Source organism: Pelophylax lessonae (genome assembly GCF_965119305.1).
Source record: "Pelophylax lessonae genome assembly, chromosome: 5".
NCBI lineage: Eukaryota > Metazoa > Chordata > Amphibia > Anura > Ranidae > Pelophylax > Pelophylax lessonae.
In genome coordinates, this window is record NC_138772.1 from 79257756 (window position 1) to 79546113 (window position 288358).

At 44.5% G+C, this 288358-nt stretch overlaps 2 protein-coding genes across 13 annotated transcripts; one reads left to right on the forward strand and one right to left on the reverse strand.

Annotated features, from left to right (window-relative positions):
- The first annotated feature begins 1289 nt into the window (after window positions 1-1289).
- Window positions 1290-58762, forward strand: PDSS1 (decaprenyl diphosphate synthase subunit 1). 2 transcript variants are annotated; one of them, XM_082258809.1, is made up of 11 exons: window positions 1290-1467; window positions 19899-19957; window positions 22281-22416; window positions 23261-23391; window positions 26076-26217; window positions 29882-29993; window positions 36201-36310; window positions 39138-39218; window positions 41426-41539; window positions 47367-47447; window positions 58341-58762. In XM_082258809.1, the coding sequence occupies exons 1-11, from the start codon at window positions 1339-1341 to the stop codon at window positions 58479-58481; spliced, it is 1236 nt and encodes a 411-aa protein (XP_082114935.1). In that variant the 5' UTR covers window positions 1290-1338; the 3' UTR covers window positions 58482-58762. The 2 variants fall into 2 exon arrangements, with proteins under 2 accessions (XP_082114935.1, XP_082114936.1); XM_082258810.1 differs by having other exon boundaries at window positions 22284-22416.
- Window positions 58763-84238: 25476 nt separating this feature from the next.
- ABI1 (abl interactor 1) lies at window positions 84239-229191 on the reverse strand. Of its 11 annotated transcripts, XM_082258558.1 has the most exons (12): window positions 228974-229191; window positions 178150-178317; window positions 154612-154788; window positions 137519-137533; window positions 136222-136322; window positions 131162-131302; window positions 128138-128238; window positions 127332-127406; window positions 115622-115798; window positions 93277-93363; window positions 89164-89349; window positions 84239-84505 (listed from the first exon to the last, which is right to left on the reverse strand). In XM_082258558.1, the coding sequence occupies exons 1-12, from the start codon at window positions 229088-229090 to the stop codon at window positions 84330-84332; spliced, it is 1521 nt and encodes a 506-aa protein (XP_082114684.1). In that variant the 5' UTR covers window positions 229091-229191; the 3' UTR covers window positions 84239-84329. The 11 variants fall into 11 exon arrangements, with proteins under 11 accessions (XP_082114684.1, XP_082114687.1, XP_082114689.1 ...); XM_082258561.1 differs by lacking the exon at window positions 137519-137533; XM_082258563.1 differs by lacking the exon at window positions 127332-127406.
- Window positions 229192-288358: the final 59167 nt, after the last annotated feature.

The window sequence follows — 288358 nt, forward strand, 5'->3', positions numbered from 1 at the left end:
GTCAGCTTACAGAGTCTGCTGAATGCTGAGACCAGGGGAGGCATAGACAAAGTGGTGTTGTGGCTGCACAGAGAGGTGCAGGATCTGTAGGAGGAGTTCTGCCCTCCTCTCTGCTGTGGACTGCTGAGAAGGGGGGCAAAAACAAGCCTTTCTGCAGCATCACAGAGAAGCATAGTATAATCTGGCAAAGGAGCTCTGTCCTCTCTGCTGCCGACCACTGAAACAAGGTGGGGGCAGAGACAAGCTGCAGGAGAGGTGCGAGGGCCACATGGAATGGCCTGGGGGGCCGCATTCGGCCCGCGGGCCTTGTGTTTGACACCTGTGCTCTAAGGCATCCAGGATGGCCGCACTGGAGGAGTCAATCTCCAGGGGTCTGGAAACCGTGGGCTGTGAGGGCTCTCCCATGTCAGATGCCATATCCAGAAACAGCCTCCGCAGATTCGCTCTCCCTGGTCAGCATCAGGAGAGAGAGGCAATATGGCCGCCGCACGTGTCTATGCTGAGAAGCTCTGAGGCCTAGGAGGCAGCTGTTTCTTGGCGGATCTTCCTTTGGATGGCATAGGGAGATCAGGGGGAATCCCGTACCTGGTTATCATAGGGAGATCAGAGGGAATCCCATACCTGGTTATCAGCAGCCCACACGGTAGGATATCGCTCAGGAGTGAAGGATGGATCCAGGATTCTGTGACGTGGAAGCTGGAGCTCTCACTGAGACGTCTGCTCCCTTCTACATCTGGACACGCCCACTAAGGATATCATCATAATAATAATAATTGTCAGTTAAAATAATGCAGTGCCGCATCGCAAAAAATGGCCTAGTCATTTAGGGAGCAAAACCTTAACCTTAAGCTGTTACATTTCCAGAGTAAAATCATACCATATTGTAAATGTTATGTGTGATAACTCTGTGTAATCATTATTTTATATATTGTGCCATCTATGTTTTCTCTGTTGAGTGGTCTGATTGCATTACCAGTGTCTGGGAACTGTGTGGTGGCCTGACTCCAGTCCCTCATACTGTCCCTGCACAGAAGGAAAATAAACGTACACATTTTTAAATATAACCAATAAAATAAAATAAAGACCCTATTTCATGATAATGTAACCTTTACCAGAGTTCCCATGAGAGTCGGAACATAATAGATTATTGGAATAGTAATAGTGACGTGCCTGTAACTAACAACTACTATGTTTGCCCTCATCAAAGATGGTCGCTTCCCCGTCCTCTGTCGCGTTTCCGCCCGGCAGCATCCGGTTCCGGGTGAGGGTGACGGGAGGCGTGGCAGAGAGGTCGCGCAGTGCCCCGGCCGGGCTGGTGTTGGTGGCGGAGAGGACGGGATGAGTTTGGTGTTGGGATGGGGATGGAGGCTGCGCTGCTGCGGACATCATTGCGCTGCCCTAGCCGGAGTGCGGAGCCTGACCAATGGAGTCCTCCGAGGAGGAGGGGGCGGAGCCGCTGCTGGGAAGGTGAGAGGAGGACAAGGAGGGAAGGTCACACATGTCACTGTGTGGGGTGAGGGGACACCGGCTAATACAAGGTCTGCCCCCCCCCCCCCCCCATCGTTACAGAGGACACCACACTCCCCTCCCCCCCACAATTCTTCATTCATTGCAGGGATGGGCAGAAATAAGTGTGTAGAGTGTAAGCTCCTGGGACCAGGCCCCCTGTATTGGGGTGCACAGTCTCTGGTTATGGTTTCCTGTACACTGGATGCATAGTCTGGTGTGTTATTGTGGGTTCAGCCCTTCCAGTAAGAGTCACCTGGGTGATTTAGTGGCCTTCCACCCGCACCGTATTGCCGCACATCAGGGAAAGGCTCAGGAATGTTCTACAAGAGTCTGAATCCGCCTGAACTATCCCGCCAGGAAGCTGTGAAGGCCAGATAGCCAATCATAGGCGCTGGAGCCGTTCCTCGCCCCCTGCGTGTATACAAGGCCTGTGTATATGTGTGACTGCGGGGTCAGGAATGATTCCACCGCCTATGATTGGCTGTCCACTTTGACAGCTTCCTGGCAGGATAGTTCAGGCAGATTCAGACATCTGAATTCATCCCTACTGCATATGTCTGACCCTGTATTTACAGATGTAGGGTGCGTATCCCTAGATCTGTATACCCAGCTGTGGGGTGCGTATCCCTAGATCTGTATACCCAGCTGTGGGGTGCGTATCCCTAGATCTGTATACCCAGCTGTGGGGTGCGTATCCCTAGATCTGTATACCCAGCTGTGGGGTGCGTATCCCTAGATCTGTATACCCAGCTGTGGGGTGCGTATCCCTAGATCTGTATACCCAGCTGTGGGGTGTGTATCCCTAGATCTGTATACCCAGCTGTGGGGTGCGTATCCCTAGATCTGTATACCCAGCTGTGGGGTGTGTATCCCTAGATCTGTATACCCAGCTGTGGGGTGTGTATCCCTAGATCTGTATACCCAGCTGTAGGGTGCGTATCCCTAGATCTGTATACCCAGCTGTGGGGTGTGTATCCCTAGATCTGTATACCCAGCTGTGGGGAGCGTATCCCTAGATCTGTATACCCAGCTGTGGGGTGCGTATCCCTAGATCTGTATACCCAGCTGTAGGGTGCATATCCCTAGATCTGTATACCCAGCTGTGGGGTGCGTATCCCTAGATCTGTATACCCAGCTGTGGGGTGCGTATCCCTAGATCTGTATACCCAGCTGTGTGGTGCGTATCCCTAGATCTGTATACCCAGCTGTGGGGTGCGTATCCCTAGATCTGTATACCCAGCTGTGGGGTGCGTATCCCTAGATCTGTATACCCAGCTGTGGGGTGCGTATCCCTAGATCTGTATACCCAGCTGTGGGGTGCGTATCCCTAGATCTGTATACCCAGCTGTGGGGTGCGTATCCCTAGATCTGTATACCCAGCTGTGGGGTGCATACCCCTAGATCTGTATACCCAGCTGTGGGGTGCGTATTCCTAGATCTGTATACCCAGCTGTGGGGTGCGTATCCCTAGATCTGTATACCCAGCTGTGGGGTGCGTATCCCTAGATCTGCACCCAGTTATAGGGTGCGTATCCCTAGATCTGTATACCCAGCTGTGGGGTGCGTATCCCTAGATCTGTATACCCAGCTGTGGGGTGCCTATCCCTAGATCTGTATACCCAGCTGTGGGGTGCATATCCCTAGATCTGTATACCCAGCTGTGGGGTGCATATCCCTAGATCTGTATACCCAGCTGTAGGGAGCATATCCCTTGATCTGTATACCCAGCTGTGGGGTGCGTATCCCTAGATCTGTATACCCAGCTGTGGGGTGCGTATCCCTAGATCTGTATACCCAGCTGTGGGGTGTGTATCCCTAGATCTGTATACCCAGCTGTGGGGTGTGTATCCCTAGATCTGTATACCCAGCTGTGGGGTGCGTATCCCTAGATCTGTATACCCAGCTGTGGGGTGCGTATCCCTAGATCTGTATACCCAGCTGTGGGGTGCGTATCCCTAGATCTGTATACCCAGCTGTGGGGTGTGTATCCCTAGATCTGTATACCCAGCTGTGGGGTGCGTATCCCTAGATCTGTATACCCAGCTGTGGGGTGCGTATCCCTAGATCTGTATACCCAGCTGTGGGGTGCGTATCCCTAGATCTGTATACCCAGCTGTGGGGTGCGTATCCCTAGATCTGTATACCCAGCTGTGGGGTGTGTATCCCTAGATCTGTATACCCAGCTGTGGGGTGCGTATCCCTAGATCTGTATACCCAGCTGTGGGGTGTGTATCCCTAGATCTGTATACCCAGCTGTGGGGTGTGTATCCCTAGATCTGTATACCCAGCTGTGGGGAGCGTATCCCTAGATCTGTATACCCAGCTGTGGGGTGCGTATCCCTAGATCTGTATACCCAGCTGTAGGGTGCATATCCCTAGATCTGTATACCCAGCTGTGGGGTGCGTATCCCTAGATCTGTATACCCAGCTGTGGGGTGCGTATCCCTAGATCTGTATACCCAGCTGTGTGGTGCGTATCCCTAGATCTGTATACCCAGCTGTGGGGTGCGTATCCCTAGATCTGTATACCCAGCTGTGGGGTGCGTATCCCTAGATCTGTATACCCAGCTGTGGGGTGCGTATCCCTAGATCTGTATACCCAGCTGTGGGGTGCGTATCCCTAGATCTGTATACCCAGCTGTGGGGTGCGTATCCCTAGATCTGTATACCCAGCTGTGGGGTGCATACCCCTAGATCTGTATACCCAGCTGTGGGGTGCGTATTCCTAGATCTGTATACCCAGCTGTGGGGTGCGTATCCCTAGATCTGTATACCCAGCTGTGGGGTGCGTATCCCTAGATCTGCACCCAGTTATAGGGTGCGTATCCCTAGATCTGTATACCCAGCTGTGGGGTGCGTATCCCTAGATCTGTATACCCAGCTGTGGGGTGCCTATCCCTAGATCTGTATACCCAGCTGTGGGGTGCATATCCCTAGATCTGTATACCCAGCTGTGGGGTGCATATCCCTAGATCTGTATACCCAGCTGTAGGGAGCATATCCCTTGATCTGTATACCCAGCTGTGGGGTGCGTACCCCTAGATCTGTATACCCAGCTGTGGGGTGCGTATCCCTAGATCTGTTTACCCATCTGTGGGGTGCGTATCCCTAGATCTGTATACCCAGCTGTGGGGTGCGTACCCCTGGATCTGTATACCCAGCTGTGGGGTGCGTATCCCTGGATCTGTATACCCAGCTGTGGGGTGCGTATCCCTGGATCTGTATACCCAGCTGTGGGGTACGTATCCCTAGATCTGTATACCCAGCTGTGGGGTGCGTATCCCTAGATCTGTATACCCAGCTGTGGGATGCATGTCCCTAGATCTGTATACTCAGCTGTAGGGTGCGTATCCCTAGATCTGTATACCCAGCTGTGGGGTGTGTATCCCTAGATCTGTATACCCAGCTGTGTGGTGCGTACCCCTAGATCTGTATACCCAGCTGTGGGGTGCGTCTCCCTAGATCTGTATACCCAGCTGTGGGGTGCGTATCCCTAGATCTGTATACCCAGTTATAGGGTGCGTACCCCTAGATCTGTATACCCAGCTGTAGGGTGCATATCCCTAGATCTGTATACCCAGCTGTGGGGTGCGTATCCCTAGATCTGTATACCCAGCTGTGGGGTGCGTATCCCTAGATCTGTATACCCAGCTGTGTGGTGCGTATCCCTAGATCTGTATACCCAGCTGTGGGGTGCGTATCCCTAGATCTGTATACCCAGCTGTGGGGTGCGTATCCCTAGATCTGTATACCCAGCTGTGGGGTGCGTATCCCTAGATCTGTATACCCAGCTGTGGGGTGCGTATCCCTAGATCTGTATACCCAGCTGTGGGGTGCGTATCCCTAGATCTGTATACCCAGCTGTGGGGTGCGTATCCCTAGATCTGTATACCCAGCTGTGGGGTGCGTATCCCTAGATCTGTATACCCAGCTGTGGGGTGCGTATCCCTAGATCTGTATACCCAGCTGTGGGGTGTGTATCCCTAGATCTGTATACCCAGCTGTGGGGTGCGTATCCCTAGATCTGTATACCCAGCTGTGGGGTGTGTATCCCTAGATCTGTATACCCAGCTGTGGGGTGTGTATCCCTAGATCTGTATACCCAGCTGTAGGGTGCGTATCCCTAGATCTGTATACCCAGCTGTGGGGTGTGTATCCCTAGATCTGTATACCCAGCTGTGGGGAGCGTATCCCTAGATCTGTATACCCAGCTGTGGGGTGCGTATCCCTAGATCTGTATACCCAGCTGTAGGGTGCATATCCCTAGATCTGTATACCCAGCTGTGGGGTGCGTATCCCTAGATCTGTATACCCAGCTGTGGGGTGTGTATCCCTAGATCTGTATACCCAGCTGTAGGGTGCGTATCCCTAGATCTGTATACCCAGCTGTGGGGTGTGTATCCCTAGATCTGTATACCCAGCTGTGGGGAGCGTATCCCTAGATCTGTATACCCAGCTGTGGGGTGCGTATCCCTAGATCTGTATACCCAGCTGTGGGGTGCGTATCCCTAGATCTGTATACCCAGCTGTGGGGTGCGTATCCCTAGATCTGTATACCCAGCTGTGGGGTGCGTATCCCTAGATCTGTATACCCAGCTGTGGGGTGCATACCCCTAGATCTGTATACCCAGCTGTGGGGTGCGTATTCCTAGATCTGTATACCCAGCTGTGGGGTGCGTATCCCTAGATCTGTATACCCAGCTGTGGGGTGCGTATCCCTAGATCTGCACCCAGTTATAGGGTGCGTATCCCTAGATCTGTATACCCAGCTGTGGGGTGCGTATCCCTAGATCTGTATACCCAGCTGTGGGGTGCCTATCCCTAGATCTGTATACCCAGCTGTGGGGTGCATATCCCTAGATCTGTATACCCAGCTGTGGGGTGCATATCCCTAGATCTGTATACCCAGCTGTAGGGAGCATATCCCTTGATCTGTATACCCAGCTGTGGGGTGCGTACCCCTAGATCTGTATACCCAGCTGTGGGGTGCGTATCCCTAGATCTGTTTACCCAGCTGTGGGGTGCGTATCCCTAGATCTGTATACCCAGCTGTGGGGTGCGTACCCCTGGATCTGTATACCCAGCTGTGGGGTGCGTATCCCTGGATCTGTATACCCAGCTGTGGGGTGCGTATCCCTGGATCTGTATACCCAGCTGTGGGGTACGTATCCCTAGATCTGTATACCCAGCTGTGGGGTGCGTATCCCTAGATCTGTATACCCAGCTGTGGGATGCATGTCCCTAGATCTGTATACTCAGCTGTAGGGTGCGTATCCCTAGATCTGTATACCCAGCTGTGTGGTGCGTACCCCTAGATCTGTATACCCAGCTGTGGGGTGCGTCTCCCTAGATCTGTATACCCAGCTGTGGGGTGCGTATCCCTAGATCTGTATACCCAGTTATAGGGTGCGTACCCCTAGATCTGTATACCCAGCTGTGTGGTGCGTATCCCTAGATCTGTATACCCAGCTGTGGGGTGTGTATCCCTAGATCTGTATACCCAGCTGTGGGGTGCGTATCCCTAGATCTGTATACCCAGCTGTGGGGGGCGTATCCCTAGATCTGTATACCCAGCTGTGGGGTGCGTATCCCTAGATCTGTATACCCAGCTGTGTGGTGCGTATCCCTAGATCTGTATACCCAGCTGTGGGGTGCGTACCCCTAGATCTGTATACCCAGCTTTGGGGTGCGTATCCCTAGATCTGTATACCCAGCTGTGGGGTGCGTATCCCTAGATCTGTATACCCAGCTGTGGGGTGCGTATCCCTAGATCTGTATACCCAGCTGTGGGGTGCGTACCCCTAGATCTGTATACCCAGCTGTGGGGTGCGTATCCCTAGATCTGTATACCCAGCTGTGGGGTGCGTATCCCTAGATCTGTATACCCAGCTGTGGGGTGCGTATCCCTAGATCTGTATACCCAGCTGTGGGGTGCGTATCCCTAGATCTGTATACCCAGCTGTGGGGTGCGTATCCCTAGATCTGTATACCCAGCTGTGGGGTGCGTATCCCTAGATCTGTATACCCAGCTGTGTGGTGCGTATCCCTAGATCTGTATACCCAGCTGTGGGGTGCGTACCCCTAGATCTGTATACCCAGCTTTGGGGTGCGTATCCCTAGATCTGTATACCCAGCTGTGGGGTGCGTATCCCTAGATCTGTATACCCAGCTGTGGGGTGCGTATCCCTAGATCTGTATACCCAGCTGTGGGGTGCGTATCCCTAGATCTGTATACCCAGCTGTGGGGTGCGTACCCCTAGATCTGTATACCCAGCTGTGGGGTGCGTATCCCTAGATCTGTATACCCAGCTGTGGGGTGTGTATCCCTAGATCTGTATACCCAGCTGTGGGGTGCGTATCCCTAGATCTGTATACCCAGCTGTGGGGTGCGTACCCCTAGATCTGTATACCCAGCTGTGGGGTGCGTATCCCTAGATCTGTATACCCAGCTGTGGGGTGCCTATCCCTAGATCTGTATACCCAGCTGTGGGGTGTGTATCCCTAGATCTGTATACCCAGCTGTGGGGTGTGTATCCCTAGATCTGTATACCCAGCTGTGGGGTGCGTATCCCTAGATCTGTATACCCAGCTGTGGGGTGCGTACCCCTAGATCTGTATACCCAGCTGTGGGGTGCGTATCCCTAGATCTGTATACCCAGCTGTGGGGTGCCTATCCCTGGATCTGTATACCCAGCTGTGGGGTGCGTATCCCTAGATCTGTATACCCAGCTGTAGGGTGCGTATCCCTAGATCTGTATACCCAGCTGTAGGGTGCGTATCCCTAGATCTGTATACCCAGCTGTGGGGTGCGTATCCCTAGATCTGTATACCCAGCTGTGGGGTGCGTATCCCTAGATCTGTATACCCAGCTGTGGGGTGCGTACCCCTAGATCTGTATACCCAGCTGTGGGGTGCGTATCCCTAGATCTGTATACCCAGCTGTGGGGTGCGTATCCCTAGATCTGTATTTGTGTCCAGTTGGGGAGAATCAGCCTTGCTTTCTATCTGAAAGGTACATGAAGTTGATGGAGATCGTCTCCTCTTACATAGTTGTCAGGGTACAGGTGTCCCCATTGGAAAGTTCTCTTCATTTCCTGTTCTGTTGATTACTTAATATCTTAGATCACTTTTAGGGGAATGACACTATAATAAAACCGGACAGAGGGCTTCTAGTCAAAGTTTTGGCTTAAGACACATACAGTGTGAGAACCTAAATTAGATTTGGTATCGGCCTCTTGCAGTCGATGTACAACACAGCCTAGGCTGGGGGAGGGAGAAGCAGAAGAAGGGGCTGAATAGTTATGCTGCAATGGAAGGAGCATGCTGATAGGAGGAGAGGGCAGAATGATGAGCTTGTCAGTGTGTTGCTTCTCTTTTTACTGTTCCCTATGAAAAATGTCCCCTATTCTGTTTGGTGCAGACGCCCGGCCCTGAACGCAGACTGTGCATTCGGTTCAGGGCTGTGCACCCCCATTGATGTCAGTTTGGGATCAGCGGCTGTGTCTGTGCAGCTGCTGCTTCCCAATTGACATGAATGGGCCGGCCTGCAGAGGGATGCACACAACACCTGTGTGGGTAAACGTAGGCCTTGTACAGGTGTATGCTGAGGCCTTATCATTGTATATGGAGATAGAGAACATTGTCACTATGGAGATGGGACTTTTATGATTCATCACCATTAGACATATACAGCGGGTAAAATAAGTATTGAACACATCACCATTTTTCTAGATAAATATATTTCTCAAGGTGCTATTGACATGACATATTTTCACCACATGTCGGTAACAACCCATGCAATCCATACATACAAAGAACCCAAAACAAATAAGTTCAGAAATTAAGTTATACAGTATGTAATAAAATAGTGACAGGGAAAAAGTTTTGAACACGCTAACTGACATTTATTTATTACTTCATACAAAATCCTTTGTTGGTAATGACAGCTTCAAGATGCCTCCTGTATATAGAAAGTAGTCGCATGCATTGCTCAGGTGTGATTTTTGGCCCATTCTTCCACACAATCTTCAAATCTTGAAGGTTCTGTGGGCCTCTTCTATGAACTCTGATCTTTAGTTCTTTCCATAGATTTCCTTTTGGATTCAAGTCAGGTGATTGGCTGGGCCATTCTAGCAGCTTTATTTTCTTTCTTTGAAACCATTTGAGAATTTCCTTGACTTTGTGTTTGGGATCATTATCTTGCTGCAATTTCCACCTTCGTTTCTATTCATCCTTCCTTCAACGACATGAAGTTTGCCAGTACTGTATGCTGAAAAACAGCCCCACACCATGCTGTTCCCACCTCCAAACTTCACTGTTGGTATTGGGGTGATGTGCAGCGCCATTTGACCTCCAAACATGGTGTATATTATGGCATCCAGAGAGTTTTATTTTGGTCTCGTCTGACCAGACTATATTCTCCAAGCATTTCACAGGCTAATGTCTAAATGTCGTGCAGCAAAAATTAAACGAGCTGCAACGTGCATTTTCTTTGGCAATGGACTCTTGCGTGGTGAACGTGCATACAGGCCATGGCAGTTGAGTGCAATACTTATCGTTTTCTTTGAAACAATTGTACCTGCTAATTCCAGGTCTTTCTGAAGCTCTCCACAAGTGGTCCTTGGCTCTTGGACAACTCTTCTGATAATTCTTTTCACCCCTCTGTCAGAAATCTTGGTTGTGGCCGGTTTATGGTGAAATGATGTTCTTTCCACTTCCAGATTATGGCCCCAACAGTGCTCACTGGACATTTAGAAGTTTGGAAATCCTCCTGTAACCAATGCCATCGATATGTTTTGCAACCATAAGGTTGCAGAGGTCTTGAGAGAGCTCTTTGCTTTTACCCATCATGAGATTTTTCTTGTGTGACACCTTGGTAATGAGATGACTTCTTATAGGCCAGGGATCTCCAAACTACAGCCCTGTTGCAGAACTACAGATCCCATGAGGCATTGTAAAACTTTGACATTCACAGACATGACTAGGCATGATGGGAATTGTAGTTCCTGAACAACTGGAGGGCCATAGTTTGGAGACCCCTGTCTCAGTGGAGACTGAAGCAGCTGATATTAATTTGCACTGACAAGGGGCAGGATTGCTTTCTAATTACTGATACATTTCAGCTGGTGTCTTGGCTTTCCATGCCTTTTTTCACCTCCCTTTCTTCACGTGTCCAATCATTTTTTTTTTTTTTTTTGTGTCATTCCATTTTATTACACATAACTTCGTTTCTGAACTTATTTGTTTTGGTTCTTTGTATGTATGGATTGCTTGGGTTGTTACTGACTTGGTGAAAATTTCATGTCAATAACACTTTTAAAAGATATTTACCTAGAAAAATGGTGACGAGTTTAATACCTATATTTACCCGCTGTATTTTAAATGCTTGTTATATGAGAACTATGTACTACTTCCATTCCTTTATTGTATTTACTTTAGAGGTGTGTTTTATAATTGCCAGGCAGGTCACGACAAGGCAGAGGAAGGCCTAATGGACTTTTTATGTGCCTTTTGTAGTCTTAGATTTTAATATATACAGTACATATACAAAGTATGCTTTGTGGGGCTGTTGGATTTGTTGCCTATTTGTAAGTATTCTGAAAAAAGGAGAGTTTCTAACATAAGATCTGCCTGTATGTGTGAGACACAGCTGGTTTGCTATGTGTGTTGTCCTTGAGAGAAGGCGTATATCATGAATCCATAGTCCATGGGATGACCTGACTGATCTATAGTTAGGAAGCTGTAACTATGTAGCAGTCACCTTGATTATCATTCTAGTTATTGATTGATGTTTTTTCCATTTATTATTTCGTTTCGAAATGCCAAAAGAAAAACTGCACTACTCCAAACTCCTAACCCAGCCTCCAGGGATGTCCACTGCTCCGGGTGCTGGTCACAAGAGCTCGTCTAGCTCAATACATACAGTAAAATCGAAGAATGAAGCTGTACTTCACAGATGTCCCACTGGTAAAGCTGGCCATACATGGGTCTGGTTTTTCCGTTCAACCAGCGGATTGAATAAACAAAAAAACAAACCCGATTCCCCCATGCATACATTCAAGGTGGATGGAGGAATGCACCCCACAGGAGCCATACTGTCAGAATACACAGATCAGCACTGCAGCCTATTGCCTGCAATGCTGATTGAGTGGTCTTTACACGACAGGGCGGTTGAACTAAAGTGGATCGGGAGAGCGTCTTCTGTTCAACCACTGTGGGCACAGATGGGTTGAAATGTTTCTAGTCCCTGCTGAACCAGCTGAATTTTTATCCATGTGTGGCCAACTTGAGTTTATTGTGTATAGCTGGTTGTAGACACAGTCTGCACCCTTAGGCCACGCCCCACTGACGGGTTTCACCCATGCTAGGGCTAAATTATAGAGGGGCAAAACATGTAAGAGAGCTGTGACCTGAGGTCCAGGACTGTGTCACTGTCTACATCCACTTAATGACCTGTACGTTACTGAGCTATCAGTGGTTATACTGGGATGATGCCTGCAGCTCCAAGGCATCATCCCGGTACCGTTTGTTAGAGCCGGCTATCTGCTCTCTAGCAATCGGAGCGGCTAACTAACTAAGGGACCTGTGGCTTGCTTGGGCTCTCCCGTCCCAACAGCAGACCCAAGTGACCAGCCAGCGCGTCCCAACAACTGGCCAGACAGCCAGACAAAGCCAGGATCAGCCTTGAGCGGCTGTTACAATATAGTAACCCGGAAGCGATGGCAAAATTTAAAGCAACCATGTAATAAAACGAATAATTAAAAAAAAAAAAAATTAAAGTGCCCCTGTCCCCCATGCTCGCGGGCATCAGTCCTGCACGCATGCAAACAGTGATTGTCCCAAACGTGCGGTATCACTGTGAACGTCAGATCATGGGCAGTAATTCTAGCTCCAGACCTCCTCTGTAAATCTTAACCTGTAAAGGCTTTTAAAGGGTTGCCTATGGATAGTAAAATTTACGCAGTTTGTCGCTGATGTAGGGGCGTGCACAATTTTAAATTGTGACATATTTGCTATCTATTTACTCGACGTAACATCCTTTATATTTTACAAAAAATGGGGTTCTGTATTGTGTTTTTTACATTAAAATTAAAAAAAAAAAATATATATATATATATATATATACACAAATAGTGTGGTATAAAAATTGCAACACCCACTCTTCTGTAGGGCCTCTGCTTAAAAAAAATATATTACTAATTTTCTAGCAAAAAGTACAGAATTGCATGTACACAAAAGTGAATTTACATGTAAACAAAAGTGTCAGAAGAAGGCCTGGAACTGAAGTGAATGACCAGCTTTACACTTTAAACTTACCAGTGGGATTTCTGTGAAGTGCAGCTTTGTTCATCGATAATTTTAATTTCTTTTTTTAATTTTAGCTTTGTCATGTTCTATACCAGCCTTTCTCAACCAGGGTTCCTCCAGAGGTTGCAAGGGGTTCCTTGAGCAATGAGCAACTTCTGCTTTCCAGATGAGAAACCACTGACACTAATGATCTTTTAACCTGTCTCTAAAGGGGGAGGGTGGGTTTTCCAAATGACTGCAATGTATTTTTCTCAGTGACCATAACACTAAGGCTACGTTCACATGTGGGCGTAGCGGATCGCGGGCAGAATCACCGTGATTCTGCCCGCGATCCGGAAATCATTGCAAATCGCGGGACCCCTGTGCGATGCCCGTGATTTGCAATGGCACCCCAAACGCTGTGCAATGTTCCCGTGATTTCCGCCTGCCGAATCGCGGTAACATCGCGCAAACAGAATCGCATGATGCACAAAAGAAGCTCTTGTACCTTTTTTGGGCGTCATGCGTCCCGCGATTCTGTTTGCGCAATGTTACTGCGATTCGACAGGCAGAAATCGTGGGAACATTGCACAGCGTTTGGGGTGCCATTGCAAATCACGAGCATTGCACTGGCGTCCCGCGATTTGCAACGATCCGCTACGCCCACATGAGAACGTAGCCTAATGTACTGTGAGCTGTAGATAATAGTAACCATTACCAGCAGCTCCCTGAGCCCCCCCCCCCCCCCCCCCTTATAAGGTTAAGAAAGGCTGCTCTATACCAGAGCTAAGTTCTGTGTACATGATAGAAGGCTCTGACCTAAAGGTACAGAACTTGTTTTTTTTTTTTTTTTTTTAAGGACCCATTTACACCTCATGAGCTGCTATGCCATCTATTTATGCAATTTTATTTCATTTGAATGGCATCCCAAACATCTGCGCACTGCAGATGCAAAATATATGTTGCTGTGTATAGCAAGGAAAAATTACTTTAGGAGTGATTATTCTTGTGTTGAGACCGGTTGAATGGGCTGTGGAATTGAATTGCACCTCATTACACAATGAAGTATGTTGGGGCGCTTGAATTACCGCAGTGCATTACAGATGTTCACTACAGTGCGCTGCACTTCCAAAAAAAAAAAAAAAAGAATGCAGCAGTGTATAAATTTTATGCATTGAGGTGCATTACAGTCCATTGATTTTAATAGGTTTGGTAATGCAGTGTGCTTCAATACACCCCAATGCACAAATACACTCACAATGGTGCATGGTGTGTCCTGGTGTGAATGGGCTTTTATAGTGACGCTAAACTATATATCTTTATTCTCCAAAAAATAATCCATGCATTTCATTGGGCTGCCATACGGGAAAAAAATCCACAAAATAAATAAAACTTTCTCTAGCGCTCATCGACAGACGTAGTCCTCGGTGATACACCACCTTCGGGTTATGTTACCTCCGCAGGAGCAGGACTAGACAGGAAATTAAAAAGCTCTGGCCACACCCTAGGGGCAGTCCCAGAGGGTATATCCTCTCTCTCTCTGCCTCAGCAAATCAGTTATTTTCTGTCTAGTTAGGAGTAAGGACCTAGACACCTTGCTGGGATCTTAGGTCCTGGCAAGAATTTTTTCTTAAAGGATTTTTTTTTAGACAGCTTTTTTCTCCAGTGTTCCTGTGAGATCTTCAAGCAAGAAAGCTGAACTGGGCGACGGGCTGGATGTTGAGATCCGGTGGTCACCCCAGTTCAGCCTACGAGCGCGTGCAGGCCATAGCTCCGCGCTGGGTCGGCCGCGACAAAGTCCCATTAAAGGACTGTCCACGCGAGTTAAATGTCTCGCCGAAACGCCAAAGACCATGAGTCACGGCGTCCGTATCGGTCGACAGCCCTCCCGCCCCGGTGGAGAGGGGTACTGTCAGGAGTTGGTGCCCGCCTGGTTCCGGTATGGTGAGTAGTATGTTCCCCCTTTCTCCCTGACGGGTGTTGTGGTGAACGCGGGCCCCTCTCTGTATGGTAAGATAAGCTACCTACCAGTCAGAAGCCACGGACATGTAGACTGCCTTCCTAATCAGATCTCCAGCTATTAGCAGGCCTCCCGAACGGCCATGCGGTCCGCCAGGGCCGGTACCGCCAACCACGCCATATCCCCATGCAGTGAGAGTGTTGTGTGCCCTGCAGCACACCGCTATTCAGTACGGGCCGCCGCCATTTTTTTTGCTGGATCGCACGAGCCGCCATTTTGGCGGAGCCTCGTGTCTCCAGCATGGGGGCGGCCATGTTTGAGGTGATCCAAACACCTCGTGGAGCTTGGGGGAGGCGCCGGAAGGCGTACAGAGGGGCGGAGCCGCCTCCTTTCTTCCTGGGCAGCCAGCCAAAAGACTTCCTGTTTGTTAAGACAGCGCTGTAACCTGTTGCAGTTAAACTCTGAGCATCAAGTGGTGAGCCTGGGGGTCTATCTCTCTCTCTCTCTCGATCGATAGGGATCCCTAGCAGGTAACACTAAGGGGCTTTTGTGGCGCTGGGGGTCGAAAAAAAAAAAAAAAAAAAAAAAAAGTTTTATTTTTGAATTATATTATCCAGGAAGTAACTGGAGTTATCATGGACCCTGCCACACATATTCCCCCACCTGTTTCCCTCGAGGGGGCCACGGGACCCGCCGGTGCACAGAGTATAGAGTCATTTACAGCAATTTTGGAGTCTATGGTGGCTCGGGTGGACGGGGGTCAAGGAAGCGACCCCCGCCTACTCCTATACCATCTGACACCTCTGACTCAGATTCAGAGGTGGTCACGGCAGTTGCAGGTTCCTCTGCAAGGGCTGTTATCCCAGGTAAAGCCCCCTCAGACAGTGAGGAGGACGCTTCTTCTCCTGCTATTATTCAGGAAGAAGCATTGGTGGACGCACTAGTTGTGGCAGTGCAGGAAACCTTAAAACTTGAGGCTTTACCGGCAGAGGCAACTGAAACAGAGATTCCTTTTGGTACTAATAAGCCCATCAAGACGATGAAGGCTTTTCCTGTACCTAAATGTTTCGGTAATCAGATTAAAGGAGAATGGGAGCATTCTAAACGTACCTTTACTATTTCCAAGCGTATTGCTAGACGCTATCCGTTTGAGGAATCCATCATTAAGAAATGGACGGTACCACCAGTCGTGGATCCGCCTATTGCCAGGCTGAATAAAGCCACGGTTATTCCAGTGGAGGACACTTCGTCCTTTAAGGATCCGGTGGATCGAAAGATGGAAGCAGAGTCCCGCACCATCTTCTCTCTGATAGGGTCAGCATTTAGACCAGTAATTGTTATTGGTCTAGTTTCCCAGACACTTACGGAATGGGCGAAAATGGTACGCCAAGATCTTAGGGGAAAAGATATTCCCCAGGAGACATCTGATTTGATGGAACAGATTATACAAGGGCTACAGTTTATCTGTGACGCAGCCTTGGACACTACTCCCTTATTAGGGCATGCATCTAAGACAGCGGTGATCCTCAGACGTGTGCTGTGGTTAAAATGCTGGTCAGCTGACCTAGGTTCCAAGAAGACCTTGACAAATCTCCCCTTTCAGGGGAATCGTCTATTTGGGGCCAACCTAGATGAAATCATTAAGGATGCCACTGGGGGCAAGAGCACTTTTTTGCCACAGGCTGCTAAAGCTAAGGGACCTCGCAACAAGCGAGGACCTTTCTTTACCGCCCATAAAGGGCGCCTGGCTGGTACTAGCGGGAAAGGCAAGACTCCTCCAGGAGGGTTCAAGAAGGGCTGGTCGGACAAGCAAAGGACCAACCCAGCCAAACCCGAAGCAAAGGAGTACACAGCCTGAAGGTGCGCCCCCACCCGGTTTCAGGGTGGGGGGACGTTTTCACCGGTATTCAGGACATTAGATCGAGCATCAACCACTACTACCGGTGCGATTCTTCCCTTCCAACATTTAAGTACTACAGGAAGCGGTAATTACCGTTCCCTGAATAGATCTTTTCCTTTACCTTTTCCTAAGATTAGTCCCGATACCTCACAGGAATCGGATCTGGTTGACCAGATAGGCCAAGTAGCCTCTAGTCGGGTGACTTCGGTCCCTGAGGTTCAACCAGAAAAGATCACCTTTCCTGATAACTATCAGGTATCTGATAAATGTGTGGGAACAGAAAACGACCAGACTTTCTCGGATGGTCGGGGCCAGATACCTCTAGGGACGCCTGGTTCAGATCCAGTCAGCGCCAGTGGTCCTTAAAGCAAGGAAAGCGACTTCCAGCAAAGTCTATTATCACACATGGAAGACTTATATTGCGTGGTGCGAATCTTTAGGATTTCCTCCACGTACCTATTCGGTAACTCGAATATTGGCCTTTTTGCAACAAGGGGTTGAGCAGAAGCTAGCCTTGAGCACCATCAAGGGTCAAGTTTCAGCATTAGCAATCTTCTTTCAGAAGCCTTTAGCTACCAAATCCTTGGTGCGGAATTTCATCCAAGGGGTGCGGCACCTGGCTCCTCCAGTCCGCGCGCCCTTACCGCCCTGGGATCTTAATTTGGTTTTGTCGGTTCTACAGAAACCTCCCTTTGAAAACATCAGGGAGATTCCCTTACTTACTTTATGCCAGAAGGTGGCCTTCTTGGTGGCTATTACTTCTGCTCGCAGGGTGTCAGAACTGGCTGCATTATCATGCCAGTCACCATACCTAGTGATTCATAGGGATAAGGTAGTACTTCATCCTAAACCATCTTTTCTTCCCAAGGTGGTTTCAGATTTTCATCTGAATGAAGATATTGTACTACCTTCCTTGTGTCCTCAGCCCAAGCATCATCGGGAACATGCGTTGCATTCCTTAGATGTGGTTCGGGCAATCAGGGTATACCTGAAAGCTACGGAATCATTCCGTAAGACGGATTCACTTTTTGTGATCACGGATGGCCCCAGAAAGGGTTTGCCTGCATCTGCCGCGACCATTGCCAAATGGATTAGACAAACGGTGGTACAGGCTTATTCTATTAAGGGTCAGAGTCCTCCGTTCCCTGTTAGGGCGCACTCCACTCGAGCGCTCAGTACTTCCTGGGCCTTTCGCCATCAGGCGTCAGTGGTCCAGGTATGTAAGGCGGCCACCTGGTCGTCGGTACATACCTTCACAAAATTCTATAAAATTGATGTGACGGCATCGGCGGATGCCTCATTTGGCCGCAAGGTTTTGCAGGCCGCAATTTGAGGAGACCGGTGGTCTACCTCGAGGGTTTTTTTCTGTTTGAAAATTTTTTTGTTGAGTCTCATCATTAAGGATGAGCATTGTAAACTTCTAGTTGGCACCGGTTGGGCCTTCTAGATTGGGATTTGATTTCCATTTTCCCACCCCTCAGTTGTGATACTGCTCTGGGACGTCCCGAAGGTGGTGTATCACCGAGGACTACGTCTGTCGATGAGCGCTAGAGAAAAATGGATTTTTGTAAAATCTTACCGTAAAATCCTTTTCTCTTAGCTCATCGACAGACGTAGTCCCCGCCCCTCTGTTTTGGAGTTGGGTTGGGTTAAATTCTCTAAGCACTGCTTTTTCACATAACTGATTTGCTGAGGCAGAGAGAGAGAGGATATACCCTCTGGGACTGCCCCTAGGGTGTGGCCAGAGCTTTTTAATTTCCTGTCTAGTCCTGCTCCTGCGGAGGTAACATAACCCGAAGGTGGTGTATCACCGAGGACTACGTCTGTCGATGAGCTAAGAGAAAAGGATTTTACGGTAAGATTTTACAAAAATCCATTTTTTACAGTAACCAAGTACTATGCGCTTTGGTTTGTGCGAATGTGCGTGCGTTAGCAAGGTAGGGATTCCATTAAGGCTAAAGCCCTGTACACACGTATCGATTGTCGGCCGTAAATATTCAGCCGACGACCGATCGGCCGATTGTAGGCTTGTTAGTATGATGCTTCCGACAGCGCATTTTCGGCCGAACAGAATCTGCCGTGCAGGCATTAAAATTTTTGTTGGCCAACACCAGAACGGCCGATTGTTCGCCAGTCAGTACAGAATTCGGCCGACAATCAGCAGATTAGCAAGACTGGGCATGCTCAGAAAAGAAAAAACACACGGAAAGTTAACCATCACATGACATCACTTCTGCAGTCGGCTGTTGTTGGCCGACAAAATTCGTGTGCAGTCTTTTGCAGTTTTCAACAGACACGACAGCCCTGGACAAAAGACGGCCGATCGTTCGGCCGACGATCAGTACGTGTGTACGGGGCTTAAGTTTACATGTAGGCGTTTTTCTGCGTTAGGATCAGCTCAAAAAACGCCCAACAAGACAAATCCTATTCATTTCAATGGCCCCTGTTCACATCTGAGCGTTTTGACGTTTTAAGCAAAACACCCAATGCTCAAAAAAGTACATGAGCTTCTTTTTGGGCAGATTACAGGCGTTTTTATTTTTTTTTCATTGATCACTTGTCAACCTAAAAACGCCTAAAAAACATCTGTAAATAGCAACTCCCAGGTGTGAACGTAGCCTAAGAATTAATGTCACTGCTGTCCACTTGCAAAAGGGGCTGCATGTGTTTGTGCATTGCAATGCACACATGTGAAGCTTGCCTAGGTGTTGCCTAATTGCAGCAGAGAAAACACTGTATGGGCAGGGCTGTGCACATTTTAGAACTAGATAGAAAGAAATATAAATCCTTTGGCAGGTAAATCAGTTCCTCATAGATTTTTAATCTTTGTATTTAACTGCTTGCCCAGAGTTCTTATTCAAAACTTATGCAATGCATTGTATTTTGGAAATACTCTTCAATGACTTGTCTAGCAATGTGCAGCATACTGATTTTTTTTTTCCATGTAATGCATTGGTATGAGCATCGCTATTATAAACTAGAATTACTATAATCTGTTAAAAAATGTATTTTTTTTCTTGTCCTTGTGTTGGAAAATGCAGCAAAAGGCATGACATGTCTGGTGTAAAAATATTAAAAGGTTTGCCACATGTGGTGCCATCTGTAACTTTAGTTTACAACAGCTGGTCAGCTACAAATTTCCCGTAAGTGACATAGAGGTCCAAGACTGCATCATACTAATGTAACTATAAAGGATAATAGACAGATAAAAGTCTCACATATACACTTTTGTTTATTTTGCAGATTCATATCTCTCCTATAAGGTCTGGCCTGCTCACACGTTCAATGAGCGCTTTTTGGTGGTAAGTAATGGAGAGGGAAACCTTTGTACCTTTTTATAGCATTTTTCGAAAAATCTGCATGTAAAAATGAACAGCTTGAACTATATCTATCATAAGGCTTTGCACTTAAAATTTTGGAGTTTTCCACACTTTCAGTGCTAATTATGGAGGGTGAATCTACCCAGTGATCAGGACCACCAATAGGGGGGTGCCACCATGCCTCCTGTAGGGGCCCAGGGCACAAACAGGGGCCCAGACAGCAGGAATATTGGTGCGGCGGACAGAAGGACAATTGCAGAATAATGCACTTTGTCTGTGTCTCTCCCTCAAGCAGCTGAAAGCAGTTTTCTCTCTCCCTCCCGCTGGTTTTCATCTGCTGGAGGGAGGGACACAGGACATAATTCTGTAATTGTCCCGCCACACCGATCCCCCTCCTCTCTGTGCTGCCCCCATCTGATCCCCCCCCCCCCCCTCTGCGCAGCGCTGCTGGCATTCCTCTGCTGCCGGCTGCTGCGGGTACACAGACAGATGAATAGTGAGGGAAGGGGTCAGTAAATATATAATTTACCAGCCTCTTCCTTTTCTGAATTGGACACAGTGATTGGTAGGGATGGCTTCTGTGTCCATTGATTACTGAGCATAGATAAACTGTGTTTATGATGCTTAAATTTATGAACGGGGAGGAGCCCCTGTCGCCTGTGCATTAGTCATCTGTGCAGGAAGTGTATTAGTCATCTGTGAAGAATCTGTTTCCTCAATTCCTTTCTCTGTCTCAAAGGTGAGATGTCGGGGGTCTGTTTAGACCCTTGACATTTAATCAAATCCAGGCCAATACAAACCAGGCAGAAGTTCTAATCAATTACCTATACATTAAAGGGTAACTCCACTTTCGTGAGGAAAAAAACATAGCAAATAATGAAAAAACAACATAGTGTATACAATTGCAACACAAATCTTATTGTAATTGAATGTTATTAAAAATTACCTTTCCTTTTCAATCTGCAGCTGTTGTATTTTCTGAAATTGCAATGCAGTATGGCTACCTGGAGGTGTTCTGTACACAGAATGTATGCTGACCACACCCCAGAAACATCTTTTTCTGCTTGTGTGATTGGCTCACCAGGCATTTTTATTTTTTTCCATTGGTCACTTGTTAACCTAAAAACGCCTAAAAAACACCTGTAAAGAGCAACGCCAAGATGTGAACGTAGCCTTAAAGTGGAGTTCCGGCCGCAAAATCGTTACATTAGATCCATCCGCTTCCTTATTGTCACCTGAAAAAGAATTGGATATTCCCGAATTTTTTTTTTTTTTACTTGTTTCAGAAGAAAATATACTCCCCTTTCCTTCAACTTCCTCCCTCTGTGGCCGCGGCCCGCGCTGTCACTTCCTGTCCTGCAATGCATCCTGGGAGCTCTTACGCATCACTCCCAGGAGGCAATGGGCAGTGATGTAGGTGGCCGGCCACTCCTCTCATCGCGTTATTTGCAAACAGGAAATGACGCGATGATAGGCGGAGCCCAGCCGTCCCTATGGAAACCCTTACTATGCCGATCGCATAGTACTGGGCATGCGTGAGATTTCGCGCTGCATTCATCGGCCCCCTCCATCTTGAACCAGGAAGCAGGGCAGACATTTAGACATTTGCATACTGCGGCTTCGGGTGACCAGGACAAAGATGGCGGCGCTCAGTAAACTTTTTATAAAGTAAGATTTTATAATTGCCAATCCAGTATTAAACTGTCTAAAACCGGATTAGCGGATGTATGAAGGGCGGGGAATCACTCTTTGGGAAGTATTTATAAAAAAAAAAGATTCTGTGGCCGGAACTCCGCTTTAAGAAACACTGTCAATTTTTACTTCAGCCACATATGTTAAAGTGCAAACACATTTTTATAAAAATTTCAATATTTTAAAGTTAGTTTATGATTTTGTCTTGGGTCGCATTCATTGCAGTCTCGGGCCGCAGGTTGAACACCCCTGCTTTAGTTAAAACATGTTTCTTTTACTTTGAGTAGAATGGGAAACCCTCTGTCAGGTTTTTTTTTTTTTTTTTTTTTTTTTTTTTTTTTTATTGCTGAACCATTGGGAAGATTCCTTTTTACAAAAGGAAATTAAAAGAAAAATCCTGACCTAGTTATTGGAACATGTTTCCCCATTTGAAGATTTCTAACTTTTTTTTTTCTTCACTTTCTGTCCCAGCAACAATGATCTCCAGGTCAAATATCCAGACTATAACTATAAAAACCTGAAAAAGTCTAATCCTCCCCTGATGCATCCCAAACTAGGGGAAAAAAACATGAATCCTCAAATAATGGAAGTAATTTCCTGTGTTTCTATTCAGCAGGTCCCAGTCTAGGTTTCTCCACTCGTCACAAGTGACATGCTGCTGCAGTAAGACCAATAGCGAAGCCAAATATAAAGACCCATTCAAACTAGGGAGCAGTGATCTGAAGAATCTCTATGAAGATATCAAAAAGGTGATTTGCCGGTGTTCTGCTTCATCTCCTCAGTCCAGTTGTGGTAAACTGTTATGAAGGTGATATTTGATTATTTAACAACAATGTGGGTCAATGGTTCCTCTGTGACACTGGTGTCCTGTGCTTGACTCGACCAGGAACACGGATATTCTGTTTTCATTCATACTGGCTGTGGCTTTGAAATCATGCTACTTTAGCATGATTTCAAAGCCATAACAGATGTCTATGCAAGTTGCACATGAAATCGCTAAAAAATAGTGCAGGAACCTTTTTCAAATCGGTGCAGATCAGAGTCGCACCAATTTAAACGGTTCCATAGGCACAAATAAGGTGCCACTTGTCATTAAATTTTAAACTGTCAAATCGCAAGTCACACCAATGTGAATGGGGACTAACCCGTCAAAGGGATATTAGAGTGTAAGATTTTTTTTACAAGACAAGAGGCTGACATGAACAGTTCGGTATACTTTGCAGATGTTGTTGGAACAATGTAAATGCATACAATGTAAATAAAAAAAAAAAGATTCTTAGATTATTTTTTGTGTTAGTGATGATTGAGCTGGTTTGCAAATCGAGAAGCTGAGTCGAGTCTGAGGAGAATACATGGCTAATAATTATTGCAAGGATTCTGGAATTGAGTGATTATTCCTAGACCAGGCAGATCTGCTTGCAGGCATCTAGACTAAGAACAAACATATCAGCAAATCTTCTAATAAAACCATTACTACTCATTGTGTAGTTCTATCCTGCAGAAATGTATTACGTTTTAGAATGAAATCTAATTTGTCTACTTGCTTTTCATCTCTCCATCCTCGTACTTAAGATTCTCTTGTCTCAAGTATAGGAGCTGCTCATAACAACCCAGGAGCTGAAGGACATGTGCGAGTATTATTTTGATGGGAAAGGGAAAGCATTGAGACCGATGCTGGTTGTGTTAATGGCACGAGCGTGTAACACACATCACAATAATTGTCGGTAAGTTAACAATTCGTTATCTTGAATGGCTTTGTGTTTGTTTTGGGGTTCATTCGGGGTTCATTCACACAGGGCTTGACAAATCTGCTATGAATGCAGGAGCCAGCTGCACTTCTTTAACTGACAATTGTACGGTCATGCAACACTGTACAAATGAAATTTATGATTTTTTTTCCACACAAATAGAGCTTTCTTTTGGTGGTATTTGATCACCACTGGGTATTTTTATTTTTTGCACTATAAACAAAAAAAGGGTGACTATTTTGAAGAAAAACACATCCCAAAAAACACATTTCTTCACAAATTTAGGACAAAACGTATTCTGCTACGACTTTTGTAAAAAAAAAAAAATCCCAACAAGTGTATATTGGTTTGCATGAAAATTATAGCATCTACAAATAACAGTATATATACTGGAATTTTTTTTTTTATAGTAGTAATGGCAGCGACTTGTAGTACGGAAGGCATTCTGATGCTGGCTAACTGACATCACCAGTGACACTAATACGGTGATCAGTGCTAATAAAATCTGCTGCCACTGTACTGACACTGGGTAGGAAGGGGTTAACATCTGGGGCAATCAAAGGGTTAACTGTGTGCCTAGTATGTGTAATGTAACTGCACTGTGCACAATTTCTACTAAGGGATGTGCCAGTTTTTGTCTCCCTGCTTTGCAGGAAGACAAGAACCGGCACATCCCCCACAGATCTTTCGCCTGTCACTCACTCTGATGATTGGCGGGTCCCGTCCAGGAATCATTGGCCAGACTGGGTGTTTGGCATGTAATGGAGCCAGTGAGAACACAGCTGGGTAGGCGCATGCATGTGTGCCCCCCTACCTGGAAATTCAGAATCACAAATTGCTCACATCTGGTACCAACAGTGAATGGACACATTTCCTAGTCACCCTGGCGCCTGGAATTTGTCGAGCCCTGCGTTCACACCAGAATAGTTGAGGCTGCGTTGACAGATATTTGCAGTGCAGCCCCAATGTATAGACCAATGATGGCGAACCTTGGCACCCCAGATGTTTTTAAACTATATTTCTCATGATGTTCGTGCACTCTGCAGTGTAGTTGAGCATCGTGGCAAATGTAATTCCAAAACATCTGGGCTGCCAAGGTTTGCCATCACTGGTATAGACAATGCAAATTAGACAAAATGCTTTGTTTTCTATGGTGTGCACTGAAAAGAGTACTGCTTGCATGCAGTATTTGCTATGTCAAATGCTAATTTAAAACAATTTTATGTGTCTCTTTTAAGGTGTATCTAAAGCCATTTTTAAATAGGGCATGGATTTTTTTTTTTTTTTTGCTGTCTGTATTCATTGGAGAGAATCCCCTTCTCCTTCTGTCCTGTGGACACAAATATGAAGTACCAGCAATGTTTCTTCTAGCCTCCTTGTTTTAACACCAAGTTCCCACATTTGGAGATTTACCGCGTTAAAAAAAAAAGTTAACCTCACCCTAATTTACCTTTTCTAAAGTGTGGTAAGCATACCACTGGTGCTACCATAATCCTGTGGCAGCCCTTGGAATGTAAAGAAAATGGTGACTCAATATATCACAGTACAGGAAACCCCAGTCTTTCCTCACACTATTACTGTATATACATTAGTAGAGTAGCCTGGTATTTAGATCTGGGGGGGGGGGGGGGAATTCACAGCAAAGAGACTTCAGCACAGAGACCTGGAGGGCAAGGAAGAGAAACTCAGAAGGCAAAGTGAGCAGGTAAAGCTGAGAGATTTGGCACATGGGTAGAAGAGTGGTTTGCAACCCCAATAGATTTTGACAATGAGTATCAGGCTTACAGGTAACATTAGGTCACAGTAACTGTCATGATTATGGTATAGAAAAAGGATTCGGTATGATAAAAAATGACTTATGATAAATGTTTGAGGGTCCCGGCTCAGGCTATCACAGTCCAGTTAGTTGGATGCCACTGACCAGTGAGGGTGCAGTATGAGAAAAACTGACCTAATGCACAGTTGTTAGTACTTTTACAAAGTTTCTTACCTTGTATACAAGAAAAGATTCTTTATATTGCCTCTTGGGGTTCAGGAAGGAATCTTGTTGCCCTGCTGGAACAAACTGGATCACGTTTTGCTGGGGTTTTTTGCCTTCCTCTGGATCAACTGTGGGTAGAACATTTGTGTATATGGGATTGTTTTGATTTTTGTTTTCCTTTTTATTGGTTGAACTAGATGGACTTGTGTTTTCTTACAACCAGATAACTATTTAACTATATATATACAGAAATGAAATACTGAAAATTCAGGTCACTCATGAGTGAAATATATAGATTTATTCTAGTGGACTGAAACACCAAATAGCTATTTGCTACTTTGACAGCAAGGGGTTGATTTACTAAAACTGGAGAGTGCAAAATCTGGTGCAGTTCCGCATTGAAATCAATCCGCTTCCAGGTTTTTTTTTTTTGGCAAAGCTTAACTGATCAAGCTAAAGTTATAAGCCGATTGGCTACCATGTGCAGCTGCACCAGATTTTGCACTTCAGTTTTAGTAAATGAGCCCCAAGTGTCTCAGCGCTTTTTAGCCCACCTTTAAGTTTGGCTCCACTGCTGTCAATGCAGCCTTTTGAGAGGTAAACTAAAGCGGTGATTTCATCCCCGCAGTATCTTCCAAAGACTCATCCCATTCAGTGAATATTCTCTGTTTGTGTCCAGGGAGATGCACCCTGCCCAGCGCTCCATTGCTGTTATTGCTGAGATGATCCACACCGCTAGTTTAGTACATGATGATGTCATTGATGGTTCTGATTCCCGGAGAGGAAAGAAGACTGTCAATCAGATATGGGGAGAAAGAAAGGTGAGATGTATGTTCTGATGTATCATGAGTTTAAACACCAGACAGTTATTGTAAATCTATCTGCTGAACACACAGCACTGGACCTTTTATTATTGCTGGAAAATTCTTTTTGAAGAGAGGCTAAAATTCACAGATATGATTCTAATGGCCCGCACACACGATATGATTTTTTTTTTTTGCATGCTTGATATATATCGAAAATGGAGAGTTATGAAAATTATCGTACGGCAGAATGAAAAATCGGTGATGTAATATGTTGTAGTGTATTTGTATTGTACTTTTGGACATCTAGTATTGTACGAGAAAAATGTTCGTGCTTGTCCGTTAATATCGGATGAACTGTTGGGATCGGCTCTCGAAAGCTCTGTACTAGTGATCTGATTGTTGTACGATTGCGGTATTTTTTGTCCGATTTTCGGATCGCGTGTACGGGCTATAAGGCTGGCCATAAATTATGCAGTTTTCTTTCTATCAACCACATGGTTGAAGGAGAGAATATTGCTCTATTCCCCCATCAACACAGTCGGCATTGATGGGGCAATCCCTCCTACTGCACTATTGTATTCTGACAGTGGAAGGTTTCCACACCATCAGAGTACGATTACTGCTGCTGGCTATACCTCTAAAGGTATTGCACAGAACAGTCTCTTACCTCCTCTTCCGGAATCCCCTGCTGGGGCTCTGTGCTCATCCTCACCTGTGTGTTCCCCATAGCAAGCCATGTGCTATGGGACCACATGTACGGGCGTGCTCCTAAACCGTGCTGTGTAAGTCCATGGGCACACAGTGCAGCTCGGCCATGCCCCCCCACTTCCTCCTCACAGGATGTTACTGACAGCAGTGGCTCTTGCTGCTGCCTGTGAGAGAAGATGATAGGAGAGCAGGGCTGCAGCCAGGCACAACACTAAATGAATAGAGGACTTGGGTAAGTGTTTAGGTTTAAGTGTGGGAGGGGGGGACATACAGTATCTCACAAAAATGGGTACATCCCTCACATTTTTGTAAATATTTTATTATATCTTTTTATATGATATCACTGAAGATATGACACTTTGCTACAATGTAAAGTAGTAAGGGTACAGCTCGTATAACAGTGTAAATTTGCTGTCCCCTCAAAATAACTCAACACAGCCATTATTGTCTAAACTGCTGGCAACAAAAGTGAGTACACCCCTAAGTGAAAATGTCCAAATTGGGCCCATTAGCCATTTTACCTCCCCTGTGTCATGTGACTCGTTAGTTTTACAAGGTCTCAGGCATGAATGGGGAGCAGGTGTGTTAAATTTAGTGTTATCTCACTCTCTCATACTGGTCACTGGAAGTTCAACATGGCACCTCATGGCAAAGAACTCTCTGAGGATCTGAAAAAAAGAATTGTTGCTCTACATAAAAATGGCCTAGGCTATAAGAAGCTTGCCAATACCCTGAAACTGAGCTGCAGCACGTTGGCCAAGACCAGCAGTTTAACAGGACGGGTTCCACTCATAACAGGACTCGCCATAGTCGACCAAAGAATTTGAGTGCACATGCTTAGCGTCATATCCAGAGGTTGTCTTTGGGAAATAGATGTATGAGTGCTGCCAGCATTGCTGCAGAGGTTGAAGGGGTGGGGAGTCAGCCTGTCAGTGCTCAGACCATACACCGCACACTGCGTCAAATTGGTCTGCATGGCTGTCGTCCCAGAAGGAAGCCTCTTAAGATGATGCACAAGAAAGCCTGCAAACAGTTTGCTGAAGACAAGCAGACTAAGGACATGGATTACTAGAACCATGTCCTGTGGTCTGATAAGACCAAGACAAACTTATTTGGTTCAGGTGGTGTCAAGCGTGTATGGCAGCAACAAGGTGAGGAGTACAAAGAGAAGTGTGTCTTGCCTTCAGTCAAGCATGGTGCTGGGAGTGTCCTTGTCTGGGGCTGCATGAGTGCTGCTGGCACTGGGGAGCTACAGTTCATTGAGGGAACCATGAATGCCAACATGTACTGTGACATACTGAAGCAGAGCATGATCCCCTTCCTTCGGAGACTGGGCCACAGGGCAGTATTCCAACATAACCCCAAACACAACTCCAAGATGACCACTGCCTTGCTAAAGAAGCTGAGGATAAGGTGATGGACTGGCTAAGCATGTCTCCAGACCTGAACCCTATTGAGCATCTGTGGGGCATCCTGAAGCAGAAGAGGGAGGCGTGCAAGGTCTCTAACATCCACCAGCTCCATGATGTCGTCAAGGAGGAGTGGAAGAGGACTCCAAAATAATGGTGGCCACACAAAATATTGGCACTCTGGGCCCAATTTAGACATTTTCACTTAGGGGTGCACTCACTTTTGTTGCCAGCAGTTTAGACATTAATGGCTATGTTGTTATTTTGAGGGGACAGAAAATGTACACTGTTATACAAGCTGTACACTCACTACTTTACATTGTAGTCAGGGCCGGTTCACACTTTTGCGAGTGCGGCGATTGCATGTAATTCGGAGCGCACTGCTCCTTCATTACACGCGATCGGATGTGCGGATGCAAATTCAGCCATACACTTTGTATGGCTGAATTCGCACTGCACCCACACAAAAGACGCACAGGACCCTTTTTTCCAGCCGCATCAGGATCGGATCGCACAGTGGTTCACACTTGTGCGATCCGATCCTGTGCGAACTGTCAGATCACACTGCGATATGCGATCAAACTGGGGGTGTCGTTAACATTTAATTGACACCCCCTGCGTATCGCATATGGCAGTGTGAACTGCCAGATGTGCGTTTGCTATGCGGGAACACGATGCATATTCGCAGCCTTCCCGCATCGCACAAGTGTGAACCGGGACTAAAGTGTAATTTCTTCAGTGTTGTGACATGAAAAGATATAATAAAATATTTACAAAAATGTGAGGGGTGTACTCACTTTTGTGAGATACTGTATATAGTGGAAGGTTTTTTTTACCCTTTAAAGAATGCTTTAAATTAAAAGGATTTTTGCTTTAGAACCACTTTAAAAAGTAGGTACACTCTTTAAAAAAAAAAAAAATAAAGTCAGCAGCTACAAATACTGTAGCTACTGACTTTTAATATAAGGACACTTGCCTGTCCAGGGATCCCGTTAAGTCTGCACCCTGAGCCAATTCGTCAATCAACTTTGGGCGCCGGCTTGCGTGAGTCGTGCTGCGCTTTTGTGAATTGCTGCCGTCTTCTGGGACCTGTGTGTGTCCCAGAAAGAAGCAGAGGGGGAAGAGGAGGTGCCAGAAATGTCATAGTTCGCCAATCGGTACCTAGTATTACCCAGAAGTGGGTAATACTAGGTATGCTCCCCCCCAAAAAGTGCCAAATGTGGGGCGCGTGGGAACAATCGGAGCTTTCCCTTTTTAGATGCAGCTCCACTTTAAAGTATTCATTTAGTTCAAGGGGGTAAGTGTCAGAGGATGAACACTGCTAAATGGACTGAAGTCAAGGCTCAAGGAATGAATAACTATGGATAAAATCTAGACTAACAATGGAGCGTTCCTTCTCTGTATTAACCAGAAAGGTTTCCTTTCAAGTAAATAAAAAAAAAAATGGTTGCTAGTAGCAATATCTCTAATTCTGCTTGTGTGCTTTGGAAGTGATAGTGTTACACAGTAAATATGTTTCATTTTTCTGCCACTTCTAACCTGACATTTGTTTTGTGTTTAAGGCTGTCCTTGCTGGAGACTACATACTGTCGGCAGCTTCTGTGGCCTTGGCAAAAATTGGTAACACCACTGTAATCTCTGTGTTATCTCAGGTCATTGAGGATTTGGTACGAGGTAAGTCTGATCTACATTTGATTTTAGCTGCAAACTAAAAAGCTACATAAGTACAATGCTGACAAGTTGGGGGGGGGGGGGGGGGTCACGGAGAGGGCTGTGTTCTTTGGAATCTATCATAAACCAAAGGCATTTTTTAGAGTGGAGAGGGATTAGAACAGCTGTCAGGTTTTTATTACTGTTTGTGCTCCTGTTAGGGAGATTCACCTTCTCTATTTGTCATTTTTAACATTATCATGGAAAGTGAAAGAAAATAGAGTAGATATCTTCCAATAGGTACAAGATATACCTGTGCTCAGATCTCAATGGCTTGTACACGCATAAAATCTACCAGGTGCTAAAGGGGTCTGACCACATCTTAACACTAAAAATACCGGATGAACTACAGATATATCTTGTTTCAGTAGCCAGACCTAAACCATGTAGCTCTGCCCCAGCTTGGCGTTGTGTCCACAGTAACATTTGCAGAGGCAAAGCAGAGTAGGACTGGCTAAAGGGGGATTACTTTGATGCAGTTGGCCAGCTTACACATGTTTTTCAATATGTGTGAACTAAATATCCCTATATTCTATTGCAAAGTTTGCTTTAAATGGTAAAGCAGTGTGCAGCAGGTACATCCAGTATTTTATATCTTCCAATGGGGACACTAGTTCTGGTGACTACCAGGGTTTTCCTCTTACTTCCTTTTTTGGCTATGGGACGGGAAGTAAAGGGAAATATCTCAATGGCAAAAAACAAAATACTGACGGGTTAACACCCTCCCTTACCCTTATGCAAAATGGGGGAAAAAAAGTTTTGCCTTTTAGTTCTTCGTTAAGTAGGTAGGGCTGACACCCTGTACTTAGAAACCCATAGCTGAAAGCACTAGGGTGGATTTACTAAAGGCGAATAGACTGTACACAAATGTAATTGAGCTCTGCTGATTTCCATCATCCAATTATGTGCAAGCAAAAATGCTATTTCTCTTCTGTTCATTGACAGACACCGCTCCATATTCGCCACTATAGGGTTATGCTGCTCTCTACAGGAGTAGAACTAGGCAGACAACAAAAAAGCTTGGCTACGCCCCATGGGCCGTACTTGGCTGGCATAATCCCTCTCTCTGCTTAGAGATACTCACTTTTTGTTTGCCTAGTTTAGGAGTATGACCTAGTCTCCCTGCCAGGCCCTAGGTCCTGGCTTTTTTGTCTATTTATTTGCTTTTTCTTTTTTGGATTTCTTGCTGTTTTTTTTCTGTGGAGTTCTTTTAGAAACTACCGGGCTGAGCAACTTGCTGGACTATTGAAATTCCAGTGGTCACCTATGCCTGGCCAGAGCTCGCGCAGACCATAGCTCTGAGCTTGGTCAGCCGAAACATAGCCCCACTGGATGGTGGCTGGCCCATGAGTTAAACGTCTTGCAAGGTCCCTTACAACCTGAGTCGCAGCGTTCCATCTGGCCAACAGCTCCCCCACTTCGGTGGCCAGGAGGTTCCTGTCTTGGGAGTGTAACCCACACACTTCCCTGGTTTGGTAAGTAAGGGCCCCCTCCTCTCCTTCCCTGGATGTGGTGAGGGGTGCGGGTACTCCCTGGGGTGGTCGATCCCTCCAGGGTTTCTCTCCCCCCACCCCCCCCCCCCCCTTCTCCTCTTCCTTGGGTGGCATTGAGCTGGCTTACCTGCCCGTGCTCATGGTGGGGGTGGCTGATGCATAGGTTGTGGGTCCCCCTGGCCTTGATGCCTGCGGGCGCACTGTCGCCCTCAGTGGGCTTGCTATGGGGTGGGTGGTCGTCTTTTGATCCCCCCTGGGACAGCTGGTGGGCGGGTGGCCCGGGATCCGTGGGCCCAAGTACCAAGCAGTCAGGCAGGCTGAAAATTTAGGCCGCGGCCTACTAGCTGGACCTTGGATGGGGCGGCTTCAGTTGCCGCGGCTGAAGCTGCCTTTGTACCCCGGGACATCTGTCTCTCCTCCGCTCTCCAGGCTAATAGTGTGTTTCGCACAGATCGCGCTCCCGCGGTTGGGTGGCCGAAACCGTAGGTCACGGCTTTGCCGCCTACCGGGCTGCGCGGTTGAAAAATTTAGGCCGTCCCCTTCTGGTAGAGCGACTCTGGGGGAGGAGAACAGGGTCCCAGGCAGGTTTAGCTGCTATGGTACTGTGGGACATCCACCTTTCCTAGTGGACACTGTGGGGGTAGCCTGTCTGCGGTTCTTCCCGCATCGGCAGCGAGCGGCCCTCCTTAGGGGGTTCTGTTTGCGACCTCCTCTGTGGGCTTCCTGGAGAGGGCGCCTGCGGGGGACCCCCTTCCGGGGTCCTGTCAGGGGCCCCTCCCTCTTTTTTGCAGGCCTTAGTCGGCACCCCTGTTGGGGGGGGGGCTTGAGTTGCCGACCCCCTGTGAGGGGTAAGGAGGGCATTGGCTTAGGAAATTCGCCCCCTGCCCTCTCCTGTCTTATCAGATCCTGCATCTGTTTGGTCATTGCAGATGGGACCACCCTACGAGGTCTGAATCAGTGTTTCCCTGACCCATCTGACAGTGAGGATGATTCCTCCATGGCTGCTGCGCTGCACAAAAAATCGCTGGTAGGATGCACTGATTGAGTCCGTGCAGGAGCCATTTATGTTGCAGAATGCAACTGAGGCTGCTGCGGACATATCTGTTCCGCTTGTCACTCTCACAAGCTGTCCCGTGCGGTTATGGTGATCTCTTATCTAGCTTATTTTTACAATTGTGTCTATAGGTGCTGGGTGCATCCAATACGACCCTTGCTGGTCCCAAGACGCTTTGCTGTTCAGTATCCCTTTCAGGAGTCGATTCTGAGGAAGTGGACGGTCCCACCCACTGTGGGTTCCCCTATTTCCAGGTTGACTAAGGCAACCATGTTTCCAGTGGTAGTATCCCTGGCTTTTAGGACGCCGGGTGACGGGTGGGCAGAATCTCTAAGGCCCGTTACCTGTTAGTATGGTTGCTGCCTTATAGCGGCCTGTTTTGGCCTCTTTTCTGGTGTCTCAGACACTGAAGGTGTGGGCGACACTTTTGCGTCTGACCATGGAGGATGGCCAGTTCAAAAAAGGTTCCAAGCCCCTCAAAGCCTCTTCGGGAGGTTTCTAGCGGCCTTGGTCTGACAATCAGAGAGCAGGCTTTTCCAGACCTGCTTAGGAGGCCCCTTTGGCATGAAGGTTTGCCCCCATTCATATCTGGGGTGGGGAATGTCTTTGTTGGTTCCAGGGCCGTGAACCTCTTGGGTCAGCGACCAGTGGGTCCATGAGGTGATTGTGTTTGGTTCCAAGATAGAATTCTGTTCTTGTCCTCTGGAAGAGTTCATTCCTTCCACTGTGCACCTGTGGGGGGGGGGGGGGGGGGGTTATTCATACCCTGTCACAGTTCTCAGGAAGAAGGCAAGTTTGTCCAATTCTGGATTCAGGCCATGAACTGGTCTGTGCAGGTGGGGATTCCGATCACTGACTGGCCTCGCCTGTCTTGGTACTCCGACCTGGTGTGACTGGTCATCGATGTCCCCTGGAAGCTTCCTCTCCAGGACGATCTGTTGTCTCAAGGGCTGATCTTCCATCCTGTTTCACGGTCGCTGGCTTTGACGGCCTGGCTGTTGTCAGGTGCTGAAGGACAGGGGCTTAACTGGCTCTGTGATTGTTGAAGGTGAGGAAATCTACATCTCGAAAGCTTTATCATTTGACATAGAAGGCGTACCTATCCTGGTGTGAGGTTCGAGGAGTCCATCCTAGTTCCTTTTCGATGGCTCAGGTTGAAGCCTTTCTTCAACGGTGTGTTGATCAGAAACTGGCTTGAGCACCGTGAAAAGCCAAGTGTCTGCCTTGGCAGTCTTTTTTTTTTTTTTCAAAGACCTTTTTGACTTCTCATTCATTGGTGGGTACATACCTTCAAGGGGTTTGTCATTTTACTCTCTGTACGTTCTCCTTTGCTACTGTAGTATTTGAGCCTGGTTCTGTCGGTTCTTCAAAAACCTTCCTTTGAAAACATATGGGAGATCTCTTTTCTTAACCACTTAAGGACCAAGCCTATTTCTGACATATTTTGTTCACAAGTTAAAATCAGTATTTTCTGCTAGAAAATTACTTAGAACCCCCAAATATTATATATATTTTTTTTAGCAAAGACTCTGGAGAATAAAATGGCAGTCATTGCAAATAGTGCTTCTTGGGCTTTCCGTCAGGCGTCAGTGGTGCAGGTGTGCACAGCGGCCACTTGGTCGTCGGTGCGTACTTTTTCAAAGTTTTACAGAGTGGATGTTTTGGCATCTGCGGATGCCTCCTTTGGCTGCAAAGTATTACAGGCTGCATTTTAGAGGGTCTGTTTTTTCCCTCTTGAGGGTGTATTTCAGGTTGGGCTCCTGTTCTAGTTGAGCTACTATTACCTGGATTGGCTTGTATTTAGCCTTGGGTTTGTTTTTCCCACTCCATGTTTGGCACTGCATTGGGACGTCCCTGTGGTGAAGAATATGGAGCTGTGTCTGTCAATGAGCGGAAGGGAAAATATATATTTGTATTTATATTACATTTTTTTATTAATATCATGAATTTTAAATGAATATGAATTTATTTTCCACCATTATCAGCACCTTTTAGACGATTGGCTGTTTACACACTGAGCATTTTTTGAAGCGCTTTTGCGTTAAAAATAAAAGGGGGGGGGGCAAGAAAAGTTCAAGAAAAATGCATCCCTTTAAATTCTTTGTATGCCTTCACACCAAAAACGCACCTCCCTCCCTCGCTTTTGAAATGCATTGAAAACTCACAAAAAAACCTCAAAAACGCATCCGTGTTGCGTTTTTTGATTCATTTTTTTAATTGCATGACCTGTAAAAACCGCACTGTGAACACGGCAAAACTGCGCATGTTCTACGGCAGCCATTATTGACACCTTTTTTTTTCTATCTGCAAAATACTGATAAAACTATTTTCGGGTGATGATCTTTGGCATCCCTAACATTACCTAAGCTCTGGGGAAAATGAGTGCACTTGCAAAGTGCACAGTCTATTTACCTTTAGTAAATCCACTCCTGTTTTGTCATATCAAACTGGAAGGTATGAGCATGCTAGACTTCTGTCATTTTTCAGCATCGATTTTAAAGTGGTAAATTGTACAGGTATCACAGAGATATGCTTTGACATACACTTTAACTAGATTCAATCCAGTGCAAAAGAAAACCATGGTAAAAACAAAGTAACCATTTCTAATTCATAAGTCAGTATCTGACCATCATCAAGCATTTGGCTGGCCTAAAACTGAACCTGTCAATTAAAAACATGGGAGATGCACTGATGTCATAATGGAAGGCCAGGCATCACCTTACTTGCTTGATACCTATTTAACCAATTACAGGGCACTTTCACCCCCTTCCTGCCCAGGCCAATTTTCAGCTTTCAGCGCTGTCGCACTGTGAATGACAATTGCTCGGTCATGCAGCACTGTACCCATATGACATTTTTATCATTTTTACCCTCCATAAATAGAGCTTTCTTTTTTGTGGAATTTGATGACCACTGGGTTTTTTATTTTTGCTAAACAAATAAAAAATTACCGAAAAATTTTGAAAAAAAAAAAAAAAGTTTTTCTTTGTTATAAAATTTTGTAAATGAGTAAGTTTTCTCCTTCACTGACAGGCACTGATGGGTGACACTGATTGGCACTGATAAACAGCACTGATGAGGAAGCACTGACAGACATCCCTGATGGGCACTTGTGGGCATCCTTGATGGGTCTATACTGATAATCAATGAACTGATTATCAGTGCTGACCCCCCCCCCCTGTCAGGAGAGCCACTTATTGGCTCTCTAGTCACGCCTTATCAGTGCGAATAGAGGAAAAGTCCATAACCAACACTTCCTGGTTACAATGTGATCAGCTGTGATTGGACATCATAGGCTCTTTACCGAGATCAGAGATGCAGTGTGTCAGAATGACACACCGTACTACCGATCAATGCAGGCCTCATCCTGCTGGACGTCCTATGACGCACAGGATAATGAAACCACCGCCCAGCCATCATTTTGCTATAGGCCAGGCGGGATGTGGTTAACCACACAGTGTATTTAGTCTTTCAAAAGAGATCTAATTCCAAATGTTATGATAAAAAAATCTTTTAAGACATGTATTCTAGTGTATATCTAAACATTTGTTTCTTCCTGAAAAAGTTTCTATCTATTGACTTCTTATGTAGAAGATTTCACTTAATGTTTTATTTGTCCTTCAGGTGAATTCCTTCAGCTGGGCTCCAAAGAGAATGAAAACGAAAGATTTGCTCACTACCTCGAAAAGACTTTTAAGAAGACAGCAAGTCTTATTGCCAACAGCTGTAAAGCAGTATGTACGTTCCTCATTTTATATAGCTATATGGAATGTATGCTGATTGCCATAGATAGATCTCTCAGCCTTATAATTACAGGGAAGATTTGAGGATGTTCTCAGTTTAGACCCAACATTTAAAGCCATTTATAAATTTTATACTATTTGCGAGTATTCAAGAGCTTACAAAAAATTCAAAAACTATTAATGATTTCTCTAATGGGCCATACACTATACAATTGTCTTTAGATTTTTTCCTTTAGATTTACCAAAACCAATATAATATGAGGTCAATTCTAAACACTTTCAATTTGTATGCAGTCAGGCAAGCCCTTGCACTACATAGTTGAAGGTAAATCTAAAGGAAATCTAACAACAAAAGTTGTATAATGTGTATCCAGCTTTAGACAGCAGCTTTGTTCACTGACAATACTCAGGATCTTTGGTTTACATAATGTTATTTAGAAGAAATAGCAGGGTACCATTTCATAGATGTTGGTACAGCCCTTCATATAATTATACACATAATATTCTGCTTTAAGCCCCGTACACACGATCAGATTATCGAACGATCTGTTGTCCGTTTTTTGTTGCATGATAGTCTCGTTTCGAAAGTGAAGAGGTTACTTTCATACGAAATTTCCCGTACGACAGAATTCTACTTCAGAAGTGATGTCGTGTTGAATTGCTTTGTATGTGTTCTTTCGTTTCTGAGCATGCCTAGTCTTGCTCTTAAGATTTTTTTCAGACGAAAACTGTACTAATTAAGCGAAAATCGGACGTTGTGTTGACGAACAATAAAAATTTTATAGCCTGCACATCCAGTTTTTGTCGTCCGAAAATCCGTAATCGGCTGTCGAAAGCACTGTACTAACAATCCGAAAATCGGCAGATCGTTCGTCGGACGAAATTTCCCTTCCGATTTTCTTATAGTGTGTACGGGCCTTTATTCATTGAAGAATTCTTCAGTTCCAATCCATGTAGCAGGAACCCCTAGCAGCCAATGTTTGCTATGCTGAAATCATATTCGTACAAATTAAATTCAGATTGGTTGCAATGGGTTTCTGCAATTAAAGGAAACCTGTCATGGGCCCAACCTGCAGGTTACCATTGCTAACCTCTTTTGAAAATACTGGTCAACTGACTGTCCTAATGACTTCCAATAGTTTGAGATACTTGCTCAAAACTGGTGTACAGATTAGAAACATCAAAGAAAAGTTGCACGTCTATATTTGCATACTTGTTCTGGGCTGCTGACTTAAAAGGATAAGTTCGCCTTTAAAAAAAAAAAACTAATTCACAATTTTTTTGCCGTTAAAGCGGTTGTATACTTAAAAAAAAATAAAAAACCCTGCAAGACAAAGGCATAATAAGCTAGTATGCATCGCATACTAGCTCATTATGAGTTACTTACCTTAGAACGAAAACCCCGACACGGACCCCCGGACACCGCTGTGGGAGCTGACATGATCCCTCGGTGTCTCTTCCGGGTTCGGCGGCTCCGGTGCTGTGATTGGCCGGAGCCGCGATGACGTCACACATGCGCACGGGAGTCATTTTTCGGCACGTTCCCGGCAAGGAACGCTGAAGGTCCGCCGGACCTTCAGAGCGCATGCGCCGCTCATGTGAGCGGCTGCATGCAGTGAAAATATCTCCTAAACCGTGCAGGTTTAGGAGATATTAATTGTACCTACAGGTAAGCCTTATTCTAGGCTTACCTGTAGTTAAAAGTCGCAAAAAGCGGTATACTACCGCTTTAAAATAATTGTGAATTTATTATTTTTCTTTCTAAGAAGCTTGCAGACTCTCAGCATAGCTGTCTTCTCGTACCTCTTATGGGCAGGCAGTTACCGGAGAACAGAAAGATTATTGGATTACGAGAGCGTTCACCAGCGCCCTCGTAGCTCATTGTGAACTACAAGCTGTCAGCCGCAATGGCTGACAGTACTTGTAGGCATTCATTCACAGGAAACTGAATGAATGACAGTGATATGGGTGTAGCCCCGCATGGCTGAGCTGTGATCAAATTGGGACAGTGGGTGCGGGGAGAGGCAGCAGGCAGGGGGAAATGGAGGGGAGATGCTGGAACATGTTACAGTAAAAACAGGTGGAACATGTAACATGTTCCAAAGGTGAACTTATCCTTTAAAGTTTTTCCTGCCAGAATGACAGCCAGGCTAAGAAAAACGTTTCCCCTTTTTTTTTTTTTCTTGATAATTTTATTTTAAGAATAGGAGCTCTTTTCAAAGTGCACCTAAAGCCAATTGTAAAGAGTGGGCAATGGTTCGAACCCTTGTCAGGTTGATTTATTGTTGCTGTCATTGTCCCATTGGTAAGATTTTACTTTCCCAGAGATATAGGACGTGAAAGGAAATTTGACAGTTGTCACCTAGACAGGTATCATTATTGGAGGAATTTCCACAACTTCTTGTTATAGTGACGAAAGTAAAATGTTGGCTATCCCGTCATTTTTAGTCCTGGTGATAAGTAGAGGAGTGAATCTCCCTAGCAGGGACAGAGGGCAACAGAAACCTGATGGGCGCTAACCTTTCCCTACTCTATCAAAAAAAATAATAATAATGAAATACATTAACTTTAGCACAGAATAATGTAATAATAAGGCTATTAAATTGTATATTAAAGCCCCCCCCCCTTACATTCCAGACTGGGAAAGGGAAGTACATTTTAATTTACTTCTAAGTGCAATGCAAGCAGACTTTTTTTTTTTTATTACTGAAATCCTTTAAGTTTGTTAGGAGTGGAGAGTTAGTCCAGGGTATCTGTAGAGTTAGTCCTGGAAAACTGTAGATGGCAACTCTCACTGTGGTTTCCTGTGTTCTTCTAGGTGTCAATCTTAGGATGTCCTGATCCAAAGGTCCATGAGATAGCCTACCAGTATGGCAGAAATATAGGTATCGCCTTCCAGGTAGGTGTTCTGCTCCTCACTATGTGATTATTAAAGCCCATTTCAGGAAATTTCCAAACATAACGTATTAGGCAGCCATTCACGTCGCTCCCTGTTCTAGTGGAGCTCACATTATTCTGTCCCTACAGAAACCACAAATTAATTTTAAGCTGATGCCAGTTAATTTGTTTTGTGGTGTTGTACTTGAGAGGGGGCTGGGTTCATTTCTTGAGGCCCTAAAATGCCAGAATAGTACAAAAACTCTAGAAAAGTACAACTTTCTGGAAAGTGGATGCTACAAGGTATTTAGTAGGATGCATTTTATTTGCCACAATTTTTGGTAAATTAAGAAAGTAAAAAAAATTTTTTTTTCACAAGGTTGTCATTTTAGCAAAATATTTGTCACACACAGCATGGGTATTCTTATCACAAAATGAGACTTTTTCACTGCCTAGAGAGGCCCAAAATCCAATACTTTCAAGGGGCATAAATGCATTTGATTTCCTGACAAACGGTCACTTTTGTTGAGACCCTAAAGTGACATGGACCCATAAAATGACCACATTTTGGAAAGCAAACCCTCTAATATATTTAGAGGGGGGTGGTGAATCTTTTTTTGAAAATCAAATTTTTTGCTGAATGTTTTTGGGCAATGAAGAAAGAAAATGAAAATACATTTTTTTTTGCATTTTACAGATTTGTAAATTAAGATGTTTCTAACACACAGTATATGCATATTTACAATTGCACCCCAAATGCATTCTGCTGCTCCTCCAAGGTATGTGCATACCACCTATCTGAGACTTTTACAGCCTAGCCACATAGAGGGGCACCTAAGGAGCACCTTCAGGCTTTCAAGGAGCATAAATTACACATTTATTTCCTGAATACCTATCACATTTTGGAGGCCCTGAAGTTTCAAGACAGTAGAAACGCCCATAAAATAACTACATTTTGAAAAGAAAACACCCAAAAGTATATTTTAAGAGGCAAACTGATTCTTTTTTGGAAATTGAAGAGGGAAAATTATTTGTTTTTCACAAAAATGTCAAGTAATAGAATTTTTCTACCACATAACGTGGGCATATTTAGAATTAGGGACCTTTCACACTGTTGCGCCTAAAAACGTAGTATGCATTTTTAACATGCTTTCAATGCATTTTTTTGTGCGCTTTATAGTTTCTGGACTCCCAGCATGCATCTGTGATACATGGACGTGATTAAAAAAACGCACCAACAATGCAGACATGGTGCGTTTTTGATGCGTTCCCACTGATTTGCAATGGAAGGTTCGCTTTTCAAAAACTGCACCAAAGATGCACCATGTAGGACTTTTTAAAACGCAGTCCACCCCACCAGCAGCAGAGTGATATGAACAGTTACATAGGATTTAAGGGGAAATAGTTTTCATACACTTTTTGTCAAGCTGGAAAAGTGAGTTTTAGCATGGCAAAAGCCCACCAATGTGAAAGGAGCCCTACACCCAAAAACTCATTACACTTTACACACCTCTCCAAATTTGGGGATAACGCATGTGATATGTTACAGCTTAGTTTCATAGAAATACACAAATTTCAAGGAGCAGTTTAGAGGGTGCAAACTAGCACCACCTGCTCTCAGAAGACAGCTGGCCAAACAGCACATGGTTAAATGAGTTCTGTGGGCATAGTACACACTTTCATTTTATAGCATCATCATTAAAATAGCAATACAAACAATAGTTTTTTTTGACACTCCAATATACTGTAAGCTTACTTGAAAAATATCCTTTCTTATTATGAGTGCTTCCTGCCTGCTGACCACCATTTTCCAAAACTTCCCGGATTCCCTACATGCTTTGCAGCTTCTCCTTTGCTGCTTACTTTTGATCTCTAAGGACTACATATCCCATGGTACCTTGCTTGCAGCAAGCAGGGATTCCTGTACTGAATCTCTCAGCACAGCTGTCATTCAGAAGGCAGGCTCTGTGAAATTTGTGACCCAGCAGTGCCTACTCAGGGCAGCATGAATGTGTCAGAGAATTTAAGGAAGTAAACCTGTGGGGATCTTCCCAGAGCAAGTTTACAAATGTCAAGATCACTCAGATAAACAGGAGCATGCTACAAATTATTGAAATTGGTATATAATTTTACATTTACAATATTGATACGCTTTAATATTTTTTAAGCATTAGTTCATGTTATGCTGGAAAAATATTCCCTTAATCGCAGTGTTTCCTTATCTTTCAGCTTATCGATGACATATTAGATTTTACATCTTGTGCTAGCCAACTGGGGAAACCGACAGCTGCAGATCTGAAGTTGGGACTGGCGACCGGTCCAGTTTTATTTGCTTGTCAACAGGTAAAAAATTGGTTAAAACAGATACTGCCAGTGCTTTTTTTTTTTTTAGTATACAGTAGCCTGTTTTGCATCAAGCTTTTAGTTGTTGTTTTCTGTAATCTATATCGCTAAGTTATATTGATCTTGAGCTAATATTATAACACCTTCACAATTTTGATTAGCAACACGCTAAAGGCAGCTGCACTCTCTCAATGCAGAGGCATTCATTTGTAAGAGACAAGTATTATAAATTACGCTACTCTTTTTAACATCCACATGTGCTGGATATATCCAAAAACTTGCCTAAATAAGTAATGAAAGTATTAAATAAATAAAATATTTGACACAAATATTCAAGTAAAATGTGCTGAAAAGTGCCAGTGCCTGAAATAAAGTGCAATCCGTGACTCTGAATGTTTAATGAATATTATTTTTTATAAACAAGAAAGTCCATTGTGATAAGCAAGTGCAGTTTTCATCAAAAAAATTGATTGGTGTATAGATCAATCACATCCTGTCATAATCGAGGCCAGTGCTCTTAGTGCCCGTTCACATTTGTGCAATGCGGGAATGCTGCGAATATACAGCGTGTTCCCGCATCGCATCCGCACCCCTGGCAGTTCACACTTCCATATGCGATACGCAGGGGGTGTCAATTAAAAGTAAACGACACCCCCAGTTGAGATCGCATATCGCAGTGCGATCTGCAAGATTGCACTAGTGTGAACCACCATGCGATCCGATTCTGCTGCGTATTAAAAAATGGGTCCTGTGCGAGTTAGGTGCGATTGCGGCGCAAATTCAGCCATACAAACTGTATAGCTGAAATTTGCACTGCGCAGAGATCGCATGTAATTTTAGGAGCAGTGCGCTCGGAATTACATGCAATCTCTGTGATCGCACAAATGTGAACCGGCACTTAAAGTGACAATGCAGTGCTATTCCACTCCATGTGCACCGTGCCCCAACCCCGATGGGTCCAGACTCACCATATGTAGTTGACCTCTTATGGCTTATGACAAAAGGGATCAAAAGAAAGCTTTCCACAGCTCTTTTGTGCATGGCTAGGTGTCCTTAATGCTGTTTCTTTTTACACAGACCAGTTGGAGGTCAACATGTGTATAAAGCAGAGAGAGATATCATCACGCAAAAATGTCTTTAACCACTTCCATACCGCACGATTTCTGATACTCTGTGCCTACGTGTAAAAATCATCATTTTTTTTTGCTAGAAAATTACTCGGAACCCCCAAACTTTATATATATTTTTTTTAAGCAGAGACCCTAGGGAATAAAATGGCGGTCTTTGCAACTTTTTATGTCACACGGTATTTGCGCAGAAATTTTTCAAACATGTTTTTTTTTAAAAAAAAAAACTTTTATGAATTAAAACACTAAAGTTAGCCCAATTCTTTTGTATAATGTGAAAGATGATGTTATGCCGAGTAAATAGATACCTAACCTGTCATGTTTTAAAATTGCGCACACTCGTGGAATGAGGCCAAACTTCAGGACTTAAAAATCTCTATAGGCGACGTTTTAAAAATGTTTACAGGTTACCAGTTTAGAGTTACAGTGGAGGTCTTGGGCTAGAATTGTTCTCGCTCGAACGTTCGCGGTGATACCTTGCATGTATGGATTGTACGCTGTTTAAATATGTGGCCGCGACGAACGCATATGTTCACTTCCGCGTGCTAGCACGTGGGGACAGGGCACTTTACATTTTTTTTTTATTTTAATTCTTTCTTTTATTTTTATTTTTACACTTTCCCTTTAATTATTTTTTTTTTTATCACTTTCATTCCTATTACAAGGAATGTAAACATCCCTTGTAATAGGAATAGTGAATGACAGGTCCTCTTCATAGGGAGGTCAGGGGTCAATAAGACCTCAGATCTCTCCTACAGGCTAGAAAGCTTAAAAAAAAAAAAAAAAGAAAACAAAAAGGATCTCAGCTATTCAGCCGAGATCAGTGCAGTATTGAAAACTGCCAGGCTGGGCATGACGTCATCACGTCGCGCCTGGGCCTCCTAGAGTCAGAGACACTTGCGGGGACCATCTGGTCCTCGCAGTCTCTATGGTGACACTTCCGCCAGCGGCCGATTCCTTCTCCGGCTCAACTTTACACTTTCTGGATCAAAGTCACATCAAAAGTTGCATCAAAGTAGTTCAGGTACCTTTTCAAATTTGCATAGATGGAATTGGGTGGTGTTGAAATCAATGGGCTGTGACTTGTCATGCGACTTTGTGTGTCGAAAAGTCGCACTAGTGGAAACGTAGACTTATTGTGGTTGCCTGTACTATGATCATTGTGAGATGAGACCCCAGAGCACTTCCAGCTACCGACAGTTCCCCCGTGTCCAGCTTCCTTCCCCTATGGTAGTCTTCATTCAAACCCCAGCACAGCTATACTGTACACTGCACCTCTTCCCCTCCCCCCTCCTGTGTTCTGTGTGAATTATTTCTTCATTTTCTCATGAATAAGGATGTACAATGCATCCTTACTGATGAGAGAACACTGGGCGGGAACCTATGATCAGCTCTTCCCATTCTGTATAAGCCCACTGGCTAGACAGGAACAGTGCCCCTCCCTGGAAGGGATGTCACTAGCTTTCAGTAACCACACCCACTTGCTGCTCTTGGACTCAGCAGGAAGAGGAATTGAAGTCATGTGACGGCACTGAAAGCTGCAAAATAAAGGTAGAAAAACAGAATTTGTTAATTTTGATTCAAAAGGCTGAACTCCACTCACATTAATGATTGCAGGGGAGAATTTAAGGTATTTGGCTGTACTTCTGCTTTAGGAGCCTCCCTGACACCCAGGGATCACCTGCCTGTAATTATTATAACTGCCGCTGGCCACTCTGCAGGAAACTGCCAATGGTATCCATGTATAGGCTCAGCGAGCTGAGAGAACCGCTCGCCCCTACGCGTTTGGGTTTCGTCTCTCAATTTGACATCAGGAGGCGTGGCTTGCTACTAAACTCTTGGTCTAGAGCACAGTATATGAGACCGAGAGGCATCAGCTGTACATTTATGGATTCATCAGCTACCTGACACTTGAGATTGTTCCAGATTCCTACAGTAACTTCAGTGTTTGCATGGTTCCCCTAACCCCGCAATATTACTGTTTTTTGTAACGTAGCCTTACAACAGAAACATTTGCAAATTTGCATGCTTTCATAAAGATGACTTGTATTTGGAGATTATGGAGGCTGCCACTGCTGACCTTTCCTCCTGAACATGCTAGTTACCTGGCTGTCTTGGTGATCCATTGGGTTCATTCCCTCGAGGCACTGACATGGACAAGAATGCAAAATAGGAGTTTTGACCTTCCTGTGTTTTTTCTAATCTGTATGCTTATTCCCAGTAAGTAAATTACTGAAGCGGAAGGTCAGGCAGTACAGGTTTCCTTTAAAGCAGGGGTCTCCAAACTATGGCCTTCCAGTTGTTCAAGAACTACAATTCCCATGCCTAGTCATGTCTGTGAATATCAGAATTTTACAATGCCTCATTTGACATGTAGGTCTGCAACAGCTGGAGGGCCGTAGTTTGGAGATCCCTACTTTAAAGGGTCAGTCCACCCAAAAGTTGTATGTCAGTCTTTGATAAACGAGGGAGATTTACATCACCTGATATTATCTTGTAATTCTCAGACACTCAAGTGGTGATCTATGTGCTTGAGTTCCCAGGTCTGCACATCTGCTGTGGCTGTTATAGGGAAGTTAGATTTAAAAATAATATTATATAATGAAGGATGCAGTAGGAGGAGTGGGAAAGGCCAAAGTTGGATGGGAGCCCACACTTAGTACATTTGAAATGTGGCGGTTAGGCTCTAGCTCAGTGTTTCTCAACTCTGGTCCTCAGGGCACACTAACAGGCCAGGTTTTCAAGAAGACTGAAATACATCACAGGTGATATCATTTGTTGCTCAGTGATTGCAGTATTCTATTCTGCATCTCCCCAAGGTAATACTTAAAATCTGGCCTGTTAGTGTGCCCTGAGGACCAGAGTTGAGAAACACTGCTCTAGCTCTATGTAGAAACAAAATCTTACTCTTTGCAAAAATGCACTACAGTCCATTTTAACATGGTTTACTATGGTACACTTTCACATGTATGCGTTTTTAAGTCGGTGCGTTTTTAGAAAGGGTCGGGGACTTTTCCCGCAGCAGATTGTGTATAATAGACTTCAATGGACCTGCACCAAAAAAGTGTTGCGTTTTGCACATGCGTTTTTTTTGGTGCAGGTTTTTCGTGTGGTGACTTCAGCCCTTACCCTGTGAGGTGCTGTTGGCTGTAGGTGGTGTTGTGGTGGCTTTAGATCCTATCATGGATAATAAAGATAGTGTTGTGCCTCCATCCTCTACACTGTGATGGTGCGGTGACTCTAGCGCTACACTGTGACCTTGGCTGTTAGTGATTTTATTGTGGCTTCAGCTCCTAGACTAGGACCATGGTAGTGAGTTGAGGCATGGTAGCTCCAGCCCTTACACTGTGACCATGGCTGTATGTGGTGTTGTGGTGACCTTAACACCTACCATGGATGTTAGGGATGGCGTAGTGCCTCCATCCTCTACACTAGTGTTTAACCTTTTTTTTTTTTTTTTTTTTTTTTTTCAGTCAAGGCACCCTTTAAAATTATGGAGTCTTGAGGCACCCCATTCCAAAATTTAAAAAATGATTCTAATAGTTTTACATAATACGTCAACATCCACACATGTACGACACCCAACGTTAGAGGTGATTTATTCTTTCAAATCCAATACACTTTTGCACACTGGTACTGACTAGTATTCCAATGTTTCTCTTCTCCCTCAGTTTTTCTCCATCACTCAGCTAACGTGACCCCCAGCGTTTGAGGGGCAGGGGAGGTCACTGGTTGTTAGGACGTCGGGGGCTAGAAGGTCGTAATGGTGCACAATTAAAACCTGTGGCTTTGTGTAACTAAAAGGCAGGCTTGTATACAGTTTTGAGGCAATTTTTAGGCATTTTGCCAAGGCACCCCTGAAGAAAGCTAAAGGCACCATGGTTAAAAAAGACTGCTGTACACAGTTGCCATGGCTGTTGGTGTAGTTTGGGCAGCCCTTTGCTTGCTTTCATCTAGCCCTTGGGGCCCTATTTTATTTACAGATTCCAACAATAGGGCACAATTCCCCCCACTGACACCAATGATGAGGCACAATTCCACCAAATGACACCAATGAATGGACACAATTCCTCCCAATGACGCCACAATTCCTCCCAATGACACCAATAATGGGACACTATTCCTCCTGATGATACCAGTGATGGGGCCCAATGACACCAATGATAAGACCCAATTCCTCCCAATGACAGCAATGATTGGGCACAATTCCTCTCGCTGCTACCAAAGATGAGGCATTTTATCCCCACTGATGTCAGGATATTTTTTACTCCCAGTGGCCACAGTCTGCCCCCTCCTTATGGCTGAAGGACAGTATACTGGCTTTTTGTTTAGAAAGTCTGGAGACCCCTTCCCCAGACTCTGACCATAGATGTTGTGATGACACCAGTCCCTACACTGTGGCAATGGCAGTTAGTAAAGGCGGGTGATGTGCATGTGAATGGGCACGCTGTACGGTCAATTATTGACATACTAGAATGTGTAGAGAAATCAATAGTCTGAGTGTAACCCTATCTGCCCAGACATGCCTTGTCTTCTGAGTAGTAAAATCTGATGAGATACATTTTAGGCCAATAGCCTTGAAATACCTATAAACTGAGTTAATGATATTGGCAGGAGGATGATTACACAGAACAGATGTTTTTTTTTTCTCTGGAAACATGAAGATAATTACTGTATCTCATTGTTTGCTTTGGCTGTAGTTTCCAGAGCTGAACGCCCTGATAATGAGAAGATTCAGTTTGCCAGGAGATGTTGAACGAGCGTGGCAGTATGTCTGTCAGGTAAGAACTCCGCTCCAAGTCACCACTTTGTGTTTACCATTATATGGTATGAGATCTGCAAGGCTAATCCCTGAACAGACCTACCTGGCTAAGACCATAGATAGCTGTCATTAATATGTAACCTGTGGGTTTCCCCTTATCCGTCCATTTTTAAAGTAAACTTGCCTTAAGAGAAACATCGTTGCTGACCTTGCCTGGCTGTTGTCTTGCCCTTTAAGTTGCTGACCCAGAACAAGCATGAATATAGGGCCTATTTTTCAACTTTTAATTTGCAGTTTTGTCAATTTTCAGCTACTTAGAGCTTTCCACTTCTGTCAATCAATGCATCTTTTATCCTGCTAGGCTCACCGCTTGAAATACATTGAAACAGGTCCATTGTAAGAGAAAAGAAGGCTGTAGAAAAACTGGATTTTTAACTTTTTTCTCCGAAGTTCATTGACAGACGCAGCTTTACATCTTATTAGCCATTGGGTTATGCTACTCCCTTCAGGAATAGAACACTAGGCAGGAAAAAGCTTTCACCACGCCTATGGGGCTGTCGCTGCAGGCATAAACCCACACACTCTGTTAAAGCCCTCAGTTTCATTTCAAGCAGTGTTTAGAAGACAACAACCCCATTTCACTCATAATTAGAGGGGCAGGTGCTGCGTCTGTCAATAAACTTCAGAGAAAAGGATTTTACGGTAAGTCAAAAATCCAGTTTCTCTATCGTTCATTGACAGACGCAGCTTCATATCTTAGCCATTGGGACGTCCCAAAGCAGTATTTTCATGAGGGGTGGGAAAAACAACACAAAGAAGAATGTAATTCCCCCAAAGGCTAAACGTAGCCAACCAGATAACAAGGAGCTCAACCAGGAACAACTGGAGCTCACCTAGAAAAAACATACACCCTCAAAGAGAAAAAAAGATCTCTTTTAAACAGCAGCCTGCAAATCCTTGCGGCCAAAAGAGGCATCCGAAGATGCCAACACATCTACCTTGTAGAATTTTGTAAACGTGTGCACTGACGACCAAGGTGCCACCTTGCAAACTTACATCACTGAAGCCTGGTGGCGAAAAGCCCAAGAGACACTCAGTGCTCTAGTAAAATGCACCTAACCAGGAAAGGAGGAACCTGACCCTTCAGTGAATAAGCCTGAACCAACGTCTGCCTGATCCATCTGGATATAGTCGCAACAGACGCAGCCATTCCTTCGGTAAGGACAAAAAGAGAGTCTGATTTCCTGAAAGATCCAGTAGCCTCCAGAAAAATTCGAATTGCCCGAACCATATCCAAAGAATGCAAAGCAATTTCCTTGGGATGCTTGGGCTTAGGACAGAGTGAAGGCAGCACAATGTCTTCATTCAAATGGAAATCAGAAACCACCTTAGGAAGAAATGACTGATTAGGTCGAAGTACCACTTTATCTCTGTGGACCACCAGATAAGGTGAACGGCAAGACAATGCCGCCAGTTCAGACACCCTGCGGGCAGAAGTGATAGCCACCAAGAAGGCAACCTTCTGAGATAATGTAAGCAGGGGAATCTCCCTAATGTTCCCAAAAGGAGGTTTTTGAAGAACCGACAACACCAAATTCAGATCCCACGGAGGGTAACGGTGATCGTTTCGGAGGCGCCATATGACGCACCCCCTGAATAAAAAGGCGAATCAGGGCATGCGTAGCTAAAGGGCGTTGTGAAAACACAGCTAAAGCCAACACTTGGCCTTTGATAGTGCCCAAAGCCAAACGCTGTTAAACCCCTTTTTGAAGAAAAGTCAAAACCCTAGCTACCGAAAATAAGCGAGGGTGCACTTTCAACGATTCATGATAGATTTTCCTGGAAGTTGATTTCCTGGCCTTCTACAGTGTAAGAATCACAGAGTCAGAAAGACCTCTATCCTTCAATACCTGGCTTTCAACAGCCACGCCGTTAAAGCCAGTGACTATAAAGCAGGATGGAAGATCGGCTCTTGAGACAGCAGATCTTCCCTGAGAGGAAACCTCCAAGGAGCATCGGCAACCAACCTTGCCAGGTCTGCGTACCAAGACCGGCGAGGCCAGTCTGGGGCCACTAGAATGACCAGAATCCCTTCCTCTATTCTGCGCAGCAGTTTTGTCAGGAGTTACAATGGAGAGAACGCATATATCAGCCGATACTGACCCCAAGGAGCCACCAGGGCACCTGTGTCATTGGCCAGAGGATCCCTTGACCTGGGCATAAACCTCTGAACCTTCTTGAGTCGAGAAGCAAACAAGTCGACATCGGGTGTCCCCCACCGGACACACAGGAGGTGAAACTCCTCCGGATGCAGGGACCACTCCCCCTGTTCCAACACCTGACGAATCGGGTAATCCGCCTGCCAGTTCTCCACCCCTGGGATGTGCACAGCAGAAAGAGCTGGGACAAACTTCCGCCCAATCCAGAATCTCGGCCACTTCCCAGGCCTCCAAGACACTCTTGATACCCCTTTGATAATTGATGTATGCCACGGCCGTGGCATTGTCCGATTGAATTTCGGACTGGGCAACCTTGCAAACGAGCCATCCAATGACTCAGGCAAAGCTTTATCGCTCTAAGATATTTATCGCAGCTTGGACTCTTCCACCGCCTAGGATTCCTGGGCGCAGAGTTTCTCCAGCACTCCTCCCCAGCCTGACAGGCTGGCATCCGTGGAAACCACCATCCAGTACAACGGCAGGAAGGACTTGTCTTGGTGAAGTGCTGATGAGTGAAGCAACCACAGAAGAGCAGACTTTGTATTGCGACTCAACCGAATCAAAGTATCCAAGGATTTTGGATCCTTGTTCCATTTTACGAGAATCTCCTTTTGAAAGGGTCTCGTGTGGAACTGAGCAAGCGGAACCTCCTCGAAGGTTGATACCATCAGACCCAAGGCCCGCATTCAAGTCCGCAGAGAAGACATTGTTTGCTAACAACAACCGGATTGTTCCCTGCAATTTTTGCAGCTTGTCCGAGAGAAGAAAGTCCAGTGTCAGGCCCAGATAATCCAGTCTTATTGAAGGTATCGGGTCAGATTTTTTTAAATTGATGTTCCAACCGAACCCTTGCAGTGTTCGGACAGTGACAGTCAAATCGTACAACAGGGCTGAGTGAGAGTCTGCCCTCAATAGGGGATCATCCAGGTACCCCAGTACCGAATTCCCCCATTCTAGCACGTGGTGCCTTGCCCTTAGAGGATTGAGAGAGAAGAGTACTCTTTCCACCCGTAAGGCCTTTGATCAACTCATCCAGGGAGGATCCAAACAACCTCTCCCCCATAAAGGGAAGGTCACAAAGAGTCTATTTGGAAGCCTGGTCTGCAGACCAGCTTTTTAGCCACACCATGCATCTTAATACCAATCCCCACCCTCTGGCTACCAGTGGAGCCGCATCCAGCGACGCATCACATATATACAGAAGGGCTTAGGCCATTTGATCCAAGAGCTCAATCAGCCCTGGGGAGCTGTTGTGTTTCCAAGACACCTTTTAGTATTTTCACCCATTCAGTGACAGTCTGCGACACCAGGATGGTCACAAAAATTGGTTTCAATATGGAGCCTGCTGTCACATGTAAATGGCGAGACAGACTCAATCCTTTCTTATCAACGGGGTCCGTGAAGGCCGGGGGTTTTTCCACCGGGACCACAGTAGACTTATTCAGTCTGAAAACTGGATGATCCACCTTTGGTGGCATGGTCCACTGAGTTGAGACCTTATCCGCGAAGGGATAACGGTGTTTAAAACACTTGGGCATCACTAACATGTGCTTGATGCGTCCCCACTGTTTTTTGTTTTTTGTTTTTTTTATATCATCTTTATTTTAATTTACACAAAATTGATAGTACAAGAAAGAAAAGAAAGGGGTAAGGCCAAACAGAGCCAAACACATAAGAACATAACAGTGGAAAAAGCCCAATTCCGTAATCAACTTGCTTAGAAAATATAACAGCATAACTATTACATGACATAGAGCAAGCCGTCGGCAGGAAAAAAACCAAGGCAAACAGCGGGCGGCTACGGGTATAGTACTGGTAAACAATCCCAGCCCTGGGGGACCCCAGGTCAGGGCCCGCACTGGGGGGAGGGGGCAAAAAATTGCCTCCAGCAAACCTCCCCCAACGCAGCATTCCCTACCAGGAGCCCCTCCAAGTACGCCCCCGCCTCCCAAGACAAGCGACAGGGGGGCGCCCCCGTTGTTCATTGACAATATTGTCAAAAAGTTCCAGACAGGGGAACACTTTGCCCGATTTCTGGGATTTGCAGGTGCCAAAAGACACCTGCGTTCCCAACACTGTAGACTCATCCACCATTTTTAAAGTTTCTCGCACTGAAACTAGAAGTGCTTCCACCAATGCCGCAGCTGCAGATAATGACAGGTCCTCTTTGCCATCAGAATACAATGACACAGAGCCACCAGGGTGGGGTGCATCTGCGGCGGCCACATCTGCCTCTGAATCTGAAGATACAACAGAGGGAGGCGAAGGCAAAAGGCGTTTATGGCTAGTGTTACTTTTTTTAACACTAAATCCACTTTTCACACTAGGCTTTCCAAAACTGCTGTAAGAGCTGACGGGCTGTGATCCAGAAGGTTCCGCAGTCACACTGAGGGGGTCTGTAGGTGAACTTTTTTGTCCTGGCACTCCATTTACACTAAATTTAAAAAGATGTAGTGTCGTTTTAAAAAACGGGATCGTACCGCTGCACTGGCGGTACAGCAAGTCCCAGCCTAACAGTCTGTAAACAGTGTGTGTGAGGAAACACACAAGAGACCCCAAAAACTTTACCAAACCTATCAGGAGGCTTGAAGGAACGATCTGTACAGCAGAAAGAAATGATCTGATACAAAGTGAAAGCACCTGGGTCATGCCTAGAGTGTCTGATGCCTGCCTATGCTGTCCAGCACCGTGGAGAACAAGAAAATGGCCACCCCATGCATTCCTATGGGGAAGATTTAGAAAATGGCTGCCCATACATTACAAGAGATTCTGACGTTAATGCAAGGCAAGTCCTAAAACAAAATGGCGGCCCCCCTGCTTGCCATGCGGTCTACAGGACCCCCCGGGGGGGGCAGCAGATAAAAGCATTGCATGGTCCCCAGGAGTGGACCCCACCAGAAAAACGCAGCCGCAGAGGCCTGCAATATATCCGCCCCCAACAGTAGGAACCTGTTATAGGAGGGGGGAACGGCTGAAGGGGGGCCTGGTATACCCGAGAGGTCAGGGGAACCGAGGGTCCGACTATTCCATGGAGGGGGCCCACGTCCATGCTGAGACCGCCAGAGATTTAGGGGGACACTTACTCACCATACCACGGAATCGGGTGGGTGCCACTCTGAGCAAACTACCACCCACCCGGTCTGGGGGAGCTGCCAGCCAAGGGGTACGCTGCGACTCGGGGCGTTCCAGGTCATTCACATCCCAGAGAGATGGTCCACTCGCGGGCTCGTCCCCGTCCATCGGGGCTCTGCCGTGGCGAGGCCTAGTGCTGGAGTATAACCTGCTCACGCTCGCTGGCCAGGCTGGGAGACCTTAAGGATCTAGAATATCCAGTCCGAAACCCAGCCAGCTGTTGCTTGTAGTTCTCCAGGAACTCTACTTAAAGAATGAAGTACAAAACAATGGTTCCCAAAAAATAACAGCTAAGACCGAAGTCCCAGCAGGGAACTAAGTCCTACCCCTAAACTAGGCAGAAACAATCCTGAGGGCTGTAGCAGAGTGTGCGAGGTTATGCCTGCAGGGACAGCCCCATAGGTGTGGTGAGAGAGCTTTTTCCTGCCCAGTGTCCTATTCCTGAAGGGAGGAGCTTAAACCAATGGCTAAGAAGATATGGAGCTGCGTCTGTCAATGAACAATAGAGAAAACATTGCAGTCTGCTTTAGTACTGTCATTTCAAGTGCTGGTATAATGAAGCATAGTGTTGCATAGTTAGTCAGGTTGAAAAAAGACACAAGTCCATCTGGCTCAACCAATAAAAAACAGCAGTGTTGTTTTTCTCTTCCTGTTGTGTATACTTTTCAGATGAATACAAGGTATTTTGTGATTAGACAAGGGGAGAGGAGGGGCAGATGAATGAGAGGACTGTCCCTTGTCTAACCAAAGGTTGCCTTGTATTCTGTGAAAAATAGAATATATTTTATTAATATAGATGATGAGGTGGAAGGGAGAGTGCAAACAACACTTCCATTCATTGTACAAGTGTTCAAGCTTCGTTGTATTCATGCCAGATAATACTATCAACTGTCATTGCTCCTTCAAATCCCCAGCAGTCATCTGGCTGTAGTATATCCGGCATTAGCAGTAACTTGGATAGACAAGTGCATGTTTATTACAAAAAAAAGTTAAGGCATAGACTCCGGAAAAAAAGCTCCACCCATCTGCCTGCCCCTTTCTGGTCACCCATAATATACGGGAGGCCAGCAGGTAGGCATGGCATGGAGGCGCTCCTGGCTCCTCCCCTTCACCCGGTGCCTCCAAGGAAACCCACATTCCTGGATCCTGCTGCTGTGTCCATTGACAGCGGGACTTGCCCCCCCCCCCCCACATCACTGGATTTAATTGACAGCAGCCGGAGCCAATGGCTCCTGCTGCTATCAGTCTGTCCAATGAGATAGGAGACAGCGGGAGGGGCCGCTAGGCTCGTGCACGGCCTTGGGACAAACAGGCTCAGGTAAGAAAAAGGTTTGGTCTGGGGGGGCGGTGCAACAAAGGTTTTTCACCTTAATGCAAAGAATGCATCAAGGCGAAAAACTTTTGAGATCCTACAATCCCTTTCAGCCTAAAATTGAAGGATCATCTGCAAACTGAAAGGAGTCTCAAAGTGAGTGGGAGGTTTTTGCATTTATTTTTTGTATGCTGCGTGAATAAAAGGTTCAACATGCAGAGCCTAGATTTAAAGTAGGACTATATGCAAAACTTTTTTTTAGAGTAAGGGAAGTTTATAACCCCTGTCAGATTTTTTTTTTTTTTTTTCCCAAACCAATAAGGTGATACCACCCTTCTCTTAGAATCCAAGCTCCCCAACTACACGACACGGGACTTACAGCTGGCGTCTTGGATAGCTAGGTCTTGCAGCCCAAAAAGGACTGGGGTAGTCCAACGGTACTACAGGCAAAAAGAAACAAAGAAAGGGCGCATCGACCTAGCGCATTATCCTCAATAATAGGCTTTATTTATGCAACATATAAAATGGCTACTCACAAACACAGGTGTAAAAATGATCATAACAAGCTCAGTTGCTCCAGTGTCAGGAATAGTCCATAATCCAATGAGATGACGGCTGACGCGTTTCGAGGCTCAGCCTCTTCCTCAGAGCCACTGTGTCATGACCTACTCATAAGTTTAAATAGTAATGCATTGCTCAAATCCCTCCCTCAGATCTCAGGAGCCCCTCCCTCTAGGGGTGTGGCAGAAGTACTACACCCCTCCCTCTTGCAGCACTGCCACTCAACCCCCAATAGGGTTGGTTCATAAAACCCATGTAATGTGCACCACAGTTTCATTATCAAAACCAAGTAAAACAATAACACATACACTTGAATAAAATTAATCTACAGCATGCAGCTGCAATGGTTAGCATCCATATAACATAGCATAAAAGGCACAATATGAATAAAAGTATAAAAATGTAAATAAAAACTAGTGTGAAATGTGGTTCATGTAGGTACACAAGGCACTTCTACCGATAATAGAGGACTAATGATGTCCTACTTGACGTATATACATCCCACACTTTACCTTTGAGGATGCTTGTGGTAGGATGGAGAGAGATCCCATAGGGCCCATTGCTATCCATCCAGATATTATCCATGTTATGTCCATATTGATTTATGTGTGACAAAGGTTTGCCCCTTAGCTCAATCATTCACATGTAAGCTGTCCGATGCCTTCCTATAGAACAGGCAGGTTACTGGGGGATGGTGGCAAAGGGTTCAGGAGAGGAGGGAGAGGAGGAGCCGATCGGGCGCTGCAGAACTCCGCAGCATGTCCCATCGGTAACTCCGTGGAACGCACGCCGCTACTCAACTTCCGGGTTGCTGCGTCATGCGTTCCACACGATTGACGTCACTTCCGCTGACGTCACTTCCTTCCATAGGTCCGGGCTGACAGATGTAAGCACCGGAACGATCCTCTCCACACAAGCAGACCTAACCCATCGCTAATTGTAGTGATCGCCATCCATGCACTAAATACTAATCTACCTACACTCCCACATCCTCCCATCTATAAATCAATATCCGACCACCTAGTCTCGGCCATCAGAGGGGAGTAATCTGGCTCATTTATTCCAAAAGAAAGTGCTTAAACATGCATGGTTGGAAATACGGATAGATAGATAGATATAGAGATATATATATATATATATATGCCCTATAGTGTATCAAAACACATATGTGTATGTACGTGTGTACACCTGTTCATGTGCATGCATATACTATGTAGAAGACTGTAACTGAATGGCAATAAGATAGAAAATTAAAAAATTGAGAATTAAATGTATTACATTATATGGATTAAAAGTTCCCCCTCAATGAGCAACAAGGGCGCCCTTTAAACTGTGGTACAAAAATATATACTGTATATATGTAAAGAATTAAAATCTCATCAATACCATTCCATGGGTACCTACAACTCCCTACACAATAGATAAAAACATATATTAAATGTGTCTATATAAAAAGAAGAATTATTAAATATATGTTTAGATGTATATTAAAATAAACTAAAAATTACATGGTAAGTAATTCCAGGAGGGAGAGGACTCGTCCTCCAAATCGGATACGCTGGTTAGGTCCTATGATACCAGTCAAAAAAAACCTTTGAAAACTTCAGACCACAGGTCTGCTTGCAAACTGAATGAAACTATGACTGAAGGCCCGTACACACGTACCGATTGTCGGCCGAAAATGTTCGGCCGCCGAACGATCGGCCAATTTTCGGCTTGTTAGTATGATGCTGCCGACAGCGCACTTTCGGCCGAACAGAATGTGTCGTGCAAGCATTAAAATTTTTGGATGCCGACACCAGAACGGCCGATTGTTCGCCAGTCAGTACAGAATTCGGCCGACAGACAACAGATTTGCAAGACTGGGCATGCTCAGAAAAGAAAAAACACAGGGAAAGTTAACCATCACATGACATCACTTCTGCAGTCGGCGGACAAAATTCGTGTGCAGTCTTTTGCACTTTTCAGCGGACACAACAGCCCGGGGACAAAAGACGGCCGATCGGTACGTGTGTACGGGGCTTTAAAGTGTGTATGTATACACAAAAAAATGCACTTACTCACATAGAACTGCCGTGTTGTGCACCCGCTAGGATATACGTCGAGACAAATGGTAATACAAGGAGATAAATACAAAAAATTACCATGGTATTTGTCAAATTGATAAAATGATAAAATAATTATTAGTATAAAAAGCAGAGAACGAGAAAAGAACCAGATAGAAGGACTTAATGCTAGGAAAAGTCAAACTTCCATAACCCTGATCTCGAAAACAAGAATCAATTAGTTTATAGATGTGCCTGCCACCACCAAGGATGCTGGGGTATGATCATAGTCATTGTGGCTCTATACAACCCCATGAATCTCTATGTTCTCATTGATACCCCCAGATGCCAGAGACCCTCGGGTGAATATCCAATAGGATTCCCTCTTGCATAGTCTCTGGAACCTCGCCCCATCATCTTAGTCCCTATTGATAGCTTCAATACCAAAAACCCTCAACCCAGTTGGATCCCCATCATGGAGCTGACTGAAATGTCAAGGTACTGAATAGTTGTTGCGGTCTCTCAGTCCTTCCTTAATCTTTTTACTGAGTATACTACACTTATGTTCCCTGAATCTCACTCTCAGGGGTCGTGTGGTGCTTCCAATGTACAATAGGCCACACGGGCAAATCAGAGCATAGACCAAGTAGCTGGTGCCACAATTGATGAACTGTTTGATCATGTGGCTCCGGCCATCGGTGCCTGATACCTCTTTTTTCCGATGCCACATGAAGGAGCAGGCTCCGCAGTTTATGCTATGTTTATATGGATGCTAACCATTGCAGCTGCATGTTGTAGATTAATTTTATTCAAGTGTATGTGTTATTGTTTTACTTGGTTTTGATAATGAAACTGTGGTGCACATTACATGGGTTTCATGAACCAACCCTATTGGGGGTTGAGTGGCAGTGCTGCAAGAGGGACGGGTGTAGTACTTCTGCCACACCCCTAGAGGGAGGGGCTCCTGATATCTAAGGGAGGGATTTGAGCAATGCATTACTATTTAAACTTATGAGTAGGTCATGACACAGTGGCTCTGAGGAAGAGGCTGAGCCTCGAAACGCGTCAGCCGTCATCTCATTGGATTATGGACTTTCATATGGACTATTCCTGACACTGGAGCAACTGAGCTTGTTATGATCATTTCTACACCTGTGTTTGTGAGTAGCCATTTTATATGTTGCATAAATAAAGCCTATTATTGAGGATAATGCGCTAGGTCGATGCACCCTTTCTTTGTTTCTTTTTTTTTTTTTTTCCTCATTTGTGTCCCATTGCAGAGATTTCCCTTCACTTCCTGTCCCATAGCCAAACAGGAAGTGAGCAGAAATCCCTGCAAATATAAGGAATTCCTTGAGGTCACCCAGGTCACCAGAACTAGTGTCCCCATTGGAAGATTTTCCTTCTATTACTTTTCTAGGGACAACCCAAGATGTAGGATTTTCTTTTCATTTTTAGTGATAATAGTAAACAGGACAAATAGAAAGGATGAATCTCCCTAACTGGGGCACAGACAGCAAAAAAAACTGACAGTTGTTCCAATCCCTCTCCACTCAATCCAAAACTACAAAAAAAGTTATACTTTAAAGGCCAGAGCAGTATTCGGCAATGTTAAGTAAATCTATTTATTTTTGTGCTGACAGAGTGATGGCGTTCACCAAACCACCTACCTCGCCCAGCGCTACTGTAATGAAGCGATCCGAGAAATCAGCAAGCTGCAGCAGTCCCCGGAGAGAGACGCTCTCATCCACCTAACAGAAATCGTTCTCACTAGAGACAAGTGATCGGGGACAGGGACTCTTTACTGGCAGCTACCACCAAACAGTGCCTAACGCCAGCACATATGTACAAACTCAGCCGGTTCAGCTTCCAGTGCGGGCCACCAAAAAAGAACTTTTAAGAGAAATCTCCAAATGTTTATTATGCCTTTCACCATTACAGTACTGTATTTTTTTTATAAAGATTTTATCAGAGGAAGCCATATTATGTATTAACGTGAACAGTAAAGGGGAGAGTGAATTTCACCAGATGTGTTGTGCAAATGGATAAAATCAAATCAATTTTCCGTTCTCTGCTGGATTTTTTTTTTTTATACCTGTTAAATTTAAGAGAACCTATCATGAAATGTGCTTTTCTTAGCAGCTTTTTAAAAATTTAACTAGCCTGGCAAATGATCAGAATGAGAGACAATCAGTATTTCTCAATTGTACATCATAGGAGAGTTAATTGGGACTATTGGGTTTACCCCAGTTTTTTTGGGGTGGTTTTTGTGCTAGTGTCCATATACAATGGTTCCATCTCTCTGCTGAGAACACCTTTTCTGCCTTGACAAGCACATTTCTGCTTAAACTACCTTCTGCTGTTAGGCCTCAGTACTCTATAGCAGTGGCATTTTTCCAGATTGCTAACTTTGCTTTGCACTGGGGAACAACATTTTCTATTTGTGGCTCGGCCCTTTAGTCAAGCCATGACATTGCACGTATACACAAAGGTGCTGGTCCCAGTCTTGGCTCTTTTGCAAGCAAAAAAGGTTACCATTTTGGTGTATCTAGATGATCTACTCCTGTGGGAGCAATCAAGGTTAGGCCTAAGAAGCAGCAGAGGGTGCAAGTCCTGCAGGCTGGGTCCTCATTCTCAAGACGTTTGACCTTGGAGCCATCACACTGACTGGAAAATCTCGGTGACCTTGACGGCATGGCTGTTGAAGCCCAAGTTCTGAGGGCAAGAGGGTCTTGCGGACTCCCTAATTCCCACTTTGCTGGGGGCCAGATAGCCCTCTTCTGTTAGGGTTTACCACGGCATGCGGAAAACTCCATCCCAGGAAATACTTTGTGGAATATTAATGTATAAAGGGTGCGCTGATAAGTGAATGTATGCTGCAACCAAAGATCCAGATATTGTTCTGGAAAAATGAATTAAAAAAGAATAGTCTCGTGTGCGCTAAATAATGTTGTCTGTCTAAAATGTGAAAACACAAAGGTGACAAATCAAATAAACAAACTGTGACAATTAACCTTAAATATCAACAAAGTTATCACACATTTCCCACTTGGGTGTTACAAATGAATACAAATAAATGGTGAATGTCTTAGGTGTCTCAAGTCTACTGAAATAGAAGTGCAAAATCCCAAGGAGGGATGTGAAAAAAGTTCTGTGTACAATTCCTCAATATCAAAGTCCAAAATTCCAAATGTGAAAAAACACGTGAAAGATTACGGATGATGGAATAAAATGGGATGAAAACAGTGCTCCAAACGAAAACCATGTGTTAGATGTTTCTATCTTATATCCCACCACCTTTCAGGTTTGCTTCTTACCAGCAGGTAAAATTTAAGGGCGAAAAGACAGCCACCTCAAGAATATGGACTCCAGGTGTTAAAGGGGATGTGATACACTCTTCCAACACCATGTGGAAAAGGTAAAATGTGCCTCTTACCAGATGTTAGTGGTCTTAGGCATGTGTATGTCCCCTTACAGGGATTTTCTCCTCCCGTCACTGTGGGTCAATTCTTGGGTCAGTATGCTGGAGATCCCCTGTAGCTTTATATTCCTTCATGGTCCCCAAATATCCTGATGGAAACTCTCCAACCCAGCAAGGAAGACAAGTCAGGCTGCTATTACAAAGCACAGATCCTCCACAAAGCATGCAAGTCCAGGGGCATGGACGGGGCCACGGCGACACCAGACTATACTTTGTGGAATCTATTTTTATCCTTCTTTCAGACTGGACTGGACAAGTCCTTAGTTCTGTGGACTAATAATGCCTCGTACACACGTGCAGATTGTCGGCCGAAAAGATTCGGCTGACGACCGATCGGCCGATTTTCGGCTTGTTAGTATGATGCTTCCGACAGCCGACAGCGCACTTTTGGCCGAAAAGAATCTGTCGTGCAAGCATTAAAATTTTTGTATGCCGACACCAGAGCCGCCGATTGTTCGCCAGTCAATACAGAATTCGGCCGACAGACCGCAGATTTGCAAGACTGGGCATGCTCCGAAAAGAAAAAACACAGGGAAAGTTAACCATCACATGACATCACTTCTGTAGTCGGCGGACAAAATTCTTGTGCAGTCTTTTGCACTTTTCAACAGACACAACAGCCCGGGGACAAAAGACGGCCGATCGTTCGGCCGACTATCTGCACGTGTGTACGGAGCATTAGGGTCAGGTTTCTGTCTTGGCGGTGCTCTTTCAGAGACTGATTTCTTCCCACCCCTTGGTCAGAGCCTTTTTTGCAAATGGCGGTGCACATTTTTCTGCCAGTACACTCCCCGCTAACTCTGTGGGACATCAATCTGGTGCTGTCAGTCCTTTGGAGGCCACTGTTTAAACCTTTTCAGGATATTTCTCTCCCTCTCCTATCACACTTGTGGCTGGGTGGTGTCAAGCTTTGGTATTTGCCCGTGTCCAGACACTCAGTGCATAGCTCAATAGTCTAAGAATTAACACTTCTGTGATGTACTCCAAGAAAGGGATTTTACTGTACTGTCAGGCAGAAATATGCTAATGATATGGCCAGCCATATCTATGTGCCATTCCAAATCTGATTGTCCCAGATAGCTCATACTTTCTAAATATTTTAACTGGGAGTAAGGTTGCTTGCTAAAGCCAACTAGAGCGAATTACCAGGAAGCATTCCAGATCCCATTTTTTTTTATTTTTAACACCCACTGGCTCTCTGCGATCAGAGTGTATATCTCCTCAAATGCCTAACATTTTATGTATGAAACATCTTGAAGTGTTGCTAAACCCACAATATAAAAATAGTCTGTATATGCAGTAAAGCATGCTTGTTGCACTGTGGAACCTAAGGGGTTATTCCTGCACATTGTGTAAAAAGGCTGTTTGATCCTGTCTCCTTCCATGTCCCCTAATCATTTCCTGATAGTACAGAGCTTTGGGGGCACTCTGCACATGCTCAGTTTGGTGTGTACTGTTAGAGGTTTTTTTATTCTTGGGAGAGTCCATGTGATCAGCACTGTCCAGACAGAGGGTCAGGGGTCCTGTAGCCTCGTAGGACATTAATGGGAAAATGAAAACTCCTACAAGCTTTAACCAGACACTGATCGAAGTAACAAGACTGCTTTACCTGCTGATGAGAAAAGGTATTTAGCAGTTTAGATTTACTAGAATAATTGCATTTCCATGTTCTGTGTACTGTGGGGGACCAGATATAGTGAATAGGGATGATCGAACTTTTGAAAAGTTCAGTTCGACCAGAACACCCGAATTTCCCGAAAGTTCGGTTCGGATTCCAGAACCCCATTGAAATCAATGGGACCCGAACTTCGGGAATCAAAAAACACCATTTGGAAGCCCTAAAACCCAATAAATGCCCCTAAAAAGTGCCTAGGGTTCTGGGTCATGCCCCAGGGACTATGAATCAGGCAAAAAAAAAGTTCTTAAAAATTGTCGTTTTTGATAGCCAATTATTGAAAAAATTATTGGAAAAAAAAAGATTTCTTTGGATTTAGTGTCTGGGGGGTCTAAAAAGTGTACCTGTGAAGTTTCAGCTCTGTAGCATGTCCAGAACCAGAAAAAAACAGATTATTTTTCTTAGAATTTCAGTAGCGCAGGGATGGTGTTACCCTCCTTTCACACCTGGGCGTTTTTGTTTCAGACATTTTTTGAAGGCGTTTGGAGGCAGGCATGACATCTGAACTTCTGTATAGGGGTATATATATATATATATATATATATATATATATATATATATATTGTGTGTGTATACCCCTAACCCAAAATCTGCATAGTGGGGTCACCCTGACATGGCAGAGTTCGGTCACCCTGGTATGGCAGAGTCAGCTAAACTACACTACGTCACCCTGACATGGCAGAGTTCGGTCACCCTGGCATGGCTGAGTCAGCTAAACTACACTACGGTCACCCTGACATGGCAGAGTTCGGTCACCCTGGTATGGCAGAGTCAGCTAAACTACACTACGGTCACCCTGACATGGCAGAGTTCGGTCACCCAGGCATGGCAGAGTCAGGTCACCCTGACCCTTAAAAGTATCCCTACAAAAACTAGATTATTGAATCTAACTATAGTGGTATATAGTACCCTAACTACACTGCATATCCCTTTCCTCACACTAAAAGAACAGCTCCATACAGCAGAAGATAATTGCAAAATGATACTGGAGCTTTACAAGCAGCAGGAGAAACACAAATGCTTCCACTCTCTTCAAAAGCCTCTGTATTACAGTGCTAGAGGTTAGGCGGGGCTATATTATATACTGGGGGGCTTATTCACTCCTGATTGGCCTCTGGTCCCCGTAGTCACTCCAATCACATTCCTAGTAGACTCTTGCCCCCTTCATTGACTTTTACTGATGTTTCTGGGCTAATCACGGGCTTTTAAAGCCCACTTCCTGACCCATTACATTTTGGGCGGTTCTGGTGACCGAATTCCGAACACCCAATGTTCGGGTCGAACCGATGGTCGACCCGAACCCTTCGATCATCCCTAATAGTGAATGAAGGGTCCTGGGTTTAGTAAGACTTTAACCACTTTTTATTTATTTTTTCCATTAAAAAATTGTTGGTTGCTACCCAATACATGTTGAACTTGAAAAGCAGCTCTTGCTGCAGTACCTGCTTCCTCTTTAAAAAAAAATCACTGCAGATACCCTGCTTTCTGGCTGCTAGACCTGTACTGGGGCCCTTCTAATAGGTTGAATAAGTCCCAGTGCCATTTAGCCTCACGTCCTGTGATCCAAGATGGTTGATGAAATGGCCCTTGGAGTCACAGTACTCCTGGGCTGAACAGTGCCTAATCCAGGAGGACTTGTGACATCACTAGTCTGGCCTGACAACTGCAGGAAAATTTATGTGCAGCTTTTTTCCTTTAATACATGAGGAAGGCTTCGGGAATCAGGTGGTTTAGGATACCTTTACTGTCCACAGATTTGTTTCACAGAGAAAATATTGATTTGTGAGTTTGTGTTGGGTTATTGTAGTTTGCTGCAAATTATATTCAAACATGAATTTCACAATTGTAAATGCTTGCATTTTATATATAAATTGCCATCTTTATTGTTCGACAGGCGCAGCTCCATCTCTTCAGAGACTTGAAGGTTATGCTCCTCCAATCAGGAATAGGCACTAGGCAGGAAAAAAGCTTAACCACACCTATGGGGCTGTCCCTGCAGGCATAACCGCACACACTCTGCTATCAGCAAACAGTTTGTTTCTGCCTAGTATTAGGAATAGGTCCTAGCTCCCTGCCTGGAGTTCGGTCTTAGCTTTTAAAAGGGAAATTTAAATTTGTGTTGGTATGTATATTTTTTGCACAAGTTAGTTCCTGACAGACCAAGATCCAGAGGAACTACAAGCAACAGCCGGCTGTGGTTTCGCACTGGATAATTTAGATCCTTAAGGTCTCCCAGCCTGGCCAGCGAGGGTGAGCAGGTTATAGTCCAGAACTAGGCCTCGTCACGACTGTGCCCTGACGGATGGGGATAAGCCTGCGAGTGGACTGTCTCGCTGGGATGCGACGACCTGGAACGCCCTGAGTCGCAGCTTCCTTGCTGACAGCACCCCCATCCCAGGTGGGAGGTGTTCTGTTTTGATGTGGTGCCCACCTGGTATCAAGGTATGGTGAGTAGATTGTTTCCCCCCAAAACCTACGGTCTCGGGGAAGACGTGCCCCCCCCCCCCCCCCCCGGAATAGTTGGACCCAAGGGGCTCCCTCTGTTCCCTTGGCCTCTCGGAGGACTGGGCTTGTATACCCTTCAGCACTGATTCCCTTACCCCTAGAGGTTTACCTTGGGGCGGGGGGGCGGTAATATTGCGGCCATTGTGGCGCTGCTGTGGTTAGGGTGGCTTATCCTGATGGAGTCCTTGTTTGGGAATCTTCCGATGCCTACTGTTCTGGGACCCCTCTTCCTGTGCAGTCAGTGTCACTTTTGTTTTGCATAAGCACATGCTGGCAGTCTCCTGAACGGTCTGGTAACGTTTTTTCTGGGGTTCCCTGTAGTTTTTGCCTCATCCACTCTGCTATTAGTTCTATTAGTCAGAGATTGAGGGTCCGCTGTAACCGCGGTGGGATCGCGTTTTGGCGGTTCTTAAAGGGACAATTCTCTCATTTTAAAATCGGTGTAACATGGAGTCCCAGGATACATTTTTACCTGCAGACCCCCTGGGAGTGACTGTGGAACCTTCTGGGTCACAGTCCCAGCCTGAAATCACAGCTTTTTTTTTTTTTTTTGCAAAACCTGATGTCTAAGGTGGATTTTGTCATTCCAAGTGTTGCCAGCCGCAAACGCCCTTTGCCTTCGCCTCTGCCTCCATTGGCGGGGTCCTCGGACTCTGAGGCAGATGTAGCCACCGCAGACATAGCCCACCCCGATGGGTCGACATCTTTGCATTCTGATGGTGAAAAGGGACCTGTCCTCAGCCGCACGGGAAACGCACATTGGTGGAAGCCCTTATAGTTTTAGTGCTGGAAACGTTAAAGTTGGCTGATGACTCCACAGCGCCGGGTACGCAGGTGTCTTTTGGCTTCCTAAAATCGTGTAAGGTATTCCCCTTGTCCAGAATTGTTTCACAATTTTGTGGATAAACAATGGGGGCTCATTAAGCATATGCTGGTGGTGCCTAAGCATTTTGCACGCCGTTACCCCTTTGCAGGGGCAGTGTCCATTAGGTGGAGTGTACCGCCAAGGTGGATCACCCGGTTTCCAGGTTAAATAAAGTGACTATGGTACTGGTGGAAGAGTCACTGACTTTTGCGGACCCAGTGGATAGACGAGTGGAGTCCTTGTCCCGTCATTTCCACATGATACTGGGGTCCATTTTAAAGATTACCTTTATGAACATTCTGGTGGCGCAGATGGGTCAAAAGTAACTTGGTAGCTGATTGAATCTCCCCTGCGGTGCTGGAACTGCTGGACTAGTTGGCTCAAGCTTTGGTGTTCATGTGTGATACGTCCCTGGATTCAGCTCTGTTGGTGGTCAGGGCGTTGGCAGTGGGGATTGCTATTAGGTGTGGCTAAAAAGCTGGTCTGCTGACCAGGCCTCCAAAAAGGCCTTGACTGATCTTCCCTTCACAGGGGAGCGGCTGTTTGGATCCTCTCTGGATGAGTTCATCAAAGGTATCACAGGGGGTAAGAGTACTCTTCTTCCCCAATCCTCTAAGGGTAAGGGGCCGGGTCCTAGGCGGGGGCCTTCTTTTATGGCTCATAAGTGGCTTTTTCGTACCTCCGGGTCACAAGACAAAAGAAAGCCGTTCAGGTCTTCTGGGAGTTCCAAGAAGCCATCATCGGGTAAATCAAAGACTGGCCAGTCCGGATCTGCAGATAAATCCTCATCTGCATGAAGGGGCGTTCTCACCCGCTTCTGGGGTGGGGGGACGTCTTTGCTTCTTTCCGGAACCTTGGACTTCCTTGATTCAGGACAAATGGGTTCAAGAACTGGTCCGAAAGGGTACAAGATCGAATTCCAGTCCTGTCCGTCAGACAGGTTCTTCCTGTCCAATCTGTACCTATCTCTAGATCGGTTACGGGATCTACAGGAGGTGGTACAAGATCTACTGTTGCAAGGGATGATTGTGCCAGTTCCCTCTCAGGAACGTTTTCAAGGGTTTTATTCAAACCTGTTTACTGTGCCTCGGAAAGAGAGCAAAGTTCCAATTCTGGATCTCAAGGCTCTGAACCGCCTCTTGTGAGTTCAGAGGTTTCGTATGGAATCCATTTGCACGGTGTTGTCACTACACCTGGGAGACTTCTTGTCCTCCATAGATATCAAGGAAGCATATTTACACATCTCTATCTATGCTGGACACCAGCGGTTCCTTTGTTTTGCCATAGCAGAAGAGCATTATCAATTTGTGGCATTACCCTTTGGTAAATACCCTGGGAATAGAGGCTATACCAAAGTACTGGCCCTGGTGTTGGCATTGTTGCGCCAATGGGGGATAGCGGTACTGGGGTATCTGGACGATCTCTTGTTGAGAGCAGACTCTCGTTCAGCCCTGATGAGCGACCTGACGATCACTGTCCGCTCCCTACAAAAGTTTGGATGGAACATCAATTTAAAGAAATCCGCCCTGATACCTTCCTTGAGACTGGATTATCTGGGCCTGACTCTGGATTCAGCTTTGGGGAGTGTCTTTCTTCCCCTGGACAAGCTGCAGAAGTTGAAGGGGGCGATCCAGGTGTTGTTGAAGAACAATCTTTCCCTGCTGTAGACCATTGCAAAAAGAGATTCTTGTTAAATGGAACAAGGATCCAAAATCCTTGGACACTGATTCGGTTGAGTCGCAACACGAGATCTGTTCTGTTATGGTGGCTCCATTCTCCAGCACAGTGCCAGGGCAAGTCCTTCCTCCTGTTGTTTATCACGATGGTGACCATGGACACCAGCCTGTCGGGCTGGGATGGGGTACTGGGGATGTTCTGTGCCCATGGAACCTGGAGAGTAGAAGAGTCCAAACTGCTGATAAATGTTTGGGAGCTCAGAGCAATAAAGCTTTGTCTGAGCCACTGGACGACTCGTCTGCAAGATTGTCTGGTTCGGATTCAATCGGACAACGCCACTGCTGTGGATTGCATAAATCACCAGGGGGGCATTAAGAGTGTCTTGGCGGCCAGGGAGGTGGCCGAGATTTTAGCCTGGGCAGAAGTGTTTGTTCCGGCCCTCTCTGCTGTGCACATCCCAGGTGTAGACAACTGGCAAGTGGATTTTATGAGTCAGGTGTTGGATCAAGGGGAATGGTTCCTACATCCACAGGGGTTTCATCACCGTGTGTCCGGTGGGGGACTCCCGAGGTCGATTTGTTTGCTTCTCGTCTCACCAAGAAGGTGCAGAGGTTTGTAGCCAGGTCTCATGATCCTCTTGCCGATGCCACAGACAGGTGGCTCCTTGGGGTAAGTATTGGCAGATCTATGCATTCCCTCTGCTGAAACTCCTGCCGAGGCTTCTCCGCAGGATAGGGGTGGAAAGGATTCTGGTGGTCCCAGACTGGCCTCGTTGGTTTTGGTACGCAGATCTAGTAAGGCTGGTCACCGTTGCTCCTTGGAGATTTCCTCTCAGGGAAGATCTGCTGTCTCAAGAGCCGATCTTCCATCCTGCTTTAGTTGCTGACTTTAATGGCATGGCTGTTGAAAGCCAGGTGTGGAGAGATAGAGGTCTTTCTCTGATTCTGTAATTCCTATGCTTTTGAAGTCTAGGAATCTGACTTCCAGGAAGATCTATCATCATACGTGGAAATCATACATTTCATGGTGTGAGTTGCTGAAGGTGCACCCTCGCATGTTTTCAATCGCTAGGGTTTTGGCCTTCCTGCAGAAAGGGGTTGAACAGCGGTTGGCTTTGGGCACTATCAAAGGCCAAGTGTCGGCTTTGGCTATATATTTCCAACTCCTGTTAGCTACGCATGCCTTGATTCGTACCTTCATACAGGGAGTAAGCCATATGGCACCTCCGAAACGGTCCCCGCTAACGCTGTGGGATCTCAATTTGGTGTTGTCTGTTCTTCAAAAGCCTCCCTTTGAGAACATTCGGGAGATTTCTCTGCCTTCATTGTCCCAGAAGGTTGCCTTCTTGGTGGCTATCACTTCTGCTCGCAGAGTGTCTGAATTGGCAAGGTTGTCACGCCGCTCACCTTATCTGGTGGTACACAGAGCTAAAGTGGTACTTCAACCTAATCAGTTGTTTCTTCCTAAGGTGGTTTCTGATTTCCATTTGAATAAAGACATTGTGCTGCCTTCACTCTGACCTAAGCCCAAGCATCGTAAGGAAATTGCCTTGCATTTTTTGAATGTGGTTCGGGCCATTAGAGTTAACTTGGTAGCTACTGAATCTTTCAGGAAATCCGACTCTATTTTTGTGCTTACCGATGGACCTCAGAAAGGCTTGGCTGTGTCTGCCAGACGGTTGTTCAGGATTATTCACTGAAGGGTCATGCTCCTTTTTTTTTCTGTGAAGGTGCATTCTACTAGGGCGCTGAGTGCCTCTTGGGCCTTTTTGCCATCAGGCGTCAGTGCTGCAAGTGTGCGGGGTGGCAACTTGGTCGTCTGTGCATACTTTCACAAAATGCTACAAAGTTGATGTGTTGGCATCTTTGTTTTTCTTTGAGGGTGTAGGTTTTTCTCTGAAGTTCATAGGCAGACGCAGCTCCATCACTTCACAGACTAAAGGGTTATGCTCCTTCAATCAGGAATAGGCACTAGGCAGGAAAAAAAGCTAAACCACACCTATGGGGCTGTCCCTGCAGGCATAACCACACACGCTCCGCTACTTCGCAAACAGTTTAGTTGCAAGCAGTGTTTAAAATACAAAAAAAAAACCCCGTTCACTCAGAAGTAGAGAGGCGGGTGCTGCATTGGTCGATGAACTTCAGAGAAAAGGATTTTACGGTAAGTTCTTAAAAAAAATCCAGTTTTCTCTATCGTTCATCAACAGACGCAGCGCAATCTCTTCACAGACTATAGGGATATCCCAAAGCAGTATATTTGTGAGGAGTGGGAAGACAACGCAAAGAAGCCATAATTCCCCAAAGGCTAAACTTAGCCGACCAGGTAACACCAGAATTTTACAGTAAGTTCTTACAAAAATCCAGTTATTCTCTTTCTCAATGGTAGACGTTGTAATCAGCATCCTTTCTGTAAACTGCTGAGGTTAACAGGGGGAAACCCCTCCAGGTTTTTTTTTTTTTTTTAAATAATGACTAAGGCTGGCCATACACTATACAATTTTCTTGTTCAACTTTCCTTTAGATTTACCAAAACCATGTCATATAGGGTCAAACATAAACACTTTCAATTTGTATGCAGTCAGGCAGGCCCTTGCACTACATAGTTTAAGGTAAATCTAAAGGAAATTGAATAAGAAAATTGTATAGTGTATGGCCAGCCTTAGACCCCGTTCACAAAACTGTTCTGATCAGGTCCACCTTTAAGTTGGACATGATTGAACAGTCCATACACCCCTATGGACCGGTGGGTGCAAATGGCAGGGGATTCATTCTCCTCTTTGTATGTGGATTAGGGGAGCAGTTAGGTGTAAACAGACAGCAGAGTCCATGTATACCCGGTCGCCCATAGAGTAGGCTCTGTCCATGTCCACTCTTAAAGTGAGCGAACACAGACCAGTCATTCACCTACTCTGTGGACAGATCCCCTGCTGATCAAAACAGAAGGCGCCTGTGTGAAAGGGGCCTTAAAGTCTTGAATTGAGAGAGAAGTTGTAAAGCAAAAACACCGTGCTTGCACTACGAAGTAGGACAGTGCCTGTGTATATGTTATGGGCAATTATGGCTGCCTCTGGGTGTGTTTTGTGTGGGGGGTGGGGGATTTTGGACAAGGCCCAAAATTATCACAACTGATGAGATGTCGTCACTGCTCCCCCTATGCTATGACACTAGGTATACTTCTTGTTTGCACTAAGAAGCTAGGGTTAAGGATACCATGTAACACATCTTATAAGAAATAAAATGGATCTTGATTGCATATGAGTACCACAAACACTATTCAATTCATTTTTAATAGTCAAAGCAAACCCCCCTCATCCATATCTCCATGCTTTATTTTGATGCAAATTCACTTTGAAAACACCCCCCTAGCATTTCTGCCCATGGCCATCTTGAGTAAGGGCAGAAGATTCATGTAGCATCTACTTCCTGGAATCCATGTGCCCTTAGCTCATGCAGGCAGGGACGTGTTTAGCTGAGAAAACCCCTCCTGGAATGTATGACATCATTTGCCTAGGCAAGAAATCAGGAAGTAAATGATGAAATGTTAAGAGTGTAAAACAAGTAAATATGATATAATTTCCTATCTATTTCCTGCTTAAAAAAAAAATATCAATGTTGATTGGAAGAGTGAAGCTCCACTTTAAGAAAGTTTAATCTTGAATGTCATCACAGAGTGGCACTGTGCACATGAATATGTAAATAGGGCCTTGTCCTAAATTAGATTCTATGGAATAGGGAGAAATTCACTTTAGTGGCACAACACAACCTCACAAAAAGGCTCATTTGGACTAAAAAAATATATATACATTTTATCAGTTACAATTTGAAAAAACTTGTCTTGTTCTAAATGAAAAACTAAGTTAGATTTATCTCAATATCCCAGCATCAATATGGACCGTCAACCTCATGTACTAAAGCAAGAGTAAGACCTGTGGATAGCGTGCTTTTTCTGAAACTTATTTCAGTAAAAGGCAATATTTCTTTATAAAGATTGATATACAATCCATAATCCTATATAAAGCCTGCAACGATAGCAGTCTATGCCATTAAACATGGCTATACTTACTAAAAAATTGTTGGTATCAACAAACTGGCTGGAGGAAGCGCAACCACGCAAGAGGGCACGAGGGGTCCCACCTATCAATTGTGGAATTGGGGGCACACCTACAGTGCCTTGCGAAAGTATTCGGTCCCCTTGAACTTTGCGACCTTTTGCCACATTTCAGGCTTCAAAGATATAAAACTGTAATTTTTTGTGAAGAATCAACAAGTGGGACACAATCATGAAGTGGAATGAAATTTATTGGATATTTCAAATTTTGTTAACAAATAAAAAACTGAAAAATTGGGCGTGCAAAATTATTCAGCCCCTTTACTTTCAGTGCAGCAAACTCTCTCCAGAAGTTCAGTGAGGATCTCTGAATGATCCAATGTTGACCTAAATGACTATTGATGATAAATAGAATCCACCTGTGTGTAATCAAGTCTCCGTATAAATGCACCTGCACTGTGATAGTCTCAGAGGTCCGTTTAAAGCGCAGAGAGCATCATGAAGAACAAGGAACACACCAGGCAGGTCCGAGATACTGTTGTGGAGAAGTTTAAAGCTGGATTTGGATACAAAAAGATTTCCCAAGCTTTAAACATCCCAAGGAGCACTGTGCAAGCAATAATATTGAGATATTCTTGAAATTGGCCTTCAAGAATTATAAATCAAAGGGCACAGTATTGGCTTTCAAGCAATACAAGGAGGCAAATAAGAAATGTAAATACAAAATCAAAATGGCTAAAATCGGCTTTGAGAGAAATAGCGGAGGATAGTAAAAAGAACCCAAAGAAATTCTTTAAATATATCAACAGCAAAAAAACTAGGGCAGAGCATATTGCACACATAATTAATGATGATGGGAGGATGGTTACAGAAGACACTGAAAAGGCAACCGTGCTGAATGCTTTTTTCTCGTCAATTTTTACTCAGGAAAAGGAGGGGTACACTGACCATAACTGTATGGTTAGTAGTAATACACAGGACTTGCCGCTATGGCTAACAGAGGGTGAAATTAGGGAAAGGCTGGATAAAATTAACACAAATAAATCACCAGGCCCAGATGGCGTACATCTGAGAGTACTCAAAGAACTTAGTAAGACTATATCTAGACCACTGTTCCTGATCTTTGCTGACAGTATTATGACAGGAAATGTACCAGGGGATTGGAGGAAAGCTAACGTGATACTGATATTCAAAAAAGGACAGAGGCATGTCCCGGGAAATGATAGGCCTGTCAGTCTGACATCGATAGTATGTAAACTTCTGGAGGGGATGATAAGGGACTATATCGCAGAGTTTGCTAAAGACAACATCATCATCAGCAGTAACCAGCACGGGTTTACAAATGGGCGTTCTTGTCAAACTAATCTCTTAACATTTTACGAGGAGGTGAGCTGTGAGCTAGATAGGGGGAGACCAGTGGATGTGGTGTACCTGGATTTCGCTAAGGCGTTTGATACAGTTCCCCACAAGCGCTTAATTTATAAAATAAGGTCTGCAGGCATCGACCGCAAGGTCTGCTCTTGGATACGGAACTGGCTAAAAGGGCGTGTCCAAAGGGTGGTAATAAATAGCGCACAATCAGACTGGTCTGAGGTGGTAAGTGGGATCCCCCAAGGCTCAGTCCTGGCACCAACCCTGTTCAATTTATTCATAAATAGCATTGAAGACGGGATCAGTGGCTCTATATCAGTTTTTGCAGACGACACAAAATTGGGCAGGGCAATAACTACACAGCATGAAGCAGATATCCTACAGAATGACCTGGACAAAATAAAGGATTGGGCAACGACATGGCAAATGAGGTTTAATGTGGAGAAGTGTAAGGTTTTGCACTTGGGGACTAAAAGCACAATACACTTTAGGGGGGGGGGGGGGGGGAACCTTTGGGGGAATTAAAAATGGAGAAAGATCTGGGAGTCCTGGTAGAGGATAGACTAAGCAATGTCAAGCGGCAGCTGCCAAAGCAGGCAGAATATTAGCATGCATAAAGATAGGGATGTATTCCAGAGATACAACTATAATCCTACCACTTTATAAAACTCTGGTCCGACCACATCTGGAGTATTCTGTCCAGTTCTGGTCGCCGGTCTTCAGGAGGGATGTGTTGGAGCTGGAGAAGGTCCAGAGAAGGGCAACTAAACTAATTAGGGGATTGGAGGACCTTAATTATGAAGAGCCTCTGCAATCGCTTGATTTATTCTCCCTGGAGAAGAGACGCCTGAGAGGGGACATGATAGCAATTTATAAATATCTCAATGGTGATCTCAGCATAGAAAAAAAGCTATTCATTCAGAAGGATTGCATGAGGACTAGAGGGCATACAATGCATCTGGAGGAGAAGCGTTTTAACTTCAGGCAAGAAGGGGGGTTCTTTACTGTTAGGGCTACAAGATTGTGGAATTCTCTACCACAAGAGGTGGTTTCTGCCGGAAGTATGGTGGCTTTCAAAAGACTCTTAGACGTACATCTCAAGAATCAGAACATTCAGGGGTATGCAAGATGATTACGGCCACACACACCTACACAGGTTGAACTGGATGGACTATTGTCTTTATTCAACCTCACCTATTATGTAACTATGAAATGGAAGGAGAATCAGACCACTGCAAATCTACAAAGACCTGGCCGTCCCTTTAAACTTTCAGCTCATACAAGGAGAAGACTGATCAGAGAAGCAGCCAAGAGGCCCATGATCACTCTGGATGAACTGCAGAGATCTACAGCTGAGGTGGGAGACTGTGTCCATAGGACAACAATCAGTCGTATACTGCACAAATCTGGCCTTTATGGAAGAGTGGCAAGAAGAAAGCCATTTCTTAAAGATATCCATAAAAAGTGTTGTTTAAAGTTTGCCACAAGCCACCTGGGAGATACACCAAACATGTGGAAGAAGGTGCTCTGGTCAGATGAAACCAAAATGCAACAATGCAAATGTTTGGCGTAAAAGCAACACAGCTCATCACCCTGAACACACCATCCCCACTGTCAAACATGGTGGTGGCAGCATCATGGTTTGGGTCTGCTTTTCTTCAGCAGGGACAGGGAAGATGGATGGAGCCAAATACAGGACCATTCTGGAAGAAAACCTGATGGAGTCTGCAAAAGACCTGAGACGGGGACGGAGATTTGTCTTCCAATAAGACAATGATCCAAAACATAAAGCAAAATCTACAATGGAATGGTTCACAAATAAACATATCCAGGTGTTAGAATGGCCAAGTCAAAGTCCAGACCTGAATCCAATCAAGAGACCTGAATCCATTTGCAAGGAGGGATGGGCAAAAATTTTAGTCTCTCGATGTGCAAAACTGATAGAGACATACCCCAAGCAACTTACAGCTGTAATCGCAGCAAAAGGTGGCGCTACAAAGTATTAACGTAAGGGGGCTGAATAAATTTGCACGCCCAATTTTTCAGTTTTTTATTTGTTAAAGTTTGAAATATCCAATAAATTTCGTTCCACTTCATGATTGTGTCCCACTTGTTGATTCTTCACAAAAAATTAGTTTTATATCTTTATGTTTGAAGCCTGAAATATGGTAAAAGGTCACAAAGTTCAAAGGGGCCGAATAATTTCACAAGGTACTGTATGAGAAATGGTGATGATAATAACAAGTTAATAGGATTATGTATGTACACAAAGGCAAACACTATAAAATCTACGATACATACTGATCATTTCGTGTCTGGGAATCATTACAGGGCAACAATATTTGCCATTTACATTATAGGGACTAGATACTTACCGTATCATCATCAAAAGTGACTCCACCACATGCCATTTACTCCCAGCAGTGAGATACACTTGTTTGAGTTTGAGACTTGCCATTCATCTTGGGACAGTGACAGTGTAACTCTTATCATATTGTGATTAATTCAGACATATATTTTTTCAGGGACCCATATCCACCCACAGTACTACAGGTGGAATCATTCATACCAGCAAATCAATTTGAGCCATCCATGGACATTGCTCCATCATCCTCAATTACCTCTGGGCCCCTCCTATACTCCATCACCCAAGCCCCCTTTCTTTCCCTGCATACTTGCTCGAGCACCCAGGGGCTTGCCGTCAGGGGTATTCCTTAATTTAACTTTCCTTCAAATTAAAGATACGGTGGATAGCTGTTGAAATCCCACCTGATGGCAAGGCACATCTTGCGTCCGGACGCATTATTTTAGTATGTGTGTTTTCATTTTTGTTTTGATGTTGTCTATGTGCATATTGTCACCTTTATTTCACCACTTAGCCCTCATGGCTGTAACCAGACACCATTTTTATTATGGATTGCACCTTGTTGCACAATAAAATTTCATAATTTTGGTACCCCTCTCTGTATCATTACTTCATCTCCTACATAGCGTTCTTCTCCTGTGGTCTTTACAGGATATTTTTTGTGTCTTATCTTTTAGCCAAGATTATCACCATATTGTAAGCTCTAACGAGCAGGGCCCTCTGATTCCTCCTGTATTGAATTGTACTGTAACTGTATTGTCTTCCCCCACACTGTAAAGCGCTGCGCAAACTGTTGGCGCTATATAAATCCTGTATAATAATATTGGCGTAAACAATAGGGGCTACACTAGTACCTTGTCCATTAGGCTTTTACATACATTTTGTTCTCCCCTGCATAGAAACGGGGCCTGAACATTTCATCAAATTAAAATGTGTACCTTGTTTTGCCTCATGAAGTAAAATATCTAGTTTGTTTTTTTGCATTGGAGCATAACAGGCAAGTGAGGATAGGACTGGCCTTTGGAACGTGGTGGTGGTGGTGGTGGTGGTGGTGGTGGTGGTGGTAGCGCCATCACTCACCCCTTGAGGCCAAACCTATGATGGTTCTGGCCCATTTGTAGGGGGCGATCGCCCTCGTGTTGGTGACCTGAGACTGCACCCCTCTCTGTCGGGCTCAGCGATCTACTGCGCATGCACAAATTGGTCGCAGGAGATTTGGATCCGGCCGGTCTGAGTGACATCACTCCTGCACCACTTCAGGTGGGGACGCCTCAGTTGGGGCACATTTAAGGCAGAGCAGGCGGGAAGCCAGACAGGAGAGCCACAATGCTGGCGGCTACACGGGTCTGGCAGAGATATACATTTGGAAAGATCGAAGAAGGACCATACCTGATATTAACATGCACCTGTGGTAAGCTCAATTAACCTGGCTAAAAATATTGATTTGGTGCTGCAACAGGAAAACCTGAATAACCATTTTATTATTACACTACCATTTTCTAGGAAAAATCCTAGAGGGCTAGCAGTCTGTTTACTAGCTGCAGCCTCTCCTGACTTGTGCAGTCCAACAGCCGGTTTAAGATCTTATGGAAGGACACCATTTGCATTAAAAGCTAGGCTTATCCTGTCCCATTGTTAATATAGGTAAGAGTCTTTCAATAAGGATGTGTGACGTGATTCCCAGATACAAAATGAGTATGTATCATAGAGGTTATAGTGTTTGCCTTTGTGTACATACATAATCCTATTACCTTGTTATTATAATCACCATTGCTCATAGGTGTTCCCCCACTTCCGCAATTGATGGGTAGGACCCCTTGCGCCCTCTTGCTTGTTTATAGTTACTAAAAAATTATTTGTATCATCAAACCAGCTCGAGGGAGTGCAACCATGTTTCACAGCATAGACTGAAATAGTTGTAATTAAAAGGATTTCTATAGGACTATGGTTTGTATATTTTATGTAGAAATATTGCCTTTTATTGAAATAGGCTCCTGAAAAAGCACAATTGCCACTAAATGTCTAGCTGAACCCCAACAACTGGACACAACACCCCACTGTTGGTTGCCCACAAATAGTCTATAATGGGAGTTTGTATCCACAAGTCTTAAGCCCCGTACACACGTACCGATCGTCGGCATACAAACGTCGGTGGACGAAGGATCTGCCGATTGTACGCGTGTTAGTATGGTGCCTCCGACAGATGTCTGCGCACAATCCGCGGACAAAAGTCTTTCGTGCAAACATGAAAATATTTGTATGCCGACACCAGAACGGACGATTGTTCGCCTGTCAGTACACAATTCGGCCGACAGACCGCAGATTTGCAAGACTGGGCATGCTCAGAAAATAGAAAACACAGGGAAAGTTAACCATTACATGACATCACTTCTGCAGTCGGCGGACAAAATTCTTGTGCTGTCCTTGTGCTGTCTTTGCACTTTTCAGCAGACACCGACATCCCGGGGAGAAAAGAGGAACATTTGTAAGCCGACCATCGGTACGTGTGTACGGGGCTTCACTCTTGCTTTAGTACATGGGTGCGATTATCCAGCAATTGAGGTTGATGGTTCCTAATGATGCTGGGACATTGAAATAAATCTAACTTTGGTCTTGTTTCAAATGAAAAACTGTTTGTTCAAATTGTAACTAATAAAATGTATATTTTTTTTTTTAGTCCAAATTAGGCTTTTTTGTGAGGTTGTGTTGTGCCACTCAAGTCCATTTTCTCTCTATTCCACTGTAAGAAATGGTAATTGTGCCTAAGTAGTGTATCAAATGATTTACCTTTTGTCTTGAATTGCTCCTGAAATAGATTAATATGCTGGCTGTGCCCTGGCACTCCAGTTCTGTAGCCTCGTAACTGTATAACTAAAGTCTGAATTAATCTAAGGCACTGTTGGCCTTTGCTAGTCAGATAAGATATAGATATGTCAATATTGTGCTGCTCACTGTCCCCTGCTGGAGAGGAAGCTGTAACAGGACAGGCTGAGCAAGGAGCTCCCTGCTTCCATTTCATTTAGTAGATCTTTACAGAAAATCTGTAAGGTAAACTTACACTGGCCCCCATCCCACCGTGGAGTGCAGTGTCCCGCAATCCCCCATTGTTAGGCACCGGGACGCCACTTCACTGGTCCGGGGATTTGAAATCCTTGCGGCTTAATCTATCAGTACATCTCAACGTGTACAGACAAGAGGCATTCTAAATAGTCTGCACTGTCACACAGAACGCACTAACCAATCAGAATGCATCTAGCCCATCTTGTAAGGGCTGAGAGGAGAGAAAGCCAGGAGGATTCCAAATCCCCAGAGCAGTGTGACGATGGCTAACAGCGCAGGATAGGGCACCAGTGTAAGTTTACCTTACAGATTTTCAGTAAAGGTGAACTTGCACTTTAAATCAAGCCAAACGCTACCTCTCTAGAAAACTGCCCAACAACTCACACATCACAAATGTGAACAGAAGTCCTGAATAACTAAAGGCAATGACTGTACACATGTAATTCACATGGCAAAATGTATATCACTATTAAAAAGACAGACACGGGTTATTTTTTTTAATGAATTTTTTTTTTTTTTTTTAAACTCATGATGGACTAATACCATTCTGAAACAAATGCTGCATTTGATTACATAGGAGAATGGTTTATTATAAAAGACTGTACATACATTTTTAACAGGTTATATACAAATGGAAAAAAATGATTTCCAATTTGAAAATAAAGAAACAAAAATTACTATATAGGTTTTCATGTTGTATAACAAGAGCATTTCAATTAATGATGGTTTAAAATTTAGGATACAAAAAATATTTCACAGCAGAGCTCTTCATTGAGTACAAAATAAGTCATATGGTCCACTATTTCTACAATACAAGTTGCCATATATAAAAAGAACAGCATCATTCTTGACATTTTGTTTAGCTGAATTTTTATAAATTTTGCATTACAATAAATTATGGGATCGATTTAGAAAGGTTTTCACGCAACTTCCACTCACAAGCCACACATTTTCCAATAACACCTAATTTGTGAAAGTTGTGTACATTTTATAGACCCCCTATGTGCCATAACCTGTCAAAACCACTAGAGGGGCCATAGACAGGCAAAAGATGGGATAATTGCCAATTCCCCAAAATCCCATACCCGAGTCACAAACCGTTTTAAGACTTTTTGCTGCAGCTTGACAAGCGAGACTCCATGAAGAGGCAATTTTCAGGTGGGAACCAATGGCTGAGCATTTCCAGGAAAGGACCCATCAGCAACTAAGTATAATAGGTGTGCTGACCTTTCTGTTCTTTGCAGCCAACCTGCCGACTGCTTGAATGGAGGAATTGATTTAAAAATTTCACCCAATCAATATTGCCTTCCAGTGTCAGAGGTATAATGCATAAACATGAGTGCTCAGGCAAATAAAAGGGCCTGAACCTTCCAACATGATTCTCATGTCTACAAGCACATTCAGCTGTAAAATTGTAAATTCTTAACATGTACTCTGTTCAGAGAAGATGATATTTCTAATACATCACAAATGCTATTGGCAGATCTTCCACAGATATATAGCAACTTGACTTGTAGGCTCAGCCCTTTCATAAGGCAAAATATACCTCTCAAGCTATCCAATGTCTTCTTGCAGTCCACTTTTTTTTTTTTTTTTTTTAAAAGGCAGTGAGGGTTAGAATTTATTTTTTCTTTAGGAGACAAAAAGTAAGAAATAGAATAAGGCAATGTGCAAAGTTCATTAGTCCAAAGCACCCAATCAAAATGCATTTCATAGCTATGACATCAAGTGAAAATCAATTGGCTGCTATGGGTTATTGCACAGTCATTACTTTTTGCACTTCCCTATAATCTTCACGTTAAATAATTGATCCTGCCATCACAAACCCAAGAAGACTGCAATAGCCAAACTGATCTTTAAAGTAGAACTCTAAAAAGTTTTCTCTTTTCAGTTTTGAATAGAGAATGAGATGATTAGAACATGTCTTAGGATTTTACAGCCGTCCTTTTCCCTGTGGGGAGTCGGTTGTTACCGAGACAGGAAATCTCACCAACAGCTGCTGTAGGAAGTTCTAGAAACTCTGGTGTTTTGTAATCTGCTTCATAGTTTGGTAGATTGGCCATCCCAGTGATGGACAGAAATTGGAAACCTCCACCATGAAGGAGACCGCAAAAAAACAAAAAAAAAAAAAAAAAAACAGCTAACAAAGGTTTAGGGCTACACTTTAAACCACCATGTCGGATGTATCCTGCCAATAACCCATAATATCTAGTATATTACCTGCAGCTAGTGGGTTCACTTCCTTATCACAAGCACCATGCGAGAAGAGAGATAGGTGATGGGACTCAAAACCTACAGCTGCACACATACTTACTGCCACTAGTCTTTTCCTCAAACCTATTTGTCAACGTGAAGGGAAATACCCAATACTCGTGGGTGGGGTGCGTTTCACAACTCTCCATCCCACATGAAAGTGCTATTGCTTTGCTGCTCAGGGCCCAGCACTGTCACCAGGGGGCAGGTAAGAAGTTTGTAACCCTGTGTAAGCTCCATATTGCAACTTACACAAGGCTTTTCCTTCTGGTTCTTTGGGTGAAGAGGTGCATAATGAAGAAAAGCATCAAAAGTGTGGGTGGGGGGGCTTTAAAGTTCATTGCCTATTGCAAAGCTCTGATTCATTTTAGGGCCCTTTCAAAACGGGCTTTCCGATTAGGTCCGCCTGTCAAGTTTTTTAGGCAGACCTGATCAAACCCTCTATTCACCCCTATGGAGCGGCAGATGTCAGCAGTAACATGTCCGCTGACACCCAATCCTGTCCCCCAAATCCAGATGGATGGTGACCCTATTTTCTGTCCGCCTGGATGATCAGATGAAAACAGATAGGCGGATTGTTTTCATCTGATCTCCCCATAGAGGAGAGGGGGACTCTAAAAAGGTCCGTCTCAGCACAGTGAGCGGAGACAGAGCTGTCATCTGCCTGCTCAGCGGGGATCAGTAGCGCGATACCCCGCTGAGCAGAGTCCACCAGGCGGTCCTTTCATGTGAAAGGACCCTTCAGTAGAAAATAGAACTTTAATGTTGGTATATCACAACATCCTACAACCTCTTCTGTGTAATCTTAAAGTGATGGAAAAAAAAAAAAAAGGAGACAAAGCTTGTCAGCCACCTGCTCAGCAGGGAATTAGCAGATCGATCTTGAGCAAAACGGAATCTGCCGGATGCACCGCCCTTATGAAAAGGGGCCTTAGTCTGATTCTACAGGGTGTCAATGTATAGGTGCTCACAAAAGGGTCTGATTCTGCAAGGTGGGGGGTGTCAATGTATAGGTGCTCACACAGGGTCTGATTCTGCAGGGGGGGTGTCAATGTATAGGTGCTCACACAGGGGTCTGATTCTGCAGGGGGGGGGGGGGTGTCAACGTATAGGTGCTTACACAGGGGTTGATTTACTAAAACTGGTGAATGCAAAAACAGGTGCAGCTGTGCAGGGTAGCTAATCAATCAGCTTCTTACTTCAACTTTTTTAATTCGGCTTTAACAAAAAAAAAAAAACTCTGGAAGCTGATTGGTTTCTATGCAGAGCTGCACCAGATTTTGCACGCTACAGTTTTAGAGAAGCAACCCCACACATTTGGCAGAGGTCCTTAGTTGCAGGCTACCCAATACCCATCTAGGTGCAGTATGAAATCAACAGCATTAATTGTGGTGACAGGATCATTTTAACGAGCAGAAAATTTCACTTCCACTGTGGTCATAGACTGCATATAAAGACATCAGTGAAGCTTTGAGATTATATTTATTTTTTTTCTGTTTTACCCAACTTTGTTTAACTAATCCCACCATCTATAAATCAGAAGTATTTTCAGTTAAATAACTCAGTGAAAACCAAACATTGGCAGTAATGACATGATTTATAAATCGTGCTGAACATGATTCTGATACTATATAAAAAGCGTTTCCAAAAAGCCTATGAAGAGCGGCGTGTAATACTTTATGGGTACAGCAATATACGGTCAGAGAGAGCGTATTCATAAACTTGCAGTGCAACACTTCAGTGCAAACATTACTTGTCCAATCAGCGACGTCTTGTGGCGTGTGCAGCATGACTACACACGAAGCCTGTAATCGGTTTGAGGTCAGCATTAGGCCCCTTTCACACAGGTGACTCAGTGGGAGAGATTCCACTTGCTCAGCGGGGGGGGGGGGGGTAATCGCCCCGTTACGCCTCACTGAGCAGGCAGATGACCGGTCTTGTCGGCTCCGCTGTGCAGAGTGGACACGGACCCAGTCCCGCTCTTCTCTATGGGGAAATGGGATGGAAACGAGCCACCTTTCAGTTTTCATCCGATCCACCAGATGGATAACAAATAGTACAACCATCCGTCGGTTTTTGCAGATAGGATTGGATCAGATAGGGGCAGATGTCAGCAGACATGCGTCCGCTGATATCTGCTGCTCCATAAAGGAGACTGGAGGGTCCAATCATGTCCACCTGAAAAACAGACACCTGATTGCACAGCCCGTGTGAAAGGACCCTTAAAATGACCTTATGCAATCAGTTGGTCCCTTATCTTCTCTCTTTCAAAATAAGCAGTAGCATTAAACTACTGGATCACAGGTCTTATGCAAAGCATTGCTACTATACTAATGGCCCTGTAAAATCTTGGCACAATGTCTGCATCGATCAATGCAGCATTGGTCAGAAATCCTTTGGAATGTTAAAAATAAGCATAATGTTATGCTTAATAGACGCCCATAATCCATATGCAAAAAAGAAAAAAAAATTCACGCTAAAGGATTCACGTTCTGGCTGCAACACGAAACAATATTATCTGCTCAACTGTGATGTACGTAGTTCGAAATGCACTAAATAGTACTTGCAATGGTAATCCTGGTAAATTTGGCATTTTCCTTTGCTCTCTGCTACCTTTAAAGTTTTTAAAAAGCAGTGGATGTAAAGCTGGCCAAGTCCACAGCTGCCACGTTCAGGTTAAACCAGCTAAAGGTCAAGAAGGCTGTGCCAGCTCCACCAATGGGATTGGAGGTCAAACTGCATCCAACGAAAAAGGAGTCACAACAATGCAAGGAAAGGCGATAGGTTGCTCAGGTGGTGCTGGAAGCAATGTCAATGCAGTTAATAGAATCTTCCATTGTACATGGTATACCAAGACCATTTTTTTTTTTTTTTGAGCGCTGTAAAAGAATAAAATTGAAGACAGGGATTTTTTTTTTTTGTTCTACATTTTGTTACATGTACATTTCCACTCCTTGCATGTGATAGTACAACATAATTATAGTTCCCCACCACAGTAGGAAAACAACTGGCAGGGCAACAAATGACCCTTTCTGGAAACAAAAGATGGAGGCAATACAAAAAAAACAATTTCCTATTCCTTGGGCAATGATCCTCCTCTACAATCAGTAAGGTTTGTGCCATGTCACCTAGAAGTGGTTTTGACCATTAAGTATTAGCCATGCCGCTCTCATGACAGCATAGATGCTGATATTACAGAATTTAACTGATTAAGTACAAAATTGATTCATGTTAAAGGTTGTAAAAGGTGCAATCGCTTATACATTTAAAACATCCACTCAAATTTAAGTCATGCAGTGAAATCAGCTCAGTTGCTGATCATAGAGTACGAATACAGTTTATTGGAAACAGAATAAGATCACATATACTTTCCAAATACAAAAAAAAAAAAAATATATTATATATATATATGTTTTCTGGAAGTGTCTACAGTGTTTCCTCTTCCTGTACTACTTTCCAGAAGGATTGTGCCTTTAAACAACACTTTGTCTATCTTTTGGCTCTGTACCACGGGAAATCTTGCAAAGACTAATGGCTGCTTTAATTGAGAAATAACTTTGGTGTTTCTGTACTGAAAGACAGGGAAATTCACGATGGCCATCTTAAGGAGGTGAAGCAGTATGAAAAATATACAGATCACAACCATTTTCGTCTCACAAATGGGACACTTAAGACTCAACAACTCGTGAAAACTGGTGAAGACTTATGATAATTACAATAAATTGGAAGCATTGTGAGGTTGAAAGAAAAAATGAAATAAAACCGTACATATATTTTTTTTTCTTCCTAACGCATGCCTTAAAATCAATTTTATTATTAAGAATGAACAGTTACCTAATAAAAATATGACCAGCAGTTATCACTCAAGTCCAAATGTTAAATGGTATTCTAACGTAGTGTTAGTTTTTCACGCGGCACGGAAAAATATACTTTAGGTCTCAAGTAAAACATACGTATGTGGCACAACATGATTCAAGATTTTGATATTATACTACACCCTATGGTCCATTGGACTATTCACGCTGGTCAGAGGATTAAAAAAAAATATTCAAAGAAAATAAAAATGTTGCAGATGTGCAGAGAAGCATAAACTGGTGCCAGGTTTTGTGAGGTCTACAAACCAATTCATCTTGAGGCTTATGGGTAGACGTTTTCCCAGAACACAGCTTTATTAGGTCTAAAAACCCTTTAGGGTTAAAAAGGAAGAAAAAAAAAAAAAACCTGTAAAAGCCACAGTTCATATGTATGAAGACGTTACTCCTTACACTTAAAAGTTTAAAATCAGATTAGACTTGGTACTGAAGTTTAAGATTTTTTTTTTTTTTTTTTTACGTTAATCGGCATAGTGCATAATTGACTCCACGTAATTTCCCGGGAAGAGGCCTGTGACTCCGTTGGATACCCCTTCATACCAGCCATCATCATTTTTCTTAATGACATAAATAATTGCTCCCTCCATGAAAGACAGCTCGTCCTCTTTGTCCTTTGCGTAGTCATAGATGGCAACAACTGCAAATTTGGGGGGGGAAACAAAAAAGTCCATAATTAGAAGGATGTAGTAGACAGGAATTATGCAGAGCATCAAAAGTATCATCAATGTGCGTCAGCAAGGAGCCTATGGTAAGCACCTCAACAAAATATAAAGACTGATCTAAAGCCTCGTACACACACACAACGATTGTTGGCCGACCGATCAGCCGTCTTTTGTCCAGTGTTGTTGTGTTGGTTGAAATGTGCTCTAGACTGCACACGAATTTTATCGGCCAACAAAAACCAACTTCAGAAGTGATGTCATGTTCTGGTTTACTTTTCGTATGTTTTTTCTTCTCTGAGCATGCCCAGTCTTGCTCATCACATTTTTGTCTGCCGAAATCTGTACTGACTGAAGAACAATCGGCCGTTCTGTTGACGGCCAACAAAAATTTTATAGCATGCACACCAGATTTTGTTCGGCCGAAAAGTGGCAGTCGGTTGTCGAAGTATCATACCAACAAGCCGACAATCGGCCGATCGGACGTTGGCCGAAAATTCACGGCCAACAATCGTTGCGTGTGTACGAGGCTTAACGCACTACAGTTGTTGATGGCTGGAGAAAGAAAAGAAAAAAGCCATGTTCATATGGGGATTGCGAAGTATTTAAGAGCTTAAAAAGAAACTTCCCAATTATAGACATTAGTAGTAATCTAAATCTCCAGTCCTATTTTTTCGTTTATACAATTTTCTCTCAAGAACAAAAGCGTTCCGTTACTCATTTGTATTCTTCCCCATTTTTTTATTCCAAATTCAGGACTACCAGGCAAATTACCCTGATTAACAATATTATAGCTCATCGGATGCATTCTATGGTAAAAAAAATACTCCACTATTTGTCCTAGCTCCCACTGCACATAAACACTTAACCAGCTCCTCACTGATCCAGCGTTATCCCAGTTGTAGCGCCGCTTCTCCAATTCCTAGTCTCACCTGAGACACAGGAAGCCAGCAGGAGCCATAGGCTGTCAAACTGAGGAGGGAGCAGGTGTGGGGCTCACCAGTGCTGTAAATGTCTACCTATGGATGCACACAGCCCATATTGGGAGTGTGCCTGCACAGGTGCTCCCCACAACTTGCCCAGGGGCACCGACGGGAAGGAGGTGTGGACCGTGCAGGCAGGATACTCCAGAAGAGGTGGCAATTGACCACGCTGTGCATTATCATTCGACAGAGCAGATAAGTTTAACCACTTCCCAACCACCCGCTGCCTTTTTACTGCAGCAGGGTGGCTCTCCTGCGCAAACCGACATAGGTCTATGTCGGTCGCGCGCAGGAAGCTAGGGGGCGAACGCGTGCCGCCGGCGGCCTGCTCCCGCCCCCACTCGGCCTGACACTGTCGATCGCTCCCCGCTGAGAAAGAAGGACGGTCGGCTTTTGTAAACACAGCTGACCGTCCTGCCCCCTGAAATGATCACAGAGCTCATGTGAGCCATCTATATAGAATCACATGTCTCTATGGTAATTTCACCCCCCCCCCCTCCCCACACAGTTAGAATCACTCCCCTAGGCTCATTTAACCCATTGATCACCCATAGGGTTAACCTCTTCCCTGCCAGTGTCATCACAGTAACATTGCATATTTTTAGCACTGATTACTGTAGTAATGTCACTGGTCCCCCCAAAAGTGTCAAAAATGTTAGTTAGGGGTCCGATCTGTCCGCCGGAATGTCACAGTCCCGCAAAAAAAAAAAAATTACAAATCTTTCCCGTAGTTGTTAGACGTGATAACGCCAATCAAAATACGCTTATTGCGATTTTTTTTTTTTTAACAAAAAGATGTAGCAGAAAATTGGCTTTAAAATGTTTTTTTTTTTTTTAAAAACAAATTTTTTGAGAATATCATAGCAGAATGTAAAAAAGTGATTTTTTTCTTTCAAAATTGAGGCTTGATGCATAAAGCCCAAGAAGCACTCACAGAAATGGTGATAGCAAAACAAAGTCCTGGTTGAAGTGAAAAACAAATCATCTTAGACAAGAGTGATATCCCGGACCTCGCCACCACCTTGGCATTATCCTGGGGAGGAACACTTTCTGGGTTTGCATAGGGACACCAGTTTTAACAGCATCTGATACCATCTTGTAGGCAAGAGTAGAGACAGAGGCATGTCCCCAAAAGGCTCAAACAGTACAGAGAGCCAGATTCAGATCCCATAATTTTGCAAGGGAACAGATGGGGCTGACTACATGCAAGACTCTGCACAAAATGTCTTAATCAAAGACCAGTGGTCTCAAACAAAACAATGGGTAAAAACCTGCCTTTTCATAGTGCTGCAAGCCAGATAATGGTATGAACTCAGCTGTAAAAAGGAAAAAATTTGTCCCACCAAGTGCGAGAAACACACTTTCTAGCTTTTATTACCAGAAGAGTTTGACTCAAATGCCTCTGTCTTTCAGAACCTGGGCTTATTTAGCCATGCCATTAAAGCTAGCAACAATATAGCAGAATGGAAAATCTGTCCATAGTACAGAAGATCCTGACAATCCAGAGGAGCCAATGGAGTCTGCCAGGAGTCTTACCAGGCTGGTGTACCACATCTGCTTAGGCTAGTCAACAGGGAGGATCACCAGATTACCCTCAATCTAGATCTAGCAAAGCAGACAAGGAAGAAGCTTTGGGAGAGCAAATGCATAAATCATGGCAGTGGTCTTCAACTCCGGTCCTCTGGACCCACTAACAGGTCAGGTTTGCAAGATAACAAAATTACATCATAGGTGATCTCATTTGCTGCATTCTAGTCTGCATTTCTCCAAGGTAATACATAAAATCTGGCCTGTTAGTGGGCCCCAAGGACCGGAGATGAGGACCACTGGATCATGGTATAGTGGTCTGGATCCCTTTACTTGGAGACAAACCTATCCAGTTTTGGAAACCAGGAAATCCATACCTGGTATTCCCCCACCTACCACACAAGGTCAGAAATACCTCAAGTGTAGAAACCACTCCCCCAGGACAGACATTTCTGGTCAAGAAAATCTGCTCGTCAATTGTCTATGCCTGAAATATACATAGATTATAAGCCTGGAACATAGTAAAGTTCTGTCAGGAGTGGGTTCAAATGGAAATAGAAGAATGGTAGCACACTGCAACACGGTCAAATAATGAAGATGTCTTTATTAAGAAGTCTTTTGTCATGCCATCCAAGAAATCACAGAAGGTTGACGCGTTTCACACGAATGATTTGTGCTTAATCATATCATCAGTTTGGCCCCAATCCCAGAAATTTAGGCACACACCTACAGGAAGTGCACACGCAAATGCTGGGATGATTGGCCAGGCATGACAATTGAACACAGGTGAATAAAATCATTGGTACAAAAAGTGGTGAAAAAAAGAAGCAAAAAACCAACAGGAAAACATTACAATAAACATCATAGGAAACATGCTTCATATAGGCCATGAATAGTATAAAATTCCCTAACCCTTCTAGAATGTGGTATATTGCCATGCAGAAGTTTCCATAGACATGTCATCCCCACGGACAGGACGATAGGCTAGTAATATAAACAAATGGATATAAAACATAAAAAACATGCAGGAGCATGTATAAAATACCTCCATGACCTCACCGAAAAAACACATACCACCAAATACACTAAATGTTATGCAAAGTTCTGTGATTTCTTGTCTGGCATGAGGACTAATAAAGAAGTATTCATTATTTGACCGTGTTGCAATGTGCCACCATTCTTATTTTGCCATTTGCATCTCTGGTGGCGATCCTGGGTGTGCACCTGCGATGTTAAGTCCAAACTGAAAAAAAGACTGCTCCAGGCGAGGTAATGTCAGGTGCTGGTCGGATCCGTAATCCAGAAACTGTTAGATCAAAAAGAATATGACCGCACTCCGAAATGAAATCAAACAGGAGTATATTTATTCCACATCAAAAATAGGCATCAAACTGCAAACTGTGAGACATAGGACAAAAAAGGTAGACGCGTTTCACAACTGCGGTGGTCAATTAATCACTGATCGTCTGAGCGGTATTACTGATTGTGTTAGGACAGGGTTCAGCTAGACAGGGAGTCAAGCTTGGAGGGTCTCCACAAAGAGGCCAAGGGAGCAGAGAAACAAAAAGAAGGTTTCATAAAGAGAAAAAGAAGAATCCGGTCTGTTTGATTTCCTAACAGAAAGATGGGTACTCCTGCCACCGTTTGCATCCTTGATTCTGCTGTCAAGAGCTGTTCTAAAGAGATGTTGCCCCTTGAAGGCCATGCATTGCTTTTCACACAAGGGTTCTGCAATCCAGCACTTTAGCCAAAGTGCTATACATATGAATTGACATGAGACACATGCCAGAAAAGAATCCGCTTCTACGAAAAATGCTCATTAAATGTATAGAAGGCTAATAAGCATTTAAAGGGAGCACCAACATGTCAGAATTAGAATGGTTTCTAATCTATAGTGAAACTGTTGGAAATGTTAGTGCAAAGGGAAGAACCAACTGGCTGATCCTTTATTTTCGAAGTGGGGCACACTGCATAAACAGGAGCTTAAACTTACTGAAATAATTTGAGTAATGGCAGTAGACTGACTCCTCATGGGACAAACCCATCAGCCAAGGACTGGTTATCATCAGTACTCTACCAGTAATAAGACTGCAAAAAGTTACCGACAAGTTGATATAATCGCTTACCTTTCTCAATATAGGACTTGGGGGCCCATACAGGGTCTCCGTCAGCATATGGATCGTTGTACTGAACCACAGCGGCTTCTTCATCCTCATAGTCCACCGGAGGTGGTGGTGGAGGGGGAGGAGAATCATCAAACATCGGGATCTCGTCCGGTGGAGGTGGGGGTGGAGGAGTAGGGCTATCTGCAACTTAAGGTAGGGAAGGGGAGGAAAAAAAAAAAAAAAAAAAGATAAAAACACCATTTGTCAAAACCTGTAATTTAACCCTTTCACATCTGTTGGGACCCGTAATTCATTTACAGGCAAAAATCACTGCCGACATTTGCACAGTCATTTTTGAGCTGATTCCAGGGACCGTCTGTTGTATAAAACTATTCACTACCTTTGCAGTCTGAAAACTCAACACAGTGATGTTCCTCCTTTGATTTTCCCTCAAAATTTTTTAAAGTCAGTTGGTTTGTTACCTTAAGCTGTAATGAGGAATCCTGTAAGAGACAAGCAGCAGAAATGTGTACAATAGGATTGTCAGGGGAACTTCACCGTGCTGGCTGTAAAACAGCAAGGCTGCAAAGGTATGATACACACAAAATGTCCTCACTTTCCACCCAAAGCATGGCAGTATTAGGTGGAGGTTTCCTATAGGATATTCTAGGAGATCTACACAGGTCTGGAATAATGCTAATCTAAAATCACACATTAAAGGGTTAAATAATTTACTGCAGCAGAATAAAAAACATGCATTTAAGGACATGCAGCCACAGCAGACAGCATCATCATTCCCATTTTGTTTTTATTTTAGCGTACGCTTAGACTATCCATTTCTGAAGACCCCAAGCTAAGCAAATATACTATATATTGCAGGATGAAATACAATTAAAGCCCAGCTGATTCTTCCCCACCACAACCTTCCCATAGAACGTTTCCTACCTGATGGACTCAGACAACTGACGCTTGTTAAACCCTGCTCATACGTGAATGTCCAAATCACATTTACTAGGTTCCCCCTGCAGGTGGCACTGCAGACAGTCTGAAAAACCAATTCTGTGTGAAACCAGGTGGGGGGGATTCACCAACTGCTTTCATTTTTCGAAAGTAGGATTAGCTACACTCCGTGGCTGCCTCCTCCAAGAGGAATGGAAAAGGCTCTGTCTGGCTGGGGTTTCTCTACACAGACTTAGAAGGGTCCCTGTACTTCAAGTACAGCAGGCCATAGATGGAGCAATTTTCTTTCCTGCAAAGAAAATCGCAAAATTGCTCGATTCCTCCAACACAGTCAATGTTAAATGGGGGAATCCCTCCCGCATAACTGTTGTATGTATACTCCTGGTGGGGGGGCACAGGGAGCTGTCCCTGCTGGGAGAACACAGTGATTATCACTGTCAATAATTGCATGCCAAAAACCCGACAGTGGTTGTACCGAAGTCGATGGATGGATTGACTTGGGTAGTCAGCCTGCCCATACATAGATCGAATCTCGGCTGGTCCCTGCTGAACCGGCCAAGATTTAAACCATCTATGGCCAACTTATTCCATTGCTTAGACTACAATCCAGTGAGTCGCATGCAAAAGAACTCTTACTACAGGTAAAAATGAATTATAGATCTGTCTGATTAAATACAAGTGACTTGAAGATTGGGGGCAAGGGGGAGGGAAAGGTGTCATGGACAGATAGGATTGCTAGTTTTCCTGAAAATCTCAACCAACACAAATGATTTTCTCCTCAAATACCTGACTATACAGATAAAAAAAAAAAAAAAAAAAGAGCATTCTGTGTAAAACCCCAACATTTCAGCACTACTGAGAAAAAGTGGATTATCTTAAAAACAAACCAAACTTTTTAAAATGATCACCTAAAAAGAGCAATACAACAAATGTACCTGAAATAGAGAATAGAGGTTCACGTATATAGAAGAGCTGTTACACCCACAGACATCTATGTAAACTTTTTTTTTTTTTGCCACTTTTAAACCCATTTTAAAATAGGATAACGTTTTGTAGGACCGATCTGGTATATTGCAGTCAGCCTCTCTGCAGCCTGAAATGAATATGCTACAAAAAATTGTACCTGGCTAAAGAAAAGCTGGCCCTGTGGTCCATGTAAAAAAAAAAGTGCTAGATGTGCAGTAAAAATGATAAAGCAACTACAAGAAGCGTTGGCAAGAGCACCAACAAAACTTGCACAATGCACTGGGAGCTCTGAAAAACAAACATGTTTGGTTATCTGATGGTGCCTTCATGGGTCCAGAGACATTTGGCATAGGCAGAAAACATAATGCCAATAATTATTTTAGACCCTGGATGTCTCAGAGAACCTTTCACTGAAAAAAATTCATCAGACTTTGTCCCGTGTGATAAAAAAAAAAAAAAAAAATGTAATTGTAAAAATGTAAAAAGTTCCATCCAAGCACCAAATCCCCCATCCCAACATATACGCACAAATGTAAATGCATGTGGTGGGGTGCCTACGCCTGAAAACGTTTATTGCGATACATGTTAAATATTGTCGCAGATGCCACAATTCTAGCACCAGACCTCCTTTATAATGCTAAACTGATGACTTATAGGGGGCTTTTAAAGCGTCACCTATGGAAAATCTAGGGTACTGATATGTTTAAGGTTTGACATGTTGGGCATCCAATTACTTGGTGCAACTTTGGCTTTTATATTTTACCAAAACAAAATGGGTAATTTATTGCATTTTAGTGCCCCCTAAAATTAACTTTTAGTGAGTTTTATTACTGAAATTTTTTGCAGTAATATAGTGTGACATAAAAAATTGGAACTACCTACTTTTATTCTCTAGGGTGTTTGCTTTCAGAAAAGAGGTGTTTGGGGGGGTTCTACGTAATCTTCAGGCCTAAAATGATTTTTTTTAAACATTTGCAAAAACAGCTCTGGCTGTGAAAGGGTTGAAGGTGTACCTTGTTTCATGTTACACCCATAAGAGTTCTTGTTTTGAAGAAGTTTGCTCCTAGATTCAAAGCAAATTTGTCAAGCCCTGGCATACAGTTTGTGTCTGGGGCAGTGCACCTGCACCTATGTCAGATTGGGAACAGCATGGATCATAGACATTTATGCAAAAGTAGCAACATGTGCATTAAGCCAACATGTTTTGGAGAATGGTCTCTCCCCCCCCCCCCCCCTCGCACCCTTCTTCAGGGCTATTTGATGGGAACAATTCCCATGAATGGTTACATTGGACCAAGGTTTCAGAGACCAGGATGCCGGCTTCAGGTGCACAAGCAGCACAAGTCAAAGTGTTCCCCCAAAACGCTTTGGCTTGACATATAGGTTACTACTTTTAAACAAACATATGAACCATAATTTAGACGTTGCATTTCTCTGGACACGGGGCGCTCCTTTCTTTTGATCCACGTTTACATGCTGAAACAATAATAATGTTACACAGAAAAGGCAGCAGCTTAATTTCCAAGAAGGCCCACCCCCATTACTGGGCACTTTCCACTGGAAGGCATTGCTTTCTTTTTGCCCACATGAATACCCACCCAGGACCAGTGACCAGGGGATGCACAGAACTGTACATGCCCATGCGGGTAAACATGGCCCTTCATGGGTGTACACTTCAGTAGGTCCTGTGTGAACGAGGCCTTTTGGTCTGCATCTACAATGGGCAACATTACCGACCAAGCCAATCTCTAAGCACAAGAGCTGGTCGATAGCCTTCATAAAAGCAAGTTCTTGGTCTTTAGGTCTCCCAGGGCACCAAGTTTCATCAGCAGATGTGCAGTTGCAATTGTCCATAGCTTTCCGGTTTTTCAAAGCTATGATGCATTAAGCACTTTTAAAATGACCACAGAGTCACTTTTAAACGTTATCAATATATGGCAATAAAAAGGTATACCTAGATGTCTGTGAATGTTTGTTAATGGCTTTACCGGTTATTTATAATATTAAGTCAACTTGCATGTTAAAATTTAGTAACCCTTAATACATACAACGGCCACATATCATGCAGTTGTATGACCCTTGTATGAAGAACAGCCCTGTAAAACTTGAATCAGCGAAGGGCAGAAGCACTTCTGCAGCCATCTTGGCTAGGCCATGCAAGTGAAAGCAAAGGCTTGGTGCTCCTTAGCAGTGAGAGGAAGGACTTACTGTTTTCCTGCACCCTGGCCACGAAGCCTGTGAGAGGTATCTGTGGAGTCATTTGAGGCATTGGGGGAGGGGGAGAAGCGATAGAAACTGGAAGCAGCGACACCGACAGTGGACACGTACAACAAGTGAGGAAAGAAGAGACAACAGGCAGAAGTCAGTAACGAGGACCAAAAGCAGCAACAAAATAAAAAAAAAAAAAAAAAAACACAAATTACAGGAATTAAGGAACAACGTGAAATCACAAAGTTTTACAAATCTGTGATATAAATTTAATTCTGTGAAATCATGCATGGTTTTCCAGGAAAACTGTAGTGAAATACAAATTAATGCAGTGTAATGATTACCTAGAAAAAAAAAGAACCAAGCACTCCTCAAATTGAAGGTTCACATGTGGAACGTGCAGGATAGTGTGGCCTCTCCTTTTGTGCGGCTAGACACCATGCGGTTTTAGTAAAGGGTAAAACAATGTCTGGGTGTTAAAACATGCTCAGTCCTTAAAGGGAAAAGAAACCTTGTATTTCACTTCCATTTTCACTGAAAACAAAGTTCAGTTGCTTTAGTAGTATAAGAAAAGAAAAATGTCCTTTGCTAGTAGGAACAAAGTTAAACATGGCCTAGGATATAGATACAATGCCCACTTGGCTCCTGTAGATGTCACTATTGTACCTGTACATTGTGCATAAATTATTGCAATCAAAAAAAAAATCAGACCGCTGTACACCGGATGGCTTCTCTATGAAATGGTTAAATGGTTTATTAATGACATATTTAAAACAGTGTGTGTGTGTGTGTGTGTGTGACAAAAAGCGATGTGTGTGTGTGTGTCTCACAAAAAGCAACCTATCGAATAAGCCCTTAATTTTTGACTGTCGGGTGAAAATGACATATAGCTGGAAGAGCAAGCAACTAAGATCCAGAGACATGGTATTAGGCTTCACGCACATGGACGCCTTTGCCCAATGAATATGCTGCATACATTTCTGGTGCCCAGGATGTGGCTTTTAGCTGCCCATAGTCATGAATGGGTGAAGATGGCTGAGCGCAGCTATGACCCACTATTTGCAAATTTGCGTAGACATGTTTCAAGCGCACCATACCTGCATTTAGGACAGTGCATCTGTACGCTTGGGGTACTTTGTGCTAATTTTGGCACAGAGTACAGCCGCTTTTATCCATGCATGTCTATAGGTGGCTATATGCAATGCCAGGATATCGGAGGCAGAAAAAAAATTGGATTTTTGACTTACTGTAAAATCCTTTTCTCTTAAGCTCATTGACAGATGCAGTCCTCTTTGATTAATATCAGTAGGGTTATACTGCCCCCTACAGGAGTAGGACACTAGGCAGGAAAAACGTTCTGGCCACACCTTAGGGGCAGTCTCAGAGGGTATATCCTCTCTCTCCCTGCTACAGGATGTCAGTTATGCAACAAAGCAGTGTCAGAGAATTTAACCCAACCCAACTCAAAATAGAGGGGCGGGTACTGCGTCTTCAATGAGCTTAAGAGAAAAGGATTTTACGGTAAGTCAAAAATCCAATTTTCTCTGTCGCTCATTGACAGACGCAGTCCTCTTTGATTAATATCAGTAGGGACGTCCCAAAGCAGTGCCACAAATGAGGGGTGGGATAACAGAAATCAAAATCCAATCCAGAAGGCCCCACCGGTGCCAACCAGAAGTCTTAAAAGGCTCATCGGACAAAAGGATGAGACTCAACTGAAAACCCAACAGAAAAAAATCCTCGAGGTAGACCACCGGTCTCCTCAAACAGCGGCCTGCAGAACCTTGCGGCCAAAAGAGGCATCCGATGCCAGCACGTCAACTTTATAAAATTTTGTAAAAGGTATGAACCGACGACCAGGTAGCCGCCTTGCAAACCTGAACCACTGACGCCTGATGGCGGAAGGCCCAGGAAGCACTAAGCGCCCGAGTGGAGTGCGCCTTAACAGGGAACGGAGAAACCCGACCCTTAATAGAATAAGCCTGCATCACCGTCTGTCTGATCCATCTGGAGATAGTCGCGGCAGATGCAGGCAACCCCTTTCTAGGGCCATCCGTGATCACAAACAGTGAATCCGTCTTACGGAAAGATTCCGTAGTAGTCAAGTACACCCTGATCGCCCGAACCACATCCAAGGAGTGTAACGCAAACTCCCGAGGAGGACTGGGCTTAGGACACAGGGAAGGTAGCAAATTATCCTCATTTAGATGGAAATCTGAAACCACCTTAGGAAGGAAGGATGGATTCGGACGAAGAACCACCTTATCCCTATGAACCACCAGATATGGGGAACGACAGGATAATGCGGCCAGTTCTGACACCCTGCCTGCATAAGTGATAGCCACCAAAAAGGCCACCTTCTGGGATAAAGTAAGCAAGGGAATCTCCCTAATATTTTCAAAGGGAGGTTTCTGAAGAACTGACAACACCAAATTAAGACCCCAGGGCGGCAAGGGCGCGCACACCGGCGGAGCCAGGTGTCTCACCCCCTGGATGAAATTTGGCACCAAGGAATGAGTAGCCAGAGGCTTCTGAAAGAAGATTGCGAGCGCTGAAACCTGACCCTTGATAGTGCTCAAGGACAGTTTCTGCTCAACCCCCTGTTGCAGAAAAGCCAATATTCGGGCCACCGAGTAAGAACGTGGAGGAAACCCAAGGGATTCACACCATGCGATATAAGACTTCCATGTGCAATGATAGACTTTTCTGGAAGTCGCTTTCCTCGCTTTAATTAGAGTAGGAATAACTGAAGCTGACAACCCCTTGTCCTTCAGCACCTGGGTCTCAACAGCCAGGTCGTTAAAGCCAGCGATCGTAAAGCAGGATGGAAGATCGATCCCTGAGACAGCAGGTCCTCCCTGAGAGGAAGTCGCCAAGGAGCGTCCGCGACCAGCCTGACCAAGTCGGCGTACCAGGCCCGACGAGGCCAGTCCGGAGCTACCAGGATAACTGGAATTCCCTCCACCTCTATCCTGCAAAGAAGTTTCGGCAGCAATTTGAGAGAGGAGGAAAGGCATACAGTAGCTGATACTGCCCCCACGGGGCGACCAGCGCGTCTGCGGCGTCTGCTAGAGGATCGCAGGAGTGGGCTACAAACCTCCGCACCTTCCTGTTGAGCAGAGATGCCAACAGATCCACATCCGGGGTGCTCCAACGAAGGCACAATTGGTGAAATATCTCTGGATGAAGAGACCATTCCCCTTGATCCAGAATCTGACGGCTGAGAAAATCTGCCTGCCAATTTTCCACCCCCGGAATGAATACCGCGGAGAGAGCTGGAACAAATCGTTCCGCCCAACGAAGGATGCCGGCCACTTCTACGGCCGCCAGGACACTCTTGGTGCCCCCCTGGTGATTGACGTAAGCCACTGCCGTGGCATTGTCCGACTGGGTCCGCACAGGGCTGCCCCGGAGCTGCTCGATCCAGTGAATCAGACAAAGTCTGATCGCTCTCAGTTCTAATACATTTATCGGTAACCTGGATTCTTCCAGGGACCAGAGCCCCTGAGCAGATCGTCTGCCGAGAACCCCACCCCACCCGGATAGACTGGCATCCGTGGTGACAATCGTCCAATAGATTGGAAGAAATGACTTCCCCTGACTGAGCATTGACGACCGAAGCCACCAAACCAGAGATTCCCTGGTCCGTTCGCTCAGCCGGATCCAATTGTCCAGGGAATCGGGATTCCGGTTCCATTTGAGAAGAATCTCCTTTTGAAGAATCCGGGTATGAGACTGGGCAAACGGTACTGCCTCGAAGGAAGCCACCATCAGTCCCAGAACCCTCATGCAAGTCCGCAGGGAAGGCCAGTTGACGGTCAATAATAACTGAGTCGCCGACTGAATCTTCCGGAGTTTCTCCGCCGGGAAAAACACTTTTGCCAAGGATGTATCCAAAGTTAGGCCCAGATAGTTCAGTCTCCTGGTGGGGACCAGGGATGATTTCTGACGGTTCACCAGCCACCCGAACTCTTCCTAAGAGATCATAGTGATCTCCAAGTTTAGCAACAGAGCCTGCGGAGACTCCGCACGGAGTAGAAGGTCGTCTAGGTAGCCTAGAACCGAAATGCCCCGCTGTCGCAACAGTGCCAGAACTGGGGTCAAGACCTTTGTGAAGACCCGGGGAGCAGAGGCGAGACCAAAGGGTAACGCTGCAAACTGATAATGGTTCTCTCCCACGGAAAAGCGAAGAAAACGCTGATGTCCTGCGTAAATGGGAATGTGAAGATAGGCATCCTTGATGTCTATGGACTCCAGAAAATCCCCCTGATGCAGGGAGGCCACTACTGTGCAAATCCATCTTGAATTTTTGCACCTGGACAAAATGATTGAGTGCTCTCAAGTCCAGAATTGGACGCACCTTGCCCTCTTTTCTGGGTATTGTAAATAGGTTCGAATAGAGCCCCTGAAAACATTCTGTCCAAGGAACGTGGACCACCACTCCTTGTTGCATCAAATCCGTCACTGCCCCCCGCAAAGCTTCTAAGCGGTCCGGGGATAGTCGGATATTGGAAGGGAAGAACCGCACCGGTGGAAGTGATCGAAACTCGATCTTGTATCCTGACCGTATGACCTCTTGAACCCATTTGTCTGGAATCCAGGAGAGCCATGGGTCCGGAAACCGGTGAAGATGTCCCCCCACCCCAGATCTGGGTGGGGGCGCACCTTCAGGCTGTATTGGTCTTATCTTCAGGTCTGGCAGAGCCGGACCTTTGTTTACTCGACCAGCGCCCTTTGAAACCCCCTGGGGTTTCAGGAGGACTTCGCCTTATCGCCCGCCCCCGAAGAGCGAAAAAACTTCTTATGAGCGGAAAAGGAAGGTCCTCGTCTGCGACGAGGTCCTTTCCCCTTAGTTGTCTGTGGTAAAAAGGTTCTCTTGCCACCAGTGATACCCTTGATGATCTCATCCAAGGTGGCACCAAACAGGCGATCCCCTTGAAAAGGGGAAATTAGCCAAGGCTTTTTTGGAAGCTTGATCCGCCGACCAGCATTTTAACCACAACATACGCCGGAGGACCACCGCAGAGATCGATACGCGCCCCATTAATGGAGCGGCGTCCAGGGCGGCGTCACAGACAAACTGTAGCGCTTGTACCATCTGCTTCAGCATACCGATACTGCCGGGGGGAGACTCCTCCCCTCCAGATCTCGGCGTAACAACTTGGTCCACTCTGTCAATGTTTGTGCAACCAGAGCAATGGTGAACACTGGCCTAAAGGCTGACCCTATCAGGGAAAATATAGGAGCGGGATATAGATTCCGCTTTACGGTCCACCGGATCCCGAAAAGACGGAGCGTCCTCCACTGGGATAACAGTAGCTTTATTTAGTCGGTGGTACCGTCCATTTATTAAGGAGGGATTCTTCAAACGGATAGCGTCTAGCAATCCGTTTGGAAATACCAGGGGTTCGTTTTGGGCGGACCCATTCTTCCTTAATTATATCTTGAAAACATTTGGGAAAAGGAAACACCTTTGCCCTCTTGGTAGGCTTGCGGGTACCAAAAGCAATTTCAGTATCAACTGCTTCCGTAGGTATAAGCTCAAGTCTTAAAGTTTCCCGCACAGACACAATCAGTGCATCTATCAGCGCTTCATCTTGCGCTATAGCGGAGGCAGAAATGTCTTCCTCGCTATCCGAGTAGATGGGATACGAGGCACTAGCCCCAGAAGAGGGACCTGCAGCCGACCGCAACAGGCTCAGAATCTGTATCTGAAGTGTCAGACGAAATAGGGGTAGGCGGGGGTCGCTTTTTCGCCCCCCGTCCCTGACAGGCCACCTCCACCCGGGATACAAAAGACTCCAAAACCGCTGACAATGCATCAATAGTAAGTGGAGAACTGGAGGGTCCTGTGGCCACCTCGAGGGGATCAGGTGGGGATACATGTGTGGCAGGGTCCATGATAAATCCAGGAACACCTGTCAGTAAACAAGGATTGCAAAAGAAAAAAAAATTTTTTTTGTATGAAATCCCCCAGCGCAACAGCGCCCCTCAGTGCCACCTGCTTCGGACCCCCACAGAGAGAGAGAGAGACCCCAAGGGCTAACCACCTGATGCACAGAAGCTTCTACCGAACTGCTCTCTGCGCTGTCCTTACAGAACAGGAAGTCTTCTGGATCGATTTACCTGGGTAAAGGAGGCGGCTCCGCCCCTTTACTCGTCTTCCGGCACTCCCACCGCTGCCCTCGAGGCAGCTGGGTGTATCCAAGATGGCCGCCGCCATACAGGAGACATGGCGGCTCCGTGCGGCTGCATCTCTAATAGAGGACTCCCTGTGCGATAGGTAGGTGCCTGATAGTATCACCCCTCTGCACGACTGTTTCAACAGTGACGCCAGCGGCGCCCTGTCTCCATCCTTGACCGACAGTCATGGATTCCTTAGTCCTTTTACAATGCAGCCTTGCAGCGACAGACTCGTATAGATTGTCAGCTCCCAAACCAAGCCACCTGGAGTGGTACCTTACTCACCAACTAGCAAGGGGGAGATATGTGAAGTGTGTCACTGGATAGAGGGGAACCCAGGATCATTAGGGTCCGACCATCCACAGAGGGGCCCGCATCCATCCCAAAACCCGACAGGGGGAGAGGGGGAACATTCTACTCACCATACCGGAACAGGCGGGCATCCACTCTTAACAGAACCCCTCTCCACCGAGGTGGGGGGGCTGTCGACCAATACGGACGCCGAGACTCAGTTTTTGATAGGCAGGGCCAGTCCCCGTCCAGTGGGACTATGTCACGGCCGACCCAGCGCGGAGCTAGGGCCTGCGCGCGCTCGTAGGCCGGCTGGGGTGACCACTGGATCTCAACATCCAGCCCGTCGCCCAGCTCCAGCATAATTGCTTGAAGATCTTGCAGGAACAAAAACTGGAGAGAAAAAGCTAACTAAAAAAGATTTATCTAAAAAAGCTTGCCAGGACCAGAGATCCCAGCAAGGAACTTAGGTCCTTACTCCTGACTAGGCAGAAAAAAACTGACATCCTGTAGCAGGGAGAGAGAGGATATACCCTCTGGGACTGCCAATAAGGTGTGGCCAGAACGTTTTTCCTGTCTAGTGTCCTACTCCTGTAGGGGGCAGTATAACCTTACTGATATTAATCAAAGAGGACTGCGTCTGTCAATGAGCGACAGAGAAATTAAAATTAGCAGCCTAAGCTGCACAAAACAAATGCACCCATCTGCATGAAGCCTTAGGCCTCATGTACACTGGACATTTTTCTATCTCTCCTAGGACATCTTGCCTCATGGCATGGGCATCTTGGTAGGAAAAAAAAAAAAATGATTTGACGCTTGTAAAAGTGTGCAATGCGTTTAGGAGCGTCAAGTGTTTGGGCGCTCATTTCAATTGCCAGAATAATCATTTATTCTGGCCAATGAAATGAACACTCAAGCACTACATGCACTTACATGAACACATGTTTAGAAGCATCAAAAGTTTTTTTTTTTGCCAAAACTCTGCTGCTCCTGGACACACTGTTACAACCAAAAACTTAGTTTATTGGGATTTTATGTGATAGACCAACACAAAGTGGCACATAATTGTGAAGTGGAAGGTATAATGATTAACCTTTTTTTACAAATAAATGTGTGAAAAGTGTGGCGCGCATTTGTATTCAGCCCCCCTGAGTCTATACTTTGTAGAACCACCTTTCCCTGCAATTACAGCTGCAAGTCTTTTTGGGGATGTTTCCACCAGCTTTGTACATCTAGAGAGTGACGTTTTGCCCATTTTTCTTTGCAAAATAGCTCAAGCGCTGTCAAATTGGATTGAAAGCATCTGAACAGCAACTTTCAAGTCTTGCCACAGATTCTCAATTGCATTTGGGTCAAGACTTTGACTGGGCCATTCAAACATATGAACATGCTTTGATGTAAATCATTCCATTGTAGCTTTGGCTGCATGTTTAGGGTTGTTAAGACTGGGGCAGAGGTTCACCTTCCAGCAGTACAAGTCTTTTGAAGACTAACAGGTTTTCTTCTAAGATTGCCCTGTGTTTGGCTCCAGCCATCTTTCCAACAACTCTGACCAACTTCCCTGTCCCTGCTGAAGAAAAGCATCCCTACAACATGATGCTGCCATCACCACGTTTCACGGTGGGGATGGTGTGTTCAGAGCTATGTGCAGTATTATAGTTTTACCCCACAAAAAGCAATTTGCTTTTAAGCCAAAAAGTTACATTTTGGTCTCACCTGCACCTTCTTCTTGCCACTCTTCCATAAAGGCCAGATTTGTGGAGTTCACGACTAATCGTTGTTCTGTGGACAGATTCTCCCACCAGAGCTCTGGCTTTCTGCAGTTACCATGAGCCTCTCTGACTGCTTTTCTGATTAATGCTCTTCTTGCCCAGCCTGTCCATTTAGGTAAACGGCCATGTCTTGGAAAGAGTATGGCACAACTGCAAACCTACCATTATCAGATGAGATGCTCAAAGCTTGGGGATTTTTTTTTTTTTTTTTTTTATACCCTAAACCCGCTTTAAACTTCTCCACAACTTTATCCCTGAACTGTCTGGTGTGTTCCTAGGCCTTCATGATGCTGTTTGTTCATGAAGGTTCTCTAACAAACCTCTGAGGGTTCACAGAACAGCTGCATTTATACTGAGATTAAATTACACACAGGTGGACTCCATTTACTAATTGGGTGACTTCTGAAGGCAATTGGTTCCACTAGATTTTAGTTAGGGGTATCAGAGTAAAGTGGGCCAAATACAAATGCACGCCACACTTTTCGGATATTTGTAAGAAATTTTTAAAATAATTTATCATTTTTTTCTTCCACCTAATTATGTGGCATTTTGTTGGTCTATCACATAAAATCCCAATAAAATACATTTATGTTTTTGGTTGTAACATGACAATATGGAAAATTTCAAGGGGTATGAATACTTTTTAAGGCACTGTACATGTGGAAGGAAATACAGCTTGCCAGCATTTCCACAGCCAATGAGATTTAAATTGTTGAAGATTTTATAGACCTCAGCATTATAGTTGCATCTCTATCTCCCTCTCCTGTCCATTTACATCACAATGCCTTCAGTTTTGTGAATAGACGAGAGGGACGCAGTTGTAGTACCACAGCACCGACTTGCAGCACTTTCATCCGAGTAGGCACAGAATACTCCCTTGTACAAAGCTTGCAGCTGTAGAATAAAAAGACAGCATGACCAGGATTTCTTTTCTGCCAATGGAATGTAGAACTGCTGCAATACGTTTTTTTGGGGGGGTTTGGAGTTGGGCTTTAAATTTTATATCAGCTGCTGGCAGCCTGTAAAACGGTTAGAGGTGGAAAGCTGCTGCAGTTGGACGGACACTGAGTGGTGCCAACGTTTAGGGCAGTGTATGCCCAGGGACACATGCAGGAATGCAAGAAGTCTACATTCCAGGCATTGGTCCCTGGGCGCATACTGTCCTAAAGGTTAGTACCGCTCAGGCACCGTCCAGTCACAGCAGCTGTCAGCCTCTGTTTTATAGGCTGCTGGGCTGAAGGGTGCACCCTGTGCCTTCCGCCCAAATGAAAAGTGCTGGGGATATCATGCACAGGGGATAAACCTCCAGTATGCATGGGACCTAAAATCCCAAACTGGAAAGTGTCCAAGCACAGGGTACCTACAGTGTTTGTATGAGCCTGAGTGCTGGAGGTAATTGGCTGTGATAAGGTGGATGTGCGGAGAGAACATTGGAATTAACCCGAGTACTTGGAATGGTATCTGTACATATTGCAGTACAGAGGAAGATCTGGTAATGACCTTCTATACCGCACTGAGAATTATGTTTTACGGAATGTGAAGGTCGGATTCTTGTGAATGATTCCGCCCACAGAACACCTGCCTGGCCTTGATGCAAGCAGCTCATCAACAGTAATTTCACAGACACATGTCAGCACCACAAATGAACACATGACAACTGTTCTAACATAGAATCAGACACACACTGCAGACTCCATCACAACACGGGGGAAAAGAAGTTATCTGATGAACCATTTAATGCCCAATATCAATGAGGACCCATTCACACCTATGGGTTGTGATGAAACGTGCATTACCAAAATGCATGCACTGAAGTGCCATTTATTTTAAAGCGGAGCTCCACCCAAAAGCCAGGTACTCGCTCCCACTTCTGGCTAAGATCACCGACACAAACTGAGTTTAGCCCCCCCCCCCCTCACCTGCTGTATTCTGGGACACATCACAGGTCCCACAAGACTATGGGACCATTCACAAAGCGCAGAACAATTCGCGCATACGCAGTAGAAAACACATTGTGAAGCCACAAGGCTTCACTTTCGGTTTCCCCAATAGAGATGCCAGCGCTTGCACCCAGAGACAATTGCAAAATCGGCTCGGTGAGGATATCGTGGGATCCCTGGACAGGCAAGTGTCACTTTAAATGTAAATCAAAATCAAATGTTTGGGACTATTATTCTCATTTTTGTGTTGGCACTAGGATGTATATTTTGATTTCTTCATTTTATATGCATGTCATTAGGTATTAGAATTTTTGATTTATATTTGTTACATAATTTACCCAATTGTTATATCACCTGCTGTTTGGGTCTTTTAGCGCAATTTCTTCTTTTGGTTCACTTTAAATGACACCTCAGTGAACTGACACTGCCTTAATGCGAGGCACACTTATCAATGCACCACAAAGCATAAATCTGAATAGGCCCTTGGTGTACACGCATTACAATTTATGAGCCTAGCGTACAAAGGATTTTGTATTTTGTGTATGGCCCTTGTTTGTGAAGGGTTTGAAACTCTTGAACTCAGAATTTGTATAACCAGAAGCACAGAATTATGTTCCCTGTTGCTTAGCTTTCATTCCTCTATGGAAGTCAATGTGAATGCATGATAAACAAATCTCAGTGATTTCAGATTTATTTCAAAAGCAAGCAATGATTCTCTATAAAGCACCTAAAAACCCGCTGTGCCCAATCGGATTCTGCATCCTAGTTTAAGCAGAACTCCAGCCAGAATTTCTTTAGCTGTGTGTATATATATATATATATATATATATATATATATATATATATATATATATATATATATATATATATATATATATATATATATATATATATATATAAGGTTTAGACCCTCTGTCAGGTTTTTCATTGTACTCTGGTCTCTTCAGGAACGTTTACCTACACTGCCTATGCAGGTTCACCTGCCAACCTTGTCATCAGCCTGGAGGGTGAGAAATGGGGAGGGGGCTGCAACTAAAATAGTAATGAAATGAATCTCTCCAGCTTTTTTAATGTGTTCTGTAATGTTAAAAAACAAATATGTCTCCAATAGGCCCTTAATGCAAAAACACACCAACAGTATATACATAAAGAAAAGGCATTTATTGTACAAATATATAAACACATTTATAAAAATCAAATTCTTAGCGTATGCCACATGGGTCTGTGCCCTATGAGAATTGCAGCATAAAGATACTCTAAGAATGCTTCATATGCATTGTTGCATGCCCAGAATTTAGGGGTACACGGTTTATGAAAGTATATTTGAACAACCAGAATGTAAATGACACTTTAATTTTATTGAATGGTTTTATATCTTTGTACAATAAAAACTTTTTTTTTTTTTTACGTATATACTGTTGGCGTTTGGCTGCATTAAGGTCCCATGGGAGACATTTATTTTTGTATTCGGTTAAGGGGTGTGGCAGCCTTTGACTCATGAAAGTTTCATCAATGTTCTGTGTTCTGCAGTGTTTGGATCCCTCCTAACACATTAAGTGCTCATCCCTCATTTTCACAGATGGATCACCCTTTCGTCTTTTGGCATGATATCCAACATGCAAAACTTTTCAAAACCAATTTCTGACTGCAAGTGTGTGTAGCCATAATCCAGTATTCTGTAAAATTAATAAAACCAAGCAGGTGGAATTAGGGCTTTTTATGTGCTGTGCTTTTTACTTCCAAAATTGCATACTATTTTTCTACATTGTGCTATTCATTGTGCACAGCTATCATCCCTATTCTGTGGCGGTAAATATTGTGTTTGGCAAAGAGCAGGAACGGACCATTTTCCAGCTAGCTTTTTTTTTTTTTTTTTAATATATAAATACCCCAAGCTGTTCGAGAATGCTGAAGAGAGTTGACCATTCAGGCTCTCAAAGAAAACTTCTACCAAGGATGAAGGGTGCTGCCACTGCCAACTTTAATAAGCAGATAATTTCATGGTTAGTAATACAGATGCAGATTAGATATTAACCACTTGCTTACTGGGCACATATACCCCCTTCCTGACCAGGCCAATGTTCAGCATTTAGCGCTCTCACACTTTGAATGACAATTGCACAGTCATGCAACACTGTACCCAAATTAAATTTTCACACAAAAAGCTTTCTTTTGGTGGTATTTAATCACCACTGGGTTTTATATGTTTTGCTAAACAAAAAAAAAAAAAAAAAAAAGACTGAAAATTAACAAACGTTTTTCAGATTTTGTTATAAAATTTTGCAAACGGGTAATTTTTCTCTTTTTACTGATGGGCACTGATAGATGGCACGGAGAGGAGGCACTGGTGGGCACTTAGTCAACGGCTGTCTTTTCTTCATGCTGACCAGAAAAAAAAAAAAAAACGCCAGTAACCGGCTTCTGTTTACTTTCGTGATCAGCTATAAGCCAACCTGCTGTGATTGGCCCTTTACCTTGCTCCCAAGGATTCGGCGATCACAGAGGGCACCACCCGCCAGAATGGGAGAACATCCATGTGCGTGCGCTCCTGGCATTTGAGGCCCGTGCTGTAGCCGCCTTTCGGCTATAGCACGGGTGTCAAGTGGTAAACACAAAAGATGCGACGGGTGCATTGGTTTTCTTTTTTAGGCTTTCAGTAAGTCTGGTATCTTTCAAAAAGAACAAGCTGCCCTACAAATACAGTATATCAGTTAAGGGTGTTGAGACCATTTACCACTAGGCAGGGGTGCTTGCAACAATCATGTAAAACCTTTATCCCCAATGAAAAAAAAAAAACAGTTTGCCGCAACTGCTTATGAAGTATTAGCTGGAGTTTGGCTTCAATTTGCCAGTGTATCTAAATCTGCTAGTACATCTTACAACTCCCCTTCTCCTAGATTAACAATGCTGTCTAAATGTGCCCCCTGTGATCCTTCATCCAGGGAAGGGGCCCCTCTAATACAGGTGGTGGTGAGTTACTGGCCAGATCACCAGGTCAAAAACAGATGGGGAAAATAAAAGGGTCTAAAAAATGAAAACCAATGCAGCCACCACATCTATTGATTTGTAAGCTGCAATTTACTACATTTTGGGTTTAATACCGCTTTTAGAGTCATAGACGTTACGTAACCTCTTCACGCCAACTCAACACATCTGGGGGCTCTTGGCTCGTGGGCTCTTGGCTCGTGGGCTCTTAACGCCGAGCAGCCGCAAATATGCGGAGCTGAATTTAAATAGAGCTATGCCCTGCACGCTCCCGGCACAGTTACCGGTGGCTAACAGAAAGCTCCTGATCGCAACTACTTGTGATCAGGAGCTTTCAGATCATGTGACCACTGCGACAGCCAATCATGGCAGTCATTTACTGAGAAACCCTGCCCCCCGGCATCAGAAAACTCTTAAAGGGTCGGATGGTGCCAGTGTTAAGGGGTTAAGCTGGGTTGCCCAACATGCTGTGTTGGCAAGGGGTTTTGGTTTGCCACTCCGAATTAATGGCACAGCAGTGCACCAATGAGCATTTCGTGCATCACCTCAACACAGCAGTGTGAATTCAGCAAGTTAGAAGTCCCAGCTGAAATACCTGGTCCAGATCATTGACATGCTTAATAGTAAATCTGGAGGATAAACAGAGCCTTGAAAGTAGCCCATACTCCTCTTAGGACAGGTGTCACTTTAAGCAGGAAATTAGATGGTATTTAAACATGGTTTGGGAGCATCTGCTGATGCCTGTAGTCATTTCCACTGAAAAGAGGCAGGATTGGGCAAAAATGTGTATTAGTATTAAGAAATAATGGATAACTTTTAGAGCCCATTCACATCAGGCTGACAAGTCGCGGTCCATTGAGTAGTACAGGACCAAATAGAAGTTCAAATAGAAGCGACACAAGTCGCTCCGGCTTCGAAAAAGGGTCCTGTACTACTTTGGGGCGACCTCGGAGCGACTTGCATAGACTTCCATTATGTGAAGTCTCTGCAAGTCGCGCCAAAGTCGCGGTGCACACGACTTCACAGGTCGCCTCAATGTGAATGGGCTCTTATGCTTAAACATTCACTGGGTAAGTATCACAAAACGGAAGGAAGACAATGTATCCTTTAGGCCCCTTGCACACAGACTTCATAATTTACTGAAGTTTACTCATTAACTTGTGATGCCTGTGTTCAAGGGGTCAAAAACTGTGTAAAGAGAAATGTTGAATAGAGGGGAGAAAAGGTGCATAAGTGTATAGACGAGTAAAATTCTTCATTGCCCGTATTGTAATCTACTCATTTATACTCGCGTGTAAACATGTACACGAGTAAATTTCTGCACTCAAATTAAACATTTTCTATTGTTTTACTGCTCTGTACTCAACGCTGCATTACTGATCTATAGTTAGCTGTGTGCATTGTACCATAGACAACAATGCAATTTAATTTCAGAGGAGTAAAAAAACTCACTGCATGCTGGGCAATGTGACACGCTCTGATAATTTCATCACTTTGCCTATCTTTTTTTTCCTATAAAGAAAAGCTCATCTTTTGTAACATGTTACACCCATATTCAGGGTGTAACATGTCACAAACGGACTGGCCCCCACACCTCCCTGATCCCTGCTGTGACAGCTAGTGGGGTTCTTCTCCCTCCCCACTGTCAATTTTTAAAAAATCATTGACAGGGCTCTGTAAAATTGAAAAAATGGATTTTTGTAAGAACTTACCGTAAAATCCTTTTCTCTTAAGCTCATTGACAGACGTAGTCTTCTTGATTCTCAAGAGCTGGGTTATGTTGTCTCCGCAGGAGTAGGACTAGGCAGAATGACAAAACGTTCTGGCTCCACCCTAGGGGCAGTCCCTGAGGGTATATCCTCCCTCTCTCTGCTACAGGGAATCAGTTCTGTTTAAAGCAGTACAGAGAATTTAACCCAACCCAACTCAATGATAGAGGGGCGGGTACTACGTCTGTCAATGAGCTTAAGAGAAAAGGATTTTACGGTAAGTTCTTACAAAAATCCATTTTTCTCTATCGCTCATTGACAGACGTAGTCTTCTTGATTCTCAAGAGCTGGGACATCCAGAAGCAGTGCCACAAATGAGGGGTGGGATTGACAAAATCAAATCCAATCTAGAAGGCCCAACCGGTGCCAAACTAGAAATTTTAAAGGCTCATTATAAACAAAGAATGAGACTAAAGAAAAATTTTCCAACGGAAAAAACCCTCGAGGTAGACCACTGGTCTACTCAAATTGCGGCCTGCAAAACCTTGCGGCCAAATGAGGCATCAGACGATGCCATTACATCAACTTTATAATGTTTAGAAAAGGTATGCACCGACGACCAGGTAGCCGCCTTGCACACCTGGACCACTGACGCCTGATGGCGAAAGGCCCATGACGCACTAAGTGCCCGAGTGGAGTGCGCCTTAACAGGGAACGGGGGCTCCCGACCCTTAATAGAATAAGCCTGTACTACCGTCTGTCTGATCCATCTGGAAATGGTCGCGGCAGATGCAGGCAACCCCTTTTTGGGTCCATCTGGGATCACAAAAAGTGAATCCGTCTTGCGAAACGAGTCTGTCGTTTTCAAGTATACCCTGATCGCCCGGACCACATCCAAGGAGTGTAACGCAAACTCCCGAGGATGACTGGGCTTAGGACACAGGGAAGGTAATACAATTTCTTCATTCAGATGAAATTCTGAAACCACTTTTGGTAGGAAGGATGGATTCGGACGAAGAACCACCTTATCTCTATGAACCACCAGATATGGTGAACGACAAGATAATGCGGCCAGTTCTGACACCCTGCGTGCAGAAGTAATAGCCACCAAGAAGGCCACCTTCTGGGACAACGTGGGTAGAGGAATCTCCCTAATATCTTCAAAGGGAGGTTTCTGAAGAACCGACAACACTAAATTAAGATCCCAGGGGGGTAACGGCGCGTGCACTGGCGGAGCCAGATGTCGCACCCCCTGGATGAAATTCCGCACCAAGGAATGAGTAGCCAAAGGCTTCTGAAAGAAGATGGCTAATGCTGAGACCTGACCCTTGATAGTACTCAAGGCCAGTTTCTGCTCAACCCCTTGTTGCAGAAAAGCCAATATTCGACTAATCGAATAAGACCGAGGACGGAACCCCAAAGGTTCACACCATGCAATGTAGGACTTCCATGTGCGATGATAAATCTTTCTGGAAGTCGCTTTCCTTGCTTCAACTAGAGTAGGAATAACTGAAGCTGACAAACCTTTGTCCTTCAGCACCTGGGTCTCAATAGCCAGGCCGTTAAAGCCAGCGATCGTAAAACAGGATGGAAGATCGGTCCCTGAGACAGTAGATCCTCCCTGAGAGGAAGTCTCCACGGGACGTCCGCCACCAGTCTGACCATGTCGGCGTACCAAGCTCGACGAGGCCAGTCCGGAGCTACCAGGATTACTGGGATTCCTTCCTCCTCTATTCTGCGAAGAAGTCTTGGCAGTAACGCGAGAGGAGGGAAGGCATATATTAGCTGGTATTGCCCCCACGGGGCGATCAGTGCGTCTGCGGTTTCTGCTAGAGGATCGCGGGAGCGAGCCACGAATCTCTGAACTTTCCTGTTGAATCGTGATGCCAACAGATCCACATCCGGGGTGCCCCACCGTAGGCACAACTGGTGGAAAACGTCTGGATGGAGGGACCATTCCCCATGATCCAGGGTCTGACGGCTGAGATAATCTGCCTGCCAATTCTCCACCCCCGGAATGAACACCGCAGAGATTGCTGGAACAAATCGTTCCGCCCAGCGAAGAATGCAAGCCACTTCTTTGGCCGCTCGGGCACTATTGGTGCCCCCCTGGTGATTGACATAAGCCACGGCCGTGGCATTGTCCGACTGGATCCGAACCGAGCTGCCCTGGAGCTGCTCGGTCCAGTGAATCAGACAAAGTCTGATCGCTCTCAGTTCCAATACATTTATCGGTAACCTGGATTCTTCCGGGGACCAAAGTCCCTGGACAGATAACTGACCGAGAATTCCTCCCCATCCGGATAGACTGGCATCCGTGGTCACTGTCGTCCAATATATTGGCAGAAATGACTTTCCCTGGCTGAGCATCGGAGACCGAAGCCACCAGACCAGAGACTCTCTGGTCTGTTTGCTCAATCGGATCTGATTGTCCAGGGATTCCGGATTCCGATTCCATCTGAGAAGAATCTCTTGCTGAAGAATTCGGGTATGGGACTGGGCAAATGGAACTGCTTCGAATGAAGCCACCATCAACCCCAGAACCCTCATGCAAGTCCGAAGGGAAGACCAGCTGTTGGACAGTAACAACTGGACTGCTGATTGAATCTTTCGGAGTTTCCCTACCGGAAGGAAAACTCTTGTCCTGACTGTGTCTAGAATTAGACCCAGATATTCGAGCCTCTGGGTGGGAACCAGAAAAGACTTTTGCTGGTTCACCAGCCACCCGAATTCCTGTAAAGAAATCATAGTAATTTCTATGTTTTGTAGCGAGGTCTGAGGAGACTCTGCATGAAGCAGAAGATCGTCTAGGTAACCTAGAATCGATATACCTCTTTGGCGCAGAAGTGCCAACATTGGGGCCAACACCTTTGTGAAGACCCGCGGAGCCGTGGCGAGACCGAAAGGTAACGCCACAAACTGATAGTGGTTCTCCTCTACGGAAAAGCGTAGAAAACGCTGATGTCCTGCGAAAATGGGAATGTGAAGATAGGCGTCCTTGATGTCTATGGACGCTAGGACATCCCCTGGATGCAGGAAGGCTGCTACCGTGCGAATGGACTCCATTCTGAATCTTCTTATGTTGACGAAAGAATTGAGTGCTCTTAAGTCCAGAATTGGACGCACTTTGCCCTCTTTCCTGGGTATTGTAAACAGGTTTGAATAAAACCCTTGAAACCGTTCTGTCCAAGGAACGTGGACTACCACTCCTTGTTGTAGTAAATCTGTGACTGCTCTCCGCAGATCTTCTAAACGATCTGCGGATAGACGGATATTGGAAGGGAAGAATCGCGCCGGTGGGAGAGATCGAAACTCGATCTTGTACCCTGACCTTATGACTTCGCAAACCCATTTGTCCGGGATTCTGGAAAGCCATGGATCCGGGAACCGGCGAAGACGTCCCCCCACCCCAGTTATGGGTGGGGGCGCACCTTCAGGCTTTGGATGGTTTATCTTCAGGTCTGGAGGGGGCGGGCTTTTGCTTGCCCGACCAACGACCCCTGACGCCTCCTGTAGGAGCTTTGGAGGACTTAGTTTTTTCACCCGCTGGACGAAAAAACCTCTTGTGAGCAGAAAAAGAAGGCCCTCGTCTTTGACGAGTTCCTCTACCTTTAAAATTTTGCGGTAAAAAGGTGCTTTTTCCACCGGTGAGATCCTTCATGATCTCATCCAAGTTGGCTCCAAATAGACGCTCTCCTGAAAAGGGGATATTAGCCAATGCTTTTTTGGAACCTTGGTCGGCTAACCAACCTTTTAGCCACAGTGTACGCCTGAGAACCACTGCTGAGACTGATGCTCGCGCCATTAATGGAGTGGCGTCTAACGCCGCATCACATACAAACTGTAACCCCTGTATCATTTGTTCCAACAAATCTGATACCGCCTGAGGGACTTCTTCTAAGTCCCGGCGTAACCACTTGGTCCATTCAGTTACAGCCTGCGAAACCAGACCAATAGCAATTATTGGTCTGAAAGCTGATCCAATCAAGGAAAACATGGTGCGAGACATAGCTTCTATTTTGCGATCCACTGGATCTTTAAAAGACGGAGCGTCTTCTAAAGGAATAACCGTGGCTTTATTCAATCTAGCAATAGGTGAATCCACCACAGGTGGTTCTGTCCATTTCTTAATCAGGGTTTCCTCAAACGGATAACGCCTGTCAATGCGTTTAGAAATATTAAAAGTGCGTTTTGGCAGACGCCATTCTTCTTCGATTGGATTGCCAAAACATTTGGGCAATGGAAAAACCTTCGCCACTTTGATGCGTTTTTTAGTCCCAAAGGGGATCTCAGTTTCAGCTATTTCTGATGGAATACCCTGTAACCTTAAGGTCTCTTGAACAGATACAATGAGTGCGTTTACCAACGCTTCCTCTCGGGCTATGGCGGATGCCGAAACATCCTCCTCACTGTCTGAAGAGACAGGACCCGAGACACCAATACCAGATGAAGTACCTGCAACTGCAGAAATAGGCTCAGAGTCTGAATCCGAGGTTTCAGATAATAAGGGGTTAGGCGGGGGTCGCTTTCTTGCGCCCTGTCCCTGACAAGCCACTTCCACCCGGGACACAAAAGTTTCCATAATAGCTGACAAAGATTCAATTGTCAATGGGGTGCTGGAGGATCCCGCAGACCCCTCGAGGGGATCCGGAGGAGATACATGAGTGGCAGGGTCCATGTTAATACAGGACACCTTTGCCAGCAAAACAAAAAAACCTTTTTTTTTTTGTTTTTTGTGTGTCTCCCCCTAGCGCAATAGCGCCCCTCAGAGTACCTGCTTCTCGATCCCAGAGAGAGAGAGAGAGGGACCCCCAAGGCTCACCAACCGATGCAGTGAAGTTTCCAACCAACTGCAGTCAGCGTCTGTCTTTACAGACTGGAAGGAGCTGTTTGCTTTTTCCCGGGCAGAAGGCGTGGCTCCGCCCCCTGTGTACGCCTTCCGGCGTTCCCAGCCCTCCACGAGGTAGCTGGGCTCACAAAACATGGCCGCCCCCATAGAAGAGACATAAGACTCCAAAAACATGGCGGCCGGCGTGACCTGAGGACATACATGCATTCGGTCTACGGCAAAATGGCGGCGGACCGCCGATATCGTCTTCCCAGCACATCCACCTGCACTCTGCTAAGAGGTGACATATGGATCTACAGAGATACACTGCACATAAGGTAGGATTATACCTCCTATGTCTGCTGTAATGTTACAGTCTGCTGGGTAGAGTGTTCGCTCTTGAACCAAGTCCACTTCCCACAAACACATGCTGTATTACAAGGGGGACTTGTAAGTATCAGATATATACTGACCATATATGGAGGGGCCCATAATATATACTGCCTCATAATGAGGAAAAAAGGGAACGTTTACTCACCATACCGAACCGACAGGCACCCTCTCTTCACAATACCCTCTCCACCGGGGTGGGGGTTTGTGGACGCCTCGACTCTCTGGTACCTGGCGTCCAAGCGAGACTTTTAACTCGCAAAGTCAGTCCCTTCACTGGGACTCCGTCGCGGCCGACTCAGCGCACTGGTCTGCACGCGCTCTTAGGCAGAAACCGGGGTGACCACTGGATCTCAACATCCAGCCCGTCGCCCGGCCCCGCATACTTACTTGAATATGTCGCGGCCGACCAAGCGCAATGCCATGGTCTGCGCGCGCTCGTAGGCCGGCTGGGGTGACCACAAGTGTCGCCCAGTCCGGCATTTTTGCTTGAAGATCTCACAGGAAAAAACACTGGAGAAAACTACCTAAAAAATGTCTTTTTCTTAAAGAAAAAAAGTCTTGCCAGGACCAAAAGATCCCAGCAAGGAACTTAGGTCCTTACTCCTGACTAGACAGAAAAAAACTGATTCCCTGTAGCAGAGAGAGGGAGGATATACCCTCAGGGACTGCCCCTAGGGTGGAGCCAGAACGTTTTGTCATTCTGCCTAGTCCTACTCCTGCGGAGACAACATAACCCAGCTCTTGAGAATCAAGAAGACTACGTCTGTCAATGAGCGATAGAGAAACAAGGTCTGGCATCCTTTGCGGCTTTCGGGTTCTAGTTTTCAGTAAATGACCATACTGCTGTGGAGAGCCATGGTAGTTCATTCATGCTTCCTGCCTGATTGTATCTGCTTACCCATACAGGATATACAGGAATGCAGATAAACTGACAGATCTGCTGGAGACCTGCATGGCACATGATCGCTGGAGCAATGCTTTAAAAGCTCCAGAAAAAAAAAACGTGCATTATTTTTTTTTTCCAGAACGTGAGCTTATCCTTTAAAAGAGATCTACAGTCACAGTATACACTTTCATTTTACAATATCAGCATTGAAATAGTAATACAAACAATAGTTATTTTTGACAATTCAATATAACCCTACTTGAAAATCTAATTTCCTGTTGCGAGTACGGTCTCTTTCCACAACTTCCTGGATTCGATGCATGCTTTGCAGCTTCTCTGCTGTTTACTTTCCATTTCTAAGGACTACATATCCCACGATACCTTGCTTACTGCAAGCAGTGATTCCTACACTGACTCCACCTCCTGAAACTCCTCCTCTCAGGACCTCTGTAGTTCAGAAGGCAGGCTCCATGAAATGTGCAACACAGCCGTGCCTACTCACAGGGCATAGTGCCTATATGTCACAGAATTCCAGGACGTAAATGTGTGGGGATTAATAGGAGTAGGCTAGAAATAATTGAAATACAATGTGGAAATAAACGTGTGTTCAAGTTTTTAACCATAGATATGCTTTAAAACCTTTACTGAAATTTCAGAATGACATTTTTTATTCATTTCTATTCACCGCAGCATGTTGTGATACAATGTACTGTATCGCCTTGTTGTACGGAAGTACTGAATGCAGTAACAATACTATTTTCAGTGCACCACAATGTGTTGGCGTGAATTTATGCAAAATAAAACACAGCAATCTCCTTTGCCTATGCATTTGGCTGCTTTGGAAAAGGCTGCCCACTGTGCCAATGCATCCAGTGTAGACCAGGCCTAGAAAAAAAAACTGGTAAAGCAAACACAATGCTTGCCTCCACCCTGACTAGGGGACACGTATACCCCAAAGCTGAACTTGAGACAAAAAGGTAAACAATTAAAATCCATACTGGTATATGGTATGGGGTTAAAATTCTGTGCAGACAGTTTTATGCTCTAGGTACCCCTGTACGACAGCACAGCAAGTTCATGAACACGCCTGTACCCTGCTAATTTGAAAGTAAAGGAGGTACATTAAACGTCTACGCCATTGTTTTCTCCTTTGGGAAGGTTCCCTTCCAGAACTTTTTCCTAACATTGCCAAGAGTACGGCTTTACACACAAACAATAGCACTCAATGGATATGCTGTAGGTGTCAGATGTGCTGTAATTTTACATTATATATATTATATATATATATATTAAAACACAAGGTGACCAAAACATGAATGCAATAGACTTAAACACCGATGTAAAAGGCACTGGCTTACTTGAGTTTTGTGAATACAAAGGCCCGCCATTGATATGAGGTTGTCCAGAAAACTGGGAAGTCACAGAGGGGGTCCGCCTGTATCCTCCGGAAGAAGTAGAGGATGTGTTGGAGTTGTGCCGAGAGATCTGCCTTGCCATGGAGCCAAACTGGGAGCCTGGAGCCGAGCCACCACCAACTGCTTGCCGAAAAGAGCCGCACAAAGCAATGGGTTACTTTATTATGCATTTCAGTGACACCAAGCAAAGCCTTTACAGTCAATGGGGCCCCCTCTATATTGCAGACAAGAAACTCAGATGATGATTTGGCAGTTCCGCTCCGTATGATGTCACCTTCCGGGCATCATATGCAAAAAAAACTGCTGTCCAAACTTGCAGATCACGCTGAGCAACGATGGCACAATGGTCACAAGTATACTGACTTTGCAATAGGTAGCATGCACCACTTATAATACAGTGTAAAGTAGGCTTGAGCTTTGTACCTGGGTCACCATCTTGTGAGGTTGCTCTAGCATGCAAAATCAGTTGCTCAAAATGCCAGGTACATATAACACACATCCAAAAATGATAAAATGATCACTGAAGATATATAACCAGGCTCTAGATTTAAAACAGTCAGTCTCAAAACTGCTCAAACAGAACAGCAGCCAGACGTAGTTTAAAATAAACTTTTTGTTATTAGGAGCAGAGTATCCATATTCTGTGCCCAACTAAGAAACCCTGGAAAAAAGAAAAATGGACTCTGAATTGGCTCCTTTAAAAGGGAATTCAATTTTTGGTGCAACTTTCACATATTTCCTCCAAGATTCAATTGTTATATTTGTGAAATGTCTGTGTAACACCACAAGCAATCTGCATCCCTACTCAAGATCTGCTGAGATAGGCTCAAACTTATCAATGGTGTTTTGATTCCAATGAGACCAAAGCTGCCCCACAGATATGTGCTGAACCAGCCAAGTAGTAAAGCACAAGCACTGTGCAGGACAGATCTACAAAGTACAGCCTGCATACTGTATGTAACTGGCAAACACTGCTTCCCCGTAGTACATATAGGGTCAAAAGCTATATATAGGAGCAAGTTTTTTAAGGGCCCTTTCAAACTGATGTGCATTTGCCGCAAAGGAACGCACATCTTCAGAGGCACAAAAGCACATGCAAAATGATTTGCCTTAAAATCCTATGAGACGTTTCATATCGCTGAATGGCTTTTGCTCTGCAGTTTAAAAACCCCCCGCATGCTGCAGCTTTGGTGCCCTTTTAAAAACGCGCACCAAAGATGCACCTTCCATTGAAGTCAATAGGAAATTCATCAAACATGCACCCAGGGTTTCTTTTAGGTGCGTTTTTGGGGTCATTATGCTGATTAGGGAGCGGGCATCTGCCGGCGTCCTTAACCAGTGAATAGCTGAATGTTAAGAGGCGGGCTTCCTTAATCAACAGGGATGTAAACAGTGCCCCCCTCCCTCACACAGCCTCCTGCCCCCTTGGTGCTCACCAGTAGCACCAGCTGTGGATCCCATCCAGCCTTCCCTCACCTCCTCTACTTTAGGCTCCGTTCACATACTGGCGTCCCAGATAGCAGCGATTCTGCCCGCGATCCCGAATCACGGCCAATCACAGGAAGCCCACGCATCACTTCTAATGGCACCTGATGAATCGTGGTAAAATCAAGAAAAATAGATTTGCGGGACGCCTGTCGCCCAAAAGAAGTTCAATATGTGAACAGAGCCTTAGATTCTGGTAGCTGATGCTCCCTGATGTCCCACCATTTCTCCCCACCACCCCCCATCCCGGTGGTAGCATTGCACAAGCACACTGACCACTGGGGGAGGCATTATCATAGCTTGTTACAGATGCTGGTGGATTCCGGTTCCTTAACCACCCACTGGCGTCTAACAACCAATGAAAGCAGGTTAAGGAGCTGGAACCCAAAGGCGACCTTAACCAGCTATTCACGCATATGGGCTGTAATGCAATACACTTAAAAAACGCTCTATGATTTTTTTGAAAATGCATGGACTGTTTTAGAAGTGCTGCAATGTAAAAGCTAAAGCGCTGCAGTGTGAAAGCAGCCCAAGACAGAAGCAGAACTCCAGGCAAACCGCTAAATACAAAACTGAGATAAGTAAATTGCTTAAACCAGTCCAACGATCTGTAATTCTACTTTTGCGGAGTACAGATAAGTTACCTACAAGGCTGGTTATCATAGCTTTCCATGGCTCCTGGGGATGCTAAATATCCTAATGGACTTTATGCCCAATACTACGGTCGGCGCCCTTATTCTGAAACCATGAGTTAAAAGCTAGCTCAAGCTAGAATACCAGTGAGGGGGAACCAAAGTCTTTCGTTCTCCCCTTGTTCATTCACAAAAAAGCCTTGTGTACTTTTCACAGAATGCAATGCAAGTGAAGAGCCTGACCTGCTCTTCTCTCGTCATCCATTCACAGAACACTTTTTGAAAAGAAGCTTTGTGAATGCAGGAGTGTAAGAAAAGAGCAAATGACTTGATCCCAGCACTGTACTATAGGTGGAATGGTAACAGCTGCCCGTAGCATCCAGCATAAATAAAAAATAGGATTTGTAGCATCCCCAGCTACCAGTCAGACCTGGTAGATCTAGCTTTAGAGGCAATTTATCTGGACCCAGAAAAATCGGATTTTTGTAAGATCTTACCGTAAAATCCTTTTCTCTTAAGCTCATTGACAGACGTAGTCTTCTTGATTCACAAGAACTGGGTTATGCTGCCCTCTACAGGAGTAGGACTAGGCAGAAAGAAAAAAAACGTTCTGGCTCCACCCTAGGGGCAGTCCCAGAGGGTATATCCTCTTCCTGTCTGCTACAGAGAATCAGTTCTGTCCCAAAGCAGCAACAGAGAATTTAACCCAACCCAACTCAATGATAGAGGGGCGGGTACTACGTCTGTCAATGAGCTTAAGAGAAAAGGATTTTACGGTAAGATCTTACAAAAATCCGATTTTCTCTGTCGCTCATTGACAGACGTAGTCTTCTTGATTCACAAGAACTGGGACGTCCAGAAGCAGTGCCACAAATGAGGGGTGGGATTGACCGAAATCAAAATCCAAACTAGAAGGCCCAACCGGAGCCAACCAGAAGTATCAAAGGACTCATCGAGTAAACAGATGAGACCTTTTGAACTTAGGTCCTTACTCCTGACTAGACAGAAAAAAAACTGATTCTCTGTAGCAGACAGGAAGAGGATATACCCTCTGGGACTGCCCCTAGGGTGGAGCCAGAACGTTTTTTCTTTCTGCCTAGTCCTACTCCTGTAGAGGGCAGCATAACCCAGTTCTTTTGAATCAAGAAGACTACGTCTGTCAATGAGCGACAGAGAAAAAGTCAGTTTTTCCTGGTATTATACCCCAATTCATACAGCCTGGCCCTCGACTTTCGTCTCTTGAAGGCAAGTTCTCTGATCGGCTCATTCAGCTGCCTCTACCCCTCCCAGTCTGCTATGCAGGGTTTGCAGGAGCCTGGAGAAAAGTTATACATTATTTTTAGAAATACATACCTGGATAGTATCCATCTTCCTGGAGCTTGGCTTTTACATTCACCAAGATAATTATGTTCAATAATCACATTCACATACAAGATATCGATTTTGGAGAGAAAAAAAAAAAAATATTGGTTCTATAGATAGTTCCCAATTATATGTGACAGTGGGGGTTTGCCATGTTCGCTCATACAACGCAACTACTTGCCAATATGGAAGTTGTTTGGCGAGTTAGTCAAGGAAGATGCATTGAAAACTGCACCCATCCAGGCCCGGATTGGCTAATCGGGAGAACCGGGAGAATTCCCGGTGGGCTGGTCAGTTTTTTTGGTCGCAAGGGCAGTTGTCAGGTCACTCCTAGTCATAGGCGACATTTCCGGCTGTAAAGAAATGCTGCGGGATCGCTCTCTTACTAGCAGGTCACTTCCTTGTGTCCAGTGGAGAGGGGAGGGGCCTCTGACCCAAGCAGCTAATCACCTTCTCTCTTCAGTGTACAAGCAAAGCAATTCACTTGTACACTGAAGCCGATTAGCTGCCGGGGTCAGAGGCCCCTCCCCTCTCCACTGTACACAAGGATGTGATCTGGTAGCTGGAAGGAGATCCCACGTGGGCATCGGAGCTGCATGCAAGTCAGATCTAGCAGCGATTTCCCCTCCCTCCTCCTTCTGGACCATCGGGGATCTGTAGTAGAAGGATAGGCAGCAGCGCCGCTGTCCCCGTTCATGGCTCAGGTAGTGGCAGAACCTGCAGCACACTCAGTGCTGCACCCAGTCTAGTCACCTGAAGTAAAAAAAAAAAAAAATGTTGAATCTGCTGTCAAGTTTATAGTGCATGATTGTGGGCAGTGGGGTTTGGGGGTACAGCGGGTAACATGTGCAGGAGGGGAGTGTTGGGGGTACAGAGGGCAACAGAAGTGCAGGGGGGGTTGAAGGTACAGAGGAGAACAGATATGTGGGAGGGTACAGAGGAGAACAGATGTGTGGGAGGGTACAGAGGGGAACAGATGTGTGGGAGGGTACAGAGGGGAACAGATGTGTGGGAGGGTACAGAGGGGAACAGATGTGCAGAAGGTGGTTTGGGGGTACAGAGGGGAACAGATGTGAGGGGTGGTCTTGGGGGTACAGAGGGGAACAGATGTGAGGGGTGGTCTTGGGGGTACAGAGGGGAACAGATGTGCAGAAGGGGGTTTGGGAGTACAGAGGGGAACAGATGTGCAGAAGGGGGTTTGGGAGTACAGAGGGGAACAGATGTGCAGAAGGGGGTTTGGTAGTACAGAGGGGGACAGTTGTGGGGGGGGGGCTTGGGGATACAGAGGGGAACAGATGTGGGGGGTGGTCTTGGGGGTACCGAGTGGAACAGATGTGGGGGGGGTTGGTGGTACAGAGGGGGAACAGATTTGTTAGAGGGTACAGAAGTGAACAGATGTGCAGAAGGGGGCTTGGGGGTACAGAGGGGAACAGATGTGCATGGGGGGTTGGTGTTACAGAGGAGAACAGATTTGTGGGGGGGGTACAGAGGGGAACAGATGTGCGGGGGGAAGTTGAGGGTACAGAGGAGAACAGATTTGTGGGAGGGGTACAGAGGGGAACAGATGTGGGGGGTTGGGCTTGGGGGTACAGAGGGGAACAGATGTGCAGAAGGGGGCTTGGGGGTACAGAGGGGAACAGATGTGCATGGGGGTTGGTGTTACAGAGGAGAACAGATTTGTGGGGGGGGGGGTACAGAGGGGAACAGATGTGCAGGGGGAATGAAGGGTACAGAGGAGGACAGATTTGTGGGAGGGTACAGAGGGGAACAGCTACTGTACTTGCATTGAATTGGAAATGATCATATTTTTTGAAAAATACAATGAATTACAAGGCTGTTACAAGGCTGTAGAGAACAGTGCACCATTGCAAAGTTATTATAATAATGTAAATAATTACATTATTTTAATATAGTCAATCGTTAACTAAAGTGGGCCGGTCCAAGGCATGAAACTCCAGGGCTGAAAATGAGTCCCACTCCGGCCCTGCACCCATCTCACTGAACATGATAAATCTACTTTTCAGGCTGCTTGTATGAACACCACTTCAAAAAAAGATATTTAGCGAGGATGCAGATTACACCATATCACAGACACATCAAATGTAAAATCTACATAGAACAAAAAAAATAAAATAAAAATACTGTATCGCAACTCAGTTCTGGTTTTTTATTCTTCAGTAATCATTTTATTGTCACATCATCATCATTGCAGATAAGAAAACAGAATGGGTCACAACTTCTAATCCATCACCAATAAATTAATAAGTCTGAAATTAGCAGGTTTAGCTTCATGCAAAATACATCATTTTTCCATTTGATGAGTAAAAACATCCTGAACACTTTCTTGCCAAGTGAGCAATGTAGCAGTTTATGTAACAGATGACCTACATAAAATTCCCTACAACAGGATATTTCCTCATTTTAAAAAGACTGTCCAGGAAAAACTGAACTCTTTCCACTTAATGGGGATTGTTTAGCTTTGTAACCGTCTAAAATCTTGCCAGGAATTGGAGCTGTGGAAGCAGGAAATGTTTCGTCCGCACTTTCACAGGTTCACATTCAGGGTCATGTAGAACACACGACCACAATTAGTATAGGAGTTTAGGAAGGAAGTCAGCAAGTTGCACAGGATGATCACCATGTGGAATAGACGTGCCACTGAACAGATATGCTGCATCTCCTAAATCAGTCTGACTGCAGAAGTTTGCTTCATACTTTAATCTGATTTAAGACTTGTACACCGGTAACACCTTCCCATCTTGACTTTCTCTCACCAGTATAATCATATCTGGTGTCCAGCCAATGGTCTTTGATCTCAGCCTAAAATGTCTTCGGGTACAAACGTTAAGGACCCTTTCAGATCCCGCTCCAAATTAGCAGGGGATCTGTGAGCTGATTGGAGCAGAGCGGGAGGAGGCCACATCCATGTCGGCTCAATTTATACTGATTGGACACTCAAGACCCCGCTGATCTCTATGGGCCGACAAGTGTAAATAGACTAATTTGTTTACAGCCAGCTGCCTCTAAACCAGTCCACAAAAAAAAAAAAAAAACTAGAGGATGCAGTCCAGAGGTAGGTGGGTGTAAAACGGACACAAATCAGTTTACAGCCACCTGGCCAAAGGGATGCATGGACGTTACAATAAGATGTGCGTGGAAAAACTAACAAGTGGACCTAATTAGAAACGCCTATTTGAAAGGGGCTATAGAGTTGGCAAGTTTGCAGCTTTTCCTGAACACTTCACTTTTGGCAGATATTAAGGGAGTAAAACGTTTTCGTCTAAACTGCTGCCACAACAACGTAAAGGCTTGTGCCATTATTCACCAAGGACCTCTCCATCATACATTCCTACAAAAAAATGAATAATGTTGAAAAATCCTTTTCTCAGAGTTCCAGATGGACGGGGACCTGAATTTTGTCTTGTTGGTCTTACAAAGGCTGCTTACAGGAATGCACCACAAGCCTGGATACCTGACATGCAAGAGTGACGGCCACATGGAAAGCCACCTTCTGTCAATCAAGTCTTCATTTTTCAGATTCAGTAGCATCCCTCTCTAACTGTAGTAGTGTGCTTCCAACCCTTCTAGAGAATCACAGCAAAAGGCCCCTTTCACACAGGGAGTCCGTCAGGCGGACTGTTTTTCTCAGCGGGGGGATCGATCCGCCAATCTCCCACTGAGCAGGCGGATGAACACTGTGTCTCTGTGCTGTGTGCTGAGACACAGCTATCAGGTCCCGCAGTTCTCTATGGGGGAATCGAATGGGAACGGACCGTCTGTCTGTTCTCATCTGATCCGATCCGCTGGACGGATGGAAAATAGGGTTTCCATCCGTCCAGATTTGACAGATCGGATGTCAGCGGACATATCTCCGCTGACATCTGATGCCCCATAGAGATACACGGGGGCGTCCGTTCAGATTCGCCAAAAAAACGGACAGGCGGATCTGAACGGTACGCCTGTGTGAAAGGGGCCTAAAGCTGACCTTAAACAATTCAACATTGGCACCACCTAGCTCAACCAACTTCTCTGAAAATACAAAGGAGCCAGGTGGAAACCTGTTAGCCAAACTGATGGTATCCAATCAGATACAGTTTCTGTTCAGGTTTTCAAGCAGCCACGGTGTCGCAGCTGTTTGAATAAAACAGCTGGCAGCAGAGAAACCTCCATCCATGCTGTGGGGAGGTTCTATGCCTATATTGTTGACCCAACATGGTTTCAGGATAGGAAAAGTATACTATCTTTTTATCAATGATACAAACAGAACTGGACAAGCATCTGTAGTATTCACCTGTGGTGATAAAAGACACCCCTCGAGAGTTCCATGTTCTTTCCTAGAAAATCCCTTTAAAATGTGGACTGCTTCAGTTAAAAAAAAACACACACATGGCAGAGGCAACAGTTTCTGCAATTATATGGCTCAACACAATCTAATTTGTCTGTGAGATGTACTGCAGGATAATACATCTCGGAAGCGGTAATATTGTAATGTGTCATTATTTATTAACCATGTTCGATTGAAACTTAATAGCTGATGGCAAGGAAAGTCTGCAGGATGTTTAGCAAAGCCTCTAAAGTGAAATGTAACTTAAGGAAGCCCTTAGAAGATTATAATAATGAAACAAAGCTTGGCTAGAAAATAAAAAATATAAAACGATGGTTTATATTTCATAAAGCAGCAATGCACTCATCTGATGAATAACCCTTCCCTAATTACTGTGTGTGCGGATGCTCCGGAAGGTAGTTGAGAAATTCATATTTTGTTTGTAATTTAGGAGGAAAAAACAAACAGTTGGTAGCTCTACAGGCTTAAAGGTGCAGTGTTCTTAATCAAGATAGTTGGGAAATAGTGGAAGAGACATTCTATATCTGCTCCCACCACCACTTTAAGAGGACTGACAGAAAGCACTGGAAGGGGCGCTTACATTCCATCATGGATGCAGAGCTTTGTGGTCCTGGGGGAAGTAGTCACAGACATGGAGACTCCTCTATCCATTAGGCGTTATGCAGTCAGCAAGATTTTAAAAAATGGCTAGTGGATTTCTACAATTAAGGGTTTATGGAAATTAATTTGGAAGACCGTGTGTAAGTTACACTTAGAACATACAGTAGTTCTCTACACCTTTACGGATCTTGGTATGCTAGATTTTGGAGGGTACACCTTACTGGGAATGCATCTAGAAGAAGTATACCACTGGTAGGATTATACAAGGAGCCCCAGCACTGGGAGAGTTATACACTTCCACCAACTGCTAATAACAGGACAAATGCTGCCACACTTGCAATATTGCTCATACTAAAATCAAAGCTGGGCAAGTTGCCTCAAAGATCAATAGAGAGCACAACTGCCATGCACAGAAGCAGGACGGCATTTAGAAATCATTGGGCCCCTTACATCTTTCCTAGCTAGCCCCCCCCCCCCAAACCCCCCTCCACTACTGAGGTGCAGAGGAACAGCGGCACCGACTTAATCCGCCTACGCCCGGGAAAATGAAAGAAAAAAAAAAAAAAAAGTCCCTCCTCTGCTCCCACCTCCTGGGCCCCTCTGTTGAAGTGATGGGGTGTAGGAAAATGCAATTTAAGCTCTGGTAAGCAAATAGGAGTGGGGGAGTGGTCTAGTAAAATCTATTTATTTAGGAAGAAATGAACAAGAAAGCTGCCCGGACCCCCCTTTTTAGCTGATGAGGCCTGGGCCCAGTACAATAGGACCAGTTGTACTGCCTGATCAGCAGCCCTGCATAGAAGAATGAATGTGAATACTGAGTGAGCAGGGGAATTTTTTCTTGTAGTTTTATGGTTTGGTTCAGACTGATCAGATCTCTTTACAAATGGGCAGCTTTAGATTGGCTAGTGTGAAACCCTAATTTACTGGCAAACGTTCACTCACTTCAGAAGATAAAGAACCTCGCGGATGATAAAGACTGGTCCAAAACTCAGATATGAAGTGGTTCCTTCATTCGTGTAATTTTGTCTATAGGAGATACACTACAACACAAATCACAACCTATGTAACCATCCAGAGGCTATGCCACAGGGGGTGCATTTCAGTTTAGATTCTACAAGCACTTTTCTAATTACGGTATGATGGGAAGTGTACTTTCTGTAGTAATCTGTAAATAACGAATGGCTGCATAGCAAAATATTGTTTAAGTGATTAAGCTGCTAATGTATATAACAGGACTTTTCCATTTACATGGCCAATCCAAAGGTCGGATAAAACGTATATTCTAAACCCATCAGGTCAGTATAATGAATAAGTAATAGGCTGCATTTGTTCTATGAGCTACACTTAATTACATATAACTGTAGGTCTACACTCCTTGGTGACTAACATACCAACAGAAAAGCACACTTTAAAACCACTTGGTTGGCAATTTCTTGCAGCATACACCATTCATAGTGGTGCTTCTAACACTTTCTAGTCTGCTCTAGTCCATAGGATCTGAAAAATCACTTTCAGCCTGGCTATCTCTCAATTGTGTAAGGACAGATGGAGGCAAAAAAGGTGAAAGAGGAATTAAAAGTGGATGTAAAGGCTGAAGGATTTTTACCTTACAGGTATTGGGGTTGGAAAAGTGCTTAGATGAGTTTTAAAGAAATGTGACTGGCAACAATCAATATGAGGTGGGATAGTTACATAGTTACATAGTTAGTGAGGTTGAAAAAAAAGACATCAGTCCATCCAGTTCAACCTATGATGTGTGTGTGTGTGTTTGCTTTTAACCGTACATTGTATACCCCTGTATGTTGTGGTCTCTAAGGTGCCCATCTAATAGTTTTTTGAAACTATCAATGCTTCCTGCTGATACGACTGCTTGTGGAAGAGAATTCCACATCCTTACCGCTCTTACAGTGAAGAACCTCTTACGCATTTTAAGGTTAAACCGCCTTTCCTCTAGTTTTAGTGAGTGGCCACGTGTCTTATTGTATTCCCTTTCTCTGAATAGTTTGTTCCTTATGCTAGGGTCGCCAGTACAGTATTTGTACATTGATATCATATCCCCCCTCAATCGTCTCTTCTCCAGAGAGAATAAGTTCAGTGCTTGTAGTCTTTCCTCATAGCTGATGTCCTCCATTCCCCTAATTATTTTTGTTGCCCTTCTCTGGACTCTCTCCAATTCCAGCACATCCTTCCTGAGGACTGGTGCCCAGAACTGGACAGCATACTCCAGATGTGGCCCGGACCAGAGTCTTGTAGAGCGGGAGAATAATCTCTATTTCTGGAGTGAATCCCCTTTTTTTATACATCCCAGTATTCTGTTGGCTTTGCTTGCAGCGTCTTGGCATTGCATGCCACTGCCAAGCATGTTGTCTACCAGTACCCCCAAGTCTTTTTCCATCCTAGACTCACCCAGAGGTTCCACCCCTAGATAGATCAATACTTTATCCCAGAAAATTTAAGGGGGTATAAACATAGGAAATTCATACATTGAAGTAGGTTCAAATCCATCCATCTATAGCAAAGCAGGGATAGACCTAGCATTGTAGGGTCCCAGGGATACGCAGTATAAAAAGACAGCCAGCTGTCAGAGTAAAAAGGTAGCTAGCTTTGTGGGCAAATACAAGAAAGAGGGGTGGATCGGGATCAAACCCACACATGTGCCACCATAGGAAGTGGCTTCCTATGGTGGCACAAAGAGAACAGGAGGAGCCAACTTCACTAGTGGGGGACCCCAGAAGGAGGAGGATCAGGGTTGCTCTCTGCAAAACAACTGCAAAGCGCAGGGAAGTATAACACATTTTTTATAAAAAAAATAAGCAACTGAAAAAAAAAAAAAAAAAAAAAAAAAAACACACACACACAACAACTTTACAATCACTTTAAGTTATAATAAGGCTGCCAGGCGGTCCAAAAGACATATGAGAGGAGTTGTCTACATATTACATTATGTATGTGCAATAAACTAAAAGTACATAAGCTGGGGGAAAATATATTAATATACCTGCAATTGAAAAACATATTAGGAAAATTATTCTATTTCACTTCAGAGGCTTTTTTGATTTTTACACCAGATGACATTACATGGATTAGAGATACATGATAAGTAGTGTGAGAATCACCTATGGATCATTAAACACCAGGAAATGAATCTACAATTATTGGTACACCTTGAAACCACCATGAATTGATTAATGTAAGAAGTCACCCATACTCCATGTTGTGGAAGTCTCACCTGGAGGAGGGGGAGGTGGCGGAGGAGGAGGTGGTGGTGGTGGTGGTGGTGAAGGTGTAGGACCACCAGAGATACCTGGGGGAGTTTGGGTAGTGAAATAATGTGCATTGTCAGAACACAAAAAAAAAAATTTCAAGTGACTCTTTGAAGACTCAGAACATGATATTTATTCATTACGAGACCCCAAAACCCACCATCAAACTCTCCAATGGAGGAGATTAAGAATATTTCTGAAAAAGTGAGGACTGGTTTGAGAAGCTCTGCAATAACTGGGATTCATAAGCTTTAACTGAACATTTAAAAAAAGAACAGTTTAGAAATTCAATGTACACAATTTGTTCCAATGGGCAACAGCTCTACTTAACTGCTCTATTTTCAAGACACATGAATTTTTAAAAGCCTGCTAAAGCATATCGTATATCAAAGTTTGACACTGCAGTGCCTGGAAGAAACTAAATAGTAAAATTAATTAGGACAAGGCAAACAATTGTGTGTGCTTACACACACAATACATTTACTAAAAACGATCGATGTTTAGTGTCCTTTTACAGGTTTACTACTATGCAAGTGTCACCACCCTGCACAGTGCAACACAAGGTGCTTTGCAAGCCCCAAACAGGTCAGGGTTACTTCGTTCCTAATTAATAATCATCACTGGGTCACATTTCTATAAAAGCTACACCGCCTACTAACATCAGACTACTCTGTCACAGAAGAACGCTATACTGTATGTACCAAGCCTGTGCTATCTTTCTTACGAATGGCTCAGAAAAAAAAAATTAAAATAAATATATGACGAGTCTTACTTGGTCCAACAGTTGGTGGAGAAGGTGTAGGAACAGCGATTGGAATGCCAATACTGCTACTGCCACTGTTTTCTCGACTGCCACTTCCTCCACTGCTGCCACTGTTGACACAACATAAAATATTAAAAAAGAAAGAAAATAAATTAACGCATCTCAAGACTGTTCAGTTAAAAATAACGCTGTGAATGGTGTACCACATTCCTAAATTGTAACATATCTACAGAAAATAAAATTTGGACTTTACTGGTAGAGAGGGGACAAACACATAGGTAATATAAAAAAATAATACCAACATTTTTTTTTTGCATACTTTCAACTTTAGAATAAAATATTCCACATGCCGGTCATTAAAACCGACCTGCTTGACCTGCCGGTTCCAATGACCAGAATGTGGAATGTTTTATTTTAAATGTTTTTAAAGAGGTTGTAAACCCGTTTAAAAAATTTTTTTTTTTTTTTTTTACTTCCTGCAAGAGAAACACATAATGAGCTAGCATGCATCGCATACTAGCTCATTATGAAATACTTACCTTAGAACGAGCCCCCGCCGTGCCGCTCACTCACATGTTCCGTCGCCCGTCTTCCGGGATCACGGCGTCCGGCCATCTGATTGGCCGGAGCCGCGGTGACGTCACTCCCGCGCACGCGCGGGAGCCGACGGTCATGGCACAGGGCTCTGAAGGAACGGCACGATCAGCCGTTCCTTCAGAGCGCTTGCGCCAGTGACGTCACTGGCTGCATTAAAGGTAAATATCTTCTAAAACGGTACATGTTTAGGAGATATTTACAGTATCTATAGGTAAGCCTATGATAAGGCTTACCTATAGGTACAACTTCCCGAGGAGGGTTTACTTCCTCTTTAAGTGTGCATTGCTGTGCAATTACGGTAACTTTCTGGTATTTTTAATTACCTATGTGTTTGCCCTCTCTGTACCAGTAAAGTTCAAATTTTATTTTCTGTAGATACAGTGCAAGACTGCTGCATGTTACAATGTAGAGCTGTGTGTATCATACACTGAAGTAAAAAAAATCAGATTTAGAGCCGGTTCACATTAGCGCGACACGACTCCTTACTACTTCGGGGGCGACTTGTGCATTACATTGCCCCACGACTTCAGAGCGACTTGCAGGGACTTCACATAATGGAAGTCTATGCAAGTCGCCCCAAAGTAGTACAGGACCCTTTTTCTAAGTCGGAGCGACTTGTGTCGCTCCCTTTTAGAACAGGTCCTGTAGCGGTCAAGGGACCGCGACTTGTCAGGCTGACAAGTCGCCTGACAAGTCACGCTAATGTGAACCGGCTCTTAAGGCATGTGTAGATGAGAAAACGTATCAAGTTTTCCAGGGCATTAAAAGAATCTACATCCAAAAAAAAAAACACATCAAGAAGGGTGCTTTTCATCCATTTAGTCTACTAGCTGTGTTTTCACACAGGCAAGCATTTTCATTTTGTACCTGGGGACCTTGCTTTTTCATTAGGCTTCCACTCCTAGAGTGACAACACTCAATCACCTTGTGAGTCTCTGCAGAAGCAATGCCATCACCCTAGGACTTGCCCTTCTGGAACAGTATGTGCATCAACAGCTTGATTGCAACCAGTGTTACCAACCTCGCTAATGCCGCAGGAAACATCCACAGAGCAGCCGACATAAGATAAACATGTCATACTTACCTACTCCACGCAGAAGTTTTTGCACAGAGCAGCCCAGATCCTCTTCTCAGGTCCCTCCCTCCAGCCGAGTGCCCCCACATCAAGCAGCTTACTATGGGGGCACACGATCCAAACCGCTGCTCTGTGTCCATTTAGACATGGAGCCGTGGCCGGGCTCCACCCCTCTGTCTCTCCCCTTGCTGGCTCCCTGACTGACAGCAGCTGAAGCCAATGGCTCCAACTGCTGTGTGAGCCAATGAGGAAAGAGATCCAGGAGAGCTGCTGCTCTCGTGCACGTTGCAGGAACGAGATAGGGCTCAGGTAAGCATCAGGGGGGCTGCTGCACACAAAAGGTTCTTTTTTATCTGAATGTATAAAGATAAAAAAAAGCCTTATGCCTTTACAACCACTTTAATATGTTGAGTCCTACTCTAAAGTTGCATCAGTTTGAGTGTCTTTGGAGATTCCTTTGAGTTCCTCAGACTTACATTAAGTTGATTTTGCCTTGCATTGACGTGTATGGGGAAAAAAGCAGTGCTTAGTTAACACCCATACACAAGCCCTAAGGGATACCTGTACCGAGAATAATTTAGGCGATCATTGCCAGCTTCTGTTTCGTAAAAATGCAAGCTGCTGCATGGTCATTTTGAGTGATGAACCTGAAAAAAATAGGAATATAAATGTGTCCTCTGACTCCACTGCCTGCATACTTGTTTCAGGTCAGGGAAACGACATTCTGAAGACAGCCAGCCAAACAACTAGCTTTTTCAGAAGACCTTAGTAATGGCTGCATATATTTTTTTTTCCCCTTTGACTTAAAATGATTTAACAGGAGCCAAAAAAAGCAATTTTTTTTTAAGGCTCATGAAACATGAAATTATGTATTAGTTTTTTTTTTAAACAATAAAAAAAAAATGTAATTGCACCTACATTGTTGAAATAAAAAAAAAATAAAAAATGTGCATTTATTCCATGTTTGCATTCAGGCCTGTAGAGCATTCTAATCGCAATCAGTGCATTACAGATACAACTCTCCTGTTCCTGCAAATGCTTTCCCCAGGCTCAAGACCATAAAAAATATGCATCTGAAGAAGTGTTTCTGAACCACAGCAGTGAAGTAGATAGGATCATGCTCTACAGTTCCCATCTCTGTATTTAAAGTCTGTAAGCATTTCTCAGCATGGATAACGCAACTCTGCGCACAGCCACTCTAAATTCAAAAGAAAACAAAGTGCTAGCAATGAAGTATGCCATCAGGTTTAATGTTGCACCCAAAATACGGTCTAAAAATGGGAAGACGATTTAGTAAAACCTGACGCTGTAGACACAAAACCTCCATCAGTGCCTCTGTACATTGGGCTACAAGCCATTACCTGTGCGTTCTTGGCCTCTGGGTCAAAGAAGCAGTTCTACCGGGACTATGCTGACTTCCGAGCCTGGCTGGACTGGTCATGTAATCGTTAGGAACCGTTGGAGGTTTGACAGGCTCCAGAGTTTTGTATGGAGTATTTCTCCTGGGGAAAAAAATAAATAGAAAAATAGCACACCTCTTTAGTTTACAAATCCCATTGCAATAAAATGTACCCAAAGACATTAAAAAATCATCACTGAACTATATCAACAGGACTAGGGGATGATGGGGAGGTCAGATCACTTTGGCATACATCCTACTTTTTTCTGAAATAACTTGTAAGTAAGAAGGAAATAGTTTTCTTAAGCTCAGGGAAGTTGCCATTCAAGCATTACAACTGTTATAAGCCTATGATTATTTGTGCAATACAAGAAAGCTCTTTTAGGGCAGTTCACATCACAATTTCTGCGTTCCGAATGCATTGCTGCACGCGTGTTTTTGATGTGTTCTGGTGCATTTTCCTGTCATTTAAATTGAGGACATAAATATTCTGGCACCTTTTTGATGAGTTTTCCACATTCCAGATGCGTTCTACATAGAAAAAAATGCAGCATGTTCTACTTTTGACGACTGCAGTGGAACGCACTGCACTGATGTGAACTAGGGCCACCATTGGAACGCATGGAAAACACTGTGCATGCGGTCTTGATGCAGTTTAAAAACAAAAATTCTCAGCTCATTTAACAACTAGCCTGCAACAAAACCAAACTGACCCCAACAGTTCAGGTTAAAGAAGAACTGTAGCCTGCTCACATAATTTGTAATAGAAACATATTTACCATTCTGAAGCTTCCGTCCAACCACTTTGCATATTTTAAATATACTGGGATTCTGTACTTACCAAATATACTGCAGAAATTTCCCTCAACTAAGTCTGGCTGCAGCCATTTTTACTGTGGGCAGCTGAAGCTGATGCCTGTTCACTTCCTGGATTTACACACACACACACACACACACACACACACACACACACACACACACACACACACTCATGACTCTTGCACACTGCAGCTTGAAAAAGCACAGTACAGCTTTTTTTCTTTTTTACCTAGCTAAAATACAGCCAATTGTAATGTGCCTATGCACACATGCGCGTAAACGAGTGTTGTACATTCTTCAGTAAAAACCGAAAAATCTGCATTTTTGGTCAGTAATTTACACGTGCAAATACACAAATGTGTGCAAATGCCCCTTAACATAGTACAGAACAAGAACACGACAAAAGGATTTTTGCGAGTGTACGTGCGAAAATACACAAAAGAAAAAAACATGAAAAAGTAGAGGCTCAAAACCGGAGTATCATGTGCAAGAGATATATATATTCACACACACACTATATATATATATATATATATATATATATATATATATATATATATATATATATATATATATATATATATATATATATATATATATATATATATATATATATATATATATATACATATATATATATATATACATATATATATACACACACACACACACACACACACACACACATACAAACTTGCAACACTGCTTGTCTGCACATTTCTCCTCTCTTGATAAATACTCATGGATCTCTGCCCTCATCTATCTATACATTGTAACGCCAGTGTAAAAAAATCCATATAATGCAAAAAAGGTCATTGCAATAAATAAAGCTTCTTATAGCTTGTGCAATCAAAAAAAATCTCTATTTGAGAAGGCGCTTTATAGGGATGATACCACAGTGTAATGACAATTTTCTACTTGTGCTCATTTCACCAGATGAAGTGCAAGCTCACCTCCATTCCATTATAGACCCCTAAGGGTCAACAAAGCATAAACACAGATCAATCTGATGGGCAAAATTCTGTGGTAAAGCGGAGTTCCAGCCATTTACTCACCTGTCCAACGGTCCAGCGATGCGGCCGCCGGAAGCCTCGATCCTCTCCCTCGGCGCCGGCATCACTGCTGTGGGCACCCGGCTGTTACAGTTTGCGGCTTCACAGCCGGGTACCCACTGCGCATGCGCGAGTCGCGCTGCGCGCCGTGATTGGCCGGCAATCTTCTGGGACCTCTGACGTGTCCCAGAAGATTGCAGGGAGGGAGGGGGAGAGGAGAACTTCCGCTCAGGGCGCCGCGGCGCTCCGAGCAGAAGTGGGAGCGGGTACCTGTCAAAACTAGGTACCCGCTCCCCCCCCCCCAAAAAATGACATGCCAAATGTGGCATGTCGGGGGGTCAGGACTCCCTAAAGCGGAAGTTCCACTTTTGGGTGGAACTCCGCTTTAAGGTTTCCTTTAAGAACGATGGAACTCTCTCCAAGATGGCTCACACAATTCATAGGCAACAAAATAAAAAAAACAGCCTCCAACAGTGCAGTACCTGGGTTATTAACCTCAACACACAACACAGAACCAACTTCATAAAATGCACTCACATTAGGTAAAAAATAAGCATGTATTAAAATCCAGCTTCTCATGTGATCCAGTGAAAATACCCGCCACCAGGGTCGACCTCTACGTGTTACGCCACCAACGCACGTGGCTTCATCTGGATCCAGATGACGCCATGTGCATTGGCGGCGTAACCACCAAGTAAGTTGAACTCCGAGAAAAACAGTCACATACATGCTAGGGGTCGTCCAAAGAAATTCTATAAGCTATGGGGTCCTTAGCTAGACACTCAAGACACTGTTGACTCTTTACTCGCATTAGTGATGGAACCCACACCTTAGTGTCCCTCTACAATTTTTTTTAACTCTTCACAATCTTCACTTTGCTGTAAATCTCTCTCTTATGTTGTGGAGTCAAGACAGCAGTCAGATATAAAATTATGGACCTTGCCTTTTATTTTACCTGGCATACGGGAGAAGACATTATAATTATCCGTGTATTGTGAAGCTGTACAGTACTTTGTTTAATGCAGGTTACGGAACATTTGTTTAGAAGTATATTCGGAATCCTATGCTGCATTCACCTCAAGTACAAATATTTTTTGCTTTGTTCTCCCTATAGACTTTAATAGATTATATTTTTCTTATGTATAACGATTTTGTAGATATTTATATGCTTTATTGATTATATTTGAATGTACTAAACACTTTTAAAAAAAAAAAAAAGTCATATACATAACATACAAACATGGGAGCGGTTTTACCTGCTAAAGTATTTTGCATTTGTCCATCAAGTTCTGAGATTTACACAAACCTGCCACACAGCAAAGCCAGGTTGAATATAGTGGTGTTCTCTCTCCACCCCAACCTTCTGACTGGATACTAAAATAGCAGCATGACTGATAAGGCCCATCCCCGTACGTTCTCCTCTTAGCATGTTCCTTGTCACTACATTTACATGAGACATCTAATGAGCTTCTCAGTACTTTCCCTCCCTTTCCCAGTCTGAGCTCTGCCTACACCAGCTGTCTCCCTTCCCCAGTCTGAGCTCTGCCAACCCACATCATAAAATGATCAATAAATGCTGTACTACATGCTGTTCATACTCCGTCACAATGAGATTTGATTTCTGTATTTTGCAAAAAACCTGGTTGATCCTGCAGTTCTCTATCTCCCCCTCCTCCCTAGGTTCCTAACGCAGTTGGGGATTTAGCAGATCAGTGTTGACAACTCTGCACATGCTCAGTTTTCAGTGAGTTTCTATGCTGAGCATTTCCTCCCCATCACATCTGAGCAACCCATGTGACTATAGAGTCACCCATGTGAGATATTATACGGAGATTGATGTAGGCTTCACCTCCCTGTTATTCTAAGGCGCAGGTTGGAGGGGCGCGACACAGCCTGCGGCTGGCCAAAATCCACCCACACCACGTTATTGCCAAAAAATAATAAAGATTCGATTTCAAATATAACATTTGTATGACAACTTAAAACAGTTTATTAATAGTAATTATTTTACTCTGTATCCCAAAGGCTGTTTTTTATTTTGAACATGTGACCAGCAGCAAAGGACTAGAAGCTCCGCCTGCTTCCGTTTCCCTGCAGACATGCTGGAAGAGAGCTGGGGTCATGTGACCGCTGTATATAGTTTATGAAAAAGGTAATTCAATTTGTTTTTATTATTAAAATAATTACAGTGCCATCATCCATATACAGAAACAGAAGGGACAATGTAAATGAATCAGTGTGTGTTTTGTATTGCTTTAAGATTTGATTCCCTCCCTCCTAGATTGTAAGCTCTAATGAGCAGGGCCCTCCAATTCCTCCCATATTGAATTGTATTGTAACTATATTGTCTGCCCTCCTGTTGTAAAGCACTGTGCAAACTGTTAGCGCTGTATAAATCCTAAATAATCATTAAGGAATTAAAAACAAAATTTGTGTTTATACTTTCTGGAAGTTCAGGCTTATTGTATTCCAAGGATGACAACAGCCCAACCTCATGCTGAGGTCTTATGCCATCTGCTGAGCATGCATAAACTGTTCCCTGCAGTTAGGAGGCATTTAGGTAATCCCGGGGCTCTGCATTAGATTTTTTTTTTACACATTCATTTGACAGGAATGTGTAGGATAGGAAACAATATAAAGCACAAGCAGTCTGCAGGGCAGAAATTGTAAATCAGATTGTCCATTTAGTTTTTAGTTCAAGATCATTGTCAGCACTGTGCTGTTGGCTCACGTGTGGCTAAGGGTGGAATTACAGCAGGTACTCAGCCATCATATTAACTGTGATGGATGGTCAGAGCCAATAGAGGGACTGGGACGTGTGCGGGGAAAGGGGGGGGGGGGGCTGAGGAACAGAAAAAGTGTCATGGTGGCCATACCTTGCAGACAAACACCATAGGGATGGCTCTGGTATTTCTACTGCACATTCAAAATCAGTAGATGTTGCCAGAATGCCAAATTTACAGACCAGGTCATTTTGGGCAACACCGAAGCATGGTGTATTACAGCAACACACTGCTAAAAATCTAACGCCTTAAAGAGGTTGGGCAGATATCTATTGTATAAAAGTGATTGTTTAATTTTTAGTTTCCCCTGGAGTGTAACCGGATTTATCTCATACCCACACTCTAAAATGTTAAGCAGAATTACTTACCCCAAGGTACCTCGTCCTGGCATCGGTGGACTGGGTGGCTTCTGGGTAGGTGGATTTGTTCGAGTCAAAGTGCCAGTCCTTGCTGCCTGGTTTCCTCCATGCTGGATAAAAAAAAAAAAAGTTTAAGTAATTATGCCACCAAATAATCTGTCAATTTAAAATCTAATATCTATAACTAAATCTCAAAAAAATAAAAAATGTTAGGATTCCCAGACAAAGCTCAACGAGTGGATCACATAGGCATCTACTCATCTTAAGGTTTTATCATGGTTAAGATTTTGCCTTTAACTGAGTTCCATATAAAAATTATATATTTATTTACTTTTTTATATTAAATTAAGGGTATTTATACTTTATGTGAATTATGGTAAGATGAAAGCTTTTACTTCCTGTTCTGTGAAGAAAACTTATGTTTAAATAAATGTCGGAGCAAAACAAAAAAGCAAAAAGTAGTACGCATCTTCAGCATTGCAAGTAAAAGGAAAACGCATGTTTTGTCAGAAATCCAGAGAGTTCCTAGCATCTTATTTTAGCTCTGACAACACAGCGAGTGCTATATTGAAATCCCAACCATTGTGGTCAGCCCTGTAACAAAAAACAACAAACAAAACAAAAAAAAGAAGGATTCTGTAGTCCAGGCAACATTGACTTAAACAGGGCAATAGGAGCACACTGGATTTCTATTGCAGCTTCAATAGGTATTTTTCTGTACTTGCAGGGAAAAATTGTACATAAAATTGCAGACATTTTTGTTTTGCTCAGACACCATCTTTCCTGAGATTGCAACACCTTTATTGAATCTAGTATCACCTCTAAACCTATAAGTAGTGGTACTACAAGAAAAATATTTTAAAAAGAGCCATATAATGTTGGAACATTGCAAGACTGCTTGCAAAAAAAAAAAAAAAACTCAGTTTTTTTAGACCACCATAATTTCGTTTTTTTTTTTATTATTTTTTTTTAAATAAGCACACACCCTGAAGCATCTGTCTAAAGAGCCTTATGTCATATACAGAGATGAAACCAGTTGTCTGGGAAGCCTTCCATAAAATGCAAGTCAAGGAAGCAGAGATCTAAAAAAAAATTAGGAAAGCACTAGGATTAGATTAGATGGCGTTACTACTATGGTGTCAAAACATCGATGATAAATTACCACAATACTCTGCACAGACAAATGAACTATATATCCTGAGCAACAGCCAAAAGGAGAGGAAGGAGGAAAGGATGTAATGGACTGATAGCGATGCAGCCTCGGTTACTGAGTGTTTGGGTTTAAATGAGAAAGAGCACCTCTTACCTTGGCTTTTAGCCACTTAATGATGGCAAAGGGAGAAATAGAAAAGTAAAGATTAATGGATTGTTGCAATGAGAAGTCACATAACAGACATACACAGAAAGAATATCTATCTGCTGCTTTATTCTTCCATTATATTATGCTGCCTGTCAATGCAGAAGTCATTTGGATAAATGCATCAATTGCTTCCTTATAGACACCGCAACCAATTTAAAAGGTTGGCCTCACACTTCGTAACATATGATAACCCAAGCCTCACAGTTTAAACCTCAGCCATATGTCCTATGGCCTCTTTTACACATGGTGCACAAGTTTTCCCATGGATGTACGGAATACCCATGCATTCCACATGTGGATGCATGGGTATTCCATAAATCCCCATGCAGGCAGTCCCACTGCTGTCACATGGGATGCAGCAGCTGTACAGACACAGGGTGCATTCAGGGCTATACACCCACACGGATATCACACTGGGAGAAGAAGCTGTGTCTCTGCATCCCAAATGACAGCAACGGGACTGCCAGCATGGGGATACACCGAGCACCTGTGCATCCCCATATGGGTAAATGATAACCGCCCTCCACAGGGGAATTCTTTGCCTGTGTGAATCAGCCCGAGAAGTGATCCTTCCACCAAAAAGGAGGAAAAAGGTCTCCGTGATTATTCCGTTTCCATATTACAGCTGAGGAAATAACACTTAGTCACACAAAACTGCTACTATTGCCTTGTTGCCTGTTATCTGTCTATATAGTTTTTTTTTTCAAAACTACTAGTTTAGGTAGAAAACTATTTAAGTCCAATTCAACATATGACTCATTACTGGTACAATTCAGGGCTCCGAAGGATTGCTTCATGACTAAGCAACTAAAGGAATGAGCAAGTGCAACAACCAGAATACCCTAAGATGAGCAACAATTCCCATTTTAACCTGACCGATCGGTTAAGTGGCTACCTAGGGACCTCATTCAGAACTGTTCCCTGAGGGTCAAATTGCCTTTTTAAGTGCAGCTTGGATGAATTAGGGCAGTGGTCCTCAACCCTGGCCTACAGGACCCACTAGCAGGCCAGGTTTGCAAGATAACTGAAATACATCCCAGGTGATATCATTTGCTGCTCAGTAATTGCAGTACTCTAGTCTGCATCTCCCCAAAGTAATACTTAAAATCTGGCTTGTTAGTGGGCCCTGAGGACCAGAGTTGAGGACCACTGAATTAGGGTGTCCTTTGAGAACCCCTAATCCTGCACCCTAAGCAAAGAGTAACCTGGCTGCTATATGTAGGATAGAATTTCTCAACATTTTTATCCTGGAGAAAACGCCTGCTAAAAGTTAGATATTCTATGCACCTTTTAATAATAAAATAGCATTAACAGCAAGTCGTTAAATACATACAAGGATAAAATTTGGCATACCTAGAAATTGTATATCACCCAAAGCCTACTGTACAACATTCCCACGCTCTATACACTAATAATAAGCATTAAAATAAATAATGGCCAGAAAGGAAACTAAATTGCCCTCATTCTATTTGTCAGTGAAGAAATGCCCCTTTACTTTGGCAATCTTTTAAAAATGTCCCCCTTGCACTGGTGCTCAATGTACAGTGGACATTACCCCTTAAAAGGTCAGTAGAAAATCATCCCTTCACATTGGTAGTCATAGTGGTTAGAAATTGTTGAGGGAACACACAGAAATCCCTGTAGGAACCCTGGTTGAGGAAGCCTGCCTCCCAAAGCACTTCAGTACAAAGCCAATGTGTAACGGCTTCATTTCTAAACACGGGTAGGAGTTCCAACCAAATATTCTAAGCTGAAAATGTGCTGGTTTCAACAAGTCTTAAGCATGAATGAATGGAATTTGATTGCTATGGGCAATGAGAACTCTTCATTCTCTGGGCTGCTGTACACACAAACCAATGGCATTTTTATCATAGATCAGGGGTGTCCAACCTTTTGACTTTCAGGGGCCACATTGGAAGAGGAATGGTCTTGGACCCAAACTAAATTTACAGGTGCCCCATGGGCATTCCCCATGACTTATCTCCAAAGGCAGAGTGATATGTGTTAGGGGTGTGGCAAGCCGAGGCGGTCATCATACACCTTCTTACGGGGTGTTGCAGAGATGTGCGACTTTTCAAAATAACGGAGCAGATGATCGGATTTTAACTATGTGCTGTGTGTTCAGTACGGTGATGGGAGCTGGCTAGGAACAGTGTTTGGGATAGAGAGGGAGATTGAAGGCAAGGGGGCCTTGGGCACAACTGAAATCTGGGGGGGTTACCGGTCATTGATATTAAACAGGTAACTCCCAGGTCCACAAACACCGATCTCTGCAGCCATGTGAATGTGCTTAAAATATTTGGGTTTCTTCAAAAAGCAAAATTCTATCAGAATCCTGAAACTCGACTCCTTTCACACTAGCTGACTCCAAAGCAGCACGATTTTAGTGCAACTTTGGAGTCTGACTTTTATACAAATTTGATCCGACTAATACGACTTCAATGCCAGAGAGTGTAAAAGTCTTAAAGTAGTCCAGGAAACTTTTCTGAAGTTGCAGCAACTTCAGTAGCGTCAATTGGAACGGCTCTCAGATACATTACATTTCACATGACCTGAGACTTTGGGTCTCACAAGTCGGATCCTAAGTCGTACAAGTGTGAATGGAGCCTTAGGTAACAGGCATAGGTCAAAAAGATGGAGAAAAAAAAAAAAGGGATCAGAAACACGTTTTATTTTTATATAGTTATTTATATTGGACTGGCCAAATTATAAACACAATAAAATGACAGGCACACATTGTACGTACCCAGATCTTTAAATTTGTTTTCGAATATTATTCAACCCGTTGGAGCTTAAGGCTCCATGTACACGGGACGCTGGAAATGGCCGTTTAGGAGCAGTTGGGCGTTTTCTTCAGAAGCCCCTGAACCCATCTACATTTTATCTTATCTGTTCATGTACACCAGGTCGTTTACAGTCATTTGCAGGCAGTTGCGTTCAGGGACTGTTTTTAGAACGCAATTATTTGCATTCGAACGTGTGTTTCCCGGCATTTCAAACGCACAAACGCGTCCGAACGCGATGACCCGCATTTAGCGTTCGCGTTTTTCCATTTTAAAAAGGGGAATAATTTTTTTGACCTCTAGGAACGGTTCTAAACGCAAACGCCCGCAAAACGCGGGTACAAACGCGACCGGACGTTTCAAACGTCCTAAAAATTCCAGCATTTTAACAACGTCCCGTGTATATGAAGCCTAAGCCTTTTTCTGATAAATGTTGCTTTACAAGTTACATACATACACACACACACATACATACACACGGGATTTGCACAGCGGTTTTTCAAATGCAATTTTGGGGAAGAAATTAATTTTCATGAACTAAAAAAAAAAAAAAAAAGTCAAGTTAGCCTAATTTTTTTGTACAATGTGAAAGATGATACTACACCAAGTAAATAGATACCCATCATGTCAGTTTAAAGCATGACATGTTGGGTATCTACGAGATTTGTCACCCTTCTATCTCGTAGAAGGGTGACAAACTATGGTACACCAAAATCTCCACGGGTGACGCTTTAAAAAATGTTAACCATTACCTGTTTAAAGTAACAGGAGGTATAGGGCTAGAATTATTGCTTTCGCTCCATCGATCGTGGTGATATCTCACATGTGTGGACTGAACACTGTTTACATCTGAGGGCGCGACTTACGTATGCGTTCGCTTCTGCACGCAAGCACAGAGGGATGGGGGCGCTTTACATTATTTTCTTCTCATTTTATTTTTACATTATTCATTTAAAAACTTTTTTTTTTTTAATTTTATTGCTGTTAAAAGGAATGTAAACAACCCTTGTGACCATAATAGGCAGTGACAGGTGCTCTTTATGGAGGACTCTAGGGTCCAAACCCCTCCTTTGCACTTAAAAACAAAAAAAACATTAAAAAACTCCAAGTTTGGCTGTTTTGAATACTGTTTTTTTTTTTTTTAAATCTGGCACCTTTAAGGCTCCAGTACCCAGAAGAAATGTCATGACATCGCTTCCGGGTTTTTACATCGGTGACCCGATCAGAGCCGAAATCCGCTTTGTTCAGGTCTTCGTAAAGCTGGCAGTTGTTCCTGGCTGGACGCTCGGGTCTCCCAGAGCGGTGGAAGGTGGTGGAAGATGCCCAGCCGCATCGGTTGTCATTACAAGAAAGCCGACCGTCTGCTCTAAACAATGATACCAGGATGATGCCTCTAGCTGCAGGCATCACCCAGGTACAACCCCCATATTTGCGTCGGCGCTAAGGGGTTAATGAACTAAAAAAAAAAGTTAAACCATCTAAAGATCTGCCGCATTCTATTCACATCTCTAAGACTCCAGACAGCATACAAGCGGAATTCTTTTCTAGAAACAACAAAACATGAGGCCTGGAAAGCAGCAGAAGGCCCGGCTCTGGCCTCCTCCTGCCATCTGTGAGGCATGCACAGCTGTGTGGGTGGACTTAAGCACATAACCCATTGCAATCCGCAGCAGTAACCCCTGACATGATACAGGCCGCAGCTTCCTCATCAAACAGACCAGGAAATGTCAGCTCATGCAAAGCCAAGAGGAAGCGACATGTGAGGACTGCAGAGGCACAGTGGGGAAAGACACAAAGCATTTTGACTAATACCTGTAAGTGCCAGGCTGTAGGATCCATTCACCAAGCTGCTCATGTTATTTTAACTGCATCTGTTGCTTTACCTCAGGAGACGTTGTGTCATCAAAATGTTCAATTTACAAATTCTGCACAGGTGAGCAACTGGAATGTGCGCACATTAAAGCGGAGTTCCGGGCACAAAAACGATATTTTTTTTTTTGTGCCCCTCCGCTAGGTATGCCTCACCTGAAAAGGAATTGGATAGTTTTTTTTTGTTTACTTACCTTGCAATTGAAGATCGAAGATACTCACCTCCCTCGGAGCCGCGGCTCACCCCGTCACTTCCTGCCTCGCTATGATTCCTGGGAGCTGAACGTCACAGCTCCCAGGAATCAATGCGACGGCACCGGCCCCGCTCGTCATTTACGCCGCACCGGAAGTGACGAGAGGGGCCGGTGCAGGCGCATTCTGGGACAAGAAGACGCGGAAGAAGACACAGAAGAGGACCGCGCCGGCTTCAGCTGCCCACAAGAGAGATGGAAACGCTGTGGAAGAAATTTTATAAGTAAGTATTTCTTCTAAAAGGTAAGTGCGAACCGGGACAGATCAGAGGCTAGCCATTGTGGAATGTGCTAGCCCTGACTGTCCCGGGGGTATGTTTAGTAAAAAATGACTCCTGTGCCCGGAACTCCGCTTTAAATTACATGTTATGTTTGATGGAGGCTTTAGGGTGCCCCCTCTCCAATGCTGGAGCCAGATGGGCTTGTTTGTAGCTATATGACCTTCTTTGATAACTTAGGTTAGCACTTGGGCCTACCGTTCAGGACTTCTATAGGGCTCAGACAGTGTGTTCACCTCTAGCTCAATAGATTTATTTTTTTTGTACGCTTTTACATTGCATAGGTTTTCATGACCGCAAATCTTTAAGACTATGGCAATGTCCATTATGGCATGTTCTTTTGTCTTGAATAAAGATTACATCCCAAAAAAAAAAAAAAACTACTATAGAAAATAATGGGATTTTTGACTTACCGTAAAATCCATTTCTCTGATGTTCATTGATGGACACAGCTCCTGATCAAAGCCATTGGGTTATACTGCCACCTACAGGAGTAGGACACTAGGCAGAAAAAAAAAAAGGTCTGGCTACGCATATGGGCAGTCCCAAGGGGTATACTTCTCTCTGCTATAGGTATTCAGGTATTCAGTTTTATGTTGTCAGAAGAATTACAACTCCACAGAGGGGTGGGTGCTGAATTAGTCAATGAACATCAGAGAAATTGATTTTATGGTAAGTGGAAAATCCTATTTTCTCTTTTGTTCGTTGACGGACACAGCTCCTGATCTTCTTACCAATGGGACGTCCCAAAGCAGTGTAAACATGAGGGGTGGGAAAAGCAAAATAATTCCCCAAGACTTAACAGTAGCCAATCAGGCAACAGGAGCTCAACCAAAACTGGAGCCCACCTGAAAAAAAATACAAACATACACCCTTAAAGAGGACCAGGTTCTCTAAACAGCAGCCTGAAAACCCTTGAGGCCAAAAGAAGCATCAGAAGATGTCAACACATTCACTTTATAGAACTTTGTGACGCCTGATGACGGAAGGTCCAGGAGGCACTGAGCGCCCGAGTAGAGTGCGCCTTGACAAGGAAAGGAGGAACCTGACCCCTGATGGAATCGACCTGAATCACCGTCTGTCTGAGCCTTCTGGAAATGGTCGCAAAGGAAGCGGACAACCCTTTTGGAGGCCCATCCATAAAACACAAATAGTGAGTGACTTCCTAAGACTCGGTAGCTGTCAGGTACACTCTAGTTGCTCGAACCACATCCAAGGCAATTTCCTTAGGATGTTTTGGCCTGGGAAAGGGAAGGCAACACAATGTCTTCAAATGGAAACCAAAGACAACCTTTGGAAGGAACAACAGATAGGGCCGAAGAGCCACCTTATCTCTGTGAATCCCCAATTAAGGTGGACAAGATAATGCCCCCAGTTCCGCGACCAAAAAAGCCACCTTCTGAGACAGTGTAAGCAAAGAAATCTCCAGAATATTCTCAAAGGGAGGCTTCTGGAGGACCGAAAGCACCAAATTGAGGTCCCAAGGCAGCAACGGAGACCGCACTGGAGGAAACAAATGTCGAACACCCTAAAGAAAGGTATGCACCAGGGGCGTGTGGCCAAGGATCATTGGAAGACTACCACCAAAACCGCCACCTGGCCGTTGATGGTACTCAAGGCCAATTTCTGTTCAACCCCCCATTGAAGTAAGGTCAAGATCCGAGCCACAGAGAAGGAACGAGGATGAAGCCCAAGGAACTCACCACGCAATGCAAGTCTTCCACGTACGATGGTAGATCTTCCCAGAAGTAGATTTCCTAGCTTTTAACAGTGTAGGAATCACTGATTCAGACAAACCCCTATCCTTTAGCACCTGGCTTTGAACAGTCAAGCTGTCAAAACCAGTGACTAAAGCAGGATGGACGATTGGCCCTTGGGACAGCAGATTCTTCCTGAGAGGAAGCTTCCAAGGAACGTCGGCGACTAGCCACACCAGATTAGCGTACCAGGCCTGCCGAGGCCAGTCGTTCGGGCAACTAAGATGACCGGGAACCCTTCTGCCTCAATCCAGCATACAGTTTGACGAGAAGAGTAAGGGGGTTGGACTTTTAACAGACATGTGGAGTGCTGAGGAAAGTAGAAGTTCAGGTGGGTAAACATTCCTCCCTCACATTTTTGTTCCGTTTTCATTTCTTGATAAAATATGGAATGGGATTTTCCTCATAGTTTTTGTCAATTGACTTAATTCAAATTGTATTTTCGTTTGATTTCCTCACTGAAAACATGCAGCTTGATGAAAACTATGATGAATATATTTTTATCGAAAAGGACACTGATGGTCACCAGGACAAGTAGGGGGGCTGAACCTCCCCCCAGACAGCAATAAACCTAACTATTTAAAACTATCTAGCCACACTATTCAAAATTGCATTTCGATACTAAAATCAATCAAGCAATGCTAATGCAGCTCAAGAAACAAATGCAACTCTGGTGCATTTTACATGCGATGCCCTACACCCCTATGGACATGCATTTGCTGCAAATTCCATCCCAAAAATACAGCACGTGGAATCATGGTAAAATGCAGCATACTAGAACGCCGAGATAGAATCTGCGTGTTATAAAAATATGCTCAGGCCAAAATACGAGTTATTTGTTACAGTGAGCAGGTAAGAAGTACACTTTATACTCCAGTACAACCTCCATGCTTTCATTATTTCTAATTTCTATTGAAGGTTTAAGGCTGCACGTCAGGTGGGAACACTACGTCTCCTGTGTGGGAGTCAGGAGAGAATACGAGTGACTAAACAGGTGAAAGGGTTTGTGGGCAGCAGAATTCTGAAAGGAGAGGAATGAAAGCCACTGTGACATGACTGGTTCGCTCACTACATTACTAATGGTGAAGAAATTCTGCAAAAAAAAACAAAAAAAAAAACAAAAAAAAAAAAACACACCTTTATCATCTACTAAACTAAAACTGCTATGAATCAGATTCCCAAATTATTTCCACTGTACATGCTCCGCACCCCTCCCAGTATGCTTTTAGCTGCCATCAATGAGAGGGCATATCTGACCTGCACAGAGCTACACCCCAAAATTCCCATTTACTAAGAGAGAACCATCACTCCAGAACTTTAAAAACATAACATACTGCAGCTTACTAATCATTAGATTTGATGGCTGCATTTGTTTTTTGTTAGGCTTTCTTCCCCTCGGTTTTCACCTGGTGATCTGGCCAATAACACACCTCCTGTATTGAAGTGCCCCCACTCTGGATGAAGGAGCACAGGGAGGCACCTTTAAACAGCAGCAAATTAGCTCTAAACTCCAGCTCACACTTTATAGATGCAGCAGTCTCTTTTTTGGGATAAAAATTTAGCATAAAAAAAAAAAGTTCATTGTTAGAATTGGTAAGCTGATAAAAAAAAAAAAAAAGGTTTGTTTTGGGGTTTAATACTGCTGTAATCTAGAAATTTGATCTAGATATCAATCACCTTTAGTATGGAAAAGCAAGCAACTTAAATCTACAGCTGGATTTAAATTTTTTTTTTTTGATTATTAAACAAAGTGATGGATGTTTGAATTTGCACTTTTCCTTTTCCCATTTCTTACAAAATTGTACAGTAGTAAATCCTAAAAAGATGATCTCCACACAAACTAAAAATTGAATCTGACTTGGCTGTCTGAATCCCAGGAGGAAACGAATTGTGAAAGTCCCCACAGTAATTCACAGTTCTCCAGCCCATCTTGCAATCCTACTCCTCCTGAATATAGAGTTAATGGAAAAACACCTTCTAGAGAAAGGAAAGACCCATCGCCATTGTAATGGCTGCGGGAGGGAGACCCCATTGGGTACTCAGGCTGCGAGGAGGGAGACCCCATTGGGTACTCAGGCTGCGGGGAGGGAGACCCCATTGGGTACTCAGGCTGCGGGGAGGGAGACCCCATTGGGTACTCAGGCCGCGGGGAGGGAGACCCCATTGGGTACTCAGGCCGCGGGGAGGGAGACCCCATTGGGTACTCAGGCCGCGGGGAGGGAGACCCCATTGGGTACTCAGGCCGCGGGGAGGGAGACCCCATTGGGTACTCAGGCCGCGGGGAGGGAGACCCCATTGGGTACTCAGGCCGCGGGGAGGGAGACCCCATTGGGTACTCAGGCTGTCAATTTACAACCTTTGTTGTTTTTAAAGATTAGCTACTTTTGGTAGAATTTATAACCAATTTCCTGTTTTTACTGCAGACTGAATTTTACTGGGGATATTTACCACCACTTCCTATGTCAATGGTTGTCACTAGGAAAGAAGTGATGGGATCTCTCCAAGGTGGGGCCAGACACAAATATTTATTTAGTAGGTGTGGCGAGATTGTTTTTTTCTGTAGGTTTTCCTGGTGACACCCACACCCTTTCGGTTCTGGTCTTGGTGTCAACTAAGAGACAAAGTAACTGATCAACAACCTACATACATTAATGTAGTCAATACAAGCAATGGTGATAGGCAAATTTCAACTTTTTTTACCCGAAATCAGGCCTGTGAGATACATCTAGTTGTTTGTTCTGTGTTAGGACACACTAACACATGAGCAACCACAGCCCCTGGCTCTCATATACAATTCCCCATTTAAAAATGTTTAAAGCCGGCCATAGATTGTACAAATTTTCTTTCCTGCACCCATGGCAGCCGCCCCTACCAGGAGAAGACAGTGATTATTCGACATTACACAGTGCTAATCTACTTGCCTATTTCTTTTACCAAGCGTAGATAAAAATCGGTGGATATTGTGCATAAAATAAATATAAAAAGACACCACTAAATAAAGTGTCCATGCAATATGACAGTCTTGTATACTGAGAACAGTTGATGCCATAAAGTGCTGTGCTAAAAGTTTTCGGGGGGAAAAAAAAAAAAGGAAGGAAGAAGTGTAAAACCTTAGGCTCTAGATTAAGCAGAAACCCGAAGTTGTGTTTTTACAAGATCTGGAGTCCATTCTCCCCAGCCAGCATTCTTGAATCGGATTCCCACTGATCCTTCAGGCCTCGGTTTGAACAAGAGGCATGGAAACAATTAAACTGCCTGGCAGAGCACAGAACCGCTGGAGTGAGAACATTCTGCACCATTGTATTACAAGGCTACATTTTTCTCTTATTAGACAATGAGCCATTTTCTCCCTAAATGCTTTTAGGATTCCAGATTCTTGTTTGCAGGATTTAACAAAATAAATCAGCCTCTAATCTAGGGAACATATCTCTGTAAATGGGTGCGAGAACAGGGAATACCCCTCGCTTTGTTTAATCTGTGATTTATTTTCTGCAATCTGTTTCTGTGCCGTCTGGACAGCTGTTGTACTACAACCACATGGCAGAAGTAGCAATACTATGTTACAGACAGGATAAACTCGGCGTGACACGTGACCAGGATAACATATAGAAGACGGGAGGAAAATGGGCTCCATGCTGCCCTTTGTAAATAAGGCATTCTCTTTCATTAATCAGAACAACATGGGTTTGTCTTCATTCAGTCCATTTAAACATGGAGTAACACGGGTTGCAGCATGAAGAGTGAGCAGAGTGTTATAAGGAGATGGTCTGGGGGGAGGAAAGGGGATATGGAATGTAACAGTGTGTGAAGAGGAAGCAGAGACAGTGGCGTGAGATAGAGGGGACCAGGGGGCGCTGGGTCACCCACTGGTTACAGAAAAGACAACAAAAGCAGATAGGGCCTCAAAATCAATTCCATCAGAAGACTAAACAGATCTCATCACCTATAGCAACCTAATCTTCCCTTTCCTGTTTAAAGAGTGGAGTTGCAGAAAAATCAGATACAACAAATATGGCCTGCAAGACTCGGGGGGGGGGGGGTGGATTTACTAAAACTGGAGTGCAAAATCTGGTGCAGCTATTCATACAAACCAAACCAGCTTTAAGGTTTTAGCCCTCGTTCACTATGGAGCAATGATTGAAATCATGCAAGTTCAGCTGAACTCGCACGATTTCAAACCCGCATTTCATTGCAAGCTTGTGGGCGGTTTGAAAGACATCTGTGCGGGTGCAGGAACTACTTTTGGAATCAGTGCGGTGCAACAAAGTTGGCGTCACACCATTTCAGACGGTGCCGTTGCCACCAATGGGCTGCGATTTGACATGTCATATCTCCCCAATGTGACCAGGGCTTATTGTCCAAGCTTACTTGAACAAGCTGAGGTTAGAAGCTGATTGGCTACCATGCACAACTGCACCAGATTTTGCACTCTCCAGGTTTAGTAACTTAACCCCACGGTCATTACTCAGGAGCTAAAAACCAGATTATTTCTGAACTTTGGCATTTTTGTCCATTTCGTCGTTTTGGCAGACCGCTCTTCTATGTGTGGACGATTCCACTGTAGATGCTATGTTATTGACAAGCACTATTATCGTGGATTTATGGGAGTGCACATTTGGCTGCCTTATTAAAGTTATTTTAATACTGCACTTAGTGGCGCCCCCTACTGTTATTTTAGAGATCTATTCCTGTCTCTTGGTGGAGCTGCCCTCTTTGTGCTGTGATTAGTTCCATTATGGACTGTATTCGTCGCCATTGACTATTCTAGAACGATTTAGCCCTCATAACGCATGGACATTGAGGAGCAATTTTCCAATATATACCTGGGATTGTGTCAAATATTTTGCAGTTTTCCAACATAAAATTCACAAAGTTGGTCTCCTGTTCCTGACAAGACCGTTCACTGACTGGGTCTGGGCACAATCAACTTTCCCTAAAACGGTTCTAGAACTGCAAGTTTGCGCGTGTTATGTCAGCCACCGAAGAGAAAGAACTTGAACCTGCTGCTCTTCAGCTACAGGGTGTTAAAGTTCCCTGTGCCCACTGTAGAGATTCAGCAGAAAAAAAAAAAAAAGCGTGGGAGAGAAGCAAATCATCAACCTTCCATCACTTGTTCCAAACTGCGCACAGTCTATTTGCAGCACGTACACTTTGCAAACAATCACGCGCTGTAGCTCTGACACCTAGGAAATAACAGAGCACTCAGCGTTGCTAGGAGATATCCCTGCGGTTAAAACCTTTATTTTACTTACAGTGTAGGTGGATGTAAAAAAGCAAAGATTTTTTTCATTACAGAAAGGACAAAGTGCTTGTACAATTAAACAAATTATTTTTATTCGATGTGAATTATCAATCTTATTCAATAAACAGCTACAATGTGTGTGAGACCCATAGCAACCAATCAAATGCACTGTGCAATATTCTACCTTCAATAATGTAAGTTCTGGTTGTCAGGGGTTACTATGGTTTGCAAACAATCATTACAAGCCCCTTTAAAACTAATGTGTGGCTTTTCACATGTTGCGTTGCTCATGTATTTTCAATGGGCTTTTAATGCAAGCACATTGGCCGAAAAAAAAAAAAAAAAACACTAACTTGTCTAATTTTTCCAATGCACCACAAGGTAACACGTGTATCACATGACTTACGGATCGATGGGGAGCAGGTGCCTCATGTATGTGCATCAGGGTGCCAACGAAAAGGAATAGCTACAAACAGCAACACCCATACACAGCACATCAGGTGTGCTCTCCTTCACTTCCCTGAGTGGCTTGAAGGAGAAGTTCACTTTTAGGAACAGATTACACCCAGGTTTAGGGTGTAACAAGTAGGGCTGGGCGATATGGCTGAAAACTGTATCACGATATCAGTGTTTCATATCGGTCGATATCGATAATTATTGATATTTTTTATTACCCATTTAAAATAAAGGACCCTAGGGTGAGAATGCAGGGCGGCGGGCATGGTACAGGAGAATGCAGGGCGACTGGCATGGTGCAGGAGAATGCAGGGCGACTGGCATGGTGCAGGAGAATGCAGGGCGACTGGCATGGTGCAGGAGAATGCAGGGCGACTGGCATGGTGCAGGAGAATGCAGGGCGACTGGCATGGTGCAGGAGAATGCAGGGCACTGGCATGGTACAGGAGAATGCAGGGTACTGGCATGGTACAGGAGAATGCAGGGTACTGGCATGGTACAGGAGGATCCGGGGTTGTGGGCATACTACAGGAGATGCAGTGCTGTGGGCATGGTACAGGTAGACCATGCCCGCAGCACTGCATCCCTTGTAGTGTGCCCGCAGCCCTGCATAATGGCAGGTAGTGAAGCTGTTTCACTTACCTGTTCCAGAGGCGCCTTCATTTTAAAAATGGCACCGCCACGTCATTGCGCATGCGCCGCCACCGCTCGTGTAATTTCGGCTATTCCCGGCCTCTCCCGAGCGGCGGCGGCGCGTGCGCGGTGACGTGGCGGCGCCATTTTTAAAGCTTAAACCCGTCAGGGCGGACTTTTCGTTTTATCGTTCAAAGGCTTTTATTGCTATCGATCACGGGACTATCGCGATAAATATCGGTATCGTTTTATCGCCCAGCCCTAGTAACAAGCTCTTTAGCACCTGTCCCCAACCCAGGAGCCCCCCCCCCCCCCCCCCATGCAAGACCAGACAGAGGTTCCTCTCCCCTGCAGTTGCTGTCACATTTAAAACTGGTGCACAGCTGTATCAATTTATTCACAGAGATCTGTGAATGAATAAAATCCGAATCCCATCTGCCACCGTGCCAGGTGGCTTGGAGCACTCAATGGACCGCCTCATTTGTTCACTTAGTCCAGTAATGGCGAACCTTAGCACACCAGGTGTTTTGGAACTACATTTCCCATGATGCTCACCTACACTGCAGAGTACATGAGCATCATGGGAAATGTAGTTCCAAAACATCTGGGCTGCCAAGGTTCGCCATCACTGTAATAGTCTATTGAAGCTTTGTTCAGCTTTCTAACTGAAAGTTTATACAGAGGATTTCCCTGCAAGAGCCTAACAATGTTTTGCAGGCTCCTGTGGGGACATACTAAGAAAAATTCTTCCAGCCTCTGCTAGACTGTATAAATTTCAATCAGTCAGTGTATGGCCAGCTTTAAAGTGGATGTAAACCCTTACATATACCCAGTGAAGTAAACAGCCTCAGATGATACACGGAGATGAAACAAATCTCCCTACATAGGTTTTACATGTATATCTGCTCGCTATATTCTTTAGAAAGTGCACAACGTGTTTGAATTTGTTCTTCCTATTTCAGCTGTAGGAGTGGAGTCCTGGCATACACTGTGTGACAGCAGATTGGAGAAAAGGCTAATTTCCCGACCTCCCTCCCTCCACATAAGCAGAAGAACGAAGATACTTGCAGAGCTGTGCTGTGAATAGATCAGCTCTCTCTGCTAATCTATTTCTAGCACCCACTTCGACACAAATTTTCAGCTACTTATATCTCCAGTGTAACTGGAGATACTGGTCAGAAGTTATCATGCTGATAACAGAAGAACAGAGTAGCAGAAAATCACGGGACTTAGTGCTTAGGAGAGAGATAAGTAAATACTACTGATATATGTGCCCAGGTCAAATTTCATGAAATTGGGTTTACATCCACCTTAAAAAGGCCCCTACGATCCTCCCACCCTCACCCTGCAATGTAAAAGGCTGATTATTTTATTTTATGTTTTTTACTCTTTTGCTGTCCCCACCCTCCCACTGCCATTCTCACTTAGGCAGGCCATACACAGCGCAAAATTTGCACGACTACCCCATCAACACAGAGTGCTGACAGGGGAGTCCCTCCTGCCAAGCAATTACCTGCTCCAGCCAGGAGAAGATAACAATCACTAGGGGCTACAGCAGCCGCTAGTGATAATCGCAAGAGAATCTGGCAGGCTGGTTATATCCAAGTCGATCAACTTGACACATTCAGCCTGCCCACTAATGGCTCGAATCTCGGACGCCCGCCCCCCCCCCCAAGGCAAGAAGTGCATGGGAACAAAAAATACTTCATGCTTTTGGTGAAGCAAAAATTCAAATTTCTATAAGATTACAAATAAAGTAGGTGGCATAGAGGTTTGATCATTAAGACATTTCCTAAAGCAAATGAAATCCACAAGATATTTCATATACAGTAAAGACAACTCACCAATATAGCACATTAAGAGATGTTCGGTCAATATAGAGATTAATGGAAGTCTGGTAAGAGTTTATCAGCCATGGACCTAATTAAGTCTAAGAAGCCAAATCTCATTAGTACGGGGATGTCTGGATTGTGCGCCTGAATCCCAGATCCTCCCTTTGCAACTAAACCCAAGCTGCAGGCACTTTGCTATTCTCGTCTCACAGAATAGGGCTCAGTCACAAAATCTAGTAAAAAGCCAATCGATAACTTATTTTCTACCCTGCACTTAAAAAATAAACATGACATTGGATTTTGAGGACAAAACCTTTATATTCTTCAAAAGTCAAGTTCACTTTAAAGGTGAGGATACAATTTCAGCCAAAAAATCTCATCTTGATTCACTTGTTACAGCCCAGATTTGTGATAAAGGCTAAAATTAGGTAGGTTAAAAAAAAAAAAAATAAAAAAATAAAAAAAAACACACTTCATTTTTTTGTAAAAAAAAAAAAATTTACACTGCCACTACAGTGATCCTCGCTGTCTTCCAGATCCTGTGCAGATTGGCTGCCCTGCTACATAATAACTACGGGGGGGGGGGGGGGGGATGGTTGCCCACTCAGCAGAATGGCTTGCATTTTTTTCATGAATAGAAAGCATTCTCTGATTGAAAGGAAGTGGAGATTGTGCCGTCACCACCCCACCTTTTAACATTGTCCAATCAGAGAACACTATTGAAAAACTGCACCTGCAGGCAAAATCCGGTACAGCAACATGACCAAAATTAAAATTATTCTTTACAGAACAGTTTAATTTCTGGGGTCAGTTTTAGTTTGCCAATTAGGATTGACAAGGGAGGGAGGCTACATAATAGGGCTCAAGCCAATACATTTATTCGGCTATGAATGAGTCCCACTGCGTTTTACTTAAAGTGGATGTAAACCCTCACATATTCCCAAATAAGTTAACAGCCTCAGATGATACACAGGTTAAACAAATCCTCCTATATAAGTTTTACACGTATATATCTGCAGCCTTCTCTTCCCTACACCCCTTTAAAAAGGGCAGAAAAGTGTTAAAACCTGTCATCTGTCAGGAGCGGGTTGGGGGGTGTGTGGATAACCTGTAGTAACAGTGTATGAGAGCTGATATGAGGAAAGGCAACCCCCCCCCCACAGCAGAACAACTGTCCTGAATAGACAAACTGTCTGCTGAGCTCACCCCCCTCCCCCTTACACATTCATCTCATGTGTGAGGAAAACTTCTCAGAAGCGACTCATGCTGATAACAGAGGAAGGAAGCACCCAAGAGAAATGACACTTAGAGCTTCAGCAAAAGAGTGAAGTAAACATTGCACTTTAAAGTATAACTAAAAGGCAAAACTTTTTTTTTTTTATAGTTTTGGGATAGAGCGTAGAGGGATTAGAACCCTTTTAAGATTTGTTTGTTGTCTGTGCCCCCGTTAGGGAGATTCAGCCTCTCTGCCTTGCTTACCATGATCATTGAAAATGAAAGTAAAAAAAAAAAAAAAAAAAAAATCCCAAATTTAGGGATTTTCCTAGAAAAGTAATAGAGGGGAAATCTTTCAATGGGGACACTAGTTCCGGTGACCTGGGGGTCCCCAAGGAATTCCCTTAATTTGCAGGGATTTCCTCTCCCTTCCTGTTTGGCTATGGGACAGAAAGAAGACGAATCCCCGCAATGGGACACACAAAAAAAAAAAAAAAAAATTGACAGGGGTTTATTATAACCCTTCCTTACTCAATCCAAAATGAAAAGAAAAGTTTTGCCTATAATTCTACTTTAATAGCTTCTGAATAAACTCACAATTATGCAAAAGAAAGTTGATATTTCTTTAACAGAACTGTATGTGTTCCAGTTCACTACCTCTGCACGTGTACAGGAAGGAAGCAAATCATGCTAAAATAAGGTCAGCAAAATTGGTCCTCTTACCTTCACTCCATGGCCTACATCATCCAGCACCGTGTAGTCTATGGGTTTTCGTATGTACCTGACGGGACGCTCTATGTTGGCTGGAGCTATAATTTTATGACTCCTTGAAGTGTTCTTGTTGGTTGTTAGGATACCAATCTCTCTGCGAGCCACCTTCTCTTTGTGGATGTCCACTGTCTGCAAAAGGACAAATTTTGTCTCAGAATTGTAGGCAAGGGTGGTACGACCCCATTATAAGAACAAGGTTTAATACCAGAAGAAGACTAAACACCTTTTTGGAAGGAGCAAAAATATATTTACAATAATAAAAATATTGATCTATTTTTGTAAATAATCCATAGACACAGGTCAAATATCTTCAGAATAATCAAACACTAACACTATGACCAAGCCAATCAGAATCTGTCATTTAGACTAGTGGTCTCCAAACTGCAGCTCGGGGGCAAATGTGGCCAAATTGTATGCTTTTATCCAGCCCTTGGGGTGCCATTTTATTCATTGACACCAATGAAGGGCACAGATCCTCCCAGTGACACTAACGATGGGGCACAATTCCCTCCACTACCACCAATGAGGAGGGTATGGTTTACTTCTACTGAAGCTGGGACATTTTGTACTCCTGATGGCAACAGTACGGCCCGCCTTAAGTCTAAAGGACAGTAAATTAGCCTTTTGTTTAGAAAGTTTGGAGACCCCTGATTTAGATCTATAATGTATGCAAGATCAGCTTTAATTGGAATTTCCAGAAAAATCTTAAAACTACCCCCCACCCATAAAAAAAAAAAAAAAAAAAAACCTGGGGTTTTGACTTACCGTAAAATCCATTTCTGATGTTCATTGACAGACACCGCTTCTAGTATTCTTAAGCATTGGGTTATACTGCCCCCTAAAGGAGTAGGACACTAGGCAGGAAAAAAAAAAAAATCTGGCTACACCCATGGGCAGTCCCAGGGGGTATACTCCCCATCTCTGCTACACACACTCAGTTTTCTTACAAGCAGTGTTAAACCCGAGCGACAAAGTGCTGAACACACTTGAGGAGTTACACACCAGAGATGCAGCCAAGGGCCGTTGGAAAAAAAAACGCTAAGGCTGACACCTGGCCCTTGATAGTACTCAAGGCCAACTTTTGGTCACAAAGTAGCTCAGCGCCTTGAGGTCCAGGATTGGACGCACCTTGCTCTCTTTCCTGGGAACAGGTTGAGTAAAAACCCCTGAAAAACGTTCCGCAATAGGATTTAGGACAATCACCCCTTGAAGCAAAGATCTTGCACCGACCCAAAGCGGGCCTGAAAGCGGACTGGGGACAGTCGCAGGTTGGAAGGAAAGAACCTTTCCAGAGGGCGAGCATGAAACTGGATCATGTATCCGGATCATATGACTTCGTGGACCCGATTCAGGATCTGAGACAGGGGAAATTGGGGGGCGCTTTTTGCTAGACCGTCACCCGAAAGCCACCTCCACCTGGGACACAAGGGACTCCAGGACCGCCGTCAGTGCAAGCATAGATGGATAGATATAGATGGTCGGGACCCAGGGGGCCCCGCCACCTCAGAGGGGATCAGGTGGGGAGATGTGCTCCAAACACTCCATTGGCCACCAGGTGGACCCACAGAATAAGTGTAAAAACACTGCTAAAGGACACCCTCACTGCGCTGGCAGCACCACCTGGTCACCAGCTACAAGCACCAATCCAACCCTTTAGCAGAGAGGGAGAATCTGCACTGCACGTATGCGATCAGGAAGTGAAAAATATCCAGGAGCCAGCACTAGGAGATGAGGAGGGGCTCCCACTGCTGAAAACAACACCTTCAGGCTCCACTGTCATTACCGCTGCTGTTTTCAATGGCAAACTACCGCAAAATGGGCGTCGTGCATTGTAGCCTATGAGCTACAAGAAAATAGCAGCCCTACGAGGCACCGCGAGGCTCTCGGGGGACACAAGTATTCCTAGCCACAGGACAGGACTGGAGGCCCTGGTAGGAGCCCCCACCAGTTACAACCAACCCCCCCCCCCCCACAGCTGATTGTCCAGTCGCGGATGGCGCAGCCCCTCCCCCAATCGCAAACATGGTGCCTGGCCCCCACCCCAGGGGTTGTCCAGACCACCCCATACAGACCCCGCAATAGTGGAGGGGGGGGGGAGACCGGTGAGGGGGGGGGGGGAAGGAAGGAGGAGAACCCAGGGGTCCAACCTTCCCATGGAGGGGCCCACGTCCACCCCAAAACCCTCCAGGGGGAAGGGGGGGGGGGACAGCTACTCACCATACCAGAAACTGGGTGGGCACCGCTCCAGACAGATTCTCCTCTCCATCGCAATAGGGGGTTGTCAGCCAGGAGGAACGCTGCGACTCAAGTCGAGGCCTGGTCATATGCGACCTTACGTTTAACTTGCAAGGCCAGCCCCCATCCAGTGGGGCTAGGTCGCGGCCGACCTGCGCGGAGCTGAGGCCTGCGGGCACTGGCTGGCCAGACTGGGGTGACCAATGGGTATAGATTATCCAGCTCGTTGCCCAGTCCGACAGGTGATTGTAGATCTCACAGTAAAAATCCAGGAGGAAAAAGAACATTTTGCCAGGACCAAAGATCACAGCAAGGAACTAGGTCCTTACTCCAGACTAGGCAGGAAAAAAAAAACCGAGTGTGTGTAGCAGAGAGAGGGAGTATATACCCTGGGACTGCCCATGGGTGTAGCCAGAATTGTTTTCTGCCTAGTGTCCTATTCCTGTAGGGGGCATTATAACCCAATGGTTAAGAATATCAGAAGTTTTGTCTGTCAATGAACAAAAGAGAAACCTATATTAACCCACGTAGGAAACTTGTAAAATACTTACAAATATTCACGATGCCCCGGTCATGTGATCAGGCTTCCCAGTGACAGACAAAGCTGCTGCAGGGGACAGCAAGAATATCGAACAATGGATTACTAGCAATTGTTGGAGCATTCTCTGTTATCACCTGCAACTGCCGCTGGCTGACACAGGAGATCACATGACCGGACCAGAACAACCTGAAAAATGCTGAATCTAATCTATCTATATCTTTTTTACGGAGATTAGTAAATATAAGCACAGAAAAAAAAAAACAACAATCTTGTGCGCTCAAGGGGGGTTTGGAATGGTGGTGGGTGCATCACAGGTCCTAAAAGTTCCAAAGGAAGCACCAACTTTGCTGCCCTCTACAGGTCAGAGAGGGGGATCCAATGGAAACACTGTAAAGACAAAGAGGGCACGGCAGCCTTGCATATTACCCCAGTGGTGTTTTTTTTAAATAAAAAGTATGCTTCCAAACAAATCAATGATAAAAAAGTATATCAGGGTCCACAGAAAACACAAAGCAACCGGGTCACTGAAACGGGTCCCAGCCAATTGGCTCTCAGGAGGAGGGGGGGGAGGGGGATCTCCCCTCGAAAGGTCTCGGTGACCTGGTTGATTTTCGTTTTCTATGGACCCTGATATACTTCACAAACAAATCAATAATAATAAAAGGATATCTCCTTTTTACTATTAAAAACACCACTTGGGTAATGTGCAAGGCTGGTGCGCCCCCTTTGTTTTATTGTAAATACAAGTGTTAGGAGGAAGGAGAAGATAGTTTTAATAGTAGATATAGTAGTAAAAAACAAATCAATAAAATCTCCTAGAGACTTTAACAAATGTACATTTCAAAAAGTAATTTCCAGTATTTTTCAGCAGTTTTCATTAAAATATTAATTGGTGATCCTGCCCTGAAGGCACGGTTCAGTATCAGGAAACGTGCTAACCTTGTTTGCTGCGCATGGTTTTCATCAAGCGCACTCTGAGTGAAGGGGAATTTCCTTAGACAAACCACTATAAAATTATTACTAACTCTTCCTATTCTATACAAAACTAGAAAGAAAATTCTAATTGGAGTCACATTTTAGAGGATAGCAATACACTATAGAGTGAAACCAGATACCCTGTAGGAACCGTTGGTTATATTTGCCAAGAGGGTCTGAGGGCCGATGTCGGACCTTATTTCCTTTCAGAAAAAAACTCATCTTCCCTAACTCAATCAGCGCAGTGAGAGGAAAGTTTATGCTGAAGTCAGACTTAAAGTGTATTTCCACTTTTGCAGACAAATCGGTATAAAACATACCACTTTGTTATGTTTTCCTATTCACATCGGTTATAAAAAAAATTTTCAAAGATTGCTACTTACCCTTTTACCTGATTATAAACCCGACCTAGTTTTCCCTGCTACTTACCCTGCAAGCCCATTTGGGATGGGTGTTGAGCGAGAGACTTTACAGTTAGTTTCGGTGTCTATATATTGTAGATAAAATTAAAAAAAGAAGAGAAGAAGAGGAGAAAAAAAGCACACAATTGTTTCTAGGCCCTACTACAGGTACAAAACAACAAAATATACACATATATGGAATGCCAGTGTATTGTCATGAGTAGGAGAATTTAATTTAGAGATTTTTCAGTGGTGGGTTACGGTAATGTCAAGAAATATACAATGTAAAAAAATAAATAAAAAAAACACAACACCACCACACACAAAAACACACACACACAGTATATTTCTTGGCATTTCCAATACATTTGAGGTTTGTAGTAGAGCCCAGAAAACAATAGTGCACTTTTTTTTTTAAATCACTTTTGGCCATTTTTACTTGATTAGAAAAAAAAAAAAAAACAGGGGAGACGTCCATTAACACCTACCACCACCAAAATCAAAGCCCAACTTGTCCCCAAAAAAAAAAAAAAAGTGTAAGGAAGGAAGAGGGAGGTTTAAGCTGGAATTCTACTTGACAGAAACTTTCTAGCGTTCCATGTGTAAATCTACTCCCAAAAAAAAAAAAAAAAATAGAACGGAAGTTTATTATCTATCTATATATCTATCTTTTTTTAAGCATAGTGTGTGAAAGGTTTAATTCCTATTTTATTAAGTATTTCAGATAAGTACAAAAGACAAAATGTCCATGATGGACCAGAAAAGGTACAAACACATCCATAACAAGAAAACAGACATAGCCTTACATAGAGGTGCCTTACAGTGAGTGAGATCAGTATAAATCAACAAATTGGTCAAATCATACAGGAATATCCTCATAGCAAAAGCTAACCAAATACATGTTAGGTATGGTAATAAAAGTCAAAACAAACAGAAAACAATAGGTTCCCATTTAGAATATAGAGGAGATATTGTTTACATATATGGATGTCCATTTGGAAAACCACCTCAGATTCTCAAATTAAAAAGAAAAAAAAAAAAGTATTGCCAAAACTCTTTTGGACCTTCTTCCTCTGTGGGGGTCACAGGAGTACATTTCTACACTAATGTAAACCAGATTCTGCTGACCGCAGGCTAAGGCTCCATGTACACAGGACGCTGGAAATTGCCGTTTAGGAGCAGTTGGGCGTTTTTTTCAGAAGCCCCTGAACGCAGCTCCATGTTATCTTATCTGTCCATGTACACCAGGTCATTTACAGTCATTTGCAGGCAGTTGCGTTCAGAGACTTTTTTTAGAACGCAATTATTTGCGTTCGAACGTGAGTTTCCCGGCGTTTCAAAACGCACAAACGCGTCCGAACGCGATGACCCGCGTTTATCGTTCGCGTTTTTCCATTTTAAAGGGGAATAATTTTTTTTGACCTCTAGGAACGGTTCTAAAAGCAAATGCCCGCAAAACGCAGGTGCAAACGCCCTAAAAATTCCAGCATTCAAAAGGGACTTTTAACAACGTCCCGTGTACATGGAGCCTAAAGTGGACTGTTGGCGGATATCACAGACCTGCTCCAGGCTCTGCAGGGAATCAGACAATGCCTGACAAGTAGCTGGCTTGCTCAGCCTCTGGACATACAGCTGAGAGCCAGAGCCATTGGCTACCACTTCTTCCCAGCCCGACCCTCCACTGAGTTCTGAAGGGGCAGAGCAGAGAGTGGTGACTAAAGCCTCGCACATACGAGTCGAAATTCGGCCGGGAATTTTCGTCCGACGACCGATCTGCCGATTTTCGGCCTGTTAGTATGATGCTTCCGACAACAGACTCAGACTTTTCGGCCGAAAAAATCCTGGTGTGCAGGCTATAAAATTTTTGTCATCCGTCAAAACACGGCCGATTTTCGTGCAGTCAGTACAGATTTCGGCAGGGAAAAAAAATCTTATGAGCAAGTCTGGGCATGCTCAGAGATGAAAGAACACAAAGAAAGCAAACCAACACATATCACTTCTGAAGTAGAATTCTGTCGTGCGGGAAAATTAGTGTGCAGTCTAGAGCACATTCCAACCAACAAAACACCACTCTGGACAAAAGATGGACGACCGGTCGGCGGAAATTCGTTGCGTGTGTTCGAGGCTTTAGTCTCCACTCTATGCTCCGAGGAGACTTGAGAACTGAGAGATCGGTGGTTTTTGATTGCTCAGTTCTCAGAGTAGTGCCAGACAGCTGCTGCTCAGACTGATGATGCAGCCATCTAGGTAAGTATGTTTGATATTTGTTTTTTCAGATCCCACCTTTCTCCTAATGGCAAAAGGGAGAAAACACTTTAAAAGCATACCTAAACCCAAGAAAAAAAATGTAATATATATTACAGCTTATTAATAGTTCGATGTGGTGGCTGAGTTTCCTTTTTTTAAGGCTTTTTATCTATGTATATTGACTTTGTGATCCTGCCAGAAACAAACCACTCATTGTACTGTATCCATAGAGAAGCCACGTTGTCGCCCTAGGACAGGGAGAGTGAAGGCCTACAGGAGCACCTCCTCCTTTCCTCATCTCCAAAACATAGAAAGGGGTGTTCTGTAGTTTATAGTATAGAACTGGGCAGGATCAATAACAATGCTAGAGATAAAAACATACACAGGTATTTAGGAGCATTCTTGATTTCTGGCAGGATTAGCAGGTGAGTGTACAACACTATGTGCAGGCTGCTGTGGTGAGGTTTCCTCAGGTGCTGGTCTAGGATGACCTGCACTTAAGACTTCCTCAAACTGGGTGTCCAACACAGAAGACCGAGGACATAAAGCCGGCAAAAAATTACTGGTGACATTTGCTTAGAGAGCTGCTTGTAGTTTTTTTATTAGTGACAGAGCCTCCTAGTTCTCAGCAACAACATGTTCCTACCCACTGCATTAAGAACGGCTCAGAATCCAATTATGAAGGAGAGAGCTGGTAATCTGCACAATGCCTGATACTAAATGCTGAAGACAAGCATGGACAGGCATGAAAGAAACTTGTTAGACTTTGCCTTGAAATAATTGACAAAGGCAATTAAACAATTCAGTCATAAATATTCATTGTAGCTTTCAAAACAGCATATGAAGAACAAGTTTTTGTGTCTTCATAGGCCCAAAGCCGGTCAGATCTGCATATTACTGCAAACACTAGCAGCCGCAGCTGCTAGATGTCAAGTTTGCAAGAAACTCCCTTAGTACTTAATGACGCCTACCCAATACAACGGCTAGCCACGACGCCACCCAATACAACGGCTAGCCACGACGCCTCCCCAATACAACGGCTAGCCATGACGCCTACCCAATACAACGGCTAGCCACGACGCCTCCCCAATACAAAGGCTAGCCATGACGCCTCCCCAATACAACGGCTAGCCACGACGCCACCCAATACAATGGCTAGCCACCCAATACAACACTAGCCATGACGCTACCCAATACAACACTAGCCACGACGCCACCCCATACCATTGAGTCTAGAGTCTCCACCTGCATATTCACAATATTTAGGAACGAAGAGGAAGAAGATATCCTTTCTTGGTGCTGCAATGTCTGCCAAGCAGAAACGGAGCAATGAACTTTAGAGAAAATCTCACTTTCTGAGCCCCTTTGAGACACAAGACTAATGTGTGACTCCAAATATTGTCAAGATCAGTTTTCAGAAGATACGTCCTTTCGTTTTCAATGGACTTTTTCTAAGAAGTCTTCACAGGAAACAGAAGCAAGAACAGAACAAGTAAGCGAACAAAAAGCAACTTTTGCGAAAGAGCAAACAAGTTGAAAAGGAGAAGAACAACAGCCAAAGTTCGTTTGGCTCTACTTCTGTGAATCACAGGAGTGCAGTTCGTTCTGCATTCCTGTGACCCGTTCTCAGTGGACAGTGGGCCGTAGCATGCTGTTGGCGGACATTAGAGTCAGTCCATTCTCGGGCAAGAGTGCAACAATGAAGTCAGGATTCGTCCACATGCATGGACAGGCACTCGGATCAGCGAGCGGGGGGGGGGGGGGGTGTCCAGGAAGCCGTGAGAACAGAGCAATAAGCAGTGTTTGATTGCTCGGTTCTCAGTGTTAGAGAAGCTGGGGGACAGGTGCAGAATCGGACCGTGGTGAGAATAATTCTTAAAACCGAAACAAAACACAACCCTACACATCATTTAAAACCCAACTCCAAACAAAATTCAATTTGATTTGAGGAGTGGGGCAATAGTAAAAACTGTAGATTTTGTTTGCCATTAGTGTTCTCACTGGGTACACTCCCAATATAGAGGCCGGCAGGAAGACCAGGAGTCTGACAGTCCCAAAGTGTTGGGATTCTGCAGGATCTCCAGCTGGTGTTCTCTCTCTCTCTTTACTACTCTCCTTAGCGGCATCATTGGCAGACGGTGAAATGACTAGTTGAAGTTCACCATTAGAGAGAGGGAAAAAAAAAAAAAACAGACACCTAATGAATGCACATATTTTTGCAGGGATAAAAAAAAAAAACACAAAGTGCATTCATTGTCACGCCCCTATAGCCTGCGTCTTAGGATAAGAGGGAGGTGAAGCTTCCATTATTCTACATGTAACATCCCACCCCCATTGTGTTTAGCTGGTCAGTGGGAATGGAGGGAGGGGGTGGCTGTCATTTACCACTGTGTATGCACCCACATGTAGTCACATGGGCTGCGCAGATGTGATAGGGACGAAATGCTCTGCACAGAAACTCACTGAAAACTGAGCATATGCAGAGCTGTCACAACAGCTGCAAAATCCCTAGTTGAATTGGAGATATGAACAGAAAGCAAAGATAGTGAGCAGCAGGATCAAGCAGGTTTTTAGCAGAATACAGAAAACCAATCTCATAGTGACCGAGTATGAACAGCATGTAATAGACCACTTATTGATAGTTTATTTTAGGATGTGGGTTTAGCGACCCTAAGTCCATGGGAAAGCGCAGCTAACCCACACCAAACCAGCAGGTACACTGCGCCGCACTCGTAATGCAGACAAACTGCACCGCATCATTAGTGTGAAAGGGGGCCAAAAAAGTAATTTTACATTTTTCTGAATCCATGAATGCATCATCAAATGGTTGGACGAGCTTTTTTTTTCCTACCAAGTTGTCTGAACGTTCTAACCAAATTCTACAGGTGTAAGGCATAGGGGTCTCACACAACCGATCTATAATCTGACAAGTTCAGAAAAATTATTTTGTTGAGGAAGAAATAATCAGCTACAAGAGGGTGTACAGCAGGGATATGCAAACTGTGGCTCTCCAGCTGTTGCAAAACCACAAGTCCCATCATGCCTCTGCCTCTGGGTGTCATGCTTGTGGCTGTCAGAATCTTGCTATGCCTCATGGGACTTGTAGTTCTGAAACATCGGGAGGGCCACAGTTTGCATATCCCTGGTGTACAGGAGTACTTGCTGTCTGGTGAGGGTGGCAGCAGACCAGGTCACAATACCGAGTAACACCTTCTTACCAGAGGCAATGCACATCAAGAATTTACATTAGCACAACAGTAACTTAGAATGTCAATTAAGATGGTCTTCCCAAATACCAAACTGAAGGAATAAAAGTGAGGTGGTCTGGTGTTTAATCCCTCAATGAAAAGCAGAAGCCCGGAGTGGATATGCAGTGATCCCTGTATGCATGTCAGGGCCTAACTTTACATTATGAATTGAGTGTACATCCATAATATACTTCATTTCTCCTCAAACTGGATGCAGGCAGCTCATTTGCAGAGCCTGACATCAGCAGCATGGTTTCGTTCCCACGCCTCTGTCAGTTCCACTTCAATGGACGTTGACATAATAATCACATTTCAAGCCATGTAATTGATCTCCTCCACAGCAAGCTCTTAGCCAGGCTTCCTGCTCAGCTTTTATTTTTGGAACACGGAGGTTTCCCACTACATGGTCAGCCTGATGATTTCAGTTAATCTGACAGTGAGGAAATAAAGGAATGCTAGGCCACAAACCAAAATATGGTCTTACAGGTCAGCCATTGTAAAAGGTCTTCAATTCAGCATTCCAATGGAAGTGAACTTCTATTATAAAAACTTATCATAAAACTAGATTACCAGTCCTGCTGGAGTAAATAAAGAGCATTGCTCCATTACGCCATGGTTTATTACCAAGAGCCAAGGCATTTTGTCATGTGACCACCCTTGAATAGGAGGATCAAAGTTAAGATTTATAGATCTCCCCTTTGCAGCTCACATGATCACAGGCCTAGGCTTTTAAAGATGCACAAGAGCTGCATTTCCTTCCAGAAAGGCAAGTACGTTACCCCTTCTATTACTATTGCCTCTTTAAGCCACTTTGCCTAACTCCCAACAGTTTGAGGACACAATGGAGACTAGGGGTAGAGCCACATCAGGCTTGGAAAGGATCCTGACAATATTGTCGGGATCCACCCAGCTGCTCAAACGGTAGCTGGCTTTGTCTTCCAGCATGCGTCTCAGAGCCAGAGCCAGCTGGCCCTTCCTAGTCCTGAGCACCAGCAGGCGTGGTAGGGCAGCGTAGAGAGTGACGTCACGGATCTTTGCTTCAAGCAGAATGAGAGCTGAGAGATCAGCTGTCATGTGAACGCTCAGTTCTCAGCCTTAGGCAGGCCACGGGTTGCAGAAAAGAAATGTGCACAATTCCCCCATCAACAGACAGTGCTGACAGTGAAATCCCTCCTGCCAAGACACTGGAGCAGAAGCCATCCCGGCTGGGAGAAGACAAAAGATAATTGCTAGTGGCTATAGCCACAAGTAAATCCGGCAGGCTGATTGTACCCAAGTTAAAATCGATCAACTTGGTACATGCAAGCCTGTCCACACGTGGTTGGAATCTCAAAACCATTCCTACTGAACTGCCCAAGATTCGAACAGTCGTTGGCAAGCCTTACAGCTGGCATGGGACAAATGCCCCAGCATGGAAGTACGTAAATATAAAGTGGAGCTCCACCCAAAAGGGGAAGCTAGACTTATCTGCCTCCTTACCCCCTTCGGTGTGCACACGATTACTTTGTTGCCGCAGCTAGCCCATTGAGAAATTTCAGAGCGATTCACAATAGAAAACCCGTTATGAAGCCTTATCCAAGATGGTGGTGCCAGCCCCCGAGAGCAGATTTAAGAATCGGCTTGGGTGAGGGCAATGCCTAGACAGCGGCTACAATATTTGCTCTGTAAAGTAAAGCTCTGCTTTAAGTTTAGACTAAAGCGGATTACATTTGAGAAGGCCTAAAAGCACGATTTTGGCTCTTGGGTCACCCAAATCTGAACACCTGATGCAACCATTACAAGCAGACCCTATTCTTCCCGTTATATTTGTATTCCATTTGATTATTGAGAGTGTAGAAAGAGATAGTGTGTATGAACATTCAGTGCTCCAAGGTGGGTGGGAAAAGAGCTGGCTTGACTGGTTTATAAAGAAGTCTTTGAACGTTTAAGAATGTATTTTTAGTAGGTACACTAAAAAAAAGACTCTGAAAAGCCCAGATACTCGGCAACTCCAGTTTCCTTTTGAAAAAGCAGAATTGCCGTATAGGGAGTAGTGCCATTAAAAAAAAATAAATAAATAATAAAAAGCAGCCTTTGTTGCAATACTAGAGCAGTCCCCGACAGTACATCTTGGCTACCAGCAGATGTCCTCAGTCTTCCAAGTTAAAAGGACAGCCAGCAGCATTCAACCCACTTTCCCTGTGCCAGGCCGTCCTGTACCTGCCCCCTGCCCATGCCTGAATAGTAAAGTAGCATATTAATGATCTTAACTCTTACACTCCGCTTTCTCCTCCTAACAGCATTTTCCTTGTCCGCACATTAACTCCTAGGCAACATTGTGCAGCTTCTCCCTCTTACACTTGAGTCCTGCTATACAGGGACAGTAAAAAGCAGATATCAAGTCAAATTCAGATACTTACAAAGCTTGCATTAAAGTTGATCTATTAAGTGTAGGAAGAAGAAGAGGAATAGACTAAAACCTTATTCCTTGCCCACCCGGCAGCCGTTTTTCTTAAAGTGTTATATGCAGTATAAAGCATGCTTGTTATACTCCCTGTGGAACCTAAGGGGTTAATCCTGCACAGTGTGTAAAAAAGCTGTTTGATCCTGTCTTCTCAGATCCTCCTTCCACAGTCCCCAATCCATCTGCTGATAGTACAGAGTCTTGGGGGAACTCTGCACATGCTCAGTTTGTTATGTATTGCTGGAGTTTCTTTTTTTGGGAGGATGCATGTGATCAGCACAGGGCCAATCAGCTCTGACCAGAAAGAGGGTCAGGGGACTTGCAGTTTTAGAGCTGCACGATTCTACAACCCAATTCCAAAAAAGTTGGGACACTGTACAAATTGTGAGTAAAAAGGAAATGGACCAATTTACAAATCTCAAACTTATATTTTATTCACAATATAATATAGATAACTTATCAAATGTTGAAAGTGAGACATTTTGAAATGTTATGCCAAATATTGGCTCATTTTGGATTTCATGAGAGCTACACATTCCAAAAAAAGTTAGGACGGGTAGCAATAAGAGGCTGGAAAAGTTTAATGTACATATAGGGAACAGCTGTAGGACCAATTTGCAACTTATTAGGTCAATTGGCAACATGATTGGGTATAAAAAGAGCCTCTCAGAGTGGCATCGTCTCTCAGAAGTCAAGATGGGCAGAGGATCACCAATTCCCCCAATGCTGCGGCAAAAAATAGTGGAGCAATATCAGAAAGGAGTTTCTCAGAGAAAAGTTGCAAAGAGTTTGAAGTTATCATCATCCACAGTGCATATCATCCAAAGGTTCAGAGAATCTGGAACAATCTCTGTGCGTAAGGGTCAAGGCCAGAAAACCATACTGGATGGCCATGATCTTTGGGCCCTTAGAAAGCACTGCATCACATACAGGAATGCTACTGTAATGGAAAACAAAAACATGGGCTCAGGAATACTTCCAGAAAACATTGTCGGTGAACACAATCCACCGTGCCATTCGCCGTTGCCAGCTAAAACTCTATAGGCCAAAAAAGAAGCCATATCTAAACATGATCCAGATGCGCAGGTGTTTTCTCTGGGCCAAGGCTCATTTAAAATGGACTGTGGAAAGTGGAAAACTGTTCTGTGGTCAGACAAATCAAAATTTGAAGTTCTCTTTGCAAAACTGGGACACCATGTCATCGGGACTAAAGAGGACAAGGACGGAAAAGGGGGGTGGTTGATCCTCTAAATAGTCCTGCAATAAGGGTTTTGCCACTGTCCCTGGGGTGATGTGTGTGTAGATTTGGTGCCTCAAACCAGGTTATATGGGACTTTAAGGGCAAATATATACAAGGAAATATGGCATACAAGTAAAATTTCAATAATTTATTTTCAAAGTTTTACAAGATAGACAGATTGTCATGTGTGGGTTAAAGACCCATTTGTAGAGAAGTGAAGTAGTAAGAAGTTGGGTGACAATGTGAATTTAGGTGACTTTTTGAACATTTTCCTCTTATTGTTCCATGCATGTGTATCAAGCCTGGAACTTGGTCAGAGTAAATATCCAGAAATAAATCCTACGCGTTTCGGCTAATGCCTTTTTCAAGGATAAATCACCATGTCTAAAATTAACAAAATATTATTATTAATAAAGAGCACATATGCCAAATCAGACAAAATTTGTGCAATGTGCTTACATTTTACGTACATCATTCTTTTTGTCTAGTCCATGTAGGGAAAGTTGTTCCCCCGGGTTCTTAAACTGCATCAGAAACTATGCTGCTTCCATGGGTAATGTAGAATGGAAAAATTTTGATCATTCCTTATATCGTGTGGCTGGAAATTTTTAAATAGAGAAAAGAAGATAACTTACAATCTAGTCAAAAGGGATAGCTGTCTGGTGGAATCCGGTTTGACACTCGTCAAATAATAAATGGCTATAAGCATAGATGTAAGAGTCAAGTTAAGGCAATGTGGTGATCATAGTTAAAAAATAATATAAATAAATTTAAATAAAAATAAAAAGCTGTTTTGATGAAGGAAAAAGTTTATTATATACTCTTAATGAAGAGGAAAGCATAGAAAGCTAAACAGCTTTTATGCTTGTGAAGGTTGTCCAGGACCCTTACGACTCACTTTTAGCAGCGTACGGTTCCAAAAGGCAGCGTCTCTCAAGGTGTTTCCTCTTCCTCTTGCTGCGAGGAATGGATCCCCGAGTCAGTTCCCCAGCCTCTTAAAGCGGTTTGCGCATGCGCGTTGCTGCGCGATACCGCGTGACCCAGCTATGATACGCTAGGAGTATATAATTAGTTGAGAAATTCTAGGAAAATGTTTAAATAATGCATTACAAATTTACCTTAACCTATTTGATTTGTAGTCGACTAAAACTAAAAATAGCATTTTAGTCGACTTAAGCCCCGTACACACGCACCGATTGTTGGCCGATCGGCCGTCTTTTGTCCAGTGTTGTTGTGTTGGTTGAAATGTGCTCTAGACTTGCACTGGACTTTTGTTGGCCGACAGAAACCAACTTCAGAAGTGATGTCATGTGCTGGTTAACTTTCCGTGTGTTTTTCTTCTCTGAGCATGCCCAGTCTTGCTCATCTGTACCGTGGTTTTTCGCCAATCCTTGAGCGCAATTATAAAAAGAGTGGCATGTTGGTATCCATTTACTCAATTGGGGTATATAGTGATTTTTTTTTTTTTTGCTTCTTTAAAAAAAAAAAAAAAAAAAAACCACGGGATTTTCGACTTACCGTAAAATCCATGTTTCTGATGTTCATTGGCGGACACTGCTTCAGATCTTCATAGCCATTGTATCATCCTGCCCCCTACAGGAGTAGGACACTCGGCAGAAAAAAAGTCTGGCTACGCTCATGGGCAGTCCCAGGGGGTATACTCCCTCTCTCTGCTATAGGTACTCAGTTTAGTTACAAGCAGTGTCAGAATTACAACTGCACAGAAGGGTGGGTGCCGTGTCTGTCAATGATCAGAGAAATGATTTTACGGTAAGTCAAAAATACGATTACCTCTTCCATTCACTGACGGACACCGATTCAGATCTTCATAACCGTTGGGACATTCCAAAGCAGTGTTAAACATGAGGGGAGGGAACAGCAAAAAAAATTCCCAAGGCTAAACAGTAGCCAACCAGGCAAGAGGAGCTCAACCAACAACTGGAGCCCACCTGAAAAAAAAAAGTAAACCCTCGAAGAGGATCAGGTCCTCTCAGCAGCCTGCAAAACCTTGCGCCAAAAGAATCTGCAGATGCCAACACATCCACTTTACAAAACCTTGTAAAAGTGTGCACCGACGTCCAAGTGGCCACCTTGCAAACATGCGTCACTGATGAAGGACGACAAAAAGTCCTGGAGGCGTTAAGTACCCGAGTAGCGTGCGCTGTAAAAGGGAAAGGAGGAACCTGACCCTTGATGGAATAGGCCTGAATCACGGTCTGATCCATCAGGAAATGGTCGCAGAGAAAGCGGACAACCCCGTTACGAGGCCCATCTGTGAGCAAAGAGAGTGACTTCCTGAAAGACTCCATAGCTACCAGGTACACCCTAAATTATCCAGACCACATCCAAAGCATGCAAGGGAAATGCCTTTAGAAGATTAGGCCTGGGACACAGGGAAGGCAACACAATGTCTTCATTCAAAAGGAAAATCAGAGACAACCTTTGGAAGGAACGATGGACGAGGCAAAGAACCACCTTACCCCTGTGAATTAACTGGTAAGGTGAACGACAGGCTAACGTCGCCAGTTCAGATACCTTGCACGCAGAGGTGATAGCCATCAAAAAGGCCACAATCTGGGACAGCTTAAGCAAGGAAATCTCCCGAAGATTCTCAAAGGGAGGCTATTGGAAGACCGAAAGCACCAAATTGAGGTCCCAAGGCGGCAACGGAGCTCGCACTGGAGGAACCAAAAATACCATTGTATGTGGAAGACGTACGTTGCATGGTGCGAGTCTTGGGGTTCATCCTCGCTCCTTCCAGGTGGCTCAGATCTTGAACTTCCTTCAATGGGGGGGGGGGGGGGGTTGAACTAAAATTGGTCTTTTTCTCAAGGCCAAATATCTGTTCAACCACCCGTTGAAGGAAGGTCAAGATCTGAGCCACCGGGAAGGAGCGAGGATGAACCCCAAAAAACTCGCAACATGCATCCTCCACATACAACGGTAGATCTTCCTAGAGCTAGTTTTCCTAGCTTTTAACAGTGTAGGAATCAGACTCAGATAAACCCCTATCCTTCAGCACCTGGCGTTCAACAGCCAAGCCATCAAAGCCAGCGACTGTAAAGCAGGATGGAAGATCGGTCCTTGAGACAGCAGATGCTCCCCAAGAGGAAGCTGCCAAGGAACGTTGGCAACAAGCCGCACTAGATCAACGTACCAAGCCCGATGAGGCCAGTCCAGAGCCACTAAGATGACCGGAATCCCTTCTGCTTCGACCCTGCGTAGAAGAGTCTTGGCAGAAGCTTGAGAAGAGGGAAGGTGTAAATCAGACGATACTGATCCCCACGGGGCCACCAGCACGTCAGGGGCATCTGCCAGACGATCCCTTGACCGAGCCACAAACCTCTGCAACTTTCTCAAGGGTTGCCCACCGGAGACAACTGATGAAACCCCTCCGGATGAAGGGACCACTCCCCTGGGTCCAACGCCTGCTGACTGAGGTAATCCGCCTGCCAGTTTTCCTACCCCCCTGGAATGTCTACGGCGAAGAGGGCTGAGACGAACTGTTCTGCCCACCTTAGAATGCCCGCTACCTCAAGAGCTGCCAGGACACTTCTTGTGCCTCCTTGGTGATTGACATAGGCCACGGCCGTGGCATTGTCCAAATGAATGCGCACTGGACAACCCTGAAGACGATCCGTCCAATGGTCCAGACAGTCTGATCGCTCAAGTCTTGACTCTTCCAGCGTCCAGATCACCTGAGAAGAATACTTGCCGAGGATGGCTCCTCAGCCGGACAGGCTGGCATCTGTGGTGACAACTGTTCAATACAAGGGGAGGAATGATTTGCCCAGTCGAAGTGCCAGAGAATGAAGCCACCATATCACTGACTCCTTCATTCCATGACTCAGCCAGATCTGATTGTCCAGAGACTGCAGAGTCTTGTCCCATTTGGTCAGAATCTCCCTTTGCAGGGACCTCGAAGCCACCATATTATGGATCCCCTCGTACCCCGACTCAACAGGATCAGATTGTCCAAAGACCGTGTCCCATTTGGCTAGAATCTTTTTGCAGAGCTATGGTATGGAACTGAGAAAACTGAGAGAACAGAACCCCCTCAAAAAAGGTAGAACCATCAGGCCCAGCACCCGCATGCAAGTCCGGAGGAATGACCATCTGTTGGACAGCAGGAGAAGAGTTCAAGCCTGCAATTTCTGGAATTTGTCCAGAGGAAGGAGCTCTCTAGCTAAGGCAGAGTCAGGCCCAGGTAGTCCAACTTTGTGGACGGAACCAGGTCAGACGTCTAAAAATCTGGAATCCAGCCGAACTCCCGCAGAGATCATATTGTGATCTCCAGGTTTTCCACCAGAGCAGAAGGAGACCCAGGCTCACCGGAAGGAAATCGTCCAAGTAGCCCAGTACCGAAATCCCCCATTGGCATAGCAAAGCTAGCACCAGGGCTAACACTTTTGCGAAGACCCGAGGACCAGAGGTGAGACCAAAAGTGTAATGCCACAAACTGATAATGCTCCACTCCAAGGCAAAGCAGGGGGAAGCGCTGTGACTGGCACATATATTGGAATGTGAAGGTAAGCATCCTTGATGTCGATAGAGGCAAGGAAATCCCCTTGACGCAGGGATGCCACCGCCGTGGGAATGGACTCCATTCTGAACTTCTGTATCCGCACATTGCCTTCTTTCCTGGGAACTGATAACAGGTTTAAGTAAAAACCCTGAAAACGTTCCGAAGTCAGAACCGGGACAAATCACCCCTTGATGTAACAGATCTTGTACCACCTCAAACAGACCTTGTAAGCGGTCCGGGGACAGGTGCAAGTTAGAAGGAAAGAACTTTGCAGGTGAACAAGAGCGAAACTCGATCTTGTAGCCGGACCAAATGACTTAGTGGACCCACTTGTCTTGCAACAGGGAAGTCCACGGGTCCGGAAACCAGCAAAGATCGCCCCACAACCCTAATACGGGTGAGGGTGCACCTTCATGCTGAAGGAGCCTTGTCCGCGGGTCTGGAGAAGCTCACTCTCGGCTTGCCAGACCAGGCTCGTTTGGACCCTGGAGGGATAAAAAAAAAAAAAAACGTATGAGCCGAAAAGGAAGGCCCACGCCTACAACGAGGTTCCTTGCCCTTAGTAGCCTGTGGAAGAAAAGTACTCTTCCCCCCCCTGTGAGACCCTTTAAGAGGTCATCCAGGGTAGCTTCAAACAGGCAATCTCCTTGAAAGGGAAGATCAGTCAATGCCTTTTTTTTTTTTTTTTTGAAGCCTGCTCCACAGGCCAGCATTTGAGCCAAAAGACACACTGAAGGACCACTCTCAAAAGAGAGCTGAGCCACTAGGGGAGCCGCATCCAAAGAGGCATCACAGATAAACTGCAGCACCTGTACCAGCTGACCTGCCAACTCAGCAAAGGCGGGGGGAGCTGTTCTCCCTCCAGGTCACGGTGTAAAAGTTTAGCCAACTCGGTCACAGTTTGCGACACCAGAGCAACGGCGAATACCAGCCTCAGTGCCGAACCAGAGTGTACATATTGCAGACCACAGGGAAAGGGGGGGGGGGGGGGTAGGATAGGGGACAGATGACAAAGGGGGTGCCTAATGGGATGGAAGGAAACCTGGGGGTCCGACCGCCTCAAAGGAGGGAGGGGGTAAAGCTACTCACCATACCAGGAACCAGGTGGGCACAACTTCAGAGACAGTACCCCCCTCTCTCCATCGAAATTGGGGGTGGGGGGCTGTCGACCAGGAGTTAGGCTGCGCCTCGGGCCGAGACCCGGTCGTGTGCAACGATGTGAGACGTTTAACTCGCAGGTCAGCCCCCGTCCAGTGGGGCTATGTCACGGCTGACCTAGCGTGGAGTTGAGGTCTGCGCGCTCTCGCTGGCCAGACTGGGGTGACCACTGGATCCAGATTATCCAGCCCACTGCCCAGTCCGGCAGTTGATTGTAGATCTCACAGGAAAAATCCAGGAGAAAAAAAAAAAAAGATTCTATCTAAAAAGAAAAAATTGCCAAAGACTCCAGCAAGGAACTATGTCCTTACTCCTGACTAGGCAAAAAAAAAAACTGTGTGCCCTATAAGCAGAGAGGGAGTATACCCCTTGGGGATTGCCCATGGGTGTAGCCAGACTTTTTTTCTGCCTAGTGTCCTACTCCTGCAGGGGGCAGTATAACCAACGGTTATGAAGATTTGAAGCTGTGTCCGCAAATGAACAGAAGAGAAACACAGATTTAAACTTGTAAACAAAAAGCGCCAGAAAAAGCCTGGTCGTAAAGTGGTTAATTTGCTTGCCAGGAACAGCTACTACACCCACCTTTAGAAAAACGCAAGTCACCCACCATAACAAAAAATACAAGTTTCCTTCACCTCAACTAATGAATCTTAATTCTTTCATATAAATAAGAAAACATCCTTCAGAAAATGTCAGTGACATTTATTTATGCAGAAACTGCAAAAAATGGACTAATGAGGTGGAAAAAATAGAAATATCAACAAAATATACAGAAAATGCTATACCGTCACAAGACGAGAGAAGTTACAAGAAGTGAGGGGAAGAAAGAAGCTGCAAGAGAAATGGGAAGACATAAAAAAAAGAGGAACACTGAACATTTATAGACTGTGCACTCAGAATTTCTCTTCAGATGACAGAGCTACACCACAAGCCTCGTCCATAACAACGCTAAAAGGTTTGTGCCATCTGCACCGCCTGACTTTTAGGGCAAATGAATGCACTGAGCCGACTGGATCAGTACAGACAGGCACACCGCCTGAAGTCACACTGCTGCAGAATTAGTGTTAGCATTCAAAGTCTGTATGAACAGGACCTTAATCCTGAAGGGTAACCTGCTTCTCTTACCTTCTCTGGTTCTTCCTTTACCCACTCGTCAAAATGCTAAAGGAATTTTTAAATAAAACCTGTGTGTTTAAGACCCACTGAAATCTGGGTCTCAGTGCTTCTCTACGCAATGCAGGAAGATCCTGGTGGTGTAAGGGGCAGGCAGGGTACAGAAGATAGATTCCCAGAACATCATAGCACCCTGACTCAATACTCTTTAGAAGCCCTCTTTAGAAAACCCTGAAACAGTGGGCCGTTTACTGGCACCTAGGGTGCACTGCACTGCTCCTGCGGGTTAGCTGCGCTTTGCCATAGACTTCTATTATGCTGTATCTTGCAGGCATGCTGCACTTTCAAAAAGCTTGTCAAACCCAAAGGATAAAATAGAAGTGCGCTTCCATGGGTCAAGGGCGAGGGCCACATGAAAGGGCTCTGAGGTCCACAGGTTGAGCACCCCTGTTTTAGAGGCACATGTTGCAGGGATAGAGAAACATAGGGGGACAAGAGATGACCTTTGAAATAACAGATTTAAAAGATAAAACAAGCTTTCCTCTTTTGCATACACCAATAAAAAATGTTATACATTATACAACCCTGTGAAAAGGCTGAAGAATCTTAGAAGTTAAATGAGCACTCGAACACTAGTGGATTAAAAATACAGCCAGATGATCATAGGAAATGCAACAGATTCTAGCATGTAAAGCTACTGAAGGAACAGTTTCACCTGCGACAGAAAAAAAAAAACACAATCTTCACACCAACTAAGAAAGTTAACTCTGATACACGCTGTATTATTTCTTGAGGAATTTAAGCATCAATCTAAATGTCAAAAGCAGCTGCAGTCACTCGAGTCGCAGCGAGAATGGAAAATGTTTTATTGCAGTTGGAGATTATGCAAATTCTGTTCATGCTCCAAAACCGAAAATAAACTAAATGTCAGCAGGTGTGCTACAGTCCTTCATGAATATATCCATCACATACAAAAGAATATGGTATCTCACACACCTATAAAAATGTATGGTTTGCTTTTTTTTTTACCCCGTACACACGGGCTGAATGCTGGTCGACATTAGCCAGTACAGTAGATACCGGTCGACATTTGGCCTGTGTGTGCGGGTCCTTGTTTGACAGAAGTCGACCTCTGTTGAATGAGCTTGCTGGAAAACCAGCAGCTGATGGGCATCCAGTGTGTTCTGGTGGGGGGCGGTCCCCCTGTCAGAACAAAAAAAAAAAAAATAGCTCAGCAGGGGGGATCGCTATACTAAAATCTCAACATTAGTACAGCGACCTCTCCCAATGTGCAGAACGAAACAAAAAAATTTTATAAAAAATTACTGGGTGTACCAGGCTTTAGAAAAATAAAACTGCATGCCAAAAGTAGCCAATAGATTCAGAGATAAAAAGGCAGCTAAAAGATCTAAACTCTTCCTTTAAAAACGTTTTGCGCGCACACACAATAAGAATAGACAAACGATTGTCCGTTTTGTCGTTTTGCATGTTAGTCTCATATTGAAAACCAATAGGTTACTAAAGTTACAAAAAGTCTTGTACAACAGAATACAACTTCAGAAGTGACGCGTTTTATTTAGGAGGTGCCGAACGGAAATTTTGGTGCCGAAACCAAAAATGACAGTAAAAAAAAAAAAAAAAATTATTATCTATATATGTATTATGTTCGGCTTTTTAATATAATTTAAAGGAATATTACTTTATTGCCGACCATTACCGCCACCTTTAGTGCAAGAAAAGCTCAAGAAAAATGCAGCCGTTTAAATTCTACTGGTCCGTTGTGCTCCCGTTGTGGTGTTAAAATTCTTGCTTGCTGCATTTTTGGTCAGTTAAAAACTGTACCTCCCCATTGAAAAAAACAGCAAGAACGCATCAATAATGCACCCGTGTTACGTTTGTGATGCAATTTTTGAGTCACATGGCCTATGAATAAAACCACCATAGGCACAGTAAAATCGCGTATGTTTTTGGCACCTTTATCTCCATGGGCAAAAGGCCGAAAAACAATTTTCGGCCGCCGAAATTTCGGTGCCTCCGAGTTTTATTGTAGTGTAATGTATTCTTTAATTTCCGAACATGCGTGGTCTTGGCCACATGATTTTGTTCGTACAAATACTACACTAATTTCTGGAAACTTGTTCAATTATCATACTAGAAAACATTTTCGTGCTTGTCCCTTCAGATAATTTTGCATGAACGGCTCTCCAAAGCGGTGTACAAAATGATCAGATGATGGCTCCAAAAAGCGGTATTTTGTTTGTCTCATCATGTGTACTAGGCATAAGGGTGGTTTCACACTGCTGTGCTGTAGTTTGGTCACAGTGCGGGTGCGGCACAGTGTGCCTGCAGTTTCATGCAGGTTACCCGCAGTTTCCTATAGGCTAGTATGCGTTTTTGGTGTGTTTTCTGAAAGCATCAGTCCTGCATGCAACATCTTTAGTGCTCTTTCAGAAAAAAAATGCCAAAATCTTAGGGAAACCAGGGGTAACCTGCAGGGAAACCACAGGTACACTGCGCTGTGGCCAAACCGTAATACGTCAATGTGAGAACCCGTCCTAACCCTGTCACATGCTCCCAGCATTCTTACTGGCACGTTATTTGATGGTACTGACTAGTACAGAGCTCATCTTACATAGAGGGAATGGGAATATACTGAGATTTGCATAGTTTGCTTCCTTTATCCCTGGAAATACTGATTCAGTCTTCAAAGAAGGTAACCTCTGCGTTGTCTTCATTATATGCAGATTTTGGAATGCCAAAGTTTAGGAGAGATCTACCTTAGAGGGAAATACACAGGCTGCCATTGATAAACTCTTTTTAATACTAACCTGGAACTAGTAATCAGATCAGTTTGAACTCTCCTCTTAATAACTGCATTCTTGCTTTAAGTCCATGATTCCGTAATTGAGACCAGAGACGGTCAGGCAACTACCATTTAAAAAAAAAAAAAAACAAACAAAAACCTACATATTTCTTTTGCAAATAGTTTCACTGAGATAAGCTCACAAGTCTATAGATCAGGTCCAGCCTACATTTAACCTAGTAGCGATGAAAGCAAATCATTAAATGCGGATAACATTAACAATTCGCAGAGGTCAGTGGGAACCGTCGGCGATTCAGGTGCAATGTGGGAAACCGCACTGGATTTGCACCAGTGTGAACAGAGCCTAATAAGAAAGATGGAATAATCCCTTGTAATATACAGTAGATTTTTTTTAAAGCATGCATAAGCATATGCAAACAGCACCCATCCTTGTTCAGGATTCAAATCTTAGGGAACTCTACCATACTGCAGAGTACTGATGGTAGAGTGGATTCATCTCTTTGGCTTACATGCTCGCTTTGTTCCTCAGTCCTTCCTTACCTGGGAGATGTGATTAATGGAGGATTCCATCCTCCGCAATTGGGAGGCCTGGATGTCGAGCAGCTGCAGCACATTGTTGGCCAATGCATTGATCTGGTAGGCGACACTGGCCAAGGACTGGGTGGTGTAGGCCTTGGTCTCTTCTAGTGCTTTCCGCTTGTCTGGAGCCTGCAAGAGGAATGAAAAAAAAGGTTATTAAACGAGGTGCATGGGATGGATTTATAAGCTGAAGGGTTTCCATGCAGGTTTGTCGGTGCAGTAGTATCATTAACAAGTAGATCCTTGGTATAGGCCCCTTTCACACGGGCTGTCCGATCAGGTTCGTTTGTCGGACCCTCCTCTATGGAGCGGCGGATGTCATTGGACACATGTCTGCAGACACCCGCCACCATCTGATCCACCAAAAACCGGCGGATGGTTCTCCTATTCCCCATTGGATCAAATGGAAACGGACAGGTGGTCTGTTTACTTCTGATTGCTCCATAGAGGAGAGAAGGACTGTGTCCGTGTCCACTCAGCATAGCTAAGCATATCGGTCATCCACCTGCTCAGCGGAGAGATTCCCCGTTGAGCAAGCGGATTCCACTTAGAAGGGGGCCCGTGTGAAAGGGGCCTTAGACTACATTTTACATCCAAGAAGATATAAAAGGAAGGCAATTTCCATATATTTTCTTTCCTTCACCTGTACGTGTGTGTGTGTGTGTGTGTATACACACACACATAGTATTACATACCCAAACGCATGCACGTGCCCATTTCACACACTAATACATGTACACACACAAAAACCACAGAATCATGAAGACTATTCTTCCATTCCCCATGTATGCACACTGTATGAAAGTCCCATGTGTAAACATGCCTCGGTTCGATCTACCTTATGAATGTGCAAATAGACATTCATCTAGCCATAACCTTGCATGACTCGCATACTTCAAATGCTTTTAAAATCACAGTTGTGACATCCAACCTCACACTGCCAAAGGGACATTTCATGTTAACTCTTAACGTCCACAAAATGAAAGCTGTGAAATGAATGTGGCAAGCACTACACCATGCCAAACTACAAGGCTTCCATTTAACAAGGTGCACAAAAAACCCAATGCAAACCGTAAGGAAAAAAAAAAAAAGTCTTAGATTTAATATTCTGAAATATGTATTCTGACTGCTAGTCCATTGCTTACTACACCCCATTAATTTTTCTATTTGACGGCCCCTAAGGGCTACCTGAACATCTGAAAGAGAAAAACGTTGTACATTAAACACACAGATCCAGCTGACCTCAGATCTTAGAGGTAGAAAACCCAAAAGCAAACATCGATTATATTGCAGCTCACTAATTCTTAGATGCGGTGGCTGCTTTATTCTTGTGCTTACTTTCCTTTATTTTCACATGATGATCCAGCCAGTAGGTCTATTTCAGTAGAACAAGCTGTAGCAATAAGGCCCCTTACAGACAGGGCAGGCCCAGTTGGAGTCCATCTGTTAAGTGGGAAATCAGTCTGCTGATCCCCACTGAGCAGGTAGATGGTTGGTCCGTGTCCCCTTCGCTTATGAAGAGCAGACACAGCCGATCTTCTCTATGGGCAGCAGGATGTAACCAAACTGCCATCTGATCCACTGGACTTCAGTTTTTAGCAGACCGGGTCGAATTGGATGTTAGTAGGCGTCAACGGCACATCCATTGACACCCGTCTGCTTCACAGAGGAGACTGGAGGATCCGATCGGGTCAACCTGAAAAACTGGCAGGCAGACCCAAAATCGGTCTGCTTGTGTTAAGGGCCCTTAGTGGGTGGAGAGTGGAGACCAACCATTTTCCACTGACAGGGGGTGCTTACAATGGTCCGTTTTTATGTACAACCTTTATGCCAAAAGAAACAAAGCCGTTATTGCAACAGTGGAGTTCAGCTTCAATTTGTTAGTGTATCTAAATCTGCTAACACCCCCCTCCTTCCCTCAGATTAACAATGCTGCCATTTAAAAAGTTGCCCCTTTTCACTCTAATACAGGGGGTGTGTCACTGGACAGATTACCGAGTGAAAAACACAGGTGGGGGGGGGGGGGAGCCTAAATAAAGAAAACCAATGCAGCCACCACAGATAATGATAATTTATATACCTGCAGCACTGGTGGTCTGATTGACCAATTGGCATGCCCAAGTCAGGGCAGGATTTTACACTGTGTACATTTCCCAGAACCAACCCACAACCGAAAGGTGAACTGTAATCATTAATAACTTATGAGAAGGAACTGAAAAAAAAAAGAAAAAAAAAAAAAAAGTACATTTTACTAAGGGAGGGGAAAAAAAAAAAAAAAAAAACAAACACACTAACCCTGATGTGTTCTGATCCCTCGCCATTTTTTTTTTTTTTTAATTTTGGACAAATTTTTGCCTTCAGTGCTACATGAAGACTTTTCAGATTCTTAAAAATAGCTCCATGAATGGAAACTTTTCATATTTGACTGGAGTGTAGCTTTAAAACCCTATTAAAAAACATTCAGTGGACAGCATGAGATCTATACCCTGGGGTCAAACCTGCGAGTTCACCCTGTGGTGCAATTTGACAGCAAAAATGAAAAAAAAAAAAAATGCACCAGAACATGCAAACAGTAGCGCCTGCACTACATCAAATTGCGAGGTACCATGCGGTTTGGTGTGTGCCAATGCACAATACATTACGACCCACAAGCAGATTGCAAGGGGAGCGTGCTGGAACGTGGTGCGGGGAGCGTGCTGGAACGTGGTGCGGGGAGCGTGCTGGAACGTGGTGCGGGGAGCGCGCTGGAACGTGGTGCGGGGAGCGCGCTGGAACGTGGTGCGGGGAGCGCGCTGGAACGTGGTGCGGGGAGCGCGCTGGAACGTGGTGCGGGGAGCGCGCTGGAACGTGGTGCGGGGAGCGCGCTGGAACGTGGTGCGGGGAGCGCGCTGGAACGTGGTGCGGGGAGCGCGCTGGAACGTGGTGCGGGGAGCGCGCTGGAACGTGGTGCGGGGAGCGCGCACGAACAAGTCTTTACCATGCTGTGTTCTGGTGTGAACTGTCCGAGATCCCCCTTGTAGTATTTTTATTACATGTAATTACACAAATCATTAGGCAAGAGTGGACCATCAGGAATGTTGAGTTGGAGAAAGGATAAGGAATAGAAGATAACCCTTGATCTTTATCTGCAGCTCTACCATACATGTCAAAGCATGTCGACAATTCCCCAATGCTTACAGAACAAAACCAGCACAGTGCAGGCTGCAGAGCTGACTCACTGACATGAAATTCCGAGGAGACAAATACAATCTCCTTCTAGACACGCTTGTGGGGTAATTACTGCCTCAGTCCACATAGAGAAAATGTAAAAAGGGATTCTAAAAAGGTCAAAACATTGGTTATCGGAATGCACTCCCTGCGTTAGGGCGAAAAACAGCCCAATACCTCTTCTACCCATCCCCAAAACCCTTACCTGACTCCTCACCGATCCAGCACTGGCCCGGCTGCACAGATGACCCCTGAAAAAGTATCCAGCCGAGGAGGCACCCAAAGCAGGGAGGGGTAGAGAGTGCCAAAGAGGAAGGGAGCGCTCTCTGCAATACCACTGCACACAGCAGATAAGCAGAATTTTTTTTTTTTTATATAAAAAAAAAAAAAAAAAAAAAAAAAAAAGGATCCTTTTAGTATCACTTTACCACTTTAATACCAGGCACTTTCACCCCCTTTCTGACCAAGACCATTTTTTTTCCCAGCTTCCAGTGCTGCTGCACTTTAAAGGACAATTGCACGATGCCCATATGAAATTTTCTTTTTTTTTTTTTTTTTTTTTTTTTTTAAAAGACCGATAAAGCTTTCTTCTGGTGGTATTTAAATCACCAATGTGTGGTGATTTGATTTTTTTTTTTCTAAACAAAAAAAGAAGAAGCAGCACTCACACAAGTGAATCATACACTAAAAAGAGTTTGGGACAACTTTGCTGCAATTGGTATTCTCTTTTATGAATGAGTGGAAAGGTCACCTGAGCAATCGCAGTGTAGTAATAATAAAAAGGATCTGCAACCCTTAGCTTTACAGTCTTCATAATTCAGTAAAATTGAACTCTTATCGCAGGGAATGCCTCTAATCTGACTTCCATCTGTGCTGACTTCTGAGATAGGCGGACAGCCAATCACGCCAGCATGAAATAGGACACACGGGGGCGTTCTGTACAAAGTCTATGTACAAATCTCCCCAACTGTCCTACTACAGGAAAGCAGCATTTGATTTTTTGGGTTTAGTTTTAGAAAAATCTTCCACCTACAGATAGATTTTTTTTATATTTTTGTTTTCTTTTTTTCAATGGAAAAAAAAAAAATTATTATACATATACATAAAAAATATAATGATGTGCTGCAGCACTATTTTTATTAAGGCTATCTGCACAGTTTTATTTCCCCCTGTGAAGTCCAACAAAATCTCTGTGAAGTCTTCCAGTGAGATCCAAGTAATGCAGTTTTCTGTAATGGTGTGGCAAAGATGCTGCACTGCTCCTGAATTCATGAACACTGAAGTTGCCACTCTCATATAGGCTGCATCTGCTTCCTGTACAGTAGGATATTCAAAAAAAAAAAAAAAAAGACACTGTAGCAGGGGGTGTGGCTATTAGCATGGTCACAGGGCTGTAGCCCGCGATCACCATCTGGCCACACCTAGTCCTGCCCACTGCTTTCTGGATTAACAGCACTGCATTGCGTCTTTTACTGCTATGAAAAAAAGTATCCTGTTCTTTGTATTTACTTCCTTTGTCTGACATCCCTGATTTTCCTATCAGTCCCTCTGCTTTCCTTTTAAAAAAAACGAACCACACTAGACATGAAAGCACGGTGTGGTCAGGTTTCTGGTTGTGCTGGGAACTCAGCCTGCTTTCCTTCAATGTTTAGACCTGTGCTGAAACATCTCCCACCCCCATAGCTATTCACTGGGGAGTTCAGTGTCCTGCCGTTTCTCCTCCCCCAGCTCTGAGCTCCTTCTGCAGCCAAGAACAGCGTATGTGATCACTTATAAAAAATTATAATGTTTATATTTTGTTTTGTCTTTATTTGTATTTTACAGTGAACAGGTTGTTTTACAAAGGTGAGGGTTCACATATACTTTAAGTGCCGGCTCACGCTGATCCGACTTGTCAGGCGACTTGGTCACCCAACAAGTAGCTTCCAATGCTGTGCAATGGAACCGTTCTAATCAGAGAGACTCAAGTCGCTTTGACTTAGAAAAAGGTTCCTGCACTATTTTTTTTTGCAAAGTCGGAGGGACTTGCATTGACTTCCATTATGAGAAGTCGTTGCAAGCCGCTGCACGGGCGACTTCATTAGTCGACTTAGAGTCGGATCAGTGTGAACCGACTAATATAGCATATACAATTGCTACACAAGTCATATTGTAATTGGGTGTCATTTAAAAAACGACATTTCCTTTTTAACATGCAGTGCTGTAATTTTCTGTAAAATACAATGCAATATGGCAACCTGGAAGTTTTTAATACACAGATGGTGTACAGAACACCCCTCAGATTGGTCATTCCCTGCTTGTGTGATTGGCTCACTGATTTTCCCAGAAGTCTGAGATTTCTGTCATCCCCTGCAACATAAATGTCCCTTTTGGGGAGATACTCCCAATAGGAAAATCTCATCTAAAAGGGATGCAGACCCAGCAGATTTCCTCAGAGCCCTGCATGTGCAGCAGCTGATTAAGAATTATAAAATCATCCCTATTCAGATTAATATTGCACATGAACAGACAAACAAAAAGCTATTTCTTGAGAATTACATAAGGTAGGAATCTGTAACAAAGTTTGTTAAAATCCTTACAAAAAACGCACATAGATCCCCCAGAGGGGAAGGTTTCTTTCCCCTTCAATAGAACGGCTTCAACAGGTCCTCTAAAAATGTGTTGAGATTGGACAGCTCCCTTATTAGAACTCTTCAACTGGACAGTGGAGGGGCCCTATTCCGTACAAGTCTACGCAGCTTCCAAAACCAGGCCACTTCCATACCATGGCCTAAACTTTAGATGCGGCAAGGAAGAGTTAACACAACTGTTGCTTTCATTATTCAGCTGTCTTTTTACAAAAGGCACCGGGCAATTTGTATGCAGCCTGCGCAATATTTTACTTGCTGCTCCATCCTGGAGACGCTGCTTGGAATACTAGCCTAATCTTCCCCTTATTTATCACTGCTAAGTAGTGGCTGTTTTCACAGAGCGTCTGCAGAGCCCTGCTGCATCGGATCCCCATTACACGGCTCCAACGGCTGCACAGCCACCCAAAACTTCACACTCTTTATTAAAGCACAAAAAGAAAATCGAAGCCATTTGTAGTCCAATATTCATAGAAAGAGGCAGAACTTCCAATTATGGATTGTGTTTTAAATAGAATGGAAAATTCTTGTGCATTTCAATTAAGTGTAAAACAACACGAATATATTTGTGGTCAAACTGAATAATACAAATCAAATGTAATAACTGAAAACACACTGGTGGAGCCATTAACTGAAGACAAAGCCGCTCCAAATTACTTTTCTTGTCGTGCCGCATTTTGCAAGAAAAATCCAGACAGCCAGGGGACAAATTAAACCAGCTGTGTTCCCCAGCACAGTCCCAATACAAGGACAATGCAAGTCACATCTTTAAAACTGCCCAGTTCACACCAACATGCTGGTTTGCTGTGCCCTGGTTGAAAATGGAACATGTTGCATTTAGGCTGGGTTCATAATTATGCGATTGCAGACATCGCACGTGATTCGCACCCCCATTCCTGTACATATCACATGCGATGTTTGTGCAATGCAAATTCAGACAGTTTGTATGCCTGAAATCGCATCAAAATGGTGCAGGACCCTTTTTTGGTCTGCACTGGAATCAAAAAGCAACATGGGTGTTCAGACCCATGCCATCCAATCCCACAGTTCATACTGCGTTCTGCCAATTGTGGGGGGGGGTGTCATTAACTTTATGTTGACATCCACAGCGGTTTGAAGAGCGCAGTTTGTACTGCCTGAGATTCTGAGGTCACCGGTACCACACAGGAATTGCTGTAGTTCCTGCATCGAACTAGTGCAAACCTAGCCTAAAAAGTAGTTGTAAACCCTTACACGTACCCAATAAAGTGACTGGCCTCATTATAAACTGAAACAAATCCTCCTATAAAAAGGTTTTACCTGTTTATCTGCAGTGTTCTTTTCCCCACATCTGTAGACAGTGCTGCATTCTAAAGCTTGTTTGAGCCGCCAGAAGCAAAAAAAAAAAAAAAGGGGGGGGGGGCTGAAGTTACACTCTGCGAAGCTCAGCAAGGAAAGTTCCGAGAGCCATTTGGAGAGAAGAGACACCCCCTCCCTCACAGCACAGAGCTGAGGCTGTCACCATTTTTCTCTTGGTGTCAGGAAAACTTGTCAGAAGTGACTCATGTGGATATTAGAGGAATGGGGCAGTAGACAGAAATAGTGCTATGGACTGAGACAAGTACACAATATAGAGGAATATGTTCATATTTCATGTCTGAAGAGAACAACCATTTTAAAGGGCTAGTTTACCTTCTCAGAAAAACCCTACAGACCCCCCAATCCCACCCCTCTTTGGTAACCCGCTGCAGCTTCATGGGTGATGCTCTGTTAGTGCCCAGGCAGTGGTCCAGAGGTCAGTCATCTTCCTCTTCTTTATGCAGAGCTTCTGGGACAGATCAGAGCAATGCTCTGTGCTTGTGATGACCAATCAGAATTGCTGTGATCGGTCCTGGAAGCCTCCAAAAAGAAGGAGAAGAGGCTGGATCTCCAGGTCCAATAGAATATCCCCTTGATGAGGACACGTGATCCTGCGTCAATTAAGGCACGTGACCCTGTGTCCATACACATAGGTGAGGGGCAAGGACAATGACGGCAACCGGCAGCTAGACAGAACCAGCTCCCAGGAGTGTAGACTGACGGCTTGCAGGCATTAAACTGCTGTTGGGAGGAAATTTTGTATGCTTTGACTGGTGTGCTGGAACCACCGGCAAAATGGGAGTACTCATACTATGGTTTTTAATAAAGATATGCTTTTAAGGGTATAAGCGCTATGGAATTCTTTCTTCGTAGGTGGCATTGCAACGGTGCTGTGGAGGAGTGGAGTGAGGAGACAAGCAGTATGTATTGGTGCTAACTGGATGCTTATCCCCAGGCCGGGAAGAGGCAAAAGGGCGTTATTAGACCGAGCTTAGGTGTGAGGTCACATAATTTGAGGTGAGAACCCAACTATAAGGGGGGACTCATGGTGGCACATGGATGGCGTTCATTTAACTGCACGGAAGGAGAAGGAAGAGTGAGCACCGTATACAACATGGATGTCGGTGGCGGGAAGGATCATCACAATAGATTTACATAGTTGTGGGCTTTATGTTTTTAAAGAAACATCTGATCACTAGTAATAATTCCCGTTATCTATAGTATAGCACACACTTGTCACAGCTGAGGTTTTAGCAGTTTATTACTACTCATACATTTTTGATTGTTTTATATATTATTTAGCGCAGCACTAAAGTTTGTTTTATTATGGATTTCTAATCCTTGGACTGCTGCACTGGCTTTGTGGGCACTAACCGCTCATCACCCACATGGGCACTACCAGCTCATTACCCACATAAGTACAGCAGGGACTTGAGGGGGGGGGGGGGTTGAGAATTTGTAGGGCATTGGTTCACCTTTCCATTTTTTTCCTGAGAAGATTAACGTACGAGTTTAAAATGCAGCACCTTTGTGAGGATTGTAATGCTGATAGACTATGGTGCATGCCCTCAAATCAGCTAATCAGAAATGTGTCCTGCCAATTTGAGCACCCAAGCTGCCAATAAGACCTGCAATCACCTACATTCTTCACCAATTTATGTAGAGCTGTGCAAGAAAATTAGGAGACATACATGGATGCTCGTCTCCCTCCCCCCATTTCACACCTCAATAAACCTAGCACTGCCTCCCTTCGGTCAGCTGGCACTAAAAGATTTGGTGAACATATGGGGCTCTGACATCACCGCCAGGCACAGGGTCTCTGCTCAATATCAGCCCTTCAGGATATGTTCTCAAAAGGCTACATACGACTGTGTACTGGAAGGACGAGGTTGGATTTCTGCTCTCCAACATTACCTTCCGCGCACAGGCTGCACTGCAGTAAAGCCTGGTACACACTACTAAAACTGACAGCTCAGGTCAGAGCCCCTGTACTAACAATCCGATGTTAGTACAGCGATCTCCACCACTGTGCTATTGTGTTCTGACAGGGGGAAGCCCCCCCCCCCCACCTGAACACTCCGTTCAGTGCTCTCAGCCATTGGCTGAGAGTGCTGATCAGGAGCCGGTCAGCTGCTGGTTTTCCAACATGCTTGAACCGAACAGCTCCCGTACAATGCCGCCCGACATTCGGTCCGTGTGTACTTCGCTTATGGCTACATTCACACAGACATTTTCAGGTACAGATGTCCTGTAGCATAAGAATCCACAGGAGCGGTGTGCATCCTGTTAAAGTGATGGACTACAAACATTTTACCCTTGAAACTTCTGCTGTTGGGAAATACATCAAATAGCGTATGCACGGGTAAGACCCCGTTCACACTGGGGCGACGCTACTTGCCGGGGTGTCCTCACAGGTCACGGTGCACAGCTCGCACCGCAACCTCGGAGCGGCTGGCACGGACTTCATATCATTGAAGTCAATGCAGGTCGCCCCAAAGAAGCTCCGGACCCTTTTTCTAAGTCGGAGCGACTTGTGTCGCTCCTATTAGAACGGGTCCACAGCTACTCTATGGAAGGCGACCTGTCAGGCGACCAGGTCGCCTGACAGGTCACCCCAGTGTGAACGGAGTCTAAGACAACTGGGGGAAAAAAAAAAGCCACCACACAAAACACACACACTATAATCTTTAAAGAGCTTGCGTTTTACAAATGTATAGGTGCATAAATGTCCATACGTTTAGATATGTAAAATGTGTAATTAAAGCAAACGTAAAAAAGAACGACATCCTCCTCAAGGAGGAATTGATTGCCACCCTAAACAAAACTGAGGAAACTTTTGGGGAGAGGTGGAGGCACTGGCGAGATTTCACTTGCACTGATGGCTCCTTACAGGCTCTATCCCAATCCTAGTTGACCACCGGACATGCCATACCTCAGTTTGCGGGCCTTGAGGGGCGAGTGGCCCATTGGGAGTAACCCTCAGATTTTCTTTACTCCCTATCCCTTACTTCTCTACTCCCCCCCCCCCCACCCTCCTATCCCTTACTTCTCCTCTTCCCCCCCACCCTCCTATCCCCCCCCACCCTCCTATCCCTTACTTCTCTTCTCCCCCCCCACCCTCCTATCCCTTACTTCTCTTCTCCCCCCCCACCCTCCTATCCCTTACTTCTCCCCCCCCCCACCCTCCTATCCCTTATTCTCTTCTTCCCCCCCCCACCCTCCTATCCCTTATTCTCTTCTCCCCCCCCTCCTATCCCTTACTTCTCTTCTCCCCCCCTCCTATCCCTTACTTTTCTCCCCCCCCCCCTCCTATCCCTTACTTCTCTTCTTCCCCCCCCCCCTCCTATCCCTTACTTCTCTTCTTCCCCCCCCCCTCCTATCCCTTACTTCTCTTCTTCCCCCCCCCCCACCTACTCTTCTCCCCCCCCCCACCCTCCTACTCTTCTTCCCCCCACCCTCCTATCCCTTACTTCTCTTCTTCCCCCCCACCCTCCTATCCCTTACTTCTCTTCTTCCCCCCCACCCTCCTATCCCTTACTTCTCTTCTTCCCCCCCACCCTCCTATCCCTTACTTCTCTTCTTCCCCCCCCACCCTCCTATCCCTTACTTCTCTTCTTCCCCCCCCACCCTCCTACTCTTCTTCCCCCCACCCTCCTATCCCTTACTTCTCTTCTTCCCCTCCTACTTATCAGTTAGCCTTCCTCATCTGCAATTTCAAACTGACCATACTTTTAGAACATAGAACCTATGTGCAGTTGGTACAATTCAATCAAAGAGGTTTTATTCTTGGTTTGATTTAATTTATCTTTTACATATACTTGTTGCTGTGCAGTGCATAACTAACATGAGACCATCACAGGTTCTAGTCTTAGCCAAGTTATGATCTGCTTTTGACCTAGGTTGAGCCAGGCTTGCCTGAGTTGAGTGTTCGGATATTCACTTTCATTTTTCGACTTGTTTTGCTCTGCTTTGCTTTTTGTGTTTTGTTTCACGTTTTAATTTTCTTAAAATTTTGCACTTAAATGGATTGAATTTGGCATAATGTTTCTAATATGCAAATCCATAAAAGAATAAAAAAAAAAAAAAAAAGTAAAAAAAAATGATACTGTAAAAAAGGACTGAAATCCTGCATTCATACTAAACAGTGCGGATAGACAACTTTGCAATGGCGTCTATTGGAATTTAACAGCCAGCGCTGCAGCAGTCTGACTGCCCGAACAGTGGCTGTTATCCGATGTGATGCAGATGCTGTTCAACCGAGAATTTTGACAACGAAAAACTGACTTGTTGAGCCAACTGGGCCACCTACAAAATACATTTCAGCCGATTAGGTCGAAAAGCAACTAAAACGAAAGATGAAAACTAAAAAAATAAATCATATTTTGACCCCTACAGGGATCAGTCACTTCACAACAGACATGAAAATGCATGCGAATGTGCATAAAAACATACTGTAATGGAAGACGCAAGAAAACGCATGTTGAATACAGAACATACAGCTTTTTAAATGCACTGTGGCAAGTTTTATTTGCAGTATGGTGTGAAAGGACCCTTAAAGTCCATTTTATCATGCATGTATAACGGGTAATGACTTCCACTAGCACCGGGTCTGGTGTAACCTCACTAAAGACAACTGAATTCCCAGATCATCAGCAGGTTAAGTGAGAGATACATAAACATTATCACCCCCACCACACAAACATTATCACCCCCACCACACAAACATTATCACCCCCACCACACAACACACATTTGGTGCAGCTCTTCCAAGAAACTGGGGACCACATTGGAGTCCATCAAATGCTAAAAAAAAAAAAAAAAAAAAAAAAAACTTTACAGTAGGTGGTTTTAGAATATGATGGAGCTATATAAAATTACAGACAGTTATAGAATATGATGGTGCTATACAAATTACAGTAGGTGGTTATAGAATATGATGGCGCTATATAAAGGACAGTAGGTGGTTATAGAATATGATGGTGCTATATAAAGGACAGTAGGTGGTTATAGAATATGACGGCGCTATATAAATGACAGTAGGTGGTTATAGAATATGATGGTGCTATATAAATGACAGTAGGTGGTTATAGAATATGATGGTGCTATACAAATTACAGTAGGTGGTTATAGAATATGATGGTGCTATATAAAGGACAGTAGGTGGTTATAGAATATGATGGTGCTATATAAATGACAGTAGGTGGTTATAGAATATGATGGTGCTATATAAAGGACAGTAGGTGGTTATAGAATATGATGGCGCTATATAAATGACAGTAGGTGGTTATAGAATATGATGGTGCTATATAAATGACAGTAGGTGGTTATAGAATATGATGGTGCTATACAAATTACAGTAGGTGGTTATAGAATATGATGGCGCTATATAAAGGACAGTAGGTGGTTATAGAATATGATGGCGCTATATAAATGACAGTAGGTGGTTATAGAATATGATGGTGCTATATAAAGGACAGTAGGTGGTTATAGAATATGATGGTGCTATATAAATGACAGTAGGTGGTTATAGAATATGATGGCGCTATATAAATGACAGTAGGTGGTTATAGAATATGATGGCGCTATATAAATGACAGTAGGTGGTTATAGAATATGATGGTGCTATATAAAGGACAGTAGGTGGTTATAGAATATGATGGTGCTATATAAATGACAGTAGGTGGTTATAGAATATGATGGTGCTATATAAACAATAAAAGTGGTTGTAGGCAGAAAATCAGAAACGGAGTTCCTGGCAGGAAGGAAGTCCCAACCTTCCCTTTACACGGGGAGTTTTTCTTTTTTCTAAAGACTTCAACAATATTGATACACCCTTTCCTCTACCCCCTCCCGATAGAACAGCTGAGCTAACACAAACTAAAAAAGCAGTATATAAACTCTCAATTGACACTTTCAGACTCTGCTGGAAGCCTCTGATAAAGTCCTACACACCACAATTGTCCTGGGCTAAAAATAGAGCTATACAGCGGTTTACTGAAGACTTCCAATGTTGACTGGAAAGAAATGGTTCTTTATTTCTAGCCAGATGACAGCTGACTTCATGGAGACCATGAGCTTGCTTTACATGTACTGTATTCATAAACAAGCACCGGGGACTCCGGCAACAACTAACCACCAACACATGGGCGCTGCTCATCACAAACCGGATAAACACACAAAATGACAACGATAAACCTTGTGTTTCCACATTTACAAACACTAGAACACCCTATATACACACACATACATACATACACACATACATACACACATATATAGCGAATTACATATTAAAAAAAGTCATAAAATTTCAAAGATGAACTAGTTTGGACAAAAAAAAAAAAACCCCTGTCTAAGTTTAGTTGTACAATATTTAATGTTATGGTGCCGATCCCTTTCCATAGTCACTGCAAACGAGAACTTGCCTCACTTCCTACCATTGAGGAGCTGTAAGAAAGGTTTTGGGATTTTCCAGTGTTCCGGGATAGGCAAAAGTCCCAAACACGGCTCATTTAAAAATACAACTAAAGGCTCCCACAGGTAAGTGAAAAAAAAAGGTAACAAATCAATCCTAACAAAAAGTAATCTAAAAAAACTTCCTTAGGGCCGGTTCACATTGCCGCAACTTCATAAAAGTAGCGCCACTTTGAAGTAGACATCCCAGTGCGACTTCGGCACGACTTGTATAGGACTTCTCTACCAGAAGTCAATGCAAGTCGTGCCTAAGTCAGACGAACAGTGCAGGAACCTTTTATTTTTAAAAAACAAAACCGGTTCTTTATTGAACTTTAGGCAAACAGATACAATCCCGTGGCATTATTTACATTGCACCACAACGGGACACATCAACAGCCTTAAATACAAGAAAGAAAGAAAGAAAAAGAATTACAGAGAAGAAAACACAATAACAGCATAAGTATAAAAATGTCACAACCGTTGATAAATAAAACTTGGCAAACATATTTATATCAGCTATATCCATCAGTGGTTAGGATGTTCTAGCAGGGCATTGCAGCAACCTCATCAGAACAAGTTCACATGGGCCGAGCCCAGAGGTATCCATCCATAGTGCCCACAGCCTATCAAACTTTCCCAAGAATCCTCTAGGTCGGTATACATCATTTCTCAAATAGAAGGGTATCTCCCATGTGGGTCACTAACATTCGGGGGGGGGGGGGGGGGGGGGAGTCAGGTGAATTCCAGAGCAGGAGAAGGAGCTTGCAGGCCCAGAGAGCTCGATTAGGAGCCTTTTTCTAAGTCGGAGAGACTCTAGGCATTCTTATTAGAATGGTTCCATTGCACTTAATAAGGTGCAAATTGTGATGCGACACGTACTCTCAAAGTCGGAGCACATGTCGCACCAGTGTGAATCGGGGCTTAAAGCCCAACTCCGGGCAAAAAAAAAAAAAAAAAAAAAAAAAAAGGTTTTCCCATGCAATGGTTTAACTGCTTGATTTTCTTTTTTTGTCTAGAAGAAAAGAGATATTGTTGCTTAATCCTCCCTGTTCCCCCTGTGGTCTAGCTAGCTTGTGTGGTGGATTTTTCCTGATATCATCATGCCTATAGACTTGCTGTGGACGAGAGGACATTAGGAACAATCCACGGGGGGATGATCAGGTGAATATAAGCTTTCTCCAACCCCCTAGAGAAAAACAAGCAGTTGACCTGTGCAGTGAGGGCACAGCTCCATTGTATGGGAAAGGTTATGCCTAGAGTTGGGCTTTAACCTTTAATGACTGAGCCAAATCCTCCTTCACTTGTGTTGCACACATTCCCCTCCCAGACACTGCAGCTCACAGTGGGAGGTTTCAATAAATGTGGCGGTGCTGTCAATCCAGAAGCAGTGGATGGGACCAGGTTTGGCCATGGGCTGATAGGATACAAGCTTGAAAACCAGCAGTGACAAAGCCGATAGCCATGTCCAAAAACATTTTCCAAATTCCATAAGTGAAACTAATCTCTGGTTTAAAAATAAATAAAAATTATATTCAACTATTTGTATTCCTTTTGTTTCCAGCCATCTCCATTTTTTTTTTTTTTTGCTGCTGCGACCTGATATCCTGTTAAAGGGTGGCTATGTTTGTTCCCTTATGATCCACTACAAGGAGTCAAAAAAAATAAATAAAAAATTCATGAGGAAGAGATTACAGCGCCAATAAATAGTGAAAGTGTATGGCCGATTTTCTGATGTTACCACTTAAGTATGACTAAAGGCAAAAAATGGGGATGAATTTGATCACGTGTAAATTTTTATTGCTGTCCATGCCCCCCGTTATGGAGATTCGTTCGCTCTATTTGTCCTTTTTACCATCATTGAAAGGAACAAAAAAAAAAAAAAAAAAAAACAACCCCACACGTTTTAAGTTGTCCCCAAGAAAAAAAAAAAGGGGGGGCAATCTTTCAATTGGGACACTAATACGGGTGACCCCCAAGGGAATTCCACTAATTTGCAGGGGTTTCCTCACACTTTCTGTTTGGCTATGGGACAGGAAGTGAAGGGAAATCTCCCCAATGGTATACAGATGGCAAAAAATAAATAGACAGGGGTTATCACCCTCCCTTGCTCTATTAAAAGTGAAATAAAGTTTTGCCTTTAGTTCTTCTTTATCAGGTATTGTCATTTGCCAGGTACTGCCACTGGCTCAGTTTCCTTGCAGCGTATTGCTTTCTCCAACAGGCAGACAGCCCCATCAGATCAACCCATCTGGCAAAACTGAGGCTCCCAATATCTGAATCCTGATGAAGCTGTAACTCTATGGCTGCAGATGTTTACAGCCCCCCTCACATTACATTGGCCAGTGACGGCCTTCAGAGCTGGTTGAGGGAACCCGCGGCAGTGGCAGGCAACAGGTGTCCTGCCAGGAAACCTTGGCTATGACAGGTAATTCATTTCTATAGCCCTTCCTTTTACAGGTTATATATAGAGATCCAAATAACTAATACATTCCACTCACAAAACTACAAAGTAGTATTAGATTAGAATGCACTTCTTTCAGTTGCGGCTCGTTGACACAAAAATTGCTTGTTTGAGAGAGGATTCAAAAGACATCCCTGTGCTATACAAAACATACTACAGGTCGAATCTAAAAGCAATAAAGAGCAGATTAAGTCATTTATAAAATTAAAAAGTTATTCTTCTCAAGTCCCTAAAGAGGACTGATTATGCACATGGCACCGACAGTAAAGGGTTTAACAAATCAGGAACACACCAGGCCAGTGAAGAATGACTCAATCCATTTTTGTCCCTCTGATCAATGCAAAAACGTACTTTGTAATTTTTATATTCACCTCGCTGAGCATGAAACATATCATTACCAGCCAGGGAACGCAATCAATTCAATAGAACAAGCTGGGAAGCCTTCAGGGGCCTTACACCGAGGAAGAGAAATGCTGACGCACTACGCTTCCATTGTATTTCTTTGATGGCAATGTAACTGGATCACAGAAAAGGCTGAGGGAAATGGCTTTATATTGGGAATGTGTGCACCTGTCTGCATTATAGGAAGCCTCCTGCAATATCTCAGTGACTGGCAACTCTGTCCAATAAGATAGGAAGGTTCTCGGGTTCTTTACAGAGGACTGTAGTAGCCACCAAGTGTTGCAAAGTCCTTTAATTATACAGGTGTCTCCCACAACGGTATGTTCTTGTCAAGCTGAAATATGACATCAGAAGCATTGCACCTGGCGTTACTCTTCTATGTTGCTTTTAACTTGCGTGCATGATCACTGTAATGCATTACTACAACACATTGCAGAGTTTACTTTATTTAAAGTTTGGGGGGGGGGGGGGGGGAGCAAACCTTGGCTTGATGTGCATCCAAGAAGGTTGCAACACACTGCCATGTTAACACATTCTTGGTCATTGCCTAAAAATGCAGATATTCTGTATATTTACGCAATGCACACCACCACAATTGTATGATGTGTACACAGAACATAGAAAAACTTTTCTCACTGTCCTTGTGGTGATCAGTACATATCAACACAGCACAAAGCACCTGGCGTAAATAAGTCCTAAAGTGACTGTAAAGTTCTTTTTTCTATTAAAAAAAAACCTGTTATACTTACGCTCCTTGTTGGTTTTACATAGAGCAGCCCCGATCAGCCTCTTCTCGGGTCCCTGGCTGGAGCTCCTGGACCCTCCCTCCCAACGAGTGCCCCCACAGCAAGCAGCTATCTATGGGGGCACCTGCGCTGCAGCCCTGTGTATCCATTCACACGGAGCTGCCGTTTGGCCCAGCCCCCTCTCCTGATTTGATGGCTGAAGCACTCGTGGATATCGCTGGATAGAGAGGGGCTCAGGTAAGTAGTAGGGGAGCTGAAGGGGCTGCTGCACACAGAAGGCTTTTCATCTGAATGCATTAGGATAAAAAAAAAAAAACCCTTCCGACTTTACAACCCCTTTAAGAAATTGTTAACCACTTGCCTACTGGGCATTTTCACCCCCTTGCTACCCAGGCCGATTTTCAGCTTTCGGCGCGGTCACACTTTGAATAATTGTACGGTTATGCAACACTGTACCCAAAAAAAAAAAAAAGTATCATTTTTTCTTTGAGACCGATAAGCAAATAATTAAAAAACTGTGGTAAGCTCTAACGAAAAAGGACCGAAAATTTAAAAAAAAAAAAAAAAAGTCAGTGTCTTATAAAATTTTCTAAATAAGTAATTTTTCTCCTTCACTGATGTGTGCTGATGAGCACTGTTGGTGCTGCATGGATAAGTCGGGACACAGATGATCAGTGCCCTGATTATCAGTGTAGATGTCCCCTGTGTGGATTTGCCGGGTATCTGCTTTCCTCACGCGGTGTTAGCGTGAGAGGACTGCCAATAACCGGCAAATCCTGTTTACACAGTGATCAGCTGTGATTGGACTGAGCTGGTCACATAGTAAAGAGCTCTGTGATTGGCTCCCAACCCCGATCTGTAAACAGCTGTGTCCGAAGGGCGCGGTGATCACAGATCTGTGCCGATGCGCGCAGCAGGGGGGTGCGCGGAAAGCGCGATCACAGGAGGACACCCTCCCGGCAATGTGAGCCCATGCTGTAGCCCTCTTCTGGCTATAGCACAGACAGGAAGTGGCTAAGAGCAAAAAGTGGTGCACAAAAACAAAGAGGCTGCCATTGTTGTTCACATTTTGAAAATGCTAGCCGCTTGATTGGGTCACACTTTCACACTTTTAGGCCCCTTTCACATTTTGATAAGAACCAGCTCTCCATTCTCCTCTCTGGGCAGTTGGATGTAAACAGACTTGTGTCCCTTTACACCTCCAGGTCTAATCCGATCTGAAAAAAAAAAAAAACAAACACCCACAACAGTTCCGTTTACACCCAACCGCCTACAGAGCAGAGCGGGCTGTGTTCATACCTGCTCTGCATAGGTGGAGTGGACATGGAGCGGTCATCCAGCTGCTCTGCTCAACAGGAGATTGGTGAACAGATCCACTGCTGAGTGAAATCCGACTCAGTCCATGTGAAACGGGCTTTAGGCTGGGTTACAGGAAAGAAAATCAGCACAATTCCCCCCATCAACAGACAGTGCTGACAGGGAAATCCCTCCTGCTGAGAAATTGTCTGCTCCCAGTGGAAGTCATACCCACCGGGAGAAAACCATGATTAGTATAGCAGCCGCTAGCGATAATCGCAAGAAAATCCAGCTGGCTGATTGTGCCCAAGTTGATCGATCAATTTGGTACATTCAGCCTGGCCATGAACAGTTCGTGGCTCAGCCAGTTCAGCAGGAGATTCAAACCATGTATGGCCGGCCTTAGACTGCCTTTGTACTTTGTCTCAAACTCCTAATCCGCATACTTGTTGTCTCATCCAATCTGACACACCAAGTATGCAGGATTTGTATTTTTTTTTTGGCAAGGGTGCAGGATGTTGATAACCTGCCACACCCGTCTCAGTGACATTCAGTAATCCAGGGGGTGGCCAGGATTGGATACATACAGTATCGTACTGCTGACTGCTCATTTTAAAAGTAAAAATGTGTAGATGGAGACTTTCACTTTTTGTTTTTTTCCTTTTAAAAATGTCAATTGCCTGGCTAGTTTCAGAGATCACTCCGTAACCATTCCAGGATACATATGGAGATTGGTTGGTGTGGCTTCATGCTGACGTTCCTTCAGAAATAAAGAAAATATAATTGCAAAAAATTGCTTTTAGGGTATGCTCACAAGACAGTTGCCTTACCTCGTGCCCGTGTACAATTGTACCTCCTCCCCACTGCCTTTCCAGTCTGCGATCTCATTGTGCTGGGCCTGAGCATGCCCACATAAATCAACTCAGCCAGTCAGATCACAGTGATCCCTACTTTCATGCTCTGATCTATGAGAGTTGTGTTCTCAGCCATGGCATTGATCACACATTCGTACCATGCAGGAGTTCAACTGAACCGTACCTAAAACCATCTTTCACGCAGGCCAAGGCAGGGTACACACCAGTTAAATGAGCTGGACTTTAGAGGTCAAATGTTCTCGGGGCATGGTACATAAACTCTAGAGTTACTACATTCCTAATCAGAACAATCAAAACTCATCTCATCTTTGCTTAGATCTTTTCAAGTGCACCTGAACTCAAAAAGCGAAGGCTTAAAGCGTTTGTTACCCCAACATCTCATATTCCTGATATGCGCCTGCTGCACCATGTACTTGTATGAGAAAGTATTCTGTTCTCTTTGTATTGCTTCCTTTATGTGAAATCCCTGGTGTTCCTGCTGGTCCCTTTGCTTTCCAATAAAAACTGACCACACTAAGCAGGAGAACACACGGTGGTCAGTTCTCTAGCTATGCTGGGAACTTAAGTGTGCTCTCCTCCAATGATCAGACATGTCCTAACAACACACACACTATCACTGGGAAAGCTCAGTTTACTTTTGCTTCTCCTCCCCCCCAGATCTTATGCAGCTGAGAACAGAAGGAATGTGATCACACATAAGGGGGGGGGGGGGGGAGTATTATATACACATTCTATTTGCCTTTCACTCCCATACAAGAAGTGAGCTACTGTTTTTTTTTTTTCAGAAGGAATTTTAGGCAAAATGTTTTTTTAGGGTACAGCTTAGGCACACTTAACATTTCTGTTTCTATAACTTAACCACTTTACTACCAGTCACGTAACCTCTACGTCGGCTGACTTTGAGTGGTTATACCGGGATGATGCCTCTAGCTAGAGGCATCATCCCGGTACCGTTGTTTGAAGCCGACGGTCGGCTTTCCGTCGGTAACGATCGATGCGGCTCGGGAGCCGCTCGATCGTTACCCGGGGGGGCGGGAGGGGACGTCCCCCCCCTCCCGCCGCCTTCCGCGGCTTTGCTCGGGGCTACCGTCCCACCGGGAGCCCCGAGCACCCAGCCGGCACGTCCGCCGGCTGGATGGAGTCCCGATGAATGCCGGAAACGGCATCGATCGGGTCTCCGATGACGTAACCCGGAGGCGGCGTCCATGACGTCACGTCCGGGTTACTGTGCTGCAAAAGGCGGCAGATTTGAAAAACGGCTGTATGCAAAAATGCCGTTTTCGGCGTTTTGCATACAGGGAAGTGTAGTGGAGGGGTCTAGGGTCTTTTAGACCCTCGATCCCTCCATAAAGTGTACCTGTCACGACATATTGCTGTCACCAGGGATGTTTACATTGCTTGTGACAGCAATAAAAGTGATCAGATTTTTTTTTTTTTTTAAAAAACCTGTAATAAAGTTTAAAAAAAAAGAAAAAATAAATAGGAAAAAAAAAAAAAAAAAAATTTAGCCGTCCCCGTCACCGTTAGCTCGCGCACAAAAAAAAACGTATACGCAAGTCGAGCCGCAAATGAAATCGCTGTTCAAACCACACATGTGAGGTATCGCCGCGATCGCCAGAGCGTGGGCAATAATTAAAAAAAAAGAGCTACACTCTAACTCTAAACTGGTAACCGTTAAATAAATTTAAAGCGTCGCAGATTGAGATCTCTATTGACCGTAGTTTGTCGCCATCCCACGGGGGGGCGCAATTTTAAACCGTAACATGTTTGGTATCTATTTACTCGGCGTGACATCATCTTTCACAATATACAAAAAAAATGGGCTAACTTTACTGTTTAGTATTTTTTAAATGCAGTGAAATGTGATTTTTCAAATTTTTTCCAAAAAAATGGCGTTTTAAAGACCGCTGCGCAAATACCGCGTGACAAAAAATTTTGCAATGACCGACATTTTATTCTCCAGAGTCTTTGCTAAAAAAATATATATAATGTTTGGGGGTTCTAAGTAGTTTTCTAGGAAAAAATACTGGTTTTAACTTGTGAACAAAAAGTGTCCGAAATAGGGCTGGGGCTAAAGTGGTTAAAGTGATTGTAAACGGTCACCTTATAAAGCAACCCAATCACTTTACCTTATAGAGACAGAAATGTTAACTATGCCTGAGCTGTACACTGAAAAACCAACATTGCCTAAAACTTAACACACACACACACAGTAGTTCACTTGTGGTATGGGAGTATGCCTAGGGGCTAATGTGCCTACAGCCTTAGAACTATATCTGCAGCGTGAGATCCAAGGCACTGCTGGTCTCAGACTTCATGATGTCACCACTGTGCTGCTCACTGTTCTCCTGGCTGGAGGCTCCAATGTGAGGAAGCAAAGACCTGCTTCTACCAAGATGGCCTCCTCCACATAGACACAGTGCAGAACAAGACTAGAGTGGAGGTTTGTGTTCAGGAAAATTGTAAATTCTTCCTGGACATTGCAGATTTGGGTCTGAAAAAGCAAAAAAAAAAAAAAAAAAAAAAAAAAAAAAGAAGAGCAGAACATCTGCAATGTTCAAACGCATTAAATTCGAGTGTCAAGCAACATCAAACAAGACAAGATAGGTCAGTAATGGGGAAAGATCACAGGTGAAAAAGGCGGCTCATCCTTTGTCCTCGGCCTGCCTCCCTATAGGCTCATCTTCTACAGTTCTTTTCCTCTTTAAAAATGACGTAGCATACGGCACCACAAATATTTAACACCGATTTTAGCAGCTCCTCACTATGATCACTTTCCTTTTAATTGCCATCTAGTAGAAAATATTTTCCAACAGAAAGCATCTTCTGAATTTCCCGGATGAGCATTATACCTTGCAGGGAAATTGCCTGTAGTAAAAATGGATGGTTTGTAGTAAGCCCCATGTACAGACTGGCTAATCTCTGTGCTGTCAGTGATGGGTAGTTATGTGGCATGCTGTAATGCGGTGGATTCAGGGTCAGTATAACATGGGAGAGGAGATTAATCTGTCTGGCTCAGTGTCTGTTTATCTACAGCAGACAGGAGAGGGCTGAAGCCACATTAGCCTGCCAGACAGAACAATACAACACAGATGTGCTCAGCCAGAGTCACATGACCTCCCTAGCAACACACAAACTTTATTCGGGCCCGTTCACACTTGTCTGTCACCATGCAGTACGCAATTTACAGCATGAAACGGCTATTCAGGTATAAATCTCATTCATTCCTAGGTGGGCAGCAAACAGCAATGCTCCCTGCTTTGTGTATTTTTAAAAGTACAGGCAATGCTATATCTGTGTGGTAAGCATGCAATTATAGAGAAACTTCAGGAATATCCAAAAATGTACCCAAGCAGTGCAGCGGGTCCCAAATGCTCACTATGTCTAGGGGCATACAGTGCGGGCTCTATTACTTACCTGGCACTCTCCTCCTCTGCCCAAACCTCTGATCTGCAGGCTGGGACAACACTGCAGGTGAACAGTTGCCATGAAGAATAAAGTATTAAATATTGTAATATTTAATCATTTTAATTTTAAAAAAAGTGAATTTTTTTACCAGCAAAAGTGTATATTTTTTTTACTTAAAATGTGAACTGAGATTTTTTTTTTTATTTTAAAGACTTTAATCCTGAGAGCAGAGATGAGGAACTGTAACTGTACATGCACAGATTGTCAGCCCACATTCAGACCTGGCGAGGACCGGGTGCCAACCAGGAAGGACATCCACTCATCTAACATAATTCTGTGTCTCCGCCAGGCTTCTCCACCTGTTAAATGTCTGTCCCATTCACACGATTTATTTTTTTTTACCAATATATTATTGTGATTTGGTAAAGCGAACATGTGCCGTTTTTTATTCAAATGGAGATTTTGTTCAGTCCACCCTAATTGAACAGGTAACACAAAAAGGTAAAAAAGGACTGAGGGTGGCATCTCATTGGTCAAAGCGAAAACTAGGGATCGACCGATTATCAGTGGGGGCCGATTATCGGAGGCCGATATTCACTTTTGTTTGAAGTATCAGTATCAAAACTTTCCGATATTACTTCTAGTGGTTGTACCGGAGTGATGCCTGAAGCTACAGACATCACCCCCGTTTTTAGAGTGGACGGTCGGCTTTCTTGTAACAATCACCGATGCGGCTAAGCAGCCGCTCGGCTATTACAAGCAGCAGGAGGGTACGTCCGCCCCTCTCCCCCTCCCGCCACTCCGTCCAGGTCTTCCATCCCAACAGGAGGCCCAATCAACCAGCCGGCATGTACACCGACTGGCCGAAGACCTGAGCAAAGAACAAAAACACACACATTAAATGTGCAGAATATCATCACCTAATATTGGCTACCGGCCTGAAGGGTGGCCAGAAAATCAGCATTGGCCCTGAAAAAAACGATATTGGTCGGTCCCTAGTAGAAACACTACTGTAGACAGATAGGTCACAGACTGCAAAAGTATCCCAGCTTTATTGCAACTATGGCTACCAGCAAACTGTTACACATTCCTCCTTCTTATGGGAAATCACAATTAACCCTTTTTTTTGTGTTTATTATTAGCCCGATGTCATCATCACCCTCTCTACAACAGAAGTCCATGACCTCTGAGTTAAGCAATCTGCAGAGCTGAAGCCTACCAGCCATTGCACACGATTGGGGGGCTTTTCCGACGATTCCACATTTGCTTGCATGGGAGGCGCACAGTTGGGTTGGCGTCTGCCGATCGCAAAATGTTGGGGGGGGGGGGGGGCGCTAAAAACAGATCTAAAATGAGACCTTAATGCTTCATTGCCTTACTTGTTTTTTGTTTTTTCCCAATACCTCTAAATGTTAAAGTATAACTAGAGCAACGCTTTTTTTTATGTTTTGGGTAGAGTGGAGAGGGATTAGAACACCTGTCAGGTTTCATTGCTGTCTGTGCCCTCCCTCTCTATGTGTGCCGTTTACCATTTTAACTGAAGGTAAAAAACATCCCAAATTTTGGGTTATCCCCACAAAAGTAATCGAAGGGAGATTTTCCAATGGGGACACTACTTCTGGTAAACTAGATTCCCTTAAAAGTGATTGTACAAACCGGTACATACTTACCTGGCACAGAGTAGACGGGAACCTCCTCTTTTTGGGTCTTCTGCCCACGCTCCTGCCCCCTCCCCCTTTTTCATTGCCCTCATGGGGACACTTGTACGTGCTTGCACCTGAGCCCCACTGCTGCGTCCAGTAACACAGACATCGGGACTCGGCCCCGCCCCCTCGTCACTGGCTTTGATTGACAGCACTGTAAGCCAATGGCTCCTGGTGCCCCAGCAAGCCAGCAAGACCCGGAGGTGAGGAGAGAAAAGAGCTGCAGGCACGCACTGCACTGAATCAAGTGAAGGCACAGGTAAGAAGGGGGGGGTGAGGTGGATGCGGACACCAAAACACTTTATCTTAATGCAAGGAATGCATTAAAGCGAAAAAATGTTTAAGCTCTACAATCACTTTTTTTATTTGCAGGGATTTCCTCCTACTTCCCGTTTTGGCTATGGGATAGGAAAGTGAAGGTAAATCTTATTAAAAAAAGAATAGCGCACACATGCAAGTGAAGGTAAATCTTCCCTGTGAGATAAAAAGGGCAAAAATAAACCTGACAAGGGTCATAACCCTCCCTTATTCTATCCAAGATTAAAACAAAAAAGGCTTTGCCTATAGTTCTACTTTTAGGCCTTATGAGCTACTTGTGGGCTATCATTGTAGGATCGGAAGTCAGCAAAGAGAGAGGAGCCTGAACTGAGTGGAATACTGAGTCTCCCGTTTCATCATCTCTTTCTGAAATTACTAGCTGCCTGGCTCAGGCGCTGTTCAATAGTTTAAGGGCTGGTTCACACTAGTGCGATGGCAGGCATCGCATGTGAATCGCCCTGCATTGCTGTGCAGATCACTTGCAATATCTGTGCAATGTGAATAAAGCCATACAAACTGTATGGCTGAAATCGTATCACATTCGGACAAAACTCGTGCAGGACCCTTTTTTTTTTGTCCACACCAGAATCGTATCGCATGGCTGGTCACAACCATGCAATTTGATTCTGCAAATCGTGCTGCTATGCAAACTGATTGCAGGGTGTCATTACCATACACTTCCCAATCAGTTTGCATGAACAGGTTGCGATTTTGATGCGGTGCAAATTTGCACCGCATCCGTGTGAACCGGGTCTAAATGCATTTCAAATCACTAATTGAGAACACTTCTACAGATCAGGAGTTTTGCATTCACATGCCAATACTTATACATACTGGTCAGGGATTTAGAAAGCACTGAAAGCAGAGACAGCCAGGCAATCTGAATTCTCAGAAGAATGGTAGCCATGGCAGCCTTCATAGTTCTTCTCTGAGTTGGTTCTTCTTGAACCATGTGCTGTCAGGTGATCGTTCTTTGGCAAGACAGGTGTTCACGTTGCACCCAGTTAGCTCTGGCCAATGAAACTTGCATATCTGGGTGGTGCAGCAGCAGCAGGAAACACGCCAGTATATCTACATCTGTTCTCACTGCAGAGGAGCCTACAAATGAGCTATCGGCAGAGGCCTTTGATGGACTATTTCCTGTTTTTTTTTTTTTCTAGGGTGAAAACAAAACCTTTCACTCATTATGCCCTCTGCCAGGCTCACACTCCGGTATTCTAAACAGCCTGCAGAAACTATACAAATAAAACTAAATTCTTACCAGCAAAGGCAAGAAGGTTTCTCTATGGAACGGAACTGTACAGAAAACTAGGAGATTCAATAGAAACACATTTGATCAGCAGCCACATTAGAAAGCTTCTCACTAACACACCAATAAAAAAAGTACTTTAAGTAGAACGAATCCCTGGTTCCCACCAGTGCAATTTACCATGGATTTGACAGTTCCAAATCGCATGACAAGTCACACCCCATTGCCAGCAATGGAACCATTCAAATCATCACAGCAACTTTGAAAAAGGTTCCCGCACTCTGTGCAAATTCATGAGCAACTTGCATTGACATCTGTGTTAATAAAGTCGCACAAATGTCAGCAAGTTACACATGAAATCGCACTGATCGGTGGCTTTGAAACTGTGCTGAAGTAGCACCATTTCAAACCAGGGCTAAGGCTTCCCCTTCAGAAAATGTCCTGCAGCACTTCATTAGAAGTCATCATCTTTCCTCAGTAAAGCCCCACAAATAACCGATCTTGCCACTGAAGTCCACCTAAAGCGGCTTCCTGTGATGGGGAGATAACGCGGCACGGCTCCGAAATTCAGAGCAGAGTTAATGCTCTATGCACGCTATCTTTTTTTTTTTTTTTTTTTTTTTTTTTTTTTTTTTTTTTTTTGGAGCTCAAAAAAAAAAAAAAAAGCTGTTTAGCATTTGTTTCTGCCAGAAAAGCACTCCCAAAAAACTATACAAAATTTCTTTCTATAAATAGTGTTTTGTACATTTGTACAATTTTCAGTAAATTTGTAATAAAAATAGTGCCAAAAGTGGAAGCTCCACTTATCTGCTTCTTCCCCCTCCTCTGGTGCCACATTTGGCCAGTTACAAAGCGCAGTGCAGCGCGCATGCACAGTAAGGCTGCACCGACGGTTTCCCTTACCACGATTGGTGGCAGCAGCACCTGAGAGGCGGATCCGAAACGCGAGAGCCAGAAACCCTGCTTAAAGAAACTGCTAGTATGCATGTAGAATCAGGTTTTGCTAGAATGCACTAGAGCAGTGTTTCTCAACTCCGGTCCTCAGGGCACACTAACAGGCCAGATTTTAAAGCGGAGTTCCACCCTAAAATTATACTTACCTCCATCTTTTTGCTCCGGGTCATCTGAAAAACAAATGGATAATCGCAATTTTTTTTTTTTTTTTTACTTACCTTGTTTAGAAGATAATATACTTACCTTACTTCCTCTTCCTCCCCTCGGCGGCCGCGGCGATTCGTCACTTCCTGGCTTGCAATGATTCCTGGGAGCTGAACGTCATCGCTCCCAGGAATCAATGCGCCTGCACCGGCCCAGACGTCCGTTCCAGTGCAGGCGCCGTCATACCTTGCTAAACAGCTTCTGGGTATGCCCAGAAGCTGTGCAGAGATGACGCTGCGGCACCGGAAGTGACGGCGGGGCCGGTGCAGTGCATCGTGGGACCGAAGACGACGGAAGAGGACACAGAAGAGGATCGCGCTGGCTTCAAGCTGCCCACACCTGAGATGGCAGCGCTGGACAATACATTTTCAAGGTAAGTATTTCTTCTAAAAGGTAAGTGCAACCCGGGACAGATCAGAGGCTATCCATTACTGCACTAGCCCTGACTGTCCCGGGGGTATTTTTTTTGTTTTTAATAAACTTTCCCAGGGTGGAACTCCGCTTTAAGTATTGCCTTGGGGAGATGCAGACTAGAATACTGCAATCACTGTGCAGCAAATGATATCACCTGTGATGAATTTCAGTTATCTTGCAAACCTGGCCTGTTGGTGTGCCCTGAGGACCGGAGTTGAGAAAAACTGCACTAGAGTGGGGTTGAGGGAAAAAAGAAAAAAGAAAAAAAAAAAAAAAAGAAGGTTTCAGGGGGTGTAGCCATCATCACTGCCGATTCACAAGCCTATAACTTGTCAGGTAGCACCTGGACTGGCAGCAGTGGGCATGTTGCTAAAACCCTCCCACTGTGAGCTGCAGTGTGTGGGAGGGAAGAGTATGAGACACAAATGAAGGATTTGGCTCAGTCAGGGAGGAAGGGAGATAAAGAAACTTTGTTTACTTGAGGCCCTGTTCATACCAGAGTGTTTTTTCAGCTCGTAAAACGCTCATCTCTGAAGTTCCAAAACGGCCAACAAGCAAAATCCCATCCATTTCAATGGCCCCTGTTCACAGCTGAGTGTTTTCTCCTGAAGCAAAAACACCTGAAGCTCAAAAAAGTACATGAGCTCCAACAAGCAGGGCCCTCTGGTTCCTCCTGTTTTGAACTGTATTGTCTTCCCTCACATTGTAAAGCGCTGCGCAAACTGTTGGCGCTATATAAATGCTGTATAATAATAATAATAAGCTTTTTTTGGCAGATTAAAAGCGTTTTTGATCAGATGTCAATGCCTTCCTCCAAACACCTGCAAAAAAACGCCAGAGGAAAAAAAAAAAAAAAAAAAAACACATGCCTGAAAATGATAGACTTAGGTGTGAATGGACCCTTCGTTTTGTGCCTTTTGGGTCTGTGTGGGACAACTTTGCTCAACGCACTCCTGACACAAAGACATGGCAATTCTGCATTGTGTCCCATTTGTTCAGTTCACACCAGTGCACTAAAAATAGTAACATATACTGCATTTTACACAGCGTGGCATTTCACTGATAATCATGGTCTTAGATAGACAAACTTAGGGGTCCATTTATCAATGTAGTCCTAAGAGAGAAAAGCACTATAGAAATATAAAATAGTCAAAAAAAAAAAAAAAAAAAACAGTTTTGTAGGTCAGCATGAATGGACACCCAATTTTTAAAAGTGCAATTACAGATTTTTTTTTTTTTTTTTTTTTTACAACAAAGTACTGCTTTTAGCTAGAAACACACGCTAATGGTAAACCAAGATTTCTCAACTTGCAGACTTATTGATAAAATGTTGCAGAAGATCAGTAAGATCCTGTTTAAAGAGGAACTTGTTTCTATTTTTTAAAGTCATCAGTTACAAGCATTGTAGCTTCTGACTTCTAAAAAAAAAATCAGGTACTTCCCAGTGCATGAGTTCCATCACCACCACCATGGATACTGAGAAACCATAACCAGCTCCCCTCTGCACCCACAGAGCACAATGAGAATCGTGTTGTAGCCTCTTGCGAAATGTGACGTCTCAGGAGGATGCAGGGCAAGGGGCATCATCCTTGCCTAGGCGATGGTTGAGAAAGTGCTTGGGGGGGGTTGCAAACCAGCAAGACTTAATTTTTCTGCTTAAGGCCCCTTTCACACATACGGTCTGTTCAGTTCATCAGTTCAGTCACGTCAAAATGTATCAGTTTTTCATCCGTTTTTCATCCACTTTTCGTCAGTTGTTATCCGTTTTTCATCCACTTTTCGTCCGATCCGTTTTTTTGACAGATGAAAAATAGGGCATTCATACGTTCCAAAAAACGGACATTGACGGAAGCGGATGAAAACGGATGTTAACTGATGGATCATCCGTTTTTACATAGAGATACATTGATGTCCATTTTTCATCCATCAACGGATGGCGAAAGGGGCCTTACATTTTATTTATTTTTTTTAAACACGGTTTCAGGTATGGCAGTGAATAAATAACCTTATACACCCATCAGGCATATCTTTATGGCCATCCACCGAACACTTAATAGGTCATCCTTTTGCCACCTAAACAGCCCTGACCCGTCGAGTCATGGATGCCAGTAGACCTCTGAAGGTAGGTTGTGGTATCTGGCACCAAGCGGTCAGTAGCAGAGCCTTTAGGTCCTGTCAGTTGCGAGGTGAGGCCTCAATAGATCACATTCATTTTTCTAGCTCGTCTCACAGGTGCTCGATTGGATTCAGAAAGAAGGAATTTGGAGGTGAAAGAAACCCCACAAACTCGTTGCCGTTTTCCTCAAACCATTCTTGAACTATTTTTGCAGTGTGACCGGGCGCATTATCCTGCTACTGCCATCTAGGAATACGGTTTCCATAAAGGTGTGCACTTGGTAAGCAACAATGTTTAAGTAGGTGGTACATGTCAAGTAACCCTCACATTAAAGGCAGGACACAAGGTTTCCCAGCAGAACATTGCCCAAAGCTTCACACTGCACCAGTTGGCTTTCCGTCTTCACATGGTGCCATCTCTTCATCAACTGATGCACCCAGCCATCTACATACTGTAAAAGAAACCCAATTCATCAGACCAGGCCACCTTCTTCAATGGCTCTGTGGTCCAGTTCTGATGCTCCCTTGCCCATTGTAGGCACTTAAGGCTGTGGACATGTGTCAGTATGGGCACCCTGACCGCTCTGCGGCTACTCAGCCTCATACACAACAAACTGTGATGCCCATTTTTCTGCTTTCAACACAAACTTCAGGGACAAGTTTACATGCTGCCTAATATTTCCCACTGAGACCCCATTCACACTAGCGCGACTTGTCAGGCGACTTGGTCGCCTGACAAGTCACGGTGGGTCGCTCGCTATCGAATAGTACAGGACCCGTTCTAATAGGAGCGACACAAGTCGCTCCGACTTAAAAAGGGTCCTGTACTACTTTGGGGCGACCTGGAGGCGACTTGCATTGACTTCAATTATATGAAGTCCGTGCAAGTCGCGCCGAGGTCGCGGTGCGCGTGTGCACCGCGACTTCACAGGTCGCCCCACTAAGTCGTGTCGCCCCTGTCTGAACGGGCTCTGACTTTCAGGTGTCATTTTGTTTACAATCCTTGGTATTCACTTCATTTTTAAGTGGAAGATTAAAGCTAATTGGTGTATTTGCATTTAAATATATTCATGCCAATACAAGATTTTTGCTCGGGTGATTAGGCAGTTTACTAAACTGGAAAACAGATCTTTGTGTGTATTTATTAAAACAAGTTCCTGTTTTTATGTATCTGCGTACAATAAAATCAGCCATGTGTCAATGTGTCAGACAGTGACACTTCTCTTCTGACACTTTTATAATAAGTACACTTCTAGTACTTTACAGTTCATCTCTACCAACGCAAATCAACCTGCCTGCCCACTATGGTTACCATGGCTGACCAGGTTAGGAAATCCAACACTTTGCATTAAAGAGGAATAGAAAAAAAAAAAAAAAAAAGTCTTCCAATGTGTATACTTTTAGGCAATTGTGTAAAACAATTTCCTCTTCTTCTTGTGTGTACAGGCATACCCCACTTTTAAAGCGGAGTTCCACCCTGGATTTTTTTTTTTTTTTTTTAATACCCCCGGGACAGTCAGGGCTAGTGCATTCCACAATGGCTAGCCTCTGATCTGTCCCGGGTTGCACTTACCTGTTAGGACAAATACTTACCTTGCAAACGTCTTGTCCAGCGCTGCCATCTCAGATGTGGGCAGCTTGAAGCCAGCGCGTAATCTTCGGCGTCTTCTTCCGCCTTCTTTGGTCCCACGATGCTCTGCGCCGGCCCCGACGTCACTTCCGGGTCGCGCGCGTCATCCCTCCACAGCTTCTGGGCATGCCCAGAAGCTGTTTAGAAGGGGATAACGCGCGCGACCCGGAACTGACGTCGGGGCCGGTGCAGGCGCAATGATTCCTGGGAGCTATGACGTCCAGCTCCCAGGAATCATTGCAGAGCCAGGAAGTGACGACGGGCCGCGGCCGAGGAAGGAGGAAGAAGGAAGTAAGGTAAGTATATTTTCTTCGCTACGAGGTAAGTAAAAAAAAAAATAAATATGCGATTATCCATTTCTTTTTCAGGTGACCCGGAGCGAGAAGATGGAGGCAAGTATAAAAATAGGGTGGAACTCCACTTTAAGTACACAATGGGACCAGAGCATGTATGTAAAACAAAAATGTACTAAAGTGAAGCAATACCTTTTTTCATTTCCTAGACAAATTGGCTGGCCACAAATAGGATATGTTGTAGTCCTGGGTCCCCTCACATTGCTCCCCAAGTTTGGTATTCCTGTCACTTATGGTTTGGGAGTAGTGCCATGTCAAGCTGACCCAGATTCCCCATAGACACCAATGTTAAAAACTGGGAGTAATGCCATGCCAAGCTGACCAGGCTGTATCGGTACTCGCGAGTGTACTTAAAAACGGGGTATGCCTGTACAGCAAAAGTGAAGGAAATTTCCCATGGGACAGCGATCACAAAAAAACCTGACTGGAGTTTTAACCAATTCTCTAATTTATCCAAAATGAAAAAAAAATTACTTTAGATATAAATTAAAGTGTGCCGTTAACTCCAGAACTGCAACGCTGACACTGATGAATGGCTGACTAGATCTTTAAACCAGCCTCTCCACCTTTACCCTCGGGGGGGGGGGGGGGGAATGCACCTTACGTCAGTGGCTAGTGGGAAGAATGCTCTCCTTAAAAGTACAGGTATTACTGAACCCAACCCAGGAGCCTGCAATCACTATATCTGGTCTCCCACAGTACACAGAACATGGAAATGCAATCATCTTAGTACACAAACTGCTAAGCACCCTTTCTCATCAGCAGTATATAGCAGTCTTGTGACTTCTATTGGTGTAAAGCTTGTAGGAGGTGTTTTAGTTCTGCTCCGACTGTCCTATTGGGCTGCACGACCCCTGACCCTCTGTCAGGACAGTACTGATTGGCCATGTGCGAATCACCCTCCCATTGAGTATAGCATGCTTTACTGCATATACAGACTGATTTTACAGTTGGGGGTTTAGTAACACTTTAAGGCCTCATGTACACTGCTACTTGTAAACGGACGTTTAGGAGCAGTTGGGTTATTTTTTTCAGAAGCCCCTGAACCCTCCTCTATGTTATCTTATCTGTCCATGTACACTGGGTCGTTTACTGTTATTTAGAGGCAGTTGAGTTCAGTGTCGTTTTTTGGAAAGCAATTATTTGCGTTCAGGATGTTCAGAACGTGTGTTTACCGGAGTTTCAAAGGTAAAAACGCAACCACCCGCGTTTAACGCTTGCGCTTTTCCTGTAAAGGGGAATGATTCTTTGACCTCTAAAAACGGATCTGAGCGCAAACGCCCGCTAAACGCGGCTGCAAACGCGACACAATGGACGTTTTAAACGTCCTTTACATAGCTGTAAAATTCCATCGTTCAAAGGACTTTTTAAAACGTCCCGTGTACATGTAGCCTAAGCCAGCCATAGGCAGATTGAACCTCAGCTGGTTCAGCAGGGACTGGCCAAGATTTATTCTATTGACATTTTAATTGTACCAAAGTCGATCCATTGATCGACTTTGGTACAACCAGCATGTCTGATTTTTAGCATGCGATTATTGCAACCATGGGATGCAGGAAAAAGAAAACTGTATAATCTATGGCCTGCTTAATAGATTAATGTCATTGCTCCTGGCCACAGTTCAAGGATCCCCGTCAAAGGAGGACTGCTTTAGATTAGCTTTTCTGGAGTCCAATAGTCCAAAATCCTGGACCACTATAAAACTGCATAGATTGACTTTCAGGTAATGTAAATGTATGGCCCAATACCCTTCTGCACATCCTACTAGCCTGTCACTATATTGAGCAACCTTACTAGACAATGGGAATACAGAGGACATGGGAAGGGACAGATTGATGAACATGCGACTCTGGCCTGCTTCACACACAATCACCTAAAATATAAAGAATACAATTCTATTTATCAGTACCCTGCAGCATCCAACCATGTCTCCACTTACTGCGGTCAGCTCAGTTATAAGATCAGCCAAAAACTATGCATTGCATGAAGCTATTCTGCAGCGGCTGGCTAGAACAATAGATGCATCTGTGTGCGCACAAACAATATAAGACACATTTGTTGCACACCTTGCTAAAGCCATTATCCTGCTTTCACAGAGGAACCCAACAAACAAGGGTTTCCACTGCTAAAGATAGGAAGATTAGTGTAGCTGCAAAATTCACCAGTCATGCTGGCAGGCTTACGAAGGGTTTTCTGCTTTTTGCTTCTATTTCTAGTTTAGTAATGATAAGCCTGTGCTGAACAGATCACCCAACAGGAGGAAAGCGTGTTTCATTTTGTAAGAAATGCGTGGAATCTTTGCAGATGGGAAGCCAAGGGTGGAGCTAGAGGAACAGGCTCCTCTGGTCTGTCTGCCATGCCAGAGGGCAAGAAGAGGAAGAGATCAATACATGATGGCACACAAAGCAAGACTGGAAAAGTGAAAATTAAGGCAGTCACCTGTAATGTTGTAATACAAACAGCTACATTTAAAGGGTCATTGTTCCCAACAATGAGATTTTGTGTGTGGCTGAACACTAATCACCTTAGGCACTTGCTTTTTAAAGTGAACCTAAGCGTTGTTTATTCATAAACGGTCCGCTGATCATCAGCCCAGCACTGGCAAATGGGGCTGGAGAGAAATTCCCTAGCCATGCATCAGCTCAAACAGGGATTGCTTACATAACTTCCCACATCTCCAGGAACATGTGGAGAAAGAGAATGTACACATAACGTTCAAGTATAGACTTAAGTGGGGTACACACTAGTAGAAAATCTGCCGAAAATTCCAGTCCGAGGTAAAATCGTCCGATTTTCGCCTAGTGTGTACACAACTTTCAGCAGCCGATGCCGACATTTTCAACGAAAAAAAAACGGAGGGACAAACAGCAAAATTTTTATCGTCCGTCCCCAGACGACCAATTTTCGTTTAATGTGTATGCAGCACGTCCGTGAAAAATCGGATACGAAAGACTGCACATGATCTGAAGTTGCTGAGGACCCGGAAGTCTAGGAACAAATGTCGGAAAAAAAAAAAAAAACTATATAATTATATATATATATATATATATATATATATATATATATATCTCTCTCAGACGAGAAATTTTGTGAACATTTATGCACTGTCAACTAAAAACAGTAATGAACGCTGAGCAAGAGAGAAAAACCGGAGGATATTTCGTCCGATTTCTGTCAAGTGTGTACAGGCCTTAAGTATGGGTTCACCAAATCCCTTAGAATTTGAGGACTCTCAGGCCTGTACACACGATAAGAAAATCGTATGAAAATGTACGAATGATCAGCCGACTATCTGATCGTTAACATAGTGCTTTCGACTGTTTGGATGACCAAAACTAGAAATGCAAAAACTAGAAATACACCGAAATTTCAGTCGCCGAAACATACAGCGTGATCAAGAGAAAAACTGTGCTGACAACGGTGAGGAAACGCACGCAATTCTGATTTGCAGAGATTTTACTGGCAAATTCGCTGTAATATCCAATCGATTTCGCCAGGCTTATGGTAGGTCATGAGACTCAAAAACCACATTCAAAACGTAACAGCTGCATAATTGATATGTTCTTGCTGCGTTTTCAATGCATTTCAATAGGGAGGGGCGTTTTTTTCTAACTGACCCAAAATGCAGCAAGCAGGATTTTTAACATCACAAATGGAAGCGCAACGGACCAGTGTGAAGGACGTACATAGAGTTGGGGTGCTAAAAATAGGATTTTTTTCAACTTAGCAATTAATGGTTACACATCACTAGATCCACGTTTCACCACAGGGGCACAACAATATACATTAGCATTACAGAATGCAACAATATGCAACTAAGCAAACACATGGTCTCAATTGTAGAACCAGATGTAGGGAGAACCTCGGTGGTTTAGCAGAGATACTGTAGAGAGAAATCAAGAATGGAAGTGTGTGGAAGAGATGAGTCGCGGGAGCCTTGTTGGGTGACAAAGGCCATGCAGCTAGGCCATATGCATAGATGGTCAAAATTTGACAGGTGCCAAGTCATTTATAAAATGTGTTGAGTTTAATTGGGGAATGACCTATGAACTCCGCTTTTAATGTCGGTCAACAAAAGGGAATTCTATAACCAAGCTTGTTTCAGGGGTGTCAAACGTATCAAAGCTGGTATTTTGGGAGGCCTCCCAACTTCACTGAAAAGCAGAACCACCCCACCCCTCTTCCACTTTGATAGAATCATTTTTTGTTAGAGGGGGGGGGGGGGGGAGTGGGTACCGATAGGCAATTCCAGCCGAAGTGGGGAGCTGGTACCTAGGTGAACTTCGGTGGAATCACCTGACTGGAGGGGACTGGAGACTTTAAAGTGACTGGAGAACAGCTTTAGCCCTGGTTCACACCTATGCAGTTTGCTTTTCAGCCATTTCTCCAGTGCCTTTTGTGTTTTTGTACACATTTGCATTTATGCTTTCTTTTGGTCAATAAGTTGGGCAGTTTAAAAAGGCACAAAAAAAAAAAAAAAGTGTCAAAAGCACACTACATGCTTTTTTTGCAGCATCTCTATTGATGCCTAAACTAAAAAAAAGCATCATTTGGCATTTAAAAAAAGTCCATTGCCCTTTCCAAAAACGTAGCAGCTAAAAAAGCATGGATGTGAGTGTGTCCCATAGGAAATTATGTTAAATGAACTGTAGTGAGTTTCTGCAAAAATCACCAAAAAAAGCATAAGTGTGAACTAGGCCAAGCTGCAATCATAGATGCATTAGAACAGGAGTACCAAGCAATACAAAGCATTCTGTAGACTCTCTCTCTCAAGCAAACCTTAAGGGCCATACACACTATAAGATTTTCTGAAGACTTTTTCCTTCAGATTTACCTTTTCTATGTAGTGTAAGGGCTGGCCAGATTGCATACAAATTGAAAGTGTTTAGGTGTGACCTCATATTATATGGTTTTGGTAAATCTAAAAGGAAAAAAATCTTCAGAAAATCTTAGAGTGTGTATGGCCCATTACATTTATGACACCATTACATTTTTCCATATTGCAATATTATTTTTTGAGATATCAAATGTTATGGTCACATAATTGCTCAGACATCTCCCAATTACATGAAGACACCCCGTGGGCCTGTAGCACATGAACCAAAGTTTCCAGTTTTCAAAGTTTTACAAACAATTCATTTTCTCATGCAGAAATCTCTCTTTGTATCCATTTAGGATATACACCCAAAATGTAAAAGCAAATCTCTGAACTCTGGAGCGGGATGGTGATTGTATATCTCCCCCCCCCCCCCCCTTACACTTATCTGAAAAAAAAAAAAAAACACACACACACGGCAGTCATGTGCCTCCACAGTACCAAGAGAGTCCACATATCTGCCTTCCTAGCAGCTGTCCAGCAGCAGGGACTTCTTAGGATCCAATAGAGGAGTAACGTCAGTGGGGGGAGTGGTGCCCTGCCCCCAGAAATGGTACAGGGGACTTAAAGTAGAACTTCACCCTGCACTCCACCGCATTGAAGTTTTTTTTAAGGTTCCCCACCCTATTACTGTTCCTGGCCCTGCCCTCACCACCATTCCCCACTTAAGGCAAGTAGGGCATGTCCCTGCTGTCTCACCCTCCTTGGATTCCATGTCACAAAATCCCAGGAGGCTGCAGGAGCAGGGAGTTACAGCAGCCGGTGGGCAAAGCTGGGCGCATTATCAGATGCCAACTACCTGAACTCAAAGGGGCAGTTGATCCCCCGACCACTGCGGAGTACCAAAATGGCAGCACGGGGGGCTCCTGCACCTGATCAGCGGATTACAGCAGGGCAATGTTGGATCTGCCGGGCAGGTGAACATCTGAACTGAGGACAGGCCTGGAGAACAGGAAAGTGGGGATTACAAGTTTACCAAGGAGGGGGAAACTTCTTTCTTCAGTAGGCAAGGAAAGAAGTCAACTTCTCTGTATGGATAATAGGGGGTGGGGGGGGTCATATTTTGCCCATAGTGGGGCATTAAAGTCCTGAAATCTAATTTTTTTGGAGTTTATATAGCACCGACAGTTTATGCAGCGCTTTACAACTTGAGGGTAGACAGAACAGTTACAATACAATTCAATACAGGAGGAATCAGAGAGCCCTGCTCCTTAGAGCTTATAGTCCTTTAGCCGGTTAAGATTATAATAAATGTTAGGATTTTTAACAGAAATAACTTACAAATGTTTTCTGTTAATGGAAATGTAAAACTGTTCCACTCCAGTGCTCTATGCTGGCATGCATGACACTGATCACCCCATCATCAACACTGTCTTCATGCAGACTTGTAGTCCTGATCATGACTGACCAGGTCTGTTAGATTAGAAGTGAACTGGTCAGGATCTGCTTCTAGGACTTCGCAGTGATATTCAGACACATAGGGGGTTGATTTACTAAAACTAGAGAGAGTGCAAAATGTGGTGCAGTTCTGCTTATGGAGGCCATACATGGGTCCAATACCAAACAATTTGTCAATTGAAAATTTCGTGCATTTTGTAATCAGATGGTGATACCATCAGTTTTTAAATTCAAGCAACCAAGCCTCCCAATTTCATCTCATGTTGTTCCGGAAAAGAAAATTTGTGGCTGGGAATTTTCTTTTCCTTCCAGACCACAGCTCATTTGCAATTCTTTAGATTACAATTTCTCGCATGATTCTCCCATCATGGATTAGAAATTCTTCTTTTTTTTTTTTTTTTTTTTTTTTTTATTTATTTCCAACATGCCCGATCACTGAAATCTGATGGTCGTACAAAATAAAATAAAATAAAAAAAAAAAAAAAAAAAAAAAAAATCGCCCATTGCTGCAGCCACACTAATGGTCGAAAAGCAAAAGAGTATTAAAAAAGTTACAAATTTCAAAACAAAAACTGGTTTGGAATGCGACCATGTATGGCCAAAACCAATCACCTTCCAGGTTTTATTGTCAAGGCTTAAAAAGTGATTACCTAAAGTGTCTTTTTCTTTAAAAATACCAAACATGTCATACTTACCTCCTCTGTGCAGTTGGTTTTGCATAGAGTAGCCCGGATCCTCCTCTTCTCAGGTCCTTCGCCAGCTCTCTGGACCCCTCCCCCGTCAAGTGTCCCCACAGCAAGTAGCTTGCTATGGGGGCACAGGAGCCGATCCACAGCTTCGTGTGTCCATTCAGACACAGAGCCGCCCCCCTCTCCACAGTGGCTGACTGATTATAGGCAGCGGAGCCAATGGCGCCACTGCTGTGTTTTAGCCAACCAGGAGGGAGAGTCCTGGTTGGCCAAAGTACCCATGGACATCGCAGGATCAAGATGGGGCTCCGGTAAATATTGGGGGGGGGGGGGGGTCTGCTGTACACAGATGGCTTTTTATAGTAATGCATAGACTCACTTCTATTTAATTAGCTGAAGTTAAAATTGGCTACCATGCAGGGCTGCACCAAATTTTGCACTCTCCAGTTTTAGTAAATCAACCCCATAGTAGGCCTGAAAGAACAAGCAGACTGCTCTTTTCCACCCCCAAGTTAGGTTAAAGTGATTGTAAAGTCTTGTGGGTTTTTTTTAACTTCTGGACCAGAAGGTTTTACCTCCTTAATATGGGAATATGTGGAAGTGCGCTGATAATTGACGTGTAAGGCCCCGTTCACATACGAGTGACGCTACTTCCAGGGGCGACCTCGGAGCGGCCGCCACGGACTTCATAACATTGAAGTCTATGGCGGTCGCCTCCGGGTCGCCCCAAAGAAGCTCCGGACCCTTTTTCTAAGTCGGAGCAACTTGTGTCGCTCCTATTAGAACGGGTCCGCAGCTTCCCTATGGAAGGCGACCTGTGAGGCGACCAGGTCGCCCCAGTGTGAACCGGGACTAAAGCTGCAACCAAGAAGCTGTACCTAGCAAAATAATATGTGAAAAATGGGTTGGTGCGCTAAACAAAATGTGTAGGACAACAAATATGTTGATATACACTACATAAAGGGTGTGTGAAATGTGACAAAATCAAAATAAACAATTCCAAACAGCTGAAGAGACTAAAATGTCCAAAACTGTGATTCACAACAAAATCAAAGTCCATCAGGTGATAACAAATTAATTGAAGTATCTTGACATGTGGGTGCTTGAAATATTCAAAAGAAGGTGATGTTAAAGTGATAAAGGATCCCACCACCAGCTGACAATCCTGCTTACCAGATAGATACATTTCTCAGGCATTAACTCTATGCAATGGCATGCACAGTTCACCCTGGTGTGACACAGTGGAGCCTCTTACCAGATGTCTCTAATAACTTGCGTATCTGAGATAATTCCCCTGGTTAAATGGGATAATGATGTTGGTATCCTCCTGAGTGTTCCCCAGACTATCAGTTTATTCACTCTTCCAATGATATAGCTTAGCGCACCAACCCATTTTTCACGTTTTACCTCCTTAATGACCAAGCCATTATTTGCAATACGGCACTGCGTTACTTTAACTGATAATTGCGTAGTCGTGCAACGCTGTACCCAAATTTTATCTCTCTCTCTCTCGTATGGAAGGGTTAAAACCAGGGATGCACCAATACCAGTATCGATGCCATTACCGAGTACTTGTAAAAATGCTCCCGATACCCGAACCCATATTTTGCAGTGCGATTTCAGCCCATACAAAATGAAAAGGCTAAAATTGCACTAAAAGAATCACATGCAGTTTAAACAGTAATGCGGTGCAATTCCTGTGCAAAACACATGCGGTTTTCTGCACCGCTCCTGTGCGAGCGCAGGCTGAAATCGCTATGACAAACCTGGGTTCACACTGGAGAGGTGTGAACAAACAAAATGTGATTCTGACAGGAATTCCATTATTTGCAATGCAATTTGAGCAGATTCATTTTTTACAGATATGAAAAAAAAAAAAAATGAATCGCACCGCAAGGTATCGGCAAATACTTGACAAAAAGTATTGGAGGGATAAAAAGGGGAAGGGTATTAGTGCATCCCTAGTTGAACCGCATCGGTTTCATTTTTTTGCCACCTGTATACCATTGGGGAAAATCTGACTTCACTTCCTGCTCCAGGGCTGCAACAGGAAGTCAGGGGAAATCTCTCAAAGGGAGGGGAAATTTCCCTCTCACAGTTGTTCCCTAAACAATGGTCTCCATTGCAAGGTTATCCCTTCACCTCTGGTTCTGGTGACGAATTGGAAATGTTTTCCCATTACTTTCCATCAATGAAAATGGACACTAGTACGAATATAGGGGTGAATCACCCCAAGACAGACAGAAAAAAAAAAAAAACAAACACACTACTGGGATCTATCACAAGAGCAATACCTTTCAGGTTTATGACAGAAAGTACAAAAAAAAAAAAAAAAAAAATGCAGAAAAAAGTAATCCAGATAAAACAATGAATTCTGACAAGTTGTGATAGGATAATACAATTTCTGTGCCATCGCATACTACGTTTATCTGGCTTATTTTAGGCAGTGCAAAGTGTAAAATATGAACTGACCCCATACTAACCAATCACATCAGGTTACAAAAGCGGAATTCGGACTTCTGGCTATGAGATTCTGCATTTATAGTCATGTTGGGCAACACAGTAACTAAGTGGTTAGCACTTCCACCTTGCAGCACTGGGGTCATCTGTTCAAATACCAACCATGGCACCACCTGCCTGGAGTTCACGTTCTCCGTGTGCCTGTGTGGGTTTCCTCCGGGTACTCCGGTTTCCTCCCACACTCCAAAGACCTGTTGGCTCCTGTCTAAATTGGCCTAGTATGGGTTTGTATGAATGCAAGTTAGAGACCTTAGATTGTAAGCTCTCTTTGAGGGCAGGGACTGATGTAAAATGTATAAATAATAGAATATATATATTTATTAAAGCAATGCATAAATTGACAGCACCTTAAAGTGTTACTAAACCCGCAACAGAAATTGCAGCAGCTCGGCTGGAGCGCCCCCATAGCAACCCGCTTCCTGTGGGGGCATGGGGCAGGAGGGAGGGGCCAGGAATGCCAGCAGTGGACCCGAGGAAAGGAAGATCTGGGCTGCTCTGCGCAAAACCATTACACAAAGCAAGTAAATTGAACTTTTTTTTTTTTTTTTTTTAATTAACACTTTAACCACTTCAGGTACATATACTGCAGCAGGGCGGCCCTTAAGCACAAAAACACATACATGATTTCGTTTTAGGGCTCGGGGGGGGGGCACACGTGCCGTGCTCCTGCTGTGATTAGACACAACGAGAGTCAGTCAGCGGTTCGGCAGCCACGATAGCCGCCGGTCACCCGCGATTGTGAAGGAGAATGACAGAACAGCCCTATGTAAACAAGGCAGACGGCTGTTCTGTCAGACAGGAAGGAGAGTTTGTATTTTCCTACTAATCGGGAACACAGATCTCCCTCTTCCTGCAGTCAGTTCAGTCCCCCTACAGTTATAAAGCACTCCCTAGGAGCACACTTAACCCCTCGATTACCCCTGATGTTAACCCCTTCCCTGCCAGTGTCATTTATAAAGTAACAGTGCATATTATTTAGCACTGATCACTGTATTGGTATCACTGGTCCCCAAAAAGCGTCACTTAATGTCAGATTTGCCTGCCGCAGTTCCGCTAAAAGTTGCCGATCACCGCCATTACTAATTTAAAAAAAATAAAAAGTCCATAAATCTATCATATAGTTTGTAAACGCTATAACTTTTGCGCAAACCAACAAACATACGCTTTTCTGTATTTTTTTTTTTTTTTTTTTTTAACAAAAAATGTAACAGAATACTAAACTGGCCTAAACTAAAAAAAAAAATATTTCTTTATTGGATGCATTTTATAGCAGAAAAGTAAAAAATATTTTTTCTTTTCAAAACTATCAGTCTTTTCTTGTTTATAGAGCAAAAAAATAAAACCGCAGGAGATAAATACCATCAAAAGAAAGTTCTATTTGTGGGGGGGGGGACATCAATTTTATTTGGGTACATCGTCGCACGACCGCGCAAGTGTCAGTTAAAGTAAGGCAGTGCGTTTAGGAAAAAATTGCCTCGTCGTTGAGGGAGTAAAACCTTCCGGGGCTGAAGTGGTCACTTTAAGGCTGCGTTCCAGGAATTCAGACACTTTGTAAAAAGCGAGGTCACACTTTGAATTAAGTGCATGACATCTCCTGAACTTACTTTTATTATTTATATCTGACAGGTTTATGGCTCTGCTGCAGCATACACTGACACTGGGGGCTGTGAGAAAGGCACACAGGGCAGCTATGTGACACCCCCCTGCTCAGCTGACCATTCAGAGAAACCCTTGCATTTGATCAATGAGTTTACATAATACCAAAGGCTTCCGTGATTGAGCAGGAGGAGGGGGGGGGGGGGGACAGGCATAATGCATCAACTAATGCTGAAGATGCTTAAATTTGAAGCATCAGCTCCCAGACAAATACAATGATAGCCATCTTGGGGAGTGGAATAAAACTGTCAGATGTAAACCATAGAGATAAGCCCAGGAGATATCATGCACCTCTTTGGACTTAACTCCTTGTTTGCCTTCACTTTTCAAAAAAGGAGCTGAAATCCTGGAATTCGGCTTTAACTCTCACCCTGGAGGGCGCTCTTGTGAACGGAGGCTAAATCATTGGGTACACTAGTCACCATGTTCTCCCTCACTGTCAGATCACAGTTAGTTAGAAGGCTTTATATGTTAGACCATAAGACTCCCAACATCAAAAATGTACTTCTTCCTATTATTGATGCATATTTATGAGTAGTAACCACATTATCTGCATAGCCTAAGCCCAGATTGCTGCAACCCTGTGATAAAAGGGGTGACACCACACAGACAGTGACTCACTGCTTGACGACCAGAAACATTTCTAAGACTTTGAGGAAGTGACATTAAAAAACAGCAATGGGTGAGATTAGCTAATGTGAGGAGTGACACATCCCACACCATCTGACCAGGTTCCTGTATCTCCTCAGCTGCTCATCCTAAAATACACATTCATGGGGTCATCCATTACAGCACATTGGACGGTAAGATTCTCTCACTACGTTACCAAAAGGTAGCAAAATGTTAAAGTGGAGCTAACCCATCAATTTTTTATTTAAAACCATTAAAGTTACTTTTCCTGGCACGCTGGGAATGCCAACTGTCACATTTGCTTGTGCTTTTTACCAAACTGTCAAACCACCAAATTGCTGGTGTCATAACTGATCACAGCTCAGAGGCTAAGATGGCAGCTACCTTGGATGAAAAGTATAGGAAGGTTTAGTTCAACCAATTTTCCCTAACATGATATTTAGATGTAGACAGACTTGTGTCTCTCTCTACTCCCCCCCCCCCCCCCCCCAAAAAAAAAAAAAACAGGGAATTCATTGGAACATTGAGGACATGACACCACAAACATGCAGACACCGAATATTTTTAGAAAAATTAATTACAAATGCTCAATGTGTTTGCCTTACATTTATAATCTGTTCTAGTTTTTAATTAGTTGGGTCTATTGTTTGAAATCTATAAAAAGACAAAAAAAAAAAAGTTTTATTTCAACCCCATTATAAAATCTGGATTAACAAATCCTGAAGGGAGAAGCAGACAGGGAAAAATGACTACAACAAGCAAAGCTTTTTCTTCCAAGGGCGTTAATATGAAATCATATTACATACAGCTGTTACTCACCAATCCAATATGACTTAACAGACAGCGAGGAAGATTTACTAAAATAGGGAATGTTCTCTTTGTAAATCAGTCAGTGTGTAATCCACCTAAAAAGGTATAGTATGCCCATAAAAAAAAAAAAAAAAAAAAAAAAAAGGAAATTGCACCAACAATGACCTCAATAATAACGTGTATTTTATAAAGCTGAACTCCAGGAAACTGAAGGCCAGCTCTGTAAGTGTCGCAGCTATGTCCAAAGTATGGCCCTCCAGCTGTTCAGGAACTACAATTCCCATCATGCCTAGTCATGTCTTTGAATGTCAGAGATTTACAATGCCTCGTGGGAATTGTAGTTCCTGAATAGCTGGAGGGCCATAGTTTGGACACCCCTGGTAGTGCATCCGCTCTCAGCACTTACCACAAAAGGAACACTTGAAATTAACTATCCAGTCTCAGGGAACCTCTGGTAATAATTTCTTAATCTACACCTCATGGAACTTTAGTGTGATGGTCAGTGGGAAGGACGCTCCCCATGCGCGGTCAGTGGGAAGGACGCTCCCCATGCGCGGTCAGTGGGAAGGACGCTCCCCATGCGCGGTCAGTGGGAAGGACGCTCCCCATGCGCGGTCAGTGGGAAGGACGCTCCCCATGCGCGGTCAGTGGGAAGAATTACAGAAAGATGAGAAGATTATTGGTGTCAGTGGTTACTCATCAGAGGTAGACATTGCTCTTTGCTCAATGACCCCCCTAGCACCCTCTGGAGGAACCCTGCACTAGTGAATGCTTAAAGGGTTCCTTTCACCTTCTCAGAAAAAAGTATAAAAAAAAAAAAAGGTGAAGGTGACCGGCTGACATTCAAACATTCAAGAACCACCACCAGCAACAGCACCCAAGTGTCAGGGCCTCTTACTGGATAAGACTGACCCTCATTACAAGGTCAATCAGATGCACACTCATATGTGGACAGGAAAGCGCACACACACACACACACACACACACACACACACACACACTCACACACTCGCAGTCCTCGGTCGGTGATCAGATATCAACAGTACCAGGCCTGCGAGTACAAAGGTCCGGCCTCTCTCAGACACAACACTTGGATACCAAGCACCTTTCCCTCATACAGCGGAACCTCTTCAGTATTTCTCACTTTCACTCGGTCTTCTTCTGGAAAACGTTTGACGAGGACTCGGAATGAAATCCAGTCGTACTCTCGGACACGACATTACTGCGATCCCAAAGACGCTTAGGGACGATCACCAACCCCCCCCGATAGGCAGCTCTCCGCTCTCTGTCCTCAGATTCGGTTTGGTCTCCATCCACTACTTCTGGAAGAAGACCGAGTACAAGTGAGAAATACTGAAGAGGTTCCGCTGTATGAGGGAAAGGTGCTTGGTATCCAAGTCTTGTGTCTGAGAGAGGCCGGACCTTTGTACTCGCAGGCCTGGTACTGTTATCGGATCACCGACCGAGGACCGCGAGGGGGATTGTGTGTGAGCTTTCCTGACGACATACGAGTGTGCATCTGATTGACCTTTGTAATGAGGGTCAGTCTTATCCGGTAAGAGGATCTGACACTTGGGTGCTGTTGCTGGTTCTTGGATGAAATACTACCGTCAAGATCTGTTGAACACTGGTCTTTGTATTCACCTTTCTATGTGGACTATATGTCACCTACTGAGCGCTACACCTAATTTTTATTAATTGTTTGGATCTGTTATTCAGGATTTGTGTTAGCTGCTGTTGGTATATCAATTCATATTGAGGTTGGCACAGTAGATTACCATCTTTGTTATTCAAACCATGTATGGGCAGACTGTTTGTGCCCAAGGCGATTCATCAATTGACTTGGGGAAAACCAACATCAGATTTTTAGGAGCTGATAACTGCCAGCAGCTATAGCCACTAGCAATAATCACTGTTCTCCCGGCAGGGATGGCTCCCCAAGTCTTCCCCTGCCAGGAGCACACAAGAAAGAAAAATCACATAATCTATGGGTAGCTTAACCACTTGCCAACTGCCCCACGCAGATTTACTGCGGCAGGGCAGCTCGGCTGTGCACAATTACGTAGATCTACACGAGTATGTGCATGCGGTCAAGCGCCGCAGAGCCGCGCTCCCGCTCCGATTAGATGCAGCGGTTGTCAGACCGCAGGAGGAACGGACTCGATCGCCGCCGGCCTCCCGCAATCTTCAGAGAAACTGACAGGAGAGCTGTCTGCCAATGTAAACAAAGCAGGCGGTTCTCCTATCAGACAGGCACAATGAGATAGTGTGCCTCAGCTAAGCTGAAACACTGATCTCTGTGAGCCTTCCCCCCACAGCTAGAAAGCACAATTTAGGCTCACACTTAGTCCCCGTTCACACTGGGGCGACCTGTCAGGCGACCTGGTCGCCTGACAGGTCACCGTAGGTCGCCTTCCATAGAGAAGCTGCGGACCCGTTCTAATAGGAGCGACACAAGTGACTTAGAAAAAGGGTCCGGAGCTTCTTTGGGGCGACCTGCATAGACTTCAATGTTATGAAGTCCGTGCCGGTCGCTCCGAGGTCGCGGTGCGAGCTGCGCGCCGCGACCTGTGAGGTCGCCCGTGGAAGTCGGATCGCCCCAGTGTGAACGGGGCTTTAACCCCTTCCCTGCCAGTGTCATTTATACAGTAACAGTGCATTTTTAAGACTGATCACTGTATTGGTGTCACTGGTCCCCAAAAAGTGTCACTTAGTGTCAGATTTGTCCGCCGCAATGTCGTAGTGCCGCAAAAAAAAAAAAAAAAAAAAAAGTCGCTGATCACCGCGATTACCATTAAAAACAAAAAAAAAAAAAAAAAAAATGTAAAAGTAAGTCCAAAAATGTATCCTATAGTTTGTAAACACTATAGCTTTCACGCAAACCAATATACGCTGTTTGGGATTTTTTTTTTTTTTACCAAAAATATGTAGCGGAATACAAATTGGCCTAAACAGATTTGATTTTTTTTTTTTTTTTTTTTTTTTTTTTATTGGGAATGTAAATAGCAGAAAGTAAAAAATATTGCTTTTTTTTCAAAATTGTCGCTCTTTTTTGTTTAGAACGCAAAATCTATTGCAGAGGTGATCAAATACCACCAAAAGAAAGCTATTTGCGGGGAGAAAAAAAAAAAAAAAACACATCAATTGTATTTGGGTACAGCGTCGCACGACCGCGCAATTGTCAGTTAAAGAGCATTACCAAATCTGAAAAAATGGCCTGGTCAGAGGGGGGGGGAGGAAGATCCCTGCAAGCTATCAGATCGGGGAATCAGTGGGTTGCAGGGGCCAGTCCATTCGTAACATTTTACAGATGTTAAATATGGGTTAACCATGTAACGAAAAGGTGAACTTATCCTTTATCACTATTCACCCTCCCTGAGTCCCCCTGTACTTACCTACAGGGATGCTGAGCGGTTAGTGCCCAAACAGCAGACCGAGAATTTGAAATCCCCACTCTCCTCCTTCTCTGTGCAGCACTTATAGCAGGGATCCTCAAACTACGGCCCTCCAGCTGTTGCAGAACTACACATGCCCTGGCATTGCAAAACTCTGACATTCACAGACATGACTAGGCATGATGGGAATTGTAGTTCCTGAACAACTGGAGGGCCATGGTTTGAAGACCCCTGACCTAAAGCATGGACCAGAGTGATTCACTGTGCAGGCACCGACCAATCACAATTAATCTGGTCCATCCCAGAAGCGTTACAGAGGGTAAAAATCTCAGACCACTTAAGCCCGGAGCTGTATAGTGAATGATCCGGTATAAGCTGCCATACACTTTGATATTTTTTATCATTCAGCCAGAGGACCGAACAAATAAAAAAACTACACAAACAAGGTGGATGAAGGAATCTCCTGCTGCAGACATTGTACCCAGACAGCAGGACTCACTGCTTTCAGAATAAATCAATCAGGGGCTGCAGCTTCTGATCGAGGAAAATATTCCAGCATGTCTCTTTTACATAAGTCAAACAAAACACCTGTCATGCGGGGACTGTCACACACGACACACATGCGGGGACCGTCACACACACACACACACACACGACACATGCGGGGACTGTCACACATGAAAGGAATTTAGCCTGTCTCTGCTAAATTTCAATCAGTGTATGGCCAGCTTTAGGACTTCCTGAATTTATAACAGGAGAACACACCTCAACAACCCATTCAATTTTTATCTGCCCATATAATATCTGTACATTCAACTTTAGATCTATTAAGAATATAGGAGGGCTAGTAGACAACACAATCAGATTGCATAGTGTACAGTCACCGATAAGCATTTACACCCAACCAGCTGTATTCAGTACAAGCCCTGAACAAGGGGTGTGTGAAAAGCATGCAAACATTCCTACAGTGATGTGAGATCTGTACAGATAAGGCTGGGGATTCCTGTCCTCTGACTGCCAACCTGGACCCCCCACCCTCCAAACCTGACTGTGCCTGTAAATGTGCCACCGGTATAGAAATAATCCTCAGGAGGCAGAAGAGCGCCTTTCTTCATCAATTATCCCCCAGGGATCAGGAGCTCTGTCCTTTCCTGTATGGACATCCTTACCAACACAAAGTAACATTAAAAGTGATATAAAACCCAACACCAACAGTGTAAAAGATTGCAGCTTAGCAATCATTAGACATGGTGGCTGCATTCATTTTTTTTTTAATGGGGCTTTATCCCTCGGTTTTCACCTGGTCATCTGGCTGGTAACACACCTCCTGTATTAGAGTGCCCCCCCCCCACTCTGGATGAATGAGCACTGGAGGCACAGCAGCATTGTCAGTCTGAGTGGAAGAGAATGTTAGATTTACTAGCAGATTTAAGTACACTAAGCAAAACTCCATCTGACACTTTATAATCAGTTACTGTAACTAGTGAAGCACAAAAATTATCGGCTGAAAACCGGGTTTTTAAGCATTGTGCCGAAAAAAAAAAAAAAAAAAGTGCAGATAATATCTGCCAAAAATGCCAACAATTTTCTGCGATTTTGCCTTGCTTATGGTGCGTTTTTTCACAGCTCATGTGACTCAAAAAATGCATCAAAAAACACAACACGGTGCATTCTTGATGAGTTATTGCTGCATTTTAATGGAGAAGTGAGTTTTTGATGCAGCTTTTTTTTTTTTTTTAAACACAAATATGCAGCAAGCAGGATTTTGTAACACCGCTTCAAAAAAAGGTGTCAATGGCCGACAATCAATTCATAATAATAAAAAAATAAATAAAAAAAAAAAATGAAAATTTAAAAGGAGATATATATATCTATATCTATCTCTCTATCTCCTTTTAAATTTTCATTTTTTTTTATTTTTATTTTTTTTATTATTATGAATTGATTGTCGGCCATTATTGACACCTTTTTGAATCGGTGTTACAAAATCCTGCTTGCTGCAATATATATATATATATATATATATATATATATATATATATATATATATATACATACATATACACATACATACATACACACACACACACCTCTCTATTTAGATATTATTTTCATTTCTGTGCACCAACTAACAGTTTTGCTCCTTTTGAGGTAAAGTTTTTACATAAAAGCTGAAAACTATAACCGCCTGTCAGTTGTAAATGGTTTGTCTCCACCATCTACATTTACAGGACAGCTTGATGTTTTGGAAAAAAGAAAAAAAAAAAAAACCACCCCAAAACAGACTTGCTGGCTGGATCACTAGATGAAAAATAGAAGAACGCCTAAACAAGAAAACAAATGCAGCCATCACATGTGAGGGTTGGTACGCGGCAATGTAATATTTTTGCAGCTGGCACAGTACCCCAATGAGGTGATGGAAGTGTCACATTCCAACACCCCTACAGTCAGAGGGGGAGGGGCTCCCAATGTACAGATGGCAGTGATTACACTAAACTAATGCAGCCATCATAAGGTAAGCAGCAATATAAACAATTGCTTTTGGGTATGAAGCTGCCCAGCATACATGTAATGAAATAGTCATCCCATCACACAGATCCCCCCCATGGGTGTCACTGACATGATCAGAGTTCTCCCAGCTGTGTCTAGACAGGCTGAGCAGAGATTGCTGGGTCCATTACACATATCATTATAGGATTGCCTAGCTGACCCCTGTAGTGGGGTGACCCTTCCTGCTGTACAGCACCCAGGGGGACACACACTGATATGACTCATAATTAAACAATAAGGCACACCCTGTGGGCAGAGCAGGGGAACACCCAGCAGCCCTCTGCCTGCTCTGCCCCACGCTGGGTTCGGGAGGGGACCACAACCAGAAAATTATCAGTGTAATTATTTTTTTTTTCACAGATAAAGTTGATAAGATTATAGACGCGGGAGGGTATATAAAGCCCCCCCTCAGGTTGTGCCCCCCCCCTCCCGTACTTCCTGTATTGTGTGCGCCCCGCCCCTCCTGCCAGCCATTAGGCAGACATGAATCACAGGCAGCTGTCACCTGGATGTAGTTGCTCTCGCAGTAGTCGGCCACTCGGGTGAGGTTCTGGTAACTCTCGAATAAAGCCCGCTTGCCGGCCGGGATCTCCTCCTCTAATAACATCTGCAGCTCTGCCATCTTCCAGCCCTGCGCATCTCTTCCTTGTAGCAGACAACTGAGCGCAGACCCGCCCGCCTGCTATTCTGGGATTCCGAGCCTCGCTTTCACAATCCAACACTGACTCCGCCTCCTTCCTCCTCCGCCTTCTCCTACGCGCCCCCCACCGGCCTCCGTAGGCGGAGCGCGGGGCATGCCGGGATTTGTAGTCTTTCCGCTGATGGCGGTGTGAGGCGGTAATAGGTGTTCTGTTACCTCACCTCACAATTGTCCCCTATGTAGAGGGATTCACTCCCTCATTCTCTCCCAGCTATGCCTCCTTTTATATTGTGATGTAATAAACTTTATCAGAAATGATTTATTGTGCTAAACCTATCTTCCTTTCACCCTCTGAGGGCCCCATTCACACCATTTTATATCATAACACACACATTACTGCGTCCCACAGCAATGCGTCCCACAGCAATGCGTCCCACAGTAATGCATCACGAAGCAATGCGTCCCACAGTAATGCATCACAAAGCAATGCGTTACACAGCAATGCGTCCCACAGTAATGCATCACAAAGCAATGCGTTACACAGCAATGCGTCACACGGCAATGCGTCCCACAGTAATGCATCACAAAGCAATGCGTTACACAGCAATGCGTCACACGGCAATGCGTCACACAGTAATGCATCACACGGCAATGCGTCACACAGCAATGCGTCACACAGTAATGCATCACACAGCAATGCGTTACACGGCAATGCGTCACGCGGCAATGCGTCACACAGCAATGCGTCACACAGTAATGCATCACACAGCAATGCGTCCCACAGTAATGCATCACAAAGCAATGCGTTACACAGCAATGCGTCACACGGCAATGCGTCACACAGTAATGCATCACACAGCAATGCGTCACACGGCAATGCGTCACACAGTAATGCATCACACAGCAATGCGTTACACGGCAATGCGTCACGCGGCAATGCGTCACACAGCAATGCGTCACACAGTAATGCATCACACAGCAATGCGTCACACAGCAATGCGTTACACGGCAATGCGTCACGCGGCAATGCGTCACACAGCAATGCGTCACACAGTAATGCATCACACAGCAATGCGTCCCACAGTAATGCATCACAAAGCAATGCGTTACACAGCAATGCGTCACACGGCAATGCGTCACACAGTAATGCATCACACAGCAATGCGTCACACGGCAATGCGTCACACAGTAATGCATCACACAGCAATGCGTTACACGGCAATGCGTCACGCGGCAATGCGTCACACAGCAATGCGTCACACAGTAATGCATCACACAGCAATGCGTCACACAGCAATGCGTTACACGGCAATGCGTCCCACAGTAATGCATCATACAGCAATGCGTCACACAGCAATGCGTCACACAGTAATGCATCACACAGCAATGCGTTACACGGCAATGCGTCACGCGGCAATGCGTCACACAGCAATGCGTCACACAGTAATGCATCACACAGCAATGCGTCACACAGCAATGCGTTACACGGCAATGCGTCCCACAGTAATGCATCATACAGCAATGCGTCACACAGCAATGCGTCACACAGCAATGCGTCACACAGTAATGCATCACACGGCAATGCGTCACACGGCAATGCGTCACACAGCAATGCGTCACACAGTAATGCATCACACAGCTGTGCGTCATACAGCAATGCGTTACAAAGCAATGCGTCACACAGCAATGCGTCACACAGTAATGCATCACACAGCAATGCGTCACACAGTAATGCATCACACAGCAATGCGTTACACGGCAATGCGTCACACAGCAATGCGTCACACAGTAATGCGTCACACAGCAATGCGTTACACGGCAATGCGTCCCACAGTAATGCATCATACAGCAATGCGTCACACAGCAATGCGTCACACAGCAATGCGTCACACAGTAATGCATCACACGGCAATGTGTCACACGGCAATGCGTCACACAGCAATGCGTCACACAGTAATGCATCACACAGCTGTGCGTCACACAGCAATGCGTTACACGGCAATGCGTCACGCGGCAATGCGTCCCACAGTAATGCATCATGCAGCAATGCGTCACACAGCAATGCGTCACACAGTAATGCATCACACGGCAATGCGTCACACGGCAATGCGTCACACAGCAATGCGTCACACAGTAATGCATCACACAGCAATGCGTTACACGGCAATGCGTCACGCGGCAATGCGTCCCACAGTAATGCATCACACAGCAATGCGTCACACAGCAATGCGTCACACAGCAATGCGTCTCACAGCAATGCGTCACACAGCAATGCGTCACACAGTAATGCATCACACAGCAATGCGTCACACGGCAATGCGTCACACAGCAATGCGTCACACAGCAATGCGTCACACAGTAATGCATTACACAGCAATGCGTTACACGGCAATGCGTCACGCGGCAATGCGTCACACGGCAATGCGTTCCACAGTAATGCATCACACAGTAATGCGTCACACAGCAATGCGTTACACGGCAATGCGTCACACAGCAATGCGTCACGCGGCAATGCGTTACACCGCAATGCGTCCCACAGTAATGCATCACACAGCAATGTGTCACACAGCAATGCGTCACGCGGCAATGCGTTGCACCGCAATGCGTCCCACAGTAATGCATCACACAGCAATGTGTCACACGGTAATGCGTCACACAGCAATGCGTTACACGGCAATGTGTCGCACGGTAATGCATTACACGGTAATGCGTTACACAGCAATGTGTCACACGGCAATACGTCACACGGTAATGTGTTACATGGCAATGCATCACACGGTAATGCATTAGACTATATTCACAGATGTGCGTTGCATTAATGCGCAAAGATGTGTGCTTTTCTGCAATGCACGAAAATGCACATTTATTTACAGCAGTGCCATTCATTTTTAATGGCACTTCAGGCATCTTGGGAAAGTACCATGCAATTTGGTGTGCCACCATTTTTAATTTTCTGCATTTAAATTTAAATAAATGGAATGCTCTAAACAGGACGTGCGAAAACGTGTGAGCTTCACTGTGATTGTATAGGTGGGAATGGAGTCTTAGTGCAGACATGCAGGGCGGCACAACCACGCACTAACACACCACGTGTCACCACAAAATGTGCCCAGAATCAACCAGCTCCACCTTTTCACACGGGAGAAACCCTGAGATTGGTTTCAGTTCTCAGGGAACGCCAACTAAAATGATTATATCTAAAGCTGCTGGTACACCATGCAGAGTCTATTTATGGTCAGTGTAGAACCCTCTTATATTGGTGGTCAGTATAGAGCTCCCTTACATTGGTGGTCATTGTAGAACCCTTTTACATCTGTGGTCAGTGTAGCCCTCCCTTACATTAGTGGTCAGCGTAGAACATTGGTGGTCAGTGTAGTGCCCTCTCAAATTTGTGGTCAGTGTAGAACTCGCTTACATTTGTGGTCAGTGTAGAACATTGGTGGTCAGTGTAGTGCCCTCTTACATTTGTGGTCCATGTAGAACATTGGTGGTCAGGGTAGTGCCCTCTTATATTTGTGGTCAGTGTAGAACATTGGTGGTCCTTACATTTGCAGTCAGTGTAGAGCCCCTTTACATTTGTGGTCAGTGTAGAACATTGGTGGTCAGTGTAGAGCCCCCTTACATTTGTGGTCAGTGTAGAACATTGGTGGTCAGTGTAGAGCCCCCTTACATTTGTGGTCAGTGTAGAACATTGGTGGTCAGTGTAGAGCCCCCTTACATTTGCGGTTAGTGTAGAACATTGGTGATCAGTGTAGAGCCCCCTTACATTGGTGGTCAGTGTAGAGCCCCCTTACATTGGTGGTCAGTGTAGAGCCCCCTTACATTGGTGGTCAGAGTAGAGCCCCCTTACATTGGTGGTCAGTGTAGTGCCCTCTCACATTTGTGGTCAGTGTAGAACATTGGTCATCAGTGTAGAGCCCCCTTATATTGGTGGTCAGTGTAGAGCCCCCTTATATTGGGGGTCAGTGTAGAGCCCCCTTTTATTGGTGGTCAGTGTAGAGCCCCCTTATATTGGGGGTCAGTGTAGAGCCCCCTTATATTGGTGATCAGTGTAGAGCCCCCTTATATTGGTGGTCAGTGTAGAGCCCCCTTATATTGGTGGTCAGTGTAGTGCCCTCCTACATTTGTGGTCAGTGTAGAACATTAGTTGTCAGTGTAGAGCCCTCTTACATTTGTGGTCAATGTAATGTACCCTACATTGGTGGTCAGTGTAATGTACCCTTATATTGGTGGTCAGTGTAGTGTCCTCCTACATTGGTGGTCAGTGTAGTGTCCTCCTACATTGGTGGTCAGTGTAATGTACCCTTACATTGGTGGTCAGTGTAGTGTCCTCCTACATTGGTGGTCAGTGTAGTGTCCTCCTACATTGGTGGTCAGTGTAGTGTCCTCCTACATTGGTGGTCAGTGTAATGTACCCTTACATTGGTGGTCAGTGTAGTGTCCTCCTACATTGGTGGTCAGTGTAGTGTCCTCCTACATTGGTGGTCAGTGTAGTGTCCTCCTACATTGGTGGTCAGTGTAATGTACCCTTACATTGGTGGTCAGTGTAGTGTCCTCCTACATTGGTGGTCAGTGTAGTTTCCTCCTACCTTGGTGTTCAGAGTAGTGTCCCCTAATATTGGTGGTCAGTGTAACACCCCCTTACATTGGTGGACAGTGTAGAGCCTCTTTTTAATTGTGGTCAGAGTAGTGTCCCCTTACATTGGTGGTCAATGTAAAAACCCCTTACACTGTTGGTCAGTGTAAAGCAGCAACAAGAAAGGGGCGCACCGACCTGGTGCATTACCACTAAAATGATTTATTAAAATCCAAAAGCAACATAGATTGTACTCACAAACAAATGATGATTGCACACATGTAACACAATGGAACCAGCCATTTCCAAAGTAGCCAGGGTACACCTGTGCTGGATGATGACGTGCTGGTGTCCGCAAATGTCTGGCTAGGTTGACGCGTTTCGAGGGAGGCCCCTCTTCCTTAGAGCCATAAAGTGGTTGACAATAGCACTTTTTGACTCTGAGGAAGAGGGTCCTCCCTTGAAACGCGTCAGCCTAGCCAGACATTTGCGGACACCAGCACGTCATCCAGCATAGGGGTACCCTGGCTACTTTGGGGATGACTGGTTCCATTGTGTTACATGTGTGCAATCATCATTTGTTTGTGAGTACAATCTATGTTGCTTTCGGATTTTAATAAACCTTTTTAGTGGTAATGCACTAGGTCAGTGCGCCCCTTTCTTGTTGCTGTTTTTCACTGTATTGTGGATACCCTTGGTCCTGACTGGGAGGCAAGACCTAAAGCGGTGCCTATAAAGACCACATAAGATCATTTATCCTTTGCCACATACCACCCGAGCACAGGAACATTTTTGTTTGTTGGTCAGTGTAATGTCCCTTTACATTTGTAGTCAGTGTTCCACCCCCTTACATTGGTACTCAGAGTAGAACCTCCTTATATTTGTGGTCAGTGTAATGTCCCCTTACATTGGCAGTCAATGTAGAAACTCCTGATATTTGTGGTCAGTGTAGTGTTGCCTTACTTTGGTGATCAGTGTAGAACCTCTGCCCCAGTCTCAAGTCTTTTGCAGACAGGTTTTATTTTAAGATTGCCCTGTATTTGACTTCATCCATCTTCCCATCAAATCTGACCAGCTTCCCCGTCCCTGCTGAAGAAAAGCATCTCCACAAAATGATGCTGCCACCACCATGTTTCACGGTGGGGACGGTGTGTTCAGGGTGATGTGCAGCAGGGGCGGACTGAGCGATCGGGCACTTCGGACGTGGTCCAAGGGCCCGGCCGGGAAGGGGGTCCCACCAGGAAGGGAACACCCGCCGCCCAGTAGAATTAATTCACCCGATGTTGTCTCTGAGACAACATTGGGATATCGGAGCCCGGCGGCCGGCGCCGTTACCGCTACGTAAGTAGGAGGAGGGGAGGGGCCCGGCGCTGGGTTTCCAAGGTGTCCACTGTCCTGTGAGCGGGGGCGTGTCGGCGTCGCATACTGACGTCACGTTGTGACATCATCGTGCGCCGCCTTTACAGGCCCTGATACAGCCAGCCAGGGTAACCTCACCGGAGTTCCTGCCTGCTGATGCTGATGCCTGCCTTGCAATTGCGAAGGAAGGAGTTCCTTCTTTTTCAGAGGCTGAGCCCTGCCCTGTTTATAATTGTGAGTAGTTCTTTTTTTATGATTTAAAATATATTTTTATTAGAATTTGTGGCAGCGACAGACGGTAAAAAAGTGTTGCAAATAGGAACTAGTAGTTCCTATTTGCAACACTTTTTCACAGTCTGTCACTGCCACAAATTCTTAAAGAAATACCGCCATATAAGTGATCAGGGAAGTGGCGGTAACTAAGATCTTTTTTTTTTTTTTCTGGCGTAAATTGTGTTGTACATACAGATATTTTGACTCAGAGAACTATGCAACAGATTCATGTACCTTGCCAACAAGTACATAAATATGTCTTCATTTGTTGTGAGGTGAAGTTTATGTAACAAGGACTCAGTGGGCAATACAAATCCTGACAGGGGCTCCAACCCAGAAATGTTACATTGACGCCGGGCGTGACCACGCACTTGGCCTCCGAGATCGTATGCTGGACGGAGCCGTATCACCGGGGGTCACTTACTGCAAGTGGGTGAGAGATACCGATCTGCCAGCAGATCTGATAATGTGGAATTGTTTATATCTTTCATTTGTACATATGTGAGTGGCATATTCAATAACATTTGTAAACGGAATTATGCCATGTGACATCATTTTACCCTTACATGAGCATCACCACCTAATGGTTGGAGGAGGAGAAGACTAGTCTCGGACCCTGACATAGAATGTACAAAATATCGGCCGATACCGATATGCGATGGCCAAAATATCAGTATCGGTATTCTCAAGGAAAAACCGATATCGGTCAATCCCTAGTGCAAAGGTTCGCCATCACTGCTATGCAGCCAAGGAAACTGCTTCTGTTTACACTGCAACTGCCATGGTGCTGCTCATGTGATCAGTTATGACACCAGACATTTATTGGATGGGCCATTTGGTTTAGGACACAAGAAAATGTGACAGTTAGCAATCGCAGCATTCCAGGAATGTAACTTTTTTTGAAAATGTTAAATAAATATGGTTAGTTCTGCTTTAAGATTTACTGCTGCTCAGGGGCTCTGGGCTTCAGAAAAATGGCAGCCTCCAGCAAGAAGAAACAGGAGCAATGCTGGAGGCAATTTACAGCACACACTAATTTTGGTAGCGTAATTATTAAAGTGGAATGTGTGTTCCTTGCTAAAGAATATTATTTTTTATCAAGTTGTTATGGGTAAAGTTCAGCTTTAAGATGTTACAGAATACAGCACAATGCAGAATCCTCTTCTCACAAGATTTGGGCTACTCAGAATTCCCCAGGATCTCTTTGGACAAAGCGTAATGTCACCCCTACCTTTACCGTCGTGTTTCGATTGGAAACTGCCCATCTTTCTCAAGGAACCTTCAGCAGTACAGTGACATTGTTGTAGAACAGGGGTGTCAAACTAAATTTAATCGCGGGCCACATCAGCATTATGGTTGCCCTAAAAGGGCCGGTTATATCTGTAAGATTAGATGTCCAGAGAACACCAAGCCCCCTTTCACCCTTACATGAGAGGTGAAGAGCCCCCCCCCCACCATCAGAAGTCAAGAGTCACCCACCCTTCCCTACATCACAATGCACCCCCTTACCTTAAGCTGCTGCCAGGAAGAAGATGCGGGTGGATCTGGAAAGAAGTGCAGTGTCTGGAGGAGAACCAGAAGAGGGCTGGAGTCAGCTTTCAGAGTCTGCCGAATGCTGAGACCAGGGGAGGCAAAGGCAAGGTGGTGTTGCAGGTTCACAAAGAGGTGCAGGATCTGTAGGAGGAGTTCCACCCTCCTCTCTGCTGCAGACTGCTGAGAAGACGGCGGACAAAGATGAGCCTTTCTGCAGCTGCACAGAGGAGTGCAGGATCTGTCAAAGGAGTTCTGTCCTCTCTGCTGCCGACTATAGAGATAAAGTGGGGGCAGAGACAAGGGGGGACAAGGGGGGGGTGCCGCAGCTGCAGGAGAGGTGCGAGGGCCACATGAAATGGCCTGGGGGGCCTCATTCGGCCTTGTGTTTGACACCTGTGTTGTAGAGTGTGCAATGTCAAAGATTTTTTACTACTAGATATCAGCTGGTTTGTCAGTGGTCGGGGCCCAGCCTGTTTGGGTCAAGATGATGAGTGCTTCTCTTCCCTGTTCTGTCATTATACACACACATGCCTGCTGGCAATATAGAGTGAGATTCTTGTTTTATTGTTATACATGTCATTTATTTCTTGTTCCATGTTTATTTTTGCACCAATGATTTGTGTGTGAGAGCTGCAGGAATTGCTTCTACTAATTTACCTTGAGATTTTTTTTTTAATAAAAAATACCTAGATCTACATATAGTTTCATAGTTGGTTAGGCTGAATAAAGACACCAATCCATCCAGTTCAACCAGTGTAGGTGTGTGTGCGAGTGAGTCTATATCAATACCATTTCCCATATCCCTGTATATTGTGTTTGCTAAGGTGCCCATCTAAGAGTTTTTTATTGACACTTGACAGTTCCCACTGACACCACTGATTGTGGAAGTGCATTCCACATCCTTATCGCTCTAACAGTAAAGAACCCCCTACGCAGTTTAACCACTTTAAGACCGAAAGGATTTGCCCCCTTAATGACCAGGCCCTATTTTGCGATTCGGCACGGCGTTATTTTAATGGAAAATTGCGCGGTCGTGCAACGCTGTACCCAAAAGGAATTTATGACCTTTTTTTCCCACAAATAGAGCTTTTTTTTGGTGGTATTTGATCACCTGTGCGATTTTTATTTTTTGTGCTATAAACAAAAAAAGAGCGACAATTTTAGAAAAAAAAAACAATATTTTCACATTCTGCTATATGACATTCTCCAAAAAAAAATTTAAAAATCAAAATGTTTTAACATTTTAGGCCAATTTGGTTTCTGCTACATATTTTTGGTTAAAAAAATCACAATAAGCGTATTTTGATTGGCTTGCGCAAAAGTTATCGTGTCTACTAACTACGGGAAAGATTTATGTCATTTTTATTGTTTTGTTTCTTTTTTTTACTAGTAATGGCGGCAATCTGCGATTTTTTGCGCGACTGCGACATTGCGGCGGACAGATCGGACCCCCGACTGACATTTTTGACACTTTTGGGGGGACCAGTGACGTTACTACAGTAATCAGTGCTAAAAAATATGCACTGTTACTGTAATAATGCCATTGGCTGGGAAGGGGTTAATACTATTAGTGATCAAGGGGTTAAATGTAAGCCTAGGGGGAGTGATTCTAACTGTGGGGGGGGGGGGGGGGGGGCTGGCTTCTGAAATGACCATAGAGACATGTGATCCTATTTAGAAGGACCACATGATCTCTATGATCATTTCAGGTAGAAAAACGGTCGGCTGTGTTTACAACAGCAGACCGTCCTCTCTCAGCGGGGAGCGATCGCAGGTGTCAGGTGGCATTCCGAGCCGCCTGACACACGCACCAGCTTTCCCTAGCGTCCTGAGAGCGAGCGAGGTAGGCCTACGTCGCTTTTCCCAGGAGCAGCTGCCTGCCGCAGTAAATCTGCGGTAGGCGGTCTTTAAATGGTTAACCACTTCACAACTGTGCTATAGCTGTATGATAGCTACAGCGCAGTCACACATTTCCAGGAGGGAATCTGTTCATGTCCTCCCGTAGTCGCGCTTCCCGCGCAACCCCTGCAGACAAAGCTGATCACAGATCAGGATAAAGAGGCAAACACAGCGGCTCTTTACCATGTGACCAGCTGTGTTCAATCACAGCTGATCATAGTGTAAACATGATTTGCCAGTTATTGTCAGTCCCCTCCTAATGCTGTCAGTGTGCAGAGCCGGAGAGCCGGTGTAACATTAAAAAACCCTACCCTGTGAAAATTCCCTACCCTCGTCACTTCCTGTGCACATACGTCATTAAACAGCTGAGCCGCTTCCCACTGCGCATGCTCACAGCTGCGGAGGGTAGGGAATTTTCACGGGGTAGTGTTTTTTAACGTTACACCACATCAGCTGTTGCCGCACATACTTTAAATCATTTCCACTCCAACATTAAATCATCTCCGCTCCAACATTAAATCATCTCCGCTCCAACCCCTCCGACTTCCCTGATCTCGGCTCCGTGATTTATATTTTCATAGACCCGCCGCCGCTTTTACATTTTGGAGCCGAGATCAGGGAAGTCTGACGGTTCGGAGCGGAGATGATTTAATGTTGGAGCGAAGATGATTTAATGTATGCGCGGCAACAGCTGATGCGGTGTAACGTTGAAAAACACTACCTCGTGAAAATTCCCTACCCTCCGCAGCTGTGAGCATGTGCAGTGGGAAGCAGCTCAGCTGTTTAATGACGTATGTGCACAGGAAGTGACGAGGGTAGGGAATTTTCACGGGTAGGGTTTTTTCACGGAACACCGGTAAGCTGCAATCCACGCAAAGAACAGTGTCCTAATTATCAGTGCAGCCTCAACAGTGCCCATCAGTGCTGACAATCAGTGCTCATCAGTGCAGCCTGTCAGTGCCTATTAGTGATGCCTATCAGTGCCCCCTATCAGTGCAGCTTATCAGTGCCCATCAGTGCAGCCTCATCAGCACACATCAGTGACGGAGAAAAATTACTTATTTACAACATTTTATAACAGAAAATACAGTGCCTTGCGAAAGTATTCGACCCCCTTGAACTTTGGGACCTTTTGCCACATTTCAGGCTTCAAACAAAGATATAAAACTGTAATTTTTTGTGAAGAATCAACAACAAGTGGGACACAATCATGAAGTGGAACGAAATTTACTGGATATTTCAAACTTTGTTAACAAATAAATGTAGCGGTGTTTAATATGCCTGAAAGATGATTGTTTGACATTTGAGAGGAACTCGGCTCCATCTAGTGGCCAAAACGACACACTGCAGCTACTATGGAATTTCTTGTGATGTGATTTTCCTTTCAGGAAGTTGAGAGACTTCATCATCCATAGTGCTCTTGGACTACCAGGATGCACTGCTTCACCGCACAGCCTTCTGGGGGAAGCTTTATAAAGGAAGGGAGGAGCCAGGCTCAGTCTCTTGGGAGAGACACAGTGAGACAAGCAGGAAGCCAGCGCTGTGGGCTGATGCTGCATGCTAGGCCGAAGCCTCTGGGCCTGAAGTGACGACGCTGAAACGTTCCATGCAAAGCAAGAGACCCTTCCCAGAGGTCCCATCGCTGTTTGCAGAGACCGGAGCCATCCACCCCAAACACCTCGCGCGGCTGGGGACAGAGAACAGAGACTAAGACAGCCGTGGAGAGTTCTAAGGGAAAATCCTGTTGGTGAGAGGGCACTTGCCCAAACCTGACTTTATCTACCAAAAGAAGTAACGTTATCCACAGATAGCTATAGTGTAACAGAAGGTGATAAACCCCGGGGTAGATCAGCATACTCTCTCAGGAGATTCATAGACAAACAATAATATCTGTAAAGGAGTCGCCAGAGGCCCATCTCTCTCACAGAAGTTATTGCTCAGCTACACAGATACCCTGTGGTGACAACCAACAGCTCACTGCTCTTTTTCTCTCTCTTGATCTTCATTCCTAATGCGGATTACAAATATATCTGCGCAGTTATCTTGCTAGCGAAGATTCAAGAAGAAGAAAGAAGAGGACTTTGGGGAAGGGACTCAGATAGGCCTATCTATCTTGTACTGTGTCTAGCATCAATGAGGGAGTAGTGTGGGATATTTCTTTTATCTTTTTAAAGCCGATTTAAGTAACCCTTTAAAATAACCGTATTTCATTGTATCTCACTTGCTTAATTTGATATACAGTAAATTAAGCTTTGGTTAATTACAATCCTGTGTGCTGTTCCATTGTGTCACCCAGAAAGACTACCATTGAAGAAGGTAATAAGTCACTGTTGCATATTGAAGTATTGTAGTCCAATCTGTGTATCCATTTGAAGGTCCAGTCCTATTCTGGTCAGTTGTGCCTGAGGAGGGATCGAGCCAGTTCTATAGGGTTGTTAGGCAGGGTGTAGACCCAATAACATAATCAGCAGCTCCTGCGGGGGTGGTGCTACACGTGGGGGCTCGTCCGGGATCATCTACAGTCCTGCAACACAACCCTCTCAGCCACAGAATCCCCCTCAACGCAGAAATGGATCCTACCGCTGCAGCCGAGTGGTGCAGGGAAGAGAATGTCGTAGTGGAAAATGGCCTGGTGGTTGAAATCAAGGGAGAGGTCTGGACTGAGGAAAAACTCCTCCCAGTTTTAAGGGCACTGTCCACAGACAGGAAATTCTGGGTGACTGACATAAAGACAGACACCACCGTTCCACACACGTATGCATTGTGTGAGTGGAGGAAGGGGGTCCCTGATTACTTTAAGGGAACCAGTGTAAAGACTACTGACCAAACAGAACTTTTCTTAATACATCCAGAAGTCCTTACTGAAGGTCCCTCATCCACCACTCCTGGGGTCTCCAGCAAAGAAAAAGGTGTCCAAGAAGGGAGTCCAGAGTCACCACCTTTGTCTACCTTTAGCTCAGAATTGTGTGCTGTTCTCGGGGAAATCGTAGCAAAATGTAGTAAGGACTCCCCAAACTATCTGATGACTGAATATAGGAAGCTCAGGACATTCTCTGGGAAACAGCCTGTGCCTTCGACAGAAGATGGGTTTGAAGAGTGGTTAGATACCGCCACTCAGGCTTTGGAAGAGTGGGAGGTACCAGAACAGCACAAGAAACAGAGAATCACAGAAAGTTTAAAGGGACCTGCACTAGAGGCCGTACGTAATCTCAAGCTAAGCAAAAAGAACTGTACTGCACAGGATTATCTAGACATTCTACAAGATGTATTTGGTCGGACGGAGAACGTGGCTGAACTTCTTTACCAGTTAGACCACTGTTACCAAGAAGAGGAAGAGAAGTTGTCCGAATTTATTAGACGCCTAGATAAGATCATCCACCAGATCTTGTTAAAGAAAGGGATAGACCCCCGGAAGGTAGATGAGACTCGTGCACGGCAGGTGCTGAGAGGGGCTCAACCCTTAGATCCCATTGCCATACTGTTGCGAACTCGCCAAGATGGTGGCATTCTGGAATACCCTGACCTGATCCGAATGGTCAGAGAAGAAGAGGTCATGTTGGACAACAAAAGGAAGAGTCGGCAGTTTGACTCAACTGCTCGTGTCAGAGTGATAAGTGCAAAAGAAAGTGACTCGCAAGTTGAACTCCTAAAGACCCAGGTGTCCCAGTTGATAGAAATGGTGTCCATCCTGACTAGTCAGGCATCTACTCTACCTGATGGGAACGTGTCAGAGAAGCCGGATAAACCTTCTAACCTTAGAGTAGACCCGGAACCGAGACCTAGGAGATTGCTAACTTGTTTCAACTGTGGGGGAGTAGGACATGTTAGAGGAGTATGTCCCAGCCCAGGAAATGTCGCCTCAGAACCTCGCAAGCCAGCGGAAAAACTTCAGAGGGCACCCGTGAAGGAGTCGACCGGGTGCCCGCCAGTTTCAAGGGAATCCAAGAGACTCAATGATTCAGGGAATCTGAGTCAGGGAGTCAGATCCAGGTACAACGCCCCTAGTTCTATACTCCAGGCTACTGAGAGAAGGAAAATCAATGCACACTGGGCCCAGAGGGGACTGAAGTCCAGAAGAAAAAAAAAGAAAAGAGCCTGGGTGCAGAGAACTGAATCAGACAACAAGGCCACTTCAAGAGAATTCCCAACTAACTTGGTCGGGCCTTCCCCTGTAGTCTCTGTCCAGGTAGAAGGAATTTACACAAGAGCCCTCCTTGACACTGGGGCCCAAGTGACTCTTCTGTATAGAGACTTCTATGATAAACACCTTACCCATCTACCTCTGCAGAAGTTGGAAGATCTGGAGATATGGGGTATCGGGACTCAAAGTTTTCCCTATGACGGGTATCTGCCAATCAAGTTGACCTTTGACCCATCAGTGGCTGGTGAAGCTGAAACCTTCGACACCCTAGCGGTGGTCTGTCCTCGTCCGCCAGGGGCCAACAAAAGCTCTCTCATCGTAGGGACCAACACTGACCTAGTAAGGCGCCTCCTGACACAACTGGTCCAGGGACAGGATGCTCCAGCGCCAAGGATTCACCCCATGCTACGGCAGGCCTATCAACGATTAGTATTGGAGCAAGAGACTCCTGCAGAAGGAGTTGGAAGACTCTGGAAGTTGGACAGAACAGAAAAGGTCTTGCAGCCAGGAGAGGTGGCTTGTCTGAAAGCTTCCGTTAAACTCACATGGAAACAGCCGGGCCCTTTTATCATCTTTGAATCAGGTCCACAGGAAGAGGAGAGAGGGATAGAAGTAATCCCTGAAGTGATCCCTTTGAAGGTGTTACAGAAAAACCATGGAAGGGTTTTAGTGAGTGTCAGAAACACCTCTACTACACCGGTGAAGGTACCGGCCAGAGTGCTGTTGGGCCAAGTTAACCCGGCTACCCCAGTTGTCCCATCTGATCTTAAAGAGGAGGAAAGGGGTGAAGATGTTATAGAAGAGCTCTGCTCTGGAAACGCTGCCCTCCCACCAGAATGGGTGAAGAGGGCCAAGGCACAACTTGCTCGATGGCGAGGAATATTTTCTAGGGATGAGTTCGACGTGGGATGCGCCAGGAGTGCCACTCATAAGATCCGCCTGAGTGAGGACAAACCTTTCCGAGAAAGAGTCCGGCGAGTTCCCTTAGGTGACTTAGAAGATCTACGTCAGCAGCTGGCGGAACTCAAGAAGACTGGGGTTATTCGAGAATCCAGGAGCCCATATGCTTCTCCGATAGTGGTAGTCCGGAAGAAAAACGGATCTCTGAGGCTTTGTATCGACTACCGAACCCTGAACAGAAGAACCATCCCAGACCAGTATACCACTCCTCGAATCGAAGACGCCCTACAGAGCCTGTCAGGGGCGAAGTGGTTCAGTGTGATGGACTTAAAGAGTGGGTATTATCAGATCCCCATGCACCCTGAAGATCGGGAGAAGACAGCCTTCATCACCCCTGTGGGGTTCTTTGAGTTCAATCGCATGCCTCAGGGGTTGTCAGGGGCCCCTGCTACCTTCCAAAGGCTGATGGAAAGGACCGTTGGAGATATGAATTTGATAGAGGTACTGGTATACTTGGATGATGTTATCGTGTTTGGCAGAACTTTGGAAGAACACGAGGAGAGGTTGGAAAAGGTCCTGAAGAGGCTACATGAAGAAGGCCTGAAACTTTCTCCTGAGAAGTGCCAATTCTATCAGTCCTCGGTCCATTACCTGGGCCACATTGTGTCTGAAGAAGGGGTGGCCACCGACCCGGACAAGCTGGATGCTGTCGCCTCCTGGCCGAGACCTACAAATGTGACCGAACTTCGGTCGTTCCTGGGTTTTTGCTCCTATTACAGGAGGTTTGTAGAGGGGTTCGCCAAGATTGCCCGACCCCTCAATGAGTTACTAAAGAACGAAGAAGATGACGTTCCTGAACTGGTCAAGCCAATGAAGTCCACCATGGGACCCCGGAAGGCCAAGGAGTCCATCCAGGATCAGTGGACCCCAGAATGTGAAGGGGCTTTCATTCAGTTGAAAAAGAATCTAACCACTGCCCCTGTGTTGGCCTACGCAGACCCCACGAAACCATATGAACTACATGTCGATGCCAGCCGAGATGGGCTGGGTGGGGTACTCTACCAGGAACATGAGGGCCACCTGCGACCCGTAGCCTACGTGAGCAGGAGTCTACTACCTGCTGAAAGGAATTATCCTACCCACAAACTTGAATTCTTGGCCTTGAAGTGGGCAGTGGTTGACAAATTGAAAGATTACCTGTACGGAGCTGAATTCATTGTCAAGACGGATAATAATCCCCTTACCTATCTGTTGACTACAGCCAAGCTGGATGCCACAGGACACAGATGGTTGGCTGCCCTCTCTAGCTTCAACTTCAGCCTGAAGTATCGACCAGGAATCGGGAACAGGGATGCAGATGCCCTATCCAGAAGGTTGCATGCACCACACGAACCTGATGAAGAATGGACCCATTTGGCTCCAGAAGGGGTGCGTGCCCTATATCAGGGAACTGAACTTCGATCCAGAGGAGGATCAAGAGCCGAAGAGATTGGGGTTTCGGCTGTCGGAGTACCCAAATACTATTGCAGGGTGACCCAGGTTGAAGGGGAAGATTTACCCCGGCTGTCCAAAAGGGACTTGAGGAAGGAGCAGCTGGAAGACCCTCTGGGAAAACTTCTTTTGGAAGCCTTGGAGATCCAGCGCCCTGAGTTGCTTCTCACCGACTCTCCTCAGGGGGCCCGTCTGTTGCATAGAGAGTGGACCCGGTTACAGATCCGAGAAGGGGTGGCCTACCGAAGAGGCCCATCTGAAGATCTGGAGGAGAAGTGGCAACTGTTCTTACCAGCTAAATACAGGGAGAGAGTTCTGGCTGCTCTTCATGATAATCATGGCCATCTGGGACCTGAAAGAACTTTTCAGCTTGTCAGAGACAGGTTCTACTGGCCCTGTATGAGGGCCGAAGTTGAAGGATACTGTCATTCTTGTGTCCGATGTATACAAAGGAAGACTCTGCCACGTCAAGCAGCCCCAATGGGCCATCTGCAAAGCCAGGGACCCATGGAACTGGTGTGCATTGATTTCCTTTGCCTAGAGCCTGATCTGAGTGGCCAAGGGAATGTCCTTGTGGTAACAGACCATTTTACCAGATACGCCCAAGCATTCCCAACAAGGGATCAGAAGGCCTCTACAGTAGCCAAAGTTCTTGTAGAAAAGTTCTTTGTACACTATGGGTTACCACAAAGCCTCCATTCAGATCAGGGAAGAGACTTTGAAAGCAGACTGATCAAGAGACTGTTAGATCTGTTAGGCATCCAAAAGACTAGAACTACTCCCTACCATCCACAAGGGGATCCCCAGCCAGAAAGATTTAACAGGACTCTTTTGGACATGTTGGGGACTTTGAGCTCAGAGAAAAAACAGCATTGGGGCAAACATGTAGCTGCCATTGTGCATGCCTACAACAGTACTGTCAGTGATGCTACTGGATATTCCCCTTATCGTCTAATGTTTGGACGAGAGGCTCGATTGCCAGTGGATTTGGCCTTTGGCATCTCGCCCGATCACACCTCTTCAGCATCGCACAAGGGATATGTGGACCGACTGCGGAAGAGTCTGAAATCGGCCTATGATAAAGCTCAGGCCACATCTGATCAACGTGGACTGAGGAATAAAAGGAATTTCGACTTAAAAGTTCGGATCCAAGACTTGCAACCAGGGGACAGGGTATTGTTGAGGAACTTGGGTGTCCCGGGAAAACACAAGTTGGCAGACCGCTGGAAGTCCCAACCTTATGTTATCTGCAAGCAACTACCAAACCTCCCTGTGTATCAAATTCGGCCTGAAGGAAGTGTGGGTCCATTGAAGACTTGGCATAGGAACCATTTACTGCCTCTCTCTGAAGCAGTTCGCATGCCTCCTGTCGTAGATTCGCCAGAGACCCCTTCGACCTCTCGCCTGTCCAGACCAGTCACCAGATCTCAGTCGACACTCCCAGATGTGAGGGAGGGAAATTCTCCATCTGAAGATCTGGAAGATGAAGAGGAGGTACCTGACTGGATGTGGTCGTCTCAGTTACCAGAACCCACACCTGCCTCCCTGTCTTCATCCGAATTGGCTGACAGAGGAACCCTTCGGGCGGAAGCCCCCGAATTCATACCTTTCCACATGCTTCCAGAAGAAGTAGTTGATGATGAAGATCCTGAGGAGGAGGTTGCACCTTTCTCTGAAGAAGAACTGACCGCTCTTGAAGCATCAGATTCCTGTGTGTTGGAACATGAGGAGGAGGACATTGAAGAATCCCCAGAAGTGGCTGGTCCTAGTACCTCTGAGATCGTGCATCCCAAAGAACAGAGGGAAAGAAGAGTCATTCACCCACCCAAAAGACTGACCTATGACCAATTGGGTGAATGCTCGGAAGAGGCTATCTTTACTTCCAAACGAACTCTTGATCAGCCTAGTTCTTCCACCGCAGATTTGGTGGAGGACAACCCTAGCTCACCCCCAGGCACATCTGTACAAGCCACTCAAGTGTCAGGGGTCTGTGAACAGAATTACCTTCCCTCCCCTGACAATTGGTGGGAGGTTCCTATGTCGAACCTGTGTTGTAATATGCAGTTGTTGAGTTTGAATTCTGCTTATGAAAAGGAAGATAATTCCCTGTTATGCATATGTTAATGTTTTTGTTGTGTACTGCCAACATATGCACTGGAGTACATGCTGTTGTCCTCTTTGGGGACCAAAGTTTCTTAAGTGGGGGGAGTGTGTAGCGGTGTTTAATATGCCTGAAAGATGATTGTTTGACATTTGAGAGGAACTCGGCTCCATCTAGTGGCCAAAACGACACACTGCAGCTACTATGGAATTTCTTGTGATGTGATTTTCCTTTCAGGAAGTTGAGAGACTTCATCATCCATAGTGCTCTTGGACTACCAGGATGCACTGCTTCACCGCACAGCCTTCTGGGGGAAGCTTTATAAAGGAAGGGAGGAGCCAGGCTCAGTCTCTTGGGAGAGACACAGTGAGACAAGCAGGAAGCCAGCGCTGTGGGCTGATGCTGCATGCTAGGCCGAAGCCTCTGGGCCTGAAGTGACGACGCTGAAACGTTCCATGCAAAGCAAGAGACCCTTCCCAGAGGTCCCATCGCTGTTTGCAGAGACCGGAGCCATCCACCCCAAACACCTCGCGCGGCTGGGGACAGAGAACAGAGACTAAGACAGCCGTGGAGAGTTCTAAGGGAAAATCCTGTTGGTGAGAGGGCACTTGCCCAAACCTGACTTTATCTACCAAAAGAAGTAACGTTATCCACAGATAGCTATAGTGTAACAGAAGGTGATAAACCCCGGGGTAGATCAGCATACTCTCTCAGGAGATTCATAGACAAACAATAATATCTGTAAAGGAGTCGCCAGAGGCCCATCTCTCTCACAGAAGTTATTGCTCAGCTACACAGATACCCTGTGGTGACAACCAACAGCTCACTGCTCTTTTTCTCTCTCTTGATCTTCATTCCTAATGCGGATTACAAATATATCTGCGCAGTTATCTTGCTAGCGAAGATTCAAGAAGAAGAAAGAAGAGGACTTTGGGGAAGGGACTCAGATAGGCCTATCTATCTTGTACTGTGTCTAGCATCAATGAGGGAGTAGTGTGGGATATTTCTTTTATCTTTTTAAAGCCGATTTAAGTAACCCTTTAAAATAACCGTATTTCATTGTATCTCACTTGCTTAATTTGATATACAGTAAATTAAGCTTTGGTTAATTACAATCCTGTGTGCTGTTCCATTGTGTCACCCAGAAAGACTACCATTGAAGAAGGTAATAAGTCACTGTTGCATATTGAAGTATTGTAGTCCAATCTGTGTATCCATTTGAAGGTCCAGTCCTATTCTGGTCAGTTGTGCCTGAGGAGGGATCGAGCCAGTTCTATAGGGTTGTTAGGCAGGGTGTAGACCCAATAACATAATCAGCAGCTCCTGCGGGGGTGGTGCTACATAAAAAACTGAAAAATTGGGCGTGCAAAATTATTCAGCAAAATTATTCAGTGCAGCAAACTCTCTCCAGAAGTTCAGTGAGGATCTCTGAATGATACAATGTTGACCTAAATGATTAATGATGATAAATAGAATCCACCTGTGTGTAATCAAGTCTCCGTATAAATGCACCTGCACTGTGATAGTCTCAGAGGTCCGTTTAAAGCGCAGAGAGCATCATGAAGAAAAAGGAACACACCAGGCAGGTCCAAGATACTGTTGTGGAGAAGTTTAAAGCCAGATTTGGATACAAAAAGATTTCCCAAGCTTTAAACATTCCAAGGAGCACTGTGCAAGCGATAATATTGAAATGGAAGGAGTATCAGACCACTGCAAATCTACGAAGACCTGGCCGTCCCTCTAAACTTTCAGCTCATACAAGGAGAAGACTGATCAAAGATGCAGCCAAGAGGCCCATGATCACTCTGGATGAACTGCAGAGATCTACAGCTGAGGTGGGAGACTCTGTCCATAGGACAACAATCAGTCGTATACTGCACAAATCTGGCCTTTATGGAAGTGTGGCAAGAAGAAAGCCATTTCTTAAAGATATTCATAAAAAGTGTCGTTTAAAGTTTGCCACAAGCCACCTGGGAGACACACCAAACATGTGGAAGAAGGTGCTCTGGTCAGATGAAACCAAAATCAAACTTTTTGGCAACAATGCAAAACGTTATGCTTGGCGTAAAAGCAACACAGTTCATCACCCTGAACACACCAACATCACTGCCAAACATGGTGGTGGCAGCATCATGGTTTGGGCCTGCTTTTCTTCAGCAGGGACAGGGAAGATGGTTAAAATTGATGGGAAGATGGATGGAGCCAAACAGGGCCGTCTTTATTATTGATTGGACCCTGGGCAAACATTTTCTTGGGCCCTCCCAAATCCACTTATCATCTATTCCCAGGCAGTGCGGGCTCAAAGGGCAGCTGCTTTAGGCCCAACAACAATGACTGGGCCCGGGGCAGCTGCCCCTTTTACCCTGCCATAAAGACGGCCCTGGAGCCAAATACAGGACCATTCTGGAAGAAAACCTGATGGAGTCTGCAAAAGACCTGAGATTGGGACGGAGATTTGTCTTCCAACAAGACAATGATCCAAAACATAAAGCAAAATCTACAATGGAATGGTTAACAAATAAACATATCCAGGTGTTAGAATGGCCAAGTCAAAGTCCAGACCTGAATCCAATCGAGAATCTGTGGAAAGAACTGAAAACTGCTGTTCACAAACGCTCTCCATTCAACCTCACTGAGCTCGAGCTGTTTTGCAAGGAGGAATGGGCAAAAATCTCTCGATGTGCAAAACTGATAGAGACATACCCCAAGCGACTTACAGCTGTAATCGCAGCAAAAGGTGGCGCTACAAAGTATTAACTTAAGGGGGCTGAATAATTTTGCACCCCCAATTTTTCAGTTTTTTATTTGTTAAAAATTTTGAAATATCCAATAAATTTTCGTTCCACTTCATGATTGTGTCCCTCTTGTTGATTCTTCACAAAAATTACAGTTTTATATCTTTATGTTTGAAGCCTGAAATGTGGCAAAAGGTCGCAAAGTTCAAGGGGGCTCAATACTTTTGCTAGGCACTGTAAGAAAAACATTTAATTTAAAAAAATATTTTTTTTTCTTTTGTTTAGAACAAAATTAAAAACCCAGTGGTGATCAAATACCACCTGAAGAAAGCACTATCTGTCTAAAAAAAAAAAAAAAATGATAAAAATTTCATAAGGGTACAGTGTTGCATGACTGTGCAATTGTCATTCAAAGTGTGATAGCACTGAAAGCTGAAAATTGGCCTGAATAGGAAGAGTTTCGAAAGTGCCTTTGTAAGCAAGTGGTTAAGGCTAAACTTCTTCTCTTCCAATTTCATAGAGTGGCCACATGTCTTCTTAAGTTCCCTGAAACTGAATAGTTTCCTCCCTATGCTGGAATCACAATTGGGATATTTGTATATCGCTATCATATCTCCTCTCGGTCATCTCTTTTTGAGGGAGAATACATTTAAGCTTGTAGTCATTCTTTGTTACAGAGGTCCTCCAGTCCCCTTATTAGTGTTATCGCCCTGCTCTGGACTCTCAGCATTTTCAAGTTGTGGCCGGACCAGAGTTTTGTAAGATGGTAGAATTATAGTTTTATCTCTGGAGTAAATATACTTGTAATTTTAATATTCTGCTTGCTTTGCTTGCTGCAGCTTGGCCTTGCATGTCATGCATCCTGGATTCCCCCAAAGGTTCTCCCCTTGGCGAGTAAAGCATTCGTGTTTTTGGCCTCCAAATGCATTACTTTACATTTCTCAACATTAAACCTCATTTTTTCCATGTAGTGGCCTACCTATTATTTTATTGAGGTCTTCTCATAAGGTTTCTATATCTTACTGTAAAGTTATTGCCCTGCTTAGCTTTGTATCATCAGCAAACACTGAGAATGAGCTATTTATACCATCTTCTATATCAGTTATAAATAAATTAAACAGATTTAGCCCCAGTACAGAGCCTTGGGGTACCCCACTTACCCCTCCAGACCATTCTAAATACTTGCTATTTATCACCACCCTTTGGTCACGCTCCTGTTTTCTATCCAGGTACATACCTTACGGTCTAAGCCAACAGACAGCAATTTGTGAATTGAGCGTTTATAGGAAACTTTATTGAATGCTTTTGCAAAATCCAGATACACTTGATTTTTAGATTGGAATTTTAATTGTATCCATAAAGTTTATTTGATGAGACTGTAAGTCTTGGTCAACAAATATTGCCACTTAGTATATTAAAATTGATCAATTAACTCCCTCTGTTACTACTCATGCTCTGTTGGGCATTATTCTTTATTAAGCTTGCAATGATATTATACTTCATTGGAAGAGTTTACTCCACCTACAGTGGATATATGGAAGAGACTGGTGAATTTCATGCTACAAAGCATGAAAGTATAGATTGCCCTTCAGAAATTACACAAGGTCTGCTAACTATGGCTCAATGATCCCCACTCTGCCCCTGCTGCTTCCAGTAATGTAATTATCCCCTTGTTTTAGGATTTGATTCTGTATCTTGTTTGGTTACATCTGTAGTGCAGCTGATGGGCTTACAATAGGAGAACAACCACCTGGTTTAAAAAAGCACAAAAGTACAGTCTTGGCTGTCGCCTGTCACCTCAAAGGCCAGACCAAAAGGAAGCCACCACCTCTAACTTCATGGGACAATAAGGAGTAGATGTAATAAGGACCCAAATAATTGGAAAAAATCTTCAAGCACCCTCTAAGGCAGTGTTTCTCAACCTTTTTCCAGTCAAGGCACCCTTTAAACATTATGGACCGTCTCAAGGCACCCTTACAAAATTCTGACAGTCTTGAGGCACCCCATTCTAAAATTATTCTAGTCGTTTTACATAACGCAGCAACAACCACACAAGTAGGACACCAAACATTAGAGGTGATGTATTCTTCCAAAACAAATACACTTTTGAAAACTGGTACTGACTAGTATTCCAATGTTTCTCTTCTCCGTCAGTTTTTATCCATCACTCAGCTGATGTGACCCCAACGCTGATGGAGAGAGGCAGGGGAGGGTAAAGCAAGAATGCTATGCAGGTGACTGACATCCTCCTTATTAACGGATGATGCCAGGTCGTTACGTCGCTGGCAGCTAGAAGGTTGTATAGGTGCACAATGAAAACCTGTGTCTTTGTGTAATTAAAAGGCAGGCTTCATCCTCAGGCTGGCTTGTATACAATTTTTTAGGCAAATTTTAAGGAATTTTGCCAAGGCACCCCTGAAGAAACCTCAAGGCACCCTGGTTGAAAAAGGCTGCTCTAAGGATCCAAGGAGAGGATACGTAGAAAAAGTGGAAGGTGCAAGGAAAGTGGAAGGTGGCCCACCGCCTCCTTTGGGTATTGGTTGAAGTGTGTGAAAAGGAGTTTGGAATACCAGTAGATGGCCAGCACCACTAGAGTCTGGTTCAAATCTGAAGATCAGAGGCTCGTTCCTTCCACACACCTCTGGTCTTCAGATTCCTTGAGGTTCCATAAAGTTAAAGGTGGTGGCTTCCTTTTGGTCTGACAGGCAACAGCAAAGACTGTACTTTTGTGCTTTTTTAAACCAGGCGGTTGTTCTCCTATTGTTGTGAAACCATAGCAGAAAAAAGTACTGTGTAACTATGTACCCCTGAAGAAGAAAAACACATCATCTTTCAAAACGCGTTGGGTTTATATCTCTGTCATCACAGTTGATCTGAGGTTCACATCTCTGTCATCACAGTTGATTCGAGGTTACGCTCATACAATAATATTGTATTAGTCAACTACCATTCTATGTTACTGTATGTCATTCTCTTCAACTTATGTATTGTAGGTCCCCATCTCTGTTACCACAGTTGATTTGAGGGTCCGATTCTCTGTTATCACATATGACCCGAGGTTATGCTCTTTTTATTGTCTTTTTTTTTACAAATAAATTAAAATGTATAGATTTTTAATTATTTTGGTGATACTTTGGTGATTAGGGAGCCTTGCCAAAAGAATTTAGACTTTAGGGATGTGAGCACTATTTGCCAGCACCTAGCAGCTACCTGTATTAATAACATTCCCAACCAAGATCGCCCATAAGAACTCAGAATGGTCAGGTGGAGAAAACTGCCTACCTCTATTTTAGGCAACATGAGAACAGATTGTGAGGTCTGGATGGGACAGATTCCACCACAGTACTCAGCAGGGACATCGAAGGATAGAACTGTGGTTCATAGCGGGTAAACACAGGCATCTGACACTCCAGGAATTGTCAAATGTTGAAAAGACTGATGGATGCTGGCAGTGCCAGGACAAGGTCACTTAGAGCCCAGGACGAACATGCCAAACTGCACCCCCCCCCCAAAAAAAAATGTATAAGCAATATTTGTCAGCAAAAATCCAAACCCCCCCCCCCCCCCCAAACAAAGTTGGGCACTAATCTGCATGATTACCCCCCTAAGCATAAATTCCCCCTCCTCTGAGTACAAATCTGTTCCCCTGCTGAAATCCCCCCTCCTAGCCCAAATCTCTGTCCCCTCCATCCCCCAAATGCTTGCAGCACAAATGCACCCCCCCAACAAATCACCCCTTCTAGCACAAATCCTCCACTCCTCAAATCTCCCCACACCGAGTACACATCCCCCCCCACTCCAAATCTCCCTCCTACCCTCCTAGCACAAACAACCCCCCCCCCCCCGAAAAAAATATTCTTCTTCTAGCACGAATTGCCTCTACCATATCATCACCTCCAACACAAACCCTACAAATCGACCCTCCTAGCAAAAATCCTCTTCTCCCATCTGCCCCCCAACACAAATCCTCCTCAATACCCACTCACCAATCACACCCCCCCCCCCCCATCCTAGAACAATTCTTAGCCCCTGCTTCCCCCAAGTTGCTCCTCCCAACACAAATCACCTCTACCCTCAAGCTCCTCGTGGTGGCAGCTGCCTCTCCTGCCCACCCCTTGTCTTGGCCTTGAATTCTGGAGCACTGGAACAGAGGGGAGGTAGGAGACACAGGAGAGGTTTGTATAATACCACTTCTCTTGCGGCATACTGCAGGAATTACTTTTTTAGAGGCTGACAAAGTTTCTTTAAATAACGATAGTGATTAAACCCAACAGTGAGCCTTTGCTGAGTCTTTGTCCTACAAAGTATTGTCTGAAGACTATACACAAGGTGATACTTTTCTGAATCACCAGTGATTGCTAGTCAGTCATTGTTACAGAGAAATTGCACAGCGGACAGATGGCCCTATTAACCTAACATTGAGTGAGTCAGTGCAATCCTTCAATAACCTCTTATTTCCAATACAATTGTGATGATTAAATGTACTTGACCCTTGTTAACTATATCAAGTGTTTGAACCTACAAAGTGGTTATGTATAATTACGTAGATCATACAGCACTGCATATAAATTCACTCTTAGAAAACTGGAGCTTTATTCTTTGCTTGTTTTTTTGCGGTACATTCTCTATATTATAAATCCTGGAACTGATCCATCATCTATTGTTCAAGCATGGCAGTACAAGTTGCAAAAATGATCCCACGCAAAAAAAAAAAGCAAAAAAAAAAACAAAAGTAAAGTAGATACAAATCCTAGCTGACATTTATTTTTCTAAACAACTGGGTAATTTTGTGTTTTTTAAAGTACAGGTTTCACCTTTTATTCATCCTTTGTTGCATATCAGCCCCACTCATCTTCAGCAGTCTACATGCATGTAGTCTTGGAATAGCTGCATGCCATTTCTCAGGGTGCATTTCCAGATGGCTACAACAGTGGGACAAGCCTGCACTTTGAACATCAGCAGAGCTGCAAATACCCTTTACTGCAAAGGCCCGTACACACGATAAAAAAATCAGAAGTAAATTTTCGTACGATGAACTATCTACCGATTTTCTGATTGTTGGTATACTGCTTTCGACAGCAGATTCAGACTTTTTGACAGTGGCGACCCGTCCATTGGGGGCGCAGGGGCGTCGCCCCCCATCAATGCGTCCGGCCCCCTAATCTACATGCAGGGCGCGGGCGCATAGATTCCAATAGGGGATTTTTTTTTTAAGCACGTGATTAGAGCCAGAGGCTCTAATAGGCTTCAAAAAAGGGTGGGCTCAGGGTGAGCACTGCACCCTGAGCCCACCCTGTTGTATGGCAATAGCGCATATATATTCGCTATTGTCACACTGACTCTCCTCCCAGCCAATCAGGAAGAGGGTTGTGAGACCCCTTTCCCAATTGGCCAGAAGGAGAAGCAATCTTACTGGCCAGTGGCCAGGAAGAGGCAGAAGACAACCGGGTCCGATACTCTGATCGTGTGTATCAGGCTTTGGGGCTTGTTCCATCATTCAAAAAGCAGTGGATTGCTTTTCAGAGGGTGTTTTACTGGGTGTATGTCACCTCCTCGCTGCCTGCTTTAACTCTGAAAAAACTGCACCACCGCACACTGGTTGCAACGCTGGCCCATTTAGATGAATAGGTCGCATGTGGCGAGTGGAAGCACCACAGCAGGAAAAACATATAGCACATCAAGATGCGAAGCATCGCAACCGCAGTGTGTGTACAGCCTAGACATGTGCAATCTGTTTTGTTACGTATCAAAATTTGGAAGAAATTCTCATTAGTCAGAGATTCGGATGTATCCGAATCTCCGAATCACAATAGTAACAAATTGTAATGAATCCGAAATAAATTATAATGAAAACAACAAATTAATTTGTATTCATTTGTTTCATTTGTCTGCGACTTCAAAGGGTTTTGTAAGTTTAATAATATGTGTCATACTCTGTATTGTAATGATCGGCCAAAGCTAAAGTCACAAAGCAAGTTGCATCGAAGTGGCAAGCAAGTTGCAATGCAAAGTCTCACTGTAAACAAAAGTAATGAATGGAAATCTTCCGAAATAACTTCCAAAAATAGGAATCGATTTGGAAAAATTAGTATATTAAACACATTTCGAAAATGAATCATTCCAACATAACGAATATGAGGAAACTAAATGATTTGAGTTAACCACTTGCGACCCGTTCATAGTAAAAATATGTCATTGATCTCAGGGCACTCCCCTGGACCCCGGTACATCTCCGTGGCCACACTTCTTCTTTCGGCGCTTTAACACGTCAGACCTTACGGGTCTGGGATTGCCTGAATAAATCGGGACGTCTGTCAAGTCCTCAGGGCCCCATGACGCCCTTCTTTGGATCCCCAGCGTTCCCTCCGGCGGCCTTGTGTTCCAGATTTGGCTCCTGGGACGCAACGGACCATTGACGGGTGTCCCAAATTCTCTGAGCTGATCCGTCCCTGCTGTTCCTGCATCCGCCACCCCCAGTGGTGATCATGTGAACTGGCTGCAGCGCCGCCAGGCCCTCTCCTATATCCACACTCTACCCTCGTTGACTGATGTTAGGGGAGACCCTTCGGAGTTGGACTCTATCCTGCTCCAGGATGTTCCCCCCACGCACACGGTGTCTCTCTTATATTCCTTGTTATTGCGTGCCCTCCGCCCTGACCTACCGACATATACTGCTGTCTGGGACAGGGACCTGGGCCGAACCCTTTCATCTACCGACTGGCACAAATGTTTTTCGATGACCCACTCGCTGTCTCCTGCTACCCAAGTTCAGGAGAAGGGGTTCAAACTCTTGAGCAGATGGTACAGGTGCCCTTCCTCGATCGCCTACATTGACCCACTCCAGTCGGACCAATGTTGGCGTTGCACGTCCTCTAGGGGAACGCTTATTCACATCTGGTGGGAATGTCCCCAGATCCATGAATTGTGGACTGGAATTATAGCTCTGTATTGCAGGCTCCAGGCAACCAATGTTCCTGCGACACCGGAACTGGCCCTGTTGTCTTTGTTACCCGGCTCCTTCTGGACGATCAAGAGAGACGTTTTGAGGTTTTTCTTGGCGGCTGTTCGGATGGTGATACCCAGACACTGGAAGACCAAGCGTGTACCCTCTAAACTTGAGTGGGCTCTGGAACTGGACCGGCTTAGAGACATGGAAAACCTGTTGGCGCGGGAGGGGGACAGGGTGGACCGATTCTCTGCTGCTTGGAGGTCCTGGGACATGTTTCGGTGTTTGGACGCCTTTCAGTCCTGGCTCGAGACGTCTGTGCTACCTGGTGCTGGGGGGCAGTAGTGGGACGTGGGCGGCCCCTCCTGATTTCCTCTACCTTCTTTGCCCCCTTGGCATACCTCTTTACATTCTCCTGCTTTATCCCATCCTCTTACCTTTATTCCCCTCTCTGGCTGTACCATTGACACCATAAGGCAATCCTCTTTTGCTTATTTGTTGTTTTTAGGCGCTTCTCAATGGAAAGCCGGGAAATTTATCAATGCCTACCACACTTCCCATAATCTCCTCAAGTGACGCCAGCCATGAAAGTGTTTATACTGGTGTTGGCCTTTCCTTGACTTTTCTCTTCTTTATGTTACCACCTGACACCCCAAGTTGCTGTTTTCTTGACCTTGTGCTGCTGCCAGGATCTGATGGACCTGGCGGTTTAGGTTCCTTATTTGCACTTATTGATATTGATTGTTGTATGCACTTACTCACAGTTTACCATATGTCATATCTTAAAAATAAGATTGAACTAAAAATATGTCATTACTTTGATGTTTAACTACTTCCTGCAAACTGACGTATGGCTTGAAGAAGTGGTTGTACCAGATGATGCTGAGGCATCACCCCGGTACCGTTTTTTAGAGCCGGCGGCCGTTATTCCAGCGAGCGGGGGAGGGGTTGTCCCCCCCCAGCTGCCTTCCCCCGCTCTGCCTGGGTCTCCTCTGTACCACCAGAGAAAGAATCAGGAAGGACGGCCGTGCTGCCGGTGTAACGTTACAAAACCATACCTCGTTAGAATTCCATACCCACATCACTTCCTGTCCGAAACAGCTGAGCAGCGTAGCAGTGCGCATGCTCAGAGCCCCGGAAACATCATTGCACAGCTGAGAAGTTGACAAGTGCGCATGCTCGGAGGGAATGAAATTATCACGATAGTGTGTGTAATGTTACACTTGCGGCGGTTACATAAAACAGCTCGGCTGCAATATGAGTCATCTCCGCTCCTATCCATGTCACTTCCCTGATCTCGGCTAATAAATATAAAAGCGGCGGCGGATGTATGAAATGACGGAGATCTCGGCTCCGTGATCCGCTTTTATATTTATTAGCCGAGATCAGGGAAGTGACAGGGGAAGGAGCGGAGATGACTCATGTTGCAGAGGAGCTGTTTTAATGTAACCGCGGCAAGTGTAACGTTAAACACACTACCGTGATAAATCTATACCCTCCGTAGGTGCACCGGAAGTGACGAGGGTATGGTTTTCTCACGGGTATGGTTTTTTCACGGAACACCGGGACCAGCGTGGAACAGAAAATGCCAGGAAGTGATGTCAAAGGGGTGGTATGCATTTCGGATCGTCGATTGGCTCCTTCTTCATGCAGATCGGCATTAAGACGGAGCCACCTGACGCTCCGAAACACGTACCGCCCCTTTGACATCACTTACTGGCATTTGTGTTCCACGCTGGTCCCGGCAGCACGGCCGTCCTTCCTGGTTCTTTCTCCTGCGGCCCCCCTCTGCTGGTTGGTTGGGATCTCCACCATCAAGCTGCACACTGGACCACCTCTGGGACCACCTGTCACCGGATTGCTTACCACATCCTATGATGAGCCTGGTTTATTTTAATGCTAGTAAGTGCATTTCTATCCTTAGGCAATTAAAGTATTTTGCTTTCTGCACTTAGAGGCGCCTTCTGTTTGTTTTCTTTGTACCAGAGTTTGCTTCCATCTTGGAGTTGCTGCCCTAATGCTGCTGAGACATCCTACTTGCCTGTTCTGTATTCAATCCACTGAGGACATCACCTCTGGCCAGAATCCACTATCCAGAGCGCCCTCCATCTCCTCATCCTGGTTATAATTTACATGAGACTGCTGTGGGTCACTGCTGTTAAAGGCTCCTTTACTAGCCAATGCTCAGCTGACTACATGGGGCCAGAGGGCCACACTGCAAACACAAAAGGGCTCTTGGGCCATTGGTTGGGAACCAAGGCTGTTGACCTGGTTGTACCCCTGTTCTCTTATCAGCTACTATGACTTCCTAATGATAACACTGCATATGTTGAACATTTTCTGTTGGGCACACTGAACGCTTCAAGAACCTTGACAAGCATAATTGAACAGGATAGGTAATAGATACTAATTACAAAGTTGATTACATCAATGTCCGGCTTTACAATTTCCATTTCTCAAAGTGATGTAATACCATCACTAAACTTCAAAGCATCACATTTTGCCTCCTAATCTAGGATCTAGTTGCTCGTGACTGTATCATGGACTGTTTGCCTTAATGGACTAATGTTGTTATTTCTGAACGCCAAGCTGAAATGGTCTCTTAAATTACATTCTGCAAAGCTCCATATGTGGAGAGATTTTATTTTTTGTTCCTCAATTAGTTGAATAGTGAATGCAAGCTTTGTCAGCACTTCCAAACTGTGAGAACAAAAGCCTGCTGGTAAGTGTTTATTACTGGTGAGCGCCCACAATAGCCGATGATTGCTGGATAATTGAACGTTATTGTGAGAATTGATGCAAAGTGACTTTTATGACGGAGTGATGGAGGAGAAGAGGAAAATGCCATCTATTATTAGATATTAGGAAAGAAAAGGCCCAAGAACCCAATCTGTATATCTCAATAATATATACACTATATTGTCAAAAGTATTAGGACGCCTGCATTTACACGCACATGAACTTTAATGGCATCCCAGTGTTAGGGCTCTTTCACACGGGCGGTCCGATCAGATCCGCCTGTCAGTTTTTTAGGCGGATCTGATCGGATCCTCCATGCAGCTCTATGGGGCAGCGGGTGTCAGCGGAGGTCACCTCCGCTGACACCCGCTGCCATCCGCATCCGATCCTGTGCTGAAATCTGGACGGATGGAAACCCTATTTTTCCATCCGTTCAGTAATCGGAGCGGAGTGGATCTGATGAGAGCGGACAAGCGGTCCGCTCTCCTCCGATCCCCCATAGAGGGCAGCGGGTGCTGAGACACCTCCCTCTCCGCTCTGCAAGCGGAGATTGAGCTGTCATCCGCCCGGCTCAGCGGGGATCGCGGATCGATCCCCGCTGAGCAACACGGATCCGCCTGCGGAGGCGGACCGTGTGAAAGAGCCCTTAGTCTGCAGGGTTCAAATATTGAGTTGGTTCACTCTTTGCAGCTATACCAGCATCAACTCTTCTGGGAAGGCTGCCTACAAGGTTTAGGAGTGTGTCTATGGTAGGGTTGCCACCTCATTCCCTTAAAATACATATTAATTACACAGGTTCTGTGGCTGATTAAGATGGTAGTTAAACTGACTTGGTGCCTTATCTGCAATAAATTAGCCTCAGAACCTGTGTAATTCATTTGTGTTTGGGTTTAAAGGGATGAGGTGGCAACCCCACTCTATTGGAATTTTTGACCATTCTTCCAGAAGCACATTTATGAGGTCAGGCACTGATGTTGGAGAGAAGGCCTGGTTCACAGTCTGTGCTGTAATTCATCAAAAAGGTGTTCTATCAGGGTCAGGACTATATATATATATATATATATATATATATATATATATATATATATATATATACACAATATATATATGTATAGATACTGTATGTATATTTCGGGATCAGCAAACTTTAGATCAGGTTGACTGGTAGATCACGGTCTGGGATTGCTGACCCGCCATTCAAGAGCATCAAAGTGCAATGCAGAGGGACTACTTGTAAAGTTGGATCTGCATTAGGGAGAAAGAACCGCCTAAGCCGATCTTTGTAGTGCTGGCTCCTGTCCCATGCAGAGTGATACCAACTGCACTCCATCTCTTATCCTGGCTAGCGGTCTCCAGAGTGGTGCCAGCAGTGATAAGCAATAGGCTGGGCGTAATAGTATAGGGTTGCTCTCACACTGATGTGCTGCGGTTTACCCACACCGTGGATGCAGTGCAGCTTACCTGCAGCTTTCCTGCAGGTTTGCTGTGCTTAGCCAAGAACTTCTATTATATCCTGCCAGTTTGGTGCACTTTCTGAATGCAGGAGTTTTGGTGCACTTTCAGAAAGTGCACCACACCTGCAAGATAATATAGAAGTCTATTGAAAAGCGCAGCTAACCCAGGAAATTCGCAGATGCACTCACACATGAGGGTAAACCACAGCACATCTGTGTGAAAGCAGACTTATAGGGGGTTCAGAACAGTAAAGGTTAATTTACATTTGCAATTGGAGGGAGGGGGTGGTAAAAGCCTATAGTTAAAGCGGAGTCCTGGCCTCAGGGGTGAAATTTAGATAAAAATACTCCCGGGACAGTCAGGGCTAGTACATTCAACAATGGATAGCCTCTGAACTGTCCCGGGTCGCACTTACTTTTTAGAAGAAATACTTACCTTGAAAATTTCTTCTCCAGCTCTGCCATCTCAGGTGTGGGCAGCTGAAGCCAGAGCGTCCTGTTCTGCTTCCTCTTCTGTGTCCTCTTCTCCCAGAATGTGCCTGCACCCTCCCCGCTCGTCACTTCCGGTGCGGGCGCGTCATCCCTCCACAGCTTCTGGGCATGCCCAGAAGCGGTTTAGCAGGGAATGACGCGCCTGCACCAGAAATGACAAGCGGGGCCGGTGCAGGCACATTGATTCCTGGGAGCGATGACGTTCAGCTCCCAGGAATCAATGCTAGGAGGAAGAGACGGCGCGGGCCGCGGCCGCCGAGGGAGGAAGTGGAAGAAAGATGAATATATTTTCTTCAATAACAAGATAAGTAAACAAAAAAAAAATTGTAATTATCCATTTGTTTTTCAGGTGACCTAGAGCAAGCGGATGGCCCAAAATCGATTTTGTCGATTTTGAGGCTGGATCTCCGCTTTAAGACTGTTGTTTTTATCACCCCTGCCTAAGCTGCACCCCCTTTAGCTGCAGTGGCCTGAGGTGTACACATTTCACAGCCAGAGTTATACGCCCTGTCATCAGGGCTGCTGTTAGAAATCATGGGGCGGGTCTCCAAACCCACCAGGCGGTTGATATCTTACTGGTTGCGGCTAAATGAGCAATCCCGCTGTGCTGGCGGCAGGCGGGGCCACCTGATGCTGCCCTCTTCCAGCACCTGGTGTTGGAGATTCGGAGAATGTAATTCCTAACGGCTACGGTCCATGATGAAGTCTCACGATTTAACGCTATATGGGCCGATTGGGACCTTCAGGACTCTACTCCTGCATGAATGTATTGTGTTTTCTGCCGATTGATGTCTTTCTCTCTTGTATCATCTGCTTCCTTGTCATTCAGAACCTGTGGTGTGTAATGTAATATTTCCTTTTTAATACGTCCCTTAGTATCTGCATATTCCGACTGGGACTGTTTTGAAATGCTTTGCAATGTTATTGTTTTTGTTTCTTTAGGGGTTCCCTACCCCTTGTATGTTCCTTATCTTTGCTTATATTCTCAATAAAAATTACAATTTAAAAAAAAAAAAAAAAGAAATCATGGGGCCCTGTACAGCCTTCCTGACAGGACCCCCAAAACCCACCTAGCCCCCCCCCCCCCCACGAGGTGCAGCGGAACAGCAGCACTGACTTTATCCGCCTATGCCCTGAAAATGAAAAAAAAAGTCCCTCCTATGCCCTCACCTCCTGGGCCCCTCTGTTTACATGATGGGGCCCAGAGAAATATAATAGAAGGCCTGGTGAGCAGGTAGGAACGGAGGTGTGGTCTGGTAAAATCAATTTATTTATGTAGTTAGAAATGAAAGATAGTGCTGACCCGGGCCCCCCTGTTTACCTGATGAGGCCTGGGCCCAGTAAAACAGGACCAGCTGTACTGCCTTATTAGCGGCCCTGCTTGTCAAGGTTGGTGGGTGTAGCACCTGCCAAGCATGACCCATTCAAGTATATGAGGCCACTCTGCAATTGCCCTGCAACTTTGTGCAGTACAGCAAACAAGGGGTTAAAGCAGACAGTGTTGTGCTGCTTTCTCACTACCTGCTTTAACCCCTTGGACCCCGCAGAAGCTTGCAGATGTAGGGCACTTGCAGAGTGGCCCTATTTTCTTGAATGAGTCATGATTGGCAGGCGGTAGCGCCCACCAAAAGCAGCGGGGGTTTAATTCATGCTGAGATATATTTGTACACCTGTGGCTACTGCCTCACCAGCTAAAGGGGGTAGGGAATTTGCTGCTGCTCCTCTAAAAAGCGACCTGAGAGAGAGATTTCAACTGTTTACCTGGAGCTTACTTTTAATTGATTGTGCTCTTAATATTAAATTTATTAAATGATAACTACATCCCAAATTTCATGGTATGAAAACACCAACTCCCACTATGGATATTGGAAAAGGTGGGCTTATGGGGACTTTTTTGGTATCGTACTCAAAAATGTATGGCTACATATATATAAAAAATTAACAAATTTTATTGAATTATAAAAGAAAGACAAAACAATCACAATTCACAATATTGACACTACAAGACATACATGTAGAAAAAGCAGTACATATATAACCAACATAGTATTGGTGACATTTCAAAAGTTATTTGACAAGTACGGTCCTCTTTATTTGAATGTGGGGTTAGTGATGCCTCCACTATACTCCTTGCCCGACATGTTTCGCTATACAAAGCTTCCTCAGGGGCGAGAGAATTCAATAGAGATGTCGTTACTGTCTATGAAACATCAATACACATAATTAGACATCAATGTATATAAACGTTCTGAGAGCATTAACATGAGCGACAAGATCGTCCCAAACCCCCGTCCCACAGCAACAGTGCGTACTCCACCCGTTGGCCAGATGGGGAGCTGGAACAGAATATGTGGCATTAAAATATACGCCTCCCCGGCGAGTGTTAGGGCCTCATTTTAAATTACTAGAAAACAATGAAATTGTTAACTTATTATGGCCAATTGCTATGCTTAAAGCAATGATAAACTAGTGAGTATAAACCATTAATACAGGAAAGAAATTTGATAAATCTCCAAAAGTTTCATATTGAGATGTTACGACACATATATATATATATATATAATTTTAAATAGTAATTGCTGCCATATTGTGGTCTTTGCAATTATACCTACCTATTGACTTGTCACTCAATGGTTAAGTATGGATGCAGAGGAGATGGATATGGATATAATTAGCAGACTTGTACTGCTTAGGTTTTGGCTGAAAAGGTGGCAAGATATAAGAATTAGGTATGCGTTTAGTATATGAACTAAAATAGGGGGGGCTTTATATAGATGCAACAGAGAGATAATAGGTTGCCATATATAATTATTTACCTTGGTTTTATTCCACAAATGAGTACAGCCGCCCACCCATATCACTGAAACTGTTGCTCTGCGCAAATTCAGGGTTAGATGTGACCCCACATAACGGCCCCAATTTAGTGGTTCAAAGCTTAAGTAAAGGGAACAAAGAGAGCTTTACTACAAAAGAATCCCATATATCCTCTTAAAGATTTTCAATCCAATAGTCATGTAGTATATTACCTCGCTTCCTTGCCGCCAAAGCATCCATCTCCTCTGCCGCCATTATGGCGTGTTTGTATTTATGTAGCCCCAACCCGGAAGTCGTCATCTCACGCTGGAGATGATGCATTTCCGGGTCCGGTCTCTGAGTGCGCATGCGCCAACCTGGCGCATGCCCACTGCTAGAAGGGGGGCTCCACAATACTTGTGGGCTCCCGGAAGCTGCAAGTAAGGGCGGAAGCACATCGAAGTGCTCCGCTCACTGCCCAAAGACCACATCACTCGCCAGGGGGACGAGCCACTACGCCATCTAGTGGCCAACCGGATGCAATGCACAGTCTTTCAGGGGATCACCAGGACTGAGACGCCATCGCCGTTTACCTGGAGTTCAGCTTTAACCACTTCTGCACCGGAAGATTTGCCCCCTAAATGACCAGGCCATTTTTTGCGATTCGGCACTGCGTTACTTTAACGGACAGTTGCTTGGTCGTGCGACACTGTATCTAAATAAAATTGATGTCCTTTTTTTCCCACAAATAGAGCTTTCTTTTGGTGGTATTTGATCACCTGTGCAGTTTTTATTTTTTGTGCTATAAACAAAAAAAAAAAAAACAGCAATTCTGAAAAAAAAAAAAAAAAAACAATATTTTTCACTTTCTACTATATAACATTCTCCCAAAAAAATGTAACAATCTAATTTTTTCATCCTTTTAGGCCAATTAGTATTCTGCTACATATTTTTGGTAAAAAAAAATTGCAATAAGCATATTTTGATTGGTTTGAGCAAACGTTATCACGTCTACAAACTAGGGGAAAGATTTATGTCATTTTTATTTATTTATTTTTTTTACTAGTAATGGCGGCGATCTGCGATATTTAGCGACATTGCGGCGGACAGATCGGACCCCTAACTGACACTTTTGGGGGGACCAGTGATATTACTACAGTAATCAGTGCTGTAAAAATATGCACTGTTACTGTACTAATGACACCGGCAGGGAAGGGGTTAACCCAGGGGTGATCAAAATGTTAAGTGTGAGCCTAGGGGAGTGTTTTCTAACTGTATGAACACAGAGAATTGTGATCTTATATAGGAGGATCACAGGCGCTCTGTGATCATTTCAGAGAGAACAATGGTCAGCTGTGTTTACAACAGCAGACCGCCGTTCTCTCTCAACGGGGAACGATCGCGGGTGGCCGGCGGCAATCAGTGCCGCCAGTCCCATGGATCGACATCCCTGTTCGCCCCCAGGACCGCTCTATATATAGTATATCTGCGGCAGGCGATCGACTAGTGGTTAAAGTCAGGGTTTCAGCTAATATTCAGAAGAACCAAAATACATTTTGAAATAGGGTGCTCTGTGGATTGCTGCACCCCCTGCTTGATTTGTAGATGCTGGCTTGGTAATTGTTGCATCCTTTCAAAAGTTATTGTTTCTGTAACCTACAACTGTGCAGTAGATGGATGATTCTCATAACAAAAATATCCATTACGATGAAATCTCATAGGCACACAAACTGGTTTATTTACTGTAACCACATCGTGTCCTGCTGTGGTATCAGTGGGCAGAAAGATGCAGCTGCTGACACCTACAAAAACAAAGTAGACTGCTCCCAACAATACTAACCATGATAACATAGCTCCCAACTGTCCCTGATTTGCAGCAAAGTTCCACTGTCCCTCTTTCCTCCTCATTTGTCCCTAATTTTGGTCTGATCTATATACTGTAGTTGTATATAAAATGCACTTTTTATCTTCCTAAATCGCTGCATTTGTAAATTTCAAAAGCCATTATAAAGGAATAGTAGGGGTAAAAAACAAAAACAAAGGAACTTGAGGGTGTAACTAATCATTTTTTTGTATAATCCTCCTTATAAGGGGGCATAGCGGTGTGTCTGTCCTATCCATACATACTTTTGGTAATACAGTATCTCACAAAAGAGAGTACACCCCTCTCTATTTTGTAAATACTTTATTATATTATATATTATACTTTTTTCATGTGACAACACTGAAGAAATGACACTTTGCTACAATGTAAAGTAGAGCTTGTATAACAGTGTAAATTTGTTGTCCCCTCAAAATTACTCAACACACAGCCATTAATGTCTAAACTTCTGGCAACAAAAGTGAGTACACCCCTAAGTGAAAATGTCCAAATTGGGCCCAATTAGCCATTTTCCCACCTCGGTGTCATGTGACTCGTTAGTGTTACAAGGTCTCAGGTGTGATAGGGGAGCAGGTGTGTAACATTTGGTGTTATCGCTCTCACTCTCAGATACTGGTCAATGGAAGTTTAACATGGCACTTTATGGCAAAGAACTCTCTGAGAATCTGAAAAAAAAGAATTGTTGCTCTACATAAAGATGGCCTAGGCTATAAGAAGATTGCCAAGACCCTGAAACTGAGCTGTAGCACGGTGGCCAAGACCATACAGCAGTTTAACAGGACAGGTTCCACTCAGAATAGAACATATTGTGATGTGAAAAAAGTCCAAAATTAGTCAATAAAGTGCATAGTGCTCCAGTGTAAAATAGGAAATCATAAGTGCTCCAGGTGATCGTGACCCCTCCAGGTACCCCACTCACCAGAACAACTCGACCCTGGGAAGGGTCAGGAAAGCTTATAATCAATAGAGTATAATGATGCGCCAGGATTTCTCCTATTGGATGCCAGGTAATGAAAAATGGTTCTTGCCAAGGATGATCCGAGATTCCTCCACGAACCCAATACCAGAAAGAAAAACCGTGGAACGCACGCCATAGCGGCGCTCGCGGGATTTCTGTATTGTTATACACTGCAATCCTACTGCTTATGTTTGTATGTTTTTTTGGGTTTATTAATAAAAATACCATAACATACTTCACTATCCGTGGCTTTTTCTTTCTGGTATTTTGTTCGTGGAGGAATCTCGGACCATCCTTCGCAAGAACCATTTTTCATTACCTGGCATCCTATAGGAGAAGTCCTGGTGCATCATTATACTCTATTGATTATATACTTTCCTGACCCTTCCCAGGGTCGAGTTGTTCTGGTGAGTGGGGTACCTGGAGGGGTCACGATCACCTGGAGCACTTATGATTTCCTATTTTACACTGGAGCACTATGCACTTTATTGACTCATTTTGGACTTTTTTCACATCACAATATGTGTTATATTGAATCATTTATATTGTGCACATTATATATTTATTATTGATATTTTTGAAGACACATGATACATTGTTTATGGTAGCGCTGTGTTTAATTTTATTTTATATAGATTGTCTAAGTTTTTTTACTTAGTGAAGCAGCAGCTGCAATTTTTTCTTTTAATTTATTGTGAACACGAGTTTACATCACTTCACATTCCACTCAGAACAGGCCTCGCCATGGTCGACCAAAGAAGTTGAGTGCACGTGCTCAGCCTCATATCCAGAGGTTGTCTTTGGGAAAAAGAAAAAGAGTGCTGCCAGCATTGATGTAGAGGTTGAAGGGATGGGGGGTCAGCCTGTCAGTGCTCAGACCATACACCACACACTGTGTCAAATTGGTCTGCATGGCTGTCGTCCCAGAAAGAAGCCTCTTCTAAAGATGATGCACAAGAAAGCTTGCAAACTGTTTGCTGAAGACTAGCAGACCAAGGACATGGATTACTGGAACCATGTCCTGTGGTCTGAATGAGACCAAGATAAACTTATTTGGTTCAGATGGTGTCAAGCGTGTGTGTCAGCAACCAGGTGAGGAGTACAAAGACAAGTGTGTCTTGCCTACAGTCAAGCTTGGTGCTGGGAGTGTCATGGTCTGGGGCTGTATTATTGCTGCCGGCACTGGGGAACTACAGTTCATTGAGGGAACCACGAATGCCAACATGTATTGTGACATACTCAAGTAGAGCATGATCCCCTCCCTTCAGAGACTGGGCCGCAGGGCAGTATTTCAACATGATAACAACCCCAAACACACCTCCAAGACAACCACTGCCTTGCTAAAGAAGCTGAGGGTAAAGGTGATGGACTGGCCAAGCATGTCTCCAGACCCAAACCCTATTGAGCATCTGTGGGGCATCCTCAAATGGAAGGTGAAGGAGCGCAAGGTCTCTAACATCCACCAGCTTCGTGATGTCGTCTTGGAGGAGTGGAAGAGGACTCCAGTGGCAACCTGTGAAGCTCTGGTGAACTCCATGACCAAGAGGGTCAGGGCACTGCTGGAAAATAATTGTGGCCACAAAAATATTGAGACTTTGGGCCCAATTTGGACATTTTCACTGAACCGCCTTTTTCTGACACTTGTTGTTTACAAGTTAAAATCTGTTTGTTTGTTTTTTTGCTAGAAAATGACTTAAAACCCCCAAACATATATTTTTTTTTTAGGAGAGACCCAAGAGAATAAAATGGAGATCATTGCAATATTTTTTATTACACTGTTTTTGCGCAAAGGTCTTAACGCAATATTTTTGGAAAAAATACACTTTTTTAAATTAAAAAATAACAAAAACAGTAACGTTAGCCTATTTTTTTCTATAATGTGAAAGATAAAGTTAAGCTGAGTAAATAGATACCCAACATGCTTCAAAATAGCACACGCTCGTGGAATGGCGACAAACATTGGTACTTAAAAATCCCCGTAGGCGACATTTTAAAAACTTCTACAGGTTACCAGTTTAGTGTTACAGAGGAGGTCTAGGGCTCAAATTGTTGCTCTCGCTCTAATGATCACGGCAATACCTCACATGTGTGGTTTGAACGCTGTTTACATATGGGGCGCGACTTGCGTATGCGTTCGCTTCTGCGTGCGAGCTAACGGGGACGGAGCGCTTTAATTTTTTTTTTCCTATTTATTTTATCTTTTATTTTTTATTTTAACACTGTCCTTTTAAAAAAAATGTTTTGATCACTTTTATTCCTATTACAAGGAATGTAAACATCCCTTGTAATAGAAATAAGCATGACAGGACCTCTTTATTGTGTGATCTGGGGTCAAAAAGACCTCACATCTCACATCTACACTAAAAAAGAAAAAAAAAAAGTAATTTTTTTTTCATGATGAAAAAAAATGGGCTCTTTAAAACTGTTGCTAGGAAGCGAGGAATGACGTCGCCCCGATCCTCCAAGGTCATAGAGTTGAGTGAGGGCCATCTCACTCGAATTCCTGCCTGAGAGGACAGTGGACCGGATCGTTTTCCCCACTACCGACGAGTCCGGTAAGCGGGGAAAACGACCAAGAAATGGCGGGAGAGGGGGGGGGGCACATAAAGGTGATCCCACGGGGAATCTACTGCTGGGACCACCCTTCTGTTAAAGTGGACCGCCCGCTGTTTAAAAAAATACCGGGGCAGCTATCTACTGCCATAACCCTGGTATTTAACGTCAAAATACCAACGTAAAACTGCGGCGGGCGGTCCGTAAGTGGTTGATGACTGTGTGTTGAGTTATTCTGAGGGGACAGGAAATTTACACTGTTATACAAGCTGTAAACTCACTACTTTACATTGTAGCGAAGTGTCATTTCTTCAGTGTTGTCACATGAAAAGATAGAATAAAATATTTACAAAAATGTGAGGGGTGTACTCACTTTTGTGAGAATCCGTAGATGTCCCTCGTTCCCATCTCAAAAAGTTGTGAGATATGTGAATGGGCACAAGTACCGCTAGATTTTTGCTATATAGTATTTTTCTATTCTTTTCTTTTCCTGATGCTGTGAAGGCGTTCTATGCTTTTTTTGAGAATTTCATCACCTCCCCACCTCCACCAGGTAAGCTGCCCCTCAGGGTGACCATAGCAGAGGTGAGGAGGTCTGCAGAAAGTTAATCCCCAAGAGACTGCAGGTCCAGACAAAATTCCAGGCCAGATCCTTAGTGACTCTGCATGCCAGTTTTCACAGGAGTTGCAAACATCTTTATTAACTCCCTTTCTCAGGTCGACTATCCCAGCATGCCTTAAAAAAAACACTTGCCGACCGCCCCATAGCAGATTTACCCTACGTTCACACCTATGCGTTTTTTATTGCGTTTCGCTTTTTTCAGAAACGCTCTACAGTCCATTTAACATGGTTTCCTATTGTACACATTCACATCTATGTGTTTTGCAGCCGATGCGTTTTTTGAAAGCGTCAGGGACATTTTTCCCGTGTTTGCGTGTAATAGATTTCAATGGAATTGCATGGAACCGCAAGTGCTGTGTTTGTGATGCGATTTTTTTATGTGTTTTACATTTTGCATTTTTTTTCTCCCCTTTAAACTCTGTATATAGCTGTTCGCTATAGAGGGCCGTCGCATCCTTAATAACTGATGAGTCATCAGCTGTCAGCGGACAGCTAAATGTAAAAAAAAGAATTGCCAGCAAAAAAAAAATAGTGAAAAAAATGGCGTAGGGTTCCCCCCCACCCCCAGGTCCACACTATGCCCTTCAGGTCTGGTATGGATTTGGAGGGGACACCCCCATGCCAAAATGTAAAGAAAATGGCGTAGCTCCCCCCCCCCAAATCCATACCAGACCCTTATCTGAGCATTAAGCCCGGCAGTTCAGGAAAGGGAGGGGATGAGCGAGTGAGCGAGCAAGCAGCCTCCTGAACAATACCAGGCCGCATGCCCTCAACATGGGGGGGGGGGTGCTTTGGGGCAGGGGGCTCTGGTATGGACCTAGAGGGGGGGACCTACGCCATTCCTTAGCATCGAATTTGAATCGTTCAAGGCCGCATCGCGATGCATCGATGCAACGATTATTTTTAACACCCCTAGTGGCTACGTCCGTTCTCCATGATACAGTGTATTTGGGAACTTAACTACCCTCCCTTGTACACTCCTAAGTCTGTTCAGGAACTATGGGATTTGTGTTGTGAATAGAGCAGTGTTCTGTCCACCAGACTTTTATTCAGTATACTTGTGTTTATATTGTTTAAAATAACATGTTGGGTTTTCTTGATTCACACAAGTTAGTTATGTGCAGAGCGCAGGCGCCATCTACTGTCCTTTTTGGTATAGCTTCAGCTGTTCTGCATGTGTTGTAAACTCAGAATGGGTTTAATAAAGTTGTCAATAAGCAGGACATTCTGGGTAGGATTTCTATAGGAAGTGAATCAGCCACCATTTTGAGAAGATACAGCAGGGCAGCAAGACATGTTTTTCTCAATCTCTCGCCATCACCCCTGAAAGAGCTTAAAAAGTGAGTTCTTGTTATCCCATCCTGTATTATTGATCATAGTTTCTTTGTTGTATGCAATATTGTACTGATCGATGTTTATTTTTATCAATTTGTAGTTTCACCTTGCTTGTTCTAATAAATTTGAGATCAAAGAAATTTGGTATCTGAAGTTTATTGAGCAGCAAGGTTTAGCTCTCTGTTCTAGAGACAGAACAACTAGTGCCCATGACTGCTACTAATGCACACTACTTGTTCCAATCAAATGGAAGTGAGAGGGAGAAGGAGAGGCTTAGCAGCTTATGGAGGACATTTTAACCACTTAAGGAACGCTCGCCGCAGATTTACTGCGGCAGGCAGCCCCTCCTGCGCAAACCGACATAGCTGTACTTCAGTCGTGCGCCTGCAGCTAGGGGGTGAGCACGCGCTGTGCTCCCGCCCCCACTCGGTAGTGGGGACTTGGATGCACGGGGTTGGCGGCTCCGATTGCCACCGAGTATCCGCGATCGTTCCCCTCTGAGAGAGAAGGATGGTCAGCTATTGTAAACACAGCTGTCCATTCTTCCCTCTGGAATGATCACAGAGCGCCTGTGATCCTTCTATATAGGATCACAGGTCTCTGTGATTATTTCAAAAGCCCCGCCACCCATACAGTTAGAAACACTCCCCTAGGCTTACATTTAACATTTTGATCGCCCACTGTGTTAACCCCTTCCCTGCCAGTGTCATTATTACAGTAACAGTGCATATTTTTTAGCACTGATTACTGTAGTAATGTCACTGGTCCCCCCAAAAGTGTAAAAAATGTCAGTTAGGAGTCCGATCTGTCCGCCGCAATGTCGCAGTCCCGCTAATAATCGCAGATCGCCACCATTACTGGTAAAAAAAAAAAACATAAAAATTACATAAATCTTTCCCCTAGTTAGTAGACGCGATAACTTTTGCGCAAACCAATCAAAATATGCATATTGAGATTTTTTTTACCAAAAACATGTAGCAGAAAACAAATTGGCCTAGAATGTTCAAAAGTTTTGATTTTTTTAAATTTTATTCTTGGGGAATGTTATATAGCAGAATGTGAAAAATATATATATATATTTTTTATCTGAATTGTCGCTCTGTTTTTGTTTATAGCGCAAAAAAAAAAAAAAAAATCTCACAGGTGATCAAATAACACAAAAGAAAGCTCTATTTATGGAAAAAAAAGGACATCATTTTTATTTAGGTACAGCGTCACACTACCGCGCAATTGTCTGTTAAAGTAATGCAGTGCCGAATCGCAGAATATAGCCTGATCATTAACCACTTAAGCCCCGGAGGATTTTCCTGCTAAAAGACCAGGGGGTATTTTGCGATTCGGCACTGCGTGACTTTAACGGACAATTGCGCGGTCGTGCGACGCTGTACCTAAACGAATTTGACGTCCTTTTTTTCCCACAAACAGAGCTTTCTTTTGGTGGTATTTGATCACCTGTGCGATTTTTTGATCACGCGCTATAAACAAAAAAAGAGCGACAATTTTGCAAAAATAGCAATATTTTTCACATTTTTTTATATGAAATTCCCCAAAAAAAAAATGTAAAAATCAAAATTTTTTAACATTTTTGGCCAATTTGTTTTATCCTACCTATGTTTGGTAAAAAAAATCGCAAAAAGCGTATTTTGATTGGTTTGCGCAAAAGTTATCGCGTTTACTAACAAAGGGAAAGATTTTTGTCATTTTTGTTGGTTTTTTTTAAAGCGTAATGGCGGTGATCTGCGATTTTTTTTGCGGTACTGCGACATTGCGGCGGACAGATCGGACCCTTGACTGACATTTTTGACACTTTTGGGGTTAACAGTGACATTTCTACAGTAATCAGTGCTATACATATGCACTGTTACTGTAAAAATACACTGGCAGTGAAGGGGTTAACTTTATTTGGGAGGGAGGGGCTGTGTGTGTCCCTAGGGGCGTGATTCTTACTGTGATTGGCTGTGGCTCTAGCTGTAAGGACACTGATCAACGGATCTACATACTAGATCCGTGTAATCAGTGTCTTTACAGCGAGGAGAATGACAGGCAGCTTGTTTACACAAGCTGCCTGACATTCTCCCTCTTCCCCCGACATCGGGTCCGCTGGTCACACGCGCGGGGGGGTGCGTGACCGCGCGGGAGCGGGAGCGCGCCTCTGCGGGCGTGCGCTCGCTCCCCAGACCCTCCCAGGCTAGTGACGTTAATTAACGTCACTCTGCCTGGCAGGGGCTGACCGCCGCAGTAAATCTACTTGCGGCGGTCGGCAAGCAGTTAAGGGAGCAAATCCTTCCGGTCCAGAAGTGGTTAAGGAGACAGCAAAACACATTAGTTCTAAGAAATACAGAGTTCATAGATAGATAAATGAGTTCATATATTACAGAGCCATTAAGTATACAGTAGGATTTGTATTGAGTATTTTTGGAAAATAAAAATGCCTAATTGTCACGTTAGATACTATCGATTGCAGATACTATCTCATCGGTAGTTCACCTGACTGTTACTTGCGTGAAGAATAAGGATTCTTATGTTGGACTACTTGTTTTTGATCCTACTGCCATCTTCAATGCTATTATTCCATAAACCCTGAGAGATAAATGGACATTACTTGGAATAACCTAAATTGTGTGTTAACTGGAGAGTGGAATTTTTAACAAACAGGCCTTGGCCTGTTAGAGTTCACAATATTTTATCCTGTTCTATCATCTCTAATTCCAATTCCCCCAGGGATGTGTCTTGAGCCCCTTACTGTACACTCTGCTGACCTACAATTGCTAAGCTTAAAGCGGTGTTCCAGCCTCCCCCCTCCAAAAATTAAAAGTCAGCAGCTACACATACTGTAGCTGCTGACTTTTAATATTAGGACACTTACCTGTCCTGGAGTCCAGCGATGTCAGCACCGCAGCTGATGTTTCCATCGGGCTGTCGGGTGCTGCCGCCGCCATTGGTGGTGGGGGAACCCGTCAGTGAAGCCTTGCGGGTTCAGGTTCACGGGCAGGTCCCTAATGCGCATGCGCGAAGCTCGCTGTGCATTCGGATTGGCTCGGCGGCGGGGAAAGGAGGAGGGGGCCAAACTTCAGAGGGACAGCGCTGCGGTGCCCTCTCCTGGAAGTGGGGAAGGGTACCTGTCAAAAACAGGTACCCGTTCCCCCTCCCCCCTGAAAGGTGCCAAATGTGGCACCGAAGGGGTGGCAGGAAGCAAATGAGCGGAAGTACCATTTTTGGGTGGAACTCTGATTTAAGCCCCGTACACATGGGCTGAATGTTGGGCGGCAGCAGACATTACATTTGGCCCGTGTGTATGGCAACTGGTCCAACAGAAGCAGCCGTTTGGAAGGCTTCTGTCGAAGGGGCATGCCCGAAAATGGTCTGCTAACTGGCCCCCAATCAGCGCTCCCAGCCAATGGCTGAGAAAGCTGACTAGAGTGTTCTGGCGGGGAGGTTGGAGGCTGGAACACCGCTTTAATTGCCACCTTAATCAGCCACAGAACCTGTGCAATTAATATGTGTCCTGGTTTAAAGGGATGAGGTGGCAACCCTAATTTCCGCCCTCACTCGGGCTCCGTGTCCATAATCTCGCGCGTGTGCAATAGTTCCAGAAGCCAAGCCTCGTTTTTGATCCGCTTTTACCATAGCAATCTTGTTTAGCCAATAGGAGCCGATCCTGCTGCTGTCTTACTTGAGAAGGGGGAAATAGTATTGCAGGATGTCGGGGCTAATGACGAGTTAAGGAAATGACGCACAAAGAGCTTGCCTGAAACATAGGACGAACAGTGCATGTGACGGTGACATCATTGCAAATAAAATGAGTGAATACACTCAAAGCAAGCAGGTAAGAAGCTGGGCACACAGTACAATTGCTTGGAATGATTAATTTAAAGGGAAGTGGAAGGGGTTTACTACCTCTTTAGAACAGGCCGTACATTAAACTATTTTTTTGTTCAACCAGCAGGTTGAACGAATAAAAAATGTGCCTTGAATGTGTAGATGGGGGAATCACTCCCGCAGCACTATTGTGTTCTGGAAGGCTCTCTGCCAGCAGAATACAATGATCATTTAGAAAAAATCCTGACAGACTGGTTGTACATAGGCTGATCAATAGATCAGCATGTGTACAACCAGCTAGCCCATACATGGATGAAAATTTGGTTGGTTCAGCATGTATGGCTGGCTTTTGTATCTGAGCAATCATATTGTGATGTTCACAAAGACAATACGGCAGTAGTGGGACTTATCACTCATCGTGAGTCCGTGTACAGGCAGGAAGCAGAGAATCTGGAAGTCTGGTTCTTAAAGCGGAGCTCCACCCAAAAGGCGAAGCTCTTCTTGTTTGCTTGCTCTCACTTTTGTGTAAGATCGCTGCAATCGTCGTTCGGCGATCTATGCAATTTACGGCCCCTCCTCCTTCCCCTCATGTTGCCTTCTGGGAGACGTACAGTTCCCAGAACACAGCGGGGCCATTCAGAAAGCGCAGCACGACTCACAAATGCGCAGTAGGAAACAGGCTGCGAAGCTGCAAGGCTTCACTTCCTGTTTTCCTTCGTGAAGATACCAGCGCCTGGACGGATCGGCTTCAGGTTCCGACATCGTGGGATCCCTAGACAGGTAAGTGTCCTTATATTAAAATTCAGCCTCTACAGTGTTTGTAGCTGCTGAGTTTGAATTTCTTTTCCCCCAGGCTGGAACTCCGCTTTAACTATACCTGTATTATCGTAACAAAAACAAAGAACATAATTATATACTTTAGAAGGAAACTGCACCATTTGCCTTCCTCTCTAGATTCGGGTTGAAGTTGTTGAGATGTTCCTGTTCTTAAATGATTTGAGGGTGCACATCTCTGATAACCTCACCCGGGGCACCAATACAGCCAGCCCAATAAAGATGGCCTATCAACGTCTTTTTTAGGAGATTGAAGTGTGCCAGCCTTGGTTAGCCAGTCCTCATCTCATTTAATAGGTGTGTGGCATGGAGCAGCCTTACTTCTTGCATTACCATTTGGTATGGTAATTGCTCTGCCGCAGATAAATAGGCGACGGGTGGTAAAGACTGCCCAGAGGATATTGGCAGCATTCTGCCACGAGTCATTTTTTTCCAGCTTTCTTTATTTAGGACATCGCATCAAGTACATCCAGAAGCAAACATAGGAATCTCTCAGGCACAGCTAAGGAGGAGTAATTATACAGTGTGGATAGGCAGGCCCAAGAACGGAAACACAGTTGCGCCATGTGCTACATACAGTGTATTTATAGTTCTCCTAACCAGTTGGTTAATTTCTAACATGACTTTGCCAGTCATTAGCAGAAACAGCACATTATTAAAAAATTCCACATCCATTCTTATTAGGAATTGTTATTTGTTAACTTAAATAAATAAATAAAAAAAACACTGGACACCACAGGTACAGGTGGGTTATTAGTTTATATGGTATAGCATACAGTGTACTATGTACTATCTTTACACTTTTATCTTTAGCCTTATGTTTACATATATATTTTTCTTTGCTTATCTTGCTTTTATCATTTTTTTCCTTTTTTTTCCATGATTAACATGTTTTTGCAATCACAAATTATATAAAATATGTATTAGGGATCGACCGATTATCGGTAAAGCTGACATATCGAGGGCCGATATGCACTTTGAACTTTCCCCGATATATTGGAATCGGCCCCGGAGGTTACCAATATTTTGCAAAGTGCAGTACCGGAGTGATGCCTGCAGCTAGAGGCATCACCCCGGTACCGGTGTCCATAGCCGACGGTCGACTGTCTTGTAATGACAACCGATGCGGCTGAGAAGCCACTCTGCTGTCATTACAAGTAGCGGGGGGGGACGTTCCCCCCCCTCCCGTCGCCTTCTGCGGCTCGCCCGAGTCTCCTGTCCCACTGGGAGACCCGGGCAACCAGCCTGCACAGCCGCCGAAGACCCGATCAAAGTCGCATTAGGCTCTGATCGGGTGTAAAAACCCGATCATGACATCACTTCTGGGTACTGGCGCTAGATTAAAAAAAATTACAGCATTCAAAACAGCCAAACTTGGCGTTTTGAATGCTTTTAAGTGCAGAGGAGGGGTTTGGGGTTTCAGGTGTATGTTTGGTCCCCACAGTAAGGCTACTTTCAAACTGCTCCATTGTAAAAATGTGGTTAAGAAAAGCATTTGCGCATTTGCCGTGTTCTACCATGTTTTTGCAGTTTCCAATGCATTTTGCACCTCTAAAAAAAGGACATGTGACTCAAGAACCACACCAAAAACACATTTTGTGCATTTTTTTATGTGTTTTTGATGCGTTTTCCATTAGTTTCAACAGGGAGGTGCGTTTTTCACAAAACATGCACCAAAAATGCACCAAGCAGGACTTTGAAAAATGCAACGGACCCGCAACTGACCAGTGTGAAGAAATCCATAGGATTTAAAGGTCATGCGTTTTTCGTCTGCTCTTTTTAATGCAAAAACTGAAGAAAAACTGATCAGTGTGAAAGCAGCCTAAAGCTGGATACACGCTATCCAACTTTTGTGGTTAGATTTCCTTCAGATTTACCTTTTCTATGTAGTGCAAGGGCCTGCCAGATTGCATACAAATTGAAAGTGTTTAGGTTTGACCTCATATTATATGGTTTTGGTAAGTCTAAAGGAAAAAGTCTTCAGAAAATCTTATAGTGTGTATGGCCCTTAGGCTGGCCATACACGATACCATTTTCTTACAATTTTCTGAACAATTTTCTTGAAATTTACCTTCAACTATGTAGTACAAAGTGTTGTTTAGCTTTGACCTCATGTTATGTGGTTTTTGGTAAATCTAACAGAAAATTGTACAACAAAAGTTGAACATGTATGGCCAGCCTTAAGGTTATATTAGTCTGTGCATCTGCAACAGGGGTGTCCCAAACAGCTGAATTATATAGAGAAACAAAGTTTGTTGTTGCTGCACTATTTCTTCCACAAATTCAATAGAGAGCTTCCTGCAATTTCAAGCTTAAAGGCAAGATCTGCCCTTGATCAGATTAGAAAGTAACATTTCCTGACAGACTCCATGGCAGCATACGTTTGGGTAGGCTCCGCCTCCTCTCCTACCTCATAGGACCCCACTCCCATAAATCTTTGCTCCCTTTCAGCATCAGTGTTCCTTTTTCGTCCTCCTCATACATATGTCTGATGTTCCTACTATCTGGTCCTGTATATCGGTGGCAGACTGAGTTTTGGAGTCTCCGATAAGCCCTGGCTCTTAGCGGGGTATGGAGGGGGCAATGGAAGAGACCCTTAGCTGGAGCTATGTGGTTTGGCCGAGAGAGCCCTGCTGCTGCGGGTGGCCCTTTATTGCCTGAAGGCACAAGCTGGTGTTGCGTCTCCTGGACTCGGTTATGCTATCGGAGGGTGGTAAGCCCTTATATGGGACCATTTCTTTTCCTCATTTTATGCTTATCTTTCGTTTTTAGTGCCTTTTTTGTCTATGCTCGTGTCTAGGGTGTTTTTCTGTCAGTTATTGCTCAGGGTTTGCCAGTTCTGTAGCTTAGTACTTACTTATGGTGCTTCTTGGCCGCCGCCACGGTCTTTGCCGCTACTTCCGGGTTGTTCGGCGCTTCTGGGCATGCGCAGTACGCTCTGAGTATCGGAGTCGTCGCGCATGCGCAGTGGTGCGGTCTGACGTCACGCGCGGTTGCGCAATACGGCGTGTCACGGCCCGGCGGTCTATTTAAACTTAGGATTAGACCGGAGCTGGCGGGAAGGTCGGCATATCGGTAGCCTCCCCCAGACTCCGGTCCTGTGGTTAAGGTAAGAAGATTCCTTCCCCTGGGGGTCTTGCTTTCTGGGTAAATGGGACTGATGGTTATGTCCTCTTCCTATTAGGATTCCTATCCCTAACTAGTGCACCATTGAGTTTACTCGAGCAATGGACTCATCGCCGCCCCCTAGTGGCCAGCCTGCTCTTTCTAGGTATGTGCTGGTTTTAACAGTTTTAATGCCCTGTTTCTCTTTCATCTTTCTTATGGCTTGTTGTATATGTCTGTCTCAGCTCTCTTAGGTCTGATCAACAGCCCCGCACACGCAGCGAAGACAGTCAGGCAAATACGCAACACCAGCGCTCCTCATCTAAGTCTAAGCGCAGCTCCTCCCACAGCAGGGGACGTGAGCACCATTCCTCCTCGCACCATGGCAGCTCAGAACGCCCGCAAGGGAAAAAATGCTGGGGTTGCCGTACCCTGATACCAGACGGTTCCTCTTTGTGCAAACTCTGTTATACCCAAGCTACGGGTGAAAGGGAAAAAAACGGACAAACATATTGAGGAGGTGGTACGCAGAGTTTTAAAGGACTCTCTTGCTGAATTGCATAAGCCAAGCACTTCTGCAGGTCCGTCACGCTCTCCTGACAGAGATTTGTCGGTTCAGGATCCGTTTGAGTCCTCCCAACCCAGCCATACATCTATCCTCCCGTCTGAGTCCGATTCCGATTCGGATGACTCCGGTACTGGATTTGAATTTGCCCTCGTGTCTTAGTTAAAGCGGTGAGAGAGGCCCTTGACTGGGAGGATCCTGCTGTCTCTTCTCCTAAGCAGAAGAAATATTTCAAGCAGTTATGCAAAGAGCGTTTAAATTTCCCATTTCTAGAGGAACTGGGAGATATAATGTCGGAAGAATGGAGCAAAGTGGAAAGGAAAAATTCCATGACCACTAAAGTATCGAAGCTCTATCCTTTTAAACAGGAAAAGGTGAAATACTTGGAGTCATCTCCTAGTGTGGATGCAGCAGTGATGCGTCTGGTGAAACACGTCACTCTCCCAATGGAGGATACAGCATCATTTAGAGATCCTTTGGATCGGAGGATTGACGCTGATCTTAAGCGTGCATACCTATCAGCTGGCATGGCCTGTAAGCCAGCAATGGCTTTGGCTACAATTTCCAAGGCCATGGAGGTTTGGGTTAATGCCCTCGAAGATACTCTTGGAGGAGTTTCGGAGGAAGTGCTCCAAAGGTCTCCTATACAGGAGCTGAAGATGGTAGCGGGCTTCTTGGGGGAGGCTTCCTTAGATACTATTCGCCTTTTGGCCCGGGTTATGCTGGCCTCTGTTACGGCCAAACGTGCCCTTTGGCTTCGGCCCTGGGTTGCCGATGCTGCCTCTAAACAGTCTTGGTGTAGGATTCCCTTTTGAGGGTTCTTCCCTCTTTGGGAATAAACTAGATGCAGCCATAACTCGGGCCACGGGTGGAAAATCTGGGTTCCTTCCCCAGGACAAACGCCCAAGCAATCAGAAACGCTCTTTCCCAAGGAGGCAAAACGCTAATCGTTCTATGGAAGCGCACAGCTACAAACCAGGAAAATCCTATGGGAGAAGCTGGAAGTCAAGACAGTCCTCCTTTCAGAAAGGCCCCAAGGGCTCTTCGTCCGGTGACCGGGAGGCCACCAAATCCTTTTGAGGTTGGTCCCGTCCAGTCTGTTCCGGTAGGGGCAGGTTGCTCCAATTTCGGGACGTCTGGGCGGCCTCGATCCAGGATCCCTGGGTTCTGAATGTTGTGTCGCAAGGGCACTCTTGGACGTTCAACAACGTTCCCAAACCCAGGTTCATTGCAACTTCCCTTCCTCCTGCAGCAGAAAAGAAGAAGGTTCTTCTCAGTTATGTAGATACCCTACTGGATCAACGAGCGGTCGTACTAGTTCCCGAAGAGGAAAGGGGTCAAGGAGTATATTCGCCTCTTTTTCTTGTCCAGGAAAAGAACGGCACTTGGCGCCCGGTAATAGTTCTAACTTATCTCAACAGATCTATACATCGAGAGAGATTCAAGATGGAGTCCCTAATTACAATACAGCACTCGGTTCTCCCAGGAGATTGGTTGGCATCAATAGACCTAAAAGATGCGTACTTCCACGTTCCTGTGGCAAAAGAGTATCATCAGTTCCTCCGATTTGCTGTCAATCATGTCCACATGCAATTTACATGTCTTCCCTTTGGGCTCTCGACTTCGCCTCGCACCTTCTCCAAGACGCTATTGGCAATCGTGGCTCTCATCAGAACCAGAGGTATCAGATTACATCATTACCTGGACGATCTCCTTCTTCTGTCCATGGACAGGTCCCAGCTACTGCTACATCTGGAGCAGGTGATTCGTACTCTTCAGGAGTTCGGGTGGATTCTCAATCTGGAGAAGAGCTATCTGGTGCCCACGCAGTCCCTGTTTTTTTTCGGAGCACTGTTCAATACGGTGAATTGCACCATATCTCTTCCAGAAGAGAAAATTCCAGTGGTCCAGAGCAGGGTGGCTCTCGCCCTCGCTGCCTCCCAGCTCACTGCTCGTCAGTGTCTAAAGGTGGTAGGGACTCTAGTGGCTACCTCACCCATGGTGAAGTGGGCTCTGTGGAGGCTGAGACCCTTTCAGAAGGGGTTTCTCCACCAGTGGACGACAGAGAACCTGTCACAGATTATTTATCTAACACCATTCATGAAGGGGTGTCTTCCTTGGTGGCTACGCCGTGCAAATCTAGCCAACTGCCACTCAATTGCTCCAATTTCGTGGGTGACGATAACCTCCGACGCCAGCAGTACCGGCTGGGGAGCTCACTGCCGGTCAGAAGTGGCACAGGGCAGGTGGAATTTCGCCAGTCACGGAGTGGTGTCCAACATCCTAGAGCTACGAGCCGCCTTCAAAGCCCTCCAGGCTTTTCACCATCTGACTCAAGGGGCCTCAGTGTTACTCAGGATGGACAACACCACGGCAGTGGCATACGTCAAGAGGCAAGGTGGAACCCGCAGCATGTCTCTACTCCAGGAGACAGATCCAATTATGTCTTGGGCCCAGCAACACCTGGCCAACCTCTCAGCGGTCTTTGTCCCGGGGGTATTGAATACGCAAGCAGACTTCCTGTCCAGATTACAGTTGGACAACAACGAATGGTCCCTCCATCAGGAGGTGTTCAATTGGGTTCTGTCTCTAGGAGTCTCACCGGAGGTGGATCTTTTTGCGAGTCCACACAACAAAAAACTTCAGAAGTATTACACAAGGTTCAGGGATCCTCGAGCCTTCGGGGTGGATGCCCTCACGGACAGATGGAACTTCCAAGTTGCCTATGCCTTTCCACCGGTGCCAATAGTACTCCAATTCCTTCGGAGACTGAAGATGGAGGAAGTAGAGGTCATAGCGATAGTTCCCTTCTGGCCCAACAGGCCTTGGTTTCCTCTGCTGTCCCTTCTCAGCCTCAGGGATCCGATCCCTCTGCCTCTCAGGCCAGACCTTCTATCGCAGGGGCCTACTCTACATCCGTGCCCTGCGCGTCTACACCTCAAGGTCTGGTTCTTGAGAGGGAGAGGCTGGAGGCCCTCGGATGTCCAGAAGAGGTGATCCCCACTCTTATGAGCTTGAGGAGGGCTAGCAACAACAGAGTGTATGAGAGAATCTGGGCAAGGTTTCTGAGTCATCAAGCCCAGGGTTTGGGTCCAGCAGGGGCACCTACCATTCAGCAAGTATTGAGTTTCCTATAGTCTGGTTTAGATCTGTCCCTCTCGGTCTCTTCTCTCCGGGTGCAAGTTTCTGCCATCTCAGCTTTCACCGGAATTCAGTGGGCAAGACATCAACTGATCCAACCGTTTTTTAAGGGCGCAGTCAGGCTCAGGCCGCAGAGAAAACCTAGATTCCCGAAATGGGATATTCCGTTGGTCCTGGACTTCTTTTCTTCGAAAGAGGTTGCTTCCATGTCCATCAGGGAGCTTACGTTGAAGACGGTATTTCTGGTGGCTATCACCTCTGCCAAGAGGGTCTCAGAGATACACAATTTGGGCTGCAAAGAGCCTTTTCTGACCTTTTTTCAGGACAGGGTGTTCCTAATCCCTATGTTGGGGTCAAACCCTAAAGTTACATCTGTCTTCCATGAAAATTCTGAGATAGTTCTGCCCACCTTCAGAACAAATGATGAATCCTTAGTCCATCCTTTAGATGTGGGAGACACTCTGAGTCAATACTTAGAGGCCACATCCTCCTTTCGGCAATCGAATTTCCTGTTTGTTCTTCTCCATGGGAATAAGAAAGGTACTCGTGCATCTTCAAGAGCGGTGGCTGCATGGATTGTCCAGGCTATACAATGGGCATATAGAGCAAAAGGCTTGGCTCCTCCAGAGACGATTACGGCTCATTCTACCAGAAGCATTGCTACATCCTGGGCAGTTTCTAAACACGTCGCGCCTGATGTGATCTGTAAAGCAGCCGCTTGGTCATCTGTGAATACCTTCCTTACACATTACTGTGTTGAACCTGCTGCCTTATCTTCAGTTAACTTTGGCGTTCAAGTTTTGTCAGTTGACAGTGCCAATTAAAGTTTTCTTTGTTCAGCATCTTCCCACCCTGGAGTGTATAGCGAGTTATTTCCCGAACGTATGCTGCCATGGAGTCTGTCAGGAAAACGGAAAATTGATATCAAATACTTACCGTAATTTTCCTTTCCTGATGGACTCCATGGCAGCAGGAGTCCCCTCCCAATTCCTGAGTAGGCTAGTTACAGAACACTGATGCTGAAAGGGAGCAAAGATTTATGGGAGTGGGGTCCTATGAGGTAGGAGAGGAGGCGGAGCCTACCCAAACGTATGCTGCCATGGAGTCCATCAGGAAAGGAAAATTACGGTAAGTATTTGATATCAATTTTCCGTTTTTACATTGAATATACTGTATGAACACAGTAACCAGAAATTTCGGATCAATTAGTAATCAAATAGTTATAAAAAACACACGAATCTAGCAAACATTTTCTCAGCATAGTTCACCCCAATGGAGGGAGAATATAAACTTGATCTAAATAATCTATCATTCAGTGAAACTCAATAATATTGTTCCAAAATAACCCAAAAAAATAAATAAATTGAGAATAAAATAAAAATGATGAAATTAAATAATTATACCTTTTGATTAGCGCAACCAGGGTTCCTTGGAGTCCTAGGGCTCCTCCAAAGGTTGTTAGGAATTCCTTGAGCTGTGGCTGATTGCACTTCCATGTAGTAATGCCTAGGGCCAACACCACATAGCAGAGCCAGCATCATGACACTAATGATATTTAAGCTGTCTATCTGGTCCCCGCTGTACTTACTTCCATGGGTGATACAGTTTCCCCAACCACTCCGCATGGTGCAGCGGTCCTGAGGTTTGAAAAGCATGCTGTACTTACTTTTCTTTTACAAGAATGCCGGGACAGATCAGAGTGGTTCTGATTGGTCAGTGCATGCATCTGACCACGCTGACCAATCAGAACCTATCTAATCTGTCCTGGTGTCTTTAGGGAAAGAGAAGTGAGAACAGCATAGTTTTTAAACCCCAGGACCTCTGTGCTGAGCTGTGTAGATGGTGAAACTGTACCACCCACAGAGGTTGTGAGACCGGGGTGCAGAGTGCTAGTTCACTTTTTTTCTGAAATGGTGAATTAAGCCTTTAAATAATATAGAATCCATTTGGTTTCAAATATACCCATATTTATTTAGTTTGATTATTTTTGTTTTCAGTTTGTATTTTATAGGCTATTTTAGAACAATAATACAGTATTCATCTGTGCTGAATTATAGTTTTAGTTCAAGTTTATATGCTTCCTCCATTGGCTTGAATAATTCTGAGATGTTTCGTAGATTTAGTGGCGTTGCTAGACCCTGGCACCTATAGCACGTGTCCCAGGTCTTCTACTGAGTACCCTGGGTCTTTGTAATATAGAGATGATGCATTCTATGCATTTTACAGTTTTGAAACATTGTATATTTAGCTACTTTTTATTCATCTATTAATTATTTTGTCATTATAATGTGAAATTACAGCCTTCAGACCAATTCATTTTTGATTAGTTAAAAAGATTGTATTAGTCTTAGATTTAATCTAAAGTGGTCATCATGGGATCCTACCAGCTCCTGAGTGCCCCCGGTCTATGAGGACCTTAGAAAAACCCCTGCCTAGATTTGTGTGTTTTGAATAACTGTGATTGATACTAAGTTCCTGTGTGTACACATACAGTACATTGTAAAATTTTACTTTTCATTCAGTGTTTCTAACTTAAGGAAGGGCAGGTCTTGCCCAAAAGCTTGTGCTTACATGAAACGCTGTTATTGATTTTGTGGAATAAATTTACAGAGTGCTGCAACCATGGTCTCTCTCTCTCCCTCCCTCTCTCCGATCCAGCATAGTCCCAGCATCAGGTCTTCTCTGGTCGCATCCCTGGTATGCCCCCCCCCCCTCGAATATATCAAGACATTATTTTCACTAAAATCATTATTAGTGGACACAAACATAACAGGGAACCAGAGGCGTACCTAGGGTCTCAAGCGCCCTTGGCCAGGAACTGTATCGGCATGCCCCCCCCCCAGGGAGAGAGTTTGACAGAGAGACGGGGGGGGGGTTATAGAGAGAGGGTGGGTGACAGAGAGAGAGAGCGGGCGGGTGACAAAGAGAGAGAGAGAGGGCGGGTGACAGAGAGAGAGAGAGGAGGTGACAGGGAGTGAGGGGGGGGGGGTGACAGGGAGAGAGAGGGGGTGACAGGGAGAGAGAGGGGTGAGAGAGGGGGGTGAGAGGGGGTGACAGGGAGGGAGAGGGGGGTGACATGGAGTGAGGGGGGCTGAAAGGGAGTGAGCAGGGGTGACATGGAGTGAGGGGGGATGACAGGGAGTGAGGAGGGGTGACATGGAGTGAGGACTGGTGACATGGAGTGAGGGGGGATGACAGGGAGTGAGGAGGGCAGTGAGCACAGGATCCACTAGAGGAGGTCGGGCCCTCAGGACACCCTCATGAAGTCTTTTTCTGATTGCTTGGTCAGAGACTTTCACAACCGTGGCCTGCTGGAGGTCAATTTGTAGGGCTCTGGCAATGCTCATCCTGTTCCTCCTTGCACAAAGGAGCAGATACCGGCACTGCTGATGGGTTAAGGACCTTCTATGGCCCTGTCCAGCTCTCCTAGAGTAACTACCTGTCTCCTGGAATCTCCTCCATGCTCTTGAGCCTGTGCTGGCAGACACAGCAAACCTTCTGTAAATAAATAAATCCGCGCTAAGGATGTCAAAAGATTAGTAAAGTATGTGCACAAATAAGCTGCAGCCTCCCTTAAACTATAGCCAAAGGCTATAAAGATAGATAAATAAAATGGAAGGTGATGGCGCTGCTTATTTTATAAAGTGCAAATAAATATAAGATGTTTAAATGTACAATGTTAAAACATAAATATGATTGAGGAATAAGTAAATAGATAAAAGATGCGGAGGTAAAAAAAACAATAACCAAGTAAAAAGATCAAACGTATGGTGTTATAAGGGATATAAAATAATCTAAAAATCTTTTAAAGGTATATAAGAGAACCAACCACCAGAGGGCGTAATAAATTGCAAGATATGACAATAAATATGCTTGTGTATATGCCAAAAAATAAAAATAAACAATATAAATATATGACAATACTAAATGAATTGATAAAACTTATATAAGGTGTTGGTTCCGCAAGTGATAATATATATAATAGTGGATAAATTAAATAATAAATAAATAGTGACAAAGTGATAAATGTGCGGGAAACTTTTATGCACGGGATGGGTGTGCAAAAAAACGGTTGGAATACAGTGCAACAAAAGGTGATAACAAAACAATAAATATATCAAGGTGAATCAAAAATAAAAAATAAATGTGCCAAAAAAATTTTTTTTTTATATAAATTTGCAGGTGGATACAAAGGTGCGGGAAATCTATTTGTGCAATGTGCAAAAAAATTTTTTTGCACGTTGCACAAATAGATTTCCCGCACCTTTGTATCCACCTGCAAATTTATATAAAAAAAAATTTTTTGGGCACATTTATTTTTTATTTTTGATTCACCTTGATATATTTATTGTTTTGTTATCACCTTTTGTTGCACTGTATTCCAACCGTTTTTTTGCACACCCATCCCGTGCATAAAAGTTTCCCGCACATTTATCACTTTTTCACTATTTATTTATTATTTAATTTATCCACTATTATATATATTATCACTTGCGGAACCAACACCTTATATAAGTTTTATCAATTCATTTAGTATTGTCATATATTTATATTGTTTATTTTTATTTTTTGGCATATACACAAGCATATTTATTGTCATATCTTGCAATTTATTACGCCCTCTGGTGGTTGGTTCTCTTATATACCTTTAAAAGATTTTTAGATTATTTTATATCCCTTATAACACCATACGTTTGATCTTTTTACTTGGTTATTGGTTTTTTTACCTCCGCATCTTTTATCTATTTACTTATTCCTCAATCATATTTATGTTTTAACATTGTATATTTAAACATCTTATATTTATTTGCACTTTATAAAATAAGCAGCGCCATCACCTTCCATACAGCAAACCTTCTGGCAATGGCATGTATTGATGTGCCATTCTGGAAGAGTTGGACTGCCTGTGCAACCTCTATAGAGTCCAGGTATCGCCTCATGCTACCAGTAGTGACACTGACCCTAACCAAATGCAAAACTAGTGAAAAACAGTCAGAAAAGATG

Excerpts from the sequence above, each read along its gene's own strand:
- PDSS1 (XM_082258809.1), top strand. The coding sequence starts at position 1,339 with ATGAGTTTGGTGTTGGGATGGGGATGGAGGCTGCGCTGCTGCGGACAT. Across the intron at positions 22,417-23,260 it reads TCTATGAAGATATCAAAAAG|GAGCTGCTCATAACAACCCA; the intron begins GTGATTTGCCGG and ends TCTCAAGTATAG. Across the intron at positions 41,540-47,366 it reads TTTTATTTGCTTGTCAACAG|TTTCCAGAGCTGAACGCCCT; the intron begins GTAAAAAATTGG and ends CTTTGGCTGTAG.
- ABI1 (XM_082258558.1), bottom strand. The coding sequence starts at position 229,090 with ATGGCAGAGCTGCAGATGTTATTAGAGGAGGAGATCCCGGCCGGCAAG. Across the intron at positions 127,407-128,137 it reads TCCACCAACTGTTGGACCAA|GTATCTCTGGTGGTCCTACA; the intron begins GTAAGACTCGTC and ends AAACTCCCCCAG. Across the intron at positions 89,350-93,276 it reads GGCCAGGGTGCAGGAAAACA|TTGCAGATAGCCCTACTCCT; the intron begins GTAAGTCCTTCC and ends CCCTACCTTAAG.